Source organism: Sus scrofa, chromosome 5, assembly GCF_000003025.6.
Source record: "Sus scrofa isolate TJ Tabasco breed Duroc chromosome 5, Sscrofa11.1, whole genome shotgun sequence".
Classification (NCBI taxonomy): Eukaryota; Metazoa; Chordata; class Mammalia; order Artiodactyla; family Suidae; genus Sus; species Sus scrofa.
In genome coordinates this window covers 51,916,116-52,136,887 of record NC_010447.5, presented here as the reverse complement: position 1 = coordinate 52,136,887, position 220,772 = coordinate 51,916,116, and the positions used below count along the sequence as shown (strand labels likewise).

At 37.7% G+C, this 220,772-nt stretch overlaps 6 protein-coding genes across 34 annotated transcripts; 4 read left to right on the top strand and 2 right to left on the bottom strand.

The window, feature by feature from the left end:
• On the bottom strand, nt 3,756-116,585 carry SLCO1A2 (solute carrier organic anion transporter family member 1A2). Of its 22 annotated transcripts, none has more exons than XM_021091153.1 (17): nt 99,538-101,406; nt 87,296-87,440; nt 56,254-56,369; nt 55,416-55,538; nt 50,230-50,371; nt 47,019-47,151; nt 42,768-42,874; nt 38,967-39,113; nt 35,334-35,432; nt 34,245-34,463; nt 29,446-29,610; nt 27,928-28,123; nt 23,298-23,460; nt 22,229-22,401; nt 15,708-15,772; nt 15,037-15,154; nt 5,099-8,040 (listed from the first exon to the last, which is right to left on the bottom strand). In XM_021091153.1, the coding sequence occupies exons 4-17, from the start codon at nt 55,473-55,475 to the stop codon at nt 7,824-7,826; spliced, it is 2,004 nt and encodes a 667-aa protein (XP_020946812.1). In that variant the 5' UTR covers nt 55,476-55,538; nt 56,254-56,369; nt 87,296-87,440; nt 99,538-101,406; the 3' UTR covers nt 5,099-7,823.
• IAPP (islet amyloid polypeptide) lies at nt 85,413-90,318 on the top strand. Of its 2 annotated transcripts, XM_003126437.4 has the most exons (4): nt 86,394-86,546; nt 86,877-86,971; nt 87,183-87,272; nt 89,910-90,318. In XM_003126437.4, the coding sequence occupies exons 2-4, from the start codon at nt 86,892-86,894 to the stop codon at nt 90,097-90,099; spliced, it is 360 nt and encodes a 119-aa protein (XP_003126485.2). In that variant the 5' UTR covers nt 86,394-86,546; nt 86,877-86,891; the 3' UTR covers nt 90,100-90,318. The 2 variants fall into 2 exon arrangements, 1 of the variants encoding a protein (XP_003126485.2); XR_002344089.1 differs by having other exon boundaries at nt 85,413-86,971; nt 87,398-90,318.
• Nucleotides 116,044-142,095, top strand: PYROXD1 (pyridine nucleotide-disulphide oxidoreductase domain 1). 3 transcript variants are annotated; one of them, XR_002344088.1, is made up of 13 exons: nt 116,065-116,264; nt 119,066-119,146; nt 122,043-122,162; nt 125,426-125,554; nt 127,946-128,019; nt 132,472-132,632; nt 133,524-133,624; nt 134,837-134,972; nt 136,052-136,164; nt 136,899-137,021; nt 138,054-138,117; nt 139,438-139,575; nt 140,360-140,762. XR_002344088.1 is itself a non-coding variant. In XM_021092253.1 (12 exons), the coding sequence occupies exons 1-12, from the start codon at nt 116,181-116,183 to the stop codon at nt 140,606-140,608; spliced, it is 1,509 nt and encodes a 502-aa protein (XP_020947912.1). In that variant the 5' UTR covers nt 116,044-116,180; the 3' UTR covers nt 140,609-142,095. The 3 variants fall into 3 exon arrangements, 2 of the variants coding, with proteins under 2 accessions (XP_020947912.1, XP_020947913.1); XM_021092253.1 differs by lacking the exon at nt 138,054-138,117 and having other exon boundaries at nt 116,044-116,264; nt 140,360-142,095; XM_021092254.1 differs by lacking the exon at nt 138,054-138,117 and having other exon boundaries at nt 116,069-116,359; nt 140,360-141,387.
• RECQL (RecQ like helicase) lies at nt 141,269-183,428 on the bottom strand. Of its 2 annotated transcripts, none has more exons than XM_021091092.1 (15): nt 180,613-180,641; nt 176,850-177,356; nt 171,725-171,922; nt 170,388-170,567; nt 167,949-168,055; nt 163,307-163,505; nt 157,871-158,037; nt 153,651-153,732; nt 152,439-152,587; nt 152,229-152,346; nt 151,532-151,670; nt 144,611-144,702; nt 143,357-143,576; nt 142,914-143,043; nt 141,269-142,317 (listed from the first exon to the last, which is right to left on the bottom strand). In XM_021091092.1, the coding sequence occupies exons 4-15, from the start codon at nt 170,470-170,472 to the stop codon at nt 142,165-142,167; spliced, it is 1,641 nt and encodes a 546-aa protein (XP_020946751.1). In that variant the 5' UTR covers nt 170,473-170,567; nt 171,725-171,922; nt 176,850-177,356; nt 180,613-180,641; the 3' UTR covers nt 141,269-142,164.
• Nucleotides 183,574-197,408, top strand: GOLT1B (golgi transport 1B). The gene is made up of 5 exons (NM_001243500.1): nt 183,574-183,727; nt 189,823-189,914; nt 191,543-191,721; nt 192,984-193,065; nt 194,906-197,408. Exons 1-5 carry the CDS (start codon nt 183,703-183,705, stop codon nt 194,942-194,944), a joined length of 417 nt encoding a protein of 138 aa, NP_001230429.1. The 5' UTR covers nt 183,574-183,702; the 3' UTR covers nt 194,945-197,408.
• SPX (spexin hormone) lies at nt 207,684-217,414 on the top strand. 4 transcript variants are annotated; one of them, XR_002344086.1, is made up of 6 exons: nt 207,684-208,075; nt 208,329-208,569; nt 208,782-208,839; nt 209,304-209,366; nt 210,594-210,677; nt 215,130-216,495. XR_002344086.1 is itself a non-coding variant. In XM_005655664.3 (6 exons), exons 1-6 carry the CDS (start codon nt 208,070-208,072, stop codon nt 215,192-215,194), a joined length of 357 nt encoding a protein of 118 aa, XP_005655721.1. In that variant the 5' UTR covers nt 207,873-208,069; the 3' UTR covers nt 215,195-217,414. The 4 variants fall into 4 exon arrangements, 3 of the variants coding, with proteins under 3 accessions (XP_013843803.1, XP_005655721.1, XP_013843802.1); XM_005655664.3 differs by having other exon boundaries at nt 207,873-208,075; nt 208,489-208,569; nt 215,130-217,414; XM_013988348.2 differs by lacking the exon at nt 207,684-208,075 and having other exon boundaries at nt 208,387-208,403; nt 208,489-208,569; nt 215,130-217,414.

Here is a 220,772-nt window from a genome sequence, read left to right as displayed (position 1 = left end):
ATGCCTTCGAATTAAGATGTCTCCATTTAAATGGGAGAGATCATGTATTTACCAGGCACTTCACAATGAGGTAAGAGTCCAATCATTTTTAAGCAAGAGGTTTTTGAAAAGAGTGGAAGTGGAAAACATGAAGATTTTCAGAAAGCAAGAGAAAGGGTAACAGAAAAGTAAGACAAGCACCCAAAATACTTAGTCTATCCACCATTTTGCTTAAGACTGATCTTACCAATAATGTTTCTATTCATTTAAACCCTCCTAAAATATTCCTTTGAGTCACATTCATTTTTTGAAAGTCTTCCTGTGTATCAAAATTCTAATAATTTATCTGATAATCAATTTTGTATCTGAATTTGGTTCAGATGATTACTTTGTCTATTCAGACTGTGTTTCTTATTACTTTTCAATACCTTATTTTCAGTTGAAGGCTATAAATGTACCAGAGGATAGTTGATACAGAGGTAAAATTTTTTCATACTTGGAAATGAGTACATCTTTTCCTTCTACTTGGCCTGTGGAATAGGTTTGTATCAAGAGCAGGGCTGGGTTTGAAGTTTCTTGTTGCTATGGTTACCCTCAGTGCTCCAAGGGCTTCCCATTACTCTAGGGAAACTGCCTATTTAGAGTCTACTCACTATGTGGATTAGGTTCTCCCTGTGCCCCGAGTTGGGGACATGGCTCGATGGTCTGTATCAAAAAATGAGACACATGAACATGGGGAGATATCGACAAGGCTCTTCTGCAGAAGGGCATGGGTGCTCAAAAAGCATGCACAAAGAAGAAAAGACCCTCCCTATTTATTCCTAATGCAGGTGATGTACCTGTCCCCTTTCCATTGGTCAGGTCAGGGCACACATTCTTCTCGGTTGGCTAATTTGAAACAAATTGTTACTGGAGAAGAGGGAGGGGGAGGGGTCACAGGAAGCCATTTCAGCGGAAACTGGGGCAAAATGGAGTAACCAAGATTTCCTTTGATAGAAAAGACATCATGTTATTTTCCACACCCATCACCCACCAACAGTCTGTCTTTTGCAATTCTCCCAAATATATCCAACTCATTTTTACTAGATGGTTGTTACCATGGGTGGACGAGGAGCAAGACTGAGGCAGGGTGTGTTAACCAGGTCTTGGGAGTGAACTGCCCCTCCCCGAGGAGTGGAGCTTTTCCTTCTCTTCCCTTCGCAGCTGCAGAAGTTTTCATCAGTGCCCTCAAGGTACAGTTTTTATAGCCCTTACCCACTGAAAAGAAAGACTTTTAGTTCCTTAGAGGAAAAAGCAAAGAATGGTCTGAGCAGAATGTAAGCAGGAGCTGCTCTTCTACCCTAGTCAGGACTGATGGTGCTCTAACTACCCCTGAGGATGGCTGGTGGGGATCCTGGAGAAATAAGCTGCCTTCGGGGGTTCCACTTTCTAATTCCAACCCACACTTGGTCTTTAGCAATTCATTAAACATTTCTATCTGAATCATTTCACTGACTTGTTTGGCATTAGGTAGTTTCTGTCCCAATTCAGTAAATGTTCAAATCCTGCTTCTCCCTGCAGGAGACTGACTCCAACTTTCCAGTTGTTTACCCACTAACCTCAGTTCGCTAATCCCCTAGAGAAGAGCTGTAATTTGCATTTTTATCAGTTTTTTCTTATCATAAGGCTGTGGGTGCAACACTCTTTTCTGCTGTCTGCATGTCCAAGCTAAAACCAGAAGTCTCATTTTCATTCCTCTGATGTAAAGGAAAGTGTGTTTCAGTTAACTTCATGAATTCTCAAGACCAATTTGAGAGTACCACTTTTCCTTTCCTTCTCCTGATTCCAACTAATACATTCTCCAAAAACTAGCCATAGTAAACAATTCTTAGCCATTCTTAAACATATCTTTCCTAAAGTTACTCATTCCACAGACCCAAGTCATCAAGCTAGAAGACTTTAATTTTGTTTCTATTGAGTTCCTTCTATCTTCTCAGCTGATTATTTTTAAGGACTGGAAATTTTTTTTAAATGGTAGGTCTTGTATTGTTACTCTGGATTTTTTGCCCAAAGATTTATCCCTAGCACCTGCACATAAAGAGTTCTAGTGATGTTCTCCCAGCAATATCTCCCATACTCTTATGATCTTTTCATTAATATAAAGTCTCTAAACAGTTGATAAAGAAAATAACAAATAATGCCATTAAGAATGAAGATGGAAGAAAAGGTGTATCTTGCAAATACATGTCATATTTGGAATGACTGCAAGAATATTTTCAATTCAGTAACGTTGTTAGAATTTATTAGAAGTATATTATACTGGACTTGAAAATGATTTTTTTCTCCCAGGTCTTAAGGAAACATACAGATTTATGAAAACAGTGAAGTTTTCCATACATATTAATGCCACCTAAATATCTTTTCTCCCATATTAGCCATTCTAAGAAATTCAGCACAGTATATCTATACCGCTGGGAAGAATATATCTTTTTGCCCTCCCTTCATAATTTATATTACGTCATTTCATTTAGTTATCAAAAATGACATTGGTGAAGGATGTATTTTTATTGAAGTACAGTTAACTTAAATGTTATTTCAGGTGTACAGCATAGTGATTAGATATTTTTATAGATTACACACCATACAAACTTATTATAAAATAGTGACTATATTCCCTATGCTATAGATTGTATCCCTGTGACTTATTTATTTTATAACTGGCAGTCTGCAACCTCTTAATTCCTTTCACCTATTTTGCCCCTCCTTCTACCTTTCTCCCCTCTGGCAACCACTAATTTGTTCTCTGTATTTGTGAGTCTGTTTCTGTTTTGTTATATTCATTCACTTTTTTTAGATTCCACATATAAGTAAAAACATACAATATCTCTCTGTCCCTGTCTGATTTACTTAACTAAACATGATATTCCTTCCAGTTCCATCCATTCTGACACAAATGCCAAGATTTCATTCTTGTTTATGACTGACTAATAGTCCATTGTGTGTATGTGTGTGTGTGTGTGTGTGTGTATCTTCTTTATCCATTTATTCATTCATAAGCATATATATTGTTTCCACATATTGGCTATTGTGAATAATGCTACTATGGACATTGGGCTACATATATCTTTTTGAATAATAATGGATGGATGACTTCTGAATTTACCAAGATTTACATATCATTAGGATACATTACATTATTATTTAGGAATTGACTTCAACAGTGTTGGAAGATAGAGGGAATGAAAAGTACTTACTGAACTGTGAAGGCATCTTGAGACCAAAAAACAAGGCAGACAGCTCCATGTAATCAATGGATCAGTGTATTATAGTAACCTATTCACATGGTGGGATCAGGCAGGCAATGATCCAGAAGCATTCACACCTGCATTCACATTGTTGAGGGGCCATTGGGACAATATTATAGTTAACCTAGGGAATGGGATAGGTGCTTGGAAATAGGGCAGACATCCCTAAGTCAAGATTTATGACGGGGTAACCAGTCCGGTGGATGCTAGGAATACATTTTCATCATTGTTTGGGGACTAACAGAGCATACAAGCTACCTGTTCCTAATTATTATTAAACAGTACCTATTAAGTGCAAAGTCCTTGATGACAGAGAAGTGATTTACTGCACAGTGAAGTGATTTACTGCACAGTGAAGTGATTTACTGCACAGTAAAGTCCTGGGTAGGGTCAGTGAAAGGACAGAAGAAACTCTAAGGGCCCAAGATGGCATCAGTTATTCTAATAACCACACAAACAGGAATTATAGACATCTGAGGGCTTGAAGAGTCTTGTAATTTCCTTTTTATTTCATTTTATTTTAAAGTAACATTTGCTTAAGTTTTTCTTAGGGTTGATAGCAAAAAAAAAAATTGTATTTTGATTTTATTACACACCAGTCTTTTTTTCAATAGCTTTGTTGTAAGTAGAGCCCTGAGTACTACTTAGTCCATTTCTATAATTTGTTTTCTATATGAGTCACATATATAAATCATATATATGTATATCAGGCTATTACACTGAGAAAGGTTAAAAAGAAACTTAGTGCATTGTTTAAAAACTTAAAAATAGTCTACTCAGGCAGTTGTTTGTTGAATTCACAGATTTTTTGAGTAATATATTTTAAAATTAGGTACATGAGTCATAAATTTTAAAATCACTTCCAAAATTTCCTACACCTACTATGTGATTGAATAAATGGAAAAACATTTTAAATATACAATTGGTAAAATAAGCTCATTGTTTCTAGGCATCCTACAGCAGGAGGTAAGAAGAAATCAATGTAGGTTTCAAGATCACCATGTTGTGTAACAGCATTTACTAACCTAACCCTTGACAAAGGGCACCCTGGCATGGGTGTCAGAACCTGATAGAATAAGGAAGACATCCCTGTAGGGGGATGCAGAGTGAAGGTCTGATGTGAGGTGTTGGTGCCTGAGAAGGGTGAGAAGGGTTGCCAGGTAGGAGAGCAGTAGCCCAGTACCAATGGTGTTGGATTCTGAGTGGGGTGAAGAGGGTCTCAGCAAGAAAGAGAAAGGGGCACCAGTAATGGCAGATTAGTGGCACTATGGATGGCAAACTAGTTGTCAATATCAGTATCTGAATTACTTTAGCATCATAGGTCTTACTATCTGATGGTGGCCTTCTCCAACTTCATTATTCTTCAAGATTGCTTTGGTTTTTCTTGGCCCTAAACATTTCCATGTAAAGGCCAAATTAATCTTGGTCTCCACATTTCAAAAAGTCCTGGAATTTTGTTTGAGATTTCACTGAACCTATAGATAAATTTTGGGAGAACTGACATCCTTATAATATAAATCTTCAACAAATGAACATAACATAGGTCCTAATTTCTCCAAACAACTGCTTTGTAGTTTGGTGGGGGCGGGTAGAAGTCTTAGACACCTGTTGTGAGATTTATTGCTAGGACTTCAATGTGGTTTTTTTTGATGCTATACTAAGTACTATGCTTTACTAATATCACTTCCTAATTGCTATTGATATATGAAAAGCTACACTTGATTTTGTAGATTGCTCTTATAACCAGTGAACTTTGTCAAATTCACTTAATCATTTTGATAGTTTTTCTGTAGCAACTTTTGGATTTTTTTTAATACAAAACCAGTATCTGATAGTTTTTTTTTTTTTTTCTCTTTTCTCATGCTTAAAATTTTAACTCTTTTTCTTCCCATTTCTCTGGCTAGGACATTCTGTTGGATAGAAATGGTGATAGCAGCCATTTTCTTCTCACTCCCAACATCAGCAGGAAAGCTTTTAATATTTCCTGTTTAACTATAAAGTTTGCAGTAGGGTTTTTTTTTTAATCATGATCATATCCTGAAGCATAGTACATGGAATTCGATGTGATTTTTTCCCATTCTAAGTAAATATTCACTTTTAACCTCGTGTTATATACATTTTGAATTTTTTTAATAGCCCTTTCAAAATTGCTAAGCTTACAAGCTCCCCCCCCCCGCCCCCCGCATCCCCACTGTTGAGTGTACTCAGTGTGGAATCAGATACATAGGCTCTTCCCTGTCATCCTGCAGTCCCGGCTTCACAGTGTCATCCTTTCTCCCTGCGCTTCTTGCCTCTTGGTGCTTGGTGCCCCTTGAGGCCTAATATCCATAGTTCAGGAAGGGAGAGAAAGGGTAAAATGTCTTCCCAGAAAGCTTTGTCTCTGGATTTCGGAAATAAATTTGGTCTTGAATCATGGTTTGTTTGGTTTTTTTAAATTTTTTTTCTTTTTAGGCCCTCACCCACAGCATATGGAGGTTCCCAGCCTAGGAGTCTAATCGGAGTTGTAGCTGCTGGCCCCCATCACAGCCACAGCAATGGAGGATCTGAGCCGTGTCTGCAACCTACACCACAGCTCAGGCAACAACGGATCCTTAACTCGCTGAGCAAGGCCAGGGATTGAACCCACAACCTCATGATTCCTAGTTGGATTCCTTTCCACTGAGCCATAATGAGAACGCCCATGATTATTTTTAATACACCCAGAGACAAAGCCTCAAAATTCATCATGAGTCTAAAATTTAACTCTTCATGCTACCCCCAAACCAGTTCTATATTCTACCATGTCATTCTCCTCTCTGCTGCTTGCTTTCTTTTTTCTTTTTAGGGCCACACCTGCTGCACATGGAAATTTCCAGGCTAGGGGTCAAATAGGAGATGCAGTTGCCAGCCTGCACCACAACCACAGCCACAAGGGATCTAAGCCAAAACTGTGACCTACACTGCAGCTCATGGCAACGCCAGATCCTTAACCTACTGAGCGAAGTCAAGGATCAAACTCACATCCTCATGGATGCTAGTTGGGTTCATTTCTGCTGAGCCACAACAGGAACTCCTCCACTGCTTTCTTCTTAAGTGGCACATCCAATTTTCAGGAAATTACATTGCTCCGCAAAATACACATACACAATTCTTCCATGAACTGCCTGTCTCGTGTCCAGCTTGTGGCCTATTTTCTAACTCGTGTTCTTTTAACTTTCAACTCAGTCTCCTACCTACATTCCAGTCTCCTTCTAAGATCATCCTGGATGACAGCTTCTTCCACCCTGTTCTGTCCCTAGAGACACTCCCATTCCCTTCATATGACACATAAACAACCAGAATATATTGACACCCACCTCTCCAGTCCTCCCTCCCTGCAGTCTCCTCACCAATAAGGAAGTTCTATCATTATACCTACGCTGACTGTCCTTTCAGTGGGAGGAAGAATAAGGAGTAAACATATTGTTCATTCTTCTCTCTTGCACAAGAAACTCCATAGAGTCCAGAAGACCTCTCGCATCTCTAAAATCCGTTCACACCTTTATCGTATCCCTCAGGTACTAAATAATGATGAGTAGATTTAGTTTTAAATGTGCAGCTTGAATTTGACTAACCCCAGTTCCATAACAGAAGCTACCTTTTAAAAGCGTCCTTTTTCTCTAAGACAATATATGGACAATTGGGGTTTGTGGTCTAACTCAAGACACTATGTATGACATGATCATCTGACTGAGGAGGCCTCTTGTATCCAGGAAAATGATTTCTTTGGACAACAGCTGGCACTATGAACAGCCTTTAAGGATTAGTGTTTTTCTGATCTTGTCCTTTCATCCTCTGACTTAGACATTTGTTTTTAAGAGAGTTTAGTATCAGGTTTGAATTGCTAAAAAAAAAAAAAAATTCCAACAAACTTTGCTACATAATTTTTAATTACCCATTTAAGCTTGTCAGAAATCTCAACAAAATGAGCAGATCCATGATGTCAGTAATAAAGTAGAGGATTAATTGAAAGCAGGTGGTAGCACATTACTACCTAATCTATTTTTTTAAAAAATCATGTCTGGAGTGAAAAGGGAAAGTAAAAGAACAATTATTTAACTGAAAATAGAATTAAAAGATTTCAGCTTCTTTCACTTGATCATTTTAAATAAAATGCTTCAATATTCACCTAAGACAGGAATTTCAGTCTCTAAATAATCCTGATACCAAAGCAGAAATTCAATGGAGTTAAACAGATTTTCATAATAGGAAATTCTTAGAATCACTTGGAAATGGAGATATGGAAAATATAAATTTATATTGCATGAGTTAAGAGAGAAATTGCTGTTTTAACATAAAAGTAAAGTTGGTTTTTATGTCCTATTTTGAAGGTTGTGATAAAAGTCGCTCTGAGGAAAATCTCAAGCGTCACTGTTCCCTCAGAAAGACCATCAGTGAGCATTTTTTTAACTTGAGTTTAAAAAAAAAAAAAAATTTGAGGGTCTTAAAGACAAGGAAAAGTTACCCGCAATACCTCTACTGATTTAAACAAACAAAAATTATGTTGTAGTATGCCCTCCAGTCTGGGAAGCATGAAGTATATTACAGTTTAGTTTTCAATTCCTCATTATTCAGAACTTTGGAATTTTGGTCCATCTCTTTGCCCTCATTTTCCTTCTCTGTAAACTTTGCCTCAAGCGTAGTTTCTGAAGAGGCATTTTCCTTAGGGAGATGATACTTCCTCAAAATAATTAGGATCAAAAAGGCTGGAATATAACTTGATCCTCTTAGTGCTGCTGGCAATCCAAGGTAGATGTATCTGTCCAAAAAATAAATAAATAAATAAACCATATTAAGTCTTACAGTTACAATGTGGTGAACACAAATGAGCTTTACATTGTTTAATTGCTATTTTAATCCCATAAGAACAACAGAAGCTAATTGTTTTGCATGCCAATCATATATAAGCAACTTTGCTGAACTGGCTTATTTATTCCAATGTTAAAATGATATTTGGAATTTTTTTTTCTTTTTATGGCTGCACCTGCAGCATATGGAAGTTCCTAGGCTAGGTGTCAAATCTTAGCACAGCCACAGCAATCTGGGACCAACTGCTGCAGCTTGCAGCAATCTTGATCCTTAACCCACTGAGCAAGGCCAGGGATGGAACCCACATCCTCATGGATACTAGTTGGATTCTTAACACTCTGAGCCACAATGGGAACGCTGATATTTGGAATTTTTAATCCAGAAAATCCAAATTTATTTTCATCTTTCCTAATCTTTTTTTTATCATCATCTTTTTACATATTCAGAATCTCCAACTTAAATTTACTACTGAAAGTGATAGCAGTTTTATTTTTATTTTTACTTATTTATTTATTTTTGTCTTTTTTTGCCTTTTCTAGGGCTGCTCCCGCAGCATATGGAGATTCCCAGGCTAGGGGTCCAGTCGGAGTCTAGCCACCAGCCTATGCCAGAGCCACAACAACTCAGGATCCGAGCCGAGTCTACAACCTACACCACAGCTCATGGCAACACCGGATCCTTGACCCAATGAGCAAGACCAGGGATCGAACCCGCAACCTCATGGTTCCTAGTCAGATTCATCAACCACTGTGCCACAATGGGAACTCCTGGCAGTTTTATTTTAGTATTAATGAGAAGTTTCAAAAAAAATCACCATTATGATATTTACTTCTGAGTTTTTCAGGTGCTCTTAATTGGATTAAGGAAGTTCCTTTCTTCTGAGTTTGCTCAAAGTTTTAGTTGTGAATTTGTAAACTATCACCAAATCATTTTAATATATGTAGTTAGAATGTCCAATATTATTATTGTTGTTGCATAACAAACTCTTTGTTAGTTTATATACATTATTGGATTCAATTTGCTAATTTTTACATGTATATATAAAATCAGCTTATACTTTTTTCCTTGTGCTGAACTAGTCTAATGTCAATATCAAGACTATACTAGTTTTTTAAAATGCGTTTTGGCATTTTCTCCTTTACATTTCTGGGAATAACTTGCATAATTCAGGAATCAACAGTTCATTGAAGGTTTGTAAGACTTGCCTTAATAGCTTCTGAATTTGGATGACTTTGGAAGATGAGAGTTTTTGACTGACTCACATTTTAAAATAGCTATGAAAAATTCATGTTTTCTATATATTTATAGTAAAAATTGGAAATATATACTTGTCTAGAAAACTCTCTATTTAATATGTTTCCAAATTATTTTGTCTAAAATTCCTAATATCTGTATTTATAGTTCCTTTTTCATTCTTAATAGAATTTATTTGTGCCTCTTCTTTCTTTATCTGCCTTTCCAGATTATTCTTAGTATTATATTTTAATCTTTTTTATTTGTCTTTTATCATTTTAAGGCCACACCCATGGCATATGGAAGTTCCAGGCTAGGGGTCAAATTGGAGCTGTAGCCACCAGCCTGTACCACAATCACAGCAACGTCCAGGCTAGGGGTCAAATTGGAGCTGTAGCCACCAGCCTGTACCACAATCACAGCAATCACACAATCCAAGCCACATCTGCGACCTACACCACAGCCCAGGCAACGCCAGATCCTTAAGCCCCTAAGTAAGGCCCACTATTTTAAAACTAGGCTCATAAATATAGTTCTACTTCTATTTTTTTTTTCTTTTGTCTTTTTGCCTTTTCTAGGGACGCTCCTGCAGAGGTTCCCAGGCTAAGGGTGAAGGTTCCCAGGCCAGGGGTCCAATCAGAGCTGTAGCCACTGGCCTACTCCAGAGCCACAGCAACACCAGATCCGAGCCACATCTGCGACTTACACCACAGCTCATGGCAACACCGGATCCTTAACCCACTGAGCAAGGCCAAGGATCAAACCTGCAACCTCATGGCTCCTAGTCAGATTCATTAACCACTGAGCCATGATGGGAACTCCTACTTCATTTATTTTTAACTATTGCACTACATTGCAAGGTATAAACATACCACAGCTTACCTACTAACCATTTTTTTTATTGGACACTTAAATTGTTCCAATTTTTTTTCTAATAGCAACACTACTGTAATAAACCTTCATTTACATGTCTGCTTGTACATAGAAGCAAGAGTTTCTCTAAAATATATTTATGAGGCTTCTGTTACACAATTTACTAAATATTGCCCAAAAGTTCTCATTTTTATTTACCACCAGAAGTGTTTGAGACTTTCTGATGCTTCTGATTTGTGTTTTATCTTCCTTCATTGTCTATAGTATCATCTGTTGCAAAGAAATTTAAGGCTTTATATGCAGTCACATTTGCCAATTTCTTGCTCTCCAATTTCTGTTTTTGTTTCAACCCAAGACAATAAGGATCATAAAGGTATTAAGATCTATACTTGTTGATGACCTATCTGCTATGAGCCTAATTGTTATTTCTTTATAAAAGTCACACGTTTATTTATTTGGGTAACATTTATGCTTTTCTTTATCTTGAGGGTTTGCAACTTCACTCTACCATGTCTATTTATATTTACTCTTCAAGGCATTTGAAGTGCACTTTTGATCTGAAAATTTATGTCTCTTAAATGCTAGAAAATTCTAAGGCATTAATTATTTAAATTATCTCTGCCATTTCCTCTATTTTCTCTTCTGGAAAATTTCTGAGATATATCCTTTAGTTGTAATTTGGTAATTAACATTACTTAGGTAGTTCATTTTTGTTTAATCGGTTCAAGTCATTGATTTACATTCTATATAGATTCTTCTGTACTCTCTTCCAGTTTACCAACTCTCATTTTAACTATGTTGACTTGAAAATCATTATGTATTTAGGATTCCTTTCATTTATTTCCTTTCTATTAATCTCTAATATTTCCAAGAGTTCTTTTGATATTCTTATTGCTTCTAGAATTTTTTCATAATTTCTTGTTCATATTTAATAGATATTATGCCATCCATTTACTAGTTTTAATCCTATTGTGCTAGTAAAGCATACTTATTTTAAAGTCTTTGCCAGACTCTTACATTAAATTAATTTTTTTTTTTTTTTAGTTTTCTAATGATTTAATCTAGAATGAAGTCATGCTTCAATTGGTAATTCATGTGCTTTTCTTTTTTACTACTGGATTTATGTATGTTTTTTTTTAAAGTTTTGGTTTACAATCTCCTTTTGAGTATTTTGTTGCTCTTTGTTCATTTTGGTTATCTTTTCTTGCTGTTTCTCTATATTTACTCCTTCAACTCTGATAATTTTCCCTTTGCTTTTCCCAATCCCCCAGGTTCTCCTAGTTTTTTCATAGTGGTTTTCACAGTGATACTGGGAATAGTCTCAGAGGGAACAGATCACTTGATCTAGTTCTTGTGTGTATCTGTATCTTCTTCCTTAGTAACACAACAATAATGTATAAAAGGTTTTTTTAAAAAAATCTCTTTTACAATGAGGTTTGTATTAGTTTCCTACATTATCTGTTGATTGGATTTAAAAAATTGCTATATATCTATTAGACAACTCTTGCATAGTTTGGTGGTTCACATCTTCTGTATCATCACTAATCTTTTGTCAGTATTTTATAGTCACTTGTAGAAGTGTGTTAAAATTTTCCACTCTAATTGTGGATTTCTTATAACTTCGTGGATTTTTGTTTTATATATTTGAAATTATGTTGATAGATTTATATGTGTTCATGATTGTTATCATTTTTTTTTATGGCTGCACCCATGGCATTCAATCCCTGGATGTTCCTGGGTCAAGGATTGAATCCAAGTGGCAGCAATGGCATGAGCTGAAGCTGCGGCAGTGCTAGATCTTTTAACCCACTGCATTAGGTGGAGATTGAACCTACACCTCCACAGCAACCCCAGCCACTGTAGTCAGATTCTTCACCCACTACACCACAGCAGGAACTCCGATTGCATATATTCTTGGTAAAGTATTTCTTTTATTATTAAGTAATACCTTCTTTAACTCAGTTAATCCTTTCTATTTAAATTCTGTCTTATAGTCATTAATATAACCACAGAAACTTGATTTAATATGTCTGGTATGTCTCTTCTGATCTATATCTTCAAAATTTCTTTGCATTATATTTTTTTAGTCTATCTCTTATAAACACATACAGTTGGAATTTCGAAAACCCCAATATGAAAGGCACTATCTTTTAAGAAGCAAATTCAACTGTTTTACATCTACTATGAAACCTGGTATATTTAGGCTTATATTTTCAATTATTTTGTGTGCTTTTATTTCCTGTTTCTTACTTTCATCTACTTTTCCTTAATCCTTTCTCCCCTTTCTATTAGATAGTAATAAATGTAAGTGTCCATTCTTATATTTTTGGCAAAATTTAAAGTTAAGCACTACTTCTGTTCTTAAGAACTGTAAAAGAGTCCCAGACCTTACCTGGATTTTAAGCTAACAGATTAGCCTGCCATATCTGTATGGATGCTGGTGTGGATACAAGATCCCTTGGCAGAGATGAAGGACTTTTTATTCACAACACAGCAATCAGCACAAGTTTCATTTCAGGCTGGTTTTTACCCTCCCAAGTCCAAAGTGGGGATGCAGGAGACTCAAATGGATGTTCTACACTCACTGGGTTTGGATCATGATAAGCAATTCTGAGTTTAGGAAATTCCAAACTTTCAAAGGAGCTGAAAGCAAATCTTCCAACCTTCGCCCAAGAGGGAGATATTACCTTTATTATCTTGGACAGAAAACTCTGCTCCAGAAGGAAAGACCATGTTTATCTTCTAAGGTCACTTATCATTCAAACATTTTTGCACAGATAGAACAAAAGCCTCTACTAACAAGATAGGCAGAAACTCAAGGAACCCATCAAGAATTGGGTGGGAGTTCCTGTCGTGGCACAGGAAGAGTTTTTCCAACTAAGAACCATGACGTTGTGGGTTCGATCCCTGGCCTCGTTCAGTGGGTGAAGGATCTGGCATTGCCATGACCTGTGGTGTAGGTCACAGACGTGGCTCGGACCTGGCTGTGGTGGTGGTGTGGCTGTGGCATAGGCTGGCAGCTATAGCTCCGATTCAATCCCTAGCCTGGGAACCACTATATGCCGTGGGTGTGGCCATAAAAAGCAAAGAAAAAAAAAAAAAACAATTGTCTAGCAACATCTAATTCTTGTTTCTACATTGTATTTGTTTCTGGTGAATTTTCTTATGACACTTCATTGGCCACTCTAATTAATCTAATCTAACTGACAGAGGATGGTACCAAATATAATAGCTTTGTCTGAAATAGCATTGTAATCAAGGCTACTGTCAACTGGAATCCAAGCAGCAGGATGAGGCCAACCTACACTAAAGATCCCTGCTGTTCGTCAACTTGGGTCTGCCTCCATTTTACCTCTATGGAACTTTAGGAGGAAGGAGAATTAATGAAATCACAAATATTATTCTGTTAGATAGGATAGGAGAAGGAATCGGACCCAGGTGAGTCTGAGCGGGCCCTTAATCATTACCAAAAAACAGGAGGGCTGCAATCAAACAATAAGAACACTCACAGACACAACACCAGGCGACTCTTCAGGGCACTTCCCCTTAACCTGTCCCCACCCCCATGCAGATAAGCCATCCTGCCTGAAACCAAATGCATCCCATACAGAGATCAATCCACATTCATCCCTCACACATGCAGTGGCTGGGGAAAGAAAAATTAGTGGGCCTGGGGTGGGAGAAATTAGGTCCCCAACCAGGTCTGCAACATGGGGAAATAAAGGAAAACCCAATTGTGAAGGCCAATCCCAAGTCACAGGGCACAGGGCTCGCTCACTCTCAGAACGTATTTAAATAAATCTGCTGCATACTTCCATTGCTGCAAACTTGATTCGACTTGATTGCAGTCTCCAAGGCAACCCTCAGCGGCAGTGTTTTCGTTCAGGCGACGGGTTACGCCCCCTTAAAGCACCCCAACAAGAATGGTAACTCCACCCGAGACGCAGTTGCTTTAAGGGGGTTCTCTTCAGTTACGCAGGCCGCCACTTGGGTCCCAATTTAAGCTCCAGCCTAGAGCTTGCCTGCATCCCTAACACCCACCACGTCAATTCTTTGTTGCCCTGTGGGTGGGATTGAGGAAATAACGCAGAGCCTTAACAATTCTGTCTGCTCCCTTCACAGTTCTTGATATATATCCTTTTACCGATCAAGAAATGATCTTAGATATTTTTGAAAAGCTAATATCAATTTTTTAGCAAATGAAAGAGTTTTCTTACTGCCCCATAAATATTAATACAAATTTAAGCAAAATTCTGCTTTCCAAATGGAAAGGAATGTGAAAATAGAGACAATGGAAGAATTTTGTTCAAAAGCAGGTTAACAGTATCATATGTCTTTTGTTGAAAATAAGATCTATATTAGCAGAAAATAAGGCTTTAAAAGACATAAAGAATATTGTGTCAGTGAAATTTATTAAGGGAGAATAAATACCATTTTGGAGATCAGAAATGGATGACAATAGGAAGTAAGGATTTAGGCTAGTAAGATGCTAAAATGATGTAGGATGAAATGGGAATACTTGAAAGAGTAATATAGATATGTATAGCTATGACCTTCAATAATATATTGATTGCAACCAATTTAACAATCTTTTGAAAGTCACTCATGCTTATATTTACCAAGTACTTTGAAAATATTGAGAAATAAAATTCTAGTAAATAAATAAGAAATAGAGACAGACTATCCATATCTACTCTGGAAACAAGGCCAAAAGTAGTCTAGTCATTTGACAGACAAAAAAAAAAGAAAAAAAGAAAGAAAGAAAAATGTTAGACATGAATGGCAACATCTCATGCACTATCGATTCTTAGGAAGCATTTCTAAAAAATATTCTATTTACCTGAAGTTGGTGGAATCATATATCCTGCATGCCCCTGACTCACCACATTTCAAAGTTCCCCAGTGTAAACATGTGGAGTCCACTAAAGCACCAAAATATATAGGTGCAGGAATTCCCGCTTCAATTAAAAGGGAGAAAGAAAAATCCATTAACAAGGTAAAATGATACATTGTTTTCTTTGGAAACATTTACATTTTCTGTGTAGAACAAATAAAGAATAACAAAATTTAAACTACTGTTTTAAATTTTACCTTTAGAAACTAGAAGTTACTTTTACTGCAAAGTTTTTAGATAATAAAAGATAAGTAATCTAACTGAAAAATGCAAAATAAAAATTATCCATAGAGAAAAACATTGAATTATCAATTCTTTGTATTTTTTTTTTCTTCAATGTTTTGGGCCAATCACAGGCACATTTTAACAAAGCATTTCCTATTACTTTGCTTTTCAGATTGCATTGATGAAAAGTAGAATTAAAATCAGATAAGTCTTTTTCAAGTAAAAAGAAGTTCTCCATTTCTTCCTGTTCTTCATTTTCATACTAATTACAAAGTGCTGTTTATAAGAAGCCCAGAATATTTGCTAGTTTGTTATTCTAAGAGAGCAATTTCATTTACTTAGTATTAATTAGTGGTCTGATGTGATATTGGGAAAAATAGTGAAATTTTTACCGAAAACTCTTGTGCAAAATGCATGTAATCCCACACCAAGAGACTTCTCTTCAGGCTTAATGCTCCTAAAAAAAAATGAATAAATTTATAAATTAAAAAAATAGGAGTTCCCGTTGTGGTGCAGCAGAAATGAATCCGACTAGCAACCATGAGGTTATAGGTTCGATCCCTAGCCTCGCTCAGAGGGTTAAGGATACAGCACTGATTTGAGCTGTGATATAGGTCGCAGATATGGCTCAGATCTGGCATTGCTATGGCTGTGGTGTAGGCCGGCAGCTGTAGCTCCAATTCGACCCCTAGCCTGAGAACCTCTGTATGCTGCAGGTATGACCCCAAAAAGCAAGAAGAAAAAATGGAGATTTAAAAATGACTATAGTTTCTTAAAAAGGACTTTTTGTGTGCTAGCAACACACTGAGCATTAGAAATTTTTCTTGCATGCTCAGGTCTTGGTTATTCAAGGCCTGATTATCCAGTTCATAACCTACAGAGGAGCCCCACTTCTGGTCCTTGGCATTTTGTCCATCACTTTTGTCTCATTCATTTCTATCACAAAGTTATCAAAGAATAAAATCTTTCATATCAATCAATTTCTACCTCAGTATCCTCTTCTTGAATAGTAGTTCTTGATTCTAATGCTTAAACCTTTAGCCTAAAACAAGAACAGTGCAACCATAGGTGTGTTTTAATTACTTGTAGTAACAAAATACAGGAAAGCCAAGAATTTACATAAGTAAATGTAAGAAGCAAAGAAAGCAAAAATAAAAAATTTCAAAGGAAATTGATGAAAAAATCCAAAACAAACATATTTTAAATGACTTGGTATAAATATTTTACCAATTTTAATAACTTTTCAGTATCATAGACTGAGACAGTTAATCTGGACATTATCTACCTAACACCTAAGTTATTTAGACAACATCAATGATTTTACTCAGAAGGAAGTAAGCAAAGCCAGGAAAACTAGCACACCCCTCTTGGTCCTATGGTTACCATTTAAAAGGTCAATTACATTATTTGCAATAGCTAACACATGGAAAATGTCCATTAACAGAGGAATAGATAATGAAAATGTAGTACATATATAGAGAGAGAGTAGAACATTACTCAGCCTTAAAAAAATGAAATAATGCCATTTGCAGCAACATGGATGCTGCAACAAAAATTATCATACTAATTGAAGTTAGTGAAAGACAAACATCATATGATATCACCTATATGTGGAATCTTAAAAAAGGATACATATGTACTTATTTGCAGAACAGAATCAGACTCACAGACATTGAAAAACTTATGGTTACCAAAGGGGACAGATGCAGGGGTAGAAGGGATGGACTCGGGGTTTGGGATTGGCATATGCACAGAGGTATATGGAATGATTGGCCAATAGGGACCTGCTCTATAGCATAGAGAACTTTACCCAGTATCTGATATGGAAAAAGAATCTGAAAGACAATGGATATGTGTATACGTATGACTGGGTCACTTTGCTGTACAGCAGAAATTATCACAAACATGTAAATGAACTATACTTTATTAAAGCTTATAAAATAAATAAATAAATAAAAATAGAGAGAGAAATAAAAAAGGTGCGTAAACAATACAGAAGAAAAAATGGAAACTCCTTCAGCTACATCAGAGAATATCAAAATGATAAAAGAATATTATAAACACCTATATACTAACAAGTATATAACTGGTATAAACAGAATTGGAAAATGTGTGAATAGACTCTCACACTAAACAAATGAAAATAATAAACAAGTATCACTGTCCAACAAGCCCAAAGTACAAATAATTTCACAGGTGATTTCATAAAATATTTGACAAACAGATATTTAATGCAAGTCATTTCAAACATTAAAAAGTAGAAAATTTACCAATCCATTTCATGAGCCTAGAATGTTTCCAAAACAAAAAAAGAAAAGCAAGAGAAAATAATAGGTATGTTTTACTTAACCACATGGATATAACAATTTAAATTATTATTTAAACAAATCAAATCATATATATAAAAATTATTGTAATTAAGTACAGATTTTCTTAAATATGCAAAGAGTTCAACATAATAAAACCTATCACTTTATTTCACTATACTAAAAGTATTGAGTTGGAAAATTATATGTAAATTTTTTCCTAGGTGAAGAAAAGTATGTTTAACAGTTTAGTACTAGTTCCATTATTAAATACTCAGAAACTAGATGAAAACTATATACTAAAAATCCATACAAACCATCACTTTTAATGGAAAATTTCTGTGATTTCCATTAAATTATAAAAGAACAAGAAACTCACTATTACCATTATAGTTTAACACAGTTTTAGAGGTCCACGTTGATGCTACAAGAAAACTTTAAAAACCTAAGATGTGTAAAGTTTGGACGTGAAGAGGCAAAACTCTCAATATGTGCACATATTTCTATCTAACAAATCAACAAAGAAAACCTAACAAAATCAAGAAGTTAATAGAACAAATAAGAAAAGATGCTGGATAAAAAATAAACTAAAAAAATCGACATCACTCCTCTACATGAAGAATAACCAACTAGAAAATATAAGAGAAAATAGTACCATGTAGAATTATAAATATGTACATATCCATATTAGTATGACTGGGATAATATGGATACATGTATATTTGTAGTTGTACATGGTACCACTGTATGTGTGTGTATGTGTAGTATATATAAAGGAAAATTTAAATAAATGGAGGGATATTCCATGTTCACAAATATTTGATGTCAGAGTTTCTCCAATTAAAGAGTTCCTGTTGTGGCTTAGTGGTTAAGGAATTCAACTAGCATCCATGAGGACACGGGTTCGATTTCCTGGCCTCACTCAGAGGGTTAAGGATCCGGTGTTGCCATGAGCTGTGGCATAGATAGCAGACACAGCTCGGATCCCGTGTTGCTGTGGCTGTGGCATAGGCCAGTGGCTACAGCTCTGATTAGATACCTAGTCTGGGGACCTCCATATGCCATGGGTGCATCCCTAAGAAAAACAAAAAGATCAGTTTCTCCAATTAATATATGGAATCCATACTATCAAAATTTGTATGTGAGTATACAGATTCATGTATTCACAGCAAAATCAATTTGGGAAGAAAGGACTAAAAAAAAGAGTAAAGGTGAAAGTGTTTGGTGGGTGAGGAAGAATTACTGTTATGAGACAATGACATATGCAATGGCAAAGTGGTAAAATCAATATAGCACTGGCATGAGAATAGACAAAATTGTGGAACAGAGTAAGAGTAAAAATTAGGCCCATGTTATATAAAAATTTGAAGTATGATAAAGGTGGCGCCACAAACCAATGGAAAAGGGACCTCTTACATATGCTATGAAATTGGGAAAACTATTTTTGTGAGAAAAATAACACTCTCTCTCCCATGCACCATGAATAAAGGTAGACTCATGATGGCTTAAAGAACTAAGTAAAGCTGTAAAGTTAGTTGGATAAAATTCAGGGGAATACTTTTATAAACTAGGAACATGGAAACCCTTTTTATTTATTTTATTTTATTTTATTTTATTTTATTTTATTTTATTTTATTTTACGTATTTTTGCATTTTCTAGGGCCACTCCCACAGCATATGGAGGTTCCCAGGCTAGGGGTCTAATGGGAGCTGTAGTGACCGGCCTATGCCAGCGCCACAGCAACATGGGATCTGAGCCGCGGCTGCAACTTACACCACAGCTCACAGCAACGCCAGATCCTTAACCCACTGAGCCAGGGATAGAACCTACAACCTCATGGTTCTTAGATTCGTTAACCACTGTGCCACGACAGGAACTCCAGGAAACCCTTTTTAAATGTGACTCCCCCATACACAAACTCTGAGGCAGGAAAATTGTTAGATTTCAGTACAAAATTTAAAATTTTATTTCATTAGAAATACTATGAAAAAATTCAAAAAAAAGATGAGAGACCAGGAAAAGATAATTGTATCAAATAAATATTACATTAATATCTATAATTCACCAAGAAAAAGTATAGGAATTATAATGGAAAATGGGCAAAAAAAAAAAAAAACAAAACCCTGAATAAGTGTCTTTGAGCAGAAGTGTTAATAGCTAGAAAAAAGTTTGAACTTTTGAAGCTTCAGCTCACTGAATTAGGAAGTCACATATTAAAACATCAGTAAGCTACCATTTTACACCCATTGGAATAGCTGAAGTCAGAAAGTTCCATAATTCCAAATGCTAGTGAGGCTTTAAGGCAGAAGAAATTTCTGTGTATTGATGGTATGAAAATAAATAAGTGCTAGCAGTATTTGGTGAATTTATGTACACATGCGACTTATGAACCAAAACAAATCTATAGCACAATACTGTTTGTGTGAATATGAAGCAAAAATATGCAAATTATTAATATCTTTCAAAGGAAAATACATATTGAAGAATATATGTTAGTGGGAATGCAAATGTGTGCAACCACTATGGAGAACAGCATGGAGGTTCCTTAAAAAACTAAATATAGAACTACCATATGGTCCAGTAATCCCACTCCAGGGCATATATATCTGGAGAAAACCATAATATCGACAGATACATACACCTGAATGTTCACTGCAGTACTATTTATAATATTACAATTGCTATGACAATGTAGCAATCTAACTGTCCATTACAGAAGGTTGGATCAAGAAGATGTGATATAATATACAATGGAATATTACTCAGCCACAAAAAAGAATGAAATAATGCCACTTACAGGAACATGGATGGACTTAGAGATTATCACATTAAGTGAAGTTAGACAGTGAAAGACAACATCTTATGATATCACTTATATGCGGAATCTAAAAAAGGGGGGCTACAAATGAATTTATCTGTAGAACAGAAGTAGTAGACTCACAGACTTTGAAAACCAACTTACAGTCACAAAGGGAACAGGTCAGGGGGCAGCAGGAGGAATGGATCCAGGGTTTGGGATTGGTATAGGCATACTGTGGTATATGTGATGAATGACCATCAGGGACCTGCTGTATAACAGAGAATTCTACCCAATATTATGGGATAATCTATGTGGGAAAAGAATCCGAAAGAGAATGGATGTTTGTACATGTATAACTGAGTCATTGTGTGTACAGCAGAATTTATCACAACACTCTAAATCAACTACACTTCAATAAAATTTTAAAAAGTGAAAAAAGGATATGTGGTGCATTTAAGCAATGTAATATTAGCCATAAAAAGAATGCAATAATGTCATTTGCAGCAATGTGGATGGACATAGAAATTATCATACTAAATGAAGTAAGTCAGACAGAGCAAATCAAATATATGAGATCACTAATATGTGGAATCTAATAAAAAATGATACAAAAGAACTTATAATGTACAAGACAGAAACAGACTCAAAGATTTTGACACCAAAGTCCTGGTTACCAAAGAGGAAATGTGGGGCAGGAAGGATAAGTTACGGGGTTGGGATTGACATATACACATTACTATATATAAAGTGGATAGGTAACAAGGACCTACTGCATAGCACAAGGTAATCTATTTAAGACTGTGTAATAACCTATATGGGGAAAGGATCCGAAAAGGAATGGATGTATGTCTATGTATAACTGATTTTCTTTGCTGTACACTCGAAATGAACACAACTTTCTATGTCAACTATACTCCAATAAAATTTATTTTTTTTAAAAAAAGAACATATATATATCATACTAAAAGGGATGCCTATGGTGAGAAGAAGTAGAGAATGGAATGAAAAATAAAAATTAAAATAAACAAAAATAAAGCAAGACAGAAAACTTACCCCAACCTATGATGATAATGGGCTACGAATTGAGAATTATAATGAACTTAAATCTGCTTCAAGATGAAGAAAAGAGAAAACAATGCATTTTTTTTACTAGGCATGTTTAGAATTGTTTATAAGTCATGAAGAATGATGTAATTGAAAGAACACTTGTAATAAACCTGTTTGAATTCTAGCTCTGCAATCTCATAAGCCCTTCATTATTCATGTCTCACAAGAGCTTTATAGACAACTGAGCATTTATTATTATATCCATTTTTTATGAAAGAAAAAAGAAGCTCAGAAAGATCAATTGGCCTGCCCTTTGCCTTATGGATAGTAATACGTGAATCTAGGACTTCCAACAGCTCTAAACTCCACCGTCCTATTGGGTGAACCATAGGAAATGACTCTAGGGGGCCACTCTGTACCTAGGAAGATGACTGTTTCATATGGTTTACCCAAAATATAATGTGTCTAAAATATAAATATAAATGTGTCTCTTCTTGTGTTACAATGAAAGGCTTGCCAATTTAACTTCAAGAAATAAAGAAGGGATAATAGGGAGGGGAATAACAACAGATGAACATTTATATTCCTAACTTTAAAGTTTGGTAAAATTCAACAATGCTTACTTAGGAAAATCTTAATAAATGTTATATTAGAGCACTGAGTTCTTAAGTATCGTGGACTCTGAGTGGCTTTCTTATAAAAAGCTCTCTTACTTTAGTAACCAGAAATACATCTAAATAAAGAAAATAATTCTTGTACCTCAGGAGTACCATATACCCAGGTATGGCAGATAAGGAATAGATGAAACTGCTGATCACTGACAAGATTAAAAAGTATTGGAGCATCATAGAACAGTCCCGTCCTTTGTCACATAATCCAAGAACTGCAGATGAATTTCCTGGTGTTTGAATGCAGCTACAATTTTGGAATACCTATCAAACAATAATACATTATCCTATTTTAGGAAGGAAACTCTTGAATACAAATCTCAAATATTTTCTATATACTAGCTGGGTCAAAATGGAGACTTTATTCTCTTTACTTTCATATTCTTTATGGTGTCTCTCAGGATTATAGTTTGAAACAAAACACAGAAGGGTGGTTTCTGAAAAATGATGGCTCCTTCTAATTTATTGAGTAAATTCACAATAGCTCAGCTATCCTAAGGTCATGCTTTTTAAAAACACATATTGTTTTACCATATGCTAAATATGACAAATTTTTTTCAGAATGCTCAGTAGAAATTTTTAGATACCAATAAACAAAGCTTTGTTTCAAAATATAATTTATTTTAAAAACAAAGTCAACCCTTTTTGAATTTTCATGTTCCCATAAGAATCAAATTAAATTCATATCACCGACCAACATTCTAAGTGAGATTTGTTAGGCATGAAAATATGCCCAATTCCATCTTTTTACAAACTTATCAGATTGTGAAATGCGCAGAAAACATGTGTGTAGATATACACAGGAAAAAAAAAAAGAAAAAAGAAACAACAAAGAAATTAGTTGGATAACCGAGATCAAAACTGCCAACTTTATCTCGGTCTAGAATATTTTTAAATGAAATTATTAAGCAATAATGTCAACTGCTATGAAATTAAAGATCAGTGCTCAGATATGATGAAGTTTAAAGTAACATCAAGGAAATAAAAGGTAAATCAGGTAAGCATATAGAAAGTAACTTATTTTTCCCCACAAAAAAAATTTAATTTTGAGGAGGAACTTTACTTTTGTCAAATGTGGACCCAGTTCATAGTTGGAATGTGCCAATGCAGTGCATAAAACAAAAGTTCCATTAAAAAAATAGGCTAATAGGATTTGTTACCATGTTTATTCCTGTTCCAGAGGATGCCTCACAACCAGCAAGACAGGCTGACATGTATGACAAGCCATTGTTTCCACATACAGGATCCCATATTTTAGATGGACAGTTGCAATCTTTGTTGCAGTCAGCATGAATATTTCCCACATGTAAATCTTGTTGCATTCTGAAATGATTTCAAATAATGCCATGGGTATTGAAAGAATATTAGAGCAGTTTCTTTTTCTTTTCATCTCAATTCACAATTACATTTCCTCTGCTCCCCCAAATAGAAACAAAAATCTTCCAAATGTTAATGCATGCTCTGCATACTATAGTTCTGGCATAAAAGATAAGGGCTTTGGTGACCTTAGCCACTTTTTCAATGATTTCTTTCAGGTAGACAAAAACCAATAAACAAGCTTTAACTGAATACCTACTATATGAGAAGTGTTTTTCCAGGTGCTTTTTTTTTTTTTTTTTTTTTTTTTTTGGTCTTTTTGCTATTTCTTTGGGCCGTTCCCGCGACATATGGAGGTTCCCAGGCTAGGGGTTGAATCGGAGCTGTAGCTTCCAGCCTATGCCAGAGCTACGGCAATGCAGGATCCGAGCCGAGTCTGCAACCTACACCACAGCTCACGGCAATGCCAGATCGTTCACCCACTGAGCAAGGGCAGGGACCGAACCCGCAATCTCATGGTTTCTAGTCGGATTTGTCAACCACTGCGCCACGACGGGAACTCCTCCAGGTGTTTTAGAAACCCAAAATGAAGATGAACAGATCCCTGGGTTTCCATATGGTGGAAAATAACAAGAGATCATATTTTATAAAAGCAACCTCAAGTGCTCAAAATCTGTAGGAGCAAAACCTGGAAGTTCAGTCTATAATGTAGATAATACATTTAGCTCCAGAAATGTAACTATTTGAGTAAGCAAAAACATTCTTCCAGTATGAAAGTGTTCAATAGGAGGATCCAGCATTGTCACTGTATGGCTCAGGCCACTGCTGTGGCACAGGTCACTGCTGTGGCACAGGTTCTGTCCCTGGTCTGGTAACTTCTGCATGCAGTGGGTGCAGCCAAAATATAAATAAATAAAAATAAAGTGTTCAGTGATCCTCAAGAAGACCAATTAGCAAATATCCACAAATAAGACACTATTATGAAAGTCCCAGAACCCAGTGGTGGGGCTGAAGCACCCCTCTGAACCACAGAGACCTAGAATAATGACCTGAGAAGGATAACAGGAGCAGTAACACTCTGATCAAATTGCCCTCCCCCAAGACCAGCACAACACCACATCAAGAGAGCTCCGCTAGGCCTATCATTTGTCCAGTGGGAAAAGAGAGCCTAAGGTGGATGCCCCCTGGGTCGTGGGATCCTTCCCAGGAGGCCCACTCCTATCTTTCCAAAAGAGAATCACTGGGAAAATCTAATGGGTTTGACCACTGAGGATCAGATGGAGAAGGCAGGGGTGGGAAGGGGAGGGCAGGACTTATAGAAACCAGCACTCAGATCTTGGCACACTGCATTCCTGCTTGCAGCTGTGCCCAAGCAGAGATCCAAGCTAGTGCCTCTGATCATCAGCATAGCTAAGTGGTGATACTGTTTGGCAGAGAGCTTGGTTGGCTGTTCTGCTTGGTTGGCGGTTCTGCCTGATTGGGGCACCCAGGCAATAGACCATGAAGCTCTGCCCAAATGCTAAGCATAGCCTCTAGTCCTACCCATCCAGACAGCCTAGACAGAGAACCTGGGCAGCCATGGAGCCCATACTACAGCCACAAAAGACCCTGAATATTCAAATTGACAAAGTAATCTCAAGAAAGAAGAATAAAGCTGTAGACATCACACTTCCTAGTTTCAAACCATATTACAAAGCTATAGCCATCAAAACAAGCTGGTTGGTAAAAAATGACTATTTGGAAATAGTCAATTTTATCACATATCTACTTAGCATGGAAGTTACTTAGTATTAGAGAGAATAAAAAATATAGATAACATAAAGTGATATTATCTGTGAAAGTGTTCCTAAATATAAAGCAAAACAAAGAATGTAATAAGGTTTCAAAGAGCTAATAACCTCTGAACCAAGATGGACAGTAATGTATAGAGCAAGAAAATGTTAGTCCTAAGGTTTCTGCAACATGGAAGCCTCTTTCTGTACTCTCTGGTGAGGTGCTCAGGAAAAAAAAAAAAAAAAAGCAGATATAAAATAAAACTCAGGAGTTCCTGTTGTGGCGCAGTGGTTAACGAATCCGACTAGGAACCATGAGGTTGCGGGTTCGGTCCCTGCACTTGCTCAGTGGGTTAACGATCCGGCGTTGCCGTGAGCTGTGGTGTAGGTTGCAGACGCGGCTCGGATCCCGTATTGCTGTGGCTCTGGTGTAGGCTGGTGGCTACGGCTCTCATTAGACCCCTAGCCTGGGAACCTCCATATGCTGCGGGAGCGGCCCAAGAAATAGCAACAACAACAACAACAAAAAAGACAAAAGACAAAAAAATAAAAAATAAAAAATAAAAATAAAGCTCAGGGAGTTCCCATTGTGGCTCAGTGGAAATGAACCTGGCTAGTATCTGTAAGGACTTGGGTTCAAGCCCTGGCCTCACTCACTGGGTTAAGGATCTGGCGTTGCCATGAGCTGTGGTACAGGTTGCAGACATGGCTTGGATCCTGTGTTGTGTGCCTGTGGCGTAGGCCAGCAGCTGTAGCTCTGATTTGACCCCTAGCCTGGGAACCTCCATATGCTGCAGGTGTGGCCCTAAAACAAACAAACAAACAAACAAAATGGAGACAATAATACTGTATGTTTTAAAGTTGCCAAGAGAATAGACCTCAAAAGTTACCACCTTACACACACACGCACACACACACAATTGTAAATATGTGAGGTGATGGATGTGTTAACTAACCTTATTGTGATAGTCACTTTGCAATATACAATACACCAAATCATGAGATTATACACTTTAAAACTATATGATGTTTTGGAGTTCCCATCTTGGTGCAGCGGAAATGAATCCAACTAGGAACCATGAGGTTGCGGGTTCGATCCCTGGCCTCGCTCAGTGAGTTAAGGATCTGGCGTTGCCGTGAGCTGTGATGTAGTTCGCAGACACAGCTTGGATCTGGAGTTGCTGTGGATCTGGTGTTAGGTGGCAGCTACAGCTCCTATTAGACCCCTAGCCTGGGAACCTCCATATGCTGCAGGTGCCGCCCTAAAAAGACAAAAAAAAAAAAAAAAAAAAAAAAGAAAGAAAAAAAAACTATACAATGTTTTATGTCAATTATACCTCAATAAAACCAGAACATTGTAAATTAATGATAACAAAAAAATTTTTAAAGCATCTAACACAGAGAAAGACAAATATCACATGATATAACTTATATGTGGAATCTAAATAAAATGATTGCACTGAATTTATTTGCTAAACAGAAAGAGACTCACAGACCAAAGGAAAAGGAAGGAGGGATAAATTAGGGGTTTGGGATTATCAGGTACACAGTAGTATATATAAAATAAAAAACAAGGACATACTGTATAGAACAGGGAACTATATTCAATATCTTATAATCTGCAGTAGAAAAGGATTTGAGGAAGAATATATATATATATATATATATATATATGTACACTTGTACAACTGAAACTAACAACATTGTAAATCAACAATATTTTTTTAAAAAGATCTAAAGGTCTAACAGCAAAACTTTCCTATGTTCAATGTAATATGATGGAAAGAAAACTAGTATGGATGTCTAAAGACTGAATTAAAATCCTTACTCATGACTAGATTATGCCTCACATTTGCTCTGAGAATCAAGATAATTGGAGATGGAGGTAATCTTTAAGATTTTGCTAATTTTAAATTCTATTGTTCTGTATTGATGGAATTGAAGAGGTTTTTTCTTTACCTCCCTTTGTCATCAAATTCTTCTGAATCTCAACTTTTCTTCTGTAAAATGAAAATAACAGCTATCTTAAGGGGAATTTGAAAAATTCAAATAAGATAATATATAAAATTACTTTTATGGTTATATATTTAATATTACTCCAATCATGTAGTCTTTAATAATTTTAATGGGAACTTATCAGGATGGCTTTCATTTAACTGTTTACTCCATTATCTAGATATGTCCTACCAATGAATTTTTAAAATTGACATCACTATACAAGACCTTCCTGTGACCCTAGTTAACACTCAAAATGAAAATCTAAAACCTTTCAGCAAGATAGACATAACTATACAAATATAATATATATATAAACATAATAATTAAATTATAATATATTAGCATTCAGTTATATCACATTTAGTCCCATTATGGAAACATATAACAGTGATTGAGACTATACAGTCAACTCTTAATTTTACCCATTTATGAGAGTATAAAATGTATGAATAACATATACTAAAACCATAGGTAGTTTCTCTGATATTCATTTTACTATCATCTAGAGTATCACAAACACACACATACAATCATAAACTCACTAACTCTGTGATATCTTCCCAAACTCTTTAATAAGATGAAGAAAGATCACAGGACACCGTCATTAACTCCAATTAGCAAATGATCTGTTCATGGATAGTCATTGTAGAAAATATGTCATTAATTGTTGAAAGATTATAGCATTCATTAGAAAACAACATACCCTTTATAAGAGGCAGTTATTCCAGCAACTGAAGAATTATCACAGATCATGAAAAAACACGAAAAATAGAGAAGATACTCAGTTAAGGAAAACCAACATCCTATATGGGCAGCTTGTTTGACAGTAATCTTGAATTTCTTCATAATTAAGCCGCCAACTATATATCCAATGCATATTGGAGGTAAGTTATAAATACCTATAAATGCAAGTAAAATATTATATACAAAGTGACTTAGCAAAGGAACAAACATTAGATAAAACACATTTATCTAATATGTCTTACATAAAAAAACATTTAGGTTCAACTCACAGTGAAAAAGACTAACTTAAATGTATCCCCACTTAGTTTCATATTACATACAGAGAGATTTTAGAATACTCCACAACACTTAAGTATATTTTGGAAGATTTGTTAAATTACTGTGCATTTAATTAATAACAGAAGGCTGTAAATTTCTTGTATGCAGGGATCATGGTCTGTATCTCTTTTCTTACCATCCAAGTAGAAGCGACAAGTCAAGGCTGACCAGTTATTTATTACTTTCTGTTCTTTGGGGTGGGATTATATGTATAATGATGTGTATATAATGTATATTATATAATCATATGTAGTAGGATTTTTATGATTCTGCAGGTGTTTATTCCCACTCTGGTTTAGAATACTTGGTTCAAGGTACTTTAGAGGTACTCTGCTCAGCCTGTGGTTGTTAAGTATCTTTATTATTTCATGTCTTGCTGCTACTGACTAATACTCTTCTTCCTCCAATCCTCCCCCCAAAAAAGAGGGGAAAAGGGGAAAAGACCACGCTAGGTTGCATCTTTACAATGCCAGGGTCTGTTCACCAAATCACATTCTTGGGAAAGCTGGCTTAATAATTGTTCTTAAGTCCCACACCAGAGAGTCTAACTTAGTACATCTGAGGTGGGCCTCAGGTATCTAAATTTGCAACAAACACTCTACATTATGTGGATGGATACATGTAATTTGGGAATTCTCATTTCAAAGCAGTAAAAGGATCCCAGGAGAAACTCAGGTTGGAGTAGAACCACCAGGATTAGCGTGGTTGCAGAAAAATCAGAATGGGCTGCAAAGACATCTCAAAACACCAGGGCAGCCAGGGAACTAAGTTAGAAACCATGGAATTCATGAACTGGAGCTGAAAAGGTAAAATCTGGGTATGAAACAAAACTCTTAATGAGTTAACACTGTCTTTTTTACATGAATGAATCGCCAATCTGAAAAATTGTATCTAACTTGTGTATTCACCAGGATTTCCACAAATAATTCAAATTTGCCTTCTGAGTGGAGAGAGACAAAGAAAGAAGAAAACTAGGATTTTCCAGCTTCTTTCTTCCCTATCCTCTCTTGCTTTTCCCAGAGAGCGGAAGGGGGAGATATACTGGATATAGAAACATTTTAACAGATTTCAACTGAGTTCCCTAGATCTGTCTACACACTGTTCACCATTGGGTGTGTGTCGGGGGGGAGTGGGCAATTGATGTAAGGAACAAACATACCAATGAGAAAGATTGCATCTGAAGTGGATTTTCCATAGTGCTGTTCCAGATATTTAGGCATGAAGGAGAACATACTGGCAAATGCATTGAACTGTAGCACACTTATTAGTATGAAAAGCATGTAAATCGGGTTGCATAAAAGACTTTTCATGAACGGCAAAAAATCTGAAAGGAAAGAATGACAACAGTGTCAAACTAATGCAACTTTTTTCATTTTATAATGGATTTTTCCTGAAACATCAACCTCCCTTCTAAATTATGTTTTTGTGTTTTGTAATGCATGTGTGTTTGTTGTTTTTACCCATTGAAAGCTAAAGCTGTATCACTGTTTTAGTAACTTCTGCAAGTCAAAGATGCAGCTGACTGGATAGAGATCGGAATACATTTTGCCTTCATTTTAGTTATCGTTATGTCCTAAGGAAAAAGTTAACATGACCAAAATACTGTCCGGGAGTTCCCGTCGTGGCGCAGTGGTTAACGAATCCGACTAGGAACCATGAGATTGCGGGTTCGGTCCCTGCCCTTGCTCAGTGGGTTAACGATCCGGCGTTGCCGTGAGCTGTGGTGTAGGTTGCAGATGCGGCTCGGATCCCGCGTTGCTGTGGCTCTGGCGTAGGCCAGTGGCTACAGCTCCGATTCAACCCCTAGCCTGGGAACCTCCATATGCTGCGGGAGCGGCCCAAGAAATAGCAACAACAACAACAACAACAACAAAAAAAGACAAAATGCTGTCTGATTTCACACCATTTCCTTTTTATCCTTCTCTTTTCCTTCTACTTGTATCCTCTCTAATCTAGAGATCATCTAGAATGAAAGATGCCTGTTCTCTTGTTCTGTTCTTTAAAGTCAGGAAGGAATTCAATTTGATAAAGTTCATATTCAAATACTGATAATATAATTCCTGAAAATTTATAATGAAGATACATGTGGAAATTCTTGGGACTGAATCTTCTCAAGTACTAGGTATATCTCTGCTTTTTCAGAACAAGAGATTTAGTGGTTCTGCCAATAGTTTACAAATAATCTTTTTTTTTTTATTTTATTTTCCCACTGTACAGCAAGAGGGTCAGGTTATCCTTAGATGTATACATTGCAATTACAGTTTTTTCCCCCACCCTTTCTTCTGTTGCAACATGAGTATCTAGACATAGTTCTCAATGCTATTCAGCAGGATCTCCTTGTAAATCTATTCTAGGTTGTGTCTGATAAGCCCAAGCTCCCGATCCCTCCCACTCCCTCCCCCTCCCAAATAATCTTTTAAAATACCAAGCCCCAGGTCTCACTGGCTGAGATCCTGATTCATTTAGTATATACTAAGATCTATGTAAATGATTTAACCAAAGCATCTTTCTGCTTGTGTGGACTGACAAAGCTCAGAGCCAAATTTGTGGCTCAGCTCTAGAAAATATTCACACTGCCTCAATTTGGGGTCAAAATCTCACTTACACTTTCTTTTCTCTTTTCCTATCTTCATGTTCTTGGTCTTGATTTCCTTACTTACTGTGTATCATTATCCTAGTTTGCTGAATTCATAAACTGCCTAACATCCATTCTAGAACAAAGCATCAATTAATAAACAAACTGGAAGAGGAAAAGCATAGCTTCATGCTAAGAAATGAATTCTAGTTGTAGAAATCATTTCTATGAATAAAGTACATGGCAAGGGGAAAAGTTGTGTTGAGAGTACTTCGGAGATTTTTAAATCATCCATGTTTATTGACATCATGTCCTAAGAGATGAAACTCAGTAGTTTCAACTTTTTTTTTTTCTTTTTGCTTCTTAGGGCCGTATCTGTGCCATATGGAAGTTCCCAGGCTAGGGGTCAAATTGGAGCTACAGCTGACAGCCTACATCATAGCAACAAGCAGCGCCAGATGCGAGCTACGTCTGTAACCTATACAAGAGCTCATAGCAAAGCTGGATCTTTAACCCACAGAGCGAGGCCAGGGATTGAACCCACATCCTCATAGATGCTAGTCAGATTCTTAACCCGCTGAGCCACAATGGGAATTCCATATATATATATGTCTCATACTAAGCTAAGCCCTTTCCTAGTTTTGATCTTCCAGACTATAAACAATATTCTGTGTTAACATCTTCTATAAGTTCATACCAGCCCTTTGATAAGACTTATTAATGTCATCATAATGACAGAATTTTCAACATTATGAACTAGCTCCTAATGACCTGAGAAGTATTAAATTATGTTCAATTGTGGTCTAAGTGAATTTGTAATTGTTAACAATACTGTGCAAATTGGTATAATTTATGGGTGATGGTAGAAGTAGCAATATCAACAATGATACCAATACCAGTAAACAGTAATAATAGTAATAGAACTCCTCTTACCCTCACACAATAACTCTCTAATAATAAATACTAATATTATCCCCATCTTGTAGGTCAGGAAACTGAGTCTGTACCCACCTTACAAACAAACACTCTTTAAGAATTCCAAGGCTCAGATCATACTTTATACTAATGAAATCAAACTTCTGGGGAATACTACAGAATTTCCAGGTATCAGTAATTTTAAAATTTTTCCAGGAGATTCCAATATGTGGCCAAGTTTGAGAATGAGTGTTCTTGATTACTAAATACATGGATTGCCTTAGCTTAGTCTGCCATAGATACATCTTCTATAAATTATGCTTTGAGCTTTTATTGAGGATCTACACAAAACATCTGTCACATGAAATATGCTTCTGCCTTTACCGGAATACAACTATGTGACTCAGTATTACCTACATCATACATCATATGATTTTTTTCTCTATTTACAATTTCTTACATGGGGAACAGTTTCTCTTTAAGAATTGTTAGTGTTATACAGACCAATGGAACAGAATAGAGAACCCAGAAATAAACCCAGACACCTATGGTCAATTAATCTTTGACAAAGGAGGCAAGAACATAAAATGAGAGAAGACAGTCTTTTCAGCGAGCATTGCTAAGAAACCTGGACAGCTGCATACAAATCAATGAAACTAGAACACACCCTCATGCCATGCACAAAAATAAACTCAAAATGGCTGAAGACACCATCGAACTCCTGGAAGAGAACATAGGCAAAACATTCTCTGACATCAACCTTACAAATGTTTTCTCAGGTCAGTCTCCCAAAGCAACAGAAATAAAAGCAAATTAAACCAATGGGACCTAATCAAACTGACAAGCTTTTACACAGCAAAGGAAACCAAAAAGAAAACAAAAAGACAGCTCACAGAATGGGAGAAAATAGTTTCAAATGATGCATCAGACAAGGGATTAATCTCTAAAATATATAAGCAACTTATACAACTCAACAGCAAAAAAGCCAACAACCCAATGGAAAAATGGGCAAAAGACCTGAATAGACATTTCTCCAAGAAAGATATACAGATGGCCAACAAGCGCATTAAAAAAAAAATTCTCAACATCCCTGATTATCAGAGAAATGCAACTCAAAACTACCATGAGATCCCACCTCACACCAGGTAAAATGGCCATCATTAATAAGTCCACAAGTAACAAATGCTGGAGGGGGTGTGGAGAAAAGGGAACCCTCCCTCACTATTGGTGAGAATGTAAGCTGGTATAACCACTAGGAAGAACAGTATGGAGGTACCTTAGAAATCTATACATAGAACTACCATATGATCCAGCAACCCCACTCTTGGGCATATATCCTGACAAAACTTTCCTTAAAAAAGACACATGCACCTGTATGTTCATTGCAGCACTATTCACAATAGCCAAGACATGGAAACAACCCAAATGTCCATCAACAAATGAGTGGATTAGGAAGATGTCGTATATTTACATAATGGAATACTACTCAGCCATGAAAAAGAACAAAATAATGCTATTTGCAGCAACATGGATGGAACTAGAGACTCTCATACTGAGTGAAGTAAGTCAGAAAGAGAAAGACAAATACCATATGATATCACTTATATCTGGAATCTAATATACAGCACAAATGAACCTTTCCACAGAAAAGAAATCATGGACTTGGAGAATAGACTTGTGGTTGCCAAGAGGGAGGGGAGAGAGTGGGGTGGTTGGGGAGCTTGAGGTTAATAGATGCAGACTGTTGCCTTTGGAATGGATTAACAATGAGATCCTGCTGTGTAGCACTGAGAACTATGTCTAGTCACTTATGATGGAGAATGACAATGTGAGAAAAAAGAAAGTATACATGTATGTGTAACTGGGTCACCATGCTGTACATTAGAAAAAAAATAATTTATTGGGTAAATAGAAAGAAATAAAGATAAAAAACACAAAAAATAAAAAAATAAACATATTGAATGTTAAAAAAAAAATTGTTAGTCTTTCCTCCATTGATTATGGAGAATTATTTGACCTACAATGTTTTCTTTGGTTGCTTTAACTTCCAAGGAGCTCACAGCCAACCTAACATTTTTGATTTCAGAACTATGTAGTACTTATTTTGCTTAGTGTATATTTTTCCCTCTTTTCTTCTTGGTTTGAATTTCTTTTTTAACTAACCCTATGCTCTCTGTAAATAGATTTTTTAAGGCAAATGGCACCAAATTTATTTATTTATTTATTTATTTAGTGCCCAGACTGATATAAAGTTTTATATAAATGTTGACTTTAGATAATTCAGCTTTTAAATGATAATATTTCCATGTAGTAGCATAGGAAGAATCACGCCAGCTAGACATTATTGTATCATTATGCTGATAAGTTGTCTTCATGCAGCCCAGTGCATTGTAATGTTACTGAAAATACAGACACGACTATAGATAATAAATAGTAAATTATATAGAATTTAAAATGTTTATATTTGCCTTTAGTGATTCTATCCCTTTTCTTGTTGCCTTCTCTTTGTTTCTCTTCCTTGACGTTTGTAATGGTCTCAGCATTATCCTCCAGTCCTTCCTTTGGAAGCGTTTTGGGCAAAAAGAAAAAAGGAATGGCAGTGAGCACATTCACTCCTGCACAAACCAAAAAGCCAAACCACCATGCACCAACCCAACGAGTATCAGTGGGAGTTATGGTCAGATCATCTGTAAAGAGATATACACATTTTATATTAGCTTAAATCATTATTTCCTGTATAAACTATAGAAAATTATTAAAATTATAATTGTCAGGTTCTATCCAAGTACAGAATTTGTATATAATTCACACATTGATAAGACTTGTCTGACAATATGTGGTGTTACAATATGTCTAGCAATAAACCAGTTTGACTATCTGCCCTATCATGTAAGGAATTTATAAATAGGTACTTATTAAATAACTGTAAAGTCTATTTCATTATGCACAAAAGATTAATGCTTAATGTACAAAAATTCAAACCTATGTGTTTAAATCTTTTGAAAACAAGAAATATGATTTTGGTGCAGTAGAAGAGCAGTGGATTTTGAGTTAGAAGATCAGCATTTTATCTTGCTCTCTTGCTCACTGGTTGAAATACTTGAAAAATTAAACCCCTCTACTTAATTTTTTAATTTTCTTTTCTATTTTTAAATTTTTTGTTTGTTTGTTTGTTTTGTTTTTTTTCTAGGGCCGCACCCGTGGCATATGGAGTTTCCCAGGCTAGGGGTCTAATCAGAGCTGTAGCCGCCAGCCTACACCACAGCCACAAGCAACGCAGGATCTGAGCCGTATCTGTGACCCACACCACAGTTCACGGCAATGACGGATCCTTAACCCACTGAGCGAGGCCAGGGATCAAACCCTCAACCTCATCATTCGTAGTTGGATTCGTTAACCACTGAGCCACGACGGACACTCCAAACTCCTCTACGTCAATTTGATCACCTGAAAAGTGGAGATTCTAAGGTCAGGTAAAGCAAAAACTAAATGTGATAACATACCTGAAGATGCTTTGTGTACTCTAGACACTGTAAAAATAGATTTTATAGAGTTACCTGTGTTCACCGATCCAGTGTCAACATAAATATTTGCACAGAATGACGCTAACGAAAGTCCAATCAATGGACCAATGATAGCTCCTGTTTCGATAAACCCTAAAAACAAAGGAAAATATGAAGTTATAGCACAATTTTACGCCCAGTGCCAATCCCATGAAGAGTCTGAAGGTTGAATTGTTTTTACTTCAGATATTTTTCCTTACATATTCAATCTGTAGGAAAATTAAGCTTAGTGTACATAAAAGTAACACAGTTGTTTTATTTTATTTTTCAGTGTAGAAAAAAAGAGCTTCATAATTGGAGCCACTTTCTCAAGGCCTCCAAATTCCGTATTATGCTGGGTTACAGATAAAGACTTGCGGAAAGAGGAGATCAGCTGCAGCAAGTAGATCATATTGCATACAAATGCCCTTCTCCAGGAGGAAAATATTCCTTTTCTCTTATGAAAGACTAACTTACTTAAAATTATCAGTGTGTCCAACTTCATTCCTTAATAATAAAACCAAGGAAATAGGAATCTTTAAATTCTACAACAGCATGTCTCCACAATCTCAAATTGACCTGATAAATTAATAAGACAAAGATGAGATTAGTGGGACTGTCCATTTTATCATTCTAAACCATTTTCTCATGTGCTGTTACAGATTGGTGAAAGTAATGGCCTTTTTTGGTGAGTTTTGTTGTGTTTTATGAGTATATCATCAGTGTGTCTGGTATTGGAATGGAATTATCCCTTCCATATCATGGATGGACATTTTGATTCCATGGTTCCTTCAGTATTACAGCTGGAATCTTGCTATTGCCAATAGCACACTGTAGAGCAAGATTCTTTTGATGCTTTCCATTGCCATATTTTTAAAGGTATTTTCAAGCAATACCATGTTATGATAAGTTTCTTGTGGCATGTTCCTCAGAAAAGCTTCACTCCCAATTCTACAACATGAAACTTGCTCTGGCTCTGTCCTCTTACCGTATCTCCTCCACATTTTTTTTAAGGGTACCTGTGGCATATGGAAGTTCCCCGGCTAGGAGTCTCACAGGAGCTGCAGTTGCCAGCCACAGACACAGCAATGCAGGATCCAAGCCACATCTGCAACTTATATCACAGCTCACGGCAATGCCAGACTCTTAACCCACTGAGTGAGGCCAGGGATCAAATCCACAAACTCATGGTTACTCGTCAGGTTCATTACTGCTGAGTCACAGCGGAACTCCACCCTCCACATTCTTATCTTCCATTTCCATCAGTCCCCTCTGTCCTTACTTGGCGTTTTACACATCTGGACCATTATCATCAGCTATCTCATGACTTGCCCACACTTCTGAGTCTATGCTGTGCCCTCCCTGCTTACTGAAAATCCAGGCACGAGTTTCTGCAACTTTCTTCCTCTTTACTTCAAAATATGTTTTCTCCTATTGCCTCTGCCTTCTCCATGATTCTATAGGCCAGTCCACCCAGTATACACCTAACTTCTTGATACTAACCCTTTCTTCTCTAAAGTCCTGCTCAACAAAACGCTCCCTTTTGTGAACATGTTGTCTCCCTGATCCACTGATTTCTACAATATCTCAAATCCATACTGATTTTTTTCCTGTCATTGCACTCTGTTTCTACTCCCTCACCACTCACTCTACTTCAGTCCTTTCACATTCTACTCAAAATACTCTCAGGCAGCCCAGGGACCTCTTTGCCACTTACCCTGTGTCTTTTCCGGTCTTCATCCTCTTAACTGGCCAATTAACTTTTGACGTTTTTGTCCTGAGACTCACAAAACTATATGTTCATTTATTGTTTACTTTTTCCCCTATGACTGCCCTTTCTTTGAATTTTCTTCTTCCTATTCTACTCAAGTAGAATTGTTCCCTAGCATTTTATTCTTGGAACTCTCACTATATAGTATGTAGATTCCCATGGCAAACTTACTTCTTTCTCTTAATTTCATTTATTGTCACTGATAGATGATTCTAAAATTTTATGTCTAGCTGTTATGTTTGCTCCTAAACTCCAGAGCCATATATATAACTATTTTCTTAATGTATAGCTAATTGATTTATAATTATTTAATTAGGCACAGACATTTATTTCATTTTTTTCCTAATTTCATGTTATTTTTCAAATTTAATTATACACATATTTATTACATTTTATTGATTTATAATTATGTAGTTATTTACATACTAAATTTATATGGACCATGTCTTATTCATCTTAATACATATAGAGATTATAAAAATTGTTTCTATATATTACACCCCCTAATATCTGTTGAAGAAAGAAATACATATTACGAAAAGGTGTTTATGAATTTATTGCAGGTGAGTATTTTGTATTCTTTCAATACAGATATATGAAAGGACTTAAAGAGACTGAATGGAAAAACAATGGAAAAAATTATTGCAAAATCACCTAATATTGCTTGGGATAATGGCTCCTAATTTTTTTTTTTTTTTCTTTTTAGGGCTGCACCTGTAGCATATGAAGGTTCCCAGGCTAGGGGTCGAATCAGAGCTACAGCTGCCATCCTACACTACAGCTACAGCAACATGAGATCTGAGCCATGTCTGCAACGTACACCACAGCTCACAGCAATGCCGGATCCTTAACCCACTAGCAAGGCCAGGGATTGAACCCTCAACCTCATGGTTTCTAGTCAGATTCATTTCAGCTGTGCCACAATGGGAATTCCAGGTTACTAAATATTTAATCTCTTCATTATGTGTGACTCTGTTCCTATCTTCTCTCATTCTTTTTGACTTCTCTGGTTTTAAAAGTATATTACTATATTAACAGCAAAATGTCCCTGTACTCAAAGTTATGATTTTATAACCAAAAATATATGGAGTAACTAAGGAATATAAACAAGATAATCATAAAAAATTAAGAATATGTAGGAGATTGTAAGACAACATCCAAAGATGGATCTTAAGTTAGCTGTTGTGGAAGGTACTGATACTTTTTAGAAAAGGAAATTTCAGGAAACACAACCAAAATATGAAGACAGATATTTGTGAAAAATATGAAATAGCCCATCATTGAGAGGTTGTGATAAAGAGAAACTCCATAGGAAACTAAATAAATTGACTGCAGAGATATACAAGTGGAGAGCTCATATTTAATAAGCAAAGAGCCAGTATTTTCATAAACATGAGAGAGAAGATATTTAAAACTTGGGGGAAAATTATACTGCAAGAAGTTTTATAAGAAGACGATTTTAAAATACCAGAGATAAAATGACCACTGAAGAAGTCATAATAACCTACAAGTGAGGTAACGAAGACCTGAACAAAAATAATGAAAATAGGGAGAAAAAGTTTTGCATGTAAGAGACAGTTTAGAGCAAACATTGGTAAATCTCTTAACAGATTGGATATAGAGTGGTGCCAAGGAAATGGAGGCATCGAAGAGTGCTCCATGGTATTTGCAATAGCAAAAAGCAGATGTAGCAAAGTGGCTTATTTGGAGTTAGCCCGTAATTGTTCCATTCGACAAACTTGAAAAGATGGCCAACTGTGCCAAAGCACTCTGTTCATCCTTCTGGAAATCACTAAGCATCCACATAAATAACTACTATCTACCCTCAAGGAACTTACTATCTTGAAAAGAAGCTAAGGCAGATTTTTGCAACTCACCAATATATAAAGGAGAGTTTTCAGATTTGGCAAAATCTTCTATGTAGGAAATACCTAGAGGCATGATGGGAGTTTCACCAATTCCACGTATAATATTTCCAACTAGTACATACACCCACATTAATGATTTAACTTCCTTCACACACTCTGCATTAAAAGAAAGAAGACATTACATTAGTGTTTTGATAATGACATATTAACAATAATTAATTTTAAGTTTTTGGTAAGCATTTCACAGTCCTTACATGACTGTGGCACATTGCCAACAATTTACTATGCCAGCAATGACTCACTGAGCCATCACACTTGCATTTTCTGACCGATTACTTAAGTATGGCCACCTGTAAGTGTTATGTTGGAACCAATTCCTATTGGGTTGGGAGAGATGAGTATACTCATCTCTTCCCAATTCAGTATTTAGTGATAACATATTCGTAGTTCGATGGGGGTATTTACACTACAGAAATTAACAAACACAAAAAATCAGGATTTTTTTCCCTCCAGAGAGCTAGTTTACCATCAATTTCTAAAGTTAAGTCCTATAAGTCTACCCAGTTTATATACTAATTTAGGAGAGGGAACAAAGCCACAAATATCTCTCCCTAGAATTGATACTCTATTAATAAGACTTAACTAAGAGTCTTAACAGAATTTTGAATTCTCTACAGTTCTAATTAACTTTATAGAAATTAAAAAAAAAATTTTTTTTTCTTTTCTAGGACCGCACCCATGGCACGTGGAGGTTCCCAGGCTAGAGCTCTAATTGGAGCTGCAACCGCCAGCCCACGCCACAGCCACAGCAATGGGGGATCCGAGCCACGTCTGTGACACAGCTCGTGGCAGATTCCTAACCCACTGAACAAGGCCAGGGATCGAACCCTCAACCTCATGATTCCTAGTCCGATTCGTTAACAACTGAGCCACGATGGGAACTCCAGAAACTAAAAATATTTAACTGGGTAGTAATCACATTGTCTCTATAGAGCCAACTATATACTGTTACTACCAAAAAGCTTTTTTTTTTTTTTTTTTATCAGAGCTGCCACTGCTGGCCACAGCAATGTAGGATCTAAGCCACATCTGTGACCTACACCACAGCTCACGGCAACGCCAGAACCCCAACCCACTGAGCAAGGCCAAGGATCGAACCCACATCCTCATGGTTACTAGTCAGATTCATTTCTGCTGTGCCACAATGGGAACTCCCAAATAACTTCTTTTTTAATTGAAGCACCGTGACCTAACAATTTTATATTAATTTCAGATGTACGACATAGTAATTCAATATTTTTATAGATTATACTCCATAGAAAGTTATTATAAAATATTTGCAATACTCCCTGTGTTGTATATTACATCCTTTTATCTGATTTATTTTATATCTAGTAGTTTGTACCTCTGAATATCCTTCTCCTGTTTTTCCCCTTCTCCCACCTTTCTCCCCACTGGTAACCACTATTTGTTCTCTGCATCTATGATCTGTTTCTATTTTTTGTTATATTCATTCATTTGTTTTATTTTTTAGATTCCACATATAAGTGAAAATATATAGTATTTCTCTTTTTCTGACTTATTTCACTATGCATAATACTCTCCAGGTCCATCCATGTTGTTATAAATGGCAAATTTTCGCTCTTTTTTGTGGCTGAGTAATATTCCACTGTATCTTTCTATTGAGCAATTGATCAGTCAGTTGATAGATAGATGTACCAACCACATCTTCTTTATCCATTAATCTGATGATGGACACTTAGGTTGCTTCCATACCTTAGCATTATAAATACTGCTACAATGAACAACAGGGTGCTTTTTTAATTTTGATTTTTCAGATATACATCCAGGAGTAAAAATGCTGGATCCTCTGGTAGATCTATTTAATTTTTTGAGGAACCTCCATACTCTTTTCCACCGTGGCTGAACCAGTATACGTTCCCACCAGCAGAGCACAGGGGTACACTTCTCTTTCACCAGCATTTGTTATTTATCTTTCTGAGGGCAGCCATTCTGGCAGGTGTGAGATGATATCTCATTGTGGTTTTTTCTTTCCTTTTTCCTTATGATTGATAAATTATGCCACCCAAAGATGTGGGGGTTCTGAGCAAGACGGGTTTAGAAAATTTTTGCAAAGCTATCTCTTAGCCATTGCCAATCCAGAAAGTCATAGGCTCCATGTCGGGGTATTCACATTTTTATCTATAAGGAACACAATGATTTGTGTCTATAGATCATAGGCAAACTCTAGTTTTCCTCTAGGGCATAACCGAAAATATCAAGAAAACAAGGAATCAACACACTCCCCTGGAGAGACATCACACAGGGAAAGTTTTGTTTATCTACTACAATGCACATTAAAAAAAATAGGAAATAGTACCTGAGTCAGTCTTTGGCAGAAGCCAGCTCAAGGAAAGAACAGAGGCCACTGTTGATGTCACTGCTTTTCTTTGCTTCCCCAGGGGGTTCCTTTGGTTTAGAGGTTCTGAAAACAGCTATTCTTATACTCCTTTAAACTATTTTGGTTCCCACTGGTTTCATGCCAGCAGAGAAATTCCCAGCCTTGGGGGCCACTGTAACTTCCACCAATATGAAAACATCCCCTTCCAAGGAAAAGAAGTTCTGGTCTGAGGTAAAGCAACAGGGTCACCTCCAGACTAAGTATCACAAGATTATATAGGTGCCTCCACATATGAAGGGGCAGAGGCAGGTATACTGGTGCCTGGTACTGCAAGAAGCTGGAAGAAGCACTATTATTGTGCTGGGTTGAGGAGTGGTCCCTCTGGTAAAGAGGGAGAACTAGGGCAGAAAGATAAATCCCTAGTTTAGCAGAAAGAGAATCGAGTAAATCAAAACTATAGTACACTTGCCTGCTTTCTCTGCCATGGAATATCAGTGATCTAACACAAATGTTTTGAACTTTCTTCCTACCACTATTTCCTATTTAGATAGTTGTATAGACCGAATCGTCAGTATAAACCCATCCTTCTAAGACTTTTTCCTCTGTGGAATTATATCTACAGTAGTCTTTGGGTGGGTTTCTTTGACTTATTTTTAAATAAACATTTTTCTAAAATAGACAAGGTTGGAGTTCCCATCATGGCTCAGTGGTTAACGAACCCGACTAGTATCCGTAAGGATGTGGGTTCAATCCCTGGCCTTGCTGAGTAGGTAGTAAGTTAAGATCCAGCATTGCCATGAGCTGTGGTGTAGGTTGCAGACGCGGCTCAGATCCTGAGTTGCTATGGCTGTGGAGTAGGCCGGTGGCTACAGCTCCAATTGGACCCCTAGCCTGGTAACTTCTATACACCACAGGTGAGGCCCTAAAAAGACAAATAAATAAATAAATAAATAAATAAATATGAAAATAAAAATAGACAAGGATGTCTTGAGAAATATATTCAAATATAAAAAGAATAATAGTCTCTATTTTTTTTTTTTTTCTTTTTAGGGCTGCACCCGTGGCATATGGTAGTCCCCAGGCTAGAGGTCAAATTGGAGTTATAGCTGCCAGCCTACACCACAGCTCACAGTAACACCAGATCCCAAACCCACTGATCGAGGCTAGGGATCAAACCTGCATCCTCATGGATACCAGGGATTCGTCTCTGCTGTGCCATGAGGGGAACCTCCAATGTTCTCAATTATTAACCATTCCAGTTCCCCTCTGTACTCCCCTTTAAGATCCTGGAAAAGAAATATCTTTTCATTCGTTTACCTCACTTCACCAAACCCCAAAACTCAGGCAAAGCCCCTCCATAGGAAGTATTCATTACAAATTAGCTAAAGCAATAAAATGAAGTAGATAACCTGATGGATCTTCTGTTGGTTTGAAAATCTGGGTTCCATTTTCCATACACAAGAAACTGTTTGAGGACAAATTGCCTGAAACTGAAACTGTAGATTCATATTCATATCTGTATGAACACAGGGAAAATACGTTTGTGTTAAGGAGCCAGTGAGGACAATGTGAGCACTGTGGATGATTACTCACTCTTGCTTCTCTTCAGATACAACTTCCATACCCAGGAAAGCAAATGTCTCCTTATCTTTGCCACCTAAACGTCAGAAATCGATAATATCAAGACCTTGCCACTCGCTGTAAATGTGCAATTTATGGACAGCTTGCTTGCAATTATCTGCATGTGTGTGATCTACCTTATAGATTATCTAACAGCCTTCTCTGGGTTTTAGGTAGTTTCCTGGAAATAATTCTGTGGGGTAAGGAACAAAAACTAAGAGAAAATAATAGACACTACAAAGTATAATTAGGAATATAAAGCCTTTGGGAAAAACAACATCTCCAATTTTGAATTCTCTGAGATTTGCTCATAGGAAATATACCCCCACTTTCTGAGAATTCAAACAACTCCTTCACGCATTCATCAATCCCCAAGAAAAACAAAACATTTGGCCATCATAATGAGAGACCTTTGGAAAGTCAAACAACGTGACAGCACAATGCAGTGACTTTTTCTCTTCTCATGAGAAAAAAAGAGTTAATAGACTGTGACCATATACCTTAGGCAAATTACCACAAGATCTCCGTGCCCTTTCTGAGAAAGAAACTTGTAATCTTCAATAATGAAAGAAAATATATCCAGCTGAGGGCCTCTTTGTTAGAAATTATGCTGGACTGGTTTCTGTATTTTTATTAGATAAGAGAAAGCCAAAAAGAAAAAACCAACTCTTGCCCTTCTGAGTTCCAAATGAGCTACACTGTTATGCTTGGCGGTCACTGGCAGTTCTAATTTCTGTGCTATAGAACATAATAAAAAGAGTCAAAATACCTTCCTCTTAGAACAATTATCTAGTCATGGACATAAAGTCTGGCTGTGAACTGTGGACAAAGACTTCTGTCTCCATGTTCATGTTCCTGTGAGATATGCCAGCGTCAGACAAAAAAAAAAAAAAAAAAAAAAAATAGCACCTTTGGCATAGGGTAGAAAGAAATTTAAATAATAGCTGAATATTACTTGATGTTGACTTGGACCAGAAAGGAAATAAAAGGATAAATAAAAAAAAATAAAACTCTTTGCCTGAAAACTTCTGACCCTTTCAGAAACGCCAGAGAAGATAGCATATCTTTTTCATTCATCTTATCCATTAAAACCCAACAACTCATTCACAGTCCATTCATCCTCCAAACTTCAGCAAAATGACAGACAGTTACAAAATGGAAAAGGAAAAGGCATAATGGGTAAAGGATAAAAACAATGGAAGATTTGAAAAAAAGGAGATAATGAACATTTAATAAGATAAGATTTTGAAAAAGGGAAAGCAGATAAGCGAGTGGTCACTGATTTAGAAAATAAGAAAAACATGGAGTTCACCTAGTGGCTCAGCAGAAACGAATCTGACTAGTATCCATGAGGATGCAGGTTCAATCCCTGGCCTTTCAGTGGGTTAAGGATCTGGTGTTGCCATGAGCTGTGGCGTTGGTCATAGATGAGGCTTGGATTTGGCATGGCTGTGGTCGTGGCGTAGGCCAGTTGTTACAGGCCCTGTTTGACCCCTAGCCTAGGAACATCCATATGCAGTGGGTGTGGCCCTAAAAAAAGACAAAAAAAAAAAAAAAAAAAAAAAAAGAAGAAGAAAATGTAAAAACACAAACACAACTAAGGACCTGCAGAGGAATAGGCAAACATATGTCACACATCCCTGGAAAGTTTCAGGCAGGGTACAAAATACTTCTAAAGGCAAGAGTAGGCGTGATCCAAAAAACGAGATAATTGGTTTAACATGTGTCTAAGGAGCAGTTAGACCCTGATAGACATCCTCCACCATCCCAATGAAAATGACCTTTGAATGTAGATACTCAGAACAGGAACATTGAGGATAGAAGGCCATACTAAAATCTGGTGATTTTAAGCAAAAGAAAAATCTACATCCTAAAAAGCAAGGCTTTCACTCCCACCCAGCTGGTAGCCAAGCTGCCACATCTCAGGCAACAGATCAGAGAATCCCTGCCTAGGATAAGTGATAGATAGTTTGTTTATAGACTATTGCCTTTGGAATGGATTAGCAATGAGCTCCTGCTGTTAGATAGATAGTTTTCTGAGCCATCTCTAAAACAACCAGTCCTGGAACTGTGAAAAAGTCCTCCATTAACCATGTCCTACAAAGTGCACAGAACTTCCAGTTAGCATGTGTTGTTATTCCTCACTCTCAAATAAGAATAGCTAACCAAGAACCATCAGCTAGATGAAGGAAGCCTATAAAATAAAGATAGAGACAAAACAAATTTCAAAAACATTCACTTGAAAGAGACAGAGATATGAAGACAGATCCAGAAAATGCAGATAGAAAAAGACATTGCATTCTTGAATTCAGAACAAGAAGTTCCTTAAAGAGATACATTCAAAGAACAAGAGTCCTTGAAAATTAAAAACATGATAGTGAAATTCTGAAGTCCATTCAAGGTCTTGGAAGATAAAGAACTCTCCCCAAAAAGTAACAAGATGGCAAAGAGATAGAAAATTGGAGAAAAAAGATGAGAAAAATACAAGCTTAATTCAGGATGCAACCATATTTAAAAATAAGTAGAAGTTCTAGAAAGAGAAAGTAGAGGAGTGTAGGTCAGGGGGATATTATCAAAGAAATAATACAAGTAACTTTAAATAAATGTCCAGATTAAAGGCATGATAAAGGAAAATCATTATTAAGACAAGGTAATTACCAAGACAATTGTCATGAATTCTAGCTCTGGAGTTTAAAAGAAAATCCCAATAGCTTCCAGAGAAAAGAAACTGGCCACAGGGTTTAGAGTGGCATGGCATTCTCCATAGCAACACCAGAGGCTAGAAAACATTAGAAACAATGTCTTCAAAATCGCTAGGGAAAAACACTTCAAACCAGAATTTTACACCAGACAAACTATCAACCAAGTGTGGGACTAGAATAGGAATATTTTCATATGTTCCAGGTCTTAAACATTTTACTTCCCTTACACACTTGCTCAGAAATCTATTTACTATGTTTTCCATGAAAAGTAGTAAGAGTAAAACTGAATCTGGGGAGTTCCCGTCGTGGCGCAGCAGAAGTGAATCTGAATAGGAACCATGAGGTTGCGGGTTCAATCCCTGGCCTCGCTCAGTAGGTTAAGGATCCAGCATACCCATGAGCTTGAGGTTAACAGATGCAGACTATTGCCTTTGGAATGGATTAGCAATGAGATCAGGCTGTGTAGCACTGGGAACTATATCTAGTCACTTATGATGGAACATGATAATGCAAGAAAAAAGAATGTATACATGTACATGTAACTGGGTCACCATGCTGTACAGTAGGAAAAAATGTATTGGGGAAATAACAATTGAATACAATTAAAATATGCATATATATATATATATATAATGAATGAAATGTAGAAAAAAATAAAAATATGGAGGCAAAGAGCAGAAGAAAGAGTTAAAAGAGTTGAGAGTGGTCACCTCTAGAGGGCGATAATATAAGCAATAATAATAATATGAGCAATGTCGAAGGGGCAGGGACAACCCCTCTTTCAGGATAAGTTTTTCAATGTAATTTCATTGATTACAACTTTGCATACATATTACATTGGTAAACTAAAATAAAAATCAAGCTTTGGACTGGTCTCTTGATGACCTATAATCAAACAGAAACTCAACTGTTATTAGAAGTGTCTAGAAGTCTCTAGAAAGGAGTAATCCCAAATTTTGCCAGGTCCTAAGAACCTTTTCATCAGACTTAACTCCATAAGAGTTGTCCCAAATCTCTGTTTCATAAATTGACATGTAAGTGGAATCCAGGCAGGCAGGAGCACAAAACAGGTGAGTGGAACAGAATCTACACCTTGCAGTTCCTATCACAGCGCTCTATGCTTTTAGGAAGTATTGTTTCTAGAAAGGAAATCCAAGCTTCATTTTCTGCAGTTGGAAGTTGAACCTAAAAAAAATCATCGCAGGCGTTTCCTGGTGGCCTAGCAGTTAAGGATCTGGCGTTGTTACTGCTATGGCATGGATTTAATCCCTGGCCCAGGAACTTTCACATATCACGGCCAAAAAAAAAAAAAAAATCATCAGAGACTGCAGTACTTACCGGTTCATGAGGAAATGAGGTAGTGATTGTAAGAAACACCCTAGGCCCATAATCAAACATCCAACCCCAATCATTATAGGTCTATGCAGTTTAGTTCCAAAATAACTCACAAATATAATCAATAAAAGATTTCCTAGAAAAAAAAGATGAAAAAATGAATATTTCAAAAAATATGAACAATATCTGAATTAAAAGCCTCACTCAATCATTTACTATCTAGCATTTGTCGCATAATAAATATTTCAAATCCTGGGATTGGTGCTGGGGTGTACAAAATAATAAATAAGACACAACCCCTTTCCTGAAGGAGGTCTTTACTTCATATTCTCTTTTAACTGAGATTCTTCACCTGCAATCTATAAACCTCAAAGGAGTCCGTGAATAGAAATCAGGTGTTCATGAACTCAAGTGAGAAAAAAAATGTATCTTTATTTTCACTAAGTATTAGTATTTCCTTTGACAGTGAACGTAGACATAAACTATAGTAGTATTAACAGTACCTACAATTTTGTCACCAATAATCAACAGCAGAAGTTACATGTATTTACATATTATATTACAGTTGTGAAAATACCTCAAAATATTATTGACAATGAGTACTTTGAAATTAGTGTAGACATTGTTATTTAATGTTGGTAAAAAGTACAAGTGTTATTATATGACAAGTTGTTTTTAATATTTTGACAATTTTATTTCAACATAATTATCTTCTTTGTACCCTTATGGTTTTTATTTTATATAATTAAAAGATTATTCTGATATTAAGAGTACTTATATTTAATCTATCATTTGATAATCCTTGGGGCTTTATCTTCATATATAGAAGATATCATGGAAAACAAAAGAATATGTGTTTAAAAGCAATCGCAATCCTGGGCATATATCCAGATAAAACTATAATTCAAAAAGATATATGCACCCCTATACTCGTAGTAGTACTATTCACAACAGCCAATACATGGAAACAACCTAAATGTACATCAATGGATCAATGGATTAATAAGATGTGGTACATATATACAATGGAATACTACTTGGCCATAAAAAAGAACAAAATAATGCCATTCACAGCAACATGGATGCAACTAGAAATTATCACACTAAGTGAAGAAAGTCAGAAAAAGACAAATATCATATGATATCACTTAAATGCAGAATCTGAAATATGGCACAAATGAACCTATTCATGAAACAGAAACAGACTCACAGACATAGAGAACTGACTAGTGGTTGCTAAGGGGAAGGGGAGAGGGAGAGACAGATGCACTAGGAGTTTGGGGTTAGTAGATGTAAACTATTACATTTAGAATGGATAAACAACAAGGTCCTACTGTACAGCACAGAGAACTATATCCAATCTCCTGGGATAACTATGATAGAAAATATTTAAAAATGGAAGTTCCAGTTGTGGCACAGCAGAATCCAACTAGGAACCATGAGGGTGCAAGTTCTGATCCCTGGCCTTGCTCAGTGAGTTAAGGATCTGGCATTGCCGTGAGCTGTGATGTAGGTTGCAGACGTGGCTCAGATCCTGCGTTGCTATGGCTGTGGTGTAGGCCTACGGCTACAGCTCCGATTGGACCCCTAGCCTGGAAACTTCCATACGCCATGGTGCAGCTCTAAAAAAAATAGAAAATATAAAAAAAAATGTATATACATGTATAACTTGGTCACTTTACAGTAGAAATTAGCACAACATTGCAAAACAACTATACTTTAATAAAAAATAATTTTAAAATATTATTCTGAGCTCATATTTCACTAGATTTCCAAAGAGGTCCTTGACCGAGAAATATTAATTACCCTGCCAGTCTCCTAGTGACTCCCTGATACCTAGAGGATAAAAGGTAAGTTCTAGGGAGCACACAAAGCTCTCCATAGCCTATTTCTCACCCCTGTCCATTTCTCCAGGCTCATATCCTAATCAATTCCACCTTAAGCTTAGTCAGTTCATAATATTGGACTGAATATCACTCCCCACACAAGATATTTTGCTGTGTGTTTATGCACCTTCATGCTTCTTCTGTTGGAATTCTCTTCATACTTATCCAACCCTGTCCCTTCATCTCAAATCTTTTTACTTCAAGAACCTATCTTCCTTAAGTAAGGTTGTGCCCCTCCCCTGTGTTCCCATTGGACCTTGCATATACCTATATCACCAAGTTTACTGCATTCAGTTAAAATTATTTTGCATCTATGCCCTCCATTAGACTGTGAGCTGAGTTTACACAGGGGCCAGCAGAGGAATTACTTCTAACTCATGGCCAGGATCTAGCAAACAAGTAGTACAGAATGAGGTCTCAGAGTGTTGAACACTAGAAGACAAGATCCAGCATCACTGGTTTCAGTTTTGCCCTCTCCCCAATCCTGATTTTACTTTCAGATACTGACTAAAAATATTAAAGGCAACTTTCATCTTGAAGGAAGTAAAAGCCATCACAAAACTATAAAGGAATGGCATGCACATTTCTATGCAGTTTTGTTCACAAGAGAAATCTTTCCTTTCCTCATCCTTTCTTTCTCTCCTCACATCTTCCCAGTCAGCCACAAAAGTCAGGGCCTAGGAATAGACTATTCTTCCCAAAGGGCTGTTTCCAAAATAAACACAGCGAGATGTAAAAGCAATTTCTTCTTCCCTCTGTACTTAGAGAATTGTAAACCTCCAGAAACAGAAGGAGAAGAAAAATATTTGCTTTTGTAAACACATATTCCTTTGTTTTCCATGATACCTTCTAAATATGAAGATAAAGCCCTAAGGATTATCAAATGATAGATTAAATATAAGTATTCTAGATACTCTGCTACTCATGCTATCTGATAAAAATCTATTAGAATAAATAAATGCTTTGAACTACTAGAATAGTCCTGCAATGGGACACATGGCAATGTTTAAGCATTATTCAGGAATAGCCTTTGAATGAAGTATGTCTATGAATATTCCAAAGTGAGCTAAGCTATTTAAGCTACTTTAGAAAGCATATTCAGTCAGATTAAATGTCATTAAGCATCAAATAAGGAGAATGAAATTCAGACTAGTTCCACAGATAAAATAATATCTAAAAAGGAGTAATAATTTAATAATAATTTAAATAATAATTTAAAGCTTATTATTTAAACCTTTAAAATAATTTTAAAATAAAAACTTTTAAATAACAGCTTATTATGTAAAGTTCAATAATAATAATAATTTAAAGCAAGAATAATTCATTACCAATCTCAAAGCTTCCGTTAATAAATCCAACTAGAGATGTCGGGATATTGAATTGTCTCTCTATTTGTGTGAGCATGGAATTCATATAAGATCCAGATTGTGTTTTGGCTACATATGCACATGTTATTGCCAACAGAAACATCTAGAGAGAAGAAAAGTACAAGAAAACACATGAAACTATTATTTTTTAATTGTACATTTGCCACCTACTGATGAAACACCTTCCACCAAAAGACTGATTGTCTCCAGCTCCAGTAACTCTTGTATTTGAAAGGAACTTTTAAAGTGATCTCTTCTCCTGGTCTTTTTCAATGCTGTTCTTTTCACTGAAAATTCTCAGTTGGATTAATTGATTAGTTATAATGAATTTTGTAGGTCATTTGCAGCCTCATTATTTTATGGGCATGTCTTATACATAGAAACAAGTAGTCATTCTAAGTTAAGACATAGCAAATGATTTAAACAGATTTTCAGTACTATGACGCTATCTATAGTACAAAAGAATATATGTATGCTGGTTTTTTAAAAGGAATGTGACATTACGTAGGCATTATTTCTGCAGCAATTTTCCTTAAGTTCTCTCTTATACAAGGTAATATGCAATCATACATTATATTGCTACTCATTTCCAGCTAATTTAGTTAAAGCAATATTTTAATTGTAAGCCATAACAAAAATGTTTCTAAACTGAACAGGTACTTTCTGTGATAATGAATTTGAATACAATAAATTTCCACATATTGAATTATATTTCCTATGTACTGATATAACTCCAGACAGCAGTCAGGCCAACACAGACAATAACAAAAATCAAGGACAACTTAACAAATAGAACCACTGTTATCAGCAGAAACTAGTGTGGTTTTACTAAAAATGTGAAAAGTTAAAATTTTGATAGTTTGAATTAAATCAGAAGTGAAAAGATTTAGGTTTTAGTAAGGGATTTAAAAAAGGAGCATTGTGTACTGGGTAATAATAATTTAGGTAGGTTGCTTCAAAATCAACAAATTGTAGATAAATAAATTTATGTCCAGCCTGAATGGTGGTCTCCAACCCCCATGACACAGGGCTTTTTTCTTGGCCCTACTTAAAATATTTCCTGATAACATTTCCATTTCCATGAGACCATTCAATTTACTCTCTTGTGAGAGTTCCTACTATGGCACAGTGGATTGGGAATCTGACTGCAGCAGCTCAGGTCCCTATGGGGCTCAGGTTCCATCCCCAGCCTGGAACAGTGGGTTAAAGCATCTGGTGTTGCTGCAGCTGCAGCTCAGATCACAGCTGCGGCTCAGATTCCATCCCTGACCCAGGAACCTCCATATGCTGCAGTTGCAGTCATAAAAAATAAAAAATAAATAAATTTTTAAAAATTTACTCTCTTGCCAGTGCATTTAAACCTTTAAAATCCTCACCCCTCCAACTTTCAGTCTCTCAAAATTAAGCCACCCCACAATTTATACTGCACCTTGTTCTCCCTTCAGGATTATTCGCAGTCTTTTCTTTTTCTCAGTCTCCCACTCCACTATATGTTCTTCTTGACCAGCAAATGATCTCAGCAACTGCACTTTCAAATGTTCCTCTCCCTGTCCCTTTCCCTCCCATCTTAACTGGATGGGTCGCTCCTCCCGGTAAGAGAAAATCCCTTCACTCAGGCTCCAGAATCCATTCTCCCTGTTGCTGAGATCCTGATTTATCAGTTATTAACCCCTTCCTCTCTTTCAAACTCATATTCTTTACTCCCTCTCTCTCTATTAACATAGAAATACATCTAAGGTATTTCTGTCTTATAAAATCTTCCTTCATCCCTCATAGCAGTTCCAGCTATCATCAAGCTGTTTAGAAGAACAGTCCAGATTCATTACCTGCATTCACCTTTCAGTCTATTACAGTCTAGCCTTTCCTGAAGCTACTCACAGACGACTTTCTGATTTCCAGATCTAATAAACAATTCTCAGTCCTCAGTAAACTAGCTATCTCAGGGTCATTTAACATCATTAGTCTCTCTTCTTCCTGAAATTCCCTACCCCCCTCATGTATAACTATATCTCCACCTATCTGCTAGATTCTTTGTATTCGGTCTTCTCTTCTTTGGCCAACTTCTTCAGGCTTTTGTCTTGTACCCTCTGCATATATAATTTATATATGACCATGCCCAAAGCATGCAGAAGTTCCAAGGCCAAGGATCAAACCTGAGCCACAGAGGCGACAACACCAAATCATTAACCACTAGGCTACTAGGAACCCCCCCCCATCTCTGCCCCCCGCTACTTTTGCTATATATGCTCTCCCTAGGCAATCTCACTATTTCCATGGCTTTAATTCCCACCCATATGCTGAAATCTCTCAAATGTATACATAGCTTAGCCTAGACAATTGCAATCATTTTTTAGTCTCCTCTATAGTCTTTCCCACTTCCAATATCTCTTCCACCTGCCACCACCACTAATTTGGAGCTTGGTAATTAATTGTCAAATGAATTAATAAAATGCATAGTTAGCATGTGAGTCCATTTCTAGAGACTTTTTAGTGGCTTCCCATAAACAAAACTTCCTACTTTTTAAGTGACAACCAAAGATTTGTCTATACCTCACTATGACCTCCTGCTACTTTTCCCTAGAGAGAATGTTCTATTTATAGTTCCTTTAATTCACCATGCCACTCTACATCTCAGTGCCTTTTACAGGTGTTCCTCCACTTTTAATGACTTTCTACACTTTGCACATCAGATAATATATGCTCAATATTTAAAACTCAACTCTATCATTATTTCTATTGTGAAATCTTCCTTGTCTTTCCACTTCCCAGGTAGCCTTAACCACGCACTCCTTATCTTCCTACCCTGCTGTGCATCTGCCTCTATTACAGCCCTCAGCACAGTGCACTTTTTGTGTTTGGATGTTTATAACCTCCTTCCTCACTACACTGTGAGCAATTTCCAAAGATAGGAGCCATGTATTATTTACCTTTGCATCTTTGGTGTCTAGCAAAAGCCTCACAAGTAATAGGCACCCAGTACAAGTTCATTGAATTAATGACTGAATGAGTATCCAAAAACATATTGAAGAGGTAGCCAGAGCTGAATGTAAGCCGAATGGAGCATGAAATTCAATAGGATTAAATACACCTAAGCCAAAAATCTGCACCAATTAGTTTGGAGAAATCTAAATAGAAATATATGTGAAAAATACCTGGGAAATTTAAATATCAAGCTCAATATGAGTCAAAACTCACATTGTTAAATGGCTGACAAGACAGCAGAGCTATATCTCTGGCTATTTGTCCTTTTATATTAAATACCATTAGTAGAAACTCTGTCTCTCCTCACACTGTAAATCTTTGCAGAGCACATCGTTGATAGTAAACAATTTTCACATGGCTTTATAATTCAGATTTTATATTTAAATGCAAGCAAAGTCTACCAAATAAAGTACAAATCATATTGGAGAGAAGTTATTTTATCTTACATTTTGAGAAAGGAGACTAGAGAAATCATGATCCTAATGCTCTTTTCCTGAAACACCAAATGGGCTGCCTAACCCAGTTGCTTTCATAGATAGAAAGCAACTAGTGGCTACTACGACTCACGTCTAATGCAAAATAACCTCTATGTTTGTAAAGCTAGTCCTACCAGCTTTTTAAAAAAAATTTTAGTGATTTTTATTTTTTCCATTATAGCTGGTTAATTAATTCTGTCCATTCTGTACAGCAAGGTGACCCAGTCACACATACACATACACATTCTTTTTCTCACATTATCCTCCATTATGCTCCATCATAAGTGACTAGATGTAGTCCTCAGTGCTATATTACCAGTTTTTAATAATACCCCAGAGTTTGAAACAAATTTGTTGAAGACAGTCCTTTAATACTTTCCAAAAATTTTTGCTTAATGAGTGTATTTCTAAGGTCAGAGAAACAGAAAAACCCAGCTAGCTATTAAGCAATTGTCTCTCACTTTTACCTGATAAACTTGTACTTGCAATATTTTTCTGTAACATTCACATCAATATCTATCCCTGGCAAACTCCAAAATAATAAAAAATTAAAGACCAATTGTTTGTAAATAATACCAATTTAACTTTTATCCACAAAAACTATTAATAATATTGCTAATATTTGTTGAATGTTTACCATATTCTAGTCATTGTTCAAAGAAGGTAAAAAGAAAAAATTCTATGAGGTAAGAGTATTATAATTACTCTTTTTAGAGAAGAAAACCGAAGCACGAAGAAGTTAAACAACCTGACCAAGGTCACACAGCAAGTAAGCAGTTGAACTCAATAGAAACCGAGGTAAGCCTGGGTTTCAATCTCTATTTTTAAACCCTCAATCTTAGGAGACGGACATGAGAATTAAGGAAAAATTTAAGAAGATTTTTAAAATATAAAATTAACATGGCATTTTAAGCAAAAGTGGTTTTCTAGATCTACATCATGATTCTCCATTTTTATGTACATGAGTGGATCTTTTCCTATACAGTATGAAGAGAAAAAAACAACTTTTGATAGGAAGAAAATTAGCAGCAGTATCACAGTTTGGAAACCACTTGCAGGCATTAGCTATAGAACTAAAACAATTATCCAGATCCCTTGGTTTAGAATAAATGCAAAAGTTTTTGAAGGCAAAATGGCTTTGAGGCTATGCAACAAGAATTTGCTCTGAAATAGTCAAGAGTATCAGAAACAGCTAACAAAATGGTCATTCTTCTTATAGAGAATGGTTGATATGTTGCCAAAGCTTGAAGTAAACGTTTGTTTCAGTGGGTCATTGTGAAGTCATCACTGAATTTAAATCAACTAAGTATTTCTGTTCAATGAACTATTTGCCAGAAGCACCCTCCAAACTCCTCTGACTTAGAAACCCCAGAAGGGTTAGCATTAAATTGGCTTTGGATCCAAGAAAGTAAATTGCACTGTAATATAATGTGTGTTGAAGATGTTTAAGACCCTGTCTTCCATTTAAATCCCCAAAACTACTTCTGATTAAGTTGCCTGAATCAATAATCCTATTTATACATACTCTCAGTTACAAATCAAATTCATTAAAGCAAGAAATTATCAATATATCAGATACTATCACATTTATATTAGATCACTACACAAAAATATAAGCACGTTTACAAGGTCTAAGTTTTTTAAAAAATACAGTGCATATACACATATCCACATAAAGCAAGTCCATACCTTCAACTTGGAGAGACATCTTATTCTATGAGTTTCAATGGTTTTCTCAGTTTCTCCCATGTTGCTCCTTCTGAGTCTTCCAAGGTATGTATGTTTTAAATCTTGATATTTCTTAGTTCTATTCTTTTAAGAAGACAAAAATCTATTAAACTATTGACAAAATCATAAATTGTCATTCTTTAGAAGAAAACTCTGACACTGAAAAAAAGAATCAGAATCCACTGTGTTATGAAAATACCTAGGAAGCTTCTGATTGAGGGAGTTCTGGTCGTGGCTCAGTGGTTAACGAATCCGACTAGGAAACATGAGGTTGCGGGTTCGATCCCTGGCTTTGCTCAGTGGGTTAAGGATCCGGCATTGCTGTGAGCTGTGGTGTAGGTTGCAGATGTGGCTCGGATCCCGTGTTGCTGTGGCTCTGATGTAGGCCGGCAGCTACAGCTCCAATTAGACCTCTAGCCTGGGAACATCCATATGCCGCAGGAGCGGCCCTAGAAAAGGTAAAAAGACAAAAAAAAAAAAAAACAGCTTCTGATTCAGATCCAGAAAACAATGCCATTGGAGAAGATTTAGCTGTTAATTTTCCATTGAAAAAGTTACATCAAATCACTTTAGTTACTCTTTAGTGAGATCAAAGATTAGAATAATTTGTTATGGTCCTCTTGCAAAATAATGACCACGTGGTTAAGACAAAGTTTTTCATTTCTTTAGCCAAAACAAATAAAACCAGTGAGCTTCTTGGACTTACATGATGATGCTGCTTTTAGGAACACACAGACTTTGATTTGTGTTTGTACTGAAAAAAAAAAAAAAAAAAAAAAATCTGCTTTAGCAAGCCTACCAAGTCTCAAAAATCTCTGTTTGGCCAGGTGCCCTCTTCAAGTTCTTTGCGTTCCAAGACTTCCCTGGAGTCTCAGGAAGGGAAACATTCTCTAGGGCACTGCCGATTCACAGAACCTGGGGAGACATGGAATTTTAATAGTGGAAGTAGCCTAAGTAAAAATAACAAATAATTCTACGATCTGGAAAAAAATCTGACAATTGCAAGTTAAGATATGAGGTTTAGCATTAGATCAAACATATAAGTGGAGATCCATATGTATACAAATATAATAAATACAGATATATGTGTATCTGTGTATATATAATATATAGGCACACATGTTTGTATATAAAATGTTTTATATGTAAAACAAAAAGATGACAAACTCTATTAAATTCTACTAATCCATTGTCAAAGATTTTGTCTATTCTATATCTTGAAACTAGGACAATATTTAGCACCAAAAACCAAAATATTTCACTCTGATAATATCTATTCTACTAAATCTACTTCAAGTTGCCAGATGCTATCTTAACAATATTCCCTGTTTTAATTTATTAAAATCCTTTGAACAGTATCCATTTAACAATATCCTAAATGGCACTAATTTTTTAAAACCTGAATCCCACTCCCCTACACAGATTAAGGCAACAGCCACTGAACAATTGTGTATGAGCTTAGTTTTCTTTATTCATTCTCTCATGAAGACAATAAATATCTATCAAAAGTCATTGTGCTAAGCACAAGATTTCAGCAGTGAGCAAGACAGACAAATTGTCCTAAAGACAATATAAACTAGTTAAAGATGTATAAGGTTTTGTGGAAGGTACTTGGACCCAGAGCCCAAGGAATCGATGCTTTTATTGGGAAAGGTAAAACTTTTCAGTAAAACACATTGGAGGAGTTCCCATTGTGGTGCAGGAGAAACAAACCCGACTAGTATCCATGAGGATGCGGGTTTGATCCCTGATCTTGCTCAGTGGGTTAAGGATCCAGCTTTGCCATCAGCTGTGGTATAATTTGCAGACGTGGCTCAGATCCTGCGTTGCTGTGGCTGTGGTATAGGCCAGCAGCTGCAACTTCAATTCAACCCTTAGCCTAGGAACTTCCATGTGTCATGTGTACAGCCCTAAAAAGAAAAAAACAAAACAAACAAATAAAACATTGGAATAGAACTAGACAGCATATGATCAAACACAAATTGTTTGGAAAGTAAGTGGTAAAAAAAAATCCATAGGTCATGGGTGAAAATTATTAGAAACCACATTTGGCCTTTCTAAATGACAGTACAAATGAACTCATGCTGAAATCCCTGTGGTAAAATTCCAAGTCATCTTAACTATAGTGCAACTATATGACACTAATTTTAGAAAAACCCATAGAATGGGATAATTTTTCAAAAGAGTGGGAACTGCTCTTCTTTGATTTTCATCTGTAATACATCTGCTTTTATCATAAACTTCTCAACTGTCATTCCTTCATGTTCATACATTTAGAACCCAATCTTCCCTACTTTTTTTCCTTTTATTCCTCCTTGTTTATATTTCGATATATTAGAGCGCTATAGAGCCACCCAAACAGACAAGACAGGGAGAGAACTTATTCTTCTTGGTATCAAGTTGTCTCCACTCTTCTTAGTGGCTATTTTTCCCATATAGCTAAGGACACATCGAGGGTGGAGTTGGTAACACAGACAATTACCAGGTCAGAAGATTCTGGTTTCCCTTTTGAGCACTGTGATACCGTGCAGGTTTTATCACCATGCCTCAGCAAGTACTTCCAGCCTTGAGAGAAGTTTTTAAACAATTGTCTTAACTGAGGCAAACTGTGTGTTTAAAGCCAAGGACTTGGTAAGAATTAAATGTGATTCAATTAACACTCGGTGTTCCTAATTTGCCAACTTATTCAATGAAAACATTTCAGCTTTTCAGACACATTCAAAAACTTTTCATGGGGGAAAAAATGAATTAATAAGACCTATTTTTATTTAACAAAACTTCTAAATTGCAATAGTTAATGTCACAATCACTGTTAAGCTCTTTGGCCCCAAATCAGAGAATACACGTGTTCTTTCTTCATATCCTCAAGGCCAGGATAGTGCCAGCCATGTGAACAGTCCCCTTTTGTTAGAACAGCATTGTTTACACAGTGACATCGGCTCCTGGGACCACAGAATCATGGACAAATCCCTATCAATCATCACTGCTAATGAAAATGCCTTACTGAAGTTTTATAAAGTGCAGCATCATGTTATTCCTCTAAACTCCTCAGCATCCAAATGGGAGCAAGTAATTTTTCAGCACAAATGTAGCTGCCTTTCTTCCATATCTACTAGTCATAACGCTGGTATTGGTTTTGTTTTTATTTTTTGTTTTAATTGCGTCAAAAGCCCATCACAGGATTGTTAATGCTGCACATTTTTGGTTCATGGATTTCTAGAAATTTTCCTCTTGAATGACCACAAATTGCTTCTCAAATGATCAAATACAAATTTATGTTTGGTATGTAAGTGGCAAAACAATCCATAGGTCACAAATGAAAATGATTAGAGACAACTCTTGGCAATTCTGAATGACAATACAGATGAACTCATGCTGAAATCCCTCACATAAAATTCCAAGTCACCTTACCTCCATACCCATGGAACAGCAATACTCTGGGGGCTTTGACACCCCTTGCTTCCAACCCCTACTGACATGTCTTAACCAGAAGAGAATACAATTTTTTATAAAACAAATAAATGGTCTTGTTGTGTTCTTCTTCTGGTGTTAAATACAGAAACATATACATAGCTTTTATTATTACAAATCACCGGAGAAAAGACATATATTTAATTTTATATTATTCTACACAACTGAATTAACAAAATAAAGGCTTTACTTGAATGTGGCAAAACTAGCAGTAAGTACCTACATGGAGAAGATATAGGAGAACATCCTGCCCCTGGGAAAAAAGACAGGGTTGCATCAGCAAAAATCTTATGAAAACTGTTTCTTTCCAGAATCTTTAAATGGCTCCTAGCTCTGCAAGAAGAGAACAGCCTCTTGGCAGCATCCAGCTGAAATAATTTCAACCCACACCAAACCAAGCAAATATGTGCCTAAGAAGGACATGGGAAATCCACAATGACTCTTTGTATGATGCCTACCAAATTACTTTGCTTCTACTAGTCCTTTATTTATCGGAAATTAAAGACTAAGACAATGAATTCTGCAAATCAGTCTTAGGAAGATAGCTATTAGTTTTAAGTCCAAGCTAAGAGTAGTTACCGGATATGCATCACTCAGCAAAACTAAGGAAGAAACTTAACTGGGCCATAGACTCATACATATGATTTTACCATGCAAAGCAAAGAACGCAACACAGAGAAACACAAGCAAAATCCATCAGCAGCAATCCAGCAAGAAAAATACCTACCCAGTTACTTTGGATTACTTACTTCCTAGCTCTGGAAAATAGATGAAAACATGAAAAGCAGAGTTAAAACCTGACTTCTAAGTCTTCAGGAGAGCTGGTTCTGAATATCATCAGTGTTACATCTCATGCCAAGTAACTCCAGAGAATGATTAGATAATTATGGGAGTAGCCAGTGTTTTTCAAATTTGCAATTTAAATTGTTTCATTTTTCAGATTATTATCCCAATTTCTCTTCCTTCTGCCTGCATAGGCATAGTTTTAGATACAAAAACTCGTTCCTTCATTTAATGATGGCAAAGAAATGCTAAACTCTTCCTTTTTCTCATAGAGATAAGGCTTTATCTGTTTAGGAAGCTCCTGTAATAACTAAAAATGCAGTAAGATGTTTCAATTTTTCCCCAACACAATTATTTATGTATTCATTCCTTCACATTAAGGAATATAGGGAGGCAGCTAGATAGAGTGAAAAGGTCAGACTTTAAAGCCCAGTTAGCCTGGATTTAACTCTAGTTTAGTTGTGCATTTTTTAAATTCTGAGCTTATTTTTCCTCATCTATGATGTTGGAATATTTATGCCTACCTTGCCGAATGGTTATGAAGATTGAGTTATAAAATTTACATAACACCCCTAGCATCCATGCTGGAATGAAATAGTCACTCTGTAATTGACCGTGATTATTATTCACTCATTCCACAAATATTTGTTAAGGCTCTACCACATTCCAAGCACAGTAGTTGGTTCTAGGAATACAAAGATGAATAACATATGTGCTCTGCTCTCAAGCAGTCTCACTGGCTAATAGGAGAGAAAGACAATTCAGTGCTAATAATAGCTGGTTAGTGCCATTTTGCAATTTGAGCTAAGTAATAAAAGGAAGCAATTCATGAAGACTGTTTATTCGGATATTCATTCAGAATATCATTTAGACGGAGCATAGGAGTTAAAGTACTTGAACTTTGAAAGGAAGCACTCCTGGTTTGAAAGGCTGTTTTTAAACTTGCTGTGTGATTTTTGCACAAGTCACTTCATCTACCTGTACCATGAAGATCTTCTCTATGTTTATATATGTCAAGGTTCAGACAAGAAAATAGAATCTATGACGGGTATTTCAATAGAAGAAGTAATTATGGGAAACTAGTTCTAAAGAGTCAAAGGCCTAACTGGGCAGAGAGTGAGCAAACCCAGAGACTGATGTCAGTGGCAAGTCTCTCCCACTCCTGAGACGAACAGAAAGGGAAAAGGGCTGGACTACAAGAGCTGGCCTGTCGGGATGCACAGCCACTGCCAGAGGCACTGCTTCGAGCAGAGAGCAGGAGAAATGGCTTTTCCCCTCTGCCACCCCAGTCTCTCACCAATACCTCCCAGTGACTACCTAACTGAAAATCTGAAGCAAGGGAACCTGTGAATGATAGTTCTCTGAAGTCAGTCCCATGGAGGACAGAAAGGATCAGAAGATGGGAAGGACCAACACAAATGACCAACACAACCACCACCAGTTGCAGTAAAATTAAATACGATAATACATAGTAAATGTGTAATATGATGCTAGCACACAATCAACACTCAGATTGGATGGATGTTATAGATATTAGATGGATGTTATTAGATATTATACCTTCAATCCTTAATGCTCTTCTTATTCCCAAAAACACAAGATTCAGGGGATTTAACTAGTTCATATAATTGGCCAGCTCTCAACATTACATATGCAGATCCTGTGATTTCTATGTGACACCAAAGGAGATTTTGTCATCAAATCAACTGATTTTTAACCAACTACTTTTGTATCAGGTAAACACAGCCATTCTCACCAAATCTTCACTCAGCAAGGTATATCCAGGTTTCTTATTTAAGTTATGTGTGGGGAGAATGCCCAAATTCAAGATACAAAGTCTTAATTACCTTACCTGCTTTGCTGGAGTAAAAATAGTACACTAAACTCAGAAGGAAAACTTTTCCATGATAGAGGGAGAAAAAGGGAAAAGGATAATTATTATTATCCCTCATTTTTATTATTTCCTTCTATATAGATGGAATTCTGTGAGCATAGCATATCTTTCCTTTTCATACTCTCGCTCACTCCAGGAGGAGAAGGTGCCATGACTAGGTGGGAAGTCTATCTGGAGGTTAACTCTAAGAAAGCCTGCTTGCCAATGGAAATCGGCCACATTCCCTCATGTCCACTTGTTCAGTGCTAAGAATGATATTTTGGATTCTGTGTGTCATACTTCTCTGACTTATTTTTCAGTTGATTCATAGTCATGATGGATTGGGGTTGGACTGGTATTTATTGGACACTTTCAAAGATCCCAACACACAAGAAAATCATGAAGAAGCAGATTGTCCTCAAGGGCTATAATCATATTGGAAAAATACAAGCTCTAATATAGTGTATATAATGTGACATCATTTTTGTAAAACTATATATAATTGAAGATAATTAAAAAATATAAATATTATATACTACTTTCTATATTCCAGGCTCAGTTTTAGAAGCTTTATAACTGGTCATTCATTTAGTTATCATAAAAATTTATGACCTAAGTTACATTATCTGAAGTTTGAAGATGTGGGAATTAAAGCACAGAGAGGTCAAGTAACTTGTGCAAGATCACACAGCTTGTGTCAGAGCTAGGATTCAGATCCAGGCTGTCTGGCCCTAGAAACTTATTAACCACTACCTTAGGCTGCTTCTCCACTGATGTGGAGTGTTTGTTTACTGTTGTATTCATTTAGATAAAATGCTGAAGGACTGAAACTTGAATCTTTTTTTTTTTTTTTTTTTTTTTTTTTAGGGCTGCACTCTCAGCATATGGAAGTTCCCAGGCTAGAGTTGAATCAGAGTTGTAGCTGCCAGGCTATGCCACAGCCACAGCAACACCAGATCCAAGCCTTATCTTCGACCTATACCAAAGCTCACAGCAACGCTGGATCCTTAGCCCACTGAGGAAGGCCAGGGATCGAACCCATATCCTCATGGATCCTACTCAGGCTAGTTAACCACCAAGCCTTGATGGGAACTCTTTTTTTTGAAACTAGAATCTTAAAAGTGGCTACATCTGGATAGGATCATGATTGATTTTGTTTTGTTTTTCCATTAGAAATTTATGTGCTATTTTTAACAAGGATCATTATATATTTTTTCAATAACACAAATACAGGGGAAAATAACAAGCATCATTGAAATTGATTCTTTAAAAACATGGTAATAATGCAGCACATTTCTAATCAATGTTAATGCTGTGTTCTTAACTACTTTCTGAATTATTTTTTCCCTTGGCTATGTGTGGTTCCAGCCATAATGGTATCAGTTCTCATTTCTACTTTGGGATTAGTAAACAAAACAACTGTTTAAATTATGTAAATTATATAAAGGGAACTGTCTGGAACTCTGAATAAATACTAAATGAGATGCTCAGAACTAGTATGAATTGAAGTTTCCACTGTGGTTCAGCATGTTAAGAAATCAACATGGCGGATGCTGGTGGATCCCTGGCCTTGTTCAGTGGGGCAAAGGTCACAGATGTGCCTCAGATCTGGTGTTGCTGTGACTGTGACAAAGGCTGGAAGCTGCAGTTCCAACTCAATCCCTGGTCTGGGAATTTCCATATGCCACAGGTGCGGCCCTAAGAAAAAAAAGAAGGAGAACTAGTGTGAATCAGATGAGTGTGCAGGATTCAGCTCTCCTCTGTTTACTGCTCAGCAGAGTACCAATTGTCAGCATTAAACAGTTCAAAAATATCTTCATTTTGTGGTCATATACAATTTTATTTATATCTCTGACCATTGGATAAAGGCAGGAAGCATGAAGAACACTGATGTTTTAATATAACCAATGGGGGGCATTAAAAAAATAATGTCGGAGTTTCCATTGTGGCTTAGTGGAAATGAATCTGACTAGTGTCCATGAGGATGCAGGTTCGATCACTGGCCTTGCTCAGTGGGCTAAGGATCAGTGTTGCTGTGTGCTGTGGTTCTAGTCACAGATGTGGCCTGGATCCCACATTGCTGTGGCTGTGGCATAGGCCAGTAGCTATGGCTCTGATTTGACCCCTAGCCTGGGAATGTCCATATGCCTCAGGAGTAGCCCTAAAAAGCAAAGAATTAATTAATTAAAAATGTTATAAATGTCCCTCAAGATTAGCTTCATCTGATTACTGTTTCATTCATCCATTTTAGCCTATGAATGGCTGTGAGAATAACTGATGCATCTTGAGCCCTTAGAGTTTCTTCTGTCCTTCCACTGACTCTAACCAAGACTGTACTGTGCAGTAAACCAGTAAACCACTTCTCTGCCATCTATGGATTTGTGGTTAATAGTTACTGTTTAATAATCATTAGGACTCTATGCTCTGTTAGTCCCTAAACAATAATGAAAACCTTCATTGACACATTCTTGGAGCCCATGAGCCTACTTACCTGAACACAAATCTGGCTTAGGCATGCATGTCCTGTCTCCAAGCACTTGCCCCATTACCCAGGTTAACCATGAGATTGTGCCCATGGCCCCTCAGTGATGCAGAATGCAGAATGTCAGTGCTTCCAGATCCTTGTCGCCGGATCCCAAGAGATCTCACCCTATAATAACACTCATCTATTGTCTTTCTACTTACTATTACCAAACATCATATAGTTTATAATTGGCTACAAATATATTGATCCAAAACAAAATATTTTAGGAAGAATTGTCCATTTCTAAATAACTTTTTTTAATTTGTAAAAATTTTCAAAAGATAGATCAAGATAGAAGAGTAGGTGGACACTGGGCTCACCTTCTATCACAAACACATCAAAATTACAGCTACCTATAGAGCAACTCTTGCTAAAATAGATCTGTAGTAAGATGGCTCTTCTATAACCAAGGCTATAAAGAAAGAACCACATAAAGTCTGGTAAGAAGGAAGTATTCTGGTCAGGTCCTATACGCCTAACAGCGCACACAGAGAGGAGGGCTCAAGGGAATCCCCAGAAAGCCAGCAGTAGAATTTTCTCCTGAAATTTTCAGGCCAGAAGGAAGTAACATGATATATTTAAAGTGCTAAAAAGAAAAAAACCTACAACCTAGGACACTCTACCCATCAAGGTTGTAATTCAGAATTGAAGGACAGATAATGAGCTTCTGAGACAAGCAAAATCAGTTAATACTAGATACATCAATACTGAGCCAAATCTACAAGAAGTTGCAAGGGATCTTCTTTAAGTTTAAAAAAAAAAAAAAAAGAGGTTAAAACAAGAAATAAGAAAGTATGTGAAGGAAAAAAAATACCGTCGGTAAAGGCAAATATATATTAAAGGTTGTGGATCAACCACTTCAACAAGCTAGTATGAAGGTAAAAGACAAATCTGTAACATCAGTTAAAGAATAGACATGAAAATGTAAAATGATGACATCAAAAATACAGAATGGAGGTAGGGTAGGAAATGGAGAGCTTTTAGAATATATTTAAACTTAATGCCTATCAGATAAAAAAAGTAGATATAATTATAGGTCAACATTTATGAACTATATGGTTTTTACAAATCAAAAATCTACAATAGATACACAAAAACCAAATATCACACTAACGAAAATTTAAAAAAAAACTAACGAAAATTATCAAACCACAAGAAAAGGGATTAAATGAAGAAGGAAAGAAGAGAGAAGAGCTACAAAAACAACAAGAAAACCAGTAACAAAATGGCAATAACTACATGGCTATCAATAATGACTTTTTTGTTTTATTAAAATATAGTTAATTTACAAGGTTGTGATAATTTCTGCTGTACAACAAAGTGACCCAGTCATACATATACACATATCCATTCTCTTTCAGATTCTTTTCCCACATAGATTATCACAGACTACTGGATAGAGTCCTCTGTGCTACACAGCAAGTTCCCATAATGGCCAATTATTCCATATACCTCAGTGAGCATATGTCAGTCCCAAATCCCTGGTACATTCCTCCACTCCACCCCCACCTGTCTCTTTTGATTTTTTTTCCAATAACATATGAGAGTTTGAACATTAAATTTTTTTCTCTTAAAGCATAATAATCACTTTAAATGTAAGTGGATAAAATGCTCCAATCAAAAGACATAGGGTGGCTGATTGAATTTAAAAAAAGGTCCATCTATATGCTGCCTACAAGAGACACACACAGACTGAAAGTGAGGGAATATAAAAAGATATTCCATGAAAATGAAAACAAAAAGAAAGTTGGGATAGCAATACTCATAGCAAAAAAAAAAAAGTAGACTTTAAAACAAAGTGTATAATAAAAGACAAGGGCATTATACAATGATAAATGGATCAATAAACATATATGCACATAATACAGGAGCACCCAGAGTAAATAAAGCCAATTTTAACAGATGTAAAGGGAGAAATTGATAATAATACAATTTTACCAGGAGACTTTAACACACCAATGACATCAATGGGCAGATCATCAAGACAGAAAATCAGTAAGGCAACAGTGGCCTTAAATGACATATTAGACCAGTCGAATTTAAACATATGTCTACAGAACACTCCATCCAAAACAACCAGAATCCACATTCTTTCCAAGTGTACATGAAAGTTCTCCAGGATTGATAACATGCTAGGCCACAAAGCAGACAGATCTCAACAAATTTAAGACACAATTTATAATAAGCAATTTTCTGACCACTATAGTGTCAGAGTAGAAATCATTATAAGAAGAAAAATTGGAAATACAAAAACACATGGAGACTAAACAACACACCAATGGTCAATGAAGAAATTAAAGAGAAAATACCTTGAGACAAATGAAAATAAAAACTCAACTTTTCAAAATCTGTGGGACACAATGAAGGCAGTTCTAAGAAAGAAATTTACAGTAATGCAGGCTTACCTTAAGAATATGAAATAAACTACCTAACCTACCATCTAAAGGAATGTTAAAAAAGAACAAAGTGCAAAGTCAATAGAAGGGAGGAAATAATATATACTATAGAAATATATAAAATAGAGACAAAAAAAAGAACAATAAAAGCTAAGAGCTGTTTTTTTGAAAAGATAAATTAAATTGATAAGCTTTTAGCAGGCTTATTAAGAAAAAAGAAAGCGATACCACAAATAAACAAAATAAAATATGAAAGAGAAGAAATTACAACCAATATTACAGATACAAAAAAATAATAAGAGAATAATACAGTTATATGTACAAATTGGACAACCTAGGAGAAATCAATAAATTCCTAGAAACATACAATCTTCCAAGAATGAAAAGGAAAAAATAGATAATCTAAACAAATTGCTAGTATTAAAATCAAATTTGTGATTTAAAAACTCCCAGCAAACAACAGTCTAAGACTAGACAGCCTCACAGGTAATTCTGCTAAACAAGTAAAGAAGTGCCAATATCTGTCCTCTCAAATTACTCTAAAAAATCTGAAGAGGAGGAAAATCTCCAAAATTCATCCTATAAGGCCACCATTACCCCAGTACGAAAACCAAAGAAACTACAAAAAAAGAAAATTAAAATTATAGGCCAATAGCTCTGATAAATATAGATGCAAACAAAAATCCTCAACAAAATATCAGCAAACCAAATTTAACAGTATATATAAAAAAAAATCCCTGATCAAAAGGGATTTATTCCAGTGAGGCAAGGATGATTAGTATCTGCAAATCAATTAGTGTGATACATCATATTAATAAAACAAAGGGTAAAAATCATATAATCATCTCAATAGATGAAGAAAAATTATTTGACAAAATTCAACATTCATTTATGATAAAAACTATTTAGCAACAAAGTTGGTATAGAAGGAAGATATCTAACATAATAAAGCCCATTTATTTTCACACCCACAGCTAACATAATACTCAATGGTGAAAAATTAAAAGCTTTTCCTCTAAAATCAGGAACAAGATAAGGATGCCCACTCTTACCACTTCACTGGAAGTCCTAGTCATAGCAATCATACAAGAAAAGAAAAAAAGATATCCAAATTGGAAGGGAAGAAGTAAAATTATCACTATCTGCAGCTGATATGATACTCAATATATATAACATATATAATACATATAATATAATACAAAACCCTAGTTTCCACCAAAAGACTGCTAGAACAAGAAATAAATTCAGTCAAATTATGAGATACATGATTAACATACTGAAATCTATTACCTTTTTATGCACTAATAATGAACTATCAGAAAGAGAAAGCAAGAAAATGATCCCGTTTAGAATCACAGCACAAAAAATACAATACCTAATAATAAATAAACTTAACCAAAGAGGTAAAACACCTATACTCTGAAAACTAAAAACTTCAATGAAGAAAAATTGAAAATGATACTAATAAAAAGAAAAAATGTCTCACATTCATGGATTGGAAGAATTAGTATTGCTAACATTTCCACATTGCCAAAAGCATTCTACAGATTTAATACAATCCCCATCAAATACTCATGAAACTTTTTTCAGAACTAGAACAAATAATCCTAAAAATTTCATGGAACCACAGAAGATCCTAAATAGACAAAGAAATTTGAGAAAAAAAAAGAACAAAGCTGGAGATATTGCACTCTCTGACTTCAGGCTATACAAAGTTACAGAAATCAAAATAATATGGTATTGGCACAAAACCAGACACTTAGATCAATGAAACAGAATAAAGAGCTCAGAAATAAACCTATGCATATATAATTAATTAATTTACAACCAAAAAAAGGCAGAAACATACAATGAGGAGAAGAGTTTCTTCAAAAAGTGATACTGGTAAAACTAGACAGGTACAGAAGAAAAAATGAAATTAGAACACTTGCACACTGCATATAAAAATAAACTGAAACTGTATTAAAAACTTAAATGTAATCTAGAAACCATAAAACTCCTAGAAGAAAACATAGGCAGAACATAAGTTTTAGCAATACAGTTTTTAATCTGTTTCCTCAGGCAAAGAAATCGAAAGCAAAAATTTTAAAATGGGATTACTTCAACCCCCTTGCTGTACAGTGGGAAAATAAATAAATAAATAAATAAATAAATAAAGATAATTATTAAAAAAAAATGGGATTACTTCAAAGTAAAAAGCTTTTGCACAGGGAAGGAAAACATCAAGAAAACAAAAATACAACCTACTGAATGGGAGAATACATTTACAAATGAAATGTCTGCCAATGGGTAACAATCCGAAATATTTAAAGTGCTCATACAACTGGATAACAAAAAAATAATAACCAAACAACTACATTAAAAAATGGGCACAAAACCCAAACTTCTTTTCCAAAGAAGACATACAGATAGCCAACAGTCAGATGAAAAGAAGCTCAACATCAATAATCATCAGGAAAAAGCAAATCAAAGCCGTAATGAGATATTACCTCACATATGTCAGAAAGCTATCACCAAAATGACAACAAATAATAAATGCTGGTGTGGATGTAGAGAAAAGGGAACCCCGGGACACTGTTAGTGGGAATGTAAATTTGTACAGCCACTATGAAAAACAGTATGGAGTTTCCTCAGAGTTAAAAAAAAAAAAAAAGAATCACCATATCACCATACAATCCAGCAATTCCACTCCTGGATATATGATTGAAGAAAACAAAAACACTAATTTGAAAAGATATAGGCACCTCGATGTTCATAGAAACTTTAGTTACACAAAGCCAAGATAGGGAAGCAATCCAAGTGGCAACATATGAATAGATAAAGCAGATGTGGTATATATATACAATGGGATATTATTCAGCCATAAAAAAGAATGAAATTTTGCCATTTGCAACAACATGGAGGGTATTACGCTTAGTGAAGTAAGGCAGACAGAGAAAAACAAATACCGTATGTTTTAAGTTATATGTGGAATCAAAAAAACGAATAAATACAACAGACTCACAGATACAGAGAACAAACTAGGGTTACCTGTGGAGAGGGGGAAGGGGAAGGGGAAGATAGGGGAAGAGGATTGATAGGTACAAACTTCTAGATATAAAATAAAATTAACATTTTTTAAGAGTATAAGTTAGTCATCTTATAAAAATCCCCCTCAGTATGAGTTTGTCTGATGTTTCTTCATGGACTGGAAAACCACTGAAGTGATACTATGTCCTCCTCAGTGAATTCTATCTTCAGATACATGTCAGTTTGTTCCAATATTGAGGAATGTTAGCCTTGCTCACATGGTTAAAGAATAGCTATCAGGTTTTTTGTTGTTGTTGGAGTTACTATTTTCCCTTTGTAATTAATAAGTAATTTTTGTGGAGATATTTTGAGCCTCTATTTTATTTCTCATCAGATTTTAATCCTCTAGTATTAGTATCCATTGATGATTTTCTAATCTCATTAGTCATGTTATATTGATTAATCAGCATTCTACTATTTAAAAAAACTTCCCTTTCTCTCAATATTTAGTAACTCATTTGGTACAGTATGGACAGAAACAGTCTTATTCAGTGGGTTACAAATTATTGCCCTTATTATTTACATTCATGTGTCAATTTTCCCATAGCAGTCTATATAGCTTGTTCCTCTATCCTTCTGATATACCTCTGTGTCTAGTAGAAGTCCCTTAAAATGGGTTCATGTATCCTCTTGGTATTTCCTCATCATTTGGCCACTTCCTTACTTTCTTGCTCCCAAAGATGTTCCCAGCTGGTTTTCCACTTTCCTTAGCCCAGCTCTCAAATTAACCCTTTCTCCATGAAACCCTGGTTCCTTTTGTGGAAAATAATATTTAGAAATTAAGATAGAGACATATACATAGGTACACCTAAGAAATACATGTCTGTATCGATAAACACAGGAAAATAATATAAGTAAATGTATAATATCAATATGGATTCATACTGATACCTCCCCTTCCAATCCAATACCATCTTCCTCTATGGTCCACACTTATCTGAACTGAAATAATCATTTATTTTTTCTCTTGGAAAAAAATTTTCCTGTCTATTGTTGATTTCACAAAATTTTTTTATCTCAGGTTCTTCAAGGAGATTTTTTTCCCAAATATATTTGACTTCCAAATCTAATATAATGTCATGTTGTCTTTGGATGTAGTTGTCAATAAATTCATTCCCCTTCTTAGTTTACTAATTCAAAATAAAACTTCAAAAAGTGCATGCCACATTTTTAATCATTATTCAGGGGTGACAAGTGTCTCTATTTGCAGCTACCTTGTGATTTGCTCAAGCCTATCTGTTCTATTCTGAGCACCCCTTTGTCCTTTGGCTAATTGCCTCTGGGTTCTCTACTAAGCAGAAGCAATGAAACTCTTTATTGTACTTGTTTTGGGTTGTTGTTATTTTTTTTGCTTTTGTATTTTTTGTATCTGTCTCATATGTTTTTATATTTTTCTATTTGTTTTTTGCTGTAAGGTTAGCTTCTAGATTGGGTCTAAGACATTCTCCCTCTATTCAGCAGAAACATGAAATCTGTTATAATTCTCCCTTCTGCTATTAAACACTCTTCCCAGAGACAGGAGTTAATGGCTTTGCTATTTAACTCTTCCTCACTTATTATTGAGATTGGCAACACATATTTGTACAAATCTTTATATGTCCATGCAGCTATTCTTTTTTTTTTTTTTTTTTTTCGCTTTTTAGGGCTGCACTCACAGTCTCACAGCATATGGAGGCTCCCAGGGTAGCAGTCAAATAGGAACTATAGCTGCTGGCCTCCACCACAGCCACAGCAATGCCTATACCACAGTTCACAGCAACGCTGGATCCTTAACCCACAAAGCAAGGCCAGGGATCAAACCCACAATATCATGGTTCCTCATCGGATTCGTTTCCGCTGTGCCATGGAATGAGAACTCCCACACAGCTATTCTTTGTAGAAGGAAGGATCTGTAAGGTGCATTAGAGAAAGCAAAGTTGATTAAAATCTGAGGGAATTCTGAGGTAAGAGGAAGTTAAGAGAGTATGTGCAGAATGACTAACACATTCTCAAGAGAAAATCACATTCTTCAGCAGAAAGCTGAGTGTCAGAGATGTGGTAGAAGACCTTAATAAAATGAAAAAAGTTTAAAATGGTTAGGAAGGATATTAAAACAGGAAGTTAAATGGAAGCGAATGCAGGGATTGGTAAATAGCATTGATTGCTAAACTGAGTCAAATTGGGTGATATGGCTTTGTACAGAAAATCATCAATATAATTATGTGATTTTTAGGCCAGAAATATTAGATGGAACGAGAAAAGGAGGGAGATAAATGGATGTATGCCTTTATTTAGGATTTGGAATTGGCTAGTTTAATTCAGCAACGGGTTAAGGAAGTAAAGGAGCCTAAGTGGCCAGTAAGTATAAAAGTGAAATCATGTCCCATGAAGTCAAGTTTGAATACAGAGGAAAAGGTTGAATGAAGGAAGTGACAGGCTAAAACCACAGAGAATATTGTGTTATAAGTAATACGATACAGGTGAAAAGTTGATTCATTGAAAATGTTAGAGAGTTAGACAAATAAAACATCCTGGTGGATGGTATCAGATGAGGAGTAGTTTTGTTTTGTTTTGTTTTGTTTTGTTTTTTTGAGGCGACAAAGCTGAAGAATAGCCAAATGTGTGGGCTATTGATCTAAGGCTGGAAGTAAAAGTAACTGAAACAGAATACTAGGCAATGCCAGGGTTCCAATAGTTGATCCTTATGGGGTATGAAATTTACTCAGGCTAAGCAAAAATTTTTCAGATACATTGTTTCTAAAAGTTTCCAATACATTTTATAATTAGTATTTGGCAAGATTGTGAGTTCTTCTGCTATTTAAAAAAAATTCCATAACTGATTCAAAACAATCTGTGTTTTCATCTTCTATTTTATGACACACTCCTTACAAAGTTTCATCAAGGTTTAATATTTGGCACGGGTTAAGCAAGCATGCTTCTAGAATGTCTCTTGAAAGCTTAGAAAATTGACAATCCACACTAAGTGAAGTTGAAATTCCAGAACTTTCATGGCAGATGGTAGGAGAAGGGATCAAAAATGTTGAAGAAGTGGGCATGCTAGAGTGGCTGTATCACATAATGCCAAAACCCCTACCAGTCCTCTGTGATTCATGTGAGGGTCCAGAGGAAACTCCATTTGCCCAAGCAATGCAGAATTCCCTGGTGAGCATTGTTGAGAACTTCAGGGATGGCTGCCCTCTGCGGGCCAGGGCTAACATTAGGAGATGTTACTATAAAATAGGGCTCTCTGAGAACAAAAGGGATGATGAGATGATGAAACAGAAGAGGCCAGTGGGTAGCATTGAAACATCAGTAGGAAAACAGGTACAATTGGAGGTCCCTTTGTGTACAATTATTTTAACAAGCATCAAGGTTAGGGTAGTAACCAGTGGTAGAACATAACAAACCTAGGTACAAGATGGGTAGGTAACAACAAGGATATAACTCAATATACACAACCAAAAGAAATCAAGGGAGGAGTGTCAGAAGGCTGAGATCAGCCATACCTAATAAGATGTTATAATACCTGATTTAGTTTCACTGTCTGAACCATTTTTCAGATTGGAAACCTTGATGGAAGGAGAGACCAAGTCTCCAGGAGGAAAGGAACATGGTGTCTTCACAAGTATTTATAGTTTCCACTGGCCCTTCCTCAAAAATCCATATGGTCATTTACTAGGGTAATCTTACCCTGAAGAAAGGAATATATGCAAATAGTTCAAGGACTAATATATAGGATCTGATTTTTCATTAATACCTAAAGACCATAGTAGTCACTGTAGACCTTCTGTAAGTCTGGGAGCACATATGGGAAGATAATAAATAAATAGTCCTAGTCCAGGTCTAGCACACAGTGGGTCCATAGACACACTCATGGTCATTTTTGGTGGTCTCCCATAACTAGCACAGACATTCTTGGTAATGGAAGAATCTCCACATTTGTTCCTGGGCTTATGGAGCAAGAATTATCATAGTCATCTACGGAGGATCAAAAGATGCGGGATTCCTTTCCTATCCCCCACGTAACACACCACTCTGGCTCTGCAGTAAATGGAAAAGTCATGAAAGATGACAGGAGATGCTCACAAATGCAAACTATCAATAGCTCCAGTTATACTTGCTGTCCAAGATGTGATGCCTCCTCTAGGGAAGATTAACATGGTCTTGACTGCATGTTATCCATAAGGGCTATGCAACCACTGATCCGTAAAATGGATTCTTTTCTAATCTTAATCAGAGAAAAGAATCAGAAATTTCTCACATTTATGTGGTAAGGGAAATATATACATTTATAGAGATAGCCATGATGGAAAAAAAAAACAATGTGTAAAGATTACAGCAAGCCCTAGTATAAAAATCAAAACAAAAGACCCCCTGGGTTTCTAAATCAAGGCTGCAGCTACCAGGTCCTGAAAATGGTAGAGTGACTCCCCAGGACACATCAAGTGACCATGAGGCCAGAGCTGCCCAGGATGAGCTGGGTTCTGTCAGACTCACCAAATCAGAGAATGAGGTAGGTACCAAGAAATCTATCATCAAATCAAAGTGACACATTCAGTATCAGATGCAAGCAGATTGAGAGGGCATGAGTAACTGCATGAGCAGGATGGCACCTGCATCTCCCCATCAGATTATACCTACACTATCAGCATTTTTTTTTTAATCAGCTGACAGAGGCAGAAAAAGATTGAGTTTGGTTTACAGATAGGTGATCTCAATACATGGATGTAAACCAAAAACGTATTTCTGCTGAACTAGAACCTCTCTCAGGGCTTGCCAGAAAAACAGATAACAAGTAATCCTCCCAGTTAGTAGACCTTTAGAAGGTATCCCTGATCATCCGCTCTGCATGGAAAGATAAGTTTTCCCAATGTGAAAATTTATGCAAACTCAGAGGCAATGGCAAGTGGATTGATTAGCTGGTTAGTTAGAGACCTACAAGGTAGAGTTAGAGGAGGTCTAAAGATGAGGTATGTGGATGGATTTATGGGAATTAATATGAGCGTGAAAATCTTTGTATGGCATGCTATGTATGTATGCCATGCTATGTATGTATGCCTACCAGACATCCTCCATCCACCGTAGAACAGGCACTAAATAATCAAAACATTCAACAGAACAATTCATCCAATGGGTGTTACTCAACTTCTGTCATTGACTGTCACAGAGCTGACATTATAGGCACATGACAAGAATAATCATACAGAAGTATGGAGGTAACGCATGGGACCCATGGAATAGATCCCCACAAACCAAGGCTGATCTAGCTATAGTCACTGGTGAACATCGAATTTGCCAAGAACAGAAGCCAACTCTGAGCCTTTATTATGGTGCGCTTGAGAAAATTAATCAGCCATGAGGTAGCCAATTGATTACATTGGACCCTCTTCCCCTGTGAAAGGAGTATTAATTCATCTAAACTGAGACTGATACATATTCTGTGTATGGAAATGCTTTTCTTAAGTCTGGATCATCATCTAAGTGTTTTTTACAGAATGTTTGGTCTACCAATCTAAGATCCTGCAAAACATTACATGGACCAAGGGACCTATTTTATGATGAAAGAAGTTCAGTAATGGATAAATCGCCATGGGATCCACTGGTCCCAACAAATACTGTATTATTCTGAAGTGACGAATCTGATAAAGCAATGAAATGAGTTATTGAAGACACAGTTGAGGAGCCAATTGAGAGGTAACACCTACAAAGATGAGCTCAAAATGTCTAGAATTCAGTATATCTAAATGATCATTATGTAGTTCTGTGTAACAATAAATAGAAAAAAATGATCTGTGAACCCAGGGGTAGAGGCAGGAATGATGTCACTTATCATCACACCCAGTGGCTCCCTTGTAGAATTTGTGTTTCCCACCCCTGAAGTTATCAGCTGAGTAGGCCTTACAGGTACTGGATGGGTCCCAGGGGAAGAGAGCTTTCATTAGAGAATAAAGTAGGAGTTTCATTAAATGTTAAGTCAAGCCTACCATCTGGGAATTTCAAATCCTTTGTGGCAAGAGACCAGCAGAGAAGTAATTGAGCTTGGTTTTCTGGAGAGGTAATGGCTACAATTACACAATGGGAGCAAAAAGTATGTATTTGGAATTAAGGTGAATTACCGGGGCATCTCTTGGTGCTCTCTTGCCCATTTTTGATGATAAATGGACAAATGTAGCAGCCACAGTCTGAGAAGGCCATGGCTCACATCTTCAAGAACCAGTCTGGATCACCCCACCAGAGAAGCCACTAAATATAATCAGAGGTGCTGGCCTAGGTACAAAAACCTAAAACAAATAGTAGGAAAGGGAAAAAATGAGCAATCTCTTTGGCCTCAATTATCCTATTAATCTTATTCTTGCCTATTTTCCAGAACACACTCATTCCCCTAGCTGCCTAGAATTTTGACCACGCCTGAATTCCTCCTTAGACATGGCTCTTGGCCAAAGGCAGTTGCCTCACTCAAATAAATGCCCCTTTCTCAAGCGTAAGGTGCATTCATTGCCACAAATGGATAGGTACAAAATCAGAGGCCCTTGCCTGTTTTTGACATCTCCAAAGGATCATCCTTGTTTGAAGGCTCTCCATGGGATGAGTCAAGGACTCCATTGCAACTGAGCAACAGTACATTTTCCAAAGATGGCTGCAACAATATCTCCCACTTTATATGCTCTATGATATGACTTTCCCTCTATCCCCGATCAAGAGATGAAGTCTATATCTGAGAAGACTCTGATTGCTTTGATCAATAGAATGTAACAGAAGTGACACTGTCAGTTCTGAGCGTAGCAATTGTATTGGTCTCTCATGCTGCCAAAACAAAATACCGTAGACTTGGTGGGTTAAACAGAAATTTTCTTCTTACAGTTCTTGAGTTTGGAAAGTCCAAGATTAAGAGGCTGACAAAACAGGTTTTATCCTGAGGCTTCTTCAACCTTTGCTTGTTGGTGGCTGTCATCTCACTATGTGCTCACATGACTTCTTTGTGCACACGTGGAGAGAGAGAGCAAACACTCTGATGTCTCTCTTTTAAAGGGGCTAATCCCAGCAGACCAGGGACCTTCCCTCATGACCCCATTTTACCCTAATTACATCCCAAAGGTTCCATTCAGCCCATGACAGCCCTAACTGGCTAGGTGGTTACTTCCTCCTTCCTACTTCTTGAAATATTGGGATTTTTCTTCTCAGAAACCAGTTGCCATGCTGTGAAAAACTGAAGCCACACAGAAAGGTCATGCATGGGTGCTCTGGTTTCAGCCCCAGTGGAGCTAACCTCTGACAGTCTCAAATGCTAACCAGGTGAATAAACCATCTTCATATTCAGCCCAGTGGAGCCCTCCAATGTCCTTGGTCCAATTGTCACCTGATTGTAACTTCATGAGAGATAAGCAAGAACTTCCCAGTTGAGCCCAGTCTGCCAATAGAACCATTACAAACAAGACTTTAGAATATTTCTCTAAAACCAAACCAGGTCGTATAATATTATGTCTCTACCTCGAAACCCTTTAGTGGTACCAACAGTGGACATTTGACATATTCATCAATTTTTGCTTTGCAAATTCTGCCTAACAACCACAATATCTAAGTGGGCTGCCACAGCAAACATTTATTTTTATGCCCATGTGTCTGCTGGCTGGCTAGTACAGCTGAACTAAGATTATCTCCACTCAACTAGGGTAGATTCTAGACTTCTGGTTTTCATATGAATTCCAGGCTGAAGACACAGTATGTACCTGGATCGTGCTCTTCCTATAACAGTTCATTACATAAAAGGACATGCATAAACATGTGATACTTCTTGGCACCTTGAACTCAAACTGGAACACTGTCACTTCTCTCCACATTGCATTGGCCAGTAAATTCTTGTGGCCAAGCTCAACATCAGGAGGTCTGGAAGTATAGCCACCCATGATGAGAAGTGCTGAAAAGTCACATGACAAAAATTGTACCTGCATGTTTTATCAGAGGAAGCATTGAAGAATGGAGGAAAATATTGTAATCTCCTGGTCTTCCTTCTTGATTACAGTTATTCCCACTCACTCACAAAATACACTCTTGACCCATAACTCATGATCCATATCAGCTCCACAAGTAGGTCATTTTGATCCAGAGTTCTAAAAAACAGATGATCTGCCCTTCACATACCTACCACACTATCAAAGAACAGGAACAGGATAACCACATTAAATGTTGCTGTTCAAAAAGACAGAGCATGGAACGTGCATAGCAATTCCCAGTTCATTCCAATTTTCAAAATCCCATTGGAGCAAATTATCCTGGACTAGATCCCAGCGTTAACTGTGGCTGAGTTACCCCACCCCCAAATGAGTGTCTCTTCCTCCATGGATACATTCTCCTGATTTACATCAAAATGTTAAAGAATACGCTTCTCTGACAATGAGGATCTTCATTAGCTATTCTTGTGTATAGGAATTTGGGAACCCAAAGACATTTAACATCTCTCAGCCATTATTTCTTTAATATAGCTTAGCAGTGCAATTGGCAATACACTCAAAAACTGCTAGTTTTCTAAGAATTTGATTACAATCAATAATATATGGTCAAAGACACACTTAGAATTTATTTTGAGACATGCCTCTATCTCTGTGGATTTAATGCTCATACTGGAGTACACCAAACCAGGCTAACTATGGGTTTGTGATCTTAATTCCCATTTTGTCTAAATGAAAGAATCCACTAGGCATGCTTTCATCCTTTCACAAGTCTTTGTAAAGATCAGACCTTTGCTCTGCAGCTGCACTTAGAAAACAGTTCTTAGATATGGTTTTTGCCCTGAGGGTGTGCCTAATAGCCAATACATCTTCGGTTTGCTGAGAAACTATTTTACTTTGCAATCTCAGGTTTCTAGGCCCCCTACAATCTCTTCCAATTCTGCTTGCAAACAAGCCATTTTCTGAGCATATTTTTTTTGGAGTGCCTTATCCATTGTAGTTAGCAACAACCAGCTCACACTCTCAACATTTCTGCCTCAAAACCTCTTTGCTTCAAGTACACTGAGTACTTCTCTTGTTTTGTTTTCTAGGTTTTTGCCGACCAACTGACCAAATGTTTCACTACCACATAACAGGGGTCACTATTTTTCCAGTTCACATGTAGTTCTTGACAACTGATTCTAAAACCAAAGCAATGTGTATTTCATGGTTTTAGTACAGAAGAACCCTGCTCCCAGCCCCAAGAAACCATCATTCTGCCTTGTTTCTAGGAGTTTAACTATTTTAGGTACCTCATATAAGTGGAATCATGCAGTATTTGTCCTTCTGGCTGATTTCATGGGGCATAATATCCTCCAGTTTCATTCACGTGGTTTCCTGTGCAGCCACCATCCACCTCTCCTGGTCTTTACTCCATTTGCATTTAAGCGTAGCCTTTCAAAGGAAGGTTTGCTGTTTTGTTTCAAAGACAGACAGCTTAGAACTATACTTCCCCATGCACTTTGGTCCAGACCTACATCTGCAAAACTGAATTTATCTCTGGAAATGCACAGAGAGGAAAGACTAGGAGGAATGGATGGTAGCAATTAGAGAAAATTCTAAGCCCTAAGGGTAGCTCCAATTTCCCAGTGTCAGTAAAATCCCAACTAACCCTATCCTATCTTCCAGTAGCTGGATCATTACCCTATTTGTCTCCCTTCAGCTGATTTCAGTTAGATCATCCAACCAAGGGACTTTCTAAAGTGAACATTTTGAGTCTTCCTATTAAAGGGGCTAATATGGCTGTGTGTGTCCAAAAACATCATTCATTGTCACTGAGTCCTTCATGGCTGCCCACATAGAAACACTCCTTTTTGCCTGTCATCCGTGGTTTACAGATAGCACTTGGTTGTGGTGAGCCTCTGAAACTCAACTTATCTCTTCAGAATCCACAGGCGTTTGTTCTTTCACCCACAGCCAAATACCTTCAATCCATACAGGCTGAAACACATTAAAATAAAAACACTCTTTCCCTATTCCTCTGCATGTTTGGTTGGTTCATTAGCTGTTTGATTATTTCCATGGGTTAGGGGATGGGAGGAGTATGCATGGATGTAGGCAAAAATATCTCACTGAGCTTGGAAATTTTGTCAATCAATCAATGTATACTTAAAGGGAAATCACTCATCTTTAAAAGAATTTTTGGCATATTAGCCTTTTTTAACAGTGAATATAATTAGCTAGATCTCAACCTTAATTATATGCTGCTTCTCTCAGCCATGCTACAACTTAGTCACAGGGTTCCCTCTTAAATGATTATAAAATCTGCTTAAACAACTGAATCCAAACCAGGGGTCTTTTGATTATACACATTATCCCTTAAAACTCAGCTCTATAATTATATCCAACCACAGCATTCACAAACACAACCAAAAAATGACTATTTGGAAGCAGTTAATTTTATTACATATCTACTTAGCATGGAAGTTACTTAGCATTAGAGTGAGCAAAAAGTATAAACAGCATAAAGTAATATTATTTGTGAAGTATTCCTAAATATAAAACAAAACAAAGAATGTAAATAAGGTTTCTAAGAGCTAATAATCTTCTGAACCAAGATGGACAGTAATGTCATATAGAGGAAAAAAAGGTTGGTCCCAAGGTTTCTGCAACATGGAAGCCTCTTTCTGTACTCACTGGTGTGGTGCTCAGGAAAACAAACAAACAAAAAAAACAAAGAGCAGATATAAAATAAAGATCAGGGAGTTCCTGTTGTGGCACAGTAGAAATGAACCCAATTAGTATCTGTGAGGACTTGGCTTCAACGCCTGGCCTCATTCAGTGGGTTAAGGATCCGGCGTTGTTGTAAGCCATGATGTAGTTCACAGACATGGCTCAGATCCCTCATTGCTGTGGCTGTGGCATAGGCCAGCAGCTCCGATTCAACCCCAAGCCTGGAACCTTCCATATGCTACACCTGTGGCCCTTTAAAAAAAAAAAAAAATTAAAGAAGCTCAGTGGCTTTGGTAGGAAATAACACTTGATTGCTCTGATGGATCACTGGTTATGTTCCTTTTGTTCTCCCTTGTCATTTAGCTCATATTTGAAAATCACCTGTGGACAATTTAGCTCTTTCCCATAGGTTTGGGTCAATACCCGCTTTCAATACTGTCGAGCTGGAGGAGTGCAGGGTGCAGAACCAGGTGGTGCAGGTCTGTGTGACATCCTTCCAGGTGTCGAAGGGACACTGCTGTCAAGTCAGTAGAGAAGAGTAGGCCAGGAGAATGATCATTCTCAGTGGATTGTTCTGTCATTTTGTAAGTAGCTCCTTGCAGGAAGCAGCTCTTTGCAGGGGGCCTTTGTCTTGTCACTTTAGCAAACCTATAATTTGCTTTGCTTTCCTAGGGCCACATCCAAGGCATATGGAAGTTTCCAGGCTAGGGGTCCAACCGGAGCTGCAGCTACCAGCCTACGCCACAGCCACAGCAGTGCCAGATCCAAGCTGTGTCTGTGACCTACACCACAGTTTGTGGCAATGCTGGACCCTTAACCCACTGAGTGAAGCCAGGGGTCAAACCCTAGTCCTCATGGATACAAGTCAGGTTCATTACTGCTGAGCCACAAAGGGAACTCCAAAAAGCTATACTTAACTTTACACTGGATGCCCCCATGCTTCACCAGTCAAGCATACCTCTCAAATCTTTTGACCACACAATGCTTGTCTAAGCTGGTGATTTTTTTTCCCTAGATTGAAATGGAAATGAAGAATAAGTAATTAACGGATGACTAGATCTTTTCCTCAGCTTCTCCTTCAGTAAACTTGTGAGCCCGCTGCCTGAATAAGACAGCATCTAAAGAAAGATCACAAGAAGTCAACAAGCATGCACACAATGAAAGGCAGTGAAGAATCTAACCCCTTACCTCAAGGACTAACTGAGATTATTTCCCTTTTTTTCCTTTAAAGACATTCTTGGCCGAGCAGAATCCTTGAAGTTGGCTGTGGGACACAAGGATGCCTTCTCCCCAGGTTGCCTGCCTCCTGAATAAAGCAACCAACTGTTCTTTTTCCAACCAATACTTGTCTCTCAAATATTGGCTTTCTAGCTGCAAGCAGCAAAACCTGAGTTCAGCAACAATTCGAGAGCAAAAATGGAAGCTCAAATTTCCCAAATTTCCCTCCCCTCAAACTCCAGTCTTTGCTATCGTAATTCCTTACCCTCTGTTTAACTGTTCCAGGAGTGGCAGCTTTGCTGTGTGACACATGGAACTTAGACTCTTCTCCTTGCTACTTTGTAAAATGAATTTGAAAAAGTTGTGTCATCTCTCTGAATAATCAAATGGTCATCTGTAAAAATTAACATTTCCTACTTCCCAGGGTTTTTTAAAGATTAAGCAAGGTGTTGTACAAAAATGTACAACACAATGTGAGACACAAAGCAGATTCTGAAAAACACACTGTTTTAATGTCTACTTCCCTCCCTCCCATAGACTAACCTCTCTACTATATTCACAATCCCATTGGCTCCAAGGTCTTTGGGGACACTATGCCAACAAATATTTTTTCCCTCTCTTGCCTCACCAAATTCTCCTTTCCTGTTTAAAAGTCAATAAACATTCATTGAATATGTAATTAGTAAGTGCCAGGCATTTTTCACATGTTATCTTAACCTAACCCTACCCTCTCCCAAAGCTATTGGTCTTTCTTCTTCAGATTACAAAAACTACATTGTATGTTCAAGTCCACATTTACTAGGGGGAAAAAAAAAAAAAAAAAAAAGCTCATTTATCCCATCAGAGTCTTAAAAGGACATTTGATTCTCAATATGTTAAGATCCAATGATCTCTATTAGTAACATTTCAGGACTGTCACACTTTCCCATTACACGTGCCTGTCTGTACAAAGCACTGACATCATCCTGCCTATAGTCAGCAGTGAAAATTTGTATTTTTTTTTAGTCTTCACCCTGTTATTTATTTACATAATGTGACATTCACACCAATATTTGCCTTCTTGGACTTTCACTGATCTCTGACATCACTTTCATCTCCCAATCAGTCACATTTGAGGCTTCCTATCTCTTCCTCTGGCTCCTGCTCCTCAGAATGACTCACAAATTTTAATGTTTCCTCAGACACACTTTGTCTTAATTTATTCTTCCTGTACATGATCTCCTTAGATTATATAACCTATGTATAAATCTTTTCACATCTCTAGGTCAGACCTATCCTGATGTCCAAAACCATATTTCTAGATGATTAAAAAAATAAATTGCATAAGTCTCCAGAAACATACTTAAAGTGTTTAAACTTCACTAATAAGCAAAAAAATCAAGCTAGTATAAAGATACTACTTTCCTTTTTCTTATGATTTCTGGGCATTTTTTTTTTCTGAACAATATCCTGTGTTGACAAATTTAAGAATAAAGTGTATGCTAGTGCACTGCTAATGGAGTGTAGATAATTAAACCTTTCTAGAAGGGAATTCAGCTATATAGCTTGGAAGTCCTTAAAATATGTATACACACTTCTGCTTCTATAGTATGAAGTAAGCAGTGAAGGATCTTTCCACTAAAAGACAACCAGAACCTGGAAAAATTAAGACAAACATATTTTTAAGACATGGCTAAGCTCACAAGAAGGAAAGGAAATCTCAGAGTGTGAGGAGGGTGGCAAGGAAATGAAATCTGAACAGAGCCATGAGTAAAGAGTAAGTAAAAGGAAGTCACTCTGGGAACAAATAATGATAGGAGTATTGAGATCCTCAAGTCCTAAACTTTGGGTCTGTCTCAAGATTGGGGAACTAATGTGAGTGTCCTATCTTACCTTGGACCCTCGGAGATTTCTGATCCCAGTGCCCTCTCATTTGTTCCCCATAACTAGTCCCTTCCAAATCATGTCGTGCCTCTGAATATGATCTGAACTTGTTTACTTTTCCGGCTCCTCTGCCATCACTCCAGTCTAAGACTTCATCATCTTTCATCTGGAAGACTGTCTCCCAACAGACATCCTGTTTTCACTCTTGCCAACCCTATGATCCTTTCAACATACAGCAGTCGGGCTGATGTTTTAAAGATGCAAGAGAAAACATGTCATACCCCTGCTTGGACCCCTTCAATAGCTTCTTATGTCCCTCTGAAGAAATCCAAGGTCCTTAACTCAGCCCTGCACCTTCAGGCTCCTGCTTACCTCTCCAGTACCATCTTTCCATCACTTTCTCCTTCCATCACTTTGCACATGCTGCTCCTCTGATCTTAAACATTTCCCCTGCACTCTTTCCCTAGTTATCTCTCATGTTTAGGAATCAACTTAAGAGCCTCCATTTTTTCTTTCTCTCACCACTTTATTAGCTTTTTCCACAGTGCTTATCATTTGTAATTGTGTATTTACTTATTCACTTGCTAGTCTTTGTTTCCTCCACAGGCTCTAAGCTGCATGAGACTAGTTACTTTGCTTTGCTCACTGATGCATCTCTAACACCTAGAACATACCCTGTCGCAGAGTAGGTCCTTAATCAATACTTACTGAATCAATGAATAAATGGAATGTACAAGAGGACAGTTTTTCTCAAAAGCGTGCTATAACCACTGAGGAGATCTGCTTTTAAACACATTCTGATTCAGGAGATCTGGGATGGGGCTTGAGATTCAGTGTTTCTGGCAAGCTCTTGGGTGATGTCAAAGTTGCCAGTGTCCTATTCACACTTTTGACAGCAGGCTAGAAGGAGTACAAAGATGAATGATATTGATGTTTGTCCTGAAGGAAGGAGCTCATGTTCTGGTAATAGAGTTGCCTCATAAAGGTGATCTAAATCACCACAACCACCATCACTTTCACTGGTCTGGGAAGCATGCAAGATCTAAAACTATTTGAATGGGGTAATGTTGACTTTACCAAACATTATGTAAGAAGGCTATGTCTAGCTATAACAAAATCATTCAAAGAGTTATAATAAAATATAAAATTTACAAGAAGCAATTGGTAATTCAGTCTATGGGAATACAGATCCTTTTAAACAAAGCAATAAATATCATGGGGCAGAGAGATGACAATTTGAATTTCACTCTGACCTTGATTAGCGATGCAACCTTAAGCAAGAAATTTACATTTTTTCTGAATTTCGATTTCATCATTTGTCAGTTGGGGTAAATGATACGCACCTCAGAAGTGTGAAGATAAAGTGAGGTTTCACATATCAGTTAAATAACTGTACCTGGTATAAGGTAGTCCTTAAACAATATCAGATCCTCCTGTTCCTTTCTCGGGTAGAACATTTTCCTTACAACATTAATTTTCCATAGGGTGAGAGACAATCAACTCTTTTTCTGAAATGACCACAAGGATTTATTTATTTATTTACTTTGTTTTTTAGGGCTGCCTCTGCAAGTTCCCAGGCTAGGGGATCGAATCAGAGCTAAGTCTGACAGCTTATGCCACAGCCAGAGCAACGCATCGTCTGAGCCACGACTTCGACCTACACCACAGCTCACAGCAACACTGGATCCTTAACCCACTGAACGAGGCCAGGGATCAAACCCGTATCCTCATGGATCCTAGTAGGGTTTGTTACCACTGAACCATGAGGGGAACTCCTGAGAATCAATTTTTGGTGTTAAAGGTATTTGCCAAACTCCTTTAACATATCAGAGGGAAAAAAAGATTAGGAAAATAAATAAATATATAGATTAAAAGCAGTCATTTTAAAAATAGCCTAGTCAATGAACACTAGATGATGAATCAGAAAAGCTAAGTTCTGGTCCAGGATTCAACTAATAATATGTCTGTATGACGTCAGACATATTATTTAACATTTCTGGGCCTCTGTATTATTTCTAAATCATTGCATACACTTTGTTAAGTTCATCAAATACCCTCTTATAGGAAAACATTATTCTACCAAATCACATTATTTTTTTAATTCATTTTTTTATTTTAACTGTTATTTGCCTAATACAATTTTTTTTCTACTGTACAATCACTTATGATGGAGCAAATCATATGATTTTTATATTTCTTTTTAGACTATCAGTAATTTTCACAGAAATACTAAAATTTCAGAACCATTGGTAATTAGAACCAGGACTAGAAAACAGTTTGTTTCTTTCTTCCTAAAACCTCTACTAAACAACCTCAAACTATATTACTAAGCTTTAAAGAAATACATGAAATCAGAGAACTTAAATATTTTACTTGGAGAATAACCATCTTTTTTAGATTTACATGTTTTCACTGACTGCTGGAATTTGTTTTAGTTTCTATATATGACCTTAAGTTGTTATAACTTAGAATGTTAACTTAAATATGACTTAAAATACAGGAAGAAAAAAGAGTAATTTGGAGAAAATAAAAAATAAATCTGTTCCTTCAAAATAATTGTGATGTTTCTCTATAAAAATGAAAAAAAGTTGTTAAATAATAGGGAAAAAAAAAACTGCTTGACTACAGTTGTGAAATTGTGTTTCTACTTAAATTCTGACAAATGAACTTAAGGATTCAAAAGTAGGCTTTTGATCTCCTCAGAGTACTTTTTTAAACATTTTACCTTCATCTCTTAATCTACAACTGATTACTGTTGGGACTAAGGCCAGGGGGCATTTGAATTTAGATAGACTCTTCAAGGTCCATGGCTTCACTCTTTGCATATCAACACATTTGTTGATACTCCTAATCACTTTACCAATTCCTTATTATAAATTTCTATTTAATCCTTGAAAATCCACTCTGGTATTCTACAAAGACGGGAAATTTAAATCTCTGCTGTGTGTGACACACCGTTAACTCCAGCAAGACACCGTATCTGATATGTTAATATTTACAGATTGTTAATGTAATAATGACCCATCTGCTTCTGCTGTCATAGGCACTTTCTGTCTAGAGGGATAGAAATTCACGGCAGAGTCTCTCTGAGCTGCCTGATGTCAGAGCTGGGAAAGGTGTGAAGGGTATACACGAGCTAGATTACTGGTTAGCAAGTCTGGGGTAAATGTTCCAGTGGATGCAAGCTTGGGATTTTTCATGGAGCTTCTTTGCTATCAAAGGCATTTTCTGATAGAGCTGACACTGAGACATTAAAAGGTAAGGAATTTTCTGTTTCTGGGAAAATATTATTGATTTAGCATGAGAACAAATTTGGGATCAAATATAGGGCTTATTTCAAAGAAATATTAAAGGTATAATGTTCTATAGCACCCATTTTCCAGATTGTTTCGAAAAAGAAATTGGGTAAATGAAAATTTTGAGCAAATATTTGAAAATTGTTTCAATAGTATTGAGACTGTATCAATAAAATGATGATCCTGAAAATGATGTTTTAAAAAAAATTTTTGAAGTAGGCTCTAGTTTAATATTCCATTAATCAGAGCTAAAATAAATGTCCTGATTTCAGTGCTGAATTATTCTTTTCAGAAAATTTAAGAAGCAATGAGCATCCTAAAGCTGCCAGTGATTCTCATTGTGTTCTCTGTGGCATTAAACCATCTGGAAGCTACATCCATTGAAAAGTAAGTAATTTTAAAAATCCTGCTTTCTTTGCAAAGTATGAGAAAATTAGAATTAAACATAGCTACATAATTAACAGCCCTTGTGCCATTTGATTTCCGACTAAGTTATATTTAAGAATCATACATTAATCTATTCAACTGTTCCTTAAATTCTGTGTTGTTTGAAGAATTATATCAGTGTGAGAAATCTCTCAAATGAAACTTCTAATAGACAGGAATGGCTAGTTCCGGTTTTGCCAAGAAATATGCTGTTGGAACTTAAAGGAGCAAAGACAGAATCCGAAATAAGAAAATCCAAAAGGTAATAATTTCTACGATACTAACCTGATACTCAAACAACCTGGAGAAACTTAATTAAGGCCTGTATTTTATATGAGGTGGAATTTTACTGTGTATTTATATGGATTTTTTTTTTTTTTTCCTCAGATGGTTCTGGCAAGATCCAAAACTTTTGCATCTCCTTCTGGAACTGAAATATATAGAAATAATGAGGGGACAAATTAAAATGGTCAAGAAGTTAACTTTAGAAGATCTAGTCAAAAAGCCAATTGTCCTTAGGGGGATTCTTTCTAAATTGTTCTATATTGTCAAAATATATTTCTATAGTTTTAACTATTCTGTTAATGAAACAGAATTATCATAAAAAGTTAAAATAAAAATTCCTCATGAGTTTACTTGCAAGCTGCTCTAAACGTACATTAATACCTCTTGAAAATGTTTTCAATAGGTAGCATGCACACCAGAATTTCTTTTTTAAAAAACATTTTGAAAGGTGTCATTTCACTTGAACGGCAATTGTAAGGAAGTCCAAAAATTATGTGGGGTGAAAATATGTTAGCAGTAATTACAATTTTCAAGTTGAAAGCCTTTAAAACTGTAATTCTCCATTTATTTAAAAGATTCTTAAGTCCAAATTCATGCACATGTCGTAGGTAATATAAGGAACCTAGTTGGTTTTGACTGCATATAGTTTGTGCCTACTTGGTTCTGACTGCATGGTTTTGCCGAATTGAACTTGTACTCTCCTAAAGACCAAGAAGAATAGGTTAACTTCTCATAGAATTACCAGCATCTTATCTGTTTTCCTTCTGGGTGTTTTTTTGTTGAGGGGTAGGTTTTTGGTGATATGTAAAGATTTCCAAAGCACCGACACATAATTAATAATAAGAATCAGGGAAAGATTTTTCTTTTTGTTTCAGGGCTTATCTAATTTACAGGATGTTCTTCTCAGAACTGACTGTAATTTTCAGTTGGTTTTCTCCTGGATAAAAATAACTTTAAAACCGACATGAAGTTTCTTGTAAGCTAGTAGAACAATTGAATGATGACAGGAAAATAAGCAATATTACCTAGTGTTTGTGTCTATATCTTGATCTTTTCTTACATTACATATACTCATTTGCCAAGTATCTCTACCCAGTATCTTTTTAAGTATGTTTGTTTATTGTGAGGTGAACATTACTTAGAAATATAACATTGCTTATTAACAAATTACATTTTCATGCTAGTCTCACAATCTCTTACTTTAAATTATTAGTAGAAATATTTACAGAACATTCACCAATTTTTTTCTCAGGAAATTGAATTTCTTGAAACTGATGTGTTTGGTCTTTTTTTTTTAAAGATAGTGGCAGAATTCATTTTTTTAAAAGATTTTTATTTTTTCTATTATAGTTAATTTATAATGTTCCATCAATTTCTGCTGTATAGCAAAGTGACCCAGTCATACATATATACATATATTTTTCATAATGCTGTATGAAAAATTTCTGTACAGGACAAGATATGAGAGTATATACCATAAGGTTTCACATGAATTCTTAAAATACTTACTCTTAGCAAAGACACAGATAATGAAGTACTCCCCATACAAAATAAATACATTGAGATAAAATCTACTGCATTTTGCCTCAAATTACATATATCCACTGGCATCTGGACGTTGAATGAAGCTTCATACCTCTTGTCCACTTTATAATTAACCTAAATTTAACTAATATTTTGGTTCCTGTAGAGCTGAAAATGAAAACATTTCTCTAGAGTTCCTAATAATCCGCAAAAGGCAATGTTATAATTCTGTATCAATTTCCAGGGCTATTGTGAGAGCGCACTGAAACAAAAGGTCATACAAACATACGGAATTAACATAAATAAATTAACGCAAATAAATTCTGAGATGTTACAATTGAAATGAATTATTTAACCTGGTTATCACTTCTGACTTATCCATAATATTTCTATGCAGTTATTCCGGGTGGCTGCGTAATATGGTGACTATTAATACCATTGACATAAAAAGCCTTTTGGTTTTAACACCTAACCCAATCCTATCAGTAAAACTGCTGAAAGCATAGGAACCAAGCAGGGGTATAAGAACATGGTAATCTTCATGTATTTATGCTAAGAGTAATAGAATTCCCACCCTACAATAGTCAGAGTACCTGAACAGGAATTTGATTCCCTTGAGAATTTATAATATCTGACATTTCTCTTAACACTCTTGATTCAATGATCTCCAAGAACTTAACAGAAATTAACATTGGTTCATTCTTGTGTGAAATGTGTAGGAAGTGAATATCTATTTTTTTAATTCAGCAAGTTCCAGGTTACTTATTAGTTTACATTCTAAATCCTTTTTTAAAAAAATTGGGAAATAGATTCACAAATATTTTAAAAAATAGAAGACAAAGATATTTTTAATTATTATTTTCTGGAATATATTCTGAATTTCCAAAGAAAGGATTGTACTGGGAAATTCAACATTGACTATAATAAAGGGTTTGCTGTATGATTTCCAAGCAAACCAAAACACTGGGTTACTGATAGGAAGATGTTTCCTTTAGTTTTCATCAATATGAGATATTTGGGGTCATATAGATAGTTGTATCCAATCCTGAGTCTAAGTTTCTAACCTTTCATATTTCTTCGATGTTCCCAGTCATCAGATGGAAAAACAGAAATGCAACATGGCCACTTGTGCGACTCAACACCTGGCAAATTTTTTAGATCGTTCCAGGAACAACCTTGGCACCATTTTCTCACCTACCAAGGTGGGATCCAACACATATGGCAAGAGGGATACAGTTGAGATTTTAATGAAAGAACCATTGAATTACTTACCCCTTTAGAGGTCAACGCACCTCTAAAGTTCTTATTGCTTTATGTATAAATACCCTAGTGATTTCCTGTATAATTTAACAGTACCTTTTTCATTTCTAAAGTGAATATGTGAATCTGTGTGTCCCATGTTTGCTGCCAGTACATGTAAACTGTTGTGCTGAGAATTGTTTTAAATTTAATACTAATCAAGATCCCTTAATAAAAAGGCAAAGTCTTTACAAATGAAATATTCTTCCTGTAGATTTTTATTTAAAAAAAAAAAAACATTTTAAAAAGTCATTTATTTTTTCCTGTATATTTATGACCTGAGTTTTCCAACAAAGGAGGAAATGGTTGTTGGCAACTTGGTAAACTGTAAACAGCTAATAGTAAAGTTATGATGCTGAACATTAGAAAATCAGCAATTATTAGTACCCTTGATAAGCAATCTCTTTTGCATTCAATTTATGAAATGAGATAAAATGTTGTTTAAAAAAAATAAAGACTGCTCCTGACTCAGTCAAAATATTTTTTAAAACTCTGGTTTTTGTTGTACTTGCTGATACTAAGAGTTTACTTAAAAATATAAAACCCAATTTGCGTCCATGAGGATTTCACTGTGTTTCATCAACAGTGGGCTTTTATTAAATGTATATGCCTTTTATTCTATTTAAGTGGCTTTCAGCAAATCTTTGTCATATTTTTATACAGAGTGCTGTACCAGCAAGTACAACAAAAAAGCAAAAACAACAAACTTTATAATTTGGTAATCTTAAGGCATACTTCATAAGGGGAAATTTTTATGTATTTATACATAAATACCCTAGTGATTTCCTGTTACTATGAAACTTATTCCAACCAGGAGACTTGAGAAGGAAAGAAGCTATTACCTTGATAAAATAGGTATTAATAGTAGATATTATTCTAAAGTTTATTCATTAAAATTATTATCAAAGTGAAACGTGAACAAAATCAGAATTATTTCCTCAGTTGATATTCCTAGGCCAGTAGGAATCTAAGTATATGAACCTTGGGAATACGAGACTGCCATGGAGTGCCCCAAATACTTTCCCTGGTTTCTCATAATTACCTTGTGAAATAATAATGAGCTTTTCTTTATTGATATAACTGGAGATAGCAACAGTAAGTTTTGGTGGCTAATTTCATCCCATCTTTTCTCATTGTATCTACCATGCTTGAAATCATAGGTACCCTTGGATAATCTTCCAAATACTTATGTACATGCTACAAATTATATTTTATTGAAGTTTTAGAAACACAAATGATTCTTCTATCTCCCATGTTGCAATACAGAGTCAGGACAAATAATTTATTAATTAATACTGTGTTTAAAATTTCTAGGGCCCTTAAAAAAAAAGACAAAGGGAGTTCCCATCGTGGCTCAGCAGAAACAAATCAGACTGGCATCCATGAGGAAGCAGGTTCCATCCCTGGCTTTGCTCAGTGGGTTCAGGATCTGGCGTTGCTGTGAGCTGTTGGGTAGATTGCAGACATGGCTCAGATCTGACATTGCTGTGGCTGTGGTGTAGGCTGGCGGCTACAGCTCTGATTTGACCCCTAGTCTGGGAATGGCCATATGCCATGGGTGTCGCCCTTAAAAAAAAAGAAAAGAAAACAACTAGAAATTCTCCTGATCATTGTGAGATGACATTCTGCAATAAGCCTCATACTTCGCTGAGGGGTTGAATATCATTACCTCATGAAATATGCTTAGATAAAGAATACCTTTTGGTTAAGAGTAGAAAAGCCTATGAGTCTAAAGCTCCTTAGGCTGAGTGCAGAGAGAGCTTTTCATGCAAAGTAGAATATTTTCTTTTTCTAACCATTATCCCCTCACCCTCTGGGCATTTACACCCAGGTTCTACTCAAATGCCACATTCTGCAAGGAACTTGTCTGAACTTACATAGATTTTTATCTATATTTTCTGACACCAGTTTATTCAGACATTCAACTAATGTCTATTGAGCTCACACTGGTATCTGATACTATTTTAGTGGGTGGGATTTAGAGCACACCATGAAGAAGTCTATAGATTTACCCTGTAATTTGGTTGTGTATGCACAGGTATCATGTCCTTATCTAGCCTGTAATCCAGGACAAGGATGTGTGTGCTACCTCTGTAATACTCAACAATGTTTAAATCCAGTCCTTGCACATAACAGCTGCTCAGTAAGTATTGGGTGAAAATTTTTTTTTTTTTTTTTTTTTGGCTACTCCGCGGCATAGGAGTTCTTGGCCCAAGGATCAGATCTGAGCTGTAATTGCAACCTACACTGCAGCTGTGGCAATGCTGGATCCTTATCCCTCTGCAACGGGAGAGGGATTGAACTCAAGTCCTTGCCACTGCAGAGACATCATCCATCCTGCTACACCATGGCAGGAAGTTCATAAATGTATTCTATGAATAATGAGGAAGCAAATGAAGGAGTAAACTTTAATACAAAGTCATATCCTAGAGTGTGATGAAGTTGATAGAGTCTGACATCTTACACTCCCTTTCTAAAACAAGGATAATAGTGATAGGGTTTTATTAAAGACCAGGGAGGAAATAGGCAAAGTACATGGCACATCTTTGGTGGTCAGTCAGTAGTAGTTATTATAGCCATGATAATTGTACTCGAACAAAGGAGTTATCTGGTATTACATTGGGTACTTTTGTTATTAATAGTAAACCAGAAGGATTTAAAAAGGGAGGAAAGATAAAGGTGAGTGACAAAAGTGGGTGCAAAGCAATGTGGGAAAAGGTTCAAAGAAACAAAAGGAGAAATAGGATAATGACAACAATCTACTCTAACCCTAAAGAGGATTTGTATCACTGGATACCTTTCCTGCTCCAATAATCAATGGTGCAAATGCACATGTCCTGCACAATCACATCTAGAATTACCAGCATTTTGACAGAACCATACAAGATGCAGATTCTGAAAATCCACCCTCTTTCTTCCTTGTGGGAACATTCCTTTTGTTATTTAGAACAATGTTAGGATCAGTAAGAAGTGGCATACAAATTCTAAAGATGAAATAGCAGATAATAGCACATTTGCTGAAGTTCACCTGAGTTGCAAGAAAACTAGAAGAGTGAGAGCAAATTTTAATATTTCTAAAAGGATAGAATTTATGTAGCTGGAAATGTCACCACTCATATAATAAATAATATGTCAAATTCAATATTTTTAAAATTAAAGTCATAGACAGGCATTATAAGAAGGAAAATTAATCAAAAATGGTAGACTTACATTAAAAAAAACTCTTCTGAAGCAATAAGGATTTACTGTATAGCACAGGAAATTATATTCAATGTCTTGTAATAACCTGTAATGGAAAATAATCTGAAAAAATGCATATAACTGAATCACTGTGCTATACACCTGAAACTAATATGATATTGTAAATCAACTACGTTTCAATTAAAACAAAAACTATTGTGATTGAACTGAGCTAAAATTTGGAGATTTTTTAATTTAATTTAATTTTATTTATTTAGTTTAGTTTTTTTTTTTTTTTAATGGCTGCACCATGGCATATGTAAGTTCCCAGGCTAGGGGTCAAATAGTAGCTACAGCTACCAGACTACACCACAGCTTTCACAAAGCAGAATCTTTAACCCACTGAGCGAGGCCAGGGATCAAACCCACATCTTAGATACTATGTCAGGTTCTTAACCCACTGAGCCACAAGGGGAACTCCTAGAGATTTTTAGATTAAAAAAAAAAAAAAAACTCTTCTTCATCTTCTTAGGTATAATGCCCTGATTATCCTATAAACATGTGAACACGAAGCCTATGTAACCGAAATAATGAAATAATTACTGTGAGTCCACATGAAGGCTAGGAGGCTGTAGTCCCACACAAGCTATAACTGTGATACAAGTGAATTCTGGTTTGTGATAATTCGTTTCCTTTATGTGAGAATTAACATATGTCTTTTCTATCAAAGAAAGTCTTTGTTACTCCATTTTGTTCCTGCTTCATCTGAGACACCCTCTTCCACCCCCCTCTTTCCCTATTCTCCCAGTAACAATTTCTTTCAAATTAGCCAACCAAGAAGAATGTTCGCCCTGACCTGACCAATGGGAAGGGGAAAGATATGCCACCTGCATTAGGGATAAATGGGGGAGGGGGTCTTCCCTCTTTCCCACACATTTTTTGAGTACTCGCATCCATCTGCAGAAGTAGAGAGCCTTGTCAAGATCTCCCTGTGTTCATGCGCCTTACTTTCTGACATTGATGCTCTGAGCCAGAGTCACTTTTCCCCAACATTTATTGACTATGAAATATGGATTATTTGAACAAGCTACAGGCCTTGAGCAGAACTCCTGTCTCCAGTGAAGCTCCCAAACGTTCTATAATTCAAAATTCATCCTTTCGCATTTTAAAAACTTTTTAGTTCAAGAGCCCCTCATTAAAAACGGATAAATCACTCTTGATGGGGAAATCCTCATGGCTATCACTGACACCCCAGTTAAAGCTACTTACAGTGGGCTGAAAACAAAGGCCTGGGAGGATGGGATAGGCACCTGGAGACAGGAAAAATGATGAGAAAAGAGGGAAGGCGAGCTGTAAGGAAAAGAAAAAGGAAGTAGGAGGATGGGGGGGGAGGCTTAAAGGAGTCTTAATCTCCTTACAATTTCGGTGTTCAAACTTTGGGGCCTACTCATATTTGCAACCATTTTCCTGCAAACAGCTAGGATTAGGATTTAAATGACCAATTGTAGTCTGGTTATAAAGATTCTAAATGTTAACCTGGGTCGACCAGGTAGAAAAGGCTAGCAGGACAAAACACACACACACACACACACACACACACACAAAACAACAACAGTGGAAACCAAGTGTTTCTCTGAAACTTCGTCACGCTTCCTCAGACAATACTGGATCCTTAGGAACTCTCTACTTCCAGAACCCATCATGCAGAACGGACATTGGGAAGTAAAGATGCTATGAGGCAGAACCAAACCTTCTGAGTTCCAAGAAATTCAAACTCAGTTTCTGGGGTTTTATTTAAGTTTGGGATTAGTATCTGTATCAGAAGAAATTGTCAAAATGTGTTCAAATATCATAATACTAACGTTAAGCATTTTAAAAATTGCCTACTGTGATACTGAAGAGCAAAAAACCAATAGGACACTGAAAGGTACTATGCAGTCAGGCCACAGGTATAATGGGAGCACCAGGGTTTTGGGAATCAGGACAACCAACCTTGTTAGATCTGGGCTCTTTTTCAAAACACACACACACACAAACACACACACACACATATCTTCTTGGCAGAAATATCAGGATAGAGATAACACATGAAAAGCACTCAAAATATAATTAATCATACCCGGTTCCCCCACATTTAGCACATACTAGCTGTGATTATTATTAACTAAATCCTAGGATTTGATTTTGACCAAAGTATGAGGTGTTATAAAAAAAAACTATACAACTTCATTACTTTCACATTTGGCCCTGTTTTGATTCTCAGACTTCTGAGTAAAAAATAAGAAAAAATGAAACCCAGGTCAAGATGTATAGGAATATCTAATAGCTACAACTGGTAAAATCTGCAAGTGCAGGAATCGTCTTCTAGAGTGTATCTGAACGTAAAAAAGACCCTTTTCCGAGTTCTGTTTCATGTCCTGTTTTTCCATTTTAGAATGCAAATAAAATTTATACTGTTTTACTGGATCACTGTATTACATTCTCATAAAAGTAGGTGAACTCACAGATTGCTACTGTCAAAAAATTTCTCATTGTAAGACAAAAATGTTGGTGAACCAAGCTGAGTTCTCCCACACTTTTTTCCTGATTGACCATTCATATATCTTTGGATGACATTTGAGAACATCCCAGGTGTTGCTGCCACATCTGAATTAATTATAACATTGAAACCCAAATAATCTATCTTCTTCATCTTCCTAGAATTAACTATATAGGATATATCTAAATCTTTTCTTGCTGAATCCTAAAATTATTAGACTTCCACAAGGAGGTAATACAGCAAAAAATGAGGTAATTGATGTAAAATGCCTGTCTGAGAAACTGATGTATTGTAAGTTTCAACAATTGGTATCTCCCGCTGCCTCTATTTTTAGACAAAATAACTGAAAAGTTATCAAGCTTGAGTTTCATTTTATCCTCATCCTGCCTCTATGTAGCTGTTTTAACTCCTAAGACATTTTCTGCTTTTTGTCCTCATTTCAAATGAGACCTGTAATCTTATTTATTTTCTGACTTAATAAGAAATAAATGGCTATTTTGAAGATTGAAAATGTTATGCACACTTCTGAAATGCTTATCATCATTATTGCAAATAACTTCTACTCTAAAAATTTCCTTTCACAGAGTGGCCCAGATTAGACTTCCATGCTTTGACTTTCCTTACCAATTTCTGTCCTATGGAATGGATAACATGCTTCTAAAGCTAAATCTATTAGGTTAAATGGGAAAATATCACGCATTTGTAGAAAATATTCAAGTAGAAAAACTAGAAACAATATCCTGGTGTCTTTATGAGAAAGCTGTTGTTTCCCAAAAGGATGTGTTACTGAAAAAAAGACTTCAAAATTAAAATAATCCACTCTTGTGCTCCCAAACAATATTTACATTAGAAATGGACTCCAAAAGCAAGAGCCTTGAACAAATGGGATTTATGTGGTAATAGCAGAAAGCAGCCTTAGTCTTTTCCCCTCCAATGCTTATCAGATTGTTTTCACTGGGTCAGTTCTTTTCTAGACACTAAGTGGAATCTGAGACCAGTCAGGCTACTTTCTGGTAACTTACAAATATATATTTATATAAAGCCCTCTGGCCATGTTTAGTCCCCAAAAAAGGCTCAGTACTGATTGAATATATCTAGTTCACTTTGAATTTCATTTACATTAAAGCTTCTTTCCTCCCACTACAACATAACCCAATCCCACCATTAGGGAAAAGGGTCCAGGTTGTTCCTGTTTTCTATCCCATCTGCTTCTGACCTCTTCCTGACCCCACACACCCATCTCCTCCTCCAGAGTAGAACAAGGCTGCTTCTGTCTCCTCCAGAGTTAAAATAGTGGGGGAGGAGTTAACCATGCAGGAAATGTCATCCCTGCCTCCTTCGGCCAGGACAGATATATAGACTGACTCTCTCTCCAGGCCACATTTGGGGTGTAGGGACCTCCCACCCTTCATTCACCATCTCTCACTTGCAGTGTCCTTGGCAGGGGAAATGCACCTCCTCTGACTGGTCAGGCACAATTTCTCCTTCAAATTTAGATGTAAGGCAGACATTTTTAGCCTCTTGCTACTGAGGTCTCATCACTACATATAATCCATCAGTTCAGACCTAAGTTAGCCCCAAAGTAGCTCTGGTTGACCCACCATTGCCTGGGATGCTGCTTCTTTCCAAAGGGAGCCCTCCCTTCTTTTCACCTCCTGGCAGGCAGATCCACCCACAGTCTTTTGCCTTCTAAGCTTCTTAAGCAGGAGTCCAACAACAGTCCCCTGTGTCCTTCAAACTGCCAGGGACAAATATAAAGTACTCTGAGCCAACTTCTTAAAGTGGCGTTGGCTGGGCTTGAGGTCGAAAGACCGCCCCAACATGCCCTGAAATTGAAAAAGGTGGCTGTCCTGCTGTATAGCACAGGGAACTATATCCAATCATTGGTGATAGAACATGATAGAAGACAATATGAGAAAAGGAACGTATATATATGTATAACTGGGTCACTTTGCTGTACAGCAGAAATTGACAGAACAGTGTAAATCAACCATAATAATTTTTTTTTAAATAAAAAGGTGGTAGGCACCTGCCAGGAGAGATGCTAAAACCTTCTATAACACTAGTCTGATTAAAACAGCATGTCCTGAGCAAAAAAAAAAAGAAAATAGGTCACTGGTGCAAAACTGAGTCCATTGTTAGACCCAGGAAAAATGAAAATGTTACATATGATAAAACATTTTAATAATAGTTAATCAGGAAAAAATAGAGTTTAATAAATTATATTGATATTATAATTCAATTTCCATCTGGAAAGAAAACTAGCCCTACCTAATATCACGTAAAATTAAAAGAGCAATGGATTAAAGATTTTAATGTAAAATATATATTTATTTTATATATATATATATTTGAAAACACTTAGAAAAAGGTTAGTGCCAAGAAAAACTTCTTCAGAAACACCAAGAAAGAAAGAAAGAAAGAAAGAAAGAAAGAAAGAAACTATAATAGAAAAAATTTGTAGCATTGATTTCACCATAATACAAATTATACAAAGGCAAAAAATATATAAATAAAATAAAAAAGAGAGTAAGATAAAGAAGCAGAAAATGTTTAAAATATATATGAGGCAGGGATTTATATTTCCAATGTAAAAAAAAATAACAGACTCCTATAAATAGATAAGAGAAAAATAAATATGGGTATGAACAGGGGTTTATAAAAGAAGAATTTCAAATAAACAAAAAAATTATTAAAACATTTTTATAAAAGATGTAAAGTCTCACTAGCACCCAGGGAAATGCAATTCAAAACAACACAATAGTGTTGAATACTGCTGAATATTATATTGAAATTTTTTTATATAACAAATTAACAAAATTTTAAAATTTATAATAGTCAGTGGAATGGGATAGAGAAATGGTAGGGCTGTGAACTCCAGTACACATTGTTTTTATCATTTCACTTTTGGAAATCTATTCTATAGAAATAGACATACTCCTTTCTAAGAAAAAATACACCAAGAATGATTAAAATATATGTGCTGACCTAGAGGAACAGTCATGGTACACAGTTAAGTGAACATAGCAACAAGTCAAGTCAGTTACATAATGACGATCCCATTCCCATGAATAACAGTAGGGGAGAGCTTATGTAAATATATACAAACAATTATATATGTTCTATACATTTGTTTGCATGAGCATGGAAAGGAAAAAGAATATGCACCAAGTTGACTTTTTTTCATACTTTTGTGCAATCTGTTTTTTAAGAAAAAACCCTCGCTTTTGAATTTGAAAGAACACTCCAATGAAGTGTGTGTTGTAGCAAATACTGCTCTATGATTTCAGGGGAGGGAGAGAGGGATTGGAGAACACGGGGCTTGATCAAAACTTGAGGGATAGACTTGGAAGAACTGGATACACAGAGGGAGGCTTTTCAGGCCATGGAGAATGCAGAAGGGAAACATTATCTGGAACATTTAGACTCACTTCGAATACTCCAAACCACTAGCAACTACATATTGAAAAAAAAATCAAAATGTATCAAAATCAAAATAGATGTTTTTCTGTGACTAAGCAATAGATTACATGACCTTGCATTAAATAGAATTATTGTCACTATCAGGAAACTATAGACAAGGTAATTAGAAAACCTAAAAGAGTCATATTTCTGAGTATTAAATCTATTTCATTTTTTTCCCATGTAGAAGTGACTGAATTGCCACCCACCACAACCCAAAGAAATGAACTCCTTTTACCTTAGCGTTCACCATCATCTTCATTCATTGCTGCTTCTATACTGTAAGATAACCAGATTTTTTAAAAACTTACGTACTGAGGTTTGTATGAATCAATCTCTGCACACATGTGAGCTGGAACTTCTTGCTCTCTAGAGAATGAGAGTTGTAAATAAAGGGATCTTTGTTTACATAAGTTTTAATCCTTTGATAAAGTTTCTTTGGCTCTGAGGGTGGCAATAAAACAGGTTACAGAAAAGATTAGTCACTTGGAACCAGAGGCTCCTTCTTACTGTTTTTTTTTTGGTTTTGTTTTGCCTTCTTAACACTTAACCCTTCTGTGGCCAGGGCTCTGACTGTGACATTGTGTTGAGAGACCACAGAAAAACTCAGCAAGTATGGTGAATGAGTTCGAGTTACTTAACTTGCTGAGTCTCAATGTTCTCAGTTTTCTCTTTTGTGCTTTAACAAGTCTGTAAATCAAAGAATTACTTACTGATTTACTCCTTCAGTAAACTTATATGCTTATCAATAGAACACAATGAGTTCAATTTCCTGTGTGACTGGATAAAGTAAGAAAAGATGATACCAAAACAGGACTAAACTTGGAAATCTAGAGTTGCTGTAGACAGGAATATGCATTTCTACAGGGTGGTACCAACAAGTTTGAACACTGGGCTGATGTCAGAAAATCAATGTTTACCAATTAATCTATCAGCAACGTGCTAGCTGGATTGAATGAGTAAAATGAGACTGTGTCAGGCGCTGAGGTGGTCATATCCAGGTGGAATTGGAGTTGACAAGCAAAGCAGCGTTTGGATTGATATGTTAACAGGGGAAACAGCATTCATTGATATGAATGCTCTGGAATGCTTAAAAGTGCTGCCTTCAGTGCTGAGGAGTCCTGATCCTGGACAAGTCCATTAGCCTCAGTCTTTTAAACTCTGCTATGGGATAATTACAGCATCTATCACACAGAGTTGCTGAGATTATTGTTCTTTCATTCAACTGTATCAAACATCAAACATTCGTTAAGTGCTGATTCTATCCAAACAATATTGTAGGCATTAAAGATATAGTAACGAGCAAGGCAGTTTAGATTTCTACTTTGTTAGTTTGGATTAAAGGAAGGAAGAAAATAAACAAGTCAACATATAAGACAAAGAGGAAAACTTTTCCCTTAACTAGGCCTATTTAATAAATATATTGTAAAAGGTGTAAGGGGTGTGTGTGTGTGTGTGTGTGTGTGTGTGTGTGAATACTGAATGACCGGATCTGTTAGAACATTTTTTCTATCCAAATAATTATTTAGTAATCCTTGGATATTACTTGAACTGCTTCTCAGCCTCTGAAAGTGAGATTTCTGTCATTGTTTCCAACTGTTTAAGTCGTCTGAGGCAGGATGGAAACAAAAATGTCTGCCCTCCTGTGGGAAAAATCTGGGAACTTCCTCAAAAGAAGGAACGGGGGCAGGGGGCACAGGGTGGGGGGACAGGAAATCTCTGATCCTTCCTGTCCCCTCATCCAGAGTGGAAATGGAAATTCCAACATTTTTTTTCTCTTAAGAAGCCCCCCCTGTTTTCTATCGTCTGATAATAATGACAGCAACATTTATCCACTGGTCCTTATGTTGCTATGGGCCATTCTCAGAAATGTATTGACTCATTTAATCCTCTCAACAAATCCATCAGGACATAGGGCACACAGGCAGGCAGACTTTAATGTCCACAAATCAGACAGCTGGTAAACAGAAGAGGAGGGATTTAAACCTCAGCAGCTCAGCTTGGAACTCCTGCTGTGGTTCAGTGGATTAAGGACCTGATGTTGTCTCTATAAGGATACAGGTTTGATCACTGGCCTCACTCAGTGGGTTAAGGATCCAGTGTTACTGCAAGCTGTGGCCGAGGTCACAGATATGGCTCAGATTCAGCATTGCTGTGGCTGTGGTGTAGGCTGGCAGCTGCAGTTCTGGTTCGATCCCTAGACCAGGAATTTCCATATTCTTGGGGTACTGCCAAAAAAAGAAAAAGTAGAGCTTGCTGTCCTTCAAATCCTCACTTCAAATCTGCAGCCGTGGAGATTATGTTATTTGACAATAATTTCAGTGTAAAGACTTCTGTGGTGTGGATCAGTAAGTTCTATTTCTTTTTCTTTTTCTTTTTTTTTTGGTCTTTTTGCTTTTTCAAGGGCCGCTTCTGCGGCATATGGAGATTCCCAGGCTAGGGGTCGAATCAGAGCTGTAGCCCCCTGCCTACGCCAGAGCCACAGCAACGCGGGATCCGAGCCGCATCTGCAACCTACACCACAGCTCACGGCAACGCCGGACCGTTAACCCACTGAGCAAGGGCAGGGACTGAACCCGCAACCTCATGGTTCCTAGTCAGATTCGTTAACCATTGCGCCATGACGGGAACTCCAGTAAGTTCTATTTCTTCTCACATTAGAAGATGGGGCAACTGTTGGGAGATAACTCATTAAACCCGAAGGTCTGTCCTAAATGCCATCTTACCATGCTGGCAAGTGTGTTGTATGGATATCCCTCTACTATATAAAGACACTAATCATTGGATGCATAGTATAGAACAGGGGGTCTACAAACTGTACTTCCAGGCCAAATCTGCTTGTGTAATAAACAGATTTTGTTTTATTGGAACACAGCCATAGTCGATCACGTAAATCTTATCTATGGCTGCTTTCCCAACTACAGTGGCAGGCTTGAATAGTTGGGACTGAGACCTTATAGCCTGCAGAGCTTAAAATATATACTATTTGGCCCTTTGCAGAAGACAGTTTGCTGGCCCCAGGCATAAGACAATTCTTGGTAGCAGAGGTGCCAGTTGGTGGTAGTGTCAGCAGAAGCTCTAGCAAACACTGGAACCTGCCACTAGCGATATGAAGTAGTGGGATGAATTCATGTATGGCTGGTGATCCACGACCATCTTTGACTTTGAAAAGAACCTTTGAGATCTCAGTTATATCTCTGAGAGCTTCCCTCAGGGTCTGCACCCAGGTTTTATGTCTTTCTGAACACCAGACACATTGTGTGTATTCTCTTTCACACCGTTTCACAAGTTCTTTCCTGGAGTTCCTGTCGTGGCGCAGTGGTTAACGAATCCGACTAGGAACCATGAGGTTGCGGGTTTGGTCCCTGGCCTTGCTCAGTGGGTTAACGATCCGGCGTTGCCGTGAGCTGTGGTGTAGGTTGCAGACGCAGCTCGGATCCCGCGTTGCTGTGGCTCTGGCGTAGGCCAGTGGCTACAGCTCCGATTAGACCCCTAGCCTGGGAATCTCCATATGCCGCGGGAGCGGCCCAAAGAAATAGCAAAAAAAAAACACCACAAGTTCTTTCCTCCTGTGAGCACTGATTAGTCAGGCATGGTCCCTCTTTTTTTCTGTGCTCTGTTTTTAAAATGTGGAAAAAGATCCTTTTAAGAAATCCTGCATTTGGGGAAAAAAAATTATTTTATGGACCTCAGAAACACAGAATTAATCACACTCCTTGCTTCACAACCTCTACCCAGGTCCCCGTCATGGTCTATGTGTGGTTTGCTCTTATTTGTAAAACCCAACACCTTGATAATAAACTCCATCTAACCATGAGGTTTGCCCCCAACAACCCACCTCTGTCTCATCTAGTCCAAGGTAACCATCCACTTGAATCTTGAGAGTTCATTGAGAATCTTTTGTTTATTGTTCCCTTGCTTTCATTTTTATACAGTTTTGCATTTATGTATAATTCTAAAGAGTGTGTGTGTGTGCATATGCATGCATGGTGTATGCGCTGAATTGTTTTAAACGCTATAAAGAGAGCTTCAGGGAGTTCCCATTGTGGCTCAGTGGGTTAAGAACCCAACTAGTATTCATGAGGATGTGGACTCAATCCCCAGTCTCACTCAGTGCATTAAAGATCTGGCATCACACCAAACTGTGGTGTAGGTTATAGATTCAGCTCGGATCCTGTGTTGCTGTGTCTTGGGCATAGGCCAGCAGCTGCAGCTTTGATTCAACCCCTAGCCTGAGAACTTCCATATGCCACAAGTGCAGCCCTAAAAAGAGGAAAAAAGAAAAGCTTCAGGCTGCATGTAATTTGAAGGAACTCAATATTTTCCCTATTGCTATGGTTCATCCATTTTGTTGCATACTTTATCATCAAAGTTAATTTGTTTTTATGGCTGCATAAAACTCCATTGGGTGAATGTACCACAGTTAAGTCATCTACTTTCCCTTTGATAAGCATATGGATTTATGAGACAATAAAAAATATATATTGATTCTGCCCCCGGTTCATGGCACAGAGCTCCCGAAATGATAAGAGCACTAGGAGCATCTTTATTCTATTGAGGCGACTCTGGGAGGGCTCCTGCATGGGCACTGGTCAGCTGAAATACCAACACATGAGGAGAAGCTCAGAATTTTTACCCCTACCCTTCACCTTCCAGAGTAGAGAGATGGGCTAGAAGTGGACTTATTAACTGATCGTGCCTACCCGGGGACACCTTCATAAAAGCCCAGTAGCAGGGGTCCCAAGAACTTCCAAGTTGGGGAACACACCACACCAGGAGGATGACACACCCCAATCCCAAGAGATCAGAAGCTTCCTATACTTGAGACTCTCCCAGATCTCACCCTATGTATCTCTTGCTCTGGTTGTTAGCATCTGTGTCTTTTATCATATCCTTTAATAAAGTGGTAAAAATAAATTCTTGAGTTCAATAAGCCACTCTAGAAAATTAATCAAACCTGAGAAGGGGTCACAGGATCCTCCAATTTGTAGCCAAATGTACAGAAGTTGTGGGTAACAGTAAGCTGGGGACCTAGCAGTTGTGATTGGCATCTGAAGAAGGGAGCAGGTATTGCTACTCAACGTCTCAATGCCAATGAGACAACAGGTGTCTGGACAGTGGGGTATGTTAATCCAGCAGAAGACAAAAGCATGATTTTCTCTAATGACCCAGTCATCATCCCTAACAGTTCAGGAAAAAAGAGCAATAGGGCTAATAATTTGGGGCATTACTATGTGACAGGGATCCTTAATATCTCTAGCGAGGGGCATGATCTATAAAAAGGCGGTAGCAAAAAAACATTATCACTACTCTTACAACTATGGCCAAAGAATCTGGACAGGACTTTATTAAGGAAATCACTGGATAGACTTGCCCATATGGTACTTAACAACTGAGTGGCACTGGACTTCCTCCTTGCTGAAGAAGGGAGAGTCCTCAATTAATACCTTGTTGCTTCCACATCAACAATATCAGTCAGGTTGAGAAAAGTGCGGACAGAATTCTTACGGTTGCTACATGGTTAGAACAATATGGAAAGCTCCACTTAATCTGTCCACCCCTTCCCTGATCCTCTCTCTCCTTCAATCTTACCTCTTTACCCCTCGAGTACTTTGCTCAAGCCAGATTGGCCTCCTGGAAATGTTCTGTTCATGCCAGACATTGAGAGTTCATTTTAGGGTCTTCACACTTATTGCCCACCACCTTGTCCCTGCCCCATTGTCTATGATGCTCTTCTTCCAGGCATCCACCTGGTCCTCTCACCTCCTTCACGTCTTAGTGCAAATATCTTCTTTCCTCTCCTTCCTTCCTTTCTTTTCTTTTCTTTTCTCTTCTTTTCTTTTTTTCTTTCTTTCTTTCTTTCTTTCTTTCTTTCTTTCTTTCTTTCTTTCTTTCTCTTTTTCTCTCTTTCTTTCTCTCTTTCTCTCTCTCTCTCTTTCTCTCTGTATTTTTCTTTTTCTTCTTTCTGTATTTTTAGGGCCAAATCTGTGGCATATGGAAGTTCCTGGGATAGGGGTCTACTTGGAGCTGCAGCTGTCAGTCTATGCTACAGCCACAGCAAAGTGGGATATAAGCCGCAACTGAGATCTACACAGCAGCTTACAGCAATGCCAGATCCTTAACCCACTGATTGAGGCCAGGGCTCAAACCTGCATCCTCATGGATACTAGTCAGCTTCTTAACCCACTGGGCCACAATGGGAATTTCAAATATCTTTTCATTGAGACCTACCTATTGACCTTCATTAAAATTCTAAACAGCGCACCTCCACACAGATTATCATCTCACTTTGCTTGATCTAATTATTCCCAATATAATTAGCACTTTAAAATATACAGACCTATTTATTCTCTTTTTAAAATTTATTTTATTATCTGTCTTTTCATGGTGGGACAGAAGTTTTTGTCTTTTATTCACTGATATATCCTGAGTGCCTGGAACAATGTCTGACATGTAGCAGGTGCCCAGTAAATAGCTGATGAATGAATAAATGTAGAAGTTGAAAGACTTTCAAAAGACACTAGAATGGTCATACTGATTAGCATTTGTGTACCATAATCCATTTCTCTTAATTCATTTTATTATGTTTTTATTACAAAAATAGACCATACTTATTGAGCATATTTGGGTAATTTTGGTTAATACAAACTTATGGAACTGAAAACATAGACTCAGATTTAGAAATTTACCACATTAAATCATTAAATCAAATTCACAATCATTGGGAAGTAAACAAAGCCACTGCCTTGGAAACAGTTATATTTATATAACTCTTTGATATCCCAATCAGTTCTAGACGTACATAGAGATACGCAGATATAGATCTAGATGTAAGTTAGTCTGTTCAGTGCCTGCTTCCTGCTCCCTACTAATCAGTCTCAGTGTAGAAAGGGTAACAAACAGAAATCCATGTCTGATAAAATATGCCATGTCCTCTCTCAAAGTAAAGTTACAAAAAGGTTAATTTAGACCGGATTTGCAGGAGTGATTAACATGAATTGACATCAGTGTGGTCAGGAATGGTGTATGGAAATCAAACTGTCAGCAAGGTTCCCCAGTTATAAATTACATCATGCCTACAGCAAAATTTTGGAGATAAATCATAGTGAGGAATGTCACAGTAAATCGGTGAACTCTTTTGAACTAAAAGCAATTCATTTGGCTTGGCAAATGATACAGAATTTTGCCTTCACGATTTCCCTTGTGGCAGCAGGTTAAGGATCCAACATTGTCACTGCAGCAGCTAAGGTTGTTGCTGTGGTTTGGCTTTGAAACCTGGCCCGGGAACTTCCATATGCCATGGGCACAGCCCCCCACCTTCAAAGAGAGAGAGAGAGGAAGAGAATATTGCCTTCAGTTTTGTACACAATAGTACTTTGAAGGGAAAAATCAAATATGACTAATAAGAATAAATATGATTTAACAACAGGATATAACAGAAGTGAATCAAATGTTTCTGTCCCTAGGTAATTAAATATAAGGTTAGGATTATGTTCAACAATAAGTGCAGAAAACCAACAGTGGCTTAAACCTAGAGAGATTTATTTGTCTCAGGCAACAAGAGGCCTAAAGATAGGCAATCCAGAGTTTAAAAAGTGGCTCAGTTAACCCTTTAGAGAAGGTTCTTTCCATCTCTTCCTACCACATCATTAGCAAATATATCTTCACCTTCATACTTCTGATCTCATGGTTGCAAGATGGCTGCTCTACCCTGACTCTCACATCCGCCTTCCAGATAGGAACAAGGACGAAGAGGAAAGAAGAAACTAGTCATACCTGTTTCAGAGAACAGAGGCTTTCCCAACATCCTTGGCTGACTTCCACTTACTCTTTGTTCAGAACTGTGCTCCCTACTAATCAGCTACAAGAGAGTCTGGTAGCACATTGTCAATTCAAACAAATTGAGGTTCTGTTCCTAAGAAAGAATGTATATTCCAAAGGCAACTAGGAACAGATGTGCTGATAAAGGCAGTTTAGAAAGGGGAGAGAACTTCATAGTGTATAGAGTTCTCAGAAACAGTGCATTTAGGGGTAGGCAAAAGAACGTGGATCATCATAGGAAAGAGAGAAAAAGGACTTAGAGGAGTAAAAGGAAAATAGGAATATTGTTAAAAGAGTTATTGGAGTTTTGCAAATTTATTACATTTGTAAAATGTTTTGACACATTTCTAAACTACCTTGGAATGTGAGGAAGGTAGTTACATTATGATTCCATAAGTCATGGCCATCTGACAATGGACATTAACATTCCTTTTCAATGGGAGCATTGACAAATACAGAAAAAGGTAGTATAGGTTCCTAGGGCAAAAGAAAGGAGGGAATAAATGGGTGTCCAATTTATCTCTGTAAACACCAGATGCTGTACCTATTCCAACTGATAAAACTTTAGATTACTTCAAAGGTGGCAAAAATGAATTATGTGCAGCCAGTTGATGTGTCTCTTTAAACAAATGCTTCATCTTCTTGAGGAAAAACGTTTTTCCTCTATGAGTACATTTCACAGCCACAATAAGAACAATTTTTGGTGTTATAAAATATTTTTAATACAATTGTTCTTAAAATATCCTTTATAACCAAACCAAAACCTCGTTGGTTTATATCTCCAAAGTCTCATGATGAGAATTCCTTTCCATTGTCAGCCTGATGTATGGAGGCAAGCATGTCCAGCGTGATCATTGTTGTTACCACATATGAATTCTATTAAAGATCATCCTGACAGCTAAAATCCTAGTCTCATATAAACCTGAAAATAAGTCCAAGACTAAAAAGGAGAAATTTATTTAAACTTCACATAAATCCATCTTGGGATAATATTATGAATGGAGGGAGTTCCCATTGTGGTGCACCAGAAAAGAATCCAACAAGTATCCATGAGGATGCGTGTTCAATCCCTGGCCTCATTCAGTAGGTCCAGGATCTGGCAGTGCTGTGAGCTGTGTGTGATGTAGGTTGCAGACACGGCTGAGATCCCATGTTGCTGTGGCTGTGACTTAGGACAGCAGCTGTAGCTCCATTTTGACCCCTAGCCTGGGAATTTCCACATGCCATAAGTACAGCCCTAAAAAGCAAAAGAAAACAAAACAAAATTATAAATGGATAATGTGGTATTTGCAGTATCATTTAAACAACAGAAGATTTTTTTTTTTCCCTTTTCAAAACAGATAAAATTTATTGAAAGGAGTTCCCATCATGGCACAGTGGAAATGAATTCCACTAGGAACCATGAGGTTTCAAGTTTGATCCCTGGCCTTGTTCAGTGGGTTAAGGACCCGGCGTTGCCTTGAGCTGTGGTGTAGGACACATGTGCGGCTGGGATCTGGCATTCTTGTGGCTCTGGCATAGGCCGGCAGCTGTAGCTCCAATTGGACCCCCAGCCTGGGAACCTCCATATGCCACGGGTGCGGCCCTAAAAGGAAAAAAGACCAAAGAAAAAATTTTATTAAGAGATATATCCTAATTTCCAATTTCAGTATAATATCAGCTGAAGTAAATTAGTCACATCCATTTGCTAGCATAATTTAACATTTTTTTTTTCTCATTTGGAGGAAAAAATATGCTTTACCTTCTTTATAACTTCATTTATTTATGGGAAATACAGGTGGTTTCAGTAAACAAAAAGTATAAATATAAAGTGTTTTATTCCCTTAGTTTAACAATTGGCTGTAGAAAGTATTTTATTGTATTCTCATGTTTAAGATTTTTTTTTTCTTACAGTTGATTTACAATGTTCTGTCAATTTCTGCTGTACGGCAAAGTGACCCATTGATTTTTGAGAAAGCAATCAGTATTTCTCTTATCTTCACTGTAGCTAATGTTAAAATGTTGCCTTACATATTAAAATGAAAAATAATTAAACATCAAGATAATTAAATAATAATTCTTTCAAGTGCTGTCACAGAAATTTAATATGTGGAAAACATAGAAATAAACAATTAAATGCTATGAAATGTAAATAGAAATGTTTTATTCAAAAATAGCATGAAAGCTCTAAGGTCCAAACCTAATATTCTTTCTTTATATAGTATACAGAAAAGGATAAGCAAATTGTGTTATAACAACATTTTTCACACTATGAAGGACATCTTTTAGAAGTGGCTTTTTGTTTTTGTTTTTCTTTTTATGGCCGCACATGTGCATACAGAAGTTCCCAGGCCAGGGGTCGAATCAGAGCTGAACTGGGGCCTACACCACAGCTACCACAACACCAGATCCGAGCCGCATCTGTGACCTACACCACAACTTGTGGCAATACTGGATCCTTAACCCACTGTGCAAGGCCAGGGATTGAAGCCACATCCTCACAGAGACAACGCTGGGTCCTTAACCTGCTGAGACACAATGGGTACTCCATCTTTTAGAAATTTTAATCATGACTCAAAAAGTTTAAAAGACTAAAAAAAATTCCTAACTTTCTATAGTAGAAAAAAATGTGAATAACAAACTTACATTTGACTTAGATATTTCCTTGTGCTTATAAATTTAATGGGAATATTTCTAGTGATGTAGAATGAAATTGAAATTGAACTATGAAACTCCATTGCACAGCTTGAGAAGAACTTGGAAATTTAAAAAATCTATCATATAGAGCCTGCCCTGGCCTCCCCAGAAAGTCCAGAAAACCTCATTATGGGAGTAATAAACCCTTTCATTTAGTCATGGTGTGTGTGTGTGTGTGTGTGTGTGTGTGTGTGTATGTGTGTGTGTGATCACCAAATCTTGACAAATTTGGGGTGGAGGTTCCATCCTGATACTGTAGGATGACCATCACAACCTAACTACCCAGAACAACTTGATCTAAAAATACTACAGCTAACTACTTAAGAAAGAATAGTAATAATTCATAAGGCAAATTCATCCCTCACAGTATGGGGGGCCTAACCATACTATGAGGGCTCAGTCTTTATAAGAGCAAGTCTACACTGCTAATTCTGACTCCTCAAAAAACAGTTATTGAGTACACGATACCCAGGTCATTATGCTAAGTGCTGAGATTAGGAGCACAGGCAAGAAAATCAAAAGTGTGTAAAATATACTCCCTTTCCTCAAAGAGTAAGTCCAATAGGCACACACCCAACTCTAACACAATAAACATTGTCAAATGCAATAAAGTACTATAGGCATGATTATTTCTGCCTTTGTATGGTGGGGAAGGTAGCATTTGAGGTTGCCCTTCATAGATTCACAGATTTCTATCAGTGGGACAAGGAAGCCTGGGATGGAGGAGACAAGAAAATCTTGATGTGTTCAGGGAACTTGGAATGGGCCCGAAGATAGGTGGTGGGGAGAGAGAGAGCAGCCACATTTCCTTTTAGTAAGATAACTCTTATGGCAGCAGAGAGGACCAATTAGAAGCAGAAATGGAGGAAGAAAGACCCCTGAGGAGCCTCTTTTAAAAGTGGGAGAAGAAGGCCTAAGACAGGGTGGTTACAATCAAGTTGGCTGGACTTGATAAACTGAATGTGCAGGCTCAAGAAGGATAATGTAAGAAATACCTCCAATTTATGTCTCTAAAGACATGATTCTCATATTTATAAAAACAAAGTTAGCATCTCATGGAGTTAAATGCAATTTTTTTTTTTTTTTTGGTTAATTCAACTCCCAAAGCTAAAGGACAATATAGCAGGTACCAAGTATCCCAATGCCTTTAAGGTACATGACCATGTTAAAGTTTATAAAGTAGGAGCATGCTAAAAAGATGATAAAATTGGGATTGCTAGCATTAGCCTGTCATATTCCTTGAGGCTATGTAAGAGAATGTAAAAAATTCTTTGATGACTTGCAGAAGGCTGCAATAAGATTTCTTTTGAAGTGAGTTGTAGGGATCCTGTGGGAAACAACAACCCCCACCCCACCTCCAGCCCACTGCACACACAGAAGCGGAAGTGAGGATGCTTCACCTCACCCTCCATTCCCTGTCCCAGGCATAAGAGAGAAAATCTTCAAGAGATCTGTTTCGAGGGCTTTACAGGTATCCCCCACAATCTGAAGGACATTGGATCTGGCATTTCATTATCTAAAAGAGAGGAGGTGTGGCTACCTAGATGGTCTGAGAGCAGAGAGAGGAGAGATTCTGTCATGGATTAGTGTGTACTTTCAGGGTTTGCTGGGAAAAAAAGAGTGAGTGCATTTCCCAAGAGCCCACTGTAAACCCTATGTCATCTCAAGAAGGAGTGAATCTGGAAAAGGGATGACACTGAAAATGCAGGTGAAAGATCCCCAGTGATGTGGGAATTTTGACAGGCCCATAAAGCACCCAGAAAGAGATAGAATCAGCATTCATAATCATCAGTCTCACCAGCAAGGTGCCAGTGCTAGATTATAACCAGTGGTGTGCTGGTCACTGTTTAACAACTGGCTCTCGGAAAAACACACACACACACACACACGTACATACACATACACATATATCTAAGAAAGTTTATATATATATGTGAAGTAAATTTTACTGATATAAAGATGAATAGCACATATTTTAAATTTTAAAAATATAATAAATATGCAATACTTTCAACTGTAAATTCCATATAGCCAACTGATCCTCTCAGAATACTTTCATCAATTTTTGCAGAATTCTTGCTCCCAAGTCAATTTATAATACCAATTGATTAATGAGTGTAATTTATTTATTTATTTATTTATTTATTTATTGTCTTTTTGCCATTTCTTGGGCCGCTCTCATGGCATATGGAGGTTCCCAGGCTAGGGGTCGATTCGGAGCTATAGCTGCCAGCCTACGCCAAAGCCACAGCAACGCAGGATCCAAGCCACATCTGCGACCTACACCACAGCTCACAGCAATGCCGGATCGTTAATCCACTGAGCAAGGGCAGGGATCGAACCCGCAACCTCATGGTTCCTACTCGGATTCATTAACCACTGCGCCATGAATGAGAACTCCCTAATGAGTGTAATTTAAATGTCGGTCGATATTTCCATTTAAGTTAACTGGTAAGATGAAAATGAACAACAAAGATGTAGGTCAAACTCCACTTGTTTAACTATGACATCAATGATGTCTTTGCTGAATTGAATAGTAGGTTTTGAACTACCAAAATAATATTTTTCCTTGATTTTCTGTGCTACTCACAATATACCACAGTCTATCCCAATAGACACAACTCAATTTTCATTTAATTGCATTATTAATACTTTTTCCCCCTCACTTTTTTTTTTTTTTTTTTTGGCTTATTAGGGCCACACTCTGGGTATATGGAGGTTCCCAGGCTAGAGGTCCAATCTGAGCTACAGCCGCCAGCTTACACCACAGCTCACAGCAACGCCGGATCCTTAGCCCACTGAGCGAGGCCAGGGATCGATCCCACAACCTCATCATTCCTAGTCGGATTCATTTCTGCTGTGCCAGGGAAGGGAACTCCGACTTTCTTAAGTCTAGACAATCAAACAATGCATTAAAAAAATCCCTGATTTGGATATATTGCCATTTTCCATGGTGTAAATAACTCCCATTAGGGCCAGTTTGAAGCAATTGATGTGACATCATCGAATGAGGCACTGGGAAGAAATGGGCAGTAGTACAGCCTTACACGATATTTTCACCATGTGGATAAAAGAGATGTGAATAACCTCAAAAATATGTAATAGTAAAATAATTAGGAAATGATGAGCTTTGAGCATTTATTACCTTTGTTTTAATAGAGTTTATTTAATTATACACTTATATAATTTAGCATTTAACAGTGGGTGAGTTAGCAGTCAGCTCATTCAATTCCTGTAATGTAAGAGTCAGCTCTCATAGGACAGTGGCTCTAGCACACCACTGATGCATAGCTAAACCAGTAAAGTAAGATCTTTCCTTCCCTCATTCCTTGCCCACCCTCCAATTTTAAAGCAGCTTAAAACATCAGCTACCAGGTGGGAGAAGAGCTGGGACGAGAAAGTCAAGGAAACCAACCTTGACTGCCTGCGGTTAGGTAAAGTTGTAATTGGATGAGAATCTGGAGTTTTAATAACAAGCAGCACTGGACTTTGTTTTTAATCACCCAAGAATGATCAGAAGCTTTGAGGCCAAGCAAAGATTTAATTTAAAGAATGAGAAAAATATGTTCACAGGGCAAGTGCTGAGAAAGAAGACTTCTCTTTTGCTTGTTCCCTACTTCAGCTTGTTCACTAAAACAAAAACAAAGAAGAGATTTGGGAGGAAGATAAATTTGGTTTAGATTCACGGTGAATTTGAGGAGACTTGGGTAACCTTGGAAGATATCCAGGAAGCTTCAGAAATTTCATGTTCGAAGAGTCAGAGTAATGATATGAAAGACATCTGAGAGTGAAAAGCATTTTACACTCATTTCAGTTAAGAATGTCAATAAAGTTCCTGTTGTGGCTCAGCAATTAATGAACCTGACTAGCATCCAGGAGGACTCAGGTTCAATCCCTGGCCTCCCTGAGCTCAGTGGGTTAAGGATCTGGCGCTGCCATGAGCTGTGGTGTAGATTGCAGAAATGGCTTGGATCCCATGTTGCCATGGCTGTGGTGTAGGCTGGCGGCTACAGCTCTGATTGGACCCCTAGACCGGGAACCTCCATATGCCTCGGGTGTGGCCCTAAAAAAAAAAATTAAAAAAAAATAAAAGGAATGTCCATAAAATATTTTACTCCAAGATATACAGACTGTTCAACCTCCCAGGAGCAGACACTTTAGCCATTGACCCCACCCAGCTAGAAAGCTTAAATACTTTATCTCATCTATACCTCAAAACAACTCCACAAAGTAGATCTTACAGCCACTTTGCAAACAAGGAAACTAAGGCTTAGGTGGGGAAGTAACTCACTAAAGATCACATAATTAAGGAAATGCTAGCACCATACTTGACTAAATCATTAACTACTGCATAAAATTTCATTGTTCTTTCCCAATTTTCAGTCAGCTCCATAAATTAATCTAAATTCTCTTATTTTAGATATTTCTGTAATCAGCTTAGTAAAGAATTGGAAGCTAGGTTTTCATTTAATAGTTTAAAAGTCAGAGATGACATTTAAAAAAAAAAAAAAAGTTAAGGAAGTAGAAGTAGCAAGACAAAGAGGGTTTAATTCCCTTCAATTTTTCCAGATTATTCCTAAACTCCTCAACTATTTTTTTTTCCCTCTTTCTTTTTGCCATCTCCTATATTTCCTGTACTCACTTCTGCCATGAAACTTTTGGTAGTTGAGATATTTCCTGTTGGGTGGCCAGATAGCTCCTCTGAACCCATCCAAAGGCTACTGAGCCTTGGAGATTCAGTATAAATCCTGCCTTCTCTGAAGCTGACCTTGTCTACTCCAGACTCCAAAGGCATACACCATAATATTTAGCAAAAAACTGGTCTGAAGATACAGAGAGGGAAAAGTAATAATCCCTGAGATTAAGGAGTTTGTGGTTGGAGGGGGGAGAGGAATCAGACCCACATCAGATTAAAAAAAAGTGTTTTAACTCTGAATTCAGGGGATGACAAGGGACTATTGGAACACAGAGAGGATACCTGCCTCAGTCTTAAAGAAATTAGATAAAGCTTCTTAAGGGAGGTCATGGATGGTTGAACCAAAGGTCAGCGGGGAATTAGCTAGGGAAAACCCATTGGGAAAGAGTATTAAAGAAAGAGTTATGTGCAAATGCTCAGAAAAGAAAGAACATACCTATCCTGGAAGCTGCAAGCGTGGTTCTAGCTAAAGCACAGTGAGTTGAATGAGATCCAGTGAAAACAGAGGTAAGAGAAGTAAACAAGACTCGATCTATACAGGTTTAAAGTACATTCTCCTCCTCCTCGAAATGCATTATTTGGTTGCCTAAGCTAGTAACAGGAATTAGAGTTGCTTATTTAACTGCCTACTATTTAACTTATTAAATCAAAGCACAATCATTATTAGGGATATCAGTAAATATCTGTAATTAGATGTGTTAGGTTTTCCTGTTATACAGCCTGGTTATTTCCAGAATTTAAGAATTAAAGGGGGACTGATAATTCCCAGTTTTGGAATGAGCCATTTAGAGAAATAGCACCTTCTTAATATTATAATACAACCCCCAGGGGAAGGATTATATTAGACAGCGAAGGTAATAGAAAATAGTAAAATAATGTAAAATAGTAAATACTGCAATAATTTGAATATCGTAAAAATAATTTTTACAAATTAGATTGGGAATATTTAATTCAGTCTTCACAGATGTTATTTACTGGAAACTGGGGAGGAAATGGTGGTTTATTTTTACAAAGTGGCGAGCAACTCTATATACTGCAGAAATTTATCGTTGAGATCAAAATTGTCAACGGGAACAACTTCTTAGAGAACAATCCATAGTATTGCTTTGCCTTGATTCATGTGTCTATGAATAATTTGCTTCCAAAAGGTAAAATCTTAGATTGCTTGGTTAAGGATAGGGAAGGATGATGTTCCTTCTACCATTGAGTTTTAAGAGTTGAACTATGTTTAACCTCCCGCAGGAACCAACAGTGAGAAGTTCAGAGCAGTTCATTGATTCTAAGAACGCGCTGCCCCGTGAGAACACTGATCTGTCTTAGACAACCTGTTAAGGCTCTTTGAACAACCCATCTACTTTACTTTGGCTTTTGTCATATCAAACCTACGTGGAAAAAAGACATTTAGCAGCGGTGATAATAACGCAAAGCCCTGCAATCAACAAGCCGCCTCTGCGCTTAGGAACCGCAGCCCCAGCAGATAAGCGAAGAGACTAAGTATGAGCTCCCGGGCACCCGTACCTCGGATTCTCAGGAGCGCGAAGGGAATAAGTGTGAGCTCCGAGGCACCCGTACCTCGGACTCTCAGGGGCAAACGACGGAAGTGGTCGCCTGGCGCCGCTCCCTCTCCCGAAATCCAAACTTTTTTGGCTCCACCACTGTTGTCTGCAAACCGCTGGAGGTCCGAGAGCATGGAGGTAGCGCGCTCGCCCCCTACAGCAGGGAAGTTTGTGGTGGTCGGCGGTGGCATCGCGGGCGTTACCTGTGCGGAGCAGGTAAAGCAGGCGCGCAGGCTTCTCCCTTCTCCTCGACCCCGGCGGCGGTGGCGCTCGGGGTTCCCTCCTGCCGCCTTTCCTAGTCCTTTTTCCAGGTAGCTTTCTAGCCGCTTTGTTTTTCTCCCTTCACTCATTCCGGCTCCCAAGTATTGTAGAGTGTGTCGTGGCCGTCAGGTGACATCCTTAGTACCTCTCAAGCTTCGCTTCAGGCGCTGAAAGGAGAGGTGGCGAGCAAGTTATTAGCGGGGAAACTAAAGCAGAGTGAACCCGCTTCTGGTCCTAGTAATAGCGGAGCAGACCGGGGGTTGGGGGGGCTAGGGGGTGGGAGGGGTTATAACTAGGAAGTACTTGGTCGGAAAATTCAGCCCCTTTTCTTAAATTAGCTGATTGAATTCCGCTTCCGCCTAAATTCCAGGTCCGTAGTGCATCATAACTAAGAGATAACTAAGTGATAATCTCTTACGTAAGTTTCCTGTACTTGGCACTCCCAAGATACTATAGATATGTCATCTATAGTAATGTTTTGTAAAACAGCCAGCAAGGGATTAAATACAGCGAGGGAATAAGTTTCTGATTTACAGTGACTAGTCAGACTACATATATACATGTATTCTAATAAAGAATGGGTTATTTCGCTGGTAAAAAGTAAACATAAGTAGTCACTGATGTCATAAGAATTTGAAGTATTTTTCCTCAACTCTTAATCTTGGGATGTGTATTTTTCATTTATTCACCAAGTAAACACCTATAATCCAGTCACTGTACTAATGGCTGATCAGATAAATACAGAGAATGGTACCTCCTTTTTAGAGACCCACAGGGTAGTGGAAGAGACATGTAAATTATTTCCTCAGTGTGTTTGGTATCTTAGGGGTGCCTTTAGAGTTGGTAAGTAGTAAATTAGGGGAGAAGTATCCTTTCTCACAGTAGATGTCCTTTTGTCTTACAGGCATAGCTCATTTTATTGCACTTTGATTTATTATACTTCACGTTGCATTGTTTACAAGTTGGAGGTTTGTGGCAACCCTGTCCAGCAAGCCTTTTAGGTGCCATTTTTCTGACAGCATTTGCTCACTTTGTGACTCCGTCATATTTTGGAAATTCCTACCAGTATTTCAGACTTATAAATCATTCTGTTTGTTATGGTGATCTGTGATGAGTAATCTTTGATGTTACTATTGCAAAAAGATTGCAACTCACTGCAGACTCAGATGATGATTAGCATATTTTAGCAAAGTATTTTTTAATTAAGACGTCCATTTTTCTTTTAGAAATAATGCTGTTGTGCACTTAATATTGACAACTGTATAATGCAAACATAACTTTTATATGCACTGGGAAACCAAAATTGCATGTGACTTGCTTTATTGCATTACTCACTTTATTGCAGTAGCCTGGAACTGGACCCATAGTATATCTGAGTTATACCTGTATAGAAGAATGAGTAAAAGTTTACCAGGTAGACAAGAAAAGACAGACATTCCAAAGAGATTCCACCTGTAATCTCAGGTGGAAAAGCATGGCATTATCTGGAAGAAGAAAGCTGAAAGCATGTGGTACATAAAGGACAAAGACTGGCAGATACATAAAGGATCTTGTAGTCAAGTTAAGAATTTAATAAGAACTTATAAGTAGTTGAACAATTTTGAGCAGTGGAGAAATGTGATCAAATGAAAACTTTTGAAAGATAGTTATAATGTGTTTGGGATAGGGGTAACTGGTTAATATGAGACTGGAAGGCCAACTTACAGGTGATTTTAGTAATAGGGCTATTGAGGGTCTGGTGGAAACAGAAAGTGGGAAAGTAAATTACAGAATATGCAAAGGAAAGGAAGATGGAGAGAGTGATAATATTGAGAATATTATAGAAAGTTTAAATAAGAAGGCACTAAAAAGAATCTGGTGGGTTTAAAGGCTGTATAGGTGACTTGAATATGCTTAATTTTGATTGTATAGTGGAGATAGAAATAGAGATTGGTGGAGATAAGGAACTGCAGCGAGAGATAAGAAAATATTTTCAAGAAACATAAAGTGAGCGAGAGAGAGGTTGTATAGAGGAAAATGAGGAAAAATTAGAAAGTTAAACTTTGAAATTTTGATAAGGCCAACTTTTTTTTTTTTTTAAAGGCTGCACCTATGGCTCATGGAAGTCCCCAGGCTAGGGGTCAAATCGGAGCTGCAGCTGTGGGCCTACACCACAGCCACAACAATGTGAGATCTGCAGCCTGCACCACAGCTTGTGGCAATACCAGATCCTTAACCCACAGAGCTAGGCCAGGAAACGAACCTGCATCCTCACAGACACTATGTGGAGTTCTTAAGCTGTTGAACCACAGTGGGAACTCAGAAAAAGGCTAATATTAAAGTGGCATTTTCTTCTCAGAATATATCCTGATTGGTCATTTGGAGGTGCAGAGTGCCAAAGCACTTAGGAAAGGTGCTGAGGTTATAAATGCTTATAAATCCTGAAGGAGAATGAAATTATTATTTTACAATAAATATAAGTGGGTTTAGCTGTTAATTAGGAAGATAGTTTTCTCATCCTCTGCATGACAATTGTTAGACTTTAGTTTAAATGTATTTTTCATTTTAATCAATGTTAGAGTTGAACATTATTCACCACAATCCCGTAAATATGACCAAGACCCAGGATAATGGAGACCTTTAGATGAAGAACAGTGAGTTTATAGTTTCCTAAGTTAGCAACATTATTAAAACTACATTTTTCTTGACTCACCCCCATGCCATATGTACTAATACTTTGTTATTTATCATGTCGTTTCTATTTCTTTTTTAATAAGTTGGCAATTGACTTTCCATCAGAAGATATTCTCCTGATAACAGCTTCTCCTGTTATTAAAGCGGTTACAAATTTCAAGCAGGTAAGAACCTATATGTAACTTTCTTAGTATTAATATTTAAAAACTGCAATAACTTGCATAGCAGTTCGTGTAATTATGGTATTTTAATTGTTAAAAGTGACAAATGCTAGACATGAGGTCTAGCATTAAGTTCAGTTTTATTCTTTTAAGGCGGGAAACACTTCAGCATGTTTACTGGTTGAGATTAAGAAACCAGTGGGAAGGCTGAAGATAAAGGAAAGCCAGGAATACATAATAAGGAAGGAGTCCTGAGGAGGTGGGAGACAATGGGATATGAAGCAGAGAGCAGTGGACTGACTTTGAAAAAGTGGGAGTGGGTCAAGGAAGTGGACACAAGCAGAGGAACTTACAGTGGGAAAGAGGTAGTCAGGAGTTCTTAGTGGTCTGTTGACACCAGATGTGAGGTGATTTGCTGAGAATAAAGAGGATAGAATAAGTTCAGAGAATATTCCAGTGGTGAAAGTCTGAAAAAGTCACTGGGGGACTAGAATATATTACTAAGATGCTGTTGCTCTTCTCACTCTATTGGCATTTGTACCGATGGTGCAGAAGCAGTGGTGGCTACTTATACTGGTAGCCATTGTGTTCTTTACTGCCACATTTAATTTGAAAAAAAAAAAAAAAAAGCCAATTAGAAAAAAAAAAGTTAGTTTTATTAAATCTTGACCCTTGAGTGCACGTCTTTTTAATGTTCTATATGATAAAATGCAATGTATGCATAAAACGCTTCTGCATGTGAGAGTACAACATTGGCTCAAGGAAAAGCAGATGTGCAGTCGCTGACTTGCAACACGAACTAGCTGCTGTTTTCATGGAACATCAGTTTTACTTGAAAGGACAACTGGCAAGCTGATCCTCCGTATTTGAAAAATGAATGAAGAGAGCCTGTCACTTCAAGAAAACAGCTGATGTTATTTATTGGTAACATGACAAAATTAGAGCTCTTAAGCAAAAATTAGAATTATGGAAAATTCATTCTTAACCATGAGCCTTATAGTACTTCATCTGGAGCCTTATAGTACTTAGGCTTTTCTCATGAGATGATTGGTGATTATAATGAATGTGTTTTTTTTAATATTTATTTTCTATGAAATGTGTCAGTATTTGAAAGATCTCTGTGACTTAGGGAAACAATATTGTCCAAATGACTGATGTGTGATGTTACAAGATCCGTTCAAAGTGCAGGATAGACCAGTGGATTTCATAGTAAAAGTAAGAAAAATTCTTGATATGGTTTCAAATTCTACATTTCATCTAATCTTTAAGAAACCATCAGGAGTTCCCATCGTGGCACAGTGGAAACAAACCCGACTAGGAACCATGAGGTTGTGGGTTCGATCCCTGGCCTCACTCAGCGGGTTAAGGATCCGGCATTGCTGTGAGCTATGGTGTAGATTGCAGACACAGCTTGGATCTGCCATGGCTGTGGCATAGGCCGGCACCTACAGATCCTATTAGACCCCCTAGCCTGGGAATCTCCATATGCCACGGGTGCAGCCCTAAAAAGTCAAAAGACCAAAAAAAAAAAAAGAAAAGAAAAAAAAAGAAAAGAAACCATCTCTTGTTGGGTATAGTTATCTGAAAGGGCTGCATATATGTGTAAGCCTGACCTCTCCTCATACGCTTCAGTCAAAACAACACTACAGTGGCTTAAACGTAGAAGCAGTTTGAATGCAGAAGCAGATATGCAGCTATTTTATTTTATTTTTTGTCTTTTGTCTTTTTTTTAGGGCCGCACTTGCAGCATATGGAGGTTCCTAGGCTAGAGGGTCCAATCGGAGCTGTAGCTGCCAGCCACAGCCACAACAACACCAGGTCCAAGCCGTGTCTGCAACCTACACCACAGTTCATGGCAACGCCAGATCCCCAACCCACTGAGCTAGGCCAGGGATCGAACCCGCAACCCCATGGTTCCTAATTGGATTCATTAACCACTGAGCCACGACGGGAATTCCAGATATGCAGCTATCTTATATTAAGTCAGACATTAAAGAATTGCAAAAATGTAAAACAGGGTTGTTCTTCCCACTTAATTTATTTTGTGAAAAATATTTTTCATTAAAAGTGTATTATATCTGTTTAGCAGATTTATTATTGGATTTATTATTGTTATTTTTAAGTGAATTAAGACACTTTAACATTTTCTCGGTTTTAATTTCTAGTGCAGCAAATATTGCTAAGTGTAACTCAAGAAAACAAAAGCTCTTCTCAGTCCTCAGTCACTTGCAACAGTGTAAATGGGTCTTGAGACTAAAAGGTTTGGGAACTGCTGCGCTATAGCCATGCAGTAGGATTTCTGTGCAGTGTTTAAAGTCAGATACCAATCTGCAAGGTGTGAGGTTCTTCTATAGCAGACTGGGTATAGGACTAGAGAAAGCAAGTCATTTGGTCAACTGTTGGGAGTTTTAAAAGTAATTAATGGTTAATGATGAGAGAGCAGGGAAGTAAAGGACTTGGGAAAAAGATGAAATGATCCGTGATGGAGTCTTAGGGGGATAGGCAGAAAGTGAGTCTGCTGGTTTTGGAGAGCAGGAAAGAAGGTCCAAAGACTGGATCACAATAAGATTAGCTAGTAAGTGGAAAGAGAAAGCTACAAGGATAGGGTATATATGAGCTATTTGATTAAACTATGCAGAAGTAAGTAGTGTTGTCCCATCATTTACAGGCCAGGAAACTGAGGCTCAGTGACTTTCAGGCTTGCCTGAGAGCAGTAGGACTGGTTCAAATCTTGAAATGTGGAGTCTAGCCCTCTTCCCACTGGATATAGTGCAGTTGGCTGATTTTTTGTTTTTTTAATCTGAATAGTGTATAAACAGAAATAAAAGGGTTTTTATTACTTAAAATTCTTAAAGAAAAATTTTTATGTATACATTTTTACCTCCTTTATCTAATACAGGTTTCTAAAGTATTAGAAGAATTCGATGTGGAAGAACAACCAAGTACCATGTTAGAAAATCGCTTTCCCAACATTAAGGTTATAGAATCTGGAGTAAAGCAACTGAAGAGTGAACAACGTGTAAGAGAATTTTTTTCTCTTAATGTTATTGCCATTGTTAAATTGTGATGAGGTTCTGAGCCTTCTTCGATCCCACCTACACCACTACCACCCAAGTTCCAGCATGTAAATTTTAGTGACATTGGTATCCATTAGTGTTAGAGAAACTTACACTTTTTGTAAGTTTATTGGGGTTACAGAATTAGTTTAGTTTGGCATTTTAGGTTTTGCATTTTACCTTAGGGTTAATGTTTAGTGTATTCTGGGCAGTGTGTTAAGTACTGGGATATAACTCTAGCAATGGCAGGAACCTGGTCCTAGCAGCTCTCAGTGCCATGGGGAGTGTAGACATGCATACATTTAAAATCGTGTAGATGTGGGGAAAAAATAGTTGTTGGAATATTATCAAAGCTATGATATTAGGTATCAGATTTAAGAAAACCTCACAGATTGAGTTTTTTTGTTTGTTTTTGCTTTTTAGGGCATGTGGCGTAAGGAATTTCCCAGACTAGGGGTCAAATTGGAGCTGCACCTGCCGCAGCTCATGGCAGCTTGGCATCCAAGCTGCATCTGGGCAAGGCCAGATCCTCAACCCACAGAGCGAGGCCAGGGATTGAACCCACACCCTCATGGATACTAGTCGGGTTAGTAACCCACTCAGCCACAACGGGAATTCCTAGATTGAGTAATTCTTGAGCTGTGTTTTAAAAGATAGGTGACTTAAGAGTTCTTTTTAGGTGGAAAAAGACATTCCAGGAAGCATAGATGGCAGTTCATCAACCCAAAGAAAAGAAAGGGGGCATGTGGGATAGTGAGGTTATCAAACGGGTTGGGGGGTGGTGAGTAAAGGAGATTGGCCGTCTAGGCCAGAGAAATAAGTCAATAAAATTACGATGAGCCTTTTGTATCATGCTGATAAATTGAGTTTATTTTATAACCAGAGAAGAAATAGTAAAGAGATTTTGAGTGGAGGCAGGGATAATAAAGTATTTTTTTAGGAAGGTGCATCTGACACAGTGTCAGGGATGAACTGGAGTAGAGAAGTGGCTGGTAGCCATTCACCAAATTAGAAGGTGGTTATAATAGTCCAGAATGATGTAAGGCCCCATCTAAGGCAGTATCTCAATCTCAGAGTCAGAGGATCTTCAGATGTGCTTTAGGCAAGATGAAAAGTGGGGTTTGTAGTTGCTTCTCTAAAGCAGCTCTCATCTATGAATTCTGCCTTAGGGAGAAAGCATACATGTCACATTTGAAACATAATTTGATAGGAAAAAAGTAAGCAAAAGTTCTGTTTTGAGAGGGAAAAAGTCAGAAAAAGATGAGTTTTATGAGAAAAATATTACAAATCTGAATCCAAAAATCAGAGTAAGTTTTTAACACTTATGGTGGTAGTACTTATTCCCTAAAATACCCATGACCGTGAAAGTGCATATTGAGGTAGGCTCCAAAGTGTACTAATGAAATGTGAGAGGACTTCCTGTCGTGGCGCAGTGGAAACAAATCCAAATAGGAACCATGAGATTGCAGGTTCAATCCATGGACTTGCTCAGTGGGTTAAGGATCCGGTGTTACTGTGAGCTGTGGTGTAGGTCGCAGTCGAGGCCCGGATCTGGCGTTGCTGTGGCTCTGGTGTAGGCCGGCTGCAACAGCTCCAATTAGACCCCTAGCCTAGGAACCTCCATATGCCGTGGGTGTGGCCCTAAAAAGACAAAAGACAAAAAAAAAAAAAAAAAAAAAAAGGAAACTTGCATATTAGGGCATTTGAATGCTTGAGAGTGCCACATGTTTCGTTTGAGAAGTGTCCCACACAAGGTGCATGTCTCCATTCTGTTATCCACCCTTCCTGGTCTTTAATGAATTAGAAATGATGTATTTTACCTTCGTGTCTACTTCCAAAAATTTATTAGTAGCCAATGAAGAGTTTTTGTGGGGTTTCTTTAGTAGCTAAATGCAAGTTATTTTTTAAATTTGGCCAGTGCCTATAGCTAACTTCTATTAATTAAAATTCTAACTGGATTATCTAAAGGAAGATTTATATACAATTTCTGTATGAGCATACTGTGTTGGTTTATTGATTTTATGTATTTGTTATGCAGCTGAAGAGTTAAAATGGATAATAACTATCTCCCTGGATATATAAATGCTATTTGCCTTGTTTTATAAATCAAACATGGTGCAAACGTTAACCCACTAAACCATCCAGCAAAGTCTCATATCTCTCAGAGAAGCACACGCTTATGTGTATCTACTTTCTAAATGCTACTGCATATATGTAGATATTCATTCACTGTTAAGGAGCAGACGCAACAGGACTCTAATATGTATTTTTAGTCTCATCTACTTTCTTGTCTTTTTTCTTTTTAGTCTTTTTAGGGCTGCACCTGTAGCATATGGAGGTTCCTAGGCTAGGGGTCTAATCAGAGCTGTAGCCTCTGGCCTGTGCCACAGCCACAGCCATGCCAGATCCAAGCTATGTCTGTGGCCTACACCACAGCTCACAGCAACGCCGGATCCTTAACCCGCTGAGCGAGGCCAAGGATCGAACCCGCAACCTCATAGTTCCTAGTCGGATTCATTTCCACTGTGCCACGACGGGAACTCCCATTTCTTAATTAAAATTAATATAAATTAACTTTAAAGCTAGTACCTGCTAGGATTTAAGATTAACATGTTTTTCACTTACATGAACATATAACCCCCCAAAGATCATGGGGTTTGCTGGTAAAGTGACTGTTATTTGTACTTAAGAATGTAAGTACTATCTTTTAGCACTTCTGATTTTTTTAGTTTAAGAAGACATTTTTGACCCCTTCTACCACATACTTTTCCCTTGTAGGCATTAAGGTCTGATATGATTAGAATCACTAGGTCTTCTTACAGTAACTTCCATTGAGATCAGAAATGTTCATCAGAATGCTCACTGTAAAAAGTTTCTAAATATTTAATTTTTAATCTGAAGTCAACATACCTTTCCAAACATCATGAGATTCCCTGTTATATGCATAATTTTGGGAGAATATGCCTTTTTCCATGGGAGAAAGACTAGTTTGCATCAGAGAAAGACTAGTTTTAAATGAGTTCATGGCCCTAAAGTAATTAGGAATCACTGGATTGGAAAATGCATTCTTGTGTATAGTTAGCTTTGTCGTTGCTGTAACAAAGTATTGAGTGCCACCAAGAGGCAACCTCACTGTAGCTTTTGCTTTTGTCTTATTGAATGTTTAAAGTGCAGTTGTACCCATGTATAAAGCTTTCCCCTCTCCATTGCTCTATGGTTTTTACAGTGCATTTTAACTGAAGATGGAAATCAGCATGTTTATAAGAAACTGTGTCTGTGTGCTGGAGCTAAACCAAAATTGATATGTGAAGGAAATCCTTATGTATTAGGAATCCGTGATACAGACAGTGCTCAGGTAACATTTTGACTTTGGGTCATGGGAAAGAAACATGAAGATTTCTTAGACTTTTCTACATTTGAATGGAGGTATTACATTTATAATGTTAGTTCCTACACTGTCACAGTTTCATGACCCATAGGCCAGAAAGTAGTTATAATGTTTTATTAGTACTGTCAATTTGAGTTTAGTTTTAGTTAATAATTTGTCTTGTTTTTTAATTTATGTCCTTCCATTATGTGATAGCCCGGTTACAATGACTGTGGTGAAGATTACAGTTTATGTTGCATTCATAGTCATTATTCTTCTGTGATGGGGAATATGTGATTTGCATACAAAAAATGTATTGATCTCTTTCTGAAAGAGAAAACTCCTCAGCAAAGAAATTAATATTCAGAAGATCTTTGTACAGAATCATGACAGAATCTTAGAACTGAAAAAGACGCTTAGTTTATTGTTCTGCTCAAGAACAGTGATAAGCTGTCCCAATAAGGTGAAAGTCTATCTGTGGAACCTTATACACCTTCTTTTGGTAATTTGTTTCAGGGTTCATTGACCCTTATTGTCGAGAGGCTTTTCTTGGTTTTCACTCACAATACTCTTGTCTTACCTCAGGCTCATTGTTGCCCTATCCCATGAGGTGGTGACTTTAATTTACATAATAAGACTTTATAGTCTTGAAAATTGATAGTATTTTCTTTTAACTTATTCTTTTTCTGTTTTTGTTGTTATTTTGACTGTGGCCGCAGCATGTGAAAGTTCCTGGGCCTGGGATGGAACCCATGCAGCAGCTATAACTAGAGCCACAGCAGTGAGAAAGGTGGGATCCTTAACCCACTGAGCCACCAGGGTGCTCTTTTAGCTTATGCTTGATTAAATAATTCAGGAATTAGAGAATACTATAAAATATTGGAAGAACTGTATACCTCTCGTAAACATTTCAGGTTCACATTATCAAAGATTGAGTTCATAGCTGTGTTCAGCAAGGTCCTCTACAGACATGAACTCACTGAATCCCCGTGATAATCCTGTGTGACCGTCATTACTCCCACTCTACAAAGAGGAAACTGAGATGGAGAGACCAAGGAGTTTACTTGTACTTAAGTGTAGGTACTAAGGAATTTACCTGTACTTTTAGCACAGGTACTAAGTTTATCAGAAGTATAGTCTAAACTCATGACATTCATCTCCATGGCCAGTGCTTTTTAATGAAGAGCGGCTTCATTAAAGAGCATTGCTTTCAATGAAGGACAAACTAAAATTAACTTTAGATTTTTTCTTGTAGAATTTTAAAGAAGTCAGTTTTCAGGGGTTATTTATTGAATATTACAATAAGTTTTTGGGTCAGTTTAATAGCAGTGGTGACCTGACATAGTAGGAGGAGGAATTTAGCTATTCAGATGTCATCCTGAAGCAATAGGATTATTCTATACTTTGAAAAGAATCATAAGACTGGCTATTGGTCATTCCTCCAAGCTCATTGTGATCTTTTTTTTGGTGGGGGTGAGGAGGGTGGGAGCATCAGTTAGCTGTCTTATAATGGTAATATTTTTTCAATAAATATTAGACATTATTATGTGCCTGCTAACTCTAAATAGCTTTGTCTCCATCATCTTACTTAATGCTTACAGAAATCTGGAGATATAGTCATTTCTTATTTCCATTTATTTATTTACTTATTTAGTCTTTTTAGGGCCACACCTGCAGCATATGGAGGTTCCCAGGCTAGGGATCTAATCGGAGCTACAGCTGCCAGCCTACACCAGAGCCACAGCAATGCCAGATCTGAGCCACGTCTGACCTACACCACAGGGACCATTAACCCAGTGAGCGAGGCCAGGGATCGAACCTGCGATCTCATGATTCCTAGTCAAATTCGTTTCTGCTGCGCCAAGACGGGAACTCCTTGTTTCCATTTATAGTTGGAGAATGTGAGGTGCCGAGAACTTAAACAGCTTGCTCAAGGTCACCCAGTCAGTAACTGCTAAAGTCAGGGACTCTCAAATATATGCTCTTAACCACTGTGCCACTTTGCTTCTCATTTCCTCAAGTTTTGAGTGCCCAGTGACTGCAGGGAAAATGCGGACTGAGGGATTAGAAGGAAAGGAAGAATCCTCTATCCAGGATGTAGATCAATGTCATGTTGGTAATCATTTTAGTCAAATATTTGGGAATGTGGTAAACCAAAGACAGAACCTCTTGGTGCAGATTCTGAGTATACATGACAAAGGGCAAGGAAAGTCAGGCGAGGCAGTGCTATAAAAGCAGTTTGGGGTGAAATATGGAGGGAGCATTTATTAATTGGGAGGGTGTGGCCTGGCAGAGTGGGAAAGTGAGATTTATTATCAGCAAAGCCTCTTGCTTCAGGTGTTACTCTCTATTACAAAATATGCTTTCTTTTTGATGTAGGAATTTCAGAAACAGCTAACTCAGGCAAAGAGAATAATGATCATAGGGAATGGTGGTATCGCACTTGAATTAGTGTAAGTATATATTTTTAAATATTTAAGACTGCTCTATGATTCACGTGATTAATGACAGACTAGAAAACATCCAGACTAGAAAACTAAAGATAGATATATAATTATTTTTCATAAATCTTCAAGGGAGGAACTCTTTTTTTTTTTTTTTTTTTTTTAGCTTTCATGGAGTTATAGAGTTGCAAAAGCATCCTTATAAAAGATAAGAGTTTCAGGAGTTCCCGTCGTGGCGCAGTGGTTAACGAATCCGACTAGGAACCATAAGGTTGCGGGTTCGGTCCCTGCCCTTGCTCAGTGGGTTAACGATCCAGCGTTGCCGTGAGCTGTGGTGTAGGCCGCAGACGCGGCTCAGATCCCGCGTTGCTATGGCTTTGGCGTTGGCCAGTGGCTACAGCTCTGATTAGACCCCTAGCTTGGGAACCTCCATATGCCGTGGGAGCGGCCCAAAGAAATAACAAAAAGACAAAAAAAAAATTTAAAAAATAAAAAACAAAAAATAAAAAATAAAAAAAAAGATAAGAGTTTCAGAATTCTCCTGTGGCACACTGCGTTAAGGATCCAGTGTTGTCACTGCAGCAGCTTGGGTTACTGCTGTAAGTGCAGGTTCATTCCCTGGCTTGAGAACTTCCACATGCCTCAGGTGCAGTTTAAAAAAAAAAAAAAGCCATGAAAGTGTAGGGAATGCTTTAGATCTCAAAGGATTGTACACTGGTGACTGGCTAGATTTGACCCATACATGTGTTCTTAGAAGCATGTACTGTTACTGGAAAACAATTTAAATGTGTATACCTTTAGAGATTTCTAGTCATAGTCCCCACGACTTTTTCTTTCTTGTACCCATCCTGCTTAACTCATTTACGTTAACCTATTTGGCCCACGAAACCCTAGGTGTTTGTGAGTTCTGTTTCAGGATGGTTGGTACTCCTAGCTCTTATCAAGTGAAATACCACATAATATTTCAGGTTTGAAAAACATTAAAGAGTAGCTTGCAGTAGTATGCAGAGCATTAATGCACTTTCTTTATGATTTTATCTTACAGCAGATGACTGACTTGGAATAGTCTAGATATTTTTCAGGCTGGAAAGTTGGGTCCGACTACAAAGAGCACAAATTTATATCACAATAAGGAGTCTGCCAAAGCCTCGTCTTTGTTCACTTTCATTCATTCATTCCAACTCTGGGACTAGGTTTTTGCTCCCTCTTTTTAGAGGATATTGAATCCCATTGGAAGCCTGTAAACATTCTTAAGTTGCCTGAGTATGAGCAGTGGCAGTCATCATCATGATTATGAAGTTTGTGGCATTGTATGGAAAAATGCAAAGAAAAACTAGAGAGTCAGAACTAAACTGGAGCAAGAGGAGAGAGGCATGGATTTATTTAAAAAGGGCTTTAAATCCTTATGTACACATGACAGATTTTCTCCATCAGTTATCCCCAAAAGTATAACTTAGTATTATTATATTGTTGTTGTTGTTATTTACATTGAAAGCTTTCTCGCATTCAGAAATGTTCAAAGTCTCACCACATTTAATCCTGTTCCTCACTTTCTTTAGATTGGAATTGAAGACCGTACTGGGATAAAGCTCATAGTTTTTTGTTTTTTTTTTTTTTTGTCTTTTTGTCTTTTGTTGTTGTTGTTGCTATTTCTTGGGCCGCTCCCGCGGCATATGGAGGCTCCCAGGCTAGGGGTTGCATCGGAGCTGTAGCCACCAGCCTACGCCAGAGGCACAGCAACGCAGGATCCGAGCCGCGTCTGCAACCTACACCACAGCTCACGGCAACGCCGGATCGTTAACCCACTGTGCAAGGGCAGGGACCGAACCCGCAACCTCATGGTTCCTAGTCGGATTCGTTAACCACTGCGCCACGACGGGAACTCCAAAGCTCATAGTTTTATATTCAGTATACTCTTTGGTAATTTAAGAAAGCTTCCATATAGTTCTCTTCTCTCAGTTTAGGTTCACTGAATGATGAGACCTTGTCTTCTCAAAAAATGACATATCCAAACCCAGTCTGCTTTCTGAAAGCCCCTGTGTCCCACTGAGGCTAATAGTGATTTTCTTCTTATACTTTTATTTAAGTTATTAGCTCTTTTGTTCTTTGCAAATATAGGTTAATCATTTCTTTTTCAAACAGACATAGTTTTTCATAATTTCATTAAATACGGTACCTCACTGTTAACTGTTTTGAAAAGTGGTTTTAATAATGAAAACAGTATTTCCTGTGTGATGATACCTTTGTGCTTATGCTTTTTTTTTTTTTTTTTTCTTTTGTTTGCTCTTTAGGGCTGCACCTGTGGCATATGGAAGTCCCTAGGCTATGGGTCAAATCAGAACTGTAGCTGCCAGCCACAGCCACAGCAATGCCAGATCCCAGCCACATCTGCAACCTACACCACAGCTTATGGCAACACCGGATCCTTAATCCACTAAGTCAGGCCAGGGATCTACCCCGTATCCTCATGGATACTAGCTGGGTTCATTACCACTGAGCCACAACTGGACCTCCTTATGTATCTTTCTGAGGACAGTAGTTCATAGGGTAAGAGGATTAGAGGGTACCCTGTGAGGAAGAGCACATCAGGAGTTACTTGTGGTTATGTATAACAATGACCTGCTGGTCAAGCATGAGTATTTTAAGCTGTATTGTATGTGTTGTGTTGCTTTATTACTTTAAAATGCAAAAAATGATAATTAGAGAAATTTTCTAGTTTATAAAAGTCAAGAAAAGTGTTATGGTAACTATGTGCCTGTATGTAAATTGAAATATAAAATTTATTACCAAATCTCTGCTTTCTGCTCATCAGTAAAGCTGTATGACCTAAGTAGCATTAGATAGAATGGTCTCCATGTAATCTGAAATTTGGTAACTATAAATATTCTTTGCTGGCATAGGAGAAGAGGAAAAATACCCATTGGAGAAGGCAAGGGACTCCATTACCATACACCAAAAAGTGTGAACATCAGGTGACCTGGAGTCAGGTGCACTAAATGTTCTTTTTCCTTACCATCTGCTTATTGATTAGCCTTGAAAAGTAATATAACCTGTATTATATCACTGGTAAATAAAGATGGCAGTACTTTTTCCAAAATAAATGTTATACGTTAGTAACATTAATACAGTATACTTTTTTTCTTAATTTTTTTATGGCCACACCTGTGATACATGGAAGTTCCTGGGCCAGGGATTGAATCCGAGCTGCAGCTGTGACCTGTGCCACAGGTACAGCAACACTGGCTCCTTTAATCTACTGCACCAGGTTGGGGAACTGAACCCACAACACCCCAGCGACCTTGAGCCACTGCAGATGGATTCTTAACCCACTGTGCCACAGCAGGAACTCTCACAATTTACTTTTATTACCATTGCAATTTCAAAAGAAATTCTAGTATATTTAGGGTGACCATATATCCTGTTTCTCCAGGATTGTCCCAATTCATTTTGTACCAAAACAAATGACAGATAAATTATAACGGACATCAGGGACTTTGTAGAATGAGTATCAAGAAAACCATACTCTCTCGGGGATGGAGTGGGAGGGATCGGGAGCTTGGGCTTATCAGACACAACTTAGAATAGATTTACAAGGAGATCCTGCTGAATAGCATTGAGAACTATGTCTAGATACTCATGTTGCAACAGAAGAAAGGGTGGGGGAAAAACTGTAATTGCAATGTATACATGTAAGGATAACCTGACCCCCTTGCTGTACAGTGGGAAAAAAAAAAAAAAAGAAAACCATACTCTCAATGCCCAAATCTAGAAATAAAACTGCAGTTTCCCAGGGCCTCTGGCTACCTCATGAACAGTAATGGAAGTTGGCTTCTATATACCTTAGCCATTCCTTTCTTCCTCTAAGATCCTTCATTTTTCTGTGAACTGGGTCTTTCTTGGGTTAGATGACTTAGAAATTTCCGAGATGAAGGGAATTCATTGCAGGTTAATGATGCCTCTATAACAAGGTTAAGATTCTCTTTTTTCTGTGTCCTTTCACAATGTGCTTTGAATATATAAAATATTTGTGAGCAGAAAAGTCAGCTTTTCTCAATATTGTAGCTATGTACCATCCATCTATCCATTACCAATTATGCTGAAACTAGATAAAAAGGCACTGCTCATTCCTGGGAACTCTGGGGGACATTCGTATAATAACTGTATTTAGAAATGGAACACATTGAAGTGATATTCATTGCAGTGAAATTTTACCTGATATTCAGTATATATATTGATCACTTATATACTCTTTCAGTAAACTGGTTAAATTTCCTTTATTATTTATTCTACTTTAACTCGTATTATCCTGAAAAGGTGTTATATTCCTCTCTATAATCATTCTCAGTTTGCCTTAAAATATTTTCTTTACTTTTGCCTTAAGAGATAATTGTTATTTGTCAATGCAAAGATTTCTTTTTAGGCCTCTGAAATTGCTCTAAATCACTTTTGTCTTCCTTTTAGGTATGAAATCGAAGGCTGTGAAGTAATTTGGGTCATTAAAGATAAAGCTATTGGGAATACTTTCTTCGATGCAGGAGCAGCTGAATTCTTGACTTCAAAGCTCATTGATGAAAAATCAGAGGCTAAAATTGCACAAAAAAGAACCAGATATACAACTGAAGGTAAATGCAGCATCTAGCTCATTGATTCACAGATGAAGCTTTATTTAACCATATAGAAAAAGGCTATATGAAAATTTAGCAAAATATTTTATTTCGAAGATAGGAATATAGATAATATTTATTTCTATAGCCTATGACTTTTTAAGATTTTACATATATATGTATATATATGACATATTTTACAAAAAATATGTGTAACTAAAACTAAAAACTTAAAGTGAATTAAATAAACGAGCCCATCTGCATCTTTTTAGACAGGCTGCAATTGGACAGTACCTATGGTAATTTTATAAAAAATGCAGTGAGTTTAAAAAACAAATACAGAAAAAAAAAAAAAAAATATATATATATATATATATATATATATACAGGAGTTCCCTGGTGGCCTAGCAGTTAAGGATTTGGCATTATCACCACTGTGACTTGGGTTCGATCCCTGGCCCAGGAACTTCCACCTGCCAAGTGGGCACAGCCAAAAAAAAAAATGTGAAAAATAAAAACAAACGCAATAATTAGTATATAAGAGCTTTTTTATTTTTTAAAAAATTTGGCTTATAAAATTGAACAAGAATTTTGTAAGTTTAGGGGATACTAAAAATTGACAACATTTTCAAAATTTGATGTCTAATTTTCTTACCCTTCATATCAGTGTATATAACGTCCATAATATTGAATGTGTTTGTACACAACACTTGATTGAAAGATTACCCATTTTATATCTCTATATCACAAAGTATTAAAATAATGAATAAAATGATTGATATAGGTAAGTTTAGTCCTGTTTTATGTATGAGAATTATTACATTGCCTAAAAACTTCTGAACACAAGCATAATTTTCTGCCTGGCAGTTTTTATATCATTTCAGTTTTGAATTGAGTTTATCTCTTTAGGAAGGAAAAAGGAAGCACAGACCAAAGCTCATGCTGGTAATATAGGCAGTGCCTTGGGACCAGATTGGCATGAAGGATTGGATCTTAAAGGAACAAAAGAGGTATGTTTTCATATACTGTTTAAACATGTCTAGATGCAATTTAAATTCTCAAACTGTCCGTTAAAGACTGGTTATAAATATGTAGTCAAAGAATTGTTGGAGTTCTCGTGGTGGCTCAGCAAAAATGAATCTGGCTAGCATCCATGAGGACGCAGGTTCGATCCCTGACCTTGCTCATTGGGTTATGGATCCGGCATTGACATGAGCTGTGGTGTAGGTCAAAGACACAGTTCAGATCCTGCTTTGCTGTGGCGTAGGCTGGCAGCTACAGCCTTGATTCAACCCCTTGCCTGGGAACCTCCATATGCCATGGGTGCGGCCCCAAAAAGAAAAAAAATTTAAAAAGAGAATTGTTAGGACACTTTACTTAAAATCCATGATGGTAGGAAAGGACTTAAGTGCTACTTGGCTTGGTTGAACTCTCCAGAGAAAGAGATGTCCATACCAGACTTTAGTGAATACACTTGTCCTATTCTAAATTAATCTTTTCTCAATTAATAATATTTTATATGTATTATATTTTAAAGGTCATTAGATTCTAAATAAAACACATTTAATATCCTAATTCTATAAGAAGATGACTTGGCTCTAACTCATTTCATTTACTAGATGTTTTAATTTCTTAATAGTTGTAAAAAGGCTTCAATATTTAAATATTGTAAGAAACATATGTGCAATCCTTATTATGTGTATGATTTTGGCCTTCAGAAGGTTGGAAGGGGCTGGCTTCACAGAATATCTAATTTTTGTGATGGAAATTTTTCCTGAGGTTAATGGTATTTCTAACCTGGGACCTTCAGTTTAGTTCAGTGAACATTTATTATCTCCTACCTAATTGGCACTATACTAAGATTATGGAATGTAACAGTCTGGGATATGTCAACTTATTTGTTTAATCTACAATAGTCATAATTTTCAAAAAATATGTATAGTTGTCAGTGAGGCTTATTATTGAAATGTATGCTCTCACTGCTACCTGCCTTTTCAACTACTTGATCTCTTTAAGTGCTGGATGAGTTTTTTCTGCTCACTCCTTTCACACACAGAAATTTAGAGGCATGTTTGGGGGCATAGAGTGTGCTTTCATTTATACTCTAAGAATTATTTTTTCTATATGTTTCTATAAATGTATTGTAAATTTTTTCTTCATCACCAGTAACCCAAGTCATTCTTTTTGGAAATATTATGATGACCAGTACTTCTTTATTTTAGTTTTCTCATAAGATTCACATTGAAACTATGTGTGAAGTAAAGAACATCTACCTTCAGGAAGAATTTAGAATTTCTGAGAAAAAGTCCTTGATTTTTCCAAAAGACCATCATAATCAGTCAGTGACAACTGACAAAGGTAAGTGAACCCACTTATTTTAAAAGAAGACAACTTAATATTGCTTTATTAATGTGTTTTTTAAAACTTCATATTTCCATAAAATTAAATGTGAAAAGTAAAATAGAACCGTAATTTAATAACATAAGCCATTTGTTTTCACTACTCCTTATTTTCTAACAAGTGAAATTGTATGAGTTTAACATTTTATGTAGGGCTCATTGTGTTTTGACCATCATAACCCTGTGAGTGATTCACAGTATCTTGGAGGTCAAGACAAAACATAAAATCTAAAAAAAACCTGAGGCTCTCAGAGGTGAAGTGAAATCCTCAAAAGCAAACAAATTGGAATCTATAAATTTGAAACCAAGACAAAGATTTTATAAAATTCCTATGCTACACTTCTATGGGAACTACTCAGATACACTCAGCCAAACCTGTTGTTTGAGGTATCCCACTGCTCTGAATTCTTTGAATTTTTTCCATAGGAAAAGGGAGTGTTAGAGTTCGAATGAATAATAAGGGGAAACACTGAAAAGTGAGTAACCTAGCTGGACTAAATTCAGTGGAGTATAATCTATTAATAAAGATTTTTAAAGAAATTCGTAGGGTGATTATCAATTTAAATTTATTAGAATTTCTATGTCTAAATTTGAAGGAAAAATGTTTAGAATGCCTGCCATGGTTTTTCAAGTATACCCAAAATAAGAAGGTGGCATTGATTGCATTAAAATTGTTTCAGCAAATGTGCCTTATAAATATTATTAAGGATTCTTGGTTTTTTTTTGGGGGGGGTGTTTTTTTGTTTTTTGTCTTTTGAGGGCCACACCTGTGGCATATGGAGGCTCCACCACAGAGCACGGCAACACCGGATCCTTAACCTACTGAGTGAGGTGAGGGATCGAACCCGCAACCTCATGGTTCCTATTCGGATTCGTTTCTGCTGTGCCATGACAGGAACTCCAAGGGTGGTTGTTTTTTAAAGGCATCTCCTGCGTTTTTTTTGTTTGTTTGTTTTTTCTTCTAATCATATTCACAAAAGCTGTAGACAATTGGTGGTAATTACATCTGAGAATAATTTTTTTTTATTTTATTTCAAGAGATATGGCCTGTATATGTGGAACTGACCAATGAAAAGATATATGGCTGTGATTTCATTGTCAGTGCTACAGGAGTTACACCAAATACAGAACCTTTTCTTTGTGGCAACAATGTAAGATGAAAATTTTTGTCTCATTGTAATTATTTATGAAGATCTCTAATTCTCAAGCATGAATTGTTTGTTTTGGCACAGAACTGTAACTTAAAATGGCTGAAAGCAACTAAGTTTATATTCATGTCTTGATTTGCAGTATTTTTTTTTTATTACTTCAAGTCCTTAAGCAGTTAACATCCCAGCATAAATGTCATTATTAAAGGGACATAATCCACAATTTATTGAAAAGTTGCTTAAAAGTGATTCTTCTAGAGAAACTGTCTTGTATTTCTTGCTGTTTAGCATTCGAAGCTTACAAAAACTGAGAAGTACTTTCGTAATTATGAGCACAGTAGTCTTATGGTTAAGTGGGGTTTTTTTTTATTTTGGCTGCATCGGTAGCATGTGGGAGTTCCCGGACCAGAGATCAAACCCCCACACCACAGCAGCAAGCCAAACGGCTGCAGTGACAATACCAGATCCTTAACCTACTGTACCACAAGAGAACTCCTAGGGTTTGGGTAATTTTGATGCTAAGTTCTAAGAATGTTTTGGGTTTGTCTTAGAAGGAATTTGATTCCCTAGAAATTCAGCTTAGCTGTCTAAACTTTTGCAGCCATTTTTCACTTTATTAAAGATCAGCATATCAACATGCTGATCATACCAGTAGAAATTTGATTTGTCTTACTTTAGAATGAAAAATTCATGTTTCATTTTTCTTACCCCATATGCTTATGAGGAACATTGTTTAGTTTGATGTAGGAGACGATGGTGGCCTGAAAGTGGATGATCATATGCACACGTCCCTTCCTGACATCTATGCTGCAGGTGACATCTGCACGGCATCATGGCAGCCCAGCCCAGTCTGGCAGCAGGTAAGCCAGTATACATGATCACATGTTTTTTATCAGAGACTATCTGAAAATACAGGCGTTACTGCCAGCAAATCCAACTTTCTGTGGTTTTCCAACTTTTCTACTTTAAGTAGGAAGCTATCATTAAGTTATTTTGTTACACAAACAACCAGCAAACAAAAAGAATGGCAGAATTTTTCTATTTTCATAAGTTGTTATATAGTAATGAAATAGACTGGGATATCTTGTAATTTAAAAAGAATTATAGTAGTTCCTGTCATGGCTCAGCAGTTAATGAACCCAACTAGTGTCCATAAGGACACGAGTTCAATCCCTGGCCTCGCTCAGTGGCTGTGGTTTGGGCCAGCAGCTGCAGCTCCGATTCGACCCCTAGCCTGGGAACCTCCATATGCCTTGAGTGTGGCCCTAAAAAGACAAAAAAAAAAAAAAAAAAAAAAAAAAAAAGAAAAAGAAAAGAATTATGGCTGATACAGTGTTTCTCATGCTCAGATGCTTATCAGCTGCTATCCACTGAACTTGCTGTGATGACAGAAATGCTCTGTACTTCTGCAGCGTCCAGTCAGGTAGCCACTAGCCTCATGTCTACCAAGCACTTGAAATGTGGCTAATGTGACTGAGGAACTGAATTTTAATTTTACTTTCATTAATTAATTTGGGGTTTTGTTTTTTTTTGGTTTGTTTTTTTTTTTTTTTGGTTTTTAGGGCCGTACCCATGGCACATGGAACCCTTGGGATCCTTGACACACTGAGAGAGGCCAGGGATCAAACCCACGTCCTCATGAATACTGGTTGGATTTATTTCCAGTGTGCCACAACAGGAACTTTTAATTAATTATGTGGCTAGTGGCTCTGATTCTAGATAGCACAGCTTTAGATTTAAAAATAGCAAACTGAGATTACAAACCACAAAAGTAAAGCATTCTGTTCCTGTTCGGTCTCTGGGAATTATTACTGAAATAATGTTCCTGTAGTAAACAGTTCTTCCTCAGCCTAACAACCCCTTCCATGAATCTGGACTTCCTGCCCTTACAGGGTTGCCTACCTCCTATTGGTGAAGCAGAAGTCTTAGAGGAAGATACTCAGACAGTGGCCAGAGGTAGGTTGTCTTAGGAGGAGTAGAGACAGCAGATGTTACAGATAAAGGAACCAGTCGGGAATTCCTGTTGTGGCTCAGAGGAATTGAACCTAAGTATATCCATAAGGGCTCAGGTTCCATTCCTAGCCTTGCTCAGTGGGTTAAGGATCCCGTGTTGCCGTGAGCTGCAGTGTAGGTTGCAGATGAGCTCAGATCTGGCATTGCTATGACTGTAGCATAGGCCAGCAACTGTAGCTCTGACTCAACCCCTAGCTGGGGAACTTCCATATATACCCCAGCCCTAAAAAAAAAAAAAAAAAAAGAACCAGTAAGCACTTGGTGAAAAATCAACCAACTCCACAGGCAGTAGGGATGTTATTCATCAGATCAACTGTGGAGTGTAAAGTAGTGGAAGAACTAGACGTATTTTAAGAGACAGTTTTATTATTTTGTGTTTTTATATACATCAGAGAGAGCGTCAGTAGTAAGTGCTTTCAGCCATATTTCTAAAATGCTTCACCCAGCTTGTCACTTTTCTCTAAAGTGACATCCTACATCATTTTTATGGCATATCTCAATTACGATTTGGAGTTTGTGGATTTTTTTTTTTTTTTTTACATTTCAGTCCTCTGAGAGTTGAGTCTAGGGGATACATAAATTACACCCTTTATGTGCCTCATACTCTGACACAGGAAAGAAACATCCAAAAATAAACAGGGGTTTCTTACTCACCTATTAGTGAATGTAATAAACTCCATCTCTTAATTGGCAGAAGCAGTGTGTACACTATAATCAGTTTGTTTTATATAGTCCAAGACACAAACTGAAGAGAGGCGGAAGCTGGAATACAGTGGGTAATGGTGCAGCAGTGTAATGCTGCAGACCTCTTCTCTTAGCTCTGTTCTGGCTGTTACTGTGCTCAGTTCACTCTGCGCTCTTAGTATAGATTGCCCCTTCCTTCCTTCAGCAGACTTACCTTGTTTACAGAGAGGAGACTGAATTAAAAAAAAAAAAGAGAGAGAGAGAGACAGTTCAAAAAAAAAGTCTATCACTTCTACCAGAAGTGCCTCAAGTTAATGTCCATGATTGCGGTTTTTTTGCACACAGAAAGACATTAGTTATACACATATGAGGTGTAAGTCAAATACCAAAATCAGTTGGTGTGGACTGGTGAGTGCTACTGTGGCAGAGATGATAAAATCAGTTATCTAACAAGCTAGATCTAACCATCAAGGACTGTCAAACATTGAACCCCATCAAGGACTTTTACTAGGTTAAAGTGATGGCATTTTTCAGATAATAACATTGAAAAGTTAAATTGCATAACATTTTTTATTTCAGATGCGGCTGTGGACCCAGGCCAGACAGATGGGGTGGTATGCAGCGAAATGCATGGCCGCAGCTAGTGTAGGGGAGTCTATTGACATGGATTTCAGCTTTGAGCTTTTTGCTCATGTAACAAAATTTTTTAACTATAAGGTAAGATAGATAAGCAAATCAGTGCCTTTCCTTACTCATTAGTCTTACAACTATGGTCATCTCATTTTTTCACATGAATAAAAATTTACATGGTTTCTGGTCACTTTACCAAAAATGTGTGACAGCTTTCCTCTCTACTTGCAAATCAGTACCTGGTATTATTGCTGGTCCTAATTCCTAATCATCTGTTCATCATTACCTTCCTTCTCACTAGAGTATTTTATGATTAAGGGGGGTGTAAATCTCTTCCAAATTTGCTTTCTGTTGGTACATTTCTGGTTTTGAGATTCACTCCTTCTTTATCAAGGGAACTAACAGCTTTTCAAAGTGAAGAATGAGCCACTATGGAGCAGGTACTTCCCCATACCTATTATTTAATCCTCTCCATCATTCTGAGGCAGGTTTTTTCTTCCTAATTTACAATAAGGAAAAATATACACATACAAATATATACATAAGGTACAGAGAGATTAAACAACTTGCCCCTGAAAGATGTATCTCAGTTCCTCACTAGATCTTTAAATCATGACTCCAGGATAATGTCATCCACATCCTACATATTTGTCTATTCACTAGATACTTTTAATGTTCATATACATTGTGTGGTAGTGTCATCTGTAGCATAAATGCATGCCATACAAATGTTTTTTGGGGGGACCCTCCCAATGGCACTTTCAGCTGTAAAATTTATAGATTTACCATTCTAGTGAAACACAAAATAACAACATAGTATGTTTCTTTTTTGCACACTCACTAAAATAAATTTTTTTTTATCTTTCTCTAGGTTGTATTGCTGGGAAAATACAATGCCCAGGGCTTAGGGCCAGATCATGAATTATTACTAAGGTGTACCAAAGGACAAGAGTACATCAAAGCCGTCCTGCAGAACGGGAGAATGATGGGAGCTGTCTTAATTGGTGAAACTGATTTAGAAGAAACATTTGAAAACTTAATTTTAAACCAGATGAATCTTTCAGCATATGGAGAAGATCTACTAGATCCAAACATTGATATAGAAGATTATTTTGACTAAGAAGAGCATTTCGAGAGCCACATCAGGTTCCAAATCAGACACAAAAGTCATACGTCAATAAAGTAAATGACTGCACTAATTTAACGATGACCATCTGAAGTTAAAAATACTGAAATACAAGGATCTAAAAAATAAAATCCTGAAGATGAAATCAGTTCAAATACTTTATTTACACATTTTTTTCTAACACAAAATTAACCATGAATTATGTGAAGAATTAATTTCTGTGTTTTAAACTTAGAGACGTTCATCTCTAATTTACCTTTAGAGCAAATTTAACTAGCTTATTGTCTACTTAGTCAACAATGTGGTCTGGTTAGTATATTATAGCCATTCCTTAATTTTGAAATGTCAAAGTAGGGCTGTGGTTTGAAGCTTACAGGTTTGGGGGTTATTTTTGGGCTGCACTCAACAGCATGACGAAGTTCATAGACCAGGGATTGAACCTGAACCACAGCAATGACAATGGATTTTCTTTAACTTTTTTTTTTTTTGTCTTTTCTAGGGCCACACCAGCGGCATATGAAGGTTCCCAGGCTAGGGGTCAAATTGGATCTCTAGCAGCCAGGGATCAAACCTGCAACCTCATGGTTCCTAGTCAGATTCATTAGCCACTGAGCCATGACGGGAACTCCTTTCTTTAACTTTCTTACAGATTTATTTTACTTAAATACAAGTTCTTACCTGCTGATATTATTTGTATTGATACTTTATCCTTTTTTATTTGGAGTCTACAACTATTCTATTTTTTTTTTTTTTTTCGCTATTTTAGGGCCACCCTCAGGGCACATGGAGGTTCCCAGGCTAGGGGTCAAATCAGCTACAGCTACTGGCCTACACCGCAGCCCCAGCAACTCGGGATCCGAGCCATGTCTGTGACCTACAGGCAACCCTGGATCCTTAACCCACTGAGTGAGGCCAGGGATCGAACCTTCATCGTCATGGATCCTAGTTTGGTTCATTAACCGCCAAGCCATGAAGGGAATTCCCTACAGCTATTATAACCTGAAATCATTTACTTGCTGTGATGAGCCTGTGTAAAATATTCTGTATAAATAACATCGGAAGTCAGTTATGTCAAAAGAAAAAAATACAGCTAGTTATGACAAGGCATAAAGAGCTTAAGAGAGTTATATGAACTTATTCTCTTAACTATTTTACATTTAAAGGGTTTTTTTGTTTTGAGGGGGAGACTATATTCAATAACCCCCACTTTTTTTGGCTGTGCCTGAGGCATGCAGATGTTCCTAGGCCAAAGATTAAACCTGCACCACAGTGGTGACAATGACAGATCCTTAACCTACTGAGCCACCAGGGAACTCCTTAAAGTGTTTTACAGTAATTTATTTTTCCCTTGTTTCACACTAAATTTATACAATCCAAGATTTCAGTCTTACAAGGTCTCAAATTCTCAAGTCTTGAATACTTCAGAGATAAATTCTGAAAATATAGTTCCATATGTGTAAAATATTAATGAAATTGTCAAACTTTTGATTAACTACAAAACTAATAGTGTATCCATGCATAAAATATTTTCTTGGAAAATTTAGAAATACTCATGCATTATCAATTTTTCTTTTCTTAGCCCCTATAGTCTTATTACAGTTAGATTGCTGAAGCATGTGTGCAGACTTCTGGTAGTTACTTGAATTTTTTTCTTCCCTCTTTTTATCAGCTCCTTCAGAATGACAACTTTGAGGTGATTCAATCTACAAAACAATAATAAACACTGGTAAAACTTCAGCTATTCCATTTTCTCTGGAGATTTAATAACCTCAGTAGTCCTATATCAGCTCTTTAAGTGTCCAGTGGTCTTGTTTTTTATCTTCAAATTTCTTCCAATATGAGCCCTATCTTTAATATAAGGAAGGGGCTGTGCTGTCAAGACTATAAAAGAACACATCATGTGTCCTCAGAAACACGTGCCTGGCGTGCTTTTGCAGCCTTGATAGTGGTTAGTTTATAACTGGTTTTCAGCCTCTGCTGCACTTGCAGACTTCTCAACTAGTACTGACTACAAGCATGTCATGAGGGCAGGGTGCATCACAAAATAAGACATTAAAACAGAATCTTAACATTCCAAAAGGTGGGAAAGCCCTAGTCTCTGCTAAAAAGCTAGTCTAAATTCTTCTATTTAACTTCTCTGCAGAACATAAAGGTAGGTTTTCTGTCTTCCATACCCAGCTTCCAGGAAGAAAACTCAAATCTCTTACATCCCACTGGACCCAGAAGAGTATGAGTCAAAGAAAAGCATGCCCGAGAGTTTAATGTATTTTTTAAATATATAAAAACTAAAAGTAGTTACCCTGAAACAGCTCTGTGTGGGCCTCTTTACTTGCATAGTAATAACATGTGCCTCATTGTTCAAAAGATTAGCTTTAGGTCCTATTTTCAAGTAGGAGATGGTAGCATAAGCCGTAAAACTGTAGTCTTCTCTGTGGAAGATAAAGGCCAACAATCAGGTTTTGAGAAGTTGCAAATAACAAACTGAAATTTATTTTAAAATAAATGCAATCATTTTAAGTAACACTGACATGAAATAAAACTTTTAGTATAAAAATGCAACTTAAAATATTTAGTTGTGTACTTTTTTGACACAGTAATCAAATTTTGGATTTGTCTACGAGGTAAATTTTGTAGCGTTTAAAAATTCTCATGAAACAGATGCAGAACCTTTGTTCTGTTGCAGTTATAAAAATGAGAATCATAAAGACAACATGAAAGGACAGGAAATGGGTTTGTACATACTTGAGATACTGCTGTATGAGAAAGTGGGCAATAATTTTCTCCAGGTCTTCACGAGGAAGTGTGGGAGGAGCAATGCCTGCTACCCTGAGTTTGGCTGCTCCCTTTCCCAACCAAGAATCGATCAGTTTCAGTGGAGTGAGCTTTTCATTCAGTTCCTCTGCCTGCTTCAAGATCTTGACTAGATCTCTACAGTATGCTGTTATGTTCTTTCTCTCAAATGCTGTTGAAAGAGACATGAATACAGGTGAATTGGGATTTAAAATTTAGCGCAGGGATACTCTCCTTAGATTGGTCAAAAATGAGTCATCAACCAACTGAGCCACCCTAAACACTGGCTATGTTTTGAACTAAGACTTGCTCAGGTCTGTCATTAGATTTAAGTCTGTAAGATACTGTGGGACTTAGGTGATATGAAGCAAAGAATCTGGTTATCAGAAAGCCTTTGAGTATGCTCTAGGAACCAAAGATTGTTAGCTAAACATGATTATGACAAATACTTAGATGTTTATAGGAGTCAATCTGCTCTTCATATTTACCTAACGTGTGTAACAATGGTCTGAAAACTAGTATGGCTTCCAGGAAACTCTTAATTTCATAAGAATGTCCTCAACAGATATTCCCATTACTGATCGAAGCACTCTGATGTATTTATCACTCTTATTTATTTGGTCTGTAGAGCATAGTCTAATAGATGCAAATAATTTTCTCTAGCTGCAAAGTTAAAACTTGTGACCTTCACCTACAAGAACATCAGAACTCTGTGAGGAATGGGTTAGTCCAAGTCATCAAATACAACATACAGGGTTTTAAAGAGTGAAATATAGCACCAACACATTACTAAATTGGTGTCTTATGAGTAATTAGCCATTATCTGGATCAAAAGCGATTCACTCTGATCTCTGTTTATAGCACTAAGTTTCTCTTTACAATCAGCAACTATAAAGTATTAGAGATTATCATGAGACTTTAGCATTCTCACGTAAATAGCATTTCTATTCAGAGGGACTTTAAACTTTTTTCTTCATTTCTTAAAAACTTAACATGTCCTCAGTGTAGCAACATAAAATAAATGCATATGCATATGGCTTTTAATTTTATTTGCCTTGTTTCAAAACTTTGTGTTGTTACTTGTGAATCTGGGAAATTCTATTCACATCTTGCTTATTCTTTGAATCCATTTCGGGCATCTAGTACTGCCCTCATGTAGTCCTACCTATAAATATCAGCTTATAAAGATTTAAAAAACAAACTCACAAGTATCTTTACAGCAATTATCACACATTTTGTTACATTCTTCTGGGCTCCATACTTCATCAAAATGTTGAGCTATCAATACACGGCGACATCTGCAAGTGCATTAGACATACAAATTATCAAATGATCTACCAGTTTTAAGAATCCCTATTTAAAAATACAAGGTTATATACTATATTAGTTCCTATTTCTGCCATAACTACTACAAATTTGGTGGCTTAAAAGAAATTTATTACCTTTCATGTTTATAGGTTAGAAGGCTGACATAGGTCTCACTGGGTTAAAATCAAGGTGTCAGCAGGGCTGGATTTCTCCTGGAGCCTCTGGGAAAGAATCTGTTTCCTTGCCCTTCCCAGATTCTAGAGGCTGCCTGCATTCCTTGGCTCATGGCCCCTTTTCCTCCATCATCAAAGCCAACAAGAATGAGTTAAGTCTTCATATCACTCAGACAACTTATGCCTCCTTCCACAATTAAGGACTCTTGTGGTTTTAGTGGATCCACTCAAATAATCCGGGACTATCTTCCTATTTTAAGATCATCTGATTGCAACCTTAATTGGATTTGTAACCTTAATTTCCTTTTGCCACATAAGGTAGCACACTCCAAGTTCCAGGGATTTGGAAGTGGACATCTTTGGGTGACCATTATTTTGCCCACTATATACAATTTTTTTCCCCACATGTTGTTAAAACTTTGCTTTTTAAAAGTCTCTGAGATTTATTTTGAGGTTCAGTATGTCACAACTACAGGCCTACCTTCTTTTGCTGTACTTTGTTCACTTTTTTGTGCTCTTCAGATAATGCTTTTTTTTTTTTTTTTAAACAACATTGAAGGTTTGTGGCAATCTTGCATTGATCAAGTCTCTTGGTACCATTTTTCTAACAGCAGTTGCTCACTTCATGTCTCTGTATCACAATTTGGTACTTTTTGGAAAATTTCAAACTTTTTCATTATTATTATATTGTTACAGTGAGCTGTGATTAGTGGTCTTTGATGTTATTACTACAATTTGGTGAAGGGTCAGATAATGACGGCATTTTTTAGCAATAACTTTTTTTTTTCCTTTCTCTTTTTTGGCCACCCTGTGGCATATGGAGTTCCCAGGCCAGGAAGCAGAGTTGAGCCACAGTTATGTCTTACACCACAGCTATGGTGATGCTGGTTCCTTAACCCACTGTGCTGGGTCACGGATCAATCAAACTTCAATCCCAGGCCTCCAAAGATGTCGCCAAAACTGTTGTGCCACAGTAGGAACTTTAAAGAATAATCTTTAAAGTATGTATCTTTTTTTTCAGACATAATCCCATTGCACAGTTAACATATTACAGTACAATATAAAAATAACTTATATATATGCACTGTGAAACCAAAAGACTCATATGACTTGCTTTATTGCAATATTCACTTTATTGCAGTAGTGTGGAACCGAAACAGCAATATCTCCAACATAAGACTGTATTAAGAGAAACTTCCTGATAGCAAAGCAGTTTCTTGTCTTTCACAGTATCACTTTTGAGTCTAAATCCCAAAATATGCTTCATGGGGGGTTTACTGGCTATCTAAGGAAATTTTCATTTTCTCATTTTTTTTTTAACTGGATTATTTTAGCAACCATAAAAAAAGGATACCATTTTCTGTCCCTGTCTAGTTACTGCTTATTTCAAAAATTTTGAGTCCTTTTTTGTGATAGATAATGAGACTACAAAGATGACTGAGAATGGAGTTCCCATTGTGGCGCAGTGGTTAACGAATCCGACTAGGAACCATGAGGTTGCAGGTTCGATCCCTGGCCTTGCTCAGTGGGTTGAGGATCTGGCGTTGTGTGAGCAGTGGTGTAGGTTGCAGACGTGGCTCAGATCCCATGTTGTTGTAGCTCTGGTGTAGGCCAGCAGCTACAGCTCCAATTGGACCCCTAGCCTGGGAACCTCCATATGCTGCAGGAGCGGCTCAAGGAAAGGCAAAAAGACAAAAAAAAAAAAAAAAAAGACTGAGACTGAAAATAGTAATTGTGAGGGGAGGAAGGAACAAATGCAGGGTTGTTAAAATGCATCTGAAGTAAAAAGATCAGCAACTTAATCATGTACATAGAGAGATTGCTTTATATAAACCTCATGGTAACCACAAACCAAAAATCTATAATAGATACACACACACACAAAGGAATCCAAATGTAACACTAAAGACAGTCATCAAATCATAAAAGAAGAAAAATGGAACAAAAAAGACCTACAAACTCACCCCAAAACAATTAACGATATACACCTATCAATAATTACATTATTGTAAATAGACTAAATACTCCAAAATATAGAGAGTGGCTGAATGGACACAAAATCAAGACCCATATATCTTCTGCCTACAAGAGACGCACTTCAGACCTGGGCACACGAAAGACTAAATGTGAGGGGATGGGGAAAGGTATTAGATGCAAATGGAAATCAAAAGAAAGCCCAGGTAGCAACAGTTGTATCAGACAAAACAGACTTTAAAGCAAAGACTGTTATAAGAGACAAAGAACATTACATAATGATCAAGGGATCAATCCAAGAAGATATAACAATTGTTAATATATATACACCCAACATAAGACCACCTAAATACATAAAGCAAGTAGCAACAGACATAGAGGAAGAAATTGACTGGAACACGATGATAAAAGGGAACTGTAACACCCCACTTACATCAATGGACAGATGATCCAGACAGAATATCAATAAGGAAACTCTGGCCTTAAATGACATATTAGACCAGATGGACACAAAAGATATATATATAGAACACTCCATGCAAAAGCAGCAAAATATAGATTCTTTTCAAGTGCACATGGAGTATTCTCCAGAATAGATCACATGCTAGCCCATAAAACAAGCCATGGTAAATTTAAGAAAACTGAGATAATACCAAGCATCTCTTCCAGCCATAGCACTATGAGACTAAAAATCAACCACAAGAAAAAAAAAAAAAAAAAAAACTGCAAAAAAACAAACATGCAGAGGCTAAACAAGATGCTATTAAACAACCAATGAAACACTGAAGAAATTAAAGAAGAAATGCAAAAATACCTGGAGACAAGTGAAAATGAAAACACAATGATTGATAATATATAGGATGCAGCAAAAGCATTCTAAAAGGGAGACTTAAAGTGATACAAGCCTCTCAAGTAACAAGAAAAATCTCAAACAACCTAAACTTACACCTAAAGGAACTAGAAAAAGAAGAACAAAACCCAAAAGTTAATAGAAGAAAAGAAATCCTAAAGATCAGAGCAAAAATAATGAAGTAGAGAATTTTAAACAATGGACGAAATCAATGAAATTAAGAATTGGTTTTCTAAAAAGATAAAATTGATACACCTTTAGCCTGAGTCATCAAGAAAAAGAGAGGGCCCAAATCAGTAAAATCAAAAAAGAAAAAGAAGTTACAACCAATACCACAGAAATAAAAAAGTCAAAGAGATTACTACAACTATTTGCCAAAAAAATGGACAACCTAGAAGAAACGGACAAATTCCTAGAAATGTTCACCCTCCCAAGACTGAACAAAGAGGAATGGACAATATGAACAGACCAATTGCCAATAATAAAACTGAATTAATAATTTTAAAATTCCCAAGAAACAAAAGTCCAGGACTATGTGGCTTCACAGGTGAATACTTCCAAACATTTAGAGAAAAGTTGACAGCTACCTCTTTCAAGCAGTTCAAAAAAAAATTACAAGGGAACACTTGCAAATTCATTCTGAAGCCAAAATCACCATTCCGAAACCAGACAAAAATATCACACACACAAAAAATTACCAGCCAATATCACTGATGGACACAGACGCTAAAATCCTCAAAAAAACTTAGCAAGCTGAATTGAACAATATATTAAAAGGATCATGCATCATGATCAAGTAGGATTTATCTCAGTAATGCAAGGATGGTTCAATATCTGGAAATCAATGTGATACAGCACATTAACAAACTCTAAGATAAAAACCATATGATCCTCTCAATATCGAGGAAAAAGCTTTTGACAAGATTCAACATCCATTTATGATAAAAAAAAATCTCCACAAAGTGAGTACAAAGAGAACAAACCTCAACATACTAAAAGCCACATATAAGCCTACAGCTAACATCATACTCAATAGTGAAATGCTGAAATCATTTCCTCTCAGATCAGGAACAAGACAAGCATGCACATTCTTGCCACTTTTATTCAACACAGTATTGGAAGTCCTAGTCATACCAATCAGACAAAAGAAATAAAAGAAGTCCAAATTGGAAAGGAATAAGTAAAACTGTCACTGTTTGCAGATGACATCATGCTATACATAGAAAATCCTAAAGATGCCACTAAAAAACTACTAGGGCTTATTAATAAATTCAGTAAAGTTCCAGAATGCAAAATTAATATACAAAAACCTGTTGCATTTCTATACACTAACAATGAACCATCAGAAGCAAAATTAAGGAAACAATCTCATTTACAATTACATCAAAAAGAATAAAATACCTAGGGACAAATCCCCTTAAGAAGGTAAAAGACTTACACTGGAAAGCTATTACACAATGATGAAAGAAACTGAAGATGACACAAACAAATGAAAAGATACATTGTGCTATTGGATTGGAATAATTAATATTGCTAAAATGACAAAAATACCCAAAGATATCTACACTCCCATGTTCACAGCATTATTCACAATTGCCAAGGTATGGAAACAACCTAAGTGTCCATCAATGAATGGATGGATAAAGAACATATATATATAAAATGGAATACTATCCAGCCATGAGAAAGAATTTCTGTCATTTGCAACAACACAGATGAACCTGGAGAACATTATGCTTAGTGAAGTAAGACAGAGAGAGAAAGACAAATACTGTTTATTATTACTTACATGTGGAATCTAAAAAAATAAAGTGAACTAGTGTATATAACAAAAATATATAAATGTAAAACATAAAGTAGATATAGAAAACAAAGTAGTGATTACAAGTGGGGAGAAGGAAAGGGTTAGCAGCAAGATGGGGTATTGGATACAAGAATATATTGTACAGTTTGGGGTAAGCAGATGCAAACTATTGTATGTAGATAAAACAACAAGGTCCTACTGTATGGCGCAGGGAATTACAGTCAATATTCTGTGATAAAAACCAAAATGGAAAAGAATACAAAAAAGAACATGTATTTATATAGATACAGCTGAAATTAACACAACATTGTAAATCAACTATACTTCAGTAAAAAAAAGAATATATTGTACATCACAAGGCATATAGCCAATATTTTATAATCTGAGTATAATCTATAAAAATTCTGAATTACTATGTTGTACACCTGAAACTAATATAATATTGTAAAGTATATCTCAATTTTTAAAAATAAAAAAAAAGATGAGACTGAAAAGGCATCAGGAAGCTATCTATATTTTCTAACTAAAGCAATGCTAAATAGGTTAAAATTTCTTTCTTTTTTTTTTTTTTTTTTTTTTTTTTGTCTTTTTTATTTGCTATTTCTTGGGCCACTCCCACGGCATATGGAGGTTCCCAGGCTAGGGGTCGAATCAGAGCTGTAGCCATCGGCCTACACCAGAGCCACAGCAACGCGGGGTCCAAGCCGCGTCTGCAACCTACACCACAGCTCACGGCAAAGCCGGATCATTAACCCACTGAGCAAGGGCAGGGACCGAACCCGCAACCTCATGGTTCCTAGTCGGATTCGTTAACCACTGCGCCACGACAGGAACTCCTAAAATTTATTTAAGGAGAAACTTGACCCTACTCTCAGTTATTTCATCAACCCATCAGCTGGCATAATGGTATGTGTTACTGAGCTCAATTATCAAAATGGCTATCTTATACACCTTTTCAAAATCATTAAAGCATATTGCTGAAATGCCAGTGCCAGAGAACTCACTGTTAATCTGTATCAAGACCTTCAATAAAAAATAATTTTGGAGAATTATCTCAAACAGAGAATATCCTCTCTTTTTTCTTTTCCTGGTTTTTTTTTCTTTTTTTTTTTTAGATTTAAGATACTATTTTTTTTTTAATTTTTTAATACAGTTTTTAAAGGTTACTTTTCAGGGAGTTCCCATTGTGGTGCACCAAAAGTGAGCCCAACTAGTATCCATGAGAATGTGGGTTCGATCACTGGCCTCGCTTAGTGGGTCAAAGGATCCGACATTGCCGTGAGCTGTGGTGTAGGTCACAGACGAGGCTCAGATCTAACGTTGCTGTGGCTGTGACGTAGGCTGTCAGTTGCAGCTCCAATTCGACCCCTAGCCTGGGAACTTACATATGCTACAGGTGTGGCGGTAAAACACAAAATAAAATAAAATAAAGGTTACCCAGAGTTCCCACTGTGACACAGTGGGTTAAGAATCTAACTGCAGTGGCTCCATTGCTGCCGAGGCATGGGTTTGATCCCCAGCCCAGCACAGTGGGTTAAAGTGGGTTAAATCCAGCATTGCTGCAGTTGCAGCATAGGCTGCAGCTCGGGCTAGGATTCAGTCCCTGGCCCAGGAACTTCCAGATGCCATGAGTGTGGATATTAAAAAAAAAAAAAAAAAAGTTACTTTCATTTACAGTTATTACAAAATACTGGCTATATTTCCCATGTTGCACAACCCTTGAACCTATTTAACACCCAATAGTTTGTACCTCCCACACCCACACTCTTATTTTGCTCCTCCCCTCACTCTCCCCATTAGTTTGTTCTCTATATCTAAGAATATCTTTTCTTGGAGTCAAGCATCCTGCAGGTTCATGTACTGGCTCTCACCTTTCAGATTATCTGCTTTTACTGGTTTTCACTTGATGTTTCACCAATGCATTTACTCACTTTAGTAAGGACTAAAAATAACATTGTATGCTTTTATACTGTTCTTGTCTTTAACTGACAAAAGTGATAAAAAGGTGTGTGGCTTACTTGCTTATGTTTTGGCAATATGATACCATCTCATAAAGCTTCTGCTGTCCCACATTTTCCATTACTACCATTGAACTTATCCTGAATATATCTCCAAAGCCATAATACAAAATACAGTCTGCTTTCGTGTCATCTCGACCTGGAGTGGGAGAAATCTTGAGATTGCATGATTACTTTAAAAATTCAAACACGCAAAAATAACATATGTAAACTTCACTGGGGATACTTAATAGTCTAAATATTTAGAAATTTCAGATGGAGATATGAAAATTAATTTCTAACATCTGCTCTTACATTTTTGAAAAAGTGACTAAAGCCACAGGCATGGCCCTAAAAAGAAAAAAAATTTTTTAAATAAATAAATAAAAAGTGACTACAGAAATCTATCAATAATCAGCTTTATCAGTTAAAAATATCTGTCCATAAGTTCAGTTATTTAAGTTACAGATTTGAAACCACTAATTAAAAATTCAGGAGTCAAGGATGGATATCCAATTACCTTAGCAAACATAAGAAATAATTCATGACTCCAGTAGAACATAAGTAAACTATCTCCTTAGGCAAATAAATATGAAACTGGTAAAAAGTTATAAAAATACTAACCAATAAAGAAGTTTATAAGTTTAATATTATTAAACAATTTGTAGTGTTTTTAAAGCTCTTTTAAAAATGACTTCTGGATACGAGTTTTACATACCTGCACGTCCACTCTCCTGGTAATAATTTTCCATTGATTTACTCATTGAATGATGAATAACAAACCTCACATCTGGCTTATCAATTCCCATCCCAAATGCAACTGTTGCCACCACTACCTAAAATGTTTTAACATTTTATATGTTAATTAAATCAATTTAAAATATTTTTAAAGGCGAATTAGGCTTATATTGAAGATATATTACTTAACCTGAATTTCATTGGCTGACCATCTTCTATGAACTGTAGTCTTATCTTCTGGTTCCATGTTGGCATGGTAAGCACCCGCATGAATCCCCAATTTCTGTAAACTAACTGTAACTTGCTCAGAGTCTTTCTGAGAAAAGCAATATATGATTCCTGTAGTCAAATACGTCCACATGTTAGATACATGTAGTACACATTCCCGGAAGATAATTTTTAACCTACACACTCAAGATACCGACAATAATTACAATAAATGGGGAAGAAGGAATTATGAAAAAATCCAAAGGCCCTGACAGATACTGACTTTTTGGTGTCATTCAAGATGGGATCACCCACTTGCTCTGAAGCAGAAATGAGCCCTGAGGTTTGAGTTCCCATCATCTCTCTTCTTTCTCAGCCTTACCTCCCACTACATAATACTTCCCTGACGCACCATAGCTCCACAAGACGTTAACAAGTGTGCTGTGAAAAAAGAGCTTTGTGTGCAAAGAAGTTTGGGAAGCACTGCATTGAGCTAAGTTAAATGCGCATCTCTCTTCATTTGCAGGGCTGGTGAGAACTAACGAGATGCTGATACACCCTGGGACTATCCAGGAGGAACAAAGAGCTGCAGCAATTTCCAAACTTATTTGACCCTTGAATTCCTTTTATACAGGGCATCCAGTAATATCTCCTGAAAATCTACAGAACAGTTTTAACATGCTACTTTACACCAACTCCTTGCTTCAGGAAACATCTGTTTATGCATTAATCCCAGAACACATTATATACACTCTCAACTCTACCTAGATTTAACTCATTCAGTACATATTATTGATTTCTTTAATGTGTCCTTTAGTATAAGGAATTATATTTCATATCCCTTTAGAACACCATGCTTAACCTTATATCTTACATAGACTGGACCTACTAAATATGTGCTATTGGTAATTAACATTATGTCATTACATCCACTCTTTAAAGCAAATTAAGTGTAAATAAGCAAAAAAAAAAAAAACCAGGCAGTTTTATGATTCTTACAATCTGTGTCAATAGCAAAAGCCATGCCCAATTTCTAAGATCACCAAGCAAATTAATTTTATCATGATATTTTCAAATATCTTCTGTCAGGCATTAATATTTTTTGGTGTTAATCATTTTCCAGTGTGTTAGTGTAATATTTGTACTTTCTGAAAGTTCTCCCGCAGTCTTCAAAGTTGGTTTGTTTTTATATTACCTGATTGCCCCTTGTATCTTCCATTGATAAGCTTTACAATATCCTCAATAAAATCTTCAGTATTTGAGGGCTTCTGCCGAACCTAGAGAAAAAAAAAGAAAAGAAAAAAGAAAGGATAAATTCTTAAAAAGTAAATTAATGAGTATCATGTGGTCATTTACCTACAATTCTGAAGGCATCATTCTTTCCTGAGCATAGTGAGTTTTTTTCTATTACTCATTTTTGGCTGTGCCCATGGCATGCAGAAGTTCTGGGGTGAGGGATCAACTACGAGACACAGAAGTGACAATGCTGATCTTGAACCCACTACACCACCAGGGAACTCCTCTTTCAGTCTTTCACTTACTTTATCTGTTCCTGTCACCTTCCAGATTCTTTTTTTTTTTTTTTTTTTTTTTTTTTTTTGCTTTTTAGGGCCACACCCAAGGCATATGGAGGTTCCTGGGCTAGGGGATGAATCGGAGCTGCAGTTGCCGGCCTATGCCACAGCCATAGCAATGCAGGATCCGAGCCACATCTGCGACCTACACCACAGCTCACAGCAACACTGGATTCTTAACCCAATGAGCAAGGCCAGGGATTGAACCTGCAACCTCATGGATACTATACTAGTCAGATTCATTTCCTCTGAGCCACAACAGGAACTCCCCCCAGACTCTTCTTAACCCCTATTTTTGAATTAACCAGAGATGAGGAGGCACGGAAGCAAATAACTTGTGAAGATGAAGACTTCTTAAATTTCTGATGCTACTTTCATTAAAAACATAAACCATGACACAAATAACCATTCAGTGAAAACTCAGAAAAATAGTGACTATTCTGGTTTCCACTTTTTTGGGTTTTTTTGGGTTTTTTTTTTTTTTTTTTTTTTTTTTGGCCACACCTGTGGCATATAGAAGTTACCAGGCCAGAGACTGAATCCAAGCCACAGCTGCAACCCATGCCATGGCTGCAGCAATGCCAGATCCTTAAGCCACTGTGCTGGGCCAGGGATCGAATCCACCTCATCACTGAAACAATGCCAAATCCTTTTACCACTGCACCATAGTGGGAATTCCCCATTAAGTCTGTTGTTGAAAGAATTAGAAAGGAAAAACAGCTGTGAGGTTATTTAACTTTCAAGGTTTTATCAAATATAATCCAAATAGAAAGTGTTAGCACATCTTTACTGGCATATTCATTTTGTATTATTCTGTAACACATTTAAATAGAGATGTCATTAGGGCCCTTGGTATCAACGCATGCTTTCTCTCCATCCTTGGACAAGAAAGCATGTATGCAAATTTAATGAGGCAGTGTCTTCTACTCAACCTAGCAAAAGATCAAGCGGCCCAAGAGATCTATGAAGAAAGCTTACATTAAAAGAAATAAAAGGTATCCAAATTGGAAGAGAAGAGGTTAAATTGTCAATATATGAATATGACATGATACTATATACAGGAAACCTGAAAGACATCTCCAAAAAACTACTAGAACTGATAAATGAATTCAGCAAGGCAAGAGGATACAAGATTAACATACAGAAATCGGTGGCATTTCTTTTGCTTTTGTTTCTTTTCCTGGTTTTTTTTGTTGTTGTTGTTGTTATTTTTGGCCATGCCCACAGTATGCAGAAGTTGCCAAGCCAAGGATCAAACCCTTGCCATAGCAGTGACTTGAGCCACAGCAGTGACCATACCAGATCTTTAACCCACTAAGTCACCAGGGAACTCCTGGTTGCATTTCTTCACACTATTAATGAAATATCAGAAAGGGAATTTAAACAAATGATCCCTTTTAAAAACTGAATCAAAAATAAATAAATAAAATACTTATGAATAAACCTCACGAAGGAGGTAAAAAACATATGTTGAGAACTACAAAAAAACATTAATAGAGGAAACTGAAGATGATTCAAGGAGATGGAAAAATTCCATGCTCTTGGATTGGAAGAATTAAAATTGCTACAATGGCCATACTACCAAAAGCAATCCGTAAATTTAATGTGATCCCTATGAAATTACCCATGACATTTTTCACAAACTAAAACAATCTTAAAATTTATATGGACCCATAAAAGACCCAAAATTGCCAAAGCAATCTTGAGGAAAAAAACAAAGCAGGAGGTATACCCTTCCCAGACTTCTGACAACACTACAAACTTACAGTAATCAAAACAGCATGGTTGGCACAAAAACAGACATACAAATCAATGGAACAGAATAGAGAGCCGAGACATAAACTCACACACCTATGGCCAATTAACCTTCAACAAAAGAGGAAGAACATACAATGGGGAGAAGATGATCTCTTCAGCAAGTGGTATGGGAAAGTTGGACAGCCACATGTAAATCAATGAGGTTAGAACACACCCTCACACTATATACAAAAATAAACTCAAAATGGCTTAAAAACTTAAATATAAGACATGACACCATAAAACTCCTAGAAGAGAAGACAGGCAAAACATTTCCTGACATAAAGTGTACCAATATTTTCTTAGGTCCAGTCTTCTAAGGCAACAGAAATAAAAGCAAAAATAGAAAATGGGATCTAATCAAACATATAAGCTTTTGCATAGCAAAGGAAACCATAAATAAAACAAAAACACAACGTTATGAACTGAGAGAAAATACTGAGATGATGCAATCAAAAAGGGCTTAATTTCCAAAATATGCAAAGAGTTCATACAACCCAGCTCAAACAACCCAATCAAAAAATAGGCAGAATACCTAAATAGACATTTCTCCAAAGAAGACACATGGATGGTCAACAAGCACCTGAAAAGATGCTCATCATCACTGATTATTAGAGAAATGCAAATCAAAACCACAATGAGGTACCACCTCACATAGGTCAGAATGACCATCATCAAAAAGTCTACAAATAAGAAGTGCTGGGAAGACTGTGTAGAAAAGGGAACGCTCTTACACCGCTGGTAGGAGTCACTATGGAGAACAGTATGAAGGTTCCTCAAAAAACCGAAAATAAAGTTGCCAGATGATCCAGCAATCTCACTCCAGGACATATAACTGGACAAAACTCAATGTTCACAGCAGCACTCTTCACAATAGCTAAGACACAGAAACAACCTAAATGTCCATCGACAAAGGAATGGATAAAGATGTAGTACATACATACAATGGAACACTACTCGGCCATAAAAAGGATGAAATAATCCATTTGCAGCAACATGGATGGGCCTAGAGATTATCATGCTAAGTGAAGTTATGTCAGAATGAGAAAGATGAATGCCATATGATATCACTTGTATGTGGAATCTAAAATATGACATAAATGGGAGTTCACGTGGTGGCTCAGCGGAAACAAATCCATCTAGCATCCATAAGGACACAGGTTGGATCCCTGGCTTCGCTCAGTGGGTTAAGGATCTGGCATTGCCATCAGTTGTGGTGTAGGCCAGCAGCTGTAGCTCCAATTCAACTCCTAGCCTGGAAACCTCCATATGCCGTGGGTGCATCCCTAAAAAGACAAACAAATGAAAAAATTTAAAAAATAAATAAAATATGACATAAATGACCTTAATCATGAAACAAAAACAGACTTACAGATAGAGACAACAGATTTGTGGTTGCCAAGGGGTAGGGGGTTGGGGAGGGAAGGACTGGGAGTTTGGGTTTAGTAGATGCAAATTATTATATACAGGATGGGTAAGCAACAAGGTTCTACTGTATAGTATTCAATATTCAATATCCTGTGATAAACCATAATAGAAAAGAATAAGAGAAAGAATATGTATGTTTATATATAAAACTGAATCATTTTGCTATACAGCAGAAATTAATAGAATATTGTAAATCAACTATACTTCAATTTTTTTTTTTTTTTTTTTTTGTCTTTTCTAGGGCTGAACCCACGGCATATGGAGGTTCCCAGGCTAGGGATCTAATCAGAGCTATAGTCGCTGGCCTACGCCAGAGCCACAGCAAGGCGAGATCCAAGCCACGTCTATGACCTACACTAAAGCTCCTGGTGATGCCAGATCCTTAACCTACTGAGCAAGGCCAGGGATCGAACCCGCAACCTCATGGTCCTTAGTCGGATTTGTTAAACACTGAGCCACGAAGGGAACTCCAATATTTCAATTTTTAAAAAATGGAAAGAAAGCATTCATTAATAAATCTGCTTATAATCACCTGATATTTTAGGTTTTAAGCATAATTAACTGTGACTCACGAAATCCTTCACAAAATTAATAAATTGGCATAAAAGTTACATACCTCATAATAGAGATTAGGTCGATTAAAAGAAGCTGTAAAAGTAAAACACTTTTCCACACACAATATTTTCTGAGCATCCTTCAAAACATGACTTGTCGCAGTGGCAGTCAGTCCAATTAGCGATGTGTTAGGGAACTGCCGCTTCAGAATACCAAGTGCCTTATAATCTGGAAAAGCAAAAATACAAAGTAGCTCTCCTCCTAACTTTAAGGAGTAAATCACATCTTTCAACATTATGCAGATTATCATGATGACTGAAATTTTATTTCCATAGCTATCTGTATCTGAGGTGTGGTGGCTGCCTTGCCTTTGTGATAGGCTGGCTTTACTCTTAATTGGTTCTTCAGAAACCCTGTGGCCATAGGTGTCTTCAACAGGGAATATCAAAACATTTCCAATAAGCAGGTATATACATGCTGAACAGTGGCTTCAAGAGGCAGAGTGGGAGTAGCCATAGTCTTTGAATCTATTACAACTGACAAGAGATGAAAAGGCCATCAGTCAAAGCCTTTCTACCACAGATGATTCCAAAAGTGGCAAACTCGGACCAGAGAATGCTTGGTGAGGGCATTGTTTTTTTTATGCAACACATTTCAGGGAAACCATTCTCGGCTCATATTTATCATACACATCTAGATCACCCCTGAGTACACCCATAAGTACTTAAACTATTAGCAGAACAGTGAAAAAAAAAATGTGGTAGAAAATGCTCAGTGCTAAGCTAGAGGGCTACGAAGAAAACAGGGAGGAGAAAGCAACTGCTTGGGAAGTAGTAAAAGTTTCAAGGGAGATAACATCTGAGTTGGGTCTTGAAGAACTGAGCAGAAGTTCAGTGGGAAGGGAAGAAGAAAATATCAGGCAGAGGAAATGGAGCACGCATACATGGCAATCACACTGCCATGAAAATACTCAGCAGGTACAAGTGCCAACAAATGGTTCAGAGCGGCTAAATCACAGGGTGCTGTGCTGGACAGATCTATTGTCAATATCAGTGAGCTGGGAACTATATTCCCTAGAAGGTTCCAAGTTAGAGCCGGACCCAAAGGGGAGCTTGTGTAAGGCCTGGGAGGCAGGAGGGAAGCAGCTGCCATACTCTCCGAAGGTCCTTCTGTTGCAGAAACTGCAGAAACCCTGGCAGCAGCAGGAGACAAATGGCACTCAGAGATGCAGAAAAGCAAGGTTTATTCAGCACTGGTGCGGGATCAGAGGAGTCACCTCCGGAGTCTGAGCACCAGATCTTTGTTCTCAGCCACTTTTAGACCATATAAGGTCTTGTTTTTCCCATGTAAGCAGCTGGGACCTCCCCCTTCCCCAAGCAGACAGTGTTCCTGCCTAAGAAACTGAGCAACCAAGATTACAGAAGCAAAACTGGTAAGCAATGCTTGAAGCACCATTAGCAGAGCTGCTGGCTTGGACACAGGGCACATAGTTGCTACATAATTACAAGGATGGTACAAGGCAAGCAGAACTGAAAAGCTGCTGCTTTTTCAGACAAGGGAGTTTATGTCTTTTAGTTAAATCTCCCACTTCACTTCTGGGCAGACAAGATGATGGATAGATGCCCAGTCACTTCCAGCCTGTCCCGTTTTTTTTTTTTTCCTCACTCCTCCTTCAGCTCTTCTTTCCCAAATGCAGGCCTTGCTCATCAACAGTGGCCCACAAGTGCCCGGCAGCAGACCCAAGGAGGGGAGGATGCCTCGGAAAGAAAAGCTAACCAGAGATCTCACCCGAGCTGCCCTGAGCAGCCCCTCTGGCAGTGGCCGTGCCAGCCGCAAATTTCCCTACAGCACCGGTTGGTCCTCCTGCACCAGAGTTTCAGGGCTGGTTAGTGACTTTTCTCTGATCCTCCAACTCTCCCTTCAGACCTTCACTTCCCCAGCTCCCCTCAACGACTGTGCAAGGTATGCTTCCTCAAATAAATCCCTTATCCCTTAACAGTCGTAATAGCTCTGCTTCCCTGCCCCAACCCTGACCAATACTGTTAGGCTGAAGAGTACAAAAATGCAGGTTTAAGTAAGACTATGGGCTGAACAGTAGTTGATTCTGAGGAACTAGTACTTTATCCTATAGGAAATGAGGAGTGATATAATTTTTAATGCAGAGAAAGGACATAAGTCTATTTATGTTTCAGAAATCATCTTTTGGTGGCAGCAGGAAGAATGGGCTGGAATAGGCAAAAGACGAAAAAAGACCAATTAAAAGGAGGCAGCAAGAGAATGGAAAATAATAGAGAAAATGAAAAAAAGGCAGGACACTGAGAATAAATCTGAATGACTGATAGAAACACATGAACTAAAACCCCATTGGACCTAGTGACTATTGGGAGATAGAGAAGGTGGGGAGAGGGAAAGAGTCCGAGATTCATCCATTCATCAATAGACATATTTTGAGTATTTTTTATTATGTGTCAAGCACATCTTTAGGCACCAGAGATAAAGCAGTGAACAAAACAAAGATGCTATACAAAGACGTTACAATCCAAGCAAAGAAACCAGACAATGCGATGAGCAAACCAATAGTATCTCATTATTAGAGAGTAAGAAGTGGTCGCAGTGATAAGCTCACTGTAGCTGGTGTATAAGAGTCAGGGAGGAAAAGAGGAAATCAATAGAGATAAACAGGAGAGAGATCACATATGGTTTTTATGGACCCCAGTTAAGAATATGAATTTTTGGGAGTTCCCGTCGTGGCTCAGTGGTTAACGAATCTGACTAAGAACCATGAGGTTGAGGGTTTGATCCCTGGCCTTGCTCAGTGGGTTAAGGATCTGGCATTGCCATGAGCTATGCTGTAGGTCACAGACACAGCTCAGATCCCTCGCTGCTGTGGCTGTGGCGTAGGCCGGCAGCTACAGCTCTAATTAGACCCCTAGCCTTGGAACCTCCACATGCCGTGGGAGCGGCCCTAGAAAAGGCAAAAAGACAAAAAAAAGAATATGAATTTTTGGAGTTCCCGTCATGGCTCAGTGAAATGAATCTGACTGGCATCATGAGGATGCAGGTTCGATCCCTGGCCTCACTCAGTGGGTTAAGGATTCAGTGCTGCTCTGAGCTGTGGTATAGATCTCAGATGTGGCTTAGATCTGGCATTGCTGTGGCTCTGGTATAGGCCAGCAGCTACAGTTCTGATTTCTTTGATCCCTAGTCTGGGAATCTCCATATGCCGTGGATGCGGCCCTAAAAAGACCAAAAATAAATAAATAAATAAAAAGAATATGAATTTTATTCAAAATACAAAGAGAATCTGCTCAGTAGTTCAGGGGGACAAGTACCAAGATTGGATCTGGTTGCTGGCAGAGAATGAACTGTAAAGGAGTAAGACTGGAATAGAGACCAGTTAGGGAGCTACTGCAGACCAGTGGAAAAGAGCCCAGTTAGACTTAAGAAATAGCAGTACAGGAGTTCCTGTCGTGGCGCAGTGGTTAACGAATCCGACTAGGAACCATGAGGTTGCGGGTTCGGTCCCTGCCCTTGCTCAGTGGGTTAACGATCCGGCGTTGCCATGAGCTGTGGTGTAGGTTGCAGACACAGCTCGGATCCCGCATTGCTGTGGCTCTGGCGTAGGCCGGTGGCTAAAGCTCCGACTGGACCCCTAGCCTGGGAACCTCCATATGCCGCAGGAGCGGCTCAAGAAATAGCAAAAAAAAAAAAAAAAGACAAAAAAAAAAAAGAAAAGAAAAGAAAAAAGAAATAGCAGTACACACAGAGAGAGGTGGACAAACTTAAGACTCAACTTAGAGGCGGGGCTGACAATTCTCAATAGTGGAGTAGATCTGCAGAGGTAGGATAAATCAAGGATGGTGTGCCACTATGAACCCCCAACTCCACCCTTCTTGACTCTGCTCTTCAGTTCTGGAGTGGAGAACCCACCCACTACATCTGTGCTTTGCCAGCGGCCCTAGAAGAAGAGTACAAGGCCTGGGGCAGAAAAGAGTGCTCCCCTTTCCGTCTGCCTCCTCTGTGCTTGCTCGTGTACTTGACAATGTCTCCTCAGCAAGGCTGTTCATCCCATCAGCAGCACTATCTCTTTTTAGTAACAGTTGAACACAGTTGCCAGTTTTCCAACCTTTGGAAAACTAGTGTCATCACAGGTCTACCCTGCCTCTGCCCCCACAAACAGACACCACACCAGGGGCCTGGGCCTCCCATAGGTCTGAGTGTTAGCTCCACAAAGCCATACTCTAGCTTTCTAAATCTCACGAATTCTAAACTCTTCTTCCTGTTCCCTTAGCCCTGGGGATGGCAGTTGCTTCTTTCAGCTTTTACCTCCATGATACCTTTGAGGTTCTTTTTCCAGTTAACTGTTTATAACCACTGGACAGCCACTTGCAAAAGAATAAAACTAGACTCTTAACTTACACCATATACAAAAGTCAACCCAAAATAAATTAAAGACCCAAACATGTAGGATCTGTAACCATAAAAACTCCTAGAGAAAAACATGTAGGGAAAACTCCTTGACATCAGTCTTGGCAATGATTTTTTGAATCTGAGACCAAAAGCAAAAAAAAAAAAAAAAAAAAAAAAAGAAGAAGAAAAGAAAAGAAAAAGTGGGATTTCCTCAAACCAAAACTTCTGTACAGCAAAGAAAACCATTAACATAATGAAAGAAAACCTATGGAATGAGAGAAAATATTTGCAAATCATATATCTGATAAGGGGTTAGTTAATATACAAAATATATAAAGCACTCATACAACTCAATAACAAAAAACCCAAACTGTTCGCTTAATTTTTAGATATTTTGTACAGAACAAGTCTGAGTAATCTGTTTCAGGCCATGACTTGAGGATTATGCTGGAGGAGCAAAGAGTAAAAAGTTAACCAGAATAAGCCACAGAGCTGTAACACTGAGCAGTTAGTTGGGCACAGATTCAGAATTGGATGCTGAAGATACCCAGAATGACCAATAAAGACAACTTTAGGACTTCCTGTCGTGACACAGTGGTTAACAAACCCAACTAGGAACCATGAGGTTGCAGGTTTGATCCCTAGCCTCGCTTAGTGGGTTAGGGATCTGGTGTTGCCGTGAGCTGTGGTGTAGCTACAGCTCCAATTAGACCCCTAGCCTGGGAACCTCCATATGCCACAGGTGCAGCCCTAGAAAAGACAAAAAAAAGATGACAACTTTGAAGTAGATGCAAATTCCTCAACAGATGTGAAGGAGTATCTTTATTGCTAAAGATGGGACGGTATAATATTTGCTAATAAACACACATTTCAAAAGATAGAGGCAATTAGACTAAGAAACCTACCATAGGAGGCGAGGCGTAGAGACAAAAGATCCTGCTTCTTGGCTCCCAGGAAATTAAGGCCAAAAAAATAAGCAATAACTACCTAAAAGGGTAAATTTAATGGAAGCAGGGATTTCTATCAAGTAAAGCTGAGCAAGAAAACAGTCCAGAGCATCAAGGAGTTTTAGATACAACATACATACCAGGTCTGAAATCATGTCCCCACTGACTACAACAATGAACTTCATCTATAGCAATTCGGGTAAATCTCCTTGCTTCATAGGCTTTTTCCAGTCTTGACATAAACATCTTGCTTTTTGCAATTTTCTCTGGAGTCACATAAATTAGCTTCAGCTTGGAGTTTTTATTTACCATTTCAGCATGGACCCATTTCACATGCTCCTATTGAAGGGAAAAACAGACACAATGATAGTAGAGCTCAGCTAGCATACTGCAGTACTAAGTGATAAAAGAAGACATTCGTTACTCAGAAGTAATAGTCTTGGGCTGTTTTAGCAGCAGATGTTTATTAAAATCAAAATGATGCCTCAGTACTAAACTTCAGGGCAGCTGTGCAAATAGCATTTTAGTTATTTACCTACAACCCAAGTGTTGATTTAAAAATTTTCATTTGGAGTTCCCGTCGTGGCACAGTGGTTAACGAATCCGACTAGGAACCATGAGGTTGCGGGTTCAGTCCCTGCCCTTGCTCAGTGGGTTAACGATCCGGCGTTGCCGTGACCTGTGGTGTAGGTCGCAGATGCGGCTCGGATCCCGCGTTGCTGTGGCTCTGGCGTAGGCCAGTGGCTACAGCTCTGATTCAACCCCTAGCCTGGGAACCTCCATATGCCGCGGGAGCGGCCCAAGAAATAGCAACAACAACAACAACAACAAAACGACAAAAGACAAAAAAAAAAAAATTTCATTTGACAAAAAAAAAAAAAAAAAAAAAAAAAAAGAATGTGAAGACACTCTGTTAAGTATTTATTCCATGAAGGCTAATCCTAAATTTTTCACAATAAATGCCAAAATGTGAGCTAAATGCAATAGGTATGATGAAAAAGGTAGATTTTTATTATTTTTAACATTAAATTTGTAATTATTTCATGGATCTGTAAACAAAATTTATTCTTTTTTTTTTTTTTTTTTTTTTTTTTGGTCGCACTTGAGACATGAATTTCCCAGGCAAGGAACTGAACCTACAGCTCATAGCAATGTCAGATCCTTAACCCACTGGATAAGGCCAGGGATCAAACCCACATCTTCATGGATACTAGTTAGGTTCATTTCCACTGAACCACAATGGGAATTCCTAAAGTATCTTACTAATTTAAGACTTTATAATATGAAATACACATATTTATATATTGTATATAATAAAAGTAAATCTTAACCTATTAGGTTCTTCATGCTGTTACTATTTTCTATAATATTTAGCAACCTTAGATGTCATACTTTCCTTCTAACCCAATTAGGACTAAAAAAATTGGTAAATGTGCTACAAAGAGAAAGTTAAAACTGCTTACATTATCTTAGCAAAGCAATTTGTTACCTTCTCAAAATATTCCTAGTTTTGTTAAGAAATGGCCAGAGTAGGAGTTCCCATTGTTGCACAGCACTAACAAACCCAACTAGTATCAAGACAAGGGTTCACTCCCTGGTCACATTGAGTGGGTCAAGGCAATTGCCATGAGCTGTGGTATAGGTCACAGACTCAGATCTGGCATTGCTGCGGCTGTGGTGCAGGCCGGCAGCTATAGCTCTGATTCGACGCCTATGCTGGGAACTGCCACATGCCACAGGTGCAACCTTTAAAAAAAGTCCAAAAAAAAAAAAAAGAAATGGCCAAAGTGTAGTAAGTATTTCAACTGGTCTTAAATGTCTCAAAAATCTTAGGTAAGCAAACATAGGCTCTTTTCTCAGAATTGGGCAGGTGCCAAAAAATACTAGTACTTCTGGCACAGAAGTAGAGAAGCAAGGGGGAAAAAAGTTATATTCACATCCTATGAACTATCAATAAAGGCAACCAGAAAACCGGACTTAGCTTTTTCCTTTCTCTCTCTCCAACTTTTCAAGCAGAAGTGATATGGCATGAACCTGTAATTACCTGAAACCTTCCAACTACAGTTGACTTTGAACAACTCAGGTCCACTTATATGTAGATTTTTTTTTTCAACAGTAAATACTACAGTACTGCATGATCCCCAGTTGGTTGAATCTGTGAATGTGGAGGGTTGACTATAAGTTAGTTATATGTGGGTTTTTGACTGCAGGGATGGTTAGTGACCCTAACCCTCTCAAGGGTCAACTGTACTTTCTAGTGGTAGTAGTAGAAGTAGCAGGGTATCTCTTTTTCCATTTTAAAGAAGTACAGTATGAGAAGGCAATGTTCTCCATGAGTGCATTTTGCTGAATAAGAAAGCAGTTATAATGACACAAGAGTTTAAATAAAGCAAAAATACACGGGAAAATTTAAGGGAATCAGGGCTTCTTGAAGATATGCTGATTCCAGATCTGGGAGGAAATATACAAAATGAGCACGGAATATTTTACAAAAGAAAACAAAGAATCGGGGAGTTCCCATCGTGGCGCGGTGGTTAACGAATCCGACTAGGAACCATGAGGTTGCAGGTTCGGTCCCTGCCCTTGCTCAGTGGGTTGACGATCCGGCATTGCCGTGAGCTGTGGTGTAGGCTGCAGACACGGCTCGGATCGCGTGTTGCTGTGGCTCTGGCGTAGGCCGGTGGCTACAGCTCCGATTTGACCCCTAGCCTGGGAACCTCCATATGCCGCGGGAGCGGCCCAAGAAATAGCAAAAAAGACAAAAAAAAAAAAAAAAAAAAAAAAAAGAAAGAAAACAAAGAATCAAAAGCTATGAGGTGAAGGAAAAGATTCAGGAGCCTACCTAAATACTCTCACTACTTAAAGATAGGACTTCTTCAGTACAAAAAAGAATAATGATGTATTAAAAGACATCAAACAGTAGTTCCTGTCATGGCTCCCCAGAAATGAATCTGATTAGCATCCATGAGAACGAAGGTTCAATCCCTGGCCTTGTTCAGTGGGTTATGGATCTAGCCCTGCTGTAAGCTGCGGTGTAGGCACAGATGCGGCTCGGATCTTGAGTTGCTGTGGCTGTGGTGTAGGCCAGCAGTTACAGCTCTGATTCAACCCCTAGCCTGGGAACCGCCATATGCCACAGGTGTGGCCTTAAAAAGACAAAAAATAAAAATAAAATAAAAGACAACATATTAAAAATCCATAAGTTTATAATGACACTTGAGAAAAAAAAAAAGCCAAAAGAATTTATTGAGCACCTTGGAGAATACTGAAAAACCAACTCTTTCTGAAAACTGGTGAAGAAAGGGAAAGAATTTTCAATCTGCCAAGAGTTAAATAAGGAAAAACTTTTTTTATTAGAAAAAATCTAGCTAATATAAGGAATGAAAATTAGAAATCCCCATTTTGAAACCCCCTAATTAAAAAACACTCTAAGGCAGGTAATAATCATCAGTGGCTGCTAAGAACCATTAGATGAAAAGCTGATAAAAATCTTGATAATTATAGAGCAGGGAGACAATAAACTGAACTCACTGATCAAGCTAACATTACAAAAAAGCAACCGGGTATTATATACCCCTTGAATGATACCAAGGAAAGTATACTCTTGCAAAGAAAAAAAAAGTGCCCAAATACAATCAAGCTTTTATATCTAACTAAAAGGAACAAGTTAAACAACATCAGACACAAGATTGCATCAGGAAAAGACAGAATGTAAGAAACTATAGGACAAAAACAAACAAAAACCTAGATAATAATTTGCACGGGAAACAAATAAGAAACAAGGGAAACCTATTGATCTGACAACTAAAACATAATGCATTAATCTTATCTGGAAAATGTTTAAAAATAATAATATTTGATTGGGACAGAAATCCAAATACTTTTATTTGATGGCTTTAAGGAACTAATATGACATTTTTTAGTTATGATAATCACATTGCAGTTACCTTTTTTTTAAATGTTAGATATACATACTGAAGAAGTTATAAGTGAAATGATATGATGCCTGGGACTTGTTTCAAATAAATAAACCAAGGGGAAGTAGGGAGGGAAATTGGGGATATACAGATGAAAAAAGATGGGCCGTATATTGATAACTGTTAACAGTACTTAATGAATACATGGCAATTTTTATATCATTCTATTTTTGCATATTTTTTTAAAAATTTCACTAATATGCTTTTTAAAAAAGAATACCTGAGAAATGCTTTATTCTACAGATGAAGGTCCATTCCCAAATAGAAGAAATTCCACAGGGGTTGGGTACCTTGTTACTAATACAATTTTTGTATTTAATTATTTTGCATAATCAGAAATTCTGACCTACTAGCTCAGAATGGATACTATAAAACAGTCAGTAAACATTTCCTATAAAGTGCCACATAGTGAATATTAGACATTGTGATCCATAGGTCACAAGTACTTTGCCATTCCAGTGTGAAAACAATCAGACTACACATAAAAGAATCAGCATGGTTTTGTTTCGTTGAAGTTTATTTATGGACACTGAAAGTTGAATTTCTTATAATTTTCACACTTCACAAAATATTATCTTCCTTTTGGTTTCTTCTTAACCATTTAAAAGTACAAAAACTAATCTTAGCGCATGGACCATCCAAAATAGGCCATAGGCTAGAACTGACTTAGGAAAAGTAGTTTTCAGCTCCAATACAAAGTTATCATTTTTTTAATTTTATAAGCAACTCAGTTGGAGCTAAGGTTCATACTCTGGTGAACAGCGTAAATCAAAAATAAAATATAATAAAAGCCACAGAAGCATACCTTAGAACTAGAAGCATTTAACATGGTAGCTGAAATTCCTAATTGTTTCAAAACCATTAACTGGTCTTCCATAAGGGAGATCAATGGGCAAATCACGAGTGTAAAACCTAAACGAGAAAGAAATGTACTTTAAAATTATATGACCACCAGGATGAGTTTCAACCATTTACCTTCTTTACTGTAACTTTTGGCCTGCTCCTATTAATTCACACTGATTTTCAATGCAGCTTTAGCAATATATCACCTATTTCTAACCCTCATTTATAAATGATGTAGATACCAATAAATGGTCAAAAGCCAAATAAGCAGATACAAGATGAAACAGAAATCTCTAGCACTATCCAGTCCTATAAAAATATATAGATATTATCATTTTGAATTTGCTACCATTTTTAGCAATCAGTTGGAGTTCCCACTCTTGCGCAGTGGGTTAAGAATTCAACTGCAGCAGCTCAGGTCACCGGGGAGGCACAGGTTCGATCCATGGCCTGGCACAGTGGGTTAAAGGATCTGGAGTTGCTGCAGTTACAGCATAGGTCGCAGCTACAGCTCAGATTCAATCCCTGGCCCAGGAACTTCCATATATCACAGTTTCAGCCAAAAAAAAAACCAACAACAACAAAAATCACCACCACCATAACAACAACAAAAAAACAGTACTGGTCATCTCAGTAAAATGATATAAATCAAGTCAAATACTATCCAGTTACATCAGGAAAAAGTTATTCCAAAAATTTCCAAAGAAAACCTGGTAAGCTATATAATCCAGAATAATAGTTACATGAGAATTTGTCCAGTTACTACACCAGATTAATTTAGTCTAAGCAGAAAATCAGTGAACAGTATATCAACTGACTCAAGTTCTAGTAATACATCCCTTTCTCTGAGAACTGAAATTGTTCACAGCTACAAGAGCTAGAAATATTCTACATTGTTAAAGTCCTATGACCCTATGTTTCTGTAACTGGTTCCTTGAAAGAACCTCGGGCAGAAAGCAGACCAGCTTTTAAAATATACTCAGGTTAAGACTTTATCAAGAATTTCACTCTCAGTTAGTCCTCTCTCTTATATTTTCAATTTCTCCCTCATTACTGGCACCTTCTCATTACATGTAAACATGGTCAAGTCTCTCAAACTTAAAGAAACCTGGGACACCTAATTTAGGGCCTCTGCCTTTTTCCCTCCATAAAAGTTCTTTCCAAGAGTGTCCCTTTCATTACTTCCACTTCACTCCTCTCACTTCCAAACAACTGAGATTTGGTTTCCACCCAATCATTTTGCTGAAGCTGCTCTAGACAAGACCACAGATGAATCCCTTGTCACTAAACCGAATGAACTTTCCTTATTCAAACTCCCTTCTCTGGGAGTATTTCAATACTCCATCCATCCTGGAGTATTGAAATAACACCATCCTGTCCTGACTATCCTCCTATATACTCTGCTACTTCTTCTTAGCCTTGTCTGCAAGGTCCTCTTTCTCTGTTTACCCCTAGACTCTTAGTGTTGTGCTTTCTGTTCTGGACCCTCATCTCTTCTCACGGTGCTCAGGATGTTATCATTCACTTCAGTGGTGATCTCCATCAACCCTAACAGCCCCCATCTCGGTGACCTCAGAGCTCTCGGAACCAAGCTTTCCACTCAAACATGCTCTAATTCAGAGGACAACTCTAACTAGAGGTCTTGCAGACTTTATAAACTCAAAGTGCCCCAAATTAAATTCATCATCCCCTCCCTCCATCCCTAAATAAGTTCCTTCTCCAGGGGGCCCTATTTTAATGAACAATGTCACCATCTGTCCCAGCCTGAAATCTGGGCATGATCCTAGACTATCTCTTCTTCTAGCCAATGAATATCAAGTCCTACTGACTCTACTGCCTAAATATTTCTGGAATTCCTCCATCTGCTGTAAATATCCTTCTAAACTACAAATTGGACAAGTTTCTTACCTGTTTAACACCCTTCAATGGATTTCCACTAATCTAAGGAAAAGTTTTAAAAAGATCTTTAAAGACTGTAAAGATTGTCCATATGTCTCACCTCTCACTGTCTGCCATGCTAAGATGCTTTCACGTTATTCAGTACACCACACCATGTATGTTTTCTCTTTCTTCTGGGCCCTCACAAATTCTGCTCCCCTGCATGAGCATCTTCCTTCCTCCCCTGTCCTTTTTTGCCACTTATCCTTTAGCTTTTAGCTCAAGTGTCACTTCCCCAGGACAGCCTTCCCTAACAGCCCCTAGACCAGACCTTTGCACTGACTTATTTCCCTATTAAAACCTTTATTGGAGTTCCCATCATGGCGCAGTGAACTCTTTAAATGTTAGCATTGAGATACTTATTTTTACAAATGTATGGTTAGAAATTTTTTTTAAGGATTTAAAAACATATTAAGAGAAATGATGTTTCTTCATCTTAAAAGTAATCTTTACTAATACACACCGTCTGAACATAACGCTGGTAACTGGTAGCATAAGCTCTTCCCACCTCCTGTAGGCATAACGAGAAATACTTCCTTTCCAGACATCGTTACATTAATAGTTTCCAGCTGAAGTGGCCTGAACTTCTGCAGTTTAAAGATATTTTGCAGAACTTCTTTAACTTTACCAGACCATGGAAAATCTAGAAAGAGAAAAACATGCTAAACGGATTAGAACTATTTAGGATTATAAATAAGACAGACGTGAATGGCTGTGTTTATAACATAGAATAATCAGATATATATATATATATATATACACACACACACACACATATAAGATTTTTAATGCTGTGCACAATTTAACTTTTATAATGATAATTTTGAGATCAGTTTAACTCACTAAGCTAAGCAAAGCCAAGTTTAATGACACATAAGAAAAGGACATCAGAAAAAAAGGACAATGTTTGCCAGCGAGAAATAACCTACATGGAGAAGAAGGGTACTTGGTCAGGTATTTGAAAAACAATCAGAATGTTGACCGGGAATTATAGTATCATAGAAAATTCAAATATCATGAACAAAGTTAACGATTATCTGGAATTTCTGGTGTAAATATCTTGTTTAAAAGTGAATCATTGGAAAACAAACCCACAAAAGCACTGCAATTCTGTCTATAGCTACAGTATTCCACAATTAATGATAATTACGATGCTACACAAGATCTTGAACCAACAAAGCTCTGTTCACCAGGACAGGAGAATGAACTAGACGACTTTGACAAGGAGTTTGAATTTTTTAATTGTTTAATTTTTTTCTAGTTAAGACTTAGAAAACTAAGTTAAATAAGTACTGTATTTTTCCAAACACTGATTCCTGTTGCTAGAATCATACTTGGACAAAAAAAAATTAAGTCTGAATAATCAAATCTTCATTTAAAAAGAGCACAGTGGGTAAAGAATGACCTGCCTCTAAGCTTCCCTGCCGCTTAGGAAAGGCCAGTGTCACCTCTAAGTCTACTTGAAAGCACTGACCCAGGCATGATGATTTAACTCCAGTTTAAAGAATGAGAAGAAGAGTTCCCAATGTGGCTCAGCAGCATCAAACCTAACTAGTATCCATGAGGACATAGGTTCAATCCCTGGCCTTGCTCAGCGGGTTACGGATCTGGCTGTGAGCTGGGATGTAGGTTGCAAACATGGCTTGGATGCTGTGGCTGTGGTGTAGGCCAGTGGTTATAGCTCTGATTCAACCTCCAGTCTGGGAACTTCTATATGCCACTGTGTGGCCCTAAAAGGACCAAAAAAAATTTTTAAAGGAAGAAACAAAACTAGCTAAGAAAAAAAAAAAAAAAGCAAACCTTCTTTATTCCAAGAGGCAGGTGAAGAATCATATTCACTGCTTTCCCCAGCATCAGGATCCTCTGAACACTGCTTTATTCTCTTTTCAAGGATTTTTTTTTTCTGAATAAGCTCCTGTTGCCTTTCCAAAAGTTCTTGAATTTGAATGTCTACTGCATGTAACTCATTGGTTATAGAATCCAGTTCCTCACTCAGAGCTACAAGGGAAGAAAAAAGAAACAGTGATTAAACAGAATTAATTACAATTTTAGATCTCTTTATTATGGACTTTTGGACATTCCTCACCATAAAGATTATAAACTTAGAGTAGAATAGCAGAGTGCTTAAGAGCATATGTTTTTGAACCACCCAGACCGGAGTTAAATCTGAGGTCTTCCTCTTACCTGAAGGGTGTCCTCACGCTAAAGTACTTAACTGAGCCTCAATTTCCCCATCTGTAAAATGGGAATGATACCTAATTTTCATAGTAGTGCTATAAAAAATGAAATAACATATTGAAAGTTCTTAACACAATACCTGGCACACAGTTAAGCATTTAAATATAAATAAATATTTAAATACAAATAATATGGACATAAATAATAATTATTATTTTCATTATGTTTTAAAGCAGTGGTCCAACCATTTCCTAAATCATTTCAGTAAAGTGATCAGACTCTGAAGCAAGAGGAAGTTATTTAAAGTAATCCCCTAACTTGGGTAACGGATCTGGCGTTGCTATGAGCTATGGTGTAAGTCACAGACACAGCTCGGATCCTGCATTGCTGTGGCTGTGGCATAGGCCGGAGGCTACAGTCCAATTTGACTCTTATTCTGGGAACCTCCATACACCATGGGTGTGGCCCTAAAAAACCAAAATAAATTAAAAATTTTAAAAATAAAGTAATACCCTAACTACTTAGCTATAATTTCACAAAAACATTCATATTGGGGTTCATATGGTCAAATGGAAACCAGCTGGTGATTATAAACATGATTTAACAGTGAAAAGAGAAATCAGGCATGCTATTGGAATTGGTATTACAATGCCAGCATACTAATTTATAAAGAAGCCTTAACGTACGTACAATTCTCCTCAATCCAAGTATTAAAGTCAAAGTGAGATTTCTTTTGACATCACATTAGCGAAAGCTAGAAAAATGTTAATGTTTTTGGTGCTTTAATCAGTGTCCAGTTTTAACGTCTTTTCATGAGATAAAATCTTACGGTTATAACTTAAAAATAGGATGCTCTGGGAGTTCCCATCGTGGCTCAGTGGTTAACGAATCCGACTAGGAACCATGTGGTTGCGGGATGATCTGGCATTGCTGTGGCTCTGGTGTAAGCCGGCAACTACAGATCCCATTGGACCCCTAGCCTGGGAATCTCCATGTGCGGCTCTAGAAAACACAAAAAGACAAAAAAAAAAGGAAAAAAAAGGATGCTCTGGTTAAGGACCCAACGTTGTCTCTAAAGATGAAACTTCAATCCCTGGCCTTGCTCAATGGGTTAAGGATCCGGTGTTGCCACAAGATGAGGTATAGGTTACAGATGCAGCTCAGATCTGGCTGTGGCATAAGCCAGCAGCTGCAACTCTGATTTGACCCCTAGCCTAGGAACTTCCATATGTTACAGGATGGCCATAAAAAGAAAAATAGGATGCTCTGGTGGCTTTGCACCAACTGCCTGCATGACTCTGGTTAGGGCTGGCCACCAGAGAAGCCTACGTGACATTTGGAAGGTAGAAATAAAAGAAGAGGCTGGCACGAGATCAGACAGTGCTGTGGCTCACTCAACACTGTAGAGGATCCACTGGCTAACCTTGTTGACAGGGGGCAGAAGTCAGATCCTCTACCTCCTGCTAAATCTCCTTGGAGGGCAGGTTGACCTACAGCTTCTTCAGCTTCTTTGAATCCTTGTCTGAGTTCACATGCAACTTTCTGTGGCAAATGCACTAGCTCCTCTTCAGGGCACCGGTCTTCTAGAGGTCAGAGCCTTGGAGGCAATGACACTGACATGAGTTCCAGTGACAGACGGGTTTCACTTTGTCCTTGTGGGTTTCAGCTCATCTTATCCTCCCACACGCACATCCATCTTCCTGTCCCTACTGCTGGCACTTGTGATTTCTAACCCAGCTGTAGACATCTTCACCAGGTCCCATCTGCATGGAGAGACTAACCCCTGTAATAAATCCTTTACATCATTCATAATGATTCAACTTCTCTGACACCTAACCAACACCAAATGTTGTCCCTGAGGAACAGAAACTTAAAGATGGGTTCTCTGAATTGCTTCTGGACCACAAGGAATTGAGCCTGTGATCATATTAGATTTTTAAGGGCATTAATGATTCTTCTTTGCAGTGGTAAAAGGGACAATGGTTTTCCATGGCATACAATAGATGAAATTAAATTATAACCTACAGACACTAGCAATTAAGTAGCTAGAGAAAGCTGTCCCAAAATATTTTTGTTAAGAATAATTGGGTTAAGGAGTTTCTTATGGAGCAGCAGGTTAAGGATCTAACATTGTCATTGCAGCAGCATGGGTTCGATCCCTGGCCTGGGAACTTCCACATGCCACCGGCATAGTGAAAAAGAAAAAAAGAAGAAAAAGAATGGGGTTGACTGGTTAATTCTAAGTATGCTGGGGCACTTGACAAGAGAAATGCAGGCCTGCATAAAAGAACATCAAAGTTTCTAAGATTATCCTAAAGAAGACCTTATCTCCTGTAGCTATAGCACTGAGATTACTGAATGCCAACAAGTCTAAATCCTGAAGGTGGCTGAGTTATGACACAAACTGAATTCCTAATCTTGCAGGGACTCTTCTTCTCTTGAAGGAGTGAGATCACGCAACTGGGATGGGAACATCCAGGCAGATCCCAATGAAGCAGGGGACCTTGAACCGCTAAGTTCTGCCAAGTTTCTTCTGCCCTTCCTTCCCTTCCTAAAAGAAACCTCCTCCTGCCTGAAATGCCTATAATGGCATTTCCTGACATAGCTTCCCTGCAAGGGCAGGCTAATCACCCTAAAGATTAGCCCCCTACACACACCTCTCAATGCTTCAAGACCCAGAAAGACCCTAGAGGATGAGGTCTAAAACTATGACCTGTGAGAAGACATGAAACACACCACAAGAGTTGCATTTGCCAAGATCTATCAGCAGAATTGAGAGTATACATGGAAACAGATCCTAAGGCTACAAAATCAAGGTGGACAGAATGAAACATTTATTGGTGTGGACTTAATAAGAAATTCTGGATTTAGTGTGCTAAATATAGTGGCCAGGAGTGGCTCTAATAATGTACTTAGCTGGCTCCAAAGATGACTATCAGAAAGTTGGGGTGGAATGATACAGGTGGAGATTCCAATGACGTCAAGCAGCTAGAATCTCCGGGGTCTACTCTAAAGGAGGGGATCCCTGGGTGAGGGAGACAGGAGTACTAGAGTGAATTATCAGGTAACTTGATCATCCACTCTCTTGTGTCCTCAGGATGATCCAGAGGACACGCCTGACACCAAGGCTGTAAGAAATGCATTCACAAGGGGAGCCCCAGCCTCCCTCAAGAGGTCTGGAATGCTGTTCTCTGAGCCAGGAATGATGGGGAAGTACTACCTTTGAACTAGACTACTTCAGTCAATGAGAATGATGGATTCGAAGATAAGGGCTAAATGCTGGCAATTCAGGACCAAAGGAAAGATAGACATGGGTGTCACAACGGGCAACAGAGAAGGAGCAGTAACCAGAACAGTCTGACCCACATCTTTGGCACTGGCTAGTTGATCATGATGTCTGACATGAAAATGGATTACTTGATCTGCAGAATACAAAGCCCTGTTTCTGGTAAACACAAGTCTGATCTAGATCACCACAACAGAGTCACAGTCCTTCAAAGAGTTCCCAGAAATGAGCCCATTTATAGACCCAGGGCCCCCTGTATAAAGCCCTTTGCAAAAGGACTCTCCTATACAGCTAAAACTTTACGTCATAAATCTCACCACTATCCTTCTCCAGAGAAACCAATCAAGGTAACTGCCTACTGGGAAAAGGAAAATAACTTCTCAGGAATTTCTGGACATCAACTCTAAACTGATCATTCCTGGAAGACCAAAGGTCACTAATGGTGAACCCCCAGGCAAAGAGTATGGCCTGGACTTAGGCAAGGCAGGTGAAGAATGCAGCTGTGCTCAGGGTTAGCATATGGTGGGCTACGAGGTCCTCAAACCCGCTTTCTGGTTACTTCCCCAGTTTCGGAGTGCGTAATTAAAACAGATATATTCAGCAACTAGCCGAGTTCACACACTGGTCTCCTGACCCAAAAGTAAGGACTTCTATTGTTAGGAAAGACGAAGAGGAAGGCAGTGTAACTGTTCCAAAACAGTGACTAGTGCTGTTCCTCCCATAGTCAGGCCTCCCAGGCCTGGGAAAGAGGGCTGGGAATGGGAATGGCTCCTCTTACTATTACCCCTAGTGATCCACTAGTAAAATGTTTGTGTCCCAGCCCTGAAATTCTGGACTCTATGGGTCTAGAAGTCTTAGTTAGCAAGAAAGAACTGCTTCTACCAGGGAAAAAAGCAATGGTTCCATTAACTGGAAGTTGAACTACCACTTGGCCAATTTGGGTTCCTCATGCCAGGAAATCGATGGGCAGAGAAGGGAGTTACTAGACTGGCTAGGGTGAGTGATCCTGACCATTAAAGGGAACTGGATTGCAGTGACACTGAAGGAGTAAGGAGAAGTACACCTGGACTGCAGGGGATCCTCCAAGGCGCCTTTTGGTATTCCCATGTCCTCTGACTAGAGTTAATGAAAAACTACAAAAACCCACTACAAGCAAACTGCTAAGGCAAATCCCACCAAGCAAGGTCCCACCACCAGGTCAGGTGCTTGCTGAGAACAAAGGGATATGGAATGAGAAGTTAAAGAAGACAGTTATAAAATACCAGCTCTGACCACATGATCAAGTACGAACCAAGAACTGTAATGGCTATACACGTTTCTTCCTTATTTGATACTCCTATATAAGCCAAATTTAGGTTTTCGTGTTGGTGGTTGGCTGGCTGATGGATGGATGGATTGATTAGATGGTCCTGCTCCCATTCCCCTAAATTCTAAAATAAAATGTGTTAATAGTAGGCTTACCTCATATCTCAGGATTTCAGTTAGAAGATTAAGGAGGATGTGATTCAGCAAGAAGAGGGCTGAGCATATCAAAGATGAATAGAGAATTCCTGTCCTCTTTGGGGTTGTGTATTTGGTTGTATGCAGGGCGTTTGTGTCATGCTGGGGAGCCAGAGATTTAGAAGGTAGAAGTGAAGCAGTAGCCACATTTTGACCTCATTGGCATGGGACAACAGCTGGGTCCACAATTCCAGCTGCTGCTAGATCTCCTTGGGGAAATAACAGGGCCTGCAGCTCCTCCAGATCCTATTGGTCCCCTCCTCCAGCTTCTCTGAACACTCAGCCAGGTTGTGTGCAACTCCACAGGGCAGTACACCAGCCTTCAGGCTGGCAGGTTCTGCATTGCCTAAACTGGAGGCTTTGAGGCAGTAAGAGACTAATACAGATTCTGGTAAGATTCATCTTCACAAGAAGTCGTTTGTTTTGGCATTCCCCATGGCATGTGCTTCTTCTCTTCCCAACTTCAGGCTGGGTGCCAGACATGCAGGCAGGCAACAGAAACAAAGAAAGGGCTTAACCACCTCCCACACTCACATCAAGCTGAACCCCTATAGTAAATCTCTTATGTCACTCACAGCCTAAGGGATTCTCCAATCAAGTCCTACCTGAGATAGATGTTAATGTCAACTCAGGCTACAAAGTCAACATCATTATATCTTAAAGTCCTAAAGGACTAAGTATATAAGGAAGTAAAAACAGTTGTAATACATCAGGGTCTTTTAATGTTTTTATCCCAAAGTACACCATCTCTAACACAGAATGTCCAACACGTGACTTTTATCATTGGAGATGAGACTGAAAAGAGAATGATTTCAATATTTCATGACAAAGACGGCTTATTATAGCTACTATATCTCAAGAGCACGAGGCATGGAGCAGGGATCACACCTCAGTGTGTGATCAGCTTACAGCTGATGCAAGGGAGGTGCCATTCTTCAGAAATAGCACGTTTTCTGGCAATATCCCACACTGAAGTTAACAATGAAAGGAAAGTGATTTGCCACCAGGGAGGTCATCAAGTCCAAACTAACAAAGTGTCTGAAGACAATTTCATAGGCATCTCAAATATAGTTCAACCAAGTGGGTAGAACAATAAAAGAGGTGAGTTATTTGAAAGGGGCACAACATTGTAAAGGCAACTATTCAAAGTAGTCACCTATTCTTAAATAAAAGATATGTATTTCATTATTCAGCTATCTTAAAATCATATCCTCCCAATAAAGCTTAAAGTCTTACTCAGTAGAATAACTCACACAATCCAAAAATAACTAGACAGAACTGGGCAAAGGTTCAGTAACTCTCATTTTGTCTCTTAGACGTTTATCTCTTGGGTTAGTATTTAATATAACTTAAATTGTTTCCATTTATTATTAACCCTTAGACTGTGAGGCTGTCATGAGAAAAAATCAAAACCTATGTCACTATTCATTTCATATTTATATTTAAATAAATTTTAAAGTCTGGGGAGCTGGGTAGGAGGATTCTCTATTTAAGAAAATCATTTATTTAAAGTTTGAAAAGAACCTAATTTTGTCACCTCACGGTTAGTGATAGTATGCAGCAAAGGCCATATTTTGTAGGTCATACTCTACAAAAGACAGGACATTAACCAGAGAAGTTCCTCATCCCAACCATCCACCTCTTAACTGAACAGGCACCAAGACCTCATTAATAAACACAATATAATCTGGTCAAGTTTAAAAAATAATAAGAATAAATGGGGGAGTTCCCATCTTGGCTCAGTGGTTAACAAACCTGACTAGTATCCATGAGGACATGGGTTCAATCCTTGGCCCTGCTCAGTGGGTTAAGAATCCGGCATTGCTGTGACCTGTGGTGTAGCTCACAGACACCGCTAGGATCTGGTGTTGCTGTGGCTATGGCGTGGGCCAGCAGCTGCAGCTCCAATTCAACTGCTAGCCTGGGAACCTCCATGTGCCAAGGGTGCGGCCCTAAAAAGACAAAAATGAATAAATAAATAAATAAAATAATGGATGGAAATACATCAAAATACCAAGAGTAGCTGCCTGGAAAAGGCAAAATGGATGTTTTTCTTTTATACTTTGAAAACACTCCAAGTAACTCCACTTATTGGGGCTTATCTCAAGGAAATAATCAAAGACACATGCAAAGCTTTAGACTCAAAGATGTTCAAAGCAAACTTTCTTACATTTTAAAAACGGAGACCACCTAAAAGTTCGGCACCAACACTAAAAGTGTTATTTAATGTCACTTCAAAGTAACAAAATACAGGGTAGTATCATAAATGGAATATTTACAACATAGAATTTATTTAACAATATGTCTATTTTCTATATTTATATTGTTTTTAAAAATCACATTACAAAATATGTACAAAATGTTAAAAATTTTGTTGAAAAGTAACACATCTAAATGTTACAGTTTTCTCTATTTTTTTGGCCACCCTCTAGCATATGGAGTTCCCAGGTCAGGGATCAACTCCAAGCCACAGTTGCAAGCTACACCACAGCTATGGCCACACCAGATCCTTTAACCCACTGTGCCGGGCAGGGATGGAACCTGCATCCTGGCACTGTAGAGACACTACCAATCCCGTTGGACAGCTGGAACTCCCTAAATGTTAAGTATTAATCTGAGCAGTGAAACTTTAAGTGATATTTTCTACTTTGTAATTTCTTAGGTTCCTAGCATGCTATCAAAAAACATATCATTCCTTGGAACTCTTATGTATTGCTTGGTCAGAATGTAAAATAGTGCAGCCACTACAGAAAATGGTACAGTGATTCCTCCCAAAAATTAAACATAGAAACACCATGTGATCCAGCAATGACAAATATTTGTAAGAATACAACCCACCCCCTGCCAAAAAAAAAATGAAAGCAGGGACTCAGATATTATACCAATGTTCACAGCAGCATTTTTTATAAAAGCCAAAAAGTTAAAAAACCCAAATGTCCACTGACAGACAAATGGATAAACAGAAGGTGGTATATACATACAAGGGAATATTATTCAGCCTTAAAAAAAGATACATGCTGCAAAATGGATGAAGTTCAAAGACATGCTTAAGCTAAATAACACAGATACAAAAAGGACAGATATTGTATGATTTCACTTATATGAGGTACCTAGAATGGTCAAACTCACAGAGACATATTGGTGATGGTTGCACAACAATGCAAATGCACGTAATGCCACTGAATTGTATGCTTAAAAGTAGTTAAAATGGTAATTTTGTTAAGAATATTTTACACAATTGGAGTTCCCGTCATGGCTCAGTGGTTAACGAATCTGACTAGGAACCATGAGGTTGTGGGTTCCATCCCTGGCTTCGCTCAGTGGGTTAAGGATCCAGCATTGCCGTGAGCTGTGGTGTAGGTCGCAGATGCAGCTCGGATCTGGCATTGCTGTGGCTCTGGCATAGGCCGGTGGCTACAGCTCTGATTAGACCCCTGGCTTGGGAACCTCCATATGCCATGGGTGCGGCCCTAGAAAAGGCAAAAAGACAAAAAAGGGAGTATTTTACACAATAAAAAAAATCTGCAAAAAACATCATTTCCATAACCAGAATTTTAAAACAAATATTTTAAAATTTATTTTTATTAAGACTTGTTTAGAGCAGCTTAAAGTTTCAGTCAAATTGAGGGGAAGGTACAGAGAAAAACAAAATTTTTTTCTTTTCACAGAACATGCAATTAGAAACAGAACCAAATGAATGACAAAATGTAATCATCTCACTAACCTGAAATGGATGCCATCCTAACGTTGGAGAGCCAAATTTCTTTCTAAAAATGAAAGAAAAGTCATAGCAGTAATTCTTTTTAAAACAGTACTGTTGATAATTCTCGATAATCTGTCACTACTAGGCACAAAAAAATGTTACAAAGTAAATTGTATACTGCAGTGACCTTTCAATAAGGACTACATGGCTCTTCTAATTCTACTTTTTATGGAAAATTCTCTAAATTTCAGAGAAGTGTCCAAAGTCACATAAACATATAACAACAAGGATGATATCATGAACACGGAAACATCCACCAGATACAAAGTGATGGCACAAAAAAGAGGAACGCTTTGAGGTTAAACAGTTTCAGCACTAAATTACTGTGTGATCTGAGCAAAGTCAGACAACCTGTTCCTCTCAGTCCCTTTCCCCATCTGTAAAATTGGATGATAGAATCCATTTACAAATTACAAGTTGGGTAGATTCAAATGTCCCAGATAAAGCAAAACCCATCAAGATAATACTAAAATTAATCATTTAACATTTTACCAAGTTTTTGCTTTAAAGGGTTCCAATTTAGGCTCAATCTGGAGTTTTTGCTTTGTTGGGTTTTTTTTGGGGGGGAGGGAGGCACACCTATGGCAAGTGGAAATTCCCAGGCCTGGAATCAAACCTACACTCAAGCCACAGCAGCGACACTGACAACACTGGATAATCCTCTTGCACCACAAGGGAATTCCAATTTAGGCTCAATATTAAAGGAGGAATTGGTATTCTACAGAAGGGTGAGACTTCAGAAGGAAAGAACATGAAAAGGTCTGAAGTCGGGGGAGGGGGAGACCTGGTTTGTATGAAGGAACTAATCATTATTTCTGAATGACTAAAACTGAAGAATACACAGTGGCAGGAGGTGAAGTTTGGGGGTAGGAACTTTATTTGGCTTGTACATAATCTCCTGCAACACCTCCCCCAACTCTGATATGGACAACCAACATTTTCCAAAACTAACTTGGAATGTTCTCTAAAGGTAGCTTCAGCATCCCCCTACCCTTCCTCAGACTGCTAACCTAATGCCTTCCTCATGTAGAATTCTAAAGCCAACACCAGACTGGAACAGGGTCTTCTTTGCCTCACTAAGTCTGCAATATCCACACCACTAAAAGACATTTAAGTAGAGGAGTAAACCAAGGACTTCTCATTCCTTATCTATATGAACACATCTTCACCATTTCATGGAACTATAACTCTCCTTCTCTAGACTGTAAGATTCTCCAGGAGGGCAAGGATTGAGTCTCTTGACTTCTATATCCACATAGCCTACAAAAGTGCTTGTCATTTAGGTTTGCTGAGATTGAAAGCAGAGGCAGGAGACTTTATCCTTTTTGTTCGTTTTGTCTTTTTTAGGGCCACAACACATATTGGCTAGGGGTCCAATCAGGGCTGTAGATGCCGGCCTACACCACCGGATCCTTAACCCAATGAGCAAGGCCAGGGATTGAACCTGCATCCTCATGGATACTAGTCAGATTCGTTTCCGCTGAGCCACGATGGGGACTCACGGAGCCTTCATCCTTAATGAAAGAATGTAATATACAAGCATTTCTCCCCAATATTCTAAATGATTTCTTGATTATATCATCTAAAAAAAAAAAAAACTGCTCATAAACCCCTTCCTGAAATGATGTGATTTAATAGCAAAAGCTATCTGAACATAAACTCCACCCAAAAATTAATGAGCTATCTATGATTAGTACTTCAGACAGAGCAGGTCTGTCAGAAGTATAGGCAGGCACTGTTAAAATCAAAAACAAATGGAGACCTGCCTTGAAAATTCCCTGGGCAGACAAAACCAGCACAGTCATACAAACAAAGCTTAATTTAGCTTATTTTGAAAGACTAACCTGACCTGGGGCATTTCTTGTTTATGCCTCTGGAAATCATAAGCAAAACTCAAACTGTTTCCCTAGGTTGGTATGAGGTAACCACTGACCGATTCCCTATTGTTTTAAAAAAATGTTAATATAATCAATAAGCGTCAAGAATAGAGTCACTGCCCTTACTAAATAAGATGCTTTACAACAATATATAGTCCAGAGTCTCATCCCATGTTTTTATTTGAGTGCTCCTGGTTGGCTAGCTGTCTTTCAGGTGGGTATGCAATGAACTTTTACTAATTACTACTTCCGTGATTGAGTGGTTTTATTTCTTCTGTATCTGAACTTCTGACAGCATCCTCAGGGACTCAAGTCAGTCATGCACGCTGGACATCAGGTACTACAGGCTAAATCACACATACGCATCATCCCTCTCCCCGCCACTGTATTTAGACGCAGTAACAATTTAATAATACCCTCCCCTAGGCGTCTCCAGTGGCGCTTCCCAATAAATGGTGGTTGCAAAAAAAAAAAAAAAAAAACCGTGGGTGACCAAGCCTCCAGTATGGAAAAGGCTAAAGATGCCCGAGCTGGGGAGGGGTCGGCAGCGGAACGTTCCCCTAAAGGCCGGAGTTCCATTAGAGCTGGGCGATGATGGAGAGTTCCATTAGAGGGGAAAGGGCACCCGTTTCGCCCTGCCAATGTAGTAGTGGAAGGAAGTGGCCCGGCCTCATGTCAAGCTAGAAAAAGAAATATTAGCTCTTTCAAAGCGGAAACAGGAGCTACCCCACAACCTCTCCCCAAGGCGTTAAGGAACACCCACGCCTCCCCGGTCTCCGACCCCAGGAAGCCCCACACTAAGATCCGTTACCCACCACTTTCAGCTGCGGTCCAATAAAAACTTCCCGCCACCAGGCTTTCCTTTCTCTCCAGCCGGGAGCATCCGCCCTTCCGGGTCGGTTTTTTCAGCCAATTGCAAGCAACACCCCTCTCTAATTGGTCGAGGGATGTGATCACCAGGTGCATCACTGAACAAGACAATTTATTATTGGTCGATCTTGGGAGCGGTTTTAGCCAATGGAAAGCAGCCTTGAAGCTGGGGTGGAGGCGGCTGCGTGTTTCCGGAAGACGTGGCGGCTCTTGCCTGGGCTGCTTCCCGGCTTCTTTTCTCCGACTCCGCTTCACACCCTGGCCGCCCCGAGGTGCTATCGCCGCCGCCCTCACCGCTGCAGCCATGATCTCCTTAACGGACACCCAGAGTAAGCAACTGCCCCGGAACCCCCGCCTCGAGCCCCTCACACCCCTTGCTCAGGCTGAGTGTCGCCCTCCCGCCCCCCGCCCGCCGGTGTTAATGAATGAAGCTACGCGACTGGGGCGGCGGCCTGGAGACTGAGCTAGGACTGCGGGCAGCTGGAGAGCTGCCTGGAGGCGCCGAGGGTTGCACTTATACTGGTGAACCTGGCCTGGGCCGGAGAGTCAGTGGAGTCTGGGGAGATGCCCGCGCTGGGAGGGGGAGCTTTTGGCGAGCGTCAGTCTCGCGCCAGGGTCGCGCCGCACTTACTCCCAGGGAGATGGGCGCTTTGTTCCCGCGGACGGCCGCGAGAGAAAGTTTGATGCGTGGTGCCCGCGGCCCATTCTTGAAGACACTTCTGCACATGACACACGTGGGGTCTTCTACAAGTTACTGCTGGTTGTTTGGGAGGCCGTGTTTTAAATGTCACCTATGGTAGGCTCTTTCTGAAAATGTGCTTACGCTTAAATATTTTGAGTATTTGCCTTGTGCCACCACTGGAAGCCGCCTTTTAAAAATCTTGTAAAATGACTTCACTTTTCTACCGGCTGATGTCTCCCCGGTAGTAAACTTTGTGATTAGTTAAACGATTTCTTTCATTAATATTGTATATTGTTTTGTGGCATGTTTTATTATTTCAGCATCTCTTTCTACCGGCCACAGAGTTCTCCAGGCCTATTTTATATCTAGGATTACACTGTTTTTTCTTTTTTCTTTTTTTATCTAGAAGAGTTAGACTTTTCTAACCTGTGTATCTTAATAATTTTGCATTTACATATCTGCCAACCCTGTGTTTCCTATCTTTTAATGGTCGTGAGGAGCTTTTTATCTCACTTTGTTTTATCTGCCACGCCTTTTTTTCTTATTCTGTATAACTTGAATTATAAAGATTTTAAGAATTAAACGGTCCATTGAAATAGCAATAGAATTTCATTTAAAAATGCTCTGTTTTAAAGTGGAGTTGGTAAGGTTTGGATTCAAGTTATGGCTAACTTGAACTTCATGCATCTTCTAGTATCTCCTGCACAAGGTGCCTCCCCAATCACTCTCCCTCACTTTCTCAGGTTGGACTGAGTCTGCACCTTGGATGCCCATTTTGGTCTACCTGTTCTGATCAGAGAAAATACAAGTATAGTACTTTTTTGTTTGTGAGGGGTTCTTTTTTTGGGGGGTGTGATTCTTTTTTAATTACTGTTAAAATAAAACTAGCAGTCATATAAAATTGTTTAAAAGCATCTTATTTCAGTTTACCATGTGCTTTAATATAAATCATTGTCCTTAATTCTTATAAAAGCCCTATAAGGCAAAGAATAATGTCTCTTATAAATTAAAGGAAGCTCAAAAGAAATTCAGTGTATAATCATACATGACAGAAACAAGAGTTGATTCTAGGTATGCCGGCTCAAAAACCTTTGTTCTTTTCACCATACCCTACTAGCATCTAAGAAGACTTGATAAACTTTATTTAAAATCTATCTTAGAATGATGAAATTCTTTCATAGCAAAAATTGTTGGAACAGTAAGTACTTATCCTGTAGAAACTATGCATTGATTTTTTTGAGAGAGCTTATGTAGGATAGTCGCAACCTATTTTTATTTATGATGCACAGTGCTCTGTTCCTCTCAGTTAAAACCAGAATTTAAAGCTGCTCAAGGGCAGTTCCCATTGTGGCTCAGCAGAAATTAATCTGACTAGCATCCATGAGATCGAATGTTTGATCCCTGGCCTCGCTCAGTGGGTTAAGGATCTGGCACGTTGCAGTGAGCAGTGGTGTAGGTTGCAGATGTGGCTCAGATCCCACGTTGCTGTGGCCGTGGCACAGGCCTGCAGCTACAGCGCCAATTAGACCCCTCGTCCAGGAACCTCCATATACCACAAGCGTGGCCCTAAAAAGACAAAAAAATAAAGTCCAAGGAATTTAGTAGAACTGTATACATAATTTGATAGAATGCATTTCTAATTCTACTAATTACTCAGAAGATGTACTTAATCTCTGTATAGTTTTCCTAACAGCTAATTCTCCTGAGTCTATGATTATTACATGAATTAAAATATGAATTACTTATCCTGTGCATAGGAATTCTCTTCTATTTTTTTATTTTATAATTTTTTAAATTAAAGTATAGTTGATTGGAGTTCCCATCATGGTGCAGCGGAAACGAATAAGACTAGGAACCATGAAGTTGTGGGTTCAATCCCTGGCCTCGCTCATTAGGTTAAGGATCTGGCATTGCCGTGAGCTGTGGTGTAGGTCTTAGACGTGGCTCAGATCTGGCATTGCTGTGACTGTGGCATAGGTGGACAGCAACAGCTCTGATTAGACCCCTAGCCTGGGAACCTCCTTATGTGCAAATGTGGCCCTAAAAAAAAAAGACCAAAAAAAAAAAAAAAAAAACATAAGAAATAGAAAAGAATAAATAATATAGTTGATTGACAATGTTGTGCCAATTTCTGCTGTACAGCAAAGTGACACAGTCATATATATACATTTTTTTCCTTTTCTTAGGGATTCTTTTCTATTGAAGTCTTATAGGAACAAGTGCCAGATGTACATCCTTCCAAAAACTAGAACAAAGGGGTTGGGTTGGAATATGGCAGGATAGGAAGCATTCTCCTCACTTCATTTACTTGGTGAGAAAGATGAAATTATACTCTTTGGTGCTCATTTGCCAAATGTTTTTTTGATAAGACAGTGGATTAGAACAGAAAATGATTAGGGAACCGAAAGCTATTTGGATGATTTCAAGTAGTGTTTGTATGTGTGTGTTTAGCTGTAGAAATTGGCCATCATTCACATGATTTGCTAAGATTATTCTGGGTTCCTGACTCTGGGAGAGGATGAGGAGTATTAATCAGAGTGAATAGCAGTTCATGATTGTTTTAAGGGACTCTATAATAGCACTCCCCACCCCACCTCACCCCCCAAAAAACTCTCCAGATTTATTGAGGAGGATGGAGTGGAGTAGTTCCTGTGCTGCCTCTAAATCTTTACTTCATTATGTCACATTGCCTGAAATTCTACCATGATATTCAGTTGAATTCTTTATTCAGACATTTTCTCTTTTTGAAAGGGTATAGTAAAAAAAAAAAAAAAAAAAACAGTCTGCCTTAAAATGTCTTAAGTAAGATATCAAAATGCTAATAATGACTGTCACTGGATTAAGAATATCCCGCCTCAAGAAACTTCTACAGTTAGCTTTTGGTTTTAGATAATTTTGTTGTATTAGATTGCTTTTATCAGATTGTTCTTTTAAAAATGTCCTGCATGCACATGCATGCACACATACGGGCAAGGGGAATGGAAGTTTGATAGTGCACCAAGAGGAGGATAAGTTTATATTACTGAGTATGATTCTGGTGGTGAGGTGGCAGCTCTAACTAGGGCTTTAATATACAGAGGGCTTATAAGTATACAGGCATAGGGAAGAGCAGAATTCTGGAGGGGAGCCAGTGAAGGCCAGTTTGAGACTTTTGACCCATTCGGATCAGGGATTGTTTGGGAATAACATGCTAGTGTCAGCTACAAACAAAATGTTACAGGCAACCCTTTCTTGCTGGACTACATTGGATAAAGTAAGTAGGAATATTTTGGTTCCCATGTTATCCTTGTCAGCTTTGGAGCCTGAAGACTGGATTTTGAATTCTAGCCTGATTCCACACCACCACCACCACCACACACACACACACACACACACACAAACACACACACTTGCTGATTCCATGATCAAGGGTAAATTACTAATCTCTCTGAGTCTTTAGTTGCCCACATGAAACATGGGGCCAGTACTACTTTTTCCCTCACAGTTTTGTTAAAGGAATTATGATGAATTTGTATAAGTGTTTTGTTAAATGTAAAACCATATACAGACATTGACCTTTTTCACTGCAGTCCATTTTTAATCGTTCTCCCAACATCTACTTAGTCATGTTAGTAACAAGCTACTTAGGTTAAACTTGAATCACCTAAATTGCCCAGAAGTTCAGCATACTCCAGATGCCCTTGAGTTTCATTTAACCAAATCGTATTTAACCTGCGGGGGAAAAAAAATCCTCTGGGCAGCCGTGTGTCATGATGGTTAAGCACACCGACTTTGGATTTGAATAGACCTGAATTCCAGCACTTCACCACAAGTGTGGCTTTAGACAAATTAGGTCAATTCTCTCAACCTTTGTTTTCTCCATCTATAAAGTGATGTACTGGTACCTACCTTGCCATAGCATTGGGAAAATTATGTTCTGTAAGGTATGTAAAGCCCCTCATAATGGCCAGTTCATGGTAAATTCTCAATATGAAGTAGCTGAATTGCCATATAAGTTTCTTTATGAGGAACAAACATCTCAAAATGTTTATGTAATCATTAGGACAGTTTGTGAAAAGATAGAAGTGAGTCATATTTAAATAAGTCAGCTGCCAATGATTGGGTCCTAACTACCAAATAATTATTCAATGGAATTTGACTTGCTCTAGGAAATTATGTGACGTCAACATTTATTTTGGTAAAGTCTGTTAAGGCATTTAGGTGTGAAAGTAAGAGCCTGCAGTTTTCATAGGAATTTATGTCTGGAATACACTTAGCAGTGTAGTTTTGGACAGGGGCCTGAACTCTTTTAGACTAACTTTTGGAGGAAATGGTAGCTGGAAGGGAAGGCAGAAGTTACTGTAAGTTGAGGAGGTGAAGGATGTCAAAAAAAGGCATGTGATATAAATTTTCAGCTCGTCAGAACATTTAGCATGGCTTGAATTTTTAAGTAGCCATGATCTTCATTTTAGCTTTCTAGAGCTGTGGCAAAAAAAGTTAAGTAGCAGATCCAAAATCACAATTGTGTATTTAAAGTTGTGTTTTCGAAAACTTGGTAGTTTCTTCTCTCATTGTTTTATGCAGATAGTGCTGCTAGGTAAAGTAAGAACTGATGACTGTTTCCTCAAAACAAAACAAAATGATCAAGGAAGTAATTCAGTGGATTGTGCTTTATAACATTAACAAAACAGTACAATTGTAATCTTAGAAAGTTAAGACGTTTCAGACTTAAAGGTAAGTCTAGAGAGCATTACTACAATAGAATTATTAGTTTGATACAAAGGATGAATACAGGATTAAACGCTTATACTTTCTCCATCACTTTATACTCACTACCTAGAACAGTTCCTGGCATCTAGAAGTTGACTGACAGTTCTTTGTTTCTGAATGAAAAAGTGAAAATCCAGAATATTTATATTAGGTCACTGTTTGAAATATTAGAGAGGTGAGTTTAGGATTCTTAGACTAAATATGAGAATGGATTCATAGCTGAGATAAATATGTAGATGCTAAATCCATAATAAGTCATCAAGAAGTTCAAGGTGATGCCTAACCCTCTGAAAATTGACTTTTGAGGCGACAGCCACTTGATCCTCAAAATCTCTGCTCTTGCCATTGTGAGAATCAGTGTGTAATCAAGCGAAGTGTATTTTGCTGACCTCCAGTAGCATTTCTAGTGGGTTAAGGAAGGAATTCATTTTAAGAGGAGAGAGAAGGAACTGCAGATATTGTGCATATGAATACTAGTTGTGGACTATGAAAGGAGACAAAGAGCAAAATAAACCCATATACTATGTCTAATGCCAGGAGGAGTCTAGGGAGGGAAAAAATATACAACCAAAGGTTTAGAATCCTGATTTATCTCTCTCTATTATGGGTATGTTTGTGAGAAATGTGCTCTCTCTCTCTTATAAGGCTTAGAAATTCCCATTCATATTTTAAATTTGGGATGGGAGTTCCCTTGTGGCACAGCAGGTTAAGGATCCAGCATTGTCATGGCAGCAGCTGGGGTCACTGCTGTGGCTTGGATTCAACCATGCCTTGGGCATGGCCAAAAAAATTGGGGTGAGGGGGTGATTTGCTGATGTTAATTTGTTGTCGTAGATCTTAATGAATGTCATTATAAAGTTAACCTGCAGTGTTGTGGTCCTGTTTCCTTATATCAGACAAAAAAGAAGCTGAAATTTTTTTTTAGTTAGTTTAAAGAGAACTTAATGTAACTTTAATTTTTCTCTGCCTTTAACCATATAACTTATATTGCAGAAATTGGAATGGGATTAACAGGATTTGGAGTGTTTTTCCTGTTCTTTGGAATGATTCTCTTTTTTGACAAAGCACTACTGGCTATTGGAAATGTGAGTTTTTCAATATATATTTTAACTAAATTCATAAGGAAATTGTAACTACAAATGAATTATTGACTGCTGTTAAGCTGGGGGGTGGGAGTTCCTGTTGTGGCTCAGTGGTAATGGATCCAGCTAGTATCCATAAGGACGGGGGTTTCAATCCCTGGCCTTGCTCAGTGGGTTAGGGATCTGACATTGCCGTGAGCTGTGGTATAGGTCGCAGACGTGGCTTGGATCCCAAGTTCCTGTGGGTGTGTTGTAGGATGGTGTAGGCCAGCTCCAATTCAACCCCTAACCTGGGAACTTCCATATGCCACACACGCAGCCCTAAAAAGCAAAAACAAACAAACAGAAAAAAAAAAACGGGTAGAAATAATTCACTACTCATGTGAAGAGTCTCGTCACACATTCTCTGTTTCCATCAGGAATGAAAGCTGTCAGCTTTCTGTTTAAATAAAAGGTAAACATTTAGTGCAGTTTTCTAATTCCATAACTGTTCTGTCAAGTATTTGGTATGTGGTTTACAATAGATTAAATCAAGACTCCCTTTAAATAGGCATTCAAAATAGATGACTTGATAGCCCCATATCTTGGTAAATTTGTTAAATATGTTTTGACTTTAAACAGCTGAGATTTAACATTTGCTTCAATAGCATAAAATGAACAGATTTTTTTTTTAAAAAATATGTCTCTATTAGTAATTGACCTGCTAAGAAAGATGTATATATTGTTTATTTGGAATGTGTAATCTGTTGTCGGCTTGTGAAGGCTGTGTAAGAGTTCTAGAAATAGATGATAACCCTTCTAAAAGGGCAGTGAAGTTACTGAATAACGAGTAAATATCTTTGAATATTTTATAGTAACATTGGGCTTTTAACTGTATGTTGGAAAATACAAAGGATAACAGAGTTGTTCAAAATCTGTGTTTTAATAAATAATAATATAAACAGCATTGGTATCTCAGAATGTGAAGCTTACTGTTAGGCTTAATTTAAAAAAATGAAGAAAGGCAAATATATGGGAATAAAACCTTGGAAAACTCAAGCTTATCCATTATCTGAAAACATACAAAATATAAGACTATTTGAGAACACATGGCTGTATTTTATTTTTGGAATTAATAAAGCTACCAGATTCCTGGAACTAATAAAGCTAGGGTCTTCTTGCTGGCTTTGCATGGTTTCTACTATCATCTGGGCCATGTCAGTTTTTCTTCCATCCATAGGAACTCCTACGCCCCCGATAAAGTTTTCAGAACCAGCAGTGCCTTCGGTTGACATATTTCTAGGCACCTTCCCTCTTTAGCCTTGCTGCTCATCTTGGTGCTTAACTAAGCCATCACCATCTAGCTAAACCCGAGGAAACCACTGCAGATGCAGACGCCTGTGGGTAATACCTAATCTTGCTTTTTCTTTTCTTCATATAATCAAGATAGAAGAGGACTGAAAAGAATGGAAAACAGCTGCAGCTTTAACATGGTTCTGCCTCTTGCTGTGCATTGTAGTTTTCTCTGGCCATTTGCCCACATTAAAAGCCACATGTCCTACTTTTTAATTAGATTTAGCTTTAACCTTACTTTTTAAATGTATGCAGTGTGTTTAACTATTTTTTCTATGTTGCGTTTCTTTCTCTTCTAGGTTTTATTTGTGGCTGGCTTGGCTTTTGTAATTGGTTTAGAAAGAACATTCAGATTCTTCTTCCAAAAACATAAAATGAAAGCTACAGGATTTTTCCTGGGTGGTGTATTTGTAGTCCTTATCGGTTGGCCTTTGATAGGCATGATCTTCGAAATTTATGGATTCTTTCTCTTATTCCGGTAAGGCAACCACTTTATTTTATTTTTTGTCTTTCAATAAACCATTGTGTCGAATAACAGAGACCCAAATATGTTTATCAGTTGTAGATGATTGCTTATGTAAGGGTATAAACATGTCTCCTACAGTATTTTCAATGTAATAGAATTCATTTTGTTGGCATTTTAAGCCACTCTCTTTATGTGTGCTATTTTTATCAGCTAAACAGTGATAGAAAAATACATAGGTCCAGCATTTGGGGGGGGCACACCCACAGCATGTGGAAGTTCCCAGGCTAGAGATCAAACCCCCACCACTGCAACAGCCCGAGCTGGATCCTTAACTGGCTACACCACAGAAGAACTCCAGTCCAGCATTTTAATACATAGACCCTGACACTGCACAGTTACTGCCACTTGATGACACTTCCTTTAGTGCATATAGTTATTAGAAAATTGAGTTGTTTGTTTTTTTTCCTCTTCCAGCCACCCCGAAGCATATGGAGTTCCTGGGCCAGGGATCAGATCCAAGCCACAGTTGTGACTTAAGCCACAGCTCTGGCAGTGCCAGATCCTTAACCCCAGGCTCCCAAGATGCTGTCGATCTCATTGTGCCACAGCAGGAACTCCAATATACTTAAGATTTCTTTTCTTTTTCTTTTTTTTTTTTTTTTGCCATACCCATGGCACATGGAAGTTCCTAGGGCAGAGATCAAACCTGCGCCATGGCAGTGACCTGAGTCACAGAAGTGACAACACCGGACCCTTAACCCACTGAGCCACCAGGGAACTCCTTAGAAAATTTTGGAACAAATACATTGTGAGAGGTTTTGATGAGTTAATATTTTACAAATGCTACTTCCCAAGTAAATAAAAGCATGCAATGTGAGAAGATAACTTTTAAGTAAGTCAGTTTAATTATTTATTCAAGAAAGGTATATCATTTGTCTTCTAACCTGCCAAGTGCCATATTGCCCCCAGGAGACATAAAAATGAATTAAGTGCTGAATCTGCTTTAGAGAATCTCTCGTTTCTAATCTGGGACATAAACTGGAAAGATACCAGTGGGAAATAATTGTAATGCCATTATAGATGTACCTACAGATTGCTATAGAAACACAATTAAGGAAGGGATCAAATCCAGGGAGAAGTAAGAAGTTTTAATTGAATTCGGACATCTCTAAAACATTCAAAATTTTAAAAGAATTCTTTAGTTTTACATGGCTAATGGTCAGTTTTGGTAATAGAGAATGTGTTCCTTCTAAGAATTTTTTTCCCTCTCCCAGGGGCTTCTTTCCTGTGGTTGTTGGCTTTATTAGAAGAGTGCCAGTCCTTGGATCACTCTTGAATTTACCTGGAATTAGATCAGTAAGTAATCATAGATTTGGCAATATATTTTTTTAAACCATCAGAATAAATGCTCATTGATGCTCTCTTAGGAAATTGAAGAGTTGATACATAATTGGTAAGTTTTTTATTATGAGATAAATGGTTGCATCCCATAAATCACGGTTACCATGAATATTAGAGAAAGTAATCATTGCCAAACCTATAAAAACTGAAATTTGGCTTCGCTGTATCCATTTTTAATATTGTTCTCTATTATTTTCATGCAACTTGGATTGGTATGCTATGCCACCTTCCTCTTTGAGAGTTCAAGACACTTTTCAGTTCAAAAAAAAAAAAGACGCTTTTCAGTTAATTTTTTTATGATCTCTAATTTTAGAAGCAGCAATATAAAAGAACACCATTATTTCTTACAAATATTCCCTCTCATGTACTATATCACCAAATGAGGTGCATTCAAGCAGTTAAATAGAGCATTGTGATACTGGGAGTCAGATGCTAAAATTTTGTTCCCAACTCTGTCCATAGTTAGAACAGTCTTGTCAAATCTTTTTCTCCCGGGTGGGTCATTAGCCTCTTACAGTTGTTTACAGGTATGTGTCGATATTTCTAGAGAGATAGTCCATAGCATGTATTGAATTCTCAAAAAGCTAAAGGATGGCTTACCCACTAAGAATAGGTACCACTATAAGCCTAATCTCATTTCCATTGTGAAATCAGTTTTAGAGTCAGAAACTTGGAGCCCAGATAACCTACATATTTGAAGTTACCTTGGGAGAGAGAGTGTTGCACTTTCTCTCCACCTAAATTTACCTTAAAATTCTAATGAATCTTTGTTTTGAGAGCAGCTTTTAGTTTCAGTGTGACAGTCATCTATTTGTGATACTATAAAGTATTGGCACCTAGGCTTATAGGGGTATATCCTGATCTCATTTGCATTAATCTCCAAACTCATGCAGTAGTCAATGTTGTGTATACCTAGAATATCAATTATGTTTCCTAATAATATTACTTCTTTATAATAAATGTTTTAAGTAAAAGTATGAATAGTGACATGAAAGAAAGGGTTGTTGGTTGCTAGATTTTTAAAGTATTATGGCCACTTGGGTTATGTAACTTTTAATATCTCCACTACTTACTTTGTTTCAACATTTGTTTGCATCACCATCGGGAATGCTGAAGAAAGCCCAATTGCTTTATATTTGGGGTGGAGTAACCAAAGTAAATAACCACTTGCATTAATGTGTGTTAAAACTTATGTTCCGTAATTATCAATTTATGCTTGCATCATTAAGTCTATTTTTAATGCCATTGCCACTTTCAGTCTGAAGTCCAGAATACACATTTAAAGTATTTTTAGTCAATAGCTGTTGTTAATTATTGAACTTAATGGAGTTAAATCTGTTTGTTCAAAGACTACATAGGCCCAGAAGAGATCCACAATAATGGTCAGTTGAAATATCTTATTGGGGTCATTAATGCATGAATGGCTGACATTTAGCTTTTTATTGTGGTTTTTTTTTTTTTTTTTTTTTGGTTTTTTGTTGTTGTTGTTGTTAAGTTAGCACTGTTAACTTCATTTTATCCACTTTTTTTATTCATTGTGTTGCATTTCTCACGTTGCACCCTTAAAGTCATGTGTATAACATATCATGCAAAAACAACTTACAGAAAACAAAAATTTTACCACACATTTAGTTGTCAAAGGATGGTGGTGAGTAGTATTGGATTAATCATTGTCAGTCATACCTTGAATTTCCACAACTCTTAGAAAGCTGGGTTTTTTAATCAACATTTAAAGTATTGATATGTTTTATAATACTCTAGGCTTTCTTTTAATTATCTGTTTTTCTTCTTGCAGTTTGTAGATAAAGTCGGAGAAAGCAACAATATGGTATAACAACAAGTGAATTGAAGACTCATTTAAAATATTGTATTATTTATAAAAATCTTTTGAAGAATATTCAGCACAAAATTAAATTACATGAAATAGCTTGTTATGTTCTTTACAGACGTTTAAAACGTATAGCCTACAAAGTACCAACAGCAGTTAGCAAAGAAGCAGTGAACACAGGCTTCTAATCAAGTGATCTAAGAAGTCAGCAAGCAAACCGAAGGAGACGAAATCTGTGTTACAATGCATATGGAAACTCCTGAAGGCGATTTTTATTGTTTTTCCACAATGTGCGAAACACAGCCATCCTTAGAGAACTGTAGCGCGTGTTTCTTTTCTTTTTATTTTGAAGATGCAAGAGCACCTGTAGGTATGTGCTTTTTAGAAATGTGCACTGCAACGGCAGAAATATTTCCAGTTGCACTGTGTCTCTGAAGGTGATGCATGAGTTAGATTGGATTATGTCATTTTAATATATTAAAACCAGGAAAACCCAGTGTCAATGTATGAATCACTTTTTTTATTATTATTATTTTTGGTAAATAATATGGTTAAAATAAACCTTTTTTGGTTCCTTTGAATCTTAATCTTTTAAAGCCAGATGAAAATCTGAACTAGATATTCTTTGTTGGAAGATGCAAAGGTCATTCTTTACTAGCTTGTAGTTTCTAAGTTGTAGCTGACTCAGCACTTTTTCGTTCAGCACCACACTTTTGAAATCCTCATACTTCTTGGGACTCTCACCTGAGCAACTGTATTTTTCATAACATGTTAGCATTTAACAAAAAGCATTCTTGCCCAAGAAAGAGTCTGTTACTTAGCTTGTTTCATTGAATAGTCTTTTATTTAAGATAATAAGTAATGCAAACCAAGTGGATTTTTCCATGTCATGATACAGTTCTCTTATTTTTTAAATTTTTTTTAGCAATGGTTTATTTTGCTTTTTATAAATTAACTGCTTTTTATAAATCTAACTACTGGCGATGTTTAAGGTGTAATGTGTTCAAAGGCTAAACTTATACTGTTTTTTAAAAGCTATTCACATAAGCCAAGTTTTCCCTTATTGTCATCTTTTTCACAACTTAAAAATGAAATGCATAATATGTACTTCATATGATCACTCTTCATCCTGAGTTCATGGAGAGAATATCTGAGTTCACATGCTACAGTTATTTTATTCAATTAAACTGGCTATAGTCCTGAAAAAACATGACACTACAAAAATGATGTGTTGTTTTCTCTACTATTGCTGCTTGACAGGCAGTAGGAAACGGTGGTTTCTTCTTTAGTAGTTTTCCAAAGTGGCACCCTTTTGGTAGATGTAGGAAGACATTTCAACAGCCATTGTACTGTTTGTTTTACCACTAATGATTGTATTATTTACTCTTTTTTTAATGCATAAAATCAGAGTTGAAATTTGTGATTTTTATTTACAAACGTGTCTATAAAATATATTACAGCCTATGTGATTTTTAGTTAAATCTCTTGATGCACAGAGAAGCCCTAGCCTTGCTCATCTAAAGAAGGAAAGACTTGGTGTTTATTAGTGTAATGGTTCAGTCTTGTGGATTACTGTCTCTTTGGTACTGGCATTTGACTTACAACATAATCTGTGAAAATAGATGATATGGACAAAATGAGACTCCTACCTCAATAGTTCATGGAATAATAAGAAACCTAGTGCTGTGTCTAATGTTCTTCAAAGAAGTAATATCCTCATTTGGAGAGTGTCAGATAAATACATACTTGGGGGACTGACTTATACAAGTTGCCCTGTAGGACTCTGTTATACGTATTTTTGACTGACCCAGATTATTATTACAGTGGCTAGATAATTCTACCTTTTTAGAGCAAGAACAGTATCTGTTAATATAAGGAACATCTATATTATTTAACTCCTTTGTAGACATGAATTTCTATCAAAATATTCTTTGCACTGTAATGGAGCTCTCTTTTTCAACAATCATATTTCAGAAAGCATTATTAGAAGGACATAGAGGATGTGATCATCTCCCAATCTTTAGTAAGACTGAGAGGCTTGGAGCAGTTTTCAGTTTTAAATGAGTCCATAGTTTATCTCAAATGTGAGTTTGGGACTGCTTGGCAGCATTGGGACTGAACCATTGATGAGGCTTTATTTTTAAACATAGTCATCTTTGGACAGAAAGCCCTGTCCATCATGTTTCTTCCTTTCCAAAGTTAGTCTTCTGTCTTTGTGACAAAATACTTTGATTATTGCTATAAAGATGGAGGAAAAGCTCTACTACTACTTAGCCTTAAGTGTTTCTGGCATTGTTCAAATGTATTTTCTGTAACAGAAACCTATTTGGAATGTTTTTCTTTTCCCCTTACAAATTGTAATTCCTGAAATACTGCTGCTTTAAAAAGTCTCACAGATTATATGATCTAACAATTGAATATTGTAAATACACTTGTCTTACCTCTCAATAAAAGGGTACTTTTATATTAATTGCTGGTTGTCTTAGCTTGGGCCACTATAACAAAATTCTACAAAGTGTCTTAAACAACAGCTGTTTACTTCTCATAGTTCTGGATGCCAGGAAATTCAAAATGAAGGTGCTGATAAATTCAGTTCCTAGGAAGGTCTCTCTTGGCTTAAAGAATGGCTGGTTGCCTTCCCACTGTGTCCTCACACACAGGGAGAGAAGGAGCTCTCTTTTAAAAGGGCACTAATCCTGTCATGGGAAGCTCCATCTTAGTAACCTCATCTAAACCTAATATCCTCCCAAAGGCCCCACCCCCAAATACCATCATATGAATTTGAGGGGACATAGTCAATCCATAACAATGGTCAGATATATTTTTATTAATTCTAAATTCTAGAATTTTTATAAATTCTAGAAATTTAGCATTGCATAATAACCCACCTTATGATTTTTAAAATTAGCCTTATATGTAATTTCCTTTTTTATAAATGATCACATCTTTCATTTCCAAATTGTTTAAATGTAATAAATAGAAATAGACTATGTTTAAAAAACGAGCAATGGATTTAGAATTAGTGGAGAAATGCTTGACTTTTTTTTCAGCATGGAAGGAATATATAACACGGAAGTCTTTGTGACTTAAAATCACTTAACATCTGCAATGTTTTGATATTAAACTAAAGTAAGATGGAAAACTAGTGACCAAATCCAAATCTACCGTTTAAGATACCCAATAAGTATTTGTTGAATTTGGTAATCAAACTGCGTATTGAATCTGTTATCAAGTATATAGTACATCTTTCTAACCTCCTCTGAGCTGAAAGGTTCCAACTTCTACCTTTTTGCTATCTGCATCCTCATAGGAGATTGGACACAGAAGCAGTGTGTCCCAAACCCTTCACCAACTGACACTTTTCCATGGCCTTACCTTTACTAGCTCTAAGGGCTATTAAAACCTCCTCTATCATATATTTTTTTAATCTTTTTACAGCTGCACCTGTGGCCTATGGAAGTTCCTGGAGTTGGGACAGAAACAGAGCAGCAGCTGCCAGCCTATGCCACAGCAACACTGGATCCAATCCACATCAGCAACCTACACCACAGTTTGCAGCGATGCTGGATCCTTAACCCACTGAGTGAGTCTAGAGATCAAACTTGAATCCTCATGGACACTATATCGGGTTCTCAACCCACTGAGCCCCAATAGGAACTCCTATCATATCTTTGCTGACTGACTAGGCCCAACAGCTGGTCCTTCCCTGTCCTCTCCTTTTTCCACTTATTTTGTATTTATATGGTTTGGAAAAGGATTCTTGAGGCTCAAAGCTTTAGATAAAGGATGGTGAGTTCCCGTTGTGGCGCAGTGGTTGGCGAGTCCGACTGGGAACTATGGGGTTGCGGGTTCGATCCCTGGTCTTGCTCAGTGGGTTACCGATCCGGCGTTGCCGTGAGCTGTGGTGTAGGTTGCAGACGCGGCTGGGATCCTGAGTTGCTGTGGCTCTGGTGTGGGCTGGCGGCTGCAGCTCTGGTTCGACCCCTAGCCTGGGAATCTCATATGCCACAGAAATGGCTCTAGAAATGGCAAAAAGACAAAAATAAAAAATAAATAAAAAAATTTTAAAAATCTATAAATAAATAAAGGATGGTGAAGACACTGGCCAATGAGTGAGGAGTTTTATTTTGGATAACAGGTGTCCACGATGACCCTAGATCTCCTCCTAAAACTGCTAGCCCTTTGGGGAAATGACTTCTTCCACCTGTTTCGTGAGACAGCTGGTCTATGGGGCTGACTGGTCCTGGCAGAGAATAAAGCCAAAGTAGCAACTGAATCCAATGACCTCATCATCCTCTATGGAAAATCCTTTATTTCTGTCACTAAGGATGTAATTTAGATATTTTAGTGCCACGTCCTGCACTGCAGGTCAACGGGAGATCCTGAAAGAGGGACAGCACGGCATATAAAACAAGACTCTTACATTTTAAAAGGGGTCGACAAGGATGCACTCTGTTTCGTTGAACAAAGGTCCCTAGGCTTTAGCCCACAAGACTTTTTATTAGAGAAAGTGACCTGTTTAGGTTAGTGAGCAAAAGCAGGTATAGGGAGTGTCAAGCAGGCATAGGGAGTGTCGAGGCTATCTCTTAGATTTAGGAAGACTGCTAGCAATAAAAGTCACAGGTGTAAACATCTAGGATATATAATGTAGCTGTCTAAAGACAGCATTGTTAATGTATAAGCCCCTTATTTTATTTTGACAGGAGACCCTGCACTTTAAAACTCTGGTCGGCAGACATGCTTATCTGGCTTTTGCCATCACAAGCATTCCTTGGCTTATGCTTTTGCATGTACCAAGTTTGCTTTCTGCAGAGTTCAGCAGTTCAGTGGTCTCCAATATTTTAGTACCTTTTTCTTTTTTTTTCTTTCTTGCCCACACCTGTTACATGTAGAAGTTCTCAGGCCAAGTTCTGACCCTGTTCCACAGCAGCAACCTGAGCCACAGCAGTGACAACACTGGATCCTTAACCCACTGTGCCACAAGGGAACTCTGATATTTTAGTGTCTTAATAGCCACATTATCCAGGTAATCTTAACCAAGATAGGAGCTGTTTGAGAAAGACAAATATGCTATCACTTATATGTAGAATCTAAAAAGATATAAATGAACCTAATAACAAGACAGAAATAGACTCACAGACATTGAAAACAACATCATAGTTACCAAAATAGGAAGGGGTGGGGTAGGAGGTATAAATTAGGAGTTTGGGATTAACAGATACATGCTACTATATGTAAAATAGATAAATAACAAAGACCTACAATATAGCACAGGTGAGTATTTTCAATATTTTGTAAAAAGCTACTATGGAAAAGAAACTGAAAAAGAACAAATATCCGCGTATAACTGATGCACTTAGCTGTACACCTGAAACTAACACACATTGTAAATCCACTATACTTCAATTTAAAAAATATAAATAAATACATAATTGTTATATGATTTTTATTTTTTCCATTATAGTTGGTTTACAAGTGTTCTGTCAATTTCTACTGTACAGCAAAGTGACCCAGTTATACATATATTCTTTTTCTCACATCATCATGCTCCATCACAAGTGACTAGATATAGTTCCCTGTGCTATACAGCAGGATCTTATCCTCCAAATGCAATAGTTTGCATCTATTAACCCCAAACTCCCAGTCCATCCCATCCCCCTCTCTCTTGGCAACCACAAGTCTGTTCTCCAAGTCCGCAAGTTTCTTTTCTGTGGAAAGTTTCATTTGTACCTTATATTAGATTCCAGATATAAGTGATATTATATGGCATTTGTCGGAGTTCCTGTCATGATGCAGTGGTTAATGAATCTGACTAGGAACCAAGAGGTTGCGGGTTCAATCCCTGGCCTCGCTCAGTGGGTTAAGGATCCAGCATTGCCGTGAGCCGTGGTGTAGGTTGCAGACGTGGCTCAGATCCCGCGTTGCTGTGGCTCTGGCGTAGGCCGGTGGCTACAGCTCCGATTCAACCCCTAGCCTGGGAACCTCCATATGCCGCAGGAAGTGGCCCTAGAAAAGGCAAAAAGACAAAAAAATAATTTAAAAAGATATGGTATTTGTCTTTCTCTTTCTGCCATTGTTCAATAGAAGTTCTGTGTGAATTGTTCTACATGTAGATGTGGTTTTTTTTAATGTGTTTGTGGGAGAAGGTGGGCATGACGTCTTACTCCTCTGCCATCTTGATCCTTTTCTAAATTTTAAAAATAATGTTTTAAAAGATATGAGCTGTTTTCCGTGTAAACACAATAATCACTAGCCTTGTAAGAATGCAGTTTAAATTGTGAGAGTATTGTTTGCGTGGGGCCTGGGAACCCTATAGTCAACCAGAAGAACTAAGATAATCTCAGTAATGCAGGCAAAATGGTCTCCATTGAATATGCCTTTAAAAAAAGGTTTCAGATCTAATATGGTCAATGCCCACTGCCTGGTCATAATGTCAACAGAATAAAATTTAATTATTTCAAGCATCAATTTTTTTAAGCAAATAAGTAATTCTGCTTAGCCCTTCTCTAGGTTTAGATCTATAAAAATCTTAAAATTTTGTAATTTAACAAAAGCATTCTATTAGGAGTCAATGCCCTTTTGGAACAAACAAACACATTCTGGCATGTTTCTTTTGATAAGACTACAATATTGATAAAATGTCAAAGCCATTCTCTTCACTTGTGCATATTATACTGCAAATGGCAGCTTTGACGTAAAACATCTGCTTGTGAATTCATTAGCTAAACTGTTATAGACAAACCATATTAATTTATTTTTTCCTTAAGATTAGAAATTCAAAACACGGTTTTATTGGCAATTCCTTTTTCCTTTCTCTCTTTATAAAACTTTTATGTGTTTTTTGGAATGGAGAGGGGAAGAAGGCATAGATTTTATGCATAAAATGACATAAAATGTTAGAAGGCATAAATTGTTAGGATAAACTAATAACTGGATTTCACCTATGAGCTCATTTAAAATATAAACACACACATAATCTCCTTTCTTTTGTTCCTGTTTTTTTTTTGGAAGTTGCTACAATCCCTGAAATTAAATTCTAAATCTAAAACCTAATATTTAAAGGAATGTTAAGATTTTTCCCTAGATATGGTGATAACTTTTTAGTGCTTAGTTTTTATCTTCCTTCTCTCCTAAAACTGGAAAACATTACATTAATGGTTCTGGTTCCTTCTTGATTTACTTATTCTTTAAAGGGAGTAAATTGTCCTCAAGTTTCTACCTACAAACTGCTTTTTTATTTTTTATTTTTAGGGATGCACCCAAGGCATATGGAAGTTCCCAGGCTACGGGTCAAATTGGAGCTACAAGCTGCTGGCCACAGCCACACCCACAGCTACGTGGCATCCAAGCTGAGTCTGTGACCTACACCACAGCTCATGGCAATGCCGGATCCTTAACCCACTGAGCGAGGCTGGGATCGAACCCAAGTCCTCATGGATACTAGTTGGGTTCATTACTGCTGACCCACAATGGGAACTCCCAAACTACTTTCTATATTGCATTCTCATTTACTAACTAAATGTCAGTTTTCTTGTCTGCACATGATCATCAAGTCCAAATATCAGATGCCCAAACCCCGATCTCTCTTAGACAAGGATTTGCAGTTAAACACAGATAGCATCACCTCAAACTTCAATCCCAAACCAAATTCATCTCTTCTCTCTCCACTATCTCCCTGATATTTATATTGCTGGCCATTCTCCCAGGATGCAGACTCTAAGCTTTAGTTTTTAGCACTCTTTGTATCCTCTAATCTTTTTTCTTGGCCATGCCCTTGGAATATGTAAGTTCCTAGGCCAGGGATTGAACCCAAGTCATGGCAGCAATCTGAGCAGCTGCAGTGACAATGAAGGATATTTAACCTGCTGTGCCACAAAGGAATTCCTAATATCCTCTGCTCTTTACTACTCAAAATGTGCAAGGATCAGTAGAATAGCATCCATCAGCATCACCTGGGAATTTATGAGAAATGCAGACTCTCAGGCCCTACCCCAGCTGTACTGAATCAGAATGTACATTTAAACAAGATTTCCAGGTGACTCAAAAGCACATCAATACCTGTGGAGCCCTGCTCTAACATTTAGAAGAAAGAGACCATCTCTCCTGACCATCTCTCTCATCCATGGTACCTTAGCCTAGGGTGGCCACTCAGATCCTTTCTCAGTGTCTTCCTATGTGTATAACTCTTTCAACTGGATATTGACATATTTGGGTCCTATTCCTCTTGCCTTCCACAAATTCCCCTTTGCAGTTCTCTTCCACACCATCAATTGTTCCTTCTCTACTGATCATCCCCATCAGCACATGGGTTCTGCAAGTGGTCACCCAGAGAAACCAACAAAGCTGGTTAATTTAGGCAAAAGAGGACTTCATTAAAAGGACACTTCAGGTCATATCATCATTCTCCAGCATTGGATGCTGGAATCTGTCACTAGTGTGTAGCCATCATTGCCCCATAAACTCAAGCGTCCTACAACCTCCGCTGCACCAGTAAGTGTTTCTCTTGACACTTTCTTCCTTCCCAGCTCCAGTCTCCTTCTGAGTAATACATCTGACTGTGAAGCCCACGTTCCATGCCCACACTCTACTTGGTAGGGAGGCTGGAAAAGAGTATCTGGTATTTTTAGCTTCTACAATAGAAGGAAGACTCTGCCTTCCACCAAAGGTCATAATTTATAGTTTATGGAATTTCAGAAATTCCCCCAAATAAGAGGGTATCAATGTTGCTGAAAGGCTAAAAACCAAACAAACAAACAAACAAACAAACAAAAAAAAACACACCACACTCACACATCTTTTTAAAAGTTCATTTTTCCAGAGTTGCCCTTGTGGCTCAGTGGTAACAAACTCGACTAGTGTCCATGAGGATGCAGGTTTGATCCCTGGCCTCCACTCAGTGGGTCAAGGGTCCAGCATTGCCGTGAGCTTTGGTGTAGATCACAGACGTGGCTCAGATCCTGAGTTGCTGTAGCTGTGGTGTAGGCCTGTAGCTACAGCTCCTATTCAACCCCTAGTCTGGGAACTTCCACATGCCTAGGGTGCGGCCCTAAAAAGACAAGGAAAAAAAAAGTTTGTTTTTCCTTTCCACCTCTTAGTGAAATTTCTTCCAAAAGCTTGTCCATGGTTGTCTTTATTTTCTCATATCCTATTCAGCCCACTCCAATCTAGCTTCTGTCCCCAAAAGCCATCATAGTCCCAAATCCAGGCACACTTCTTAGCTTGCATCAGTTTGACTTTTCTATGTTAGTGGATAGTCTCCTGGATCCCATGGCCTCATGGTCTCCTGGAATTTCTTTCTTTCCAATTGCTTCATCTCAACCTCCTTTGGTCTACTCATTCTCTGTAAGTTTGCTTTTTTCAAAATTCAATGAATTTTATTATGTTTATAGTGGTATAACCATCATCACAACTCTAATGCTCTAATTTTAGAGCATTTCCACCCCAAACCCCCAATCCATTTCCCCCCACAACCTGTCCCCTTTTGAATCCATAAGTTTGTGAGTCAGTTTCTGTTTTGCAAATAAGTTCATTGTATCCTTTTTTTAGATTCCACATATAAGTAATGGCATATGATGTTTTGTGTCTCACTGACTAACTTCACTCAGCATAATAAATTCTTTGTCCATCCATGTTGCTGCAAATGTCATTCCATTCCTTTCTATGGCTGAGTAATATTCCATTGTGTGTATGTACCACATCTTCTTTATCCTTTATCTTTGTCAATGGACATTTAGGTTGTTTCTATGTCTTGGCTACTGTGTATAGTGCTGCAATAAGCATTGGGGTACATGTATCTTTTTGAGTTATGGTTTTCTCTGGATAGATGCCAAGGAGTGGGATTACTGGATCAAACTGTAATTCTATTTTTAGTTTCCTGAGGGATCTGCATACTTTTTTCCATAGTGGTTGTGCCAGCTTACATTGCCAACAGTGTAATAGGGTTCCCTTTTTTCCACACCCTCTCCAGCATTTATTGCTTGTAGACATTTTGATGATGGCCAATCTGGCTGGTGTAGGGTGGTACCTTATAGGAGTTTTGATTTGCATTTTTCTAATAATTAGTGAGTTTCTCATCTTTTCATGTTTGTGTTTTCTTTCTTTTTTTTTTTTTTTTTTTTTGGTCATTTGTATGTCTTCTTTGGAGAATTGTCTGTTTAGATCTTCTACCCATTTTTTTTAATTGGGTTGTTTTGTTTTGTTTTCAGTATTGAGCTGCAAGAGATGTTTATATATTTTGGAGATTAATCCTTTGTCAGTCACTACATTTGAAAATATTCGCTCCCATTCTGTGGGTTGTCTTTTCATTTTGTTTATGGTTTCCTTTGCTGTGTAAATACTTTTAAGTTTAATTAGGTTCTACTTGTTTATTTTTGTTTTTATTGTCATTATTCTAGGAGGTGGATCTGACAAGCATCGCTGTGGGTAATGTCAGAGAGTGTTTGGCCTATGTTTTCCTCTAAGAGTTTTATAGTATCTTTGATTTATTTCATCCTCATCTTTAAGTTTTCAGAATACAGGTCTTTTGTCTCTTTAGGTAGTTTTATTCCTAGGTGTTTTATTTTTTAATGTGATGGTAAATGGGATTGTTTCCCTAATTTCTCCTTCTGGTCTTTTCTTGTTAGTATATAGAAATGTGATTGATTTCTGTATATTAATTTTGTATCCTGTCACTTTACCAAATTAATTGATAAGCCCTAAGAGTTTTCTAGTAGCGTCTTTAGGATTTTCTAGGTATAGTATCAAGTATCGTGTCATCTGCAAACACTGATAGTTTTACTTCTTCCTTTCCAATTTGGATTCTTTTTATTCATTTTTTCTTCTCTGATTGCCGTGGCTAGGACTTCCAAAACTATGTTGAATAGCAGTGGTGAGAGTGGGCATCCTTATCTTGGTTCTGATCTTAGCAGGAATTCTTTCGTCTTTTCATTATTGAGAATGATGTTAGCTCTGCGTTTGTCATATATGGGCTTTATTATGTTGAGGTAGGTTCCTTCTATGCCCACTTTCTGGAGGATCTTTATCAGGAATGGGTGTTGAATTTTGTCAAAAGCTTTTTCTGCATCTATTGAGAGGATCATATGGTTTTTTATTCTTCAGTTTGTTAATGTGGTGTATCCCACTGATTGATTTGGGGATACTGAAGAAACCTTGCAACCATGAGATAAATCCCATTTGATCATGGTGGATGATCCTTTTAATGTATTGCTGGATTTGGTTTCCTAGTATTTTGTTGAGGATTTTTGTGTCTATGTTCATCAATGATATTGACCTATAATTTTCTGGTTTTGGTAGTATGTTTATCTGGTTTGGGTATCATGGCTCGCAGGCCTGTCTCTTCCTCTCTTTAACTCCACTCACATCCTAAGCTTTCTTTCAATCCCTAATCCTGCCTTAATATTCTTAGAATTCTCACAAAATAAAAAAGAAAAAGAAATAAAATAACTTAAAAATAATAAAAATTCTTAGAATTCTCAAAATTCTTAAATCTGATCATTCCTTCCCCAGTCTCCTTTTTCTTTTTACGGCCTCACCTGTGGCATATGGAAGTTCATGGGCAAGGGTCAAATCAGAGCTGCAGCTGCTGGTCTACACCACAGCCACAGAAATACCAGATCTAAGCAGCGCCTGTGACCTACACCACGGCTTGCAGCGACACTGGATCCTTAACCCACAGAGAAAATCTAGGAATCAAACCTTCATGTGATGGACACTATATTGGGTTCTTAACCCACTGAGCCAGAACGGGAATTCCCATTCATCCCTTTAGAAGAAATCTATAGGCTGGTGATCTCTTTGCTGAGTGCCACAGAGTTTTGCATCTGCAAGTGCCTACTTGACCCTTCTCCTTGGATGTCTAATATAATTTTAATTTCAATAGGTACAGATAAAACTCTCAATTTCCCTCTCTTAATTCGTTCCTTGTGAAGTGTCTCCAATCTCAATAAATAGCTTCATAGTCACCCGTGTTTAAACCAAAAATCTACAAATCTGACTTGATTTATTTTTCTTAAACTCTCATATTCCATTTATCCACAAGTCCATATTTTCTACTTCTAACATGCATCCCAAATTCATTACAGCTCTTTATTCCCTGAAAGGACTTCTCTTGCCTAAGTCATCATCTTTTGCTTATAACCAAGTTCCCCCATTTGAACTGATGCACATCTTCCTCTCCAACCTCAATTCACAGTGCTCTCCTCTGTCATCCATTCAGCTTTGGCTCTGCTGGTCTCCTTCTTGTTCCTCAAGCAAGCTAAACTCTTTGCCATCCCAAGAGTTTGCTTTTTTGCTTCTGCCTGGAATGCCTGCAATACTAAATCCCACGCAGTTTATCCCAGGTCTGACTCCACCTTATCCTTCCAGACTCCCTTTGATTTTTAACTTCCTAGAGCCTATCTTATCACATCATTTTACTTATTTTCCTTTATAAAGCTTAAATATTATATTTAAAATTCTGTAATTACCAGTTTAGAGTGTTTCTCCCCTGACTAGAAGATAAACATGACCAAACCAGAGGTCTGTCTTTTTCATACATGGCTGTGTCCCTTGAACTAAAGGGAAGACGGATACACTGTAGGCATTCCATAAATGTTTGTTAAAAAATTGAATGGCTAATTAAGTGAATGACTGATGTCAAATCCACTGAGATTCTCTAACCTTTTCATTTCTACCCAAATGATTCATCTTTAGTCATCAGTGATAACTTGATAGCTAGTTCCCGAAGACGAGTTTTCTTACTTTCTTCATTTACTTTTGATTCTGCCTGGAGTTGTTAATCACTTTCTTTAATAATAATAATGTAGTAGTGGTAGTACTAGCAATGCCTTGGGAAGCTAGTAGGAAAAGGAAGGCTATGATGCTAATATATTCAAAATTATTTCCTGGCTGATGTGGGCAGTAACTGGTGTTTACCCATCAATCTTTCCTCTGCTTCTTGCAACTGAATCTCCCTGGAGGAGTCATCAGATCCTCTCAATCTTGAAGACTGACATGAAGTCCCTGTAGACACTCTCATTCAAGGGAAGAAAAGGAGGAGTCCTTGACACTAAGATTTAAAAGCCCCACCCTCAGAACAAGATCAGAAATTTCACAGGTAAATCTATAGGTATTGCTGTTTCCATAAAGGAGAACATGAAGGTAAGTAAAGTTTATTAACTTGAGGGTTTTTTTTAGCTATTTTATAAAAAGCTGTATAGCTTTTTACCTATTTTATTTTATGTTTAATAAGTGTTTCAGGGACTAAAGAGTAGTTAAACATTATGCCTTTAAAATATCACAATCATTTAATTCCGCTAAGAAAAAGATGCACTTATTCACCCCAGTCCTCATTTGGGTTAAATAATGAAAATTATGTATTTCTTAAATAATTTTTTAAAATAACTCTTTGCAGATTATCTAGAAGATAAACTGGGAAACCCCCCCCTTTCCCCCACACACTGAGTGCTGAAACTGAACACAGCAAAAAGTAAGGGGTTTGTAATTGTCCAGGCACCAAGGAGGGAAGCAGACAATCCTATAGGCACAGAGATGACTTTGATCTTTTCCTGTAGGGATTCAGAAGTCTGGTGGTAACAACCTTGGCTCTTTTCCTGGTATTTTCTTTCATGGGACATTCCAGCAGTGCTCCACAGGTAGTCAAATGTGAAAATTGGGGCTCCTCTACTAGCTTTGTGACCCCTTCCTTCCTCCTTCCCTATGCCTTCTTTTCCTTCTCTCTTCTTCTTCTTTTCCTTCTCTTTCTTTTCCCTCCCTTCCTCCCTCTGCCGCCCGCCCCACCCCCCCATACAGAGAGGGTTGAGCAGCAGCGTCTTACTAACTGCTTTGCTCTTCTCCCGGGTTGTAGAGACTCTTTGAGAGAAGAAACTGGACTCCTCAAGCTATGCTCTACCTGAAGGGTGCACGTACGTACGAAATTCTCTGCTCTTCCGAGAGCAGTAAAGGGGATCTTAGGGGTGCTTGAATTTGTGGACTAGATGGCAGAGTTGAGGGGAGAGAATGGAGTTTGTTCCCAAAAATAATCGAGGTCATTCGGGTCTCAGTTAATCTTTGGAAAAGGACGAGGGAAAGAAAGGGAGGCAGTGAAAGGGGCGGGGGAGAATTCTGTTCGATAGCGATCCTCCACCCTAAATCAGAAGGCTGATAGGTCCCAAAGGAAGCTGGGGTTTCCGGGTACACCCCGCCCGGGCTGATAAGCGAGACCCGGGGGCACTGGGCGGCCCCGGGGCGAGAGGCGCGCGGACCTTCCCCGCGGTCTCCTCCATCATCAGCGCCGGGCACCGGAACCACGGCAGCTCAGGCGCGCACCGGACCAGGGGCCCGGATCGCCGGGCCAGGAGGGAGATGAGCCGGTATCTCTCCTTGGCAGAGGGGCGCCGCTTCATCTCCAACCAGAGCCGGAGGAAAGACCTCTCCGACCGGCCGCCGCCCGGTGAGTGCCCGGGAGCCAGGGGTCAGTGGCGAACGACGGCGGCGCTAGAGGGGAGGGCGCGCTCCGCCTCCGGAAAGGCGGGCTCCCGGGCGGCCCCGGGGAGAAACAGCCCGCCCAGACCCGCAGGCCGCGGGCGGTACGGGTCGTTGTGCCCGGCACTGATGGGTGTCCCGTGGCAGGAGCCCGGGTCCCGTTCCAGGGCGTCTGGACGGGTATGAGAGCTGCGAGGCCGCGCCTAGAAATGTGCCTCCAGTTTACGGCAGGATCTTTACAAGGTTTCTCTTAAACGCTGTTGTTGCCAACATTATTGTTATTAAAATAGAGATTTGTCTAAAAACGTCAGACATCTCTATTATATTACTAAAAAGAACTATCAAGAGGTTCAAAATCAGAAATAGTTAAGAAGACATGGCTTTTACGAGAAGAGCCAGGGGACTGTTCTTTTTCATAATAAACCTTTCCATGTTGTTGGCTTTAAAAAAAATCAAATACGCTCATTTTGATAAACATTCAAGACTGAAATGCTAAAAATACCAGGTCTACTCATTTTGAAAAATACCAAACATTGTGTTGGGCACATGGTAAGGCTTATCAAAGTTTTGTTCACCTTCTTCAAGCCTGCAGGGTAATTAACCTTATTTACTTTAGAATGGCAAGGTTTATTTTCCCCACTTCAGCAGCTTCTAAATTAAAGCTCATGGTTTATGTTGAATCAGAACCTTTTGTCTTCTGTCAACCTAGATTTGAAATAGTTGTGAATATTTTGCAGATACTCCTTTAGTCAAATAATTGCTTTACACGTGGCCAAGAATGCAGGTTATTATCTCAAACTGCTTCAGAAGGAACAAGAGAAGACATAGTCCAGGCTTCAGGAAGAAGGCCATCTAAACCTTTCTGCCCAAACATCCCATTTTAAGCTCTGAGGGGCAAATTTCTCATGGGTTCTTTATCTTAATCCTCCTTTCTTTCATGAAATTCTCTGTAGTACATGGTTTAAATTCTCTAGTCCCTGTAATACACATTATAACCAAATGTAAGTTATGTCTAAGGGAAATGCGAAATATATCAGTTTACAAAAATGATTCTGGTAAGGGGGGGTGCTCTTTGCTGAGGAATCAAAAAGCTGTTTCGCAAAGGTTTTTCTACTACTATAGAATCCTGGAATAGGATTTATCTATATGAATATTAAAATGCTAATAGAATCTCTGTATATTTTTGTTTCTTCAGAAAGACGAAGCCCAAATTCCCAACTACTAACTCTTCCAGAGGCAGTAGCTGTGCTATTGGCTTCCTTGAAGAAACCCCAAGAAGGTACAAGTATAGTGACCTCTTTTAACTGCAGGACAGAAGCTTTGAGTGCTTTGGGGATTCTGTGTTGAGTACAACAGAGTTGCTTTTATTTATTCAGGTTTTTAAAAATAATTAACACTGCCCACCCCACCAGAAGTTCACAGAGATGGTTATTATTTAAAGAGTAGCATAGAGTTCCTGTTGTGGTGCAGAGGAAACAAATCCGATTAGTATCCATGAGGGTGCAGGTTCGATCCCTGGCCTTGCTCAGTGGGTTAAGGATCTGGCATCGCAGTGAGCTGTGGTGTAAGTTACTCTGACCCTTCATGGCAGTGGCTGTGGTGTAGGCTGGCAGCTGTAGCTCAGATTGGACCCCTAGCATATGGGAACTTCCATATGCTGCAGGTGTGACCCTAAGAAAGCAAAAAAAAAAAAAAAAAACCCAAAAACAAACAAAAAACAGCTATAATGATGCCATATTTATGGCATAATTTCAATGTTAAAATGTATTCAAATAATACAGTGAGTGGTCTGGTGGTCAAAAGATAGGTTGCTGGCCTGGTACTCTGACACTTGTGCTAATGGAGAAAACCTATTGCTCTCTGCCTGGTATTGGGTGGGCCACATGGATGGGAAAGAGAGCAGGAGGTACTTTCTGCCTTCAAGCTATGGCTTTGTTGTGGGGAGAAAAAAAGCTATGAGTAAATAGAAGAGAGTAGGATAAAGAGGTTTTTTGAACTTGGAGCAGGGCCAGGGATGATTTGGTTGAGTAAAAGGGATTATAAGGCTTCATTCAGCAAATATGCATTTCCGCCTGCTATGTTCCAGGCACTGTGACAAGTAGCGTAGAAAGCAGATAAAGCAAAAGCAAGAATGAGAATGGCCTTTGCCAGAAAAGGGAGGGTGAACAGTCGGTGGACTAGCAGAATGTGAGAGTCATGTTCATGCTAGAGCTATAACTACAACTACTACCACCTCTAGCTAATAACTATGAAGGTTTTGCTATAATGCAATGGTTCAGATACTGTTCTAAACACTTGATATGAGGAGCTCCTGTTGTGGCTCAGTGAGTTAAGAACCTGACATAATGTCCATGAGGATGCAGATTCAATCCCTGGCCTTGCTCAATCGGTTAAGGATCTGGTGTTGCCACAACCTGTGGCATAGGTCACAGATGCAGCCCTGATCCGGTGTGGCTGTGGCTGTGACCTGTGGCTGCAGTTCTGATTCCACCCGTATCCCAGGAACTTCCATCTGCCACACACGTATGAGGCTGTAAAAGGTTAATTAATTAATTAAACACTTGGTATGTATTAATATATTTATAATCCGTAATAAATGGATTACCTCCTAGGGTAGTACCATTATCATCCGCACTTTACAGATGAGGAAATAAGAGACACAGACTGAGTAACTTGCCCACTGTCATATAGCAAGTAATTATCAGAACTGGGATGAAGAACAGGATGTAACTTATTCTTTGTCTGAGCATCAATCAGATGGTCTATGGATTTTCAACAGAGAGATGACATGGTGAAGGAAGATGAAACAGTAAGAGCAGCAACAGTAACTACAATATGGAACCATCTTCTGTGTGTCAGATATTAATACTGATCTTTATAGCTGAGGAAACTGAACCTTCCTGAGGTGTATATATTTTCCCAAGCTCGCACAGGAAGACCAGATATGGGGAGTTTAACTCAGAGCTGTGGGACTCTGAAGCTTTTTCAGCTGTGCCCTGCCACATCTCAAATTGACTGGGTTGAAGAGGAATGCCTGTGGCGGGGGGGGGGGGGGGGTTGTCAGTGAGAAACTAAGGCAGTAATTCAGGAATGAAGTGATGAGGTCCAGTTAGTCAGTGGGACTGGAAGCTCAGTCCTAAGGAAGAACAGATAACATGGAGTAACTATTTCCTAAATGTGTAAAAGAGAATCCAGCATCAAGCACATTTTTAAAGTGTTGTGTGTGATAGTTTAAAATGGTGCTGGAGTTCCCTTGTGGTACATGACCAAAAAAATTTTTTTAATTAAAAATAAATATAATGGTGATGCTGATAAAGGGTGCAAATTCCTGGGGATATCATTAAGGTTCAGTTGGAGGTGACAGGGACATTTCAGTGGATAAAGGTGTCTAGATCACTGGTTTTCTGCTCTCCCTATGTGAACTGGTTCCATCAGAGTTCACTGGAGAACTTGCTGAAAATACAGATTTCTTGGCCTTAGGTCCAGAGGTTCTGATTCTATAGTACTTGAGTGTGGCCCCAGAATCTGTATCCTTAAGTTCCCCCACATTATCCTGATGATTCAGGTTTGGGAAGAACTGGAAATTCAGAGTCATTTAATAAAGGTTGAAAGCATGAAAACGGAAATCTCTCCTAGGCCTCAGATACAGTGGGAGAAGGGCAAATAGTAAAAAATTTGCCTTGGAGAATAGCCAGAGATCAAGGGAAAGAGGGAAAATCCTCTCAGTGAAGGGACATTAAAAGGGGCAGGCAGAAAGGTAACAGAACCAGAATAAGACTCTCCCAGAAGTCAAGGATAGACAAGTTTCAAAAAAAAAAAAAGAGTAATTAGAAGCATCAAACATGGCAGAATGCTTCATACAGAAATCAAAGTAGAAAATGCTGAGTACAGAAATCAAAGGGGAAAGAAGATTGTGTAGAATAGGAGGATTAAATCACAGTTTGCACTTCTTTCCCTCAGCCCCTGGCCAGTCATATGATTTGTGACTGCCATGCCTGTTCTGAAACCATGTTTAGAGATAATTTTGGGGAAGAAAGTAAGTTAAGAGAAAGTGGATGCTAGCTGGTATGGCTCTCAGAACTCTTGCAATGAAAAGGCGAGAAAGAGACAATCATGGGTAGAAGATGCTGCCTCCAAGGCGATCTTTCTAAATTTGACATTTGGCCCTCTTACAGATTTTTCAAGTCAGTGGAAGGACAGCACTGGTGGGGGCTGGGTGATAATCGAGCTTTAGAATTGATGCTGGGAAGATGTGCAGAGCCAGAAAGGAAAGTGAGCTGGAGTGGAGAAGAGAGAGCTAAAATTTTTTTTGGGGGGGGGGGCGGGGTGTGCACTGGCAGCACGTAGAAGTTCCTGAGCCAGGGATCGAACCCGTGCCTCAGCAGCAACAAGGAGCACAGTAATAACAATGCCAGATCCTCAACCCACTGAGCCAGGAGGGAACTCCTGGGAGAGCTAATTTTAAAGAGGAGAGGGATCGTCATTCAGAACTTTACAGAAGGTTGTGACTATATGTTTCCATTTCAGGGTTTTTTTTTTTTTTTTTGGAAAATAAATTCAAGTTTTTAACCATTGAAGTTTCTGACGTTCCCAAGTGGCTCATCTCTAAAGATAAAATGAGGAAACAAAATTTTATTAGTCTGAAGTGATGGAAAAGATTTGGATTTTCCCATATGACAGATTAATCACTAGCCATCTTTAATCTTTTTATTGTGAAAAAGTTCTTAGGTATCATTTGAACTTATTTTATGTAGTGCATTCTTATTTTATGGAGTGGATTGTTATTTTAGTGGAGGATATACAGGGATGGTTTCTTTCTTGCTGAATTCTTTTTCCCCTCCCATATTTTTAAAAATTTGCAGCTGTGCCTGCAGCCTGCGGAAGTTCCCTGGCAAGGGATCAAACTTAAGCCACAGTAGTAACCCACACCACAGCAGTGACAACACCAGATCTTTAACTACTAGGCCACCAGGGAACTCCTTACTTCCCTTCAAACGGATCAGCTGACTTTCTGCCAGATTTCAAAATCTGCCAGCAATTCAGGTTAGAATATAACTCAGATATTCCAATTATGTTATAACTAACTGGGGGAAGTGGTTTTCTCTAGAGATAAGCTTAGAGAATATCAGAAGCAGCATTTTGCCTCTGACGACTTCTCCCTTCCCCATTGTGAGTTTTAACCCTTTGACCCATTTTCAATCCCAGGAAGCTTCTGTCATCTCAGTCTGCTCTCCCCACCCAGAGATAATTCTTCCTGCTCTAAAGTTTTGCAATTCCATCCAGCTAACAAGTTTCACTTCTTTTTGTCTTACTTCCGCCCCAGGCCCAGCTCAGCTAATAAGAGAATATGTGCAAATGTGTTCCCCTCTCATCTCTCCCAATTCAAATGCATTTTAACTGGAAATATAGAAACAGTACCTTGATGCAAGTGAATGATTCTATGGGTGGGTGTCTTAGACACGAGGTATATTGAAAGCAAGTCATGTGGCCTTTGCAGCTTTCTATCAAACACACTCATTATAGTTTCATTCGCTGTGGAGATTCACATGCCAGATGTGAATTCAATCAAATCAAAATCCAATTTTTTTGTTTATTTCAGTAGCAGAGTGCATGACTTGGCATAACGTAGGGGGGGTCCATGTTTATTCCCTGAGGTTCTCTTCACCTTATCTTTTCTTCTTGTAAAACGCAGGCTGTGTGTTGACTTTATGTAATTTTTTTTTTCTTACAGCTGGAGAAGAAAACTTCGATCAAACCAGGTTCCTAGAAGACAGTCTGCTAAACTGGAGAAAATAGACCAGATTCCATTCAATTTCAGTTCTATGCTTGTTGAACACATGAATTATGTGAAAAAAGTCTATGGCCACCTTTTACCTCCTTTGTGATTTTAGGGACATGTGCTGCCAGTTTTATCCTTCCGGAAGCAAAAGCGATGTCCTGTTCTTAGTGAGCCCATTGTTCCTCCATTGCTTCAGATCCTGTTTAGATCTCCCTGTGTCTTACGCTCGAATTTTTTGGCGCATTTTTAATTGTAAGGCTGAAGACTCTTTAGAGGGTTCTTCTGTTTTTGATCTAACCATTCTTAGTGGATGGTGTTTTCTTTCTGTTAGCTACCTGCATTGTCTTGTTACTCAGTGGTGAATCCCTCTCCTTTTCCCCTTTTCCCCACCTCCAAAGAGGGTGAGGCGAGGAAGCCGGCAAGATGGGAAAGTGTAGAATGTGATTCTCCTTGAGTTCATCCAGGAGAGCTAAGTTATGAAGGGTAGGGTGAGCCGATGCCTAGGAAGAAACCCGGTGATCAGACCCTGCAGTGTGGTTCCTGAGAGAAGGGACCACTGGGGAGGCTGGAGCTGAAGGTTCTATAGCTGCCAAAGCTCCACTTTACGCTTTCTGGGGATCTCCTTGAATTCAGTTTAGAAATATGGACCTAAAAGTTACTAGGAAATAAGCAAATGGAGACACACTCCGCTCTTGGGTACATTGTGCAAAAGAAACCAGTTTTTTAGAGGTAACCCATTTGCCATGGCTAAACAAACTTAAAGACTGCTTATTGTAGTTGACTAGAACTCTAGGCTTTCTTTGGCATAAAAACATAACATAAAATGCACCCTGATAATGTAAGTACAGGGTAACATGCCTAATTTATTCTTTTTTTTTAAGTCAACTAGGGTTCAGTACTATCTGAAAAATAAAATACATGCACATATGCATGCGTATACACACACACAGATACACCCCTACAGTGAGCACATAGTATTTTTATTTGGAATTACAATTTTATTTGGAATTACAATTATAATTTGAATAATGTTAGTTATTTTTGACTTGAGAATTGTTACTGATAAATGTCATAGGTGTAAAGTATTAATTCTTATTTTTATTATATAGGTATTATTAGCTAAAAAATATCATTATGTGAACATCTCTGTAACTTGAAATTACAATTTTACTGTGTTAAGTAGCCAAAACCGGGCTTATAAGATTTGCTTGTATCCCATTTCATAATTGAATAATGAAACTCTATTCAAGTTTATATAACATTGATCTCTGCCAAAAAATAATATGCTAGCATTAAAAAAATCTATGTGGCATTATAATAGGCTCCTGTCATTAATTTAAAGTGGATTTTCTAGACAGTGTATATGTCCAGTTTATTGAGAATTATTTACTTACCTGACATAGACTTGTACATATTGGCTAATTAAATATTATGTCTATTTCAGGACACTTTTACAATCTACCTTATGGAGGTTGTCTTCTCAAAGCTAACTAGAAAAATCTCAGTTATTTCACACTGAAACAGTTTTTAAAAGCTGTCTAAATAACCAATAGCTGGAGTTCCTACAATGGGCTAAGAATCCAACTCTGTGGATGCCTAGCCTGGGAACTTCCATATGCTGCAGGTGCAGCCCTAAAAAAACAAACAAACAAAAGAATCTGACTCTGGTGGCTCCAGCAGGGGAGGAGTTCCCATTATGGCTCAAGGATAAATGATCCGACTAGTATCCATGAGGACACATGTTCTATCCCTGGCCTCTCTCAGTGGGTTAAGGATCCAGTGTTGTGGTGAGTTGTGGTGTAGGTCGCAGATGCAGCTCAGACCCAGCATTGCTGTGGCTGTGGTGTAGGCCAGCAGCTGTGGCTCCAATTCAACCCCTAGCCTGGGAATTTCCATGTGCTGTGGGTGGAGCCCTAAAAAGACAAAAAAAAAAAAACAAAAAACAAACAAAAAAAAAAACCAACTCTGGTGGCTCCAGTAGGGGTGGTTAGATCCCTGGACCTCCCAGTGGGTTAAAGCATCTGGCATTGCCACAGCTTCAGCTCAGGTCACAGCCGCAGCTTGGATCCCTGGCCAAGCAACTTCCATATGCTGCAGGTACCCCCTTAAAAAATAAAGAGAAAATAATAACCAATAGCTGTTCAAATCTGATCAGCTCCAGGTATTAGAAGTACTTGAATTTCTTGAACACTTTCTGCCATACCGATGTGCTGATTAACACAATGGTTGCATAAAGATCCCTGTGCCCAGTTTGCCATAGCTTTCTTTTCTTTTTTCTTTTCTTTTTTTTTTTTTTTTTCCGTCTTTTTGCTATTTCTTTGGGCCACTCCCGCGGCATATGGAGGTTCCCAGGCTAGGGGTTGAATCGGAGCTGTAGCCACCGGCCTACGCCAGAGCCACAGCAACGCGGGATCCGAGCCGCGTCTGCAACCTACACCACAGCTCACGGCAATGCCGGATCCTTAACCCACTGGGCAAGGGCAGGGACCGAACCCGCAACCTCATGGTTCCTGGTCGGATTCGTTAACTGCTGCACCACGACGGGAACTCCTGCCATAGCTTTCTATCAATCCTGGAATGTCTTTGCAATTCTCCTTATTTCTATCTTTTTCAAAACTTAAATGAATAAGTGATCAGTGGTCAAACGCTTTCACATTATATGTGTGGTATTTTAAAATTAAAATTGGGGAGTTCCCTGGTGGCCTAGCAGTTAAAGATCTGGCATTGTCACAGCTGTAGCAGGGGTTCAATCCCTGGCCAGGGAACTTCGCATTGCATGGGATGTGGCCTAAATAAATAAAGTAAAATTGGAAAATATCTGCCTCCAGGGCATGTCCATATGCTTAGAACCCTCCACCTCCAGGTTGGACATGCAACCATTTCCACACTGTTGCAGTTGCTCTTCCCCGTTTTGCCTCTATATCCTGCCTCACCTGTGGCTACGTGGCCTCCAGCTACAACTACTCTGCTTCCCTGGGTTTCCCCAATGGATGCTTCCTCTGCCCCAACACCACCATTGTGATTCTGAGAGAGGGGAGATGGTGAGGGGTCCTGACATGTTAAAACCAGCCTCCAACTAGCATTTCTTTGTTACCTGGTCATGAGAAATGAAAGTCTATGTCCTATCAACCTTGAGCTACATTATTTTACTCTGGCCTCAGGAGAAAGAGGAGTTGGGAATGCAACTTGTTGGTTTCCTCCTACTGGACTGTAAGTTCCTCTAGGAAACATTCACATCTAATTTGATTTGATCCTTACAACCACAATGTGAAGAGGGCAACTGTATCTCCCACACTTAAATTTAGGCTTATCCTAGGAAGACTCTTTCAATCTCCTCAAATACCTTTTTGGGTTTTTTTTTTTTTTTTTCAATCTCCTCAAACACTATTCCATAGCCACAGCAACACCAAATCTGACCTACACCGCAGCTTGCAGCAAGGCCAATCCTTAACCCACTGAGCAAGACCAAGAATCAAACCCGTATCCTCACGGAAATGTCAGTCCTTAACCCACTAAGCCACAATGGAAACTCCTCCTCAAATACATTTTACAAATCCCTCTTCTGAGATGTCCTTGTGTCCCAGAAAACTATTAGTATAATACTTCTAATATTTTCTATTTCCATTTGTAGATATACAGCCAGCTCTGTTCACCCTAGCTCTTAACAGGAAAGGAAGGGTAGTACAAGTCCCAAAAGAAGTCTTGCTGTCAGCTGATCAAGCACACACAGTTGTCTATATTTCCTGTCCTTCAACTTATGGATACATATATTCTTTTTGTTTGTTTTGTTTTATACATACATTCTTTTCATCTGGAGGTGGGGCATATAGAGGTTTCCAGGCCAGGGACTGAACCCTCACCACTGCAGTGACTACATTGGATTCTTAACCCACTGAGCCACAAGGGAATTGCCATACATTCTTTTTTTTTTTTTTTTTTTTTCTTTTTAGGGCCACACCAGTGGCATATGGAAATTCCCAGGCTGAGGGCTGAATTGGAGCTACAGCCGCCCAGCCTAAACCACAGCCACAGAAACATGCATCTGTGATCTACACCACAGCTCATGGCAATGCTGGATTCATGACCCACTGAGCGAGGCCAGGAATTGAACCCACATCCTCATGGATACTGATAGGATTCACCTCCTCTGTGCCACAACGGGAACTCCCCATAAATTCTTTAAAAGCATCATTTTTTTTGTATCTCTATTTTTCTCAATAAAACCATTCATTTATGCAACTACTGTGTATAAGGTGCTGTGCTAGACAGAGTCATCTGACAGTCCTCTTAGTTGTTCCTCATCGGGCTTTGTCAGTCTCAGAGAAAGGACAACTGAGTAACTGGGGCCAGCGGATGAAGTCAGGTGGCAGAAGCTGTCTGAATAGAGGACCAAGTTCAGGGTAGAAACTGATTCCTACACATACAAGGCAAAACCAAGTGATACTCATTTCTAATCAAGGAACTATTCTTTCATTAAAAAAAACCTTGAATTTTAAAGCTTTGTATTGAGAAGTTATAGCTTCTGTATATAGCGTATGCTTACAGTAGCAATGGATCAACTAATTACCAATCAAGAGTGTCACTTGAATAGATATATTGTGCCACTTTACTAGGGATATATTTTCATAGTTATTGAAAGAACGAGGCCCATTTTTATCATGAGCTCTTTCTGGCACTTTAGCAAATGAATATTTATATTATATTTTGTATTTTGTATTATATTTTATATTTTTTTCTTATCATCTCCTCTGCTCCTCTTTTCAAACTGCTCTGGTTTTAATCCAGTCACTGGGTTTACTGGTAGCCATTGGACATTTTTCAAGGATTAGGCTTTAGGTAATTTACTTTCCTTCCTCCCAAACCTCTAAATGAGAAGAGTTTGCAACCATCTTACATTTTGGCCTGATCTGTTGCTTTAAAACAATTTTTTTAATTAAAGTACAGTTGATTTATAACGTGACAATTTCTGCTGTACAGCAAAGGGACCCAGTCATACATACATATATATACCTTCCTTTTCTTATGCTATCTTCCATCATGGTCTATCCCAAGAGATTGGATTTAGTTCCCTGTGCCGTACAGATTTGTTGCTTTTATCTGCCACTTTTCTACTCTTTCATAACAATGGGTCAATAGGAGGGCTGGAGTACAGTTTTTCACTGGTCCTGCACCATCTGACACCCCCTCATTGTTACCCTTCCCTTGCTGCCATCAATAACCCAGCACTGAGAAGAACTCAACTTTTTTTAGAGCCTCTACACACATATGCCAACCAAGGTATTCACTGTGATATAAATGTAACAATACTCAGTTGTTGGAAAAACCATCCCAGAGTGAATATAGGGTTTTGAGGGGTGTTTTGTTTTGTTGCCCATTTAGGTTTAACTACATTGACAACATTAATAGGTTTAACTACAACTGTTCAGCAGTGTCTCAGCCACAGCTTTTCATATATTTAAGCAGACTCTATATTTTCTTTTTGCTAATTTTTGTAAAAGATAGATTTAAATGTTCTCCTTCATAAGGCACTATTTTATAGTGGGTGTTTTTGAATATATTATCTTAATTAAATTTTTGAAACACTTTTAAACAAGA

Coding starts and splice junctions, on each gene's coding strand:
- SLCO1A2 (XM_021091162.1), bottom strand. CDS start 55,475: ATGGGAGAAACTGAGAAAACCATTGAAACTCATAGAATAAGATGTCTC. Junction 22,402..23,297: donor CTGGAACAGGAATAAACATG/GTAACAAATCCT, acceptor ATTGTTTGATAG/GTATTCCAAAATTGTAGCTG. Junction 8,041..15,036: donor TATGATTCCACCAACTTCAG/GTAAATAGAATA, acceptor TTTTTTGGACAG/ATACATCTACCTTGGATTGC.
- IAPP (XM_003126437.4), top strand. CDS start 86,892: ATGAGCATCCTAAAGCTGCCAGTGATTCTCATTGTGTTCTCTGTGGCA. Junction 86,972..87,182: donor GAAGCTACATCCATTGAAAA/GTAAGTAATTTT, acceptor AACTTCTAATAG/ACAGGAATGGCTAGTTCCGG. Junction 87,273..89,909: donor GAAATAAGAAAATCCAAAAG/GTAATAATTTCT, acceptor CGATGTTCCCAG/TCATCAGATGGAAAAACAGA.
- PYROXD1 (XM_021092253.1), top strand. CDS start 116,181: ATGGAGGTAGCGCGCTCGCCCCCTACAGCAGGGAAGTTTGTGGTGGTC. Junction 136,165..136,898: donor CTTTTCTTTGTGGCAACAAT/GTAAGATGAAAA, acceptor AACATTGTTTAG/TTTGATGTAGGAGACGATGG. Junction 137,022..139,437: donor CCAGCCCAGTCTGGCAGCAG/GTAAGCCAGTAT, acceptor TTTTTATTTCAG/ATGCGGCTGTGGACCCAGGC.
- RECQL (XM_021091092.1), bottom strand. CDS start 170,472: ATGTCTGGAAAGGAAGTATTTCTCGTTATGCCTACAGGAGGTGGGAAG. Junction 153,733..157,870: donor GACCTAATCTCTATTATGAG/GTATGTAACTTT, acceptor TTTTTTCTCTAG/GTTCGGCAGAAGCCCTCAAA. Junction 143,577..144,610: donor TAATTGCTGTAAAGATACTT/GTGAGTTTGTTT, acceptor CTCTTTCAACAG/CATTTGAGAGAAAGAACATA.
- GOLT1B (NM_001243500.1), top strand. CDS start 183,703: ATGATCTCCTTAACGGACACCCAGA. Junction 183,728..189,822: donor CTCCTTAACGGACACCCAGA/GTAAGCAACTGC, acceptor CTTATATTGCAG/AAATTGGAATGGGATTAACA. Junction 193,066..194,905: donor ATTTACCTGGAATTAGATCA/GTAAGTAATCAT, acceptor TTCTTCTTGCAG/TTTGTAGATAAAGTCGGAGA.
- SPX (XM_005655664.3), top strand. Junction 208,570..208,781: donor ATTCCAGCAGTGCTCCACAG/GTAGTCAAATGT, acceptor CCCGGGTTGTAG/AGACTCTTTGAGAGAAGAAA. Junction 208,840..209,303: donor GCTCTACCTGAAGGGTGCAC/GTACGTACGAAA, acceptor TCTCCTTGGCAG/AGGGGCGCCGCTTCATCTCC.